General features: G+C 46.3%; 7 protein-coding genes and 6 long non-coding RNA genes across 32 annotated transcripts in view; all 13 read left to right on the forward strand.

Moving 5' to 3' along the window:
* Nucleotides 1-10145: 10145 nt before the first annotated feature.
* On the forward strand, nucleotides 10146-19683 carry LOC137840255 (janus kinase and microtubule-interacting protein 3-like). 10 transcript variants are annotated; one of them, XR_011086782.1, is made up of 19 exons: nucleotides 10146-10223; nucleotides 10684-10860; nucleotides 11052-12278; nucleotides 13145-13215; nucleotides 13352-13456; nucleotides 13600-13713; nucleotides 15598-15662; nucleotides 15896-15958; nucleotides 16045-16143; nucleotides 16233-16331; nucleotides 16413-16466; nucleotides 16587-16652; nucleotides 16714-16782; nucleotides 16860-16937; nucleotides 16994-17227; nucleotides 17307-17432; nucleotides 17802-17883; nucleotides 19285-19455; nucleotides 19601-19683. XR_011086782.1 is itself a non-coding variant. In XM_068650520.1 (18 exons), exons 8-17 carry the CDS (start codon nucleotides 15603-15605, stop codon nucleotides 17421-17423), a joined length of 939 nt encoding a protein of 312 aa, XP_068506621.1. In that variant the 5' UTR covers nucleotides 10146-10223; nucleotides 10684-10860; nucleotides 11052-12099; nucleotides 12160-12278; nucleotides 13145-13215; nucleotides 13352-13456; nucleotides 13600-13713; nucleotides 15598-15602; the 3' UTR covers nucleotides 17424-17432; nucleotides 17802-18104. The 10 variants fall into 10 exon arrangements, 9 of the variants coding, with proteins under 9 accessions (XP_068506621.1, XP_068506619.1, XP_068506618.1 ...); XM_068650520.1 differs by lacking the exons at nucleotides 19285-19455; nucleotides 19601-19683 and having other exon boundaries at nucleotides 11052-12099; nucleotides 12160-12278; nucleotides 17802-18104; XM_068650518.1 differs by lacking the exons at nucleotides 19285-19455; nucleotides 19601-19683 and having other exon boundaries at nucleotides 11052-12282; nucleotides 17802-18104.
* Nucleotides 19684-21256: 1573 nt separating this feature from the next.
* On the forward strand, nucleotides 21257-28424 carry LOC137840256 (uncharacterized). The gene is made up of 5 exons (XR_011086783.1): nucleotides 21257-21422; nucleotides 21568-21645; nucleotides 23181-23271; nucleotides 28035-28064; nucleotides 28273-28424. It is a non-coding gene; the product is annotated as an uncharacterized lncRNA (long non-coding RNA).
* Nucleotides 28425-32043: 3619 nt separating this feature from the next.
* Nucleotides 32044-48581, forward strand: LOC125966774 (janus kinase and microtubule-interacting protein 3-like). Of its 2 annotated transcripts, XM_068650516.1 has the most exons (21): nucleotides 32044-32534; nucleotides 32659-33338; nucleotides 34205-34275; nucleotides 34412-34516; nucleotides 34660-34773; nucleotides 36658-36722; nucleotides 36932-36994; nucleotides 37081-37179; nucleotides 37269-37367; nucleotides 37449-37502; nucleotides 37623-37688; nucleotides 37750-37818; nucleotides 37896-37973; nucleotides 38030-38263; nucleotides 38343-38468; nucleotides 38838-38919; nucleotides 40317-40487; nucleotides 40633-40710; nucleotides 44194-44284; nucleotides 48187-48216; nucleotides 48425-48581. In XM_068650516.1, the coding sequence occupies exons 6-15, from the start codon at nucleotides 36663-36665 to the stop codon at nucleotides 38457-38459; spliced, it is 939 nt and encodes a 312-aa protein (XP_068506617.1). In that variant the 5' UTR covers nucleotides 32044-32534; nucleotides 32659-33338; nucleotides 34205-34275; nucleotides 34412-34516; nucleotides 34660-34773; nucleotides 36658-36662; the 3' UTR covers nucleotides 38460-38468; nucleotides 38838-38919; nucleotides 40317-40487; nucleotides 40633-40710; nucleotides 44194-44284; nucleotides 48187-48216; nucleotides 48425-48581. The 2 variants fall into 2 exon arrangements, with proteins under 2 accessions (XP_068506617.1, XP_068506616.1); XM_068650515.1 differs by lacking the exons at nucleotides 32044-32534; nucleotides 32659-33338; nucleotides 34205-34275; ... (5 more) ...; nucleotides 48187-48216; nucleotides 48425-48581 and having other exon boundaries at nucleotides 34910-36722; nucleotides 38838-39140.
* A 4072-nt stretch (nucleotides 48582-52653) lies between these two features.
* LOC137840199 (janus kinase and microtubule-interacting protein 3-like) lies at nucleotides 52654-57683 on the forward strand. Of its 2 annotated transcripts, XM_068650326.1 has the most exons (15): nucleotides 52654-52826; nucleotides 52951-53064; nucleotides 53296-54567; nucleotides 54704-54808; nucleotides 54953-55065; nucleotides 55202-55263; nucleotides 55476-55538; nucleotides 55625-55723; nucleotides 55813-55911; nucleotides 56167-56232; nucleotides 56294-56362; nucleotides 56439-56516; nucleotides 56573-56806; nucleotides 56886-57011; nucleotides 57381-57683. In XM_068650326.1, exons 6-14 carry the CDS (start codon nucleotides 55204-55206, stop codon nucleotides 57000-57002), a joined length of 885 nt encoding a protein of 294 aa, XP_068506427.1. In that variant the 5' UTR covers nucleotides 52654-52826; nucleotides 52951-53064; nucleotides 53296-54567; nucleotides 54704-54808; nucleotides 54953-55065; nucleotides 55202-55203; the 3' UTR covers nucleotides 57003-57011; nucleotides 57381-57683. The 2 variants fall into 2 exon arrangements, with proteins under 2 accessions (XP_068506427.1, XP_068506426.1); XM_068650325.1 differs by having other exon boundaries at nucleotides 56886-57683.
* Nucleotides 57684-58768: 1085 nt separating this feature from the next.
* LOC137840271 (uncharacterized) lies at nucleotides 58769-65553 on the forward strand. Its single transcript, XR_011086804.1, has 6 exons — nucleotides 58769-58869; nucleotides 59047-59093; nucleotides 59217-59294; nucleotides 61179-61267; nucleotides 65187-65216; nucleotides 65407-65553. It is a non-coding gene; the product is annotated as an uncharacterized lncRNA (long non-coding RNA).
* Nucleotides 65554-68847: 3294 nt separating this feature from the next.
* LOC137840278 (janus kinase and microtubule-interacting protein 3-like) lies at nucleotides 68848-73460 on the forward strand. 2 transcript variants are annotated; one of them, XM_068650578.1, is made up of 14 exons: nucleotides 68848-70189; nucleotides 70274-70344; nucleotides 70481-70585; nucleotides 70730-70842; nucleotides 70979-71040; nucleotides 71253-71315; nucleotides 71402-71500; nucleotides 71590-71688; nucleotides 71944-72009; nucleotides 72071-72139; nucleotides 72216-72293; nucleotides 72350-72583; nucleotides 72663-72788; nucleotides 73158-73460. In XM_068650578.1, the coding sequence occupies exons 5-13, from the start codon at nucleotides 70981-70983 to the stop codon at nucleotides 72777-72779; spliced, it is 885 nt and encodes a 294-aa protein (XP_068506679.1). In that variant the 5' UTR covers nucleotides 68848-70189; nucleotides 70274-70344; nucleotides 70481-70585; nucleotides 70730-70842; nucleotides 70979-70980; the 3' UTR covers nucleotides 72780-72788; nucleotides 73158-73460. The 2 variants fall into 2 exon arrangements, with proteins under 2 accessions (XP_068506679.1, XP_068506680.1); XM_068650579.1 differs by having other exon boundaries at nucleotides 68848-70344.
* A 1085-nt stretch (nucleotides 73461-74545) lies between these two features.
* Nucleotides 74546-81329, forward strand: LOC137840279 (uncharacterized). The gene is made up of 6 exons (XR_011086811.1): nucleotides 74546-74646; nucleotides 74824-74870; nucleotides 74994-75071; nucleotides 76956-77044; nucleotides 80963-80992; nucleotides 81183-81329. It is a non-coding gene; the product is annotated as an uncharacterized lncRNA (long non-coding RNA).
* A 10197-nt stretch (nucleotides 81330-91526) lies between these two features.
* Nucleotides 91527-97948, forward strand: LOC137840272 (uncharacterized). The gene is made up of 6 exons (XR_011086805.1): nucleotides 91527-91627; nucleotides 91805-91851; nucleotides 91975-92052; nucleotides 93903-93991; nucleotides 97623-97652; nucleotides 97843-97948. It is a non-coding gene; the product is annotated as an uncharacterized lncRNA (long non-coding RNA).
* Nucleotides 97949-106960: 9012 nt separating this feature from the next.
* LOC137840274 (uncharacterized) lies at nucleotides 106961-109459 on the forward strand. The gene is made up of 4 exons (XR_011086808.1): nucleotides 106961-107061; nucleotides 107239-107285; nucleotides 107409-107486; nucleotides 109371-109459. It is a non-coding gene; the product is annotated as an uncharacterized lncRNA (long non-coding RNA).
* A 7752-nt stretch (nucleotides 109460-117211) lies between these two features.
* LOC137840277 (janus kinase and microtubule-interacting protein 3-like) lies at nucleotides 117212-121325 on the forward strand. Of its 5 annotated transcripts, none has more exons than XM_068650574.1 (13): nucleotides 117212-117387; nucleotides 118433-118503; nucleotides 118640-118744; nucleotides 118889-119001; nucleotides 119083-119199; nucleotides 119412-119474; nucleotides 119561-119659; nucleotides 119749-119847; nucleotides 120103-120168; nucleotides 120230-120298; nucleotides 120375-120452; nucleotides 120509-120742; nucleotides 120822-121325. In XM_068650574.1, exons 5-13 carry the CDS (start codon nucleotides 119131-119133, stop codon nucleotides 120936-120938), a joined length of 894 nt encoding a protein of 297 aa, XP_068506675.1. In that variant the 5' UTR covers nucleotides 117212-117387; nucleotides 118433-118503; nucleotides 118640-118744; nucleotides 118889-119001; nucleotides 119083-119130; the 3' UTR covers nucleotides 120939-121325. The 5 variants fall into 5 exon arrangements, with proteins under 5 accessions (XP_068506675.1, XP_068506674.1, XP_068506676.1 ...); XM_068650573.1 differs by lacking the exon at nucleotides 117212-117387 and adding an exon at nucleotides 117712-118348; XM_068650575.1 differs by lacking the exon at nucleotides 117212-117387 and adding an exon at nucleotides 117713-118348 and having other exon boundaries at nucleotides 119138-119199.
* Nucleotides 121326-121485: 160 nt separating this feature from the next.
* LOC137840273 (uncharacterized) lies at nucleotides 121486-129811 on the forward strand. The gene is made up of 6 exons (XR_011086807.1): nucleotides 121486-121593; nucleotides 121771-121817; nucleotides 121941-122018; nucleotides 125809-125897; nucleotides 129432-129461; nucleotides 129652-129811. It is a non-coding gene; the product is annotated as an uncharacterized lncRNA (long non-coding RNA).
* A 5243-nt stretch (nucleotides 129812-135054) lies between these two features.
* LOC137840258 (janus kinase and microtubule-interacting protein 3-like) lies at nucleotides 135055-138858 on the forward strand. The gene is made up of 14 exons (XM_068650526.1): nucleotides 135055-135682; nucleotides 135767-135837; nucleotides 135974-136078; nucleotides 136223-136335; nucleotides 136417-136533; nucleotides 136748-136810; nucleotides 136897-136995; nucleotides 137085-137183; nucleotides 137439-137504; nucleotides 137566-137634; nucleotides 137711-137788; nucleotides 137845-138078; nucleotides 138158-138283; nucleotides 138653-138858. Exons 5-13 carry the CDS (start codon nucleotides 136465-136467, stop codon nucleotides 138272-138274), a joined length of 894 nt encoding a protein of 297 aa, XP_068506627.1. The 5' UTR covers nucleotides 135055-135682; nucleotides 135767-135837; nucleotides 135974-136078; nucleotides 136223-136335; nucleotides 136417-136464; the 3' UTR covers nucleotides 138275-138283; nucleotides 138653-138858.
* A 12572-nt stretch (nucleotides 138859-151430) lies between these two features.
* LOC125966890 (glutamine-dependent NAD(+) synthetase) overlaps nucleotides 151431-205000 on the forward strand; it is a 106543-nt gene continuing 52973 nt past the window's right edge. For 2 of the 4 annotated variants that reach the window (XM_049717450.1, XM_049717452.1), the window contains exons 1-5: nucleotides 151434-151599; nucleotides 170452-170512; nucleotides 179050-179166; nucleotides 183772-183825; nucleotides 203732-203821. In XM_049717450.1, coding sequence (XP_049573407.1) covers nucleotides 151515-151599; nucleotides 170452-170512; nucleotides 179050-179166; nucleotides 183772-183825; nucleotides 203732-203821 — 407 coding nt within the window. In that variant the 5' untranslated portion in view covers nucleotides 151434-151514. Of the gene's footprint in view, nucleotides 151600-170451; nucleotides 170513-179049; nucleotides 179167-183771; nucleotides 183826-203731; nucleotides 203822-205000 lie in introns of all 4 variants that reach the window. The other 2 variants (XR_007480564.2, XM_049717451.1) reach the window with 2 other exon arrangements.

The following is a 205000-nucleotide window of genomic DNA, read 5'->3' on the forward strand; positions in this document are numbered from 1 at the left end:
ACATGCCAAATCGAGACTCACTTATTAATTATATAACAAAGGCGACCGGATAGGTAAAGTGCAATCAAAAACAAGCATACAATAAGCACAAACACGTGTTCAAGGTCAAAAATGATCTTTATTAAGCCCTAATTAGTCCTGGCCAGCATGGCGGGTGCGGCCGCAACGGGCAGGATGCTCTGGAGCTGGTTGTGGGGTGCGAGCCAGGATGGTAGGACCGTGCCTTTGTTCCTCTCCTTCGGGGGAGGAACTCATTACCTAATCCTAACTCGCCTGTGCCACCTCCAGTGGCCCCCCCCCCACGTTTCCGGTTTCCATCGAGCTCCTGTTACGTCTGTGTGCTGTCCCCTAAACTGGTCCTATCCCAGCCCTAATCCTAACCTATCCCCCATCCTAACCCTAACCATAACCCTAACCCTAACCCTAATCCTAACCCTAACCCTAACCCTAACCCTAACCCTAACCTGACCCCATTTCCCGATAAGACAAAAACGTCAACCTGCAAGTTAAAATTTGAAAATAAACAAGTCAAAATTTGAACGTAAACACAAATTTGAATAATAATTGCAAATAAGCACTATTTGAGACCAAAAGGCAGTTAAAAGTAAATACTTACCTCAAATAAAATCACAATACTCACCCAAAACAAAAAAATGTGCATACCTATCAAATTTGAATGTAAACAATTGCAAATAAGCATTATTTGGGACAAAAAAAAGCAAAAAAAGCAGTTAAAAGTAAATACTTACCCAAAACAAAAATATACTTACCTAATCCGGAGATCACAAATCCACGCCCAATCGGTGCCTGCAAGAAAACAAGTTACTATGCTAAAGAAACAAGCGCAAATCTTTGGCTCCGCCCACTTGGAGGAGTGTATATAAGCACCGTTCGGAGCAGGAGCTCTCAGTCTCGATGCGGCCGTGGAGGAGGAAGCAGCTCCCCATGTGATGAAACTAAACTAAATTTAGATGCAATTCCTGTGTGCCAGACCTGAAGAAGGCACAAAAGATGCCGAAACGTTGTCGATGGCCACACAGATGAACAAAATTTAGCGCAAAATGACGCCGGTACAAAACCAAATGGAAACAAATAGTAATTTACCCACGCTCTACCCAGATAGGAGAGCGCATGGATGCCGCACAGAGCAAGATGCTCTCGCTCCACCCAGATAGGGGAGTCGATGAATTAGGTGCGAGGTACGAATATTTAGTTGAACGCAAGCGCAGCTGTCAATCTTACATGCCAAATCGAGACTCAGTTATTAATTATATAACAAAGGCGACCGGATAGGTAAAGTGCAATCAAAAACAAGCATACAATAAGCACAAACACGTGTTCAAGGTCAAAAATGATCTTTATTAAGCCCTAATTAGTCCTGGACAGCATGGCGGGTGCGGCCGCAACGGGCAGGATGCTCTGGAGCTGGTTGTGGGGTGCGGGCCAGGATGGTAGGACCGTGCCTTTGTTCCTCTCCTTCGGGGGAGGAACTCTTTACCTAACCCTAACCCTAACCCTAACCCTAACCCCTAACCCTAACCCTAACCCCTAACCCTAACCCTAACCCTAAACCCTAAACCCTAAACCCTAACCCTAACCCTGACCCTGACCCTGACCCTGACCCTAACCCTAACCCTAACACAAAAATATGAACAAAAGTCACCAAATGTTTTCAATAATATAATTACAAATTTGCAAAAACCCAATACACATATATAATCCACCTACCTATGTATTATTTACCTGTAGTTTGAACAGCAATCCGAGATCCTAGACCACGTCTACTTGAAAAACAAAATACATCAAAAACATTAAAAAAAACAATTAAAAAACATTAAAAAACAAAAAACAAAATTAGTATGTTTACATTATTCTACAATACCAATTCCAAGTTGACCAAATTATAATTATTTTGTTTAAACCCAATATGAAGGCTAGTTTAATTATGAAAATTAATTGGAAAATGCAAATATAAGCTAAAACACGTTACATTTCTAAAACGAAATTTCGAAAAACAAAAAAGATTTAAAACTTCAACCGAGCTGAGGGTATAAAAGGAATCCGCAAGGCAAAGAGCCTTTAGTGCGAATTTGGACTGCAAGCAAGACACATTGTTGCACCTTACAAAACAAAAATAGTTTTTCATATAATACATGTGTGCCAGACCTGATGAAGGCTTGAGATAGCCGAAACGTTGTCAGGGCACACATTGCATATTGGCCAGAATAAATCAAAAAAGAAACTTTATTTTTTTAAAAAAACAACTTTATTAAATATATAACAAAGGCAAATTCTAGATCCACAGCCATGGATCAGGGTTGGACGACGGTCCACTATGGCCGACGTCACCGCGTTGCCCGCCGGAAACGTGAGCTGGGGGCTGATTGGAATCCCGGATGGATGGACCGTGCTTTTGCCTTTCCCTCCTCCAGGAGGGGGGCTCCCACCATAATCCTAACCAGCCTGTGCCTCCTCCGGATCCCTCCAGACCTCCTGGCTCTAGGTTCGATTCCTATGCGACAGTAGTTCGCCAAGGCCGCAGGCAACCGCGTCAGGACCAACGTGGTCCCCCTCCAGCTGCAACCCGGACCTCCAAGTGGAGACCAGCAGAGGCCGGATTTGGTCGCTTATAACTTGATTAAGGTCTACCACCACCTGAACAATGTAGACCCCCAGCAGTGGGCTACACAACCTCGGATGATCACCAGGATGGAGGAGGTGTTGTCCACAATGATCAAGCCGGCATTCCTAGATAGCGGGGTTGTGCGGGACATTGTGGACAATGCCAAGACCTGGGGCAAGACCACCTGCCAGATCCTCAAACGTCATTACGAGTCCCACCTACCGTTCTGCCGGTCCGACATGGAATTTGCACTCCAAGACAACAATCTAGAATGGGAGGCTGCTTTCCAAGTGGCGGTTGGTTGGGCCAAGCGAAATTTTCCACGCCTACTACCAGACACAATTTCGGAGGTTGAGAACGAGATTTTGGACTTTCTGGAAGACTTGCCGCGCTCCGATCCCAACCCTGACCCCCACCCTACTCCTAGCCCCAGTCCTATTCTCGCCCCCAACCCTAACCCCAACCCTAACCCTATCCCAAACCCTAACCTGGAGCTGCGGTTTCCCGCTCCCACTCCGCTCCCACAGCGACCTAGACTCACACCTGTCGCCAAAAAGAAGACCCAAGATTCGGAGCCAGGGGAAGTGGTTGAGATCCAAACCCAAAAATTGACAGTGTCCCTACGCCCGCAGAGGAAGATCGCAGTGGTGGCCAGTAAGCCCAGCCACTTCCCTCCCCACCAGGACCGCCCAAGAGCGGTGTCTACACAAGGGAGTCGGGCTTTGTCCCCTAACCCCAATCCTAACCCTGCCCTCAACCCTAACCCCAACCCTGACCCTACCCCCAACCCTAAACCTAACCCCAACCCTAACCCCAACCCATACCCCAATCCCAGTCCCTATCTACGTCCCACCAGGAACAGAACTTCCAAACAGTAGGACAATTAACATAATTAGGACAAATTGGTTTTATTTTATTTAGACCCACTTACATCTAATACCTACCTGGATACTTACCTCCAATTGGAACCACGCGTCTGGTCCCCGGACCACGCCCACCTGAAAAAAAGCAGAAAAAATTGACAAAACGGAATAACACAATGTTTTCAATAACATAATTACAAATTTGCAAAAACCCAATACACATATATAATCCACCTACCTATGTATTATTTACCTGTAGTTTGAACAGCAATCCGAGATCCTAGACCACGTCTACTTGAAAAACAAAATACATCAAAAAACATTAAAAAAAACAATTAAAAAACATTAAAAAACAAAAAACAAAATTAGTATGTTTACATTATTCTACAATAACAATTCCAAGTTGATCAAATTATAATTATTTTGTTTAAACCCAATATGAAGGCTAGTTTAATTATGAAAATTAATTGGAAAATGCAAATATAAGCTAAAACACGTTACATTTCTAAAACGAAATTTCGAAAAACAAAAAAGATTTAAAACTTCAACCGAGCTGAGGGTATAAAAGGAATCCGCAAGGCAAAGAGCCTTTAGTGCGAATTTGGACTGCAAGCAAGACACATTGCTGCACCTTACAAAACAAAAATACTTTTTCATATAATACATGTGCCAGACCTGATGAAGGCTTGAGATAGCCGAAACGTTGTCAGGGCACACATTGCATATTGGCCAGAATAAATCAAAAAAGAAACTTTATTTTTTAAAAAAAAAACAACTTTATTAAATATATAACAAAGGCAAATTCTAGATCCACAGCCATGGATCAGGGTTGGACGATGGTCCACTATGGCCGACGCCACCGCGTTGCCCGCCGGAACCGTGAGCTGGGGGCTGATTGGAATCCCGGATGGATGGACCGTGCTTTTGCCTTTCCCTCCTCCAGGAGGGGGGGCTCCCACCATAATCCTAACCAGCCTGTGCCTCCTCCGGATCCCTCCAGACCTCCTGGCTCTAGGTTCGATTCCTATGCGACAGTAGTTCGCCAAGGCCGCAGGCAACCGCGTCAGGACCAACGTGGTCCCCCTCCAGCTGCAACCCGGACCTCCAAGTGGAGACCAGCAGAGGCCGGATTTGGTCGCCTGATCCGCAAAATCTATAACTTGATTAAGGTCTACCACCACCTGAACAATGTAGACCCCCAGCAGTGGGCTACACAACCTCGGATGATCACCAGGATGGAGGAGGTGTTGTCCACAATGATCAAGCCGGCATTCCTAGATAGCGGGGTTGTGCGGGACATTGTGGACAATGCCAAGACCTGGGGCAAGACCACCTGCCAGATCCTCAAACGTCATTACGAGTCCCACCTACCGTTCTGCCGGTCCGACATGGAATTTGCACTCCAAGACAACAATCTAGAATGGGAGGCTGCTTTCCAAGTGGCGGTTGGTTGGGCCAAGCGAAATTTTCCACGCCTACTACCAGACACAATTTCGGAGGTTGAGAACGAGATTTTGGACTTTCTGGAAGACTTGCCGCGCTCCGATCCCAACCCTGACCCCCACCCTACTCCTAGCCCCAGTCCTATTCTCGCCCCCAACCCTAACCCCAACCCTAACCCTATCCCAAACCCTAACCTGGAGCTGCGGTTTCCCGCTCCCACTCCGCTCCCACAGCGACCTAGACTCACACCTGTCGCCAAAAAGAAGACCCAAGATTCGGAGCCAGGGGAAGTGGTTGAGATCCAAACCCAAAAATTGACAGTGTCCCTACGCCCGCAGAGGAAGATCGCAGTGGTGGCCAGTAAGCCCAGCCACTTCCCTCCCCACCAGGACCACCCAAGAGGGGTGTCTACACAAGGGAGTCGGGCTTTGTCCCCTAACCCCAATCCTAACCCTGCCCTCAACCCTAACCCCAACCCTGACCCTACCCCCAACCCTAAACCTAACCCCAACCCTAACCCCAACCCCAACCCATACCCCAATCCCAGTCCCTATCTACGTCCCACCAGGAACAGAACTTCCAAACAGTAGGACAATTAACATAATTAGGACAAATTGGTTTTATTTTATTTAGACCCACTTACATCTAATACCTACCTGGATACTTACCTCCAATTGGAACCACGCGTCTGGTCCCCGGACCACGCCCACCTGAAAAAAAGCAGAAAAAATTGACAAAACGGAATAACACAAAAATATGAACAAAAGTCACCAAATGTTTTCAATAATATAATTACAAATTTGCAAAAAACCAATACACATATATAATCCACCTACCTATGTATTATTTACCTGTAGTTTGAACAGCAATCTGAGATCCTAGACCACGTCTACTTGAAAAACAAAATACATCAAAAACATTAAAAAAAACAATTAAAAAACATTAAAAAACAAAAAACAAAATTAGTATGTTTACATTATTCTACAATACCAATTCCAAGTTGACCAAATTATAATTATTTTGTTTAAACCCAATATGAAGGCTAGTTTAATTATGAAAATTAATTGGAAAATGCAAATATAAGCTAAAACACGTTACATTTCTAAAACGAAATTTCGAAAAACAAAAAAGATTTAAAACTTCAACCGAGCTGAGGGTATAAAAGGAATCCGCAAGGCAAAGAGCCTTTAGTGCGAATTTGGACTGCAAGCAAGACACATTGTTGCACCTTACAAAACAAAAATAGTTTTTCATATAATACATGTGTGCCAGACCTGATGAAGGCTTGAGATAGCCGAAACGTTGTCAGGGCACACATTGCATATTGGCCAGAATAAATCAAAAAAGAAACTTTATTTTTTTAAAAAAACAACTTTATTAAATATATAACAAAGGCAAATTCTAGATCCACAGCCATGGATCAGGGTTGGACGACGGTCCACTATGGCCGACGTCACCGCGTTGCCCGCCGGAACCGTGAGCTGGGGGCTGATTGGAATCCCGGATGGATGGACCGTGCTTTTGCCTTTCCCTCCTCCAGGAGGGGGGGCTCCCACCATAACCCTAACCCTAACCCTAACCCTAACCCTAACCTGGAGCTGCGGTTTCCCGCTCCCACTCCGCTCCCACAGCGACCTAGACTCACACCTGTCGCCAAAAAGAAGACCCAAGATTCGGAGCCAGGGGAAGTGGTTGAGATCCAAACCCAAAAATTGACAGTGTCCCTACGCCCGCAGAGGAAGATCGCAGTGGTGGCCAGTAAGCCCAGCCACTTCCCTCCCCACCAGGACCGCCCAAGAGGGGTGTCTACACAAGGGAGTCGGGCTTTGTCCCCTAACCCCAATCCTAACCCTGCCCTCAACCCTAACCCTAACCCCAACCCTGACCCTACCCCCAACCCTAAACCTAACCCCAACCCTAACCCCAACCCCAACCCATACCCCAATCCCAGTCCCTATCTACGTCCCACCAGGAACAGAACTTCCAAACAGTAGGACAATTAACATAATTAGGACAAATTGGTTTTATTTTATTTAGACCCACTTACATCTAATACCTACCTGGATACTTACCTCCAATTGGAACCACGCGTCTGGTCCCCGGACCACGCCCACCTGAAAAAAAGCAGAAAAAATTGACAAAACGGAATAACACAAAAATATGAACAAAAGTCACCAAATGTTTTCAATAACATAATTACAAATTTGCAAAAACCCAATACACATATATAATCCACCTACCTATGTATTATTTACCTGTAGTTTGAACAGCAATCCGAGATCCTAGACCACGTCTACTTGAAAAACAAAATACATCAAAAAACATTAAAAAAAACAATTAAAAAACATTAAAAAACAAAAAACAAAATTAGTATGTTTACATTATTCTACAATAACAATTCCAAGTTGATCAAATTATAATTATTTTGTTTAAACCCAATATGAAGGCTAGTTTAATTATGAAAATTAATTGGAAAATGCAAATATAAGCTAAAACACGTTACATTTCTAAAACGAAATTTCGAAAAACAAAAAAGATTTAAAACTTCAACCGAGCTGAGGGTATAAAAGGAATCCGCAAGGCAAAGAGCCTTTAGTGCGAATTTGGACTGCAAGCAAGACACATTGCTGCACCTTACAAAACAAAAATACTTTTTCATATAATACATGTGCCAGACCTGATGAAGGCTTGAGATAGCCGAAACGTTGTCAGGGCACACATTGCATATTGGCCAGAATAAATCAAAAAAGAAACTTTATTTTTAAAAAAAAAAACAACTTTATTAAATATATAACAAAGGCAAATTCTAGATCCACAGCCATGGATCAGGGTTGGACGATGGTCCACTATGGCCGACGCCACCGCGTTGCCCGCCGGAACCGTGAGCTGGGGGCTGATTGGAATCCCGGATGGATGGACCGTGCTTTTGCCTTTCCCTCCTCCAGGAGGGGGGGCTCCCACCATAATCCTAACCCTAACCCTAACCCTAACCCCTAACCCCTAACCCTAACCCTAACCCTAACCTTAACCCTAAACCCTAAACCCTAACCCTAACCCTAACCCTAACCCCTAACCCTAACCCCTAACCCTAAACCTAACCCTAACACCATGCCGAACAACACCATGCCGCACTGAACAACACCATGCCGCACTGAACAACACCATCCCGCACTGAACAACACCATCCCGCACTGAACAACACCATCCCGCACTGAACAACACCATGCCGCACTGAACAACACCATGCCGCACTGAACAACACCATCCCGCACTGAACAACACCATCCCGCACTGAACAACACCATCCCGCACTGAAAAACACCATCCCGCACTGAACAACACCATCCCGCACTGAACAACACCATGCGGCACTGAACAACACCATGCGGCACTGAACAACACCATGCCGCACTGAACAACACCATGCCGCACTGAACTACACCATGCCGCACTGAACTACACCATGCCGCACTGAACAACACAATGCCGCACTGAACAACACAATGCCGCACTGAACAACACCATGCCGCACTGAACAACACCATGCCGCACTGAACAACACCATGCCGCACTGAATAACACCATCCCGCACTGAACAACACCATGCCGCACTGAACAACATTATGCCCCACTGAACAACAATATACCGCACTGAACAACATTATGCCGCACTGAACAACATTATGCCGCACTGAACAACACCATGCCGCACTGAACAACATTATGCCGCACTGAACAACATTATGCCGCACTGAACACCATGCCGCACTGAACAACACCATCCCGCACTGAACAACACCATGCCTCACTGAACAACACCATGCCGCACTGAACAACACCATGCCGCACTGAACAACACTATGCCGCACTGAACAACACCATGCCGCACTGAACAACACCATCCCGCACTGAACAACACCATGCCGCACTGAACAACATTATGCCGCACTGAACAACATTATGCCGCACTGAACAACATTATGCCGCACTGAACAACATTATGCCGCACTGAACAACATTATGCCGCACTGAACAACATCATGTCGCACTGAACAACACCATGCCGCACTGAACAACACCATGCCGCACTGAAAAACACCATGCCCCACTGAACAACATTACGCCGCACTGAACAATATTACGCCGCACTGAACAACACCATGCCGCACTGAACAACACCATGCCGCACTGAACAACACCATGCCGCACTGAACAACACCATGCCGCACTGAACAACACCATGCCGCACTGAACAATACCATCCCGCACTGAACAACACCATGCCGCACTGAACAACACCATGCCGCACTGAACAACACCATGCCGCACTGAATAACACCATGCCGCAGTGAACAACACCATGCCACACTGAACAACAACATGCCGCACCGAACAACAACATGCCGCACTGAACAACACGCCGCCGCACTGAACAACACTACGCCGCACAGAACAACACGACGCCGCACAGAATAACACAATACCGCACAGAACAACACCATGCCGCACAAACAGTTTTAGATAATATTACGTCGCAGTCATGCGACGCGGACATGACGTCAATAGGCGGAACTCACGGCAAAATTATAATCCGTGGGCGTGGCTTGCAACAGGAAGTAGGAAAGCGGCAATGCTGGCAAACAAGACACAGCGGTTAGTAACACGACGACTAACAAGACAAATATTTTTGTTTTCAGCTTGCAACTTGACCGTCTAGAGCGTACAAGGTAATTACAACTCATTGTTTTGAAAAATATGTTTTTTTTTGTAGCCCTGAAAAGCGAGGGAGTGTGGCATTTGGGAGGAACGTCGAACTCGGCGTCTGCTTCCAGCCACAGACGCCAAATTTCGACGATTATTTCGACTGGTCAACGTTTGTAAATTATTGCGTTGATTAAAAACTTTATTTAACTCTACTCTTAACTTTGCCGTTTCAGATATGCGGGTATTACACCGCGGAAATGACGTCAATAGGCTGAACTCTCCCCAAAATTCAAATCTGTGGGCGCAATGGCCTTGAGCGAGACAACGGATACAAACACGACGATTATCAACAGAAATATCTTTATTTTCTGCTTGCAAGTGGACCGTCTAGAGCGTACACGGTAAGTACAACTCATTGTGTTTAAAAAGATTTACGTTTGTGTAGTTTGCGTTGCGTTGTATCTGTGAATGTTGGTTGAGGCTAAATGTTAATGTTTAATTTCCTTCCTTTAGGTTCCACGGTGTTTGTTGGCTGTATGTTTTCCACTGCAAGAAGAAGCTCGTATCATTGACCAGCAGGAGCTACAATGGTGAGTACCCCTTTCGTCGTCCATTTATGTTAAACACTTCCTATTTCATGTCTAACAGTACTCGATTTAACAAATAACCATAAATAAATACAGTGTGGGCAGTCAAGTTAACATATGTGATTATCCTGCCTAATATGTTTATCACAAATATGTCACTAATATGTTTATTTGTTTATCACAACACCTTTGGACCTTCAGCAATCGATTATTTCCCTTCATCTACATAGAGACAGAACGATGGTGTCTTAAACATCTCATTCATTTCACCAAATAACTTCACGCAGGTGGATAACGGCCGTCTCGGTCACGCTATGTTGCGTGATGCAGTTTTGAAGAACCAAATGCATTTATTCAATGAATAAGTCAAGCTAGATCTATGTTTATGATGTTGTACGTTACGGTACCGATTGAAGTTGAGTCCGAAGCCAGTGGAAAACAGCGCTGCGTTTGTGCTCTCCAGGTACAAATGTTGTGATCTCTGACTGACGACCGGGCGAGACTCGAGTAAGAGATGTCCAAACGAGCTCCGGCAGGGCGGGTCAAGGCGGAGCGAACGGACGCCTTTCAGGCCGCCAATGACGAGCTGAGAGCCAAACTGATGGACGTCCAGTTAGAACTTCAGCAGGAGAAGAACAAGGTGAAAACCTCAACAGACAGACACTGCCTTCCTCCCTGCCTGCTTCCCTGCCTGCCTCCCTGCCTGCCTCCCTGCCTGCCTCCCTGCCTGCCTGCCTCCCTGCTTGCCTCCCTCCCGCCCTCCCTCCCTCCCTCCCTCCCTCCCAGTTTCCCCGATGTAGATTTGACATGCGTGTGCCATGACTGTGTCAGCCTACGTCAACAAATGCACCGAGGACGTCAGCACCACTAAGAATATCATCACCCGGGGCAACCAACGACCCTGGATGACTGAGGAGGTACGTCAAACGCTACGAGCGCGGAACTCTGCCTTCAAGTCTGGCGACAAGGAGACACTGAGGACAGCGAGAGCCAACTTGAACCGTGCCATCAGGGTAGCGAAGCGAGACCACAGTCGAAAAATTCAGGATCGTTTCCACGACGCCAACAACACCAGGAGTATGTGGCAAGGCATACGGGCGATTACAGACTACAACTCACCCTCCCCCCCCGGTGGGTGAAGTTGATGCTGACTTTCTAAATGGTCTAAATAACTTCTTTGGGAGGTTCGAGGCACTAAACGGCACTCCAGCAGTTAAAACTGTCCCCCATCAGGAAGAGGAGGTACTCTGCCTTGACTCCGCCGATGTGTTGAAGACCCTGAGGAGAGTCAACCCCCGTAAGGCCCCTGGCCCCGACAACATTCCTGGGCGTGTGTTCAGGGAATGTGCAAGTCAGCTGGCTGGGGTCATCACAGACATTTTTAACACCTCGCTGGGCCAAGCCACAGTGCCAGCGTGCTTTAAGACTGCCTCCATCATTCCGGTGCCGAAGAAACCTCAAATCACCTCATTTAATGATTACCGGCCTGTTGCACTGACTCCGGTCATGATGAAGTGCTTCGAAAGGCTGCTTAAAGATCACATCGTTTCCAGACTCCCCCCATTATTTGACCCGTTCCAGTTTGCCGACCGGCAAAACCGCTCCACAGATGTCTTTTATTGGGAGCCAAAGCCACGATTCCGTTCAAACCGATGCAAAAGGAATGGATACGTTCTGGCCCGCGTGTTGTGCGTCTTTCGCATCCCGCACTTCATGCTTGCAGCTTAAGCGACTGAGAGAAACAGAAAGCCAGTTTCTGCCACTCCTGTACAAAAACAAACGCCTGAGCAGGAAGAATGAAGAACTCTCACTGGTGCTGTGTCGCCTTGAAAACAAAGTGCGCTTTGTCACCCAGGAGAACGAGGAGATGGCAAGCTTGGTAGGTCGACGCGGACAACGGCGGCGTGCCAACGGAGTCCACTGCATTTGTGTTCCACAGAGAAGGCCTAGTTCGCTCAATGACCTGGAGCGCGGTTGCGGCCAGCAGGACGGTGAAATGGAGTTCCTTCAAGTTGTGGAGCAGCGGCACATCATCGACGACTTGTCCAAGGTCTTCAGGCAGGTGACTCGGTGCACGTACGGCAGCGCCGCGCTCGCTCGCTGTCGCCAGGAAACCTTTTCCGTCCAAAGCTTGGCCGGCGGCCGCCATCCAAAAAATTGGCCCCTTAAATTCCGACCTTTCAAGCAGGAGCATTGTGCGCACGCGTTTGAACACGCTTTAGACTTGTTTTGCCGTTTTCAGCAGCTCAAAGCTCCCGTTTTGTCAGCGCCTTTGCCACTCGCTGTGCGCTGAAAACGACGGACTCGCCCGGCTGCTCAGCCCGTCAACCATGAGCCGCGAGCGCGACGTCATTGTCCGTAGGCAGCTAGTGGCAAAATGCACCCTGTTAGAGTTGCGCTCGCTCCAACTTATTTTGCAAGAACCACACGGGAGACAAGTAAGTTCTTTTGGACACCTGCAGGTGGAGAGTCCATCCGTTGTACGAATGAAGTCTGACTCTCGGCTCCTGCACGAGCATTTTTATTAAGAGAAACAGGGTGGGTGTAAGAGTGGATTGAATAGAGAAAGCCCTTGACCTCTAGTCAAAACATAGCAAGGGATGTTTTACGACTTTGTGTAGGAAGGGATAAGCGATAGGGATAAATAAGGGATAAATAATATTATTTATTACAGGTTGCAGTCAAAGTCAAAGCAACATAATCATACGATAAAGATAATCTGGAAAACCCTGACACACCCTGTAGTTGTCACTTTTGGAAAAGACGAGCGTCCCTCCAATCATCGCCGGTGACGGGTTTTTCAGGCTCTGGAGACAGGAGCTCATGTCAGAAATGTCATCGTGAGTCGCGTTTGTTTCTGCGCCGGAGCCGTTCGTTCCCTTTGCATCCAAAGAATCTCAAAGGCGGATTATTTGTGTCGACAGGAGAGAGATTTGCTGCTATGATACCGACGTCGAGAATCTCTGAGGAGGAACAAAGCGTGAGGTCCTGCAAGGTGAGTCTGTTTGTTTGCGGCTGCTTGGTGTTGCGCAAGATGAAATGGCCTTTTTCTCGCTATCGTTCCTCTCGTCGATTCATCGTGAGGTGTCGCTTCAGTTTGTTCAGAGAGATGTTTGCTTCCGCGCCCGCAGGTCATCGAAACATTTTACGGCTACGACGAAGACGTGTTGGTGGACTCGGACGGATCGTCCTTGTCTTTTCACACCGACAGAACCCCCGACACGGAACCCGAAGAGGTAGCCCGCCATTTCTGCCAGCGTATTGGCGCCAAACATTCCTCTTCAGCCTGGAATCGGACTCGTCTTTGCGTCGCGGGTGCTTTGTCGCCGGTCTGACTGATTCTGGTACTAGTGCTGTGTTGCATTGGTGTGTGCATGAGGAGGCGGAGCTTCGCTACCGCCAGCTGACGCAAGAATATCAAGCGCTGCAACGAGCCTACGCTCTGCTAGCCCAGACCAGCGGAGAGGACTACGACGCCGAGAAGGAGATCAAGGTGGCGCCCCTTACCGCAACCCCCGACCGGGTCGCAGCCTCCCCGTTCTCACCCAGCCTCGGGTGTTCTCTGGTCTGAAAGGAGGAGGAGGAGCCTCCCTCCTCCTCCTTTCAGACCAGAGAAAAGCTGATGGTAGTGTCAAACGCACCTCTTTCAATAAGGTGCCCCCGGCTTCCCGGTAACGGGTTTGTCTTAGCCGGGTTCGGAGATTCGTCCGTAATCTAACCACCCGAGTTAAATTAACTCCACCGGAATCAATCTAATTTCTGTACGACGCCAATCCCTCTCAAGTCACCCTAAGCTCGAGCCGAGTAACTCAATTCGAGGCAAGACTTCGAAGTGACCGCATCGTATTGATGGCTCCCCGCTAATGTTTGAAGTTCTTATTATGTTACGGATATTTTTAGATGTCTTTGTTAAGACCTCAGGGATTCGTTTGTATAGCGCACCCTAGCACTAGTTTTGCCGAAGTAAATGTTGATATGGGTCCGTTCTACTTGGTCGCTCAAGCAGCGAGCCGACCAACTTGTTTATTCGAAAGAGAATCGAATTAATAAAAGTGTGACAATAATAGCATTTAAGGAGAAAATTAATGCACTTTACGTTATTAATTCTAACTTCTTATATGTAGATCTAGCACTTAACTGTCGGAGTGCTTCACCCCACTTGATTGCTTTAAAAAGAATAACAACTTTCTTAAAACGAATAAAAATGTCTTACTCTATTTAGATTTGCCCAGTAATTAATTTGGAAGGCAAGTCTATTTTTCGATCGTGTCCTGTTTAACTTTTGACGCGGCCCGACAAAATTAAGAACTGGGCCGCGCCGACGGACAATCGAAATACTTTTATCCTTCACCAACTCAAATGATCTATTTTAACCATCGTCGTTATTTTATTTAGAGGAAGTACATTTTCAAACGAATTCACTTTTGACGAAATTCACTCTTCCCTTAAATATCTACGAAAGTTATTTAATTCTCTAACATGTTCGGAGTTACTTTTTACGCGGCCCGTCAAAAGGGGAAACGGGCCTGCGCCCTTCAAATAATTAAATTACTTTCAGTTCTACACCAAACCGATAATCCGATTCAAACACTTCCGTTAATTTATTCAGACGAAGCAAACTTTCAAACGGATTGAAATTCACTCGTGTCTCAAATAACTACGAAAGTTATTCAATTCTCTAAAATTGTCTGATGTTACTTTTATTTATTACGGTCCTATGTTATACCATAATAACCCCCCGCACATTAATCAAATTGTCAAATCAACCCTGAACCATCGATTGTACATTCAGTACAAATCAGCGCACAACAAAGTAGATGAATATACACAACACATTTATTGAAGAAACATGAAATAGAATTACAAATCTTAATCACTCCAGAAACCGAACAATTTCACCCACTGATACCCGTGTTAATAAAATCATTCAATCCCAGAACAATTCGATTGCAAAACACAGTTCATGAAAGAGGGAATCAATTTTTAGCCAAGCAAAGAAATCAAGAAGTAAAAATCACATTTGTGCTTCTCCAAACAATTTATGTCACGCCACTATTCTCATAGTGACGGGTCCCTTGATCGAATTGACTAACAATATTGCTTTAAGCTGTTACAGAATACATTTTTAGCCAAGCAAAGAAATCAAAAAGTAAAAATCACATTTGTGCGTCCATGCGTGACTCACAATCCGACACCGTGTTCCTGTTTTATTTCTATTTTAACTTGCTTAGCTTATTTTGGCCCCTTTTTTGGTCTCATGTTTTGGTCTGGCGCCATCTTTTGGACAAATTTGGAATTTCAGCTCTGCCAATTTATTCCTGTGAACAATCCATATTTTACCATTTGCACCATCTCTTCCCCCCATGTTACATGACAGTAGAAATGGGTCACTATCAAAGCAGAGTAGCAGATCTGGAGTCAGCGCTGAAGCAACAAGGACAGGTAAGCTTATCAATGAGCACACCTTTTTCTCAGACAAAATAGCTACATTCTTCAGTCACTCATTCGTCTGGCATTACTGGACCATCCCCCCCCCCCCCCCCCCCCCCCCCCCCCCCCTGAACGTGGCTGGGAAAATGCGGAGAAAAGCAAATGTCATTTTCCAGTCAACCAAAGAATTTGTGGATGAAAATGACACAACATTCCAAAGCTGTCCACGCGTTTGTCTCTTCTAGAATGTCAAGTGGGTGGAGGAGAAGCAGCTGCTGCGTCAGAGCAATCAGCAGTTGGCCGAAAAGGTGACGGAAAGAAAGGCGCTGGGCGGAGTCGCTTGGCGTCACACCCGTCCGGAAGCCCCGCAGGTGAGGTCTGACTGTCTTTTCAGGTCAGGCGGATGGAGGCGGAAGAAGCGCGTCTGAAAGAGCACATCCAGGATATCCGAGACCAAAACGAACTGCTTGAGTTCCGCATCCTGGAGCTGGAGGTGGGAAGACTCGCACAAGCGTGTTGAGGCCAGAGATGTGACGGACGGACGGACGGACGGACGGACGGATGCATGCCTCTGCCTTTCAGGAGAGGGAGTGGCGCTCCCCCGTCTTGAAGTTTCTGCAAGTCCGTTTCCCAGACGGCCTCAGCCCTTTGCAGATCTACTGCGAGGCCGACGGCGTGAGCGTACGTAAGGCGTCCCTCGCAACCCTAACCTTAACCTGAGGTCCCAGAACACCTTACATTGCTCCTTGCGCCTTTCCCCAGGACATCGTCATCAGTGATCTGATGAAGAAGCTGGACATCCTGGGCGATAACGCCGTAAGTGTATGTCGAACTCCTTATGTTCGCACTCCACGAGACTCGGCGGCTCAAATGTGACTTTTGGAAGGCTTTGCGCTGAAAGAAGCTTGTTGACGCTGTGCCTTTGGGCTCTTGCAGAATCTCACCAACGAGGAGCAGGTGGTCGTGATTCACGCCAGGACCCTTCCCACCCTAGCCGAGAAGGTAACGCGCACGTCCACGCACGCTCTCGCATTCTGCTTATGTGACAGCAGCCTTTCCTCAGTGGTTAGAATACATCAAAGTGACCAAGTCAGCACTTCAACAGAAGATGTTGGACATTGAAAGTGAGAAGGTAGACAGACACGCGACATCAGCCAAGGGGAACTCGGGGCAATGTGCCCCAACAATTCTGACCTTGAGCTGTGCTAGGATATGTTCTGCAACCAGAAGGGCTACCTGGATGAAGAGTTGGACTTCAGGAAGCGTTCCATGGACCAGGCTCATAAGGTAAGCCGCCCTCAAATCTCCCGCCGGACCACTGATGGACGAGGATTGCGGCCCAGAGGATCATGGAGCTGGAGGCCATGTTGTACGAGGCGCTACCGCAGCGGGACTGCCCCGCCACGGACGGCGAAAAAGCCAGCCACGCTGGCGTGAATGACGTGCTGACGGCGGATCAGAGACAAGAGCTTAGGAGCGCCGTGGACCAATGGAAGCGAGCCCTGATGTGGGAGTTGAGGGAGCGCGACGCTTGCATCCTCCAAGAGAGAATGGATCTGCTGCACAGCGCGCAACAGGTAAGGGCCCAAAGCCAGCCCGGCACTTACTTGCACGCTTACTGGCTTTTGAAGGCTACTTTCCATTTGTCCGTCCTAGAGGAACAAAGAGCTGAAAGAATTCATCGAAGCTCAGAAGAGACAAATCAAACAATTGGAGGAGAAGTTTCTGTTTCTCTTTCTAGTCTTCTCCTTGGCCTTCATTCTGTGGCCCTAACACCAGCTGGTGAGTGAGCTCCAGCGGCACCGCACTCGACACCTCCGATACACTGCCAGCCGGTCTCAGACGTTGGCAGACGCTCCGATGCCGACGTATACCCCCCGCCACGGTGACAGAGGCACCGCGTCACACCGGCGCTCATCCAATCAGAAGGCAGGAAAGGCAAATTCACATGCAGGGCACTCTTGAACCAGAAGAGAGCGCCACAAAAAACGGTTGTTGCCCCAAACGCGCACTAAAAAGGGTCAGAATAACAAGAGTCCCACCGGCCAGCCGGGGCCACCCGTCCATCCATTTCTTCAGGGGGGGAAAAAATTGGAGTCACCGGTGAGTACATTTTGCATTTAGCTCTGCTTTTCTGCTTCTGTCTTCAAGTGTGTGGCATCCTGCGACCAAAGATTCAGCCAACCCCAAAGCGGTTGACCTCAACGTCCCACCACCATTCCTACCAGAGCAGGTGACGTGATGCTTTGGACATCCTTCCGTCTCAGATGCCCAAAAGTACTCTTTGCCACATCTGCGGCAATACGGTGTCTTTTCAAAGGTGCAAATAAATCCAGCGTGGGCGGAACACGCACGTCTTCGGTTTTTCCCGCTTTGTTTGTGTGACAGCTGTTGTGAAAATTTTATACAAATAAAGTTGTATAGTACAGGTTTGGCCAAGCCGCAACTCCCGAACCGCATGCGGCTCTTTTATGTTCATATCAACATTTGTGTGTGTGTGTGTGTGTGTGTGTGTGTGGGGGGGGGGGTTGTGCGTGTTGGCTTCACTTGAGTTCAATTTAGTATTTTCGTCAAAAGCGCATGTGGTGAAATTCCACAAAGTAGGATGGGCAAACACATTCCAGTAAACTATTAGTGTCAATTGGGCTCTCGAAATGGCAGGGAAAAGATGCACAGCAAAACGAAAATATGTAGATGAACACAGGACGTTTTTATCAGAGTGGGAAAGTTTCTATTTTTTGTTGAACGTGATGGCAAACCATTCTGCCTGATACGTCAGACCTCAGCGCATTTCAAAGATTCAAATCTTCAGCGCCATGCACTTCAGCTCACTCCATGCTAACATTGATCAGGCGTCGAACCCGCAACATCATGCTTAAGAGGTGGACATGCTAACCAGTGCGCCATTATGTCAACGCATAACAACTGTAAATCTACTAAACAAAACAGCGGTTGCTATATGACATCTGCCGCGTGTGGTCACGTGACAGACGTCACGTGATGGGCAGAACTTCCGCCGGAATTCAAATCCGCGGGGAGAGTTAACTTGTTTAAAAGGGAGTGGGCAGAAGAATTATTTAATTTATTTAAATCTATTTGGAGTGTGCGCCATTATGTCAATGCATAACAACTGTAAGTCTACTAAACAAAACAGCGGTTGCTATATGACGTCTGCCACGTGACGCGGACGTGACGTCGACGCCTACTTTACATCCCACCGATCACAGGACCCCTCGGCTGCATAACCGCGCCCCCTTCCCAACCAATCGGATTTGCTATACGCGAAAACTACGCCAATGGGCGCAACTTCCGCCAAAATTTAAATCCGTGGGCGTGGCTCGCAACAGGAAGTAGGAAAATGGCGATGTTGACAAAGACACAGCGGATGGTAACATACGACTAACAAGAGAAATATTTTTATTTTCTGCTTGCAACTGGACCGTCCAGAGCGTACACGGTAAGTACAACTAATCGTTTTTAAAAAGAAGTACTTTTGTTGCCCTGAAAAGCGAGTGAGTGTGGCGTTTGGGGGGAACGTCAAATTTCGACGATTCTTTCTGGTCAACGGTTGTAAATGATTGCGTTGATTGAAAAAGAAAACTTGATGTAACTCTACTTTTAACTGCCGTTTCAGATAAGCGGGTATTACGTCGCAGTCATGTGCCGTGGATATGACGTAATTGGCTGAACTTCCACCAAAATTCAAATCTGTTGGCGCGATGGCCGTGAGCCACTGAGCAACGACGAATATCAACAGAAATATCTTTATTTTCTGCTTGCAACTGGACCGTCTACAGCGTACACGGTAAGTAACACTCATTGTGTTTAAAGAGATTTACGTTTGCGATAGCAACGTGTAGCTGAGGCGCTAGCAGAAGTGTAGCCGCGTTGCGTTGTACGTGTGAATATTGGTCCAGGCGAAATGTTAATGTTTAATTTCATTCCTTTAGGTTCCACGGTGTTTGTTGGCTGCAAGTTTTCCACTGCAAGAAGAGGCTCGTATCATTGACCAGGAGCGAGCTACAATGGTGAGTAGCCATAACATTTATGTTAAACACTTCCTATTTCATGTCTAACAGTACTTGATTTAACAAATAACCATAAATAAATACAGTGTGGGCACTGAAGTTAACATATGTGATTATACTGCCTAATCTGTCACCGAGTATATTGTTGCAAAGTAATATAAGATCCACAGTTGTAATTCAGAATAGTTTTCAAAAGAAGGCCATTAGAATTATATACAAGTCTGATTACCCTGAACATAACAACAAGCTATTAATTAAATCACAAATTCTTCAATTCAAAGATTTGGTAGATTATCAGAATAATAATGTCTAACAGTAATTGATTTAACACATCACGATAAGTAGATTGAGTGTGGGCACTCTCAAGTTAACATATGTGATTATACTGCCTAATCTGTTACAGAGTATGTTGTTGCCAAGTAATGTAGAATAGATCCAAAGTAGTAATCCAGAATAGTTTTGAAAAGGCCATTAGAATAATAAACAAATCTGATTACCTTGAACATAATAGTTAAGTGTTGAATATGTCCTATGAAGTCAAAATTGGGCACCATCATGTGGTGAAATTTGGAATTGCATCACATCCAATTTTGCCTGGGAACAAACAGATTAAATAAATCTTAGTCTTAAATAAGCCACTCCTTCTCAAACAAGTAAACTCTGCCCATTTTGCGCAGTAGATGTTCTGTTAATATCTAGTATTTATACAAAGTCATAATTTAAATTGCTTTCAACCTTAATTCATCGCTTCAACCAACATTACTCGCTCTTATTACCAACTTGTATCGATTTAACTAAGCGTTTAATACTTCCTATCAGGTCTCAAGTCAAGATTTGGCAAAATACAATTTCAGCAAATCCAATTTTGCCAGGCAACAAAAAGAGATTAAATAAACTAAATAAGTCTTCTTCCCATTAAATAAATCAGAAAAGTCTGTCTTGTAACCAGTCCTCTTCAAACAAGTAAAGTCTGCCCGTTTTGTGCCGTAGATTTTGTGTCTATGCCTAGTATTTATACAAAATCATAATTTAAACGACTTCATTCCTTCATTCACTTTGGAAATTTGGAATTGCAGCAAATCGAATTTTGCCAGGGAACAAAAATAGATCAATTAAACTAAATAAGTCTTCTTCCCATTAAATAAATTAAAAAAGTCTGTCTTGTAACCAGTCCTTTTCAAACAAGTCAAGTCTGCCCATTTTGTGCCGTAGATTTTGTGTTTATGCCTAGTATTTATACAAAATCATAATTTAAAGGATTTCATTCCTTCATTCACTTTGGAAATTTGGAATTGCAGCACATCAAATTTTGCCTGGGAAGAAAAGTAGATTAAATAAATTTAATAAGTCTTACTACTTCCCAATAAATAAATTAAATACGTCTTACTTGTTCCCACTCCTTTTCAAAAAAGTAGTTTAAAACGAGGGCCATTTACTCAACCTTTAACCTCAACCCCGCACGTCACATTGTGTTGTATCTGTGAATGTTGGTTGTGGCCAAATGATAGTTTTCTTTCATTCGTTTAGGTTCCAAGAAAACTTGATGTAACTCTACTTTTAACTGCCGTTTCAGATAAGCGGGTATTACGTCGCAGTCATGTGCCGCAGATATGACGTAATTGGCTGAACTTCCACCAAAATTCAAATCTGTTGGCGCGATGGCCGTGAGCCACTGAGCAACGACGAATATCAACAGAAACATCTTTATTTTCTGCTTGCAACTGGACCGTCTACAGCGTACACGGTAAGTAACACTCATTGTGTTTAAAGAGATTTACGTTTGTAATAGCAACGTGTAGCTGAGGCGCTAGCAGAAGTGTAGCCGCGTTGCGTTGTACGTGTGAATATTGGTCCAGGCGAAATGTTAATGTTTAATTTCATTCCTTTAGGTTCCACGGTGTTTGTTGGCTGCAAGTTTTCCACTGCAAGAAGAGGCTCGTATCATTGACCAGGAGCGAGCTACAATGGTGAGTAGCCATAACATTTATGTTAAACACTTCCTATTTCATGTCTAACAGTACTTGATTTAACAAATAACCATACATAAATACAGTGTGGGCACTGAAGTTAACATATGTGATTATACTGCCTAATCTGTCACCGAGTATATTGTTGCAAAGTAATATAAGATCCAAAGTTGTAATTCAGAATAGTTTTCAAAAGAAGGCCATTAGAATTATATACAAGTCTGATTACCCTGAACATAACAACAAGCTATTAATTAAATCACAAATTCTTCAATTCAAAGATTTGGTAGATTATCAGACAAATAATGTCTAACAGTAATTGATTTAACACATCACGCACGATAAGTAGATTGAGTGTGGGCACTCTCAAGTTAACATATGTGATTATACTGCCTAATCTGTTACAGAGTATGTTGTTGCCAAGTAATGTAGAATAGATCCAAAGTAGTAATCCAGAATAGTTTTGAAAAGGCCATTAGAATAATAAACAAATCTGATTACCTTGAACATAATAACAAGCTAAGTGTTGAATATGTCCTATGAAGTCAAAATTTGGCACCATCATGCGGTGAAATTTGGACTTGCATCACATCCAATTTTGCCTGGGAACAAACAGATTAAATAAATCTTAGTCTTAAATAAGCCACTCCTTCTCAAACAAGTAAACTCTGCCCATTTTGCGCAGTAGATGTTCTGTTAATATCTAGTATTTATACAAAGTCATAATTTAAATTGCTTTCAACCTTAATTCATCGCTTCAACCAACATTACTCGCTCTTATTACCAACTTGTATCGATTTAACTAAGCGTTTAATACTTCCTATCAGGTCTCAAGTCAAGATTTGGCAAAATACAATTTCAGCAAATCCAATTTTGCCAGGCAACAAAAAGAGATTAAATAAACTAAATAAGTCTTCTTCCCATTAAATAAATCAGAAAAGTCTGTCTTGTAACCAGTCCTCTTCAAACAAGTAAAGTCTGCCCGTTTTGTGCCGTAGATTTTGTGTCTATGCCTAGTATTTATACAAAATCATAATTTAAACGACTTCATTCCTTCATTCACTTTGGAAATTTGGAATTGCAGCAAATCGAATTTTGCCAGGGAACAAAAATAGATCAATTAAACTAAATAAGTCTTCTTCCCATTAAATAAATTAAAAAAGTCTGTCTTGTAACCAGTCCTTTTCAAACAAGTCAAGTCTGCCCATTTTGTGCCGTAGATTTTGTGTTTATGCCTAGTATTTATACAAAATCATAATTTAAAGGATTTCATTCCTTCATTCACTTTGGAAATTTGGAATTGCAGCACATCAAATTTTGCCTGGGAAGAAAAGTAGATTAAATAAATTTAATAAGTCTTACTACTTCCCAATAAATAAATTAAATACGTCTTACTTGTTCCCACTCCTTTTCAAAAAAGTAGTTTAAAACGAGGGCCATTTACTCAACCTTTAACCTCAACCCCGCACGTCACATTGTGTTGTATCTGTGAATGTTGGTTGTGGCCAAATGATAGTTTTCTTTCATTCGTTTAGGTTCCACGGTGTTTGTTGGCTATATGTTTTCCACTGTCAGAAGGATGAAAATACAAAGTACAACGCTTGGACGTGGGCGACGACGTCACCGGTGAGTCCTTCCTTCCTATTTATTTACCTTCTAGGTGCTAGAGGCTAAGTGTTAGAAGCTAAGTGTTAGAGGCAACACAATACGAACAACACAACGCAATACGAACAACTCAACACAATATGAACAACTCAACTCAATATGAACAACACAACAAAATACGAACAACACAACACAATACCAACAACACAATACGAACAACACAACACATTACGAACAACACAACACAATACGAACAACACAACGATACCGCACTGAACAACACGATACCGCACTGAACAACACGATACCGCACTGAACAACACGATACCGCACTGAACAACACGATACCGCACTGAACAACACGATACCGCACTGAACAACACCATGCCGCACTGAACAACACCATGCCGCACTGAACAACACCATGCAGCACCGAACAACACCATGCCGCACCGAACAACACCATGCCGGACCGAACAACACCATCCCGCATTGAACAACACCATGCCGCACTGAACAACACCATGCCGCACTGAACAACACCATGCCGCACTGAACAACACCATGCCGCACTGAACAACACCATGCCGCACTGAACAACATTATGCCGCACTGAACAACATTATGCCGCACTGAACAACACCATGCCGCACTGAACAACATTATGCCGCACTGAACAACACCATCCCGCACTGAACAACACCATCCCGCACTGAACAACACCATGCCGCACTGAACAACACCATGCCGCACTGAACTACACCATGCCGCACTGAACTACACCATGCCGCACTGAACAACACCATGCCGCACTGAACTACACCATGCCGCACTGAACAACACCATGCCGCACTGAACAACACCATGCCGCACTGAACAACACCATGCCGCACTGAACAACACCATGCCGCACTGGACAACACCATGCCGCACTGAACAACACCATGCCGCACTGAACAACACCATGCCGCACTGAACAACACCATCCCGCACTGAACAACACCATCCCGCACTGAACAACACCATGCCGAACTGAACAACACCATGCCGCACTGAACAACACCATGCCGCACTGAACAACACCATGCCGCACTGAACAACACCATGCCGCACTGAACAACACCATGCCGCACTGAACTACACCATGCCGCACTGAACTACACCATGCCGCACTGAACAACACCATGCCGCACTGAACTACACCATGCCGCACTGAACAACACCATGCCGCACTGAACAACACCATGCCGCACTGAACAACACCATGCCGCACTGAACAACACCATGCCGCACTGAACAACACCATGCCGCACTGAACAACACCATGCCGCACTGAACAACACCATGCCGCACTGAACAACACCATCCCGCACTGAACAACACCATGCAGCACTGAACAACATTATGCCGCACTGAACAACATTATGCCGCACTGAACAACATTATGCCGCACTGAACAACACCATGCCGCACTGAACAACATTATGCCGCACTGAACAACATTATGCCGCACTGAACACCATGCCGCACTGAACAACACCATCCCGCACTGAACAACACCATCCCGCACTGAACAACACCATGCCGCACTGAACAACACCATGCCGCACTGAACAACACCATGCCGCACTGAACAACACCATGCCGCACTGAACAACACCATGCCGCACTGAACAACACCATGCCGCACTGAACAACACCATGCCGCACTGAACAACACCATGCCGCACTGAACAACACCATGCCGCACTGAACAACACCATGCCGCACTGAACAACACCATCCCGCACTGAACAACACCATGCCGAACTGAACAACATTATGCCGCACTGAACAACACCATGCCGCACTGAACAACACCATGCCGCACTGAACAACACCATGCCGCACTGAACAACATTATGCCGCACTGAACAACATTATGCCGCACTGAACAACACCATGCCGCACTGAACAACATTATGCCGCACTGAACAACATTATGCCGCACTGAACACCATGCCGCACTGAACAACACCATCCCGCACTGAACAACACCATCCCGCACTGAACAACACCATGCCGCACTGAACAACACCATGCCGCACTGAACAACACCATGCCGCACTGAACAACACCATGCCGCACTGAACAACACCATGCCGCACTGAACAACACCATGCCGCACTGAACAACACCATCCCGCACTGAACAACATTATGCCGCACTGAACAACATTATGCCGCACTGAACAACATTATGCCGCACTGAAAAACACCATGCCGCACTGAACAACACCATGCCGCACTGAACAACACCATGCCGCACTGAACAACACCATGCCGCACTGAACAACACCATGCCGCACTGAACAACACCATGCCGCACTGAACAACACCATGCCGCACTGAACAACACCATGCCGCACTGAACAACACCATGCCGCACTGAACAGCACCATGCCGCACTGAACAACACCATGCCGCACTGAACAACACCATGCCGCACTGAACAACACCATCCCGCACTGAACAACACCATCCCGCACTGAACAACACCATGCCGCACTGAACAACACCATGCCGCACTGAACAACACCATGCCGCACTGAACTACACCATTCCGCACTGAACAACACCACGCTGCACTGAACAACACGACGCCGCACTGAACAACACCATGCCGCACTGAACAACACCATGCCGCACTGAACAACACCATGCCGCACTGAACAACACCATGCCGCACTGAACAACACCATGCCGCACTGAACAACACCATGCCGCACTGAACAACACCATCCCGCACTGAACAACACCATGCCGCACTGAACAACACCATGCCGCACTGAACAACACCATGCCGCACTGAACAACGCCATGCCGCACTGAACAACACCATGCCGCACTGAACAACACCATGCCCCACTGAACAACACCATGCCGCACTGAACAACACCATGCCGCACTGAACAACACCATGCCGCACTGAACAACACCATGCCGCACTGAACAACACCATGCCGCACTGAACAACACCATGCCGCACTGAACAACACCATCCCGCACTGAACACCATCCCGCACTGAACAACACCATGCCGCACTGAACAACACCATGCCGAACAACACCATGCCGCACTGAACAACACCATGCCGCACTGAACAACACCATGCCGCACTGAACAACACCATCCCGCACTGAACAACACCATCCCGCACTGAACAACACCATGCCGCACTGAACAACACCATGCCGCACTGAACAACACCATGCCGCACTGAACAACACCATGCCGCACTGAACAACACCATGCCGCACTGAACAACACCATGCCGCACTGAACAACACCATGCCGCACTGAACAACACCATGCCAAACTGAACAACACCATCCCGCACTGAACAACACCATCCCGCACTGAACAACACCATCCCGCACTGAACAACACCATCCCGCACTGAACAACACCATCCCGCACTGAACAACACCATGCCGCACTGAACTACACCATGCCGCACTGAACTACACCATGCCGCACTGAACTACACCATGCCGCACTGAACAACACCATGCCGCACTGAACAACACAATGCCGCACTGAACAACACCATGCCGCACTGAACAACACCATGCCGCACTGAACAACACCATGCCGCACTGAACAACACCATGCCGCACTGAACAACACCATCCCGCACTGAACAACACCATGCCGCACTGAACAACATTATGACCCACTGAACAACATTATACCGCACTGAACAACATTATGCCGCACTGAACAACATTATGCCGCACTGAACAACACCATGCCGCACTGAACAACATTATGCCGCACTGAACAACATTATGCCGCACTGAACACCATGCCGCACTGAACAACACCATCCCGCACTGAACAACACCATGCCGCACTGAACAACACCATGCCGCACTGAACAACACCATGCCGCACTGAACAACACCATGCCGCACTGAACAACACCATGCCGCACTGAACAACACCATCCCGCACTGAACAACACCATGCCGCACTGAACAACATTATGCCGCACTGAACAACATTATGCCGCACTGAACAACATTATGCCGCACTGAACAACATTATGCCGCACTGAACAACATTATGCCGCACTGAACAACATCATGTCGCACTGAACAACACCATGCCGCACTGAACAACACCATGCCGCACTGAACAACACCATGCCCCACTGAACAACATTACGCCGCACTCAACAATATTATGCCGCACTGAACAACACCATGCCGCACTGAACAACACCATGCCGCACTGAACAACACCATGCCGCACTGAACAACACCATGCCGCACTGAACAACACCATGCCGCACTGAACAACACCATCCCGCACTGAACAACACCATGCCGCACTGAACAACACCATGCCGCACTGAACAACACCATGCCGCACTTAACAACACCATGCCGCACTTAACAACACCATGCCGCACTGAACAACACCATGCCGCACTGAACAACAACATGCCGCACTGAACAACAACATGCCGCACTGAACAACACGACGCCGCACAGAACAACACGACGCCGCACTTAATAACACAATACCGCACAGAACAACACCATGCCGCACAAACAGTTTTAGATAATATTACGTCGCAGTCATGCGACGCGGACATGACGTCAATAGGCGGAACTCACGGCAGAATTATAATCCGTGGGCGTGGCTTGCAACAGGAAGTAGGAAAGCGGCAATGCTGGCAAACAAGACACAGCGGTTAGTAACACGACGACTAACAAGACAAATATTTTTGTTTTCAGCTTGCAACTTGACCGTCTAGAGCGTACAAGGTAATTACAACTCATTGTTTTGAAAAATATGTTTTTTTGTAGCCCTGAAAAGCGAGGGAGTGTGGCATTTGGGAGGAACGTCGAACTCGGCGTCTGCTTCCAGCCACAGACGCCAAATTTCGACGATTATTTCGACTGGTCAACGTTTGTAAATTATTGCGTTGATTAAAAACTTTATTTAACTCTACTCTTAACTTTGCCGTTTCAGATATGCGGGTATTACACCGCGGAAATGACGTCAATAGGCTGAACTCTCGCCAAAATTCAAATCTGTGGGCGCAATGGCCTTGAGCGAGACAACGGATACAAACACGACGATTATCAACAGAAATATCTTTATTTTCTGCTTGCAAGTGGACCGTCTAGAGCGTACACGGTAAGTACAACTCATTGTGTTTAAAAAGATTTACGTTTGTGTAGTTTGCGTTGCGTTGTATCTGTGAATGTTGGTTGAGGCTAAATGTTAATGTTTAATTTCTCTTCCTTTAGGTTCCACGGTGTTTGTTGGCTGTATGTTTTCCACTGCAAGAAGAGGCTCGTATCATTGACCAGCAGGAGCTACAATGGTGAGTACCCCTTTCGTCGTCCATTTATGTTAAACACTTCCTATTTCATGTCTAACAGTACTCGATTTAACAAATAACCATAAATAAATACAGTGTGGGCAGTCAAGTTAACATATGTGATTATCCTGCCTAATATGTTTATCACAAATATGTCACTTATATGTTTATTTGTTTATCACAACACCTTTGGACCTTCAGCAATCGATTATTTCCCTTCATCTACATAGAGACAGAACGATGGTGTCTTAAACATCTCATTCATTTCACCAAATAACTTCACGCAGGTGGATAACGGCCGTCTCGGTCACGCTATGTTGCGTGATGCAGTTTTGAAGAACCAAATGCATTTATTCAATGAATAAGTCAAGCTAGATCTATGTTTATGATGTTGTACGTTACGGTACCGATTGAAGTTGAGTCCGAAGCCAGTGGAAAACAGCGCTGCGTTTGTGCTCTCCAGGTACAAATGTTGTGATCTCTGACTGACGACCGGGCGAGACTCGAGTAAGAGATGTCCAAACGAGCTCCGGCAGGGCGGGTCAAGGCGGAGCGAACGGACGCCTTTCAGGCCGCCAATGACGAGCTGAGAGCCAAACTGATGGACGTCCAGTTAGAACTTCAGCAGGAGAAGAACAAGGTGAAAACCTCAACAGACAGACACTGCCTTCCTCCCTGCCTGCTTCCCTGCCTGCCTCCCTGCCTGCCTCCCTGCCTGCCTCCCTGCCTGCCTGCCTCCCTGCTTGCCTCCCTCCCTCCCGCCCTCCCTCCCTCCCAGTTTCCCCGATGTAGATTTGACATGCGTGTGCCATGACTGTGTCAGCCTACGTCAACAAATGCACCGAGGACGTCAGCACCACTAAGAATATCATCACCCGGGGCAACCAACGACCCTGGATGACTGAGGAGGTACGTCAAACGCTACGAGCGCGGAACTCTGCCTTCAAGTCTGGCGACAAGGAGACACTGAGGACAGCGAGAGCCAACTTGAACCGTGCCATCAGGGTAGCGAAGCGAGACCACAGTCGAAAAATTCAGGATCGTTTCCACGACGCCAACAACACCAGGAGTATGTGGCAAGGCATACGGGCGATTACAGACTACAACTCACCCTCCCCCCCCGGTGGGTGAAGTTGATGCTGACTTTCTAAATGGTCTAAATAACTTCTTTGGGAGGTTCGAGGCACTAAACGGCACTCCAGCAGTTAAAACTGTCCCCCATCAGGAAGAGGAGGTACTCTGCCTTGACTCCGCCGATGTGTTGAAGACCCTGAGGAGAGTCAACCCCCGTAAGGCCCCTGGCCCCGACAACATTCCTGGGCGTGTGTTCAGGGAATGTGCAAGTCAGCTGGCTGGGGTCATCACAGACATTTTTAACACCTCGCTGGGCCAAGCCACAGTGCCAGCGTGCTTTAAGACTGCCTCCATCATTCCGGTGCCGAAGAAACCTCAAATCACCTCATTTAATGATTACCGGCCTGTTGCACTGACTCCGGTCATGATGAAGTGCTTCGAAAGGCTGCTTAAAGATCACATCGTTTCCAGACTCCCCCCATTATTTGACCCGTTCCAGTTTGCCGACCGGCAAAACCGCTCCACTCAGGACGCCATCTCCTCCGTTCTTCACCTGAGCCTGGCTCACCTGGAGGAAAAGAACACCCATGTTCGGATGCTGTTCCTGGACTTCAGCTCAGCGTTTAACACCATCATCCCACAGCATCTAGTAGGAAAATTGGAACACCTGGGCTTCAACACCCCCCTTCGCAACTGGCTGCTAGACTTCCTCACCAACAGACCTCAGTCAGTCCGGGTCGGACAGAACACCTCTGATGTCATCACCCTCAGCACAGGCTCCCCTCAGGGCTGCGTCCTGAGCCCCCTGCTGTTCACCCTGATGACACACGACTGCGTCCCCAGGTTCACCACCAATCACATCGTGAAGTTCGCAGACGACACAACGGTGGTGGGGCTCATCAGAGACAACAACGACCTGGACTACAGAGAGGAGGTGGAGCAGCTGGTGGGCTGGTGCAGAGACAACAGCCTGATCCTGAATGTGGAGAAGATGAAGGAGATCATCGTCGACTTCAGGAAAAACCAGCCTCACCACGCTCCACTGATCATCAACAGCTCAGCTGTGGAGGTGGTCAGCAGCACCAAATTCCTGGGGGTCCACATCACAGAAGACCTCACCTGGACTATGAACACTACGGCACTGATCAAGAGGGCACAGAAGCGCTTGTACTTCCTGCGGAGGATGAGGAGAGCCCACCTGCCCCCACCCATCATGAGGACGTTCTACAGGAGCACCATAGAGAGCATTCTGACAAGCTGACTCTCTGTGTGGTGTGGAGGCTGCACCGCCTCCGATTGGAAGAACGTGAGGAGAGTGGTGAGGACAGCAGAGAGGATCATAGGGGCTCCTCTTCCCTCCATTCAGGACATTTCATCTCAGCGCTGCATGTCCCGTGCCCGTAACATCATCAATGACCCATCACACCCCCACTATGGACTGTTCTCCCTGCTGCCCTCTGGGAAGAGGTTTCGCACAATCCGCTGCAGGTCCACCAGGTTCTGCAACAGCTTTTTCCCTGCTGTCATCAGACTGTTGAACACTAGAACTGTTGAGCTCTAAACTGAACTCTGCATCACACATTCACAGAACTGTACTTTATGACACTACGGACCTCTATCTTGCACTATCTCGCACTACCAACTTTACTGAACTTGTATAAACCCTTTAAATAGAAGTTTAATACATGGTTTAGCATTCCTCTGCACACTCTTGAATACTGTTTTGCCTACTTGCACTATTGCATAATTAGCACTGCTGCACTTTATACTTATTTGTAATATATATATACAGTATATGTGTATATATATATATTCATAGGATATGTTACTTCTATTCAACTGCAATATCACTACTTTGTTGTAAGCCGTGTGCAACGAAATTTCGTTTTGTATGCACCATGTGCAGACAAGATGACAATAAAGTTTGTCTAAGTCATGTCAGGTCAGCTGTCTGGAGAGAGAGAGAAGTCAGGACCTGCGGGCGGAGCACCACCGTGCCACCGCCGCCATGACGGAACTCAAAAGCAAACTCCATGAGGAGAAGCAGAAAGAGTTAGCCGTTACCAGGGAGACATTACTGCGGCAGCATGAAATGGAGCTGATGAGAGTGATCAAAATCAAAGATGGAGAGATCCAGCGACTGAATGCCTTGGTCCTCAGCCTGAGGGACGGCTCCATGGACAAGGTGATCCGCTCAATCCGTGTCTGACTATCCGCACGCCACGTCGGGCTCCGATGCGGCCGCTACCGTATTGTGTAGCTTGTCCCCAGTAAGCGTCGCGGCGCTCCGTTGCGGTCTCAACGGCCCGATGTGGCGCAATGTCTGCTCAGGTGAGGAGCGGGGGCGCTTTGCTGGCGGAAGTGGAGGAGACGCGGCGGTGTCGGGAGACCGAGCGGTGTCGCCTCCACCAGGAGCGCGGAAGAAGCCCTGGCAGCGGCCCAGCAGGCCTGGCAGTCCCGAGCGGCCGAGCTCCGATCGGCTCATCACCAGCATCGGGAGGAGCTGAGCCGAACCAAGAGAGACTGCGAGAGGGAGATCCGCCGACTGGTAGGACTGATCAGATGCGCGGTGCGTGGCTATGTTCCCAATTTCGTTGTATACCTGCAGTGCAATGACACCTAAGGCATTCTATTCTATTCTATTTCACAAGAAGAAAACGTCCGGTTGCTCGCTTCGCTTTTGTCACAGCAATGGTGTTCTAGTCGATTCAAGATAAAAATTGGCCGGTTGCTCTCTTTGTTTTTGTCACAATTCTGGCAAATGAGTTTGCCCGCCTGCCTAAACTACCCTGGAAGTGGGGTCAACGGCGCTACTAGCAATCCTCTTCATAGCGTAAGCCACCTCATCACACACTTGCAGTACGCATGACTTAGTTCGTTGCTGGAGGAAGGTAGCACAAAAACAGTTTTGAACTTTGAACGAGTGGTTGTGTGTGTGTGTTGCGGGGCGTTTTCAGTCTCAGGAGGATCGGGACACGCGAAGGTTTCATCTGAAAATCGCTGAGCTCAGCGCAGTCATCAGGAAACTGGAGGATCGAAACGCCCTGCTTTCTGAAGAGCGCAATGAACTGGTAATTTATTGACGGCACGCTTGAAGGTTTGCGCTACGTTTGATGCGCGCCATCCAGCGAGGCACCCATTGCGCTTGCTTATTAGTTGAGCGGCGCGGCGAGTCGGTTGCCTGGTAGATGTCTTTCATTGGGAGCCAAAGCCACGATTCCGTTCAAACCGATGCAAAAGGAATGGATACGTTCTGGCCCGCGTGTTGTGCGTCTTTCGCATCCCGCACTTCATGCTTGCAGCTTAAGCGACTGAGAGAAACAGAAAGCCACTTTCTGCCACTCCTGTACAAAAACAAACGCCTGAGCAGGAAGAATGAAGAACTCTCGCTGGTGCTGTGTCGCCTTGAAAACAAAGTGCGCTTTGTCACCCAGGAGAACGAGGAGATGGCAAGCTTGGTAAGTCGACGCGGACAACGGCGGCGTGCCAACAGAGTCCACTGCATTTGTGTTCCACAGAGAAGGCCTAGTTCGCTCAATGACCTGGAGCGCGGTTGCGGCCAGCAGGACGGTGAAATGGAGTTCCTTCAAGTTGTGGAGCAGCGGCACATCATCGACGACTTGTCCAAGGTCTTCAGGCAGGCGACTCGGTGCACGTACAGCAGCGCCGCGCTCGCTCGCTGTCGCCAGGAAACCTTTTCCGTCCAAAGCTTGGCCGGCGGCCGCCATCCAAAAAATTGGCCCCTTAAATTCCGACCTTTCAAGCAGGAGCATTGTGCGCACGCGTTTGAACACGCTTTAGACTTGTTTTGCCGTTTTCAGCAGCTCAAAGCTCCCGTTTTGTCAGCGCCTTTGCCACTCGCTGTGCGCTGAAAACGACGGACTCGCCCGGCTGCTCAGCCCGTCAACCATGAGCCGCGAGCGCGACGTCATTGTCCGTAGGCAGCTAGTGGCAAAATGCACCCTGTTAGAGTTGCGCTCGCTCCAACTTATTTTGCAAGAACCACACGGGAGACAAGTAAGTTCTTTTGGACACCTGCAGGTGGAGAGTCCATCCGTTGTACGAATGAAGTCTGACTCTCGGCTCCTGCACGAGCGTTTTTATTAAGAGAAACAGGGTGGGTGTAAGAGTGGATTGAATAGAGAAAGCCCTTGACCTCTAGTCAAAACATAGCAAGGGATGTTTTACGACTTTGTGTAGGAAGGGATAAGCGATAGGGATAAATAAGGGATAAATAATATTATTTATTACAGGTTGCAGTCAAAGTCAAAGCAACATAATCATACGATAAAGATAATCTGGAAAACCCTGACACACCCTGTAGTTGTCACTTTTGGAAAAGACTAGCGTCCCTCCAATCATCGCCGGTGATGGGTTTTTCAGGCTCTGGAGACAGGAGCTCATGTCAGAAATGTCATCGTGAGTCGCGTTTGTTTCTGCGCCGGAGCCGTTCGTTCCCTTTGCATCCAAAGAATCTCAAAGGCGGATTATTTGTGTCGACAGGAGAGAGATTTGCTGCTACGATACCGACGTCGAGAATCTCTGAGGAGGAACAAAGCGTGAGGTCCTGCAAGGTGAGTCTGTTTGTTTGCGGCTGCTTGGTGTTGCGCAAGATGAAATGGCCTTTTTCTCGCTATCGTTCCTCTCGTCGATTCATCGTGAGGTGTCGCTTCAGTTTGTTCAGAGAGATGTTTGCTTCCGCGCCCGCAGGTCATCGAAACATTTTACGGCTACGACGAAGACGTGTTGGTGGACTCGGACGGATCGTCCTTGTCTTTTCACACCGACAGAACCCCCGACACGGAACCCGAAGAGGTAGCCCGCCATTTCTGCCAGCGTATTGGCGCCAAACATTCGTCTTCAGCCTGGAATCGGACTCGTCTTTGCGTCGCGGGTGCTTTGTCGCCGGTCTGACTGATTCTGGTACTAGTGCTGTGTTGCATTGGTGTGTGCATGAGGAGGCGGAGCTTCGCTACCGCCAGCTGACGCAAGAATATCAAGCGCTGCAACGAGCCTACGCTCTGCTAGCCCAGACCAGCGGAGGGGACTACGACGCCGAGAAGGAGATCAAGGTGGCGCCCCTTCCCGCAACCCCCGGCCGGGTCGCAGCCTCCCCGTTCTCACCCAGCCTCGGGTGTTCTCTGGTCTGAAAGGAGGAGGAGGAGCCTCCCTCCTCCTCCTTTCAGACCAGAGAAAAGCTGATGGTAGTGTCAGACGCACCTCTTTCAATAAGGTGCCCCCGGCTTCCCGGTAACGGGTTTGTCTTAGCCGGGTTCGGAGATTCGTCCGTAATCTAACCACCTGAGTTAAATTAACTCCACCGGAATCAATCTAATTTCTGTACGACGCCAATCCCTCTCAAGTCACCCTAAGCTCGAGCCGAGTAACTCAATTCGAGGCAAGACTTTGAAGTGACCGCATCGTATTGATGGCTCCCCGCTAATGTTTGAAGTTCTTATTATGTTACGGATATTTTTAGATGTCTTTGTTAAGACCTCAGGGATTCGTTTGTATAGCGCACCCTAGCACTAGTTTTGCCGAAGTAAATGTTGATATGGGTCCGTTCTACTTGGTCGCTCAAGCAGCGAGCCGACCAACTTGTTTATTCGAAAGAGAATCGAATTAATAAAAGTGTGACAATAATAGCATTTAAGGAGAAAATTAATGCACTTTACGTTATTAATTCTAACTTCTTATATGTAGATCTAGCACTTAACTGTCGGAGTGCTTCACCCCACTTGATTGCTTAAAAAGAATAACAACTTTCTTAAAACGAATAAAAATGTCTTACTCTATTTAGATTTGCCCAGTAATTAATTTGGAAGGCAAGTCTATTTTTCGATCGTGTCCTGTTTAACTTTTGACGCGGCCCGACAAAATTAAGAACTGGGCCGCGCCCGACGGACAATCGAAATACTTTTATCCTTCACCAACTCAAATGATCTATTTTAACCATCGTCGTTATTTTATTTAGAGGAAGTAAATTTTCAAACGAATTCACTTTTGACGAAATTCACTCTTCCCTTAAATATCTACGAAAGTTATTTAATTCTCTAACATGTTCGGAGTTACTTTTTACGCGGCCCGTCAAAAGGGGAAACGGGCCTGCACCCTTCAAATAATTAAATTACTTTCAGTTCTACACCAAACCAATAATCCGATTCAAACACTTCCGTTAATTTATTCAGACGAAGCAAACTTTCAAACGGATTGAAATTCACTCGTGTCTCAAATAACTACGAAAGTTATTCAATTCTCTAAAATTGTCTGATGTTACTTTTATTTATTACGGTCCTATGTTATACCATAATAACCCCCCGCACATTAATCAAATTGTCAAATCAACCCTGAACCATCGATTGTACATTCAGTACAAATCAGCGCACAACAAAGTAGATGAATATACACAACACATTTATTGAAGAAACATGAAATAGAATTACAAATCTTAATCACTCCAGAAACCGAACAATTTCACCCACTGATACCCGTGTTAATAAAATCATTCAATCCCAGAACAATTCGATTGCAAAACACAGTTCATGAAAGAGGGAATCAATTTTTAGCCAAGCAAAGAAATCAAGAAGTAAAAATCACATTTGTGCTTCTCCAAACAATTTATGTCACGCCACTATTCTCATAGTGACGGGTCCCTTGATCGAATTGACTAACAATATTGCTTTAAGCTGTTACAGAATACATTTTTAGCCAAGCAAAGAAATCAAAAAGTAAAAATCACATTTGTGCGTCCATGCGTGACTCACAATCCGACACCGTGTTCCTGTTTTATTTCTATTTTAACTTGCTTAGCTTATTTTGGCCCCTTTTTTGGTCTCATGTTTTGGTCTGGCGCCATCTTTTGGACAAATTTGGAATTTCAGCTCTGCCAATTTATTCCTGTGAACAATCCATATTTTACCATTTGCACCATCTCTTCCCCCCATGTTACATGACAGTAGAAATGGGTCACTATCAAAGCAGAGTAGCAGATCTGGAGTCAGCGCTGAAGCAACAAGGACAGGTAAGCTTATCAATGAGCACACCTTTTTCTCAGACAAAATAGCTACATTCTTCAGTCACTCATTCGTCTGGCATTACTGGACCAACCCCCCCCCGAACGTGGCTGGGAAAATGCGGAGAAAAGCAAATGTCATTTTCCAGTCAACCAAAGAATTTGTGGATGAAAATGACACAACATTCCAAAGCTGTCCACGCGTTTGTCTCTTCTAGAATGTCAAGTGGGTGGAGGAGAAGCAGCTGCTGCGTCAGAGCAATCAGCAGTTGGCCGAAAAGGTGACGGAAAGAAAGGCGCTGGGCGGAGTCGCTTGGCGTCACACCCGTCCGGAAGCCCCGCAGGTGAGGTCTGACTGTCTTTTCAGGTCAGGCGGATGGAGGCGGAAGAAGCGCGTCTGAAAGAGCACATCCAGGATATCCGAGACCAAAACGAACTGCTTGAGTTCTGCATCCTGGAGCTGGAGGTGGGAAGACTCGCACAAGCGTGTTGAGGCCAGAGATGTGACGGACGGACGGACGGACGGACGGACGGATGCATGCCTCTGCCTTTCAGGAGAGGGAGTGGCGCTCCCCCGTCTTGAAGTTTCTGCAAGTCCGTTTCCCAGACGGCCTCAGCCCTTTGCAGATCTACTGCGAGGCCGACGGCGTGAGCGTACGTAAGGCGTCCCTCGCAACCCTAACCTTAACCTGAGGTCCCAGAACACCTTACATTGCTCCTTGCGCCTTTCCCCAGGACATCGTCATCAGTGATCTGATGAAGAAGCTGGACATCCTGGGCGATAACGCCGTAAGTGTATGTCGAACTCCTTATGTTCGCACTCCACGAGACTCGGCGGCTCAAATGTGACTTTTGGAAGGCTTTGCGCTGAAAGAAGCTTGTTGACGCTGTGCCTTTGGGCTCTTGCAGAATCTCACCAACGAGGAGCAGGTGGTCGTGATTCACGCCAGGACCCTTCCCACCCTAGCCGAGAAGGTAACGCGCACGTCCACGCACGCTCTCGCATTCTGCTTATGTGACAGCAGCCTTTCCTCAGTGGTTAGAATACATCAAAGTGACCAAGTCAGCACTTCAACAGAAGATGTTGGACATTGAAAGTGAGAAGGTAGACAGACACGCGACATCAGCCAAGGGGAACTCGGGGCAATGTGCCCCAACAATTCTGACCTTGAGCTGTGCTAGGATATGTTCTGCAACCAGAAGGGCTACCTGGATGAAGAGTTGGACTTCAGGAAGCGTTCCATGGACCAGGCTCATAAGGTAAGCCGCCCTCAAATCTCCCGCCGGACCACTGATGGACGAGGATTGCGGCCCAGAGGATCATGGAGCTGGAGGCCATGTTGTACGAGGCGCTACCGCAGCGGGACTGCCCCGCCACGGACGGCGAAAAAGCCAGCCACGCTGGCGTGAATGACGTGCTGACGGCGGATCAGAGACAAGAGCTTAGGAGCGCCGTGGACCAATGGAAGCGAGCCCTGATGTGGGAGTTGAGGGAGCGCGACGCTTGCATCCTCCAAGAGAGAATGGATCTGCTGCACAGCGCGCAACAGGTAAGGGCCCAAAGCCAGCCCGGCACTTACTTGCACGCTTACTGGCTTTTGAAGGCTACTTTCCATTTGTCCGTCCTAGAGGAACGAAGAGCTGAAAGAATTCATCGAAGCTCAGAAGAGACAAATCAAACAATTGGAGGAGAAGTTTCTGTTTCTCTTTCTAGTCTTCTCCTTGGCCTTCATTCTGTGGCCCTAACACCAGCTGGTGAGTGAGCTCCAGCGGCACCGCACTCGACACCTCCGATACACTGCCAGCCGGTCTCAGACGTTGGCAGACGCTCCGATGCCGACGTATACCCCCCGCCACGGTGACAGAGGCACCGCGTCACACCGGCGCTCATCCAATCAGAAGGCAGGAAAGGCAAATTCACATGCAGGGCACTCTTGAACCAGAAGAGAGCGCCACAAAAAACGGTTGTTGCCCCAAACGCGCACTAAAAAGGGTCAGAATAACAAGAGTCCCACCGGCCAGCCGGGGCCACCCGTCCATCCATTTCTTCAGGGGGGGAAAAAATTGGAGTCATCGGTGAGTACATTTTGCATTTAGCTCCGCTTTTCTGCTTCTGTCTTCAAGTGTGTGGCATCCTGCGACCAAAGATTCAGCCAACCCCAAAGCGGTTGACCTCAACGTCCCACCACCATTCCTACCAGAGCAGGTGACGTGATGCTTTGGACATCCTTCCGTCTCAGATGCCCAAAAGTACTCTTTGCCACATCTGCGGCAATACGGTGTCTTTTCAAAGGTGCAAATAAATCCAGCGTGGGCGGAACACGCACGTCTTCGGTTTTTCCCGCTTTGTTTGTGTGACAGCTGTTGTGAAAATTTTATACAAATAAAGTTGTATAGTACAGGTTTGGCCAAGCCGCAACTCCCGAACCGCATGCGGCTCTTTTATGTTCATATCAACATTTGTGTGTGTGTGTGTGTGTGTGTGTGTGGGGGGGGGTTGTGCGTGTTGGCTTCACTTGAGTTCAATTTAGTATTTTCGTCAAAAGCGCATGTGGTGAAATTCCACAAAGTAGGATGGGCAAACACATTCCAGTAAACTATTAGTGTCAATTGGGCTCTCGAAATGGCAGGGAAAAGATGCACAGCAAAACGAAAATATGTAGATGAACACAGGACGTTTTTATCAGAGTGGGAAAGTTTCTATTTTTTGTTGAACGTGATGGCAAACCATTCTGCCTGATACGTCAGACCTCAGCGCATTTCAAAGATTCAAATCTTCAGCGCCATGCACTTCAGCTCACTCCATGCTAACATTGATCAGGCGTCGAACCCGCAACATCATGCTTAAGAGGTGGACATGCTAACCAGTGCGCCATTATGTCAACGCATAACAACTGTAAATCTACTAAACAAAACAGCGGTTGCTATATGACATCTGCCGCGTGTGGTCACGTGACAGACGTCACGTGATGGGCAGAACTTCCGCCGGAATTCAAATCCGCGGGGAGAGTTAACTTGTTTAAAAGGGAGTGGGCAGAAGAATTATTTAATTTATTTAAATCTATTTGGAGTGTGCGCCATTATGTCAATGCATAACAACTGTAAGTCTACTAAACAAAACAGCGGTTGCTATATGACGTCTGCCACGTGACGCGGACGTGACGTCGACGCCTACTTTACATCCCACCGATCACAGGACCCCTCGGCTGCATAACCGCGCCCCCTTCCCAACCAATCGGATTTGCTATACGCGAAAACTACGCCAATGGGCGCAACTTCCGCCAAAATTTAAATCCGTGGGCGTGGCTCGCAACAGGAAGTAGGAAAATGGCGATGTTGACAAAGACACAGCGGATGGTAACATACGACTAACAAGAGAAATATTTTTATTTTCTGCTTGCAACTGGACCGTCCAGAGCGTACACGGTAAGTACAACTAATCGTTTTTAAAAAGAAGTACTTTTGTTGCCCTGAAAAGCGAGTGAGTGTGGCGTTTGGGGGGAACGTCAAATTTCGACGATTCTTTCTGGTCAACGGTTGTAAATGATTGCGTTGATTGAAAAAGAAAACTTGATGTAACTCTACTTTTAACTGCCGTTTCAGATAAGCGGGTATTACGTCGCAGTCATGTGCCGTGGATATGACGTAATTGGCTGAACTTCCACCAAAATTCAAATCTGTTGGCGCGATGGCCGTGAGCCACTGAGCAACGACGAATATCAACAGAAATATCTTTATTTTCTGCTTGCAACTGGACCGTCTACAGCGTACACGGTAAGTAACACTCATTGTGTTTAAAGAGATTTACGTTTGCGATAGCAACGTGTAGCTGAGGCGCTAGCAGAAGTGTAGCCGCGTTGCGTTGTACGTGTGAATATTGGTCCAGGCGAAATGTTAATGTTTAATTTCATTCCTTTAGGTTCCACGGTGTTTGTTGGCTGCAAGTTTTCCACTGCAAGAAGAGGCTCGTATCATTGACCAGGAGCGAGCTACAATGGTGAGTAGCCATAACATTTATGTTAAACACTTCCTATTTCATGTCTAACAGTACTTGATTTAACAAATAACCATAAATAAATACAGTGTGGGCACTGAAGTTAACATATGTGATTATACTGCCTAATCTGTCACCGAGTATATTGTTGCAAAGTAATATAAGATCCACAGTTGTAATTCAGAATAGTTTTCAAAAGAAGGCCATTAGAATTATATACAAGTCTGATTACCCTGAACATAACAACAAGCTATTAATTAAATCACAAATTCTTCAATTCAAAGATTTGGTAGATTATCAGAATAATAATGTCTAACAGTAATTGATTTAACACATCACGATAAGTAGATTGAGTGTGGGCACTCTCAAGTTAACATATGTGATTATACTGCCTAATCTGTTACAGAGTATGTTGTTGCCAAGTAATGTAGAATAGATCCAAAGTAGTAATCCAGAATAGTTTTGAAAAGGCCATTAGAATAATAAACAAATCTGATTACCTTGAACATAATAGTTAAGTGTTGAATATGTCCTATGAAGTCAAAATTGGGCACCATCATGTGGTGAAATTTGGAATTGCATCACATCCAATTTTGCCTGGGAACAAACAGATTAAATAAATCTTAGTCTTAAATAAGCCACTCCTTCTCAAACAAGTAAACTCTGCCCATTTTGCGCAGTAGATGTTCTGTTAATATCTAGTATTTATACAAAGTCATAATTTAAATTGCTTTCAACCTTAATTCATCGCTTCAACCAACATTACTCGCTCTTATTACCAACTTGTATCGATTTAACTAAGCGTTTAATACTTCCTATCAGGTCTCAAGTCAAGATTTGGCAAAATACAATTTCAGCAAATCCAATTTTGCCAGGCAACAAAAAGAGATTAAATAAACTAAATAAGTCTTCTTCCCATTAAATAAATCAGAAAAGTCTGTCTTGTAACCAGTCCTCTTCAAACAAGTAAAGTCTGCCCGTTTTGTGCCGTAGATTTTGTGTCTATGCCTAGTATTTATACAAAATCATAATTTAAACGACTTCATTCCTTCATTCACTTTGGAAATTTGGAATTGCAGCAAATCGAATTTTGCCAGGGAACAAAAATAGATCAATTAAACTAAATAAGTCTTCTTCCCATTAAATAAATTAAAAAAGTCTGTCTTGTAACCAGTCCTTTTCAAACAAGTCAAGTCTGCCCATTTTGTGCCGTAGATTTTGTGTTTATGCCTAGTATTTATACAAAATCATAATTTAAAGGATTTCATTCCTTCATTCACTTTGGAAATTTGGAATTGCAGCACATCAAATTTTGCCTGGGAAGAAAAGTAGATTAAATAAATTTAATAAGTCTTACTACTTCCCAATAAATAAATTAAATACGTCTTACTTGTTCCCACTCCTTTTCAAAAAAGTAGTTTAAAACGAGGGCCATTTACTCAACCTTTAACCTCAACCCCGCACATCACATTGTGTTGTATCTGTGAATGTTGGTTGTGGCCAAATGATAGTTTTCTTTCATTCGTTTAGGTTCCAAGAAAACTTGATGTAACTCTACTTTTAACTGCCGTTTCAGATAAGCGGGTATTACGTCGCAGTCATGTGCCGCAGATATGAGGTAATTGGTGGAACTTCCACCAAAATTCAAATCTGTTGGCGCGATGGCCGTGAGCCACTGAGCAACGACGAATATCAACAGAAACATCTTTATTTTCTGCTTGCAACTGGACCGTCTACAGCGTACACGGTAAGTAACACTCATTGTGTTTAAAGAGATTTACGTTTGTAATAGCAACGTATAGCTGAGGCGCTAGCAGAAGTGTAGCCGCGTTGCGTTGTACGTGTGAATATTCGTCCAGGCGAAATGTTAATGTTTAATTTCATTCCTTTAGGTTTCACGGTGTTTGTTGGCTGCAAGTTTTCCACTGCAAGAAGAGGCTCGTATCATTGACCAGGAGCGAGCTACAATGGTGAGTAGCCATAACATTTATGTTAAACACTTCCTATTTGATGTCTAACAGTACTTGATTTAACAAATAACCATACATAAATACAGTGTGGGCACTGAAGTTAACATATGTGATTATACTGCCTAATCTGTCACCGAGTATATTGTTGCAAAGTAATATAAGATCCAAAGTTATAATTCAGAATAGTTTTCAAAAGAAGGCCATTAGAATTATATACAAGTCTGATTACCCTGAACATAACAACAAGCTATTAATTAAATCACAAATTCTTCAATTCAAAGATTTGGTAGATTATCAGACAAATAATGTCTAACAGTAATTGATTTAACACATCACGATAAGTAGATTGACTGTGGGCACTCTCAAGTTAACATATGTGATTATACTGCCTAATCTGTTACAGAGTAATGTACAAGTAATGTAGAATAGATCCAAAGTAGTAATCCAGAATAGTTTTGAAAAGGCCATTAGAATAATAAACAAATCTGATTACCTTGAACTAAGTGTTGAATATGTCCTATGAAGTCAAAATTTGGCACCATCATGTGGTGAAATTTGGAATTGCATCACATTTAATTTTGCCAGGGAACAAACAGATTAAATAAATCTTAGTCTTAAATAAGCCACTCCTTCTCAAACAAGTAAACTCTGCCCATTTTGCGCAGTAGATGTTCTGTTAATATCTAGTATTTATATAAAGTCATAATTTAAATTGCTTTTAACCTTCATTCATCGCTTCAACCAACATTACTCGCTCTTATTACCAACTTGTATCGATTTAACTGAGCGTTTAATACTTCCTATCAGGTCTCAAGTTAAGATTTGGCAAAATACAATTTCAGCAAATCCAATTTTGCCAGGCAACAAAAATAAATTAAATAAACTAAATAAGTCTTCTTCCCATTAAATAAATCAGAAAAGTCTGTCTTGTAACCAGTCCTCTTCAAACAAGTAAAGTCTGCCCGTTTTGTGCCGTAGATTTTGTGTCTATGCCTAGTATTTATACAAAATCATAATTTAAACGACTTCATTCCTTCATTCACTTTGGAAATTTGGAATTGCAGCAAATCGAATTTTGCCAGGGAACAAAAATAGATCAATTAAACTAAATAGTGTCTTCTTCCCATTAAATAAATTAAAAAAGTCTGTCTTGTAACCAGTCCTTTTCAAACAAGTAAAGTCTGCCCATTTTGTGCCGTAGATTTTGTGTTTATGCCTAGTATTTATACAAAATCATAATTTAAAGGATTTCATTCCTTCATTCACTTTGGAAATTTGGAATTGCAGCACATCAAATTTTGCCTGGGAAGAAAAGTAGATTAAATAAATTTAATAAGTCTTACTACTTCCCAATAAATAAATTAAATACGTCTTACTTGTTCCCACTCCTTTTCAAAAAAGTAGTTTAAAACGAGGGCCATTTACTCAACCTTTAACCTCAACCCCGCACGTCACATTGTGTTGTATCTGTGAATGTTGGTTGTGGCCAAATGATAGTTTTCTTTCATTCGTTTAGGTTCCACGGTGTTTGTTGGCTATATGTTTTCCACTGTCAGAAGGATGAAAATACAAAGTACAACGCTTGGACGTGGGCGACGACGTCACCGGTGAGTCCTTCCTTCCTATTTATTTACCTTCTAGGTGCTAGAGGCTAAGTGTTAGAAGCTAAGTGTTAGAGGCAACACAATACGAACAACACAACACAATACGAACAACTCAACACAATATGAACAACTCAACACAATATGAACAACACAACAAAATACGAACAACACAACACAATAGCAACAACACAATACGAACAACACAACACATTACGAACAACACAATACGAACAACACAACGATACCGCACTGAACAACACGATACCGCACTGAACAACACGATACCGCACTGAACAACACGATACCGCACTGAACAACACGATACCGCACTGAAAAACACGATACCGCACTGAACAACACCATGCCGCACTGAACAACACCATGCCGCACCGAACAACACCATGCCGCACTGAACAACACCATGCCGCACTGAACAACACCATGCCGCACTGAACAACACCATGCCGCACTGAACAACACCATGCCGCACTGAACAATACCATGCCGCACTGAACAACACCATGCCGCACTGAACAACACCATGCCGCACTGAACAACACCATGCCGCACTGAACAACACCATGCCGCACTGAACAACACCATGCCGCACTGAACTACACCATGCCGCACTGAACAACACCATGCCGCACTGAACAACACCATGCTGCACTGAACAACACCATGCCGCACTGAACAACACAATGCCGCACTGAACAACACCATGCCGCACTGAACAACACCATGCCGCACTGAACAACACCATGCCGCACTGAACAACACCATGCCGCACTGAACAACACCATGCCGCACTGAACAACACCATCCCGCACTGAACAACACCATCCCGCACTGAACAACACCATGCCGCACTGAACAACATTATACCGCACTGAACAACATTATGCCGCACTGAACAACATTATGCCGCACTGAACAACACCATGCCGCACTGAACAACACCATGCCGCACTGAACAACACCATGCCGCACTGAACAACACCATCCCGCACTGAACAACATTATGCCGCACTGAACAACACCATCCCGCACTGAACAACATTATGCCGCACTGAACAACATTATGCCGCACTGAACAACATTATGCCGCACTGAAAAACACCATGCCGCACTGAACAACACCATGCCGCACTGAACAACACCATGCCGCACTGAACAACACCATGCCGCACTGAACAACACCATGCCGCACTGAACAACACCATGCCGCACTGAACAACACCATGACGCACTGAACAACACCATGACGCACTGAACAGCACCATGCCGCACTGAACAACACCATGCCGCACTGAACAACACCATGCCGCACTGAACAACACCATGCCGCACTGAACAACACCATGCCCCACTGAACAACATTACGCCGCACTTAACAACACCATGCCGCACTTAACAACACCATGCCGCACTGAAAAACACCATGCCGCACTGAACAACACCATGCCGCACTGAACAACACCATCCCGCACTGAACAACACCATGCCGCACTGAACAACACCATGCCGCACTGAACAACACCATGCCGCACTGAACAACACCATCCCGCACTGAACAACACCATGCCGCACTGAACAACACCATGCCGCACTGAACAACACCATGCCGCACTGAACAACACCATGCCGCACTGAACAACACCATGCCGCACTGAACAACACCATCTCCCACTGAACAACATTACGCCGCACTGAACAACACCATGCCGCACTTAACAACACCATGCCGCACTGAACAACACCATGCAGCACTGAACAACACCATCCCGCACTGAACAACACCATCCCGCACTGAACACCATCCCGCACTGAAATACACCATCCCGCACTGAACAACACCATGCCGCACTGAACAACACCATGCCGAACAACACCATGCCGCACTGAACAACACCATGCCGCACTGAACAACACCATCCCGCACTGAACAACACCATCCCGCACTGAACAACACCATCCCGCACTGAACAACACCATGCCGCACTGAACAACACCATGCCGCACTGAACAACACCATGCCGCACTGAACAACACCATGCCGCACTGAACAACACCATGCCGCACTGAACAACACCATGCCAAACTGAACAACACCATCCCGCACTGAACAACACCATCCCGCACTGAACAACACCATCCCGCACTGAACAACACCATCCCGCACTGAACAACACCATGCCGCACTGAACAACACCATGCCGCACTGAACTACACCATGCCGCACTGAACTACACCATGCCGCACTGAACAACACCATGCCGCACTGAACAACACAATGCCGCACTGAACAACACAATGCCGCACTGAACAACACCATGCCGCAGTGAACAACACCATGCCGCACTGAACAACACCATGCCGCACTGAACAACACCATCCCGCACTGAACAACACCATGCCGCACTGAACAACATTATGCCCCACTGAACAACATTATACCGCACTGAACAACATTATGCCGCACTGAACAACATTATGCCGCACTGAACAACACCATGCCGCACTGAACAACATTATGCCGCACTGAACAACATTATGCCGCACTGAACACCATGCCGCACTGAACAACACCATGCCGCACTGAACAACACCATGCCGCACTGAACAACACCATGCCGCACTGAACAACACCATGCCGCACTGAACAACACCATCCCGCACTAAACAACACCATGCCGCACTGAACAACATTATGCCGCACTGAACAACATTATGCCGCACTGAACAACATTATGCCGCACTGAACAACATTATGCCGCACTGAACAACATTATGCCGCACTGAACAACATTATGCCGCACTGAACAACACCATGCCGCACTGAACAACACCATGCCGCACTGAACAACACCATGCCCCACTGAACAACATTACGCCGCACTGAACAATATTGTGCCGCACTGAACAACACCATGCCGCACTGAACAACACCATGCCGCACTGAACAACACCATGCCGCACTGAACAACACCATGCCGCACTGAACAACACCATCCCGCACTGAACAACACCATGCCGCACTGAACAACACCATGCCGCACTGAACAACACCATGCCGCACTTAACAACACCATGCCGCACTGGACAACACCATGCCGCACTGAACAACAACATGCCGCACTGAAAAACAACATGCCGCACTGAACAACACGACGCCGCACTGAACAACACTACGCCGCACTGAACAACATTATGCCGCACTGAACAACATTATGCCGCACTGAACAACATCATGTCGCACTGAACAACACCATGCCGCACTGAACAACACCATGCCGCACTGAACAACACCATGCCCCACTGAACAACATTACGCCGCACTGAACAATATTATGCCGCACTGAACAACACCATGCCGCACTGAACAACACCATGCCGCACTGAACAACACCATGCCACACTGAACAACACCATGCCGCACTGAACAACACCATGCCGCACTGAACAACACCATGCCGCACTGAACAACACCATGCCACACTGAACAACACCATGCCGCACTGAACAACACCATGCCGCACTTAACAACACCATGCCGCACTGAACAACACCATGCCGCACTGAACAACAACATGCCGCACTGAACAACAACATGCCGCACTGAACAACACGACGCCGCACTGAACAACACTACGCCGCACAGAACAACACGACGCCGCACAGAATAACACAATACCGCACAGAACAACACCATGCCGCACAAACAGTTTGATAATATTACGTCGCAGTCATGCGACGCGGACATGACGTCAATAGGCGGAACTCACGGCAAAATTATAATCCGTGGGCGTGGCTTGCAACAGGAAGTAGGAAAGCGGCAATGCTGGCAAACAAGACACAGCGGTTAGTAACACGACGACTAACAAGACAAATATTTTTGTTTTCAGCTTGCAACTTGACCGTCTAGAGCGTACAAGGTAATTACAACTCATTGTTTTGAAAAATATGTTTTTTTGTAGGCCTGAAAAGCGAGGCAGTGTGGTATTTGGGAGGAACGTCGAACTCGGCGTCTGCTTCCAGCCACAGACGCCAAATTTCGACGATTATTTCGACTGGTCAACGTTTGTAAATTATTGCGTTGATTAAAAACTTTATTTAACTCTACTCTTAACTTTGCCGTTTCAGATATGCGGGTATTACACCGCGGAAATGACGTCAATAGGCTGAACTCTCGCCAAAATTCAAATCTGTGGGCGCAATGGCCTTGAGCGAGACAACGGATACAAACACGACGATTATCAACAGAAATATCTTTATTTTCTGCTTGCAAGTGGACCGTCTAGAGCGTACACGGTAAGTACAACTCATTGTGTTTAAAAAGATTTACGTTTGTGTAGTTTGCGTTGCGTTGTATCTGTGAATGTTGGTTGAGGCTAAATGTTAATGTTTAATTTCCTTCCTTTAGGTTCCACGGTGTTTGTTGGCTGTATGTTTTCCACTGCAAGAAGAGGCTCGTATCATTGACCAGCAGGAGCTACAATGGTGAGTACCCCTTTCGTCGTCCATTTATGTTAAACACTTCCTATTTCATGTCTAACAGTACTCGATTTAACAAATAACCATAAATAAATACAGTGTGGGCAGTCAAGTTAACATATGTGATTATCCTGCCTAATATGTTTATCACAAATATGTCACTAATATGTTTATTTGTTTATCACAACACCTTTGGACCTTCAGCAATCGATTATTTCCCTTCATCTACATAGAGACAGAACGATGGTGTCTTAAACATCTCATTCATTTCACCAAATAACTTCACGCAGGTGGATAACGGCCGTCTCGGTCACGCTATGTTGCGTGATGCAGTTTTGAAGAACCAAATGCATTTATTCAATGAATAAGTCAAGCTAGATCTATGTTTATGATGTTGTACGTTACGGTACCGATTGAAGTTGAGTCCGAAGCCAGTGGAAAACAGCGCTGCGTTTGTGCTCTCCAGGTACAAATGTTGTGATCTCTGACTGACGACCGGGCGAGACTCGAGTAAGAGATGTCCAAACGAGCTCCGGCAGGGCGGGTCAAGGCGGAGCGAACGGACGCCTTTCAGGCCGCCAATGACGAGCTGAGAGCCAAACTGATGGACGTCCAGTTAGAACTTCAGCAGGAGAAGAACAAGGTGAAAACCTCAACAGACAGACACTGCCTTCCTCCCTGCCTGCTTCCCTGCCTGCCTCCCTGCCTGCCTCCCTGCCTGCCTGCCTCCCTGCTTGCCTCCCTCCCTCCCTCCCTCCCAGTTTCCCCGATGTAGATTTGACATGCGTGTGCCATGACTGTGTCAGCCTACGTCAACAAATGCATCGAGGACGTCAGCACCACTAAGAATATCATCACCCGGGGCAACCAACGACCCTGGATGACTGAGGAGGTACGTCAAACGCTACGAGCGCGGAACTCTGCCTTCAAGTCTGGCGACAAGGAGACACTGAGGACAGCGAGAGCCAACTTGAACCGTGCCATCAGGGTAGCGAAGCGAGACCACCGTCGAAAAATTCAGGATCGTTTCCACGACGCCAACAACACCAGGAGTATGTGGCAAGGCATACGGGCGATTACAGACTACAACTCACCCTCCCCCCCCGGTGGGTGAAGTTGATGCTGACTTTCTAAATGGTCTAAATAACTTCTTTGGGAGGTTCGAGGCACTAAACGGCACTCCAGCAGTTAAAACTGTCCCCCATCAGGAAGAGGAGGTACTCTGCCTTGACTCCGCCGATGTGTTGAAGACCCTGAGGAGAGTCAACCCCCGTAAGGCCCCTGGCCCCGACAACATTCCTGGGCGTGTGTTCAGGGAATGTGCAAGTCAGCTGGCTGGGGTCATCACAGACATTTTTAACACCTCGCTGGGCCAAGCCACAGTGCCAGCGCGCTTTAAGACTGCCTCCATCATTCCGGTGCCGAAGAAACCTCAAATCACCTCATTTAATGATTACCGGCCTGTTGCACTGACTCCGGTCATGATGAAGTGCTTCGAAAGGCTGCTTAAAGATCACATCGTTTCCAGACTCCCCCCATTATTTGACCCGTTCCAGTTTGCCGACCGGCAAAACCGCTCCACTCAGGACGCCATCTCCTCCGTTCTTCACCTGAGCCTGGCTCACCTGGAGGAAAAGAACACCCATGTTCGGATGCTGTTCCTGGACTTCAGCTCAGCGTTTAACACCATCATCCCACAGCATCTAGTAGGAAAATTGGAACACCTGGGCTTCAACACCCCCCTTCGCAACTGGCTGCTAGACTTCCTCACCAACAGACCTCAGTCAGTCCGGGTCGGACAGAACACCTCTGATGTCATCACCCTCAGCACAGGCTCCCCTCAGGGCTGCGTCCTGAGCCCCCTGCTGTTCACCCTGATGACACACGACTGCGTCCCCAGGTTCACCACCAATCACATCGTGAAGTTCGCAGACGACACAACGGTGGTGGGGCTCATCAGAGACAACAACGACCTGGACTACAGAGAGGAGGTGGAGCAGCTGGTGGGCTGGTGCAGAGACAACAGCCTGATCCTGAATGTGGAGAAGATGAAGGAGATCATCGTCGACTTCAGGAAAAACCAGCCTCACCACGCTCCACTGATCATCAACAGCTCAGCTGTGGAGGTGGTCAGCAGCACCAAATTCCTGGGGGTCCACATCACAGAAGACCTCACCTGGACTATGAACACTACGGCACTGGTCAAGAGGGCACAGAAGCGCTTGTACTTCCTGCGGAGGATGAGGAGAGCCCACCTGCCCCCACCCATCATGAGGACGTTCTACAGGAGCACCATAGAGAGCATTCTGACAAGCTGACTCTCTGTGTGGTGTGGAGGCTGCACCGCCTCCGATTGGAAGAACGTGAGGAGAGTGGTGAGGACAGCAGAGAGGATCATAGGGGCTCCTCTTCCCTCCATTCAGGACATTTCATCTCAGCGCTGCATGTCCCGTGCCCGTAACATCATCAATGACCCATCACACCCCCACCATGGACTGTTCTCCCTGCTGCCCTCTGGGAAGAGGTTTCGCAGCATCCGCTTCAGGTCCACCAGGTTCTGCAACAGCTTTTTCCCTGCTGTCATCAGACTGTTGAACACTAGAACTGTTGAGCTCTAAACTGAACTCTGCATCACACATTCACAGAACTGTACTTTATGACACTACGGACCTCTATCTTGCACTATCTCGCACTACCAACTTTACTGAACTTGTGTAAACCCTTTAAATAGAAGTTTAGTACATGGTTTAGCATTCCGCTGCACACTCTTGAATACTGTTTTGCCTACTTGCACTATTGCATAATTAGCACTGCTGCACTTTATACTTATTTGTAATATATACAGTATATGTATATATATATTTTCATAGGATATGTTACTTCTATTCAACTGCAATATCACTACTTTGTTGTAAGCTGTATGCAACGAAATTTCGTTTTGTATGCACCATGTGCAGACAAGATGACAATAAAGTTTGTCTAAGTCATGTCAGGTCAGCTGTCTGGAGAGAGAGAGAAGTCAGGACCTGCGGGCGGAGCACCACCGTGCCACCGCCGCCATGACGGAACTCAAAAGCAAACTCCATGAGGAGAAGCAGAAAGAGTTAGCCGTTACCAGGGAGACATTACTGCGGCAGCATGAAATGGAGCTGATGAGAGTGATCAAAATCAAAGATGGAGAGATCCAGCGACTGAATGCCTTGGTCCTCAGCCTGAGGGACGGCTCCATGGACAAGGTGATCCGCTCAATCCGTGTCTGACTATCCGCACGCCACGTCGGGCTCCGATGCGGCCGCTACCGTATTGTGTAGCTTGTCCCCAGTAAGCGTCGCGGCGCTCCGTTGCGGTCTCAACGGCCCGGTGTGGCGCAATGTCTGCTCAGGTGAGGAGCGGGGGCGCTTTGCTGGCGGAGGTGGAGGAGACGCGGCGGTGTCGGGAGACCGAGCGGTGTCGCCTCCACCAGGAGCGCGGAAGAAGCCCTGGCAGCGGCCCAGCAGGCCTGGCAGTCCCGAGCGGCCGAGCTCCGATCGGCTCATCACCAGCATCGGGAGGAGCTGAGCCGAACCAAGAGAGACTGCGAGAGGGAGATCCGCCGACTGGTAGGACTGATCAGATGCGCGGTGCGTGGCTATGTTCCCAATTTCGTTGTATACCTGCAGTGCAATGACACCTAAGGCATTCTATTCTATTCTATTTCACAAGAAGAAAATGTCCGGTTGCTCGCTTCGCTTTTGTCACAGCAAAGGTGTTCTAGTCGATTCAAGAAAAAAATTGGCCGGTTGCTCTCTTTGTTTTTGTCACAATTCTGGCAAATGAGTTTGCCCGCCTGCCTGAGCGCTCCCCGTTTGTACATCCAGACGGATGAGATCAAGCTGAAAGACAGAGCGGTTAGTGTTTTGGATGAAGCCCTGGGGCCGGCCACGTCCACCGCCTTCAGCTGCAGACTCAGGCTGCCGAGCAGCAGATCGCTGCCCTGAGGGATTCCCAAAGGGCGGGCCTAAACTACCCTGGAAGTGGGGTCAACGCCGCTACTAGCAATCCTCTTCATTGCGTAAGCCACCTCATCACACACTTGCAGTACGCATGACTTAGTTCGTTGCTGGAGGAAGGTAGCACAAAAACAGTTTTGAACTTTGAACGAGTGCTTGTGTGTGTGTGTTGCGGGGCGTTTTCAGTCTCAGGAGGATCGGGACACGCGACGGTTTCATCTGAAAATCGCTGAGCTCAGCGCAGTCATCAGGAAACTGGAGGATCGAAACGCCCTGCTTTCTGAAGAGCGCAATGAACTGGTAATTTATTGACGGCACGCTTGAAGGTTTGCGCTACGTTTGATGCGCGCCATCCAGCGAGGCACCCATTGCGCTTGCTTATTAGTTGAGCGGCGCGGCGAGTCGGTTGCCTGGTAGATGTCTTTTATTGGGAGCCAAAGCCACGATTCCGTTCAAACCGATGCAAAAGAAATGGATACGTTCTGGCCCGCGTGTTGTGCGTCTTTCACATCCCGCACTTCATGCTTGCAGCTAAAGCGACTGAGAGAAACAGAAAGCCAGTTTCTGCCACTCCTGTACAAAAACAAACGCCTGAGCAGGAAGAATGACGTACTCTCGCTGGTGCTGTGTCGCCTTGAAAACAAAGTGCGCTTTGTCACCCAGGAGAACGAGGAGATGGCAAGCTTGGTAAGTCGACGCGGACAACGGCGGCGTGCCAACAGAGTCCACTGCATTTGTGTTCCACAGAGAAGGCCTAGTTCGCTCAATGACCTGGACCGCGGTTGCGGCCAGCAGGACGGTGAAATGGAGTTCCTTCAAGTTGTGGAGCAGCGGCACATCATCGACGACTTGTCCAAGGTCTTCAGGCAGGCGACTCGGTGCACGTACGGCAGCGCCGCGCTCGCTCGCTGTCGCCAGGAAACCTTTTCCGTCCAAAGCTTGGCCGGCGGCCGCCATCCAAAAAATTGGCCCCTTAAATTCCGACCTTTCAAGCAGGAGCATTGTGCGCACGCGTTTGAACACGCTTTAGACTTGTTTTGCCATTTTCAGCAGCTCAAAGCTCCCGTTTTGTCAGCGCCTTTGCCACTCGCTGTGCGCTGAAAACGACGGACTTGCCCGGCTGCTCAGCCCGTCAACCATGAGCCGCGAGCGCGACGTCATTGTCCGTAGGCAGCTAGTGGCAAAATGCACCCTGTTAGAGTTGCGCTCGCTCCAACTTATTTTGCAAGAACCACACGGGAGACAAGTAAGTTCTTTTGGACACCTGCAGGTGGAGAGTCCATCCGTTGTACGAATGAAGTCTGACTCTCGGCTCCTGCACGAGCATTTTAATTAAGAGAAACAGGGTGGGTGTAAGAGTGGATTGAATAGAGGAAGCCCTTGACCTCTAGTCAAAACATAGCAAGGGGTGTTTTACGACTTTGTGTAGGAAGGGATAAGCGATAGGGATAAATAAGGGATAAATAATATTATTTATTACAGGTCGCAGTCAAAGTCAAAGCAACACAATGATACGATAAAGATAATCTGGAAAACCCTGACACACCCTGTAGTTGTCACTTTTGGAAAAGACGAGCGTCCCTCCAATCATCGCCGGTGACGTGTTTTTCAGGCTCTGGAGACAGGAGCTCATGTCAGAAATGTCATTGTGAGTCGCGTTTGTTTCTGCGCCGGAGCCGTTCGTTCCCTTTGCATCCAAAGAATCTCAAAGGCGGATTATTTGTGTCGACAGGAGAGAGATTTGCTGCTACGATACCGACGTCGAGAATCTCTGAGGAGGAACAAAGCGTGAGGTCCTGCAAGGTGAGTCTGTTTGTTTGCGGCTGCTTGGTGTTGCGCAAGATGAAATGGCCTTTTTCTCGCTATCGTTCCTCTCGTCGATTCATCGTGAGGTGTCGCTTCAGTTTGTTCAGAGAGATGTTTGCTTCCGCGCCCGCAGGTCATCGAAACATTTTACGGCTACGACGAAGACGTGTTGGTGGACCCGGACGGATCGTCCTTGTCTTTTCACACCGACAGAACCCCCGACACGGAACCCGAAGAGGTAGCCCGCCATTTCTGCCAGCGTATTGGCACCAAACATTCCTCTTCAGCCTGGAATCGGACTCGTCTTTGCGTCGCGGGTGCTTTGTCGCCGGTCTGACTGATTCTGGTACTAGTGCTATGTTGCATTGGTGTGTGCATGAAGAGGCGGAGCTTCGCTACCGCCAGCTGACGCAAGAATATCAAGCGCTGCAACGAGCCTACGCTCTGCTAGCCCAGACCAGCGAAGGGGACTACGACGCCGAGAAGGAGATCAAGGTGGCGCCCCTTCCCGCAACCCCCGGCCGGGTCGCAGCCTCCCCGTTCTCACCCAGCCTCGGGTGTTCTCTGGTCTGAAAGGAGGAGGAGGAGCCTCCCTCCTCCTCCTTTCAGACCAGAGAAAAGCTGATGGTAGAAATGGGTCACTATCAAAGCAGAGTAGCAGATCTGGAGTCAGCGCTGAAGCAACAAGGACAGGTAAGCTCATCAATGAGCACACCTTTTTCTCAGACAAAATAGCTACATTCTTCAGTCACTCATCCGTCTGGCATTACTGGACCAACCCCCCCCCCCCGAACGTGGCTGGGAAAATGCGGAGAAAAGCAAATGTCATTTTCCAGTCAACCAAAGAATTTGTGGATGAAAATGACACAACATTCCAAAGCTGTCCACGCGTTTGTCTCTTCTAGAATGTCAAGTGGGTGGAGGAGATGCAGCTGCTGCGTCAGAGCAATCAGCAGTTGGCCGAAAAGGTGACGGAAAGAAAGGCGCTGGGCGGAGTCGCTTGGCGTCACACCTGTCGGGAAGCCCCGCAGATGAGGTCTGACTGTCTTTTCAGGTCAGGCGGATGGAGGCGGAAGAAGCGCGTCTGAAAGAGCACATCCAGGATATCCGAGACCAAAACGAACTGCTTGAGTTCCGCATCCTGGAGCTGGAGGTGGGAAGACTCGCACAAGCGTGTTGAGGCCAGAGATGTGACGGACGGACGGACGGACGGACGGACGGATGCATGCCTCTGCCTTTCAGGAGAGGGAGTGGCGCTCCCCCGTCTTGAAGTTTCTGCAAGTCCGTTTCCCAGACGGCCTCAGCCCTTTGCAGATCTACTGCGAGGCCGAGGGCGTGAGCGTACGTAAGGCGTCCCTCGCAACCCTAACCTTAACCCGAGGTCCCAGAACACCTTACATTGCTCCTTGCGCCTTTCCCCCGGACATCGTCATCAGTGATCTGATGAAGAAGCTGGACATCCTGGGCTATAACGCCGTAAGTGTATGTCGAACTCCTTATGTTCGCACTCCACGAGACTCGGCGGCTCAAATGTGACTTTTGGAAGGCTTTGCGCTGAAAGAAGCTTGTTGACGCTGTGCCTTTGGGCTCTTGCAGAATCTCACCAACGAGGAGCAGGTGGTCGTGATTCACGCCAGGACCCTTCTCACCCTAGCCGAGAAGGTAACGCGCACGTCCACGCACGCTCTCGCATTCTGCTTATGTGACAGCAGCCTTTCCTCAGTGGTTAGAATACATCAAAGTGACCAAGTCAGCACTTCAACAGAAGATGTTGGACATTGAAAGTGAGAAGGTAGACAGACACGCGACATCAGCCAAGGGGAACTCCGGCAATGTGCCCCAACAATTCTGACCTTGAGCTGTGCTAGGATATGTTCTGCAAGCAGAAGGGCTACCTGGATGAAGAGTTGGACTTCAGGAAGTGTTCCATGGACCAGGCTCATAAGGTAAGCCGCCCTCAAATCTCCCGCCGGACCACTGATGGACGAGGATTGCGGCCCAGAGGATCCTGGAGCTGGAGGCCATGTTGTACGAGGCGCTACCGCAGCGGGACTGGCCCGCCACGGACGGCGAAAAAGCCAGCCACGCTGGCGTGAATGACGTGCTGACGGCGGATCAGAGAGAAGAGCTTAGGAGCGCCGTGGACCAATGGAAGCGAGCCCTGATGTGCGAGTTGAGGGAGCGCGACGCTTGCATCCTCCAAGAGAGAATGGATCTGCTGCACAGCGCGCAACAGGTAAGGGCCCAAAGCCAGCCCGGCACTTACTTGCACGCTTACTGGCTTTTGAATGCCACTTTCCATTTGTCCGTCCTAGAGGAACAAAGAGCTGAAAGAATTCATCGAAGCTCAGAAGAGACAAATCAAACAATTGGAGGAGAAGTTTCTGTTTCTCTTTCTATTCTTCTCCTTGGCCTTCATTCTGTGGCCCTAACACCAGCTGGTGAGTGAGCTCCAGCGGCACCGCACTCGACACCTCCGATACACTGCCAGCCGGTCTCAGACGTTGGCAGACGCTCCGATGCCAACGTATACCCCCCGCCACGGTGACAGAGGCACCGCGTCACACCGGCGCTCATCCAATCAGAAGGCAGGAAAAGCAAATTCACATGCAGGGCACTTTTGAACCAGAAGAGAGCGCCACAAAAAACGGTTGTTGCCCCAAACGCGCACTAAAAAGGGTCAGAATAACAAGAGTCCCACTGGCAAGCCGGGGCCACCCGTCCAGCTGTTTCTTCAGGGGGGGAAAAAATTGGAGTCACCGGTGAGTACATTTTGCATTTAGCTCTGCTTTTCTGCTTCTGTCTTCAAGTGTGTGGCATCCTGCGATCAAAGATTCAGCCAACCCCAAAGCGGTTGACCTCAACGTCCCACCACCATGCCTACCAGAGCAGGTGACGTGATGCTTTGGACATCCTTCCGTCTCAGATGCCCAAAAGTACTCTTTGCCACATCTGCGGCAATACGGTGTCTTTTCAAAGGTGCAAATAAATCCAGCGTGGGCGGAACACGCACGTCTTCGGTTTTTCCTGCTTTGTTTGTGTGACAGCTGTTGTGAAAATTTTATACAAATAAAGTTGTATAGTACAGGTTTGGCCAAGCCGCAACTCCCGAACCGCATGCGGCTCTTTTATGTTCATATCAACATTTGTGTGTGTGTGTGTGGGGGGGGGTTGTGCGTGTTGGCTTCACTTGAGTTCAATTTGGTATTTTGGTCAAAAGCGCATGTGGTGAAATTCCACAAAGTAGGATGGGCAAACACATTTCTTTAAACTATGAGTGTCAATTGGGCTCTCGAAATGGCAGGGAAAAGATGCACAGCAAAACGGAAATACGTAGATGAACACAGGACGTTTTAATCAGAGTGGGAAAGTTTCTATTTTTTGTTGAACGTGATGGCAAACCATTCTGCCTGATATGTCAGACCTCAGCGCATTTCAAAGATTCAAATCTTCAGCGCCATGCACTTCAGCTCACTCCATGCTAACATTGATCAGGCGTCGAACCCGCAACATCATGCTTAAGAGGTGGCCATGCTAACCAGTGCGCCATTATGTCAACGCATAATAACTGTAAGTCTACTGATCAAAACAGCGGTTACTATATGACGTCGCTACGTCGTGGTCACGTGACGCAGACAAGACGTCAATGGACGTGGGCAGAGTTAACTTGTTTAAAAGGGAGTGGGCAGAAGAAATATTTAATTTATTTAAATCTATTTTGAGTGCACACCATTATGCCAATGCATAACAACTGTAAATCTACTAAACAAAACAGCGGTTGCTATATGACATCTGCCACGTCGTGGTCACGTGACATACGTGACGTCGATGGGCGTAACTTTCGCCGGAATTCAAATCCGCGGGGAGAGTTAACTTGTTTAAAAGAGAGTGGGCAGAAGAATTATTTAATTTATTTAAATCTATTTGGTGTGTGCGCCATTATGTCAATGCATAACAACTGTAAGTCTACTAAACAAAACAGCGGTTGCTATATGACGTCTGCCACGTCGTGGTCACGTGACGCGGACGTGACGTCGACGCCTACTTTACATCCCACCGATCACAGGACCCCTCGGCTGCATAACCGTGCCCCCTTCCCAACCAATCGGATTTGCTATACGCGAAAACGACGCCAATGGAAAGAGCTTCCGCCCAAATTTAAATCCGTGGGCGTGGCTCGCAGCAGGAAGTAGGAAAATGGCGGCGATGTTGACAAAGACACAGCGGATGGTAACATACGACTAACAAGAGAAATATTTTTATTTTCTGCTTGCAACTGGACCGTCCAGAGCGTACACGGTAAGTACAACTCATCGTTTTTAAAAAGAAGTACTTTTGTTGCCCTGAAAAGCGAGTGAGCGTGGCGTTTGTGGGGGACGTCGAATTTCGACGATTCTTTCTGGTCAACGGTTGTAAATGATTGTGTTGATTAAAAAAGAAAACTTGATGTAACTCTACTTTTAACTGCCGTTTCAGATAGATTTGGAATTGCATCACATCCAATTTTGCCTAGAGCGTACACGGTAAGTAACACTCGTTGTGTTTAAGGAGATTTACGTTTGTAATAGCAGAAGTGTAGCCGCGTTGCGTTGTACGTGTGAATGTTGGTCCAGGCGAAATGTTAATGTTTAATTTCATTCCTTTAGGTTCCACGGTGTTTGTTGGCTGCAAGTTTTCCACTGCAAGAAGAGGCTCATATCATTGACCAGGAGCGAGCTACAATGGTGAGTAGCCATAACATTTATGTTAAACACTTCCTATTTCATGTCTAACAGTACTTGATTTAACAAATAACCATAAATAAATACAGTGTGGGCACTGAAGTTAACATATGTGATTATACTGCCTAATCTGTCACCGAGTAGATTGTTGCAAAGTAATATAAGATCCAAAGTTGTAATTCAGAATAGTTTTCAAAAGAAGGCCATTAGAATTATATACAAGTCTGATTACCCTGAACAAGCTATTAATTAAATCACAAATTCTTCAATTCAAAGATTTGGTAGATTATCAGAATAATAATGTCTAACAGTAATTGATTTAACACATCACGATAAGTAGATTGAGTGTGGGCACTCTCAAGTTAACATATGTGATTATACTGCCTAATCTGTTACAGAGTATGTTGTTGCCAAGTAATGTAGAATAGATCCAAAGTAGTAATCCAGAATAGTTTTGAAAAGGGCATTGGAATAATAAACAAATCTGATTACCTTGAACATAATAGTTAAGTGTTGAATATGTCCTATGAAGTCAAAATTGGGCACCGTCATGTGGTGAAATTTGGAATTGCATCACATCCAATTTTGCCTGGGAACAAACAGATTAAATAAATCTTAGTTTTGAATAAGCCACTCCTTCTCAAACAAGTAAACTCTGCCCATTTCGCGCAGTAGATGTTCTGTTAATATCTAGTATTTATACAAAGTCATAATTTAAATTGCTTTCAACCTTCATTCATCGGTTCAACCAACATTACTCGCTCTTACTACCAACTTGTATTGATTTAACTAAGCGTTTAATACTTCCTATCAGGTCTCAAGGCAAGATTTGGCAAAATACAGTTTCAGCAAATCCAATTTTGCCAGGGAACAAAAATAGATTAAATAAACTAAATAAGTCTTCTTCCCAATAAATAAATCAGAAAAGTCTGTCTTGTAACCAGTCCTCTTCAAACAAGTAAAGTCTGCCCATTTTGTGCCGTAGATTTTGTGTCCATGCCTAGTATTTAAACAAAATCATAATTTAAACGACTTCTTGCCTTCATTCACTTTGGAAATTTGGAATTGCAGCAAATCGAATTTTGCCAGGGAACAAAAATAGATCAATTAAACTAAGTCTTCTTCCCATTAAATAAATTAAAAAAGTCTGTCTTGTAACCAGTCCTTTTCAAACAAGTAAAGTCTGCCCATTTTGTGCCGTCGATTTTGTGTTAATGCCTAGTATTTATACAAAATCATAATTTAAAGGACTTCATTCCTTCATTCACTTTGGAAATTTGGAATTGCAGCACATCAAATTTTGCCTGGGAAGAAAAGTAGATTAAATAAATTTAATAAGTCTTACTACTTCCCATTAAATAAATTAAATACGTCTTACTTGTTCCCACTCCTTTTCAAAACAGTAGTTTAAAACGAGGGCCCTTCACTCAACCTTTAACCCTATTTATTCACCTTCTAGGCTAAGTGTTAAAGGCTAAGTGTTAAAGGCTAAGTGTTAAAGGCTAAGTGTTAAAGGCTAAGTGTTAAAGGCTAAGTGTTAAAGGCTAAGTGTTAAAGGCTAAGTGTTAGAGGCTAAGTGCCAGAGGCTAGGCGCCAGAGGCGAGTTTTTGTGGGCTGAAGTTTTAGTGGGGTTAGTGTGAATACAATCCAAAAGAATACAACAGAATACAATACAATAGAATATAATACATAGATTAAATTCAATAGCTCTTACTACTTCCCATTAAATAAATTAAATACGTCTTACTTGTTCCCAATCCTTTTCAAAAAAGTAGTTTAAAACGAGGGCCCTTCACTCAACCTTTAACCTCAACCCCGCACGTCACATTGTGTTGTATCTGTGAATGTTGGTTGTGGCCAAATGATAGTTTTCTTTCATTCGTTTAGGTTCCACGGTGTTTGTTGGCTATGTTTTCCACTGTCAGAAGGATGAAAATACAAAGTACAACGCTTGGACGTGGGCGAAGACGTCACCGGTGAGTCCTTCCTTCCTATTTATTTACCTTCTAGATGCTAGAGGCTAAGTGTTAGAGGCTAAGTGTTAGAGGTTAAGTGTTAAAGGCAACACAATACGAACAACACAACACAATACGAACAACTCAACACAATATGAACAACACAATATGAACAACACAACACAATACGAACAACACAACACAATACGAACAACACAACACAATACGAACAACACAACACATTACGAACAACACAACACAATACGAACAACACAACGATACTGCACTGAACAACACGATACCGCACTGAGAAACACGATACCGCACTGAACAACACGATACCGCACTGAACAACACCATGCCGCACTGAACACCATGCCACACTGAACAACACCATCCCGCACTGAACAACACCATGCCGCACTAAACAACACCATGCCGCACTGAACAACACCATGCCTCACTGAACGACACCATGCCGCACTGAAAGACACCATGCCGCACTGAACGACACCATGCCGCACTGAACGACACCATCCCGCACTGAACACCATGCCGCACTGAACAACACCATCCTGCACTGAACAACACCATCCCGCACTGAACAACACCATGCCGCACTGAACAACATTATGCCGCACTGAACAACATTATGCCTCACTGAACATTATGCCGCACTGAACAACACCATGCCGCACTGAACAACACCATGCCGCACTGAACAACACCATGCCGCACTGAACAACACCATGCCGCACTGAACAACACCATGCCGCACTGAACAACATTATGCCGCACTGAACAACACCATGCCGCACTGAACAACACCATCCTGCACTGAACAACACCATTCCGCATTGAACACCATGCCGCACTGAACAACACCATCCCGCACTGAACAACACCATCCCGCACTGAACAACATTATGCCGCACTGAACAACATTATGCCGCACTGAACAACACCATGCCGCACTGAACAACACCATGCCGCACTGAACAACATTATAACGCACTGAACAACAACATCCCGCACTGAACAACACCATGCCGCACTAAACAACATTATGCCGCACTGAACAACATTATGCCGAAATGAACAACACCATGCCGCACTGAACAACACCATGCCGCACTGAACAACACCATGCCGCACTGAACAACACCATGCCGCACTGAACAACACGATCCCGCATTGAACACCATCCCGCACTGAACAACACCATGCCGCACTGAACAACACCATGCCGCACTGAACAACACCATGCCGCACTGAACAACACCATGCCGCACTGAACAACACCATGCCGCACTGAACAACACCATTCCGCACTGAACAACACCATGCCGCACTGAACAACATTATGCTGCACTGAACAACACCATGCCGCACTGAACAACAACATGCCGCACTGAAAAACATTATGCCGCACTGAACAACACCATGCCGCACTGAACAACACCATCCCGAACTGAACAACACCATGCCGCATTGAACAACACCATGCCGCACTGAACAACACCATCCTGCACTGAACAACACCATCCCGCACTGAACAACACCATGCCGCACTGAACAACACCATGCCGCACTGAACAACACCATGCCGCAATGAACAACACCATCCCGCACTGAACAACATTATGCCGCACTGAACAACATTATGCCGCACTGAACAACATTATGCCGCACTGAACAACATTATGCCGCACTGAACAACATTATGCCGCACTGAACAACATTATGCCGCACTGAACAACACCATGCCGCACTGAACAACACCATGCCGCACTGAACAACACCATGCCGCACTGAACAACACCATGCCGCACTGAACAACACGATCCCGCATTGAACAACACCATGCCGCACTGAACAACACCATGCCGCACTGAACAACACCATCCTGCACTGAACAACACCATCCCGCACTGAACAACACCATGCCGCACTGAACAACATTATGGCGCACTGAACAACATTATGCCGCACTGAACAACACCATGCCGCACTGAACAACACCATGCCGCACTGAACAACACCATGCTGCACTGAACAACACCATCCCGCACTGAACAACACCATGCCGCACTGAGCAACACCATGCCGCACTGAACAACACCATCCCGCACTGAACAACACCATGCCGCACTGAACAACACCATTCCGCACTGAACAACACCATGCCGCACTGAACAACATTACGCCGCACTGAACAACACCATGCCGCACTGAACAACACCATGCCGCACTGAACAACACCATGCCGCATTGAACAACACCATGCCGCATTGAACAACACCATGCCGCATTGAACAACACCATGCCGCACTGAACAACACCATCCTGCACTGAACAACACCATGCCGCATTGAACAACACCATGCCGCACTGAACAACACCATCCTGCACTGAACAACACCATCCCGCACTGAACAACACCATCCCGCATTGAACAACACCATCCTGCACTGAACAACACCATGCCGCACTGAACAACACCATGCCGCACTGAACAACACCATTCCGCACTGAACAACACCATGCCGCACTGAACAACACCATCCTGCACTGAACAACACCATGCCGCACTGAACAACACCATGCCGCACTGAACAACACCATGCCGCACTGAACAACACCATGCCGCACTGAACAACACCATCCTGCACTGAACAACACCATCCCGCACTGAACAACACCATGCCGCATTGAACAACACCATCCTGCACTGAACAACACCATCCTGCACTGAACAACACCATGCCGCACTGAACAACACCATGCCGCACTGAACAACACCATGCCGCACTGAACAACACCATGCCGCACTGAACAACATTATGCCGCACTGAACAACATTATGTCGCACTGAACAACACCATGCCGCACTGAACAACACCATGCTGCACTGAACAACATTATGCCGCACTGAAAAACACCATGCCGCACTGAACAACACCATCCCGCACTGAACAACACCATGCCGCACTGAACAACACCATGCTGCACTGAACAACACCATGCTGCACTGAACAACACGATCCTGCATTGAACAACACCATGCCGCACTGAACAACACCATCCTGCACTGAACAACACCATCCTGCACTGAACAACACCACCCCGTACTGAACAACACGATCCCGCATTGAACAACACCATCCCACACTGAACAACACCATGCCGCACTGAACAACACCATTCCGCACTGAACAACACCATGCCGCACTGAACAACACCATGCCGCACTGAACAACACCATGCCGCACTGAACAACACCATGCCGCATTGAACAACACCATGCCGCACTGAACAACACCATCCTGCACTGAACAACACCATCCCGCACTGAACAACACCATGCCGCATTGAACAACACCATGCCGCACTGAACAACACCATCCTGCACTGAACAACACCATCCCGCACTGAACAACACCATGCCGCACTGAATAACATTATGGCTTACTGAACAACATTATGCCGCACTGAACAACACCATGCCGCACTGAACAACACCATGCCGCACTGAACAACACCATGCCGCACTGAACAACATTATGCCGCACTGAACAACATTATGCCGCACTGAACAACACCATGCCGCACTGAACAACACCATGCCGCACTGAACAACACCATGCCGCACTGAACAACACGACGTCGCACTGAACAACACGACGCCGCACAGAACAACACGACGCCGCACAGAATAACACAATACCGCACAGAACAACACAATACCGCACAAACAGTTTTAGATAATATTACGTCGCAGTCATGTGACGCGGACATGACGTCAATAGGCGGAACTCACGGCAAAATTATAATCCGTGGGCGTGGCTTGCAACAGGAAGTAGGAAAGCGGCAATTCTGGCAAACAAGACACAGCGGTTAGTAACACGATGACTTACAAGGCAAATATTTTTGTTTTCAGCTTGCAACTTGACCGTCTAGAGCGTACAAGGTAATTACAACTGGTTTTTTTTAGCCCTGAAAAGCGAGGGAGTGTGGCGTTTGGGAGGAATGTCGAACTCGGCGTCTGCTTCCAGCCACAGACGCCAAATTTCGACGATTATTTCGACTGGTCAACGGTTGTAAATTATTGCGTTGACTAAAAACTTTATTTAACTCTACTCTTAACTTTGCCGTTTCAGATATGCGGGTATTACACCGCGGAAATGACGTCAATAGGCTGAACTCTCGCCAAAATTCAAATCTGTGGGCGCAATGGCCTTGAGCGAGACACCGGATACAAACACGACGATTATCAACAGAAATATCTTTATTTTCTGCTTGCAAGTGGACCGTCTAGAGCGTACACGGTAAGTACAACTCATTGTGTTTAAAAAGATTTACGTTTGTGTAGTTTGCGTTGCGTTGTATCTGTGAATGTTGGTTTAGGCTAAATGTTAATGTTTAATTTCATTCCTTTAGGTTCCACGGTGTTTGTTGGCTGTATGTTTTCCACTGCAAGAAGAGGCTCGTATCATTGACCAGCAGGAGCTACAATGGTGAGTACCCCTTTCGTCTTCCATTTATGTTAAACACTTCCTATTTCATGTCTAACAGTACTCGATTTAACAAATAACCATAAATAAATACAGTGTGGGCAGTCACGTTAACATATGTGATTATCCTGCCTAATATGTTTATCACAAATATGTCACTAATCACTAATATGTTTATTTGTTTATCACAACACCTTTGGACCTTCAGCAATCGATTATTTCCCTTCATCTACATAGAGACAGAACGATGGTGTCTTAAACATCTCATTCATTTCACCAAATAACTTCACGCAGGTGGATAACGGCCGTCTCGGTCACGCTATGTTGCGTGATGCAGTTTTGAAGAACCAAATGCATTTATTCAATGAATAAGTCAAGCTAGTTCTATGTTTATGATGTTGTAAGTTACGGTACCGATTGAAGTTGAGTTCGAAGCCAGTGGAAAACAGCGCTGCGTTTGTGCTCTCCAGGTACAAATGTTGTGATCTCTGACTGACGACCGGGCGAGACTCGAGTAAGAGATGTCCAAACGAGCTCCGGCAGGGCGGGCCAAGGCGGAGCGAACGGACGCCCTTCAGGCCGCCAATGACGAGCTGAGAACCAAACTGATGGACGTCCAGTTAGAACTTCAGCAGGAGAAGAACAAGGTGAAAACCTCAACAGACAGACACTGCCTGCCTCCCTGCCTGCCTCCCTGCCTGCCTCCCTCCCTCCCAGTTTTCCCGATGTAGATTAGACATGCGTGTGCCATGACTGTGTCAGCCTACATCAACAAATGCACCGAGGACGTCAGCACCACTAAGAATATCATCACCCCGGGCAACCAACGACCCTGGATGACTGAGGAGGTACGTCAAACGCTACGAGCGCGGAACTCTGCCTTCAAGTCTGGCGACAAGGAGACACTGAGGACAGCGAGAGCCAACTTGAACCGTGCCATCAGGATAGCGAAGCGAGACCGCAGTCGAAAATTTCAGGATCGTTTCCACGACGTCAAAAACATCAGGAGTATGTGGCAAGGCATACGGGCGATTACAGACGACAACTCACCCTCCCCCCCCCCGGTGGGTGTAGTTGATGCTGACTTTCTAAATGGTCTAAATAACTTCTTTGGGAGGTTCGAGGCACTAAACGGCACTCCAGCAGTTAAAACTGTCCCCCATCAGGAAGAGGAGGTACTCTGCCTTGACTCCGCCGATGTGTTGAAGACCCTGAGGAGAGTCAACCCCTGTAAGGCCCCTGGCCCGGACAACATTCCTGGGCGTGTGTTCAGGGAATGTGCAAGTCATCTGGCTGGGGTCATCACAGACATTTTTAACACCTCGCTGGGCCAAGCCACAGTGCCGGCGTGCTTTAAGACTGCCTCCATCATTCCGGTGCCGAAGAAACCTCAAATCACCTCATTTAATGATTACCGGCCTGTTGCACTGACTCCGGTTATGATGAAGTGCTTCGAAAGGCTGCTTAAAGGTCACATCGTTTCCAGACTCCCCCTATTATTTGACCCGTTCCAGTTTGCCGACCGGCAAAACCGCTCCACTCAGGAAGCCATCTCCTCCGTTCTTCACCTGAGCCTGGCTCACCTGGAGGAGAAGAACACCCATGTGCGGAGGCTGTTCCTGGACTTCAGCTCAGCGTTTAACACCATCATCCCACAGCATCTGGTAGGAAAATTGGAACACCTGGGCTTCAACACCCCCCTTCGCAACTGGCTGCTAGACTTCCTCACCAACAGACCTCAGTCAGTCCGGGTCGGACAGAACACCTCTGATGTCATCACCCTCAGCACAGGCTCCCTTCAGGGCTGCGTCCTGAGCCCCCTGCTGTGCACCCTGATGACACACGACTGCGTCCTCAGGTTCACCACCAATCACATCGTGAAGTCAGCAGACGACACAACGGTGGTGGGGCTCATCAGAGACAACAACGACCTGGACTACAGAGAGGAGGTGGAGCAGCTGGTGGGCTGGTGCAGAGAAAACAGCCTGATCCTGAATGAGGAGAAGATGAAGGAGATCATCGTCGACTTCAGGAAAAAACAGCCTCACCACGCTCCACTGATCATCAACAGCTCAGCTGTGGAGGTGGTCAGCAGCACCAAATTCCTGGGGGTCCACATCACAGAAGACCTCACCTGGACTATGAACACTACGGCACTGGTCAAGAGGGCACAGAAGCGCTTGTACTTCCTGCGGAGGATGAGGAGAGCCCACCTGCCCCCACCCATCATGAGGACGTTCTACAGGAGCACCATAGAGAGCATTCTGACAAGCTGTCTCTCTGTGTGGTGTGGAGGCTGCACCGCCTCCGATTGGAAGAACGTGAGGAGAGTGGTGAGGACAGCAGAGAGGATCATAGGGGCTCCTCTTCCCTCCATTCAGGACATTTCATCTCAGCGCTGCATGTCCCGTGCCCGTAACATCATCAATGACCCATCACAACCCCACCATGGACTGTTCTCCCTGCTGCCCTCTGGGAAGAGGTTTGCAGCATCCGCTGCAGGTCCACCAGGTTCTGCAACAGCTTTTTCCCTGCTGTCATCAGACTGTTGAACACTAGAACTGTTGAGCTCTAAACTGAACTCTGCATCACACATTCACAGAACTGTACTTTATGACACTACGGACCTCTATCTTGCACTATCTCGCACTACCAACTTTACTGAACTTGTATAAACCCTTTAAATAGAAGTTTAATACATGGTTTAGCATTCCTCTGCACACTCTTGAATACTGTTTTGCCTACTTGCACTATTGCATAATTATCACTGCTGCACTTTATACTTATTTTTTATATATATATATATATATATATATATATATATATAGTATATGTATATATATATATATATATATAGTATATGTATATATATATATTTTCATAGGATATGTTACTTCTATTCAACTGCAATATCACTACTTTGTTGTAAGACGTATGCAACGGAATTTCGTTTTGTATGCACCATGTGCAGACAAGATGACAATAAAGTTTGTCTAAGTCTAAGTCATGTCAGGTCAGCTGTCTGGAGAGAGAGAGAAGTCAGGACCTGCGGGCGGAGCACCACCGTGCCACCGCCGCCATGACGGAACTCAAAAGCAAACTCCATGAGGAGAAGCAGAAAGAGTTAGCCATTACCAGGGAGCCGCTACTTGCGCTTGCTTATTAGTTGAGCGGCGCGGCGAGTCGGTTGCCTGGTAGATGTCTTTTATTGGGAGCCAAAGCCACGATTCCGTTCAAACCGATGCAAAAGAAATGGATACGTTCTGGCCCGCGTGTTGTGCGTCTTTCACATCCCGCACTTCATGCTTGCAGCTAAAGCGACTGAGAGAAACAGAAAGCCAGTTTCTGCCACTCCTGTACAAAAACAAACGCCTGAGCAGGAAGAATGAAGAACTCTCGCTGGTGCTGTGTCGCCTTGAAAACAAAGTGCGCTTTGTCACCCAGGAGAACGAGGAGATGGCAAGCTTGGTAAGTCGACGCGGACAACGGCGGCGTGCCAACAGAGTCCACTGCATTTGTGTTCCACAGAGAAGGCCTAGTTCGCTCAATGACCTGGACCGCGGTTGCGGCCAGCAGGACGGTGAAATGGAGTTCCTTCAAGTTGTGGAGCAGCGGCACATCATCGACGACTTGTCCAAGGTCTTCAGGCAGGCGACTCGGTGCACGTACGGCAGCGCCGCGCTCGCTCGCTGTCGCCAGGAAACCTTTTCCGTCCAAAGCTTGGCCGGCGGCCGCCATCCAAAAAATTGGCCCCTTAAATTCCGACCTTTCAAGCAGGAGCATTGTGCGCACGCGTTTGAACACGCTTTAGACTTGTTTTGCCGTTTTCAGCAGCTCAAAGCTCCCGTTTTGTCAGCGCCTTTGCCACTCGCTGTGCGCTGAAAACGACGGACTTGCCCGGCTGCTCAGCCCGTCAACCATGAGCCGCGAGCGCGACGTCATTGTCCGTAGGCAGCTAGTGGCAAAATGCACCCTGTTAGAGTTGCGCTCGCTCCAACTTATTTTGCAAGAACCACACGGGAGACAAGTAAGTTCTTTTGGACACCTGCAGGTGGAGAGTCCATCCGTTGTACGAATGAAGTCTGACTCTCGGCTCCTGCACGAGCATTTTAATTAAGAGAAACAGGGTGGGTGTAAGAGTGGATTGAATAGAGGAAGCCCTTGACCTCTAGTCAAAACATAGCAAGGGGTGTTTTACGACTTTGTGTAGGAAGGGATAAGCGATAGGGATAAATAAGGGATAAATAATATTATTTATTACAGGTCGCAGTCAAAGTCAAAGCAACACAATGATACGATAAAGATAATCTGGAAAACCCTGACACACCCTGTAGTTGTCACTTTTGGAAAAGACGAGCGTCCCTCCAATCATCGCCGGTGACGTGTTTTTCAGGCTCTGGAGACAGGAGCTCATGTCAGAAATGTCATTGTGAGTCGCGTTTGTTTCTGCGCCGGAGCCGTTCGTTCCCTTTGCATCCAAAGAATCTCAAAGGCGGATTATTTGTGTCGACAGGAGAGAGATTTGCTGCTACGATACCGACGTCGAGAATCTCTGAGGAGGAACAAAGCGTGAGGTCCTGCAAGGTGAGTCTGTTTGTTTGCGGCTGCTTGGTGTTGCGCAAGATGAAATGGCCTTTTTCTCGCTATCGTTCCTCTCGTCGATTCATCGTGAGGTGTCGCTTCAGTTTGTTCAGAGAGATGTTTGCTTCCGCGCCCGCAGGTCATCGAAACATTTTACGGCTACGACGAAGACGTGTTGGTGGACCCGGACGGATCGTCCTTGTCTTTTCACACCGACAGAACCCCCGACACGGAACCCGAAGAGGTAGCCCGCCATTTCTGCCAGCGTATTGGCACCAAACATTCCTCTTCAGCCTGGAATCGGACTCGTCTTTGCGTCGCGGGTGCTTTGTCGCCGGTCTGACTGATTCTGGTACTAGTGCTATGTTGCATTGGTGTGTGCATGAAGAGGCGGAGCTTCGCTACCGCCAGCTGACGCAAGAATATCAAGCGCTGCAACGAGCCTACGCTCTGCTAGCCCAGACCAGCGAAGGGGACTACGACGCCGAGAAGGAGATCAAGGTGGCGCCCCTTCCCGCAACCCCCGGCCGGGTCGCAGCCTCCCCGTTCTCACCCAGCCTCGGGTGTTCTCTGGTCTGAAAGGAGGAGGAGGAGCCTCCCTCCTCCTCCTTTCAGACCAGAGAAAAGCTGATGGTAGAAATGGGTCACTATCAAAGCAGAGTAGCAGATCTGGAGTCAGCGCTGAAGCAACAAGGACAGGTAAGCTCATCAATGAGCACACCTTTTTCTCAGACAAAATAGCTACATTCTTCAGTCACTCATCCGTCTGGCATTACTGGACCAACCCCCCCCCCCCGAACGTGGCTGGGAAAATGCGGAGAAAAGCAAATGTCATTTTCCAGTCAACCAAAGAATTTGTGGATGAAAATGACACAACATTCCAAAGCTGTCCACGCGTTTGTCTCTTCTAGAATGTCAAGTGGGTGGAGGAGATGCAGCTGCTGCGTCAGAGCAATCAGCAGTTGGCCGAAAAGGTGACGGAAAGAAAGGCGCTGGGCGGAGTCGCTTGGCGTCACACCTGTCGGGAAGCCCCGCAGATGAGGTCTGACTGTCTTTTCAGGTCAGGCGGATGGAGGCGGAAGAAGCGCGTCTGAAAGAGCACATCCAGGATATCCGAGACCAAAACGAACTGCTTGAGTTCCGCATCCTGGAGCTGGAGGTGGGAAGACTCGCACAAGCGTGTTGAGGCCAGAGATGTGACGGACGGACGGACGGACGGACGGACGGATGCATGCCTCTGCCTTTCAGGAGAGGGAGTGGCGCTCCCCCGTCTTGAAGTTTCTGCAAGTCCGTTTCCCAGACGGCCTCAGCCCTTTGCAGATCTACTGCGAGGCCGAGGGCGTGAGCGTACGTAAGGCGTCCCTCGCAACCCTAACCTTAACCCGAGGTCCCAGAACACCTTACATTGCTCCTTGCGCCTTTCCCCCGGACATCGTCATCAGTGATCTGATGAAGAAGCTGGACATCCTGGGCTATAACGCCGTAAGTGTATGTCGAACTCCTTATGTTCGCACTCCACGAGACTCGGCGGCTCAAATGTGACTTTTGGAAGGCTTTGCGCTGAAAGAAGCTTGTTGACGCTGTGCCTTTGGGCTCTTGCAGAATCTCACCAACGAGGAGCAGGTGGTCGTGATTCACGCCAGGACCCTTCTCACCCTAGCCGAGAAGGTAACGCGCACGTCCACGCACGCTCTCGCATTCTGCTTATGTGACAGCAGCCTTTCCTCAGTGGTTAGAATACATCAAAGTGACCAAGTCAGCACTTCAACAGAAGATGTTGGACATTGAAAGTGAGAAGGTAGACAGACACGCGACATCAGCCAAGGGGAACTCCGGCAATGTGCCCCAACAATTCTGACCTTGAGCTGTGCTAGGATATGTTCTGCAAGCAGAAGGGCTACCTGGATGAAGAGTTGGACTTCAGGAAGTGTTCCATGGACCAGGCTCATAAGGTAAGCCGCCCTCAAATCTCCCGCCGGACCACTGATGGACGAGGATTGCGGCCCAGAGGATCCTGGAGCTGGAGGCCATGTTGTACGAGGCGCTACCGCAGCGGGACTGGCCCGCCACGGACGGCGAAAAAGCCAGCCACGCTGGCGTGAATGACGTGCTGACGGCGGATCAGAGAGAAGAGCTTAGGAGCGCCGTGGACCAATGGAAGCGAGCCCTGATGTGCGAGTTGAGGGAGCGCGACGCTTGCATCCTCCAAGAGAGAATGGATCTGCTGCACAGCGCGCAACAGGTAAGGGCCCAAAGCCAGCCCGGCACTTACTTGCACGCTTACTGGCTTTTGAATGCCACTTTCCATTTGTCCGTCCTAGAGGAACAAAGAGCTGAAAGAATTCATCGAAGCTCAGAAGAGACAAATCAAACAATTGGAGGAGAAGTTTCTGTTTCTCTTTCTATTCTTCTCCTTGGCCTTCATTCTGTGGCCCTAACACCAGCTGGTGAGTGAGCTCCAGCGGCACCGCACTCGACACCTCCGATACACTGCCAGCCGGTCTCAGACGTTGGCAGACGCTCCGATGCCAACGTATACCCCCCGCCACGGTGACAGAGGCACCGCGTCACACCGGCGCTCATCCAATCAGAAGGCAGGAAAAGCAAATTCACATGCAGGGCACTTTTGAACCAGAAGAGAGCGCCACAAAAAACGGTTGTTGCCCCAAACGCGCACTAAAAAGGGTCAGAATAACAAGAGTCCCACTGGCAAGCCGGGGCCACCCGTCCAGCTGTTTCTTCAGGGGGGGAAAAAATTGGAGTCACCGGTGAGTACATTTTGCATTTAGCTCTGCTTTTCTGCTTCTGTCTTCAAGTGTGTGGCATCCTGCGATCAAAGATTCAGCCAACCCCAAAGCGGTTGACCTCAACGTCCCACCACCATGCCTACCAGAGCAGGTGACGTGATGCTTTGGACATCCTTCCGTCTCAGATGCCCAAAAGTACTCTTTGCCACATCTGCGGCAATACGGTGTCTTTTCAAAGGTGCAAATAAATCCAGCGTGGGCGGAACACGCACGTCTTCGGTTTTTCCTGCTTTGTTTGTGTGACAGCTGTTGTGAAAATTTTATACAAATAAAGTTGTATAGTACAGGTTTGGCCAAGCCGCAACTCCCGAACCGCATGCGGCTCTTTTATGTTCATATCAACATTTGTGTGTGTGTGTGTGGGGGGGGGTTGTGCGTGTTGGCTTCACTTGAGTTCAATTTGGTATTTTGGTCAAAAGCGCATGTGGTGAAATTCCACAAAGTAGGATGGGCAAACACATTTCTTTAAACTATGAGTGTCAATTGGGCTCTCGAAATGGCAGGGAAAAGATGCACAGCAAAACGGAAATACGTAGATGAACACAGGACGTTTTAATCAGAGTGGGAAAGTTTCTATTTTTTGTTGAACGTGATGGCAAACCATTCTGCCTGATATGTCAGACCTCAGCGCATTTCAAAGATTCAAATCTTCAGCGCCATGCACTTCAGCTCACTCCATGCTAACATTGATCAGGCGTCGAACCCGCAACATCATGCTTAAGAGGTGGCCATGCTAACCAGTGCGCCATTATGTCAACGCATAATAACTGTAAGTCTACTGATCAAAACAGCGGTTACTATATGACGTCGCTACGTCGTGGTCACGTGACGCAGACAAGACGTCAATGGACGTGGGCAGAGTTAACTTGTTTAAAAGGGAGTGGGCAGAAGAAATATTTAATTTATTTAAATCTATTTTGAGTGCACACCATTATGCCAATGCATAACAACTGTAAATCTACTAAACAAAACAGCGGTTGCTATATGACATCTGCCACGTCGTGGTCACGTGACATACGTGACGTCGATGGGCGTAACTTTCGCCGGAATTCAAATCCGCGGGGAGAGTTAACTTGTTTAAAAGAGAGTGGGCAGAAGAATTATTTAATTTATTTAAATCTATTTGGTGTGTGCGCCATTATGTCAATGCATAACAACTGTAAGTCTACTAAACAAAACAGCGGTTGCTATATGACGTCTGCCACGTCGTGGTCACGTGACGCGGACGTGACGTCGACGCCTACTTTACATCCCACCGATCACAGGACCCCTCGGCTGCATAACCGTGCCCCCTTCCCAACCAATCGGATTTGCTATACGCGAAAACGACGCCAATGGAAAGAGCTTCCGCCCAAATTTAAATCCGTGGGCGTGGCTCGCAGCAGGAAGTAGGAAAATGGCGGCGATGTTGACAAAGACACAGCGGATGGTAACATACGACTAACAAGAGAAATATTTTTATTTTCTGCTTGCAACTGGACCGTCCAGAGCGTACACGGTAAGTACAACTCATCGTTTTTAAAAAGAAGTACTTTTGTTGCCCTGAAAAGCGAGTGAGCGTGGCGTTTGTGGGGGACGTCGAATTTCGACGATTCTTTCTGGTCAACGGTTGTAAATGATTGTGTTGATTAAAAAAGAAAACTTGATGTAACTCTACTTTTAACTGCCGTTTCAGATAGATTTGGAATTGCATCACATCCAATTTTGCCTAGAGCGTACACGGTAAGTAACACTCGTTGTGTTTAAGGAGATTTACGTTTGTAATAGCAGAAGTGTAGCCGCGTTGCGTTGTACGTGTGAATGTTGGTCCAGGCGAAATGTTAATGTTTAATTTCATTCCTTTAGGTTCCACGGTGTTTGTTGGCTGCAAGTTTTCCACTGCAAGAAGAGGCTCATATCATTGACCAGGAGCGAGCTACAATGGTGAGTAGCCATAACATTTATGTTAAACACTTCCTATTTCATGTCTAACAGTACTTGATTTAACAAATAACCATAAATAAATACAGTGTGGGCACTGAAGTTAACATATGTGATTATACTGCCTAATCTGTCACCGAGTAGATTGTTGCAAAGTAATATAAGATCCAAAGTTGTAATTCAGAATAGTTTTCAAAAGAAGGCCATTAGAATTATATACAAGTCTGATTACCCTGAACAAGCTATTAATTAAATCACAAATTCTTCAATTCAAAGATTTGGTAGATTATCAGAATAATAATGTCTAACAGTAATTGATTTAACACATCACGATAAGTAGATTGAGTGTGGGCACTCTCAAGTTAACATATGTGATTATACTGCCTAATCTGTTACAGAGTATGTTGTTGCCAAGTAATGTAGAATAGATCCAAAGTAGTAATCCAGAATAGTTTTGAAAAGGGCATTGGAATAATAAACAAATCTGATTACCTTGAACATAATAGTTAAGTGTTGAATATGTCCTATGAAGTCAAAATTGGGCACCGTCATGTGGTGAAATTTGGAATTGCATCACATCCAATTTTGCCTGGGAACAAACAGATTAAATAAATCTTAGTTTTGAATAAGCCACTCCTTCTCAAACAAGTAAACTCTGCCCATTTCGCGCAGTAGATGTTCTGTTAATATCTAGTATTTATACAAAGTCATAATTTAAATTGCTTTCAACCTTCATTCATCGGTTCAACCAACATTACTCGCTCTTACTACCAACTTGTATTGATTTAACTAAGCGTTTAATACTTCCTATCAGGTCTCAAGGCAAGATTTGGCAAAATACAGTTTCAGCAAATCCAATTTTGCCAGGGAACAAAAATAGATTAAATAAACTAAATAAGTCTTCTTCCCAATAAATAAATCAGAAAAGTCTGTCTTGTAACCAGTCCTCTTCAAACAAGTAAAGTCTGCCCATTTTGTGCCGTAGATTTTGTGTCCATGCCTAGTATTTAAACAAAATCATAATTTAAACGACTTCTTGCCTTCATTCACTTTGGAAATTTGGAATTGCAGCAAATCGAATTTTGCCAGGGAACAAAAATAGATCAATTAAACTAAGTCTTCTTCCCATTAAATAAATTAAAAAAGTCTGTCTTGTAACCAGTCCTTTTCAAACAAGTAAAGTCTGCCCATTTTGTGCCGTCGATTTTGTGTTAATGCCTAGTATTTATACAAAATCATAATTTAAAGGACTTCATTCCTTCATTCACTTTGGAAATTTGGAATTGCAGCACATCAAATTTTGCCTGGGAAGAAAAGTAGATTAAATAAATTTAATAAGTCTTACTACTTCCCATTAAATAAATTAAATACGTCTTACTTGTTCCCACTCCTTTTCAAAACAGTAGTTTAAAACGAGGGCCCTTCACTCAACCTTTAACCCTATTTATTCACCTTCTAGGCTAAGTGTTAAAGGCTAAGTGTTAAAGGCTAAGTGTTAAAGGCTAAGTGTTAAAGGCTAAGTGTTAAAGGCTAAGTGTTAAAGGCTAAGTGTTAAAGGCTAAGTGTTAGAGGCTAAGTGCCAGAGGCTAGGCGCCAGAGGCGAGTTTTTGTGGGCTGAAGTTTTAGTGGGGTTAGTGTGAATACAATCCAAAAGAATACAACAGAATACAATACAATAGAATATAATACATAGATTAAATTCAATAGCTCTTACTACTTCCCATTAAATAAATTAAATACGTCTTACTTGTTCCCAATCCTTTTCAAAAAAGTAGTTTAAAACGAGGGCCCTTCACTCAACCTTTAACCTCAACCCCGCACGTCACATTGTGTTGTATCTGTGAATGTTGGTTGTGGCCAAATGATAGTTTTCTTTCATTCGTTTAGGTTCCACGGTGTTTGTTGGCTATGTTTTCCACTGTCAGAAGGATGAAAATACAAAGTACAACGCTTGGACGTGGGCGAAGACGTCACCGGTGAGTCCTTCCTTCCTATTTATTTACCTTCTAGATGCTAGAGGCTAAGTGTTAGAGGCTAAGTGTTAGAGGTTAAGTGTTAAAGGCAACACAATACGAACAACACAACACAATACGAACAACTCAACACAATATGAACAACACAATATGAACAACACAACACAATACGAACAACACAACACAATACGAACAACACAACACAATACGAACAACACAACACAATACGAACAACACAACACATTACGAACAACACAACACAATACGAACAACACAACGATACTGCACTGAACAACACGATACCGCACTGAGAAACACGATACCGCACTGAACAACACGATACCGCACTGAACAACACCATGCCGCACTGAACACCATGCCACACTGAACAACACCATCCCGCACTGAACAACACCATGCCGCACTAAACAACACCATGCCGCACTGAACAACACCATGCCTCACTGAACGACACCATGCCGCACTGAAAGACACCATGCCGCACTGAACGACACCATGCCGCACTGAACGACACCATCCCGCACTGAACACCATGCCGCACTGAACAACACCATCCTGCACTGAACAACACCATCCCGCACTGAACAACACCATGCCGCACTGAACAACATTATGCCGCACTGAACAACATTATGCCTCACTGAACATTATGCCGCACTGAACAACACCATGCCGCACTGAACAACACCATGCCGCACTGAACAACACCATGCCGCACTGAACAACACCATGCCGCACTGAACAACACCATGCCGCACTGAACAACATTATGCCGCACTGAACAACACCATGCCGCACTGAACAACACCATCCTGCACTGAACAACACCATTCCGCATTGAACACCATGCCGCACTGAACAACACCATCCCGCACTGAACAACACCATCCCGCACTGAACAACATTATGCCGCACTGAACAACATTATGCCGCACTGAACAACACCATGCCGCACTGAACAACACCATGCCGCACTGAACAACATTATAACGCACTGAACAACAACATCCCGCACTGAACAACACCATGCCGCACTAAACAACATTATGCCGCACTGAACAACATTATGCCGAAATGAACAACACCATGCCGCACTGAACAACACCATGCCGCACTGAACAACACCATGCCGCACTGAACAACACCATGCCGCACTGAACAACACGATCCCGCATTGAACACCATCCCGCACTGAACAACACCATGCCGCACTGAACAACACCATGCCGCACTGAACAACACCATGCCGCACTGAACAACACCATGCCGCACTGAACAACACCATTCCGCACTGAACAACACCATGCCGCACTGAACAACATTATGCCGCACTGAACAACACCATGCCGCACTGAACAACAACATGCCGCACTGAAAAACATTATGCCGCACTGAACAACACCATGCCGCACTGAACAACACCATCCCGAACTGAACAACACCATGCCGCATTGAACAACACCATGCCGCCCTGAACAACACCATCCTGCACTGAACAACACCATCCCGCACTGAACAACACCATGCCGCACTGAACAACACCATGCCGCACTGAACAACACCATGCCGCAATGAACAACACCATCCCGCACTGAACAACATTATGCCGCACTGAACAACATTATGCCGCACTGAACAACATTATGCCGCACTGAACAACATTATGCCGCACTGAACAACATTATGCCGCACTGAACAACATTATGCCGCACTGAACAACACCATGCCGCACTGAACAACACCATGCCGCACTGAACAACACCATGCCGCACTGAACAACACCATGCCGCACTGAACAACACGATCCCGCATTGAACAACACCATGCCGCACTGAACAACACCATGCCGCACTGAACAACACCATCCTGCACTGAACAACACCATCCCGCACTGAACAACACCATGCCGCACTGAACAACATTATGGCGCACTGAACAACATTATGCCGCACTGAACAACACCATGCCGCACTGAACAACACCATGCCGCACTGAACAACACCATGCTGCACTGAACAACACCATCCCGCACTGAACAACACCATGCCGCACTGAGCAACACCATGCCGCACTGAACAACACCATCCCGCACTGAACAACACCATGCCGCACTGAACAACACCATTCCGCACTGAACAACACCATGCCGCACTGAACAACATTACGCCGCACTGAACAACACCATGCCGCACTGAACAACACCATGCCGCACTGAACAACACCATGCCGCATTGAACAACACCATGCCGCATTGAACAACACCATGCCGCATTGAACAACACCATGCCGCACTGAACAACACCATCCTGCACTGAACAACACCATGCCGCATTGAACAACACCATGCCGCACTGAACAACACCATCCTGCACTGAACAACACCATCCCGCACTGAACAACACCATCCCGCATTGAACAACACCATCCTGCACTGAACAACACCATGCCGCACTGAACAACACCATGCCGCACTGAACAACACCATTCCGCACTGAACAACACCATTCCGCACTGAACAACACCATCCTGCACTGAACAACACCATGCCGCACTGAACAACACCATGCCGCACTGAACAACACCATTCCGCACTGAACAACACCATGCCGCACTGAACAACACCATCCTGCACTGAACAACACCATCCCGCACTGAACAACACCATGCCGCATTGAACAACACCATCCTGCACTGAACAACACCATCCTGCACTGAACAACACCATGCCGCACTGAACAACACCATGCCGCACTGAACAACACCATGCCGCACTGAACAACACCATGCCGCACTGAACAACATTATGCCGCACTGAACAACATTATGTCGCACTGAACAACACCATGCCGCACTGAACAACACCATGCTGCACTGAACAACATTATGCCGCACTGAAAAACACCATGCCGCACTGAACAACACCATCCCGCACTGAACAACACCATGCCGCACTGAACAACACCATGCTGCACTGAACAACACCATGCTGCACTGAACAACACGATCCTGCATTGAACAACACCATGCCGCACTGAACAACACCATCCTGCACTGAACAACACCATCCTGCACTGAACAACACCACCCCGTACTGAACAACACGATCCCGCATTGAACAACACCATCCCACACTGAACAACACCATGCCGCACTGAACAACACCATTCCGCACTGAACAACACCATGCCGCACTGAACAACACCATGCCGCACTGAACAACACCATGCCGCACTGAACAACACCATGCCGCATTGAACAACACCATGCCGCACTGAACAACACCATCCTGCACTGAACAACACCATCCCGCACTGAACAACACCATGCCGCATTGAACAACACCATGCCGCACTGAACAACACCATCCTGCACTGAACAACACCATCCCGCACTGAACAACACCATGCCGCACTGAATAACATTATGGCTTACTGAACAACATTATGCCGCACTGAACAACACCATGCCGCACTGAACAACACCATGCCGCACTGAACAACACCATGCCGCACTGAACAACATTATGCCGCACTGAACAACATTATGCCGCACTGAACAACACCATGCCGCACTGAACAACACCATGCCGCACTGAACAACACCATGCCGCACTGAACAACACGACGTCGCACTGAACAACACGACGCCGCACAGAACAACACGACGCCGCACAGAATAACACAATACCGCACAGAACAACACAATACCGCACAAACAGTTTTAGATAATATTACGTCGCAGTCATGTGACGCGGACATGACGTCAATAGGCGGAACTCACGGCAAAATTATAATCCGTGGGCGTGGCTTGCAACAGGAAGTAGGAAAGCGGCAATTCTGGCAAACAAGACACAGCGGTTAGTAACACGATGACTTACAAGGCAAATATTTTTGTTTTCAGCTTGCAACTTGACCGTCTAGAGCGTACAAGGTAATTACAACTGGTTTTTTTTAGCCCTGAAAAGCGAGGGAGTGTGGCGTTTGGGAGGAATGTCGAACTCGGCGTCTGCTTCCAGCCACAGACGCCAAATTTCGACGATTATTTCGACTGGTCAACGGTTGTAAATTATTGCGTTGACTAAAAACTTTATTTAACTCTACTCTTAACTTTGCCGTTTCAGATATGCGGGTATTACACCGCGGAAATGACGTCAATAGGCTGAACTCTCGCCAAAATTCAAATCTGTGGGCGCAATGGCCTTGAGCGAGACACCGGATACAAACACGACGATTATCAACAGAAATATCTTTATTTTCTGCTTGCAAGTGGACCGTCTAGAGCGTACACGGTAAGTACAACTCATTGTGTTTAAAAAGATTTACGTTTGTGTAGTTTGCGTTGCGTTGTATCTGTGAATGTTGGTTTAGGCTAAATGTTAATGTTTAATTTCATTCCTTTAGGTTCCACGGTGTTTGTTGGCTGTATGTTTTCCACTGCAAGAAGAGGCTCGTATCATTGACCAGCAGGAGCTACAATGGTGAGTACCCCTTTCGTCTTCCATTTATGTTAAACACTTCCTATTTCATGTCTAACAGTACTCGATTTAACAAATAACCATAAATAAATACAGTGTGGGCAGTCACGTTAACATATGTGATTATCCTGCCTAATATGTTTATCACAAATATGTCACTAATCACTAATATGTTTATTTGTTTATCACAACACCTTTGGACCTTCAGCAATCGATTATTTCCCTTCATCTACATAGAGACAGAACGATGGTGTCTTAAACATCTCATTCATTTCACCAAATAACTTCACGCAGGTGGATAACGGCCGTCTCGGTCACGCTATGTTGCGTGATGCAGTTTTGAAGAACCAAATGCATTTATTCAATGAATAAGTCAAGCTAGTTCTATGTTTATGATGTTGTAAGTTACGGTACCGATTGAAGTTGAGTTCGAAGCCAGTGGAAAACAGCGCTGCGTTTGTGCTCTCCAGGTACAAATGTTGTGATCTCTGACTGACGACCGGGCGAGACTCGAGTAAGAGATGTCCAAACGAGCTCCGGCAGGGCGGGCCAAGGCGGAGCGAACGGACGCCCTTCAGGCCGCCAATGACGAGCTGAGAACCAAACTGATGGACGTCCAGTTAGAACTTCAGCAGGAGAAGAACAAGGTGAAAACCTCAACAGACAGACACTGCCTGCCTCCCTGCCTGCCTCCCTGCCTGCCTCCCTGCCTGCCTCCCTGCCTGCCTCCCTCCCTCCCAGTTTTCCCGATGTAGATTAGACATGCGTGTGCCATGACTGTGTCAGCCTACATCAACAAATGCACCGAGGACGTCAGCACCACTAAGAATATCATCACCCCGGGCAACCAACGACCCTGGATGACTGAGGAGGTACGTCAAACGCTACGAGCGCGGAACTCTGCCTTCAAGTCTGGCGACAAGGAGACACTGAGGACAGCGAGAGCCAACTTGAACCGTGCCATCAGGATAGCGAAGCGAGACCGCAGTCGAAAATTTCAGGATCGTTTCCACGACGTCAAAAACATCAGGAGTATGTGGCAAGGCATACGGGCGATTACAGACGACAACTCACCCTCCCCCCACCCGGTGGGTGTAGTTGATGCTGACTTTCTAAATGGTCTAAATAACTTCTTTGGGAGGTTCGAGGCACTAAACGGCACTCCAGCAGTTAAAACTGTCCCCCATCAGGAAGAGGAGGTACTCTGCCTTGACTCCGCCGATGTGTTGAAGACCCTGAGGAGAGTCAACCCCTGTAAGGCCCCTGGCCCGGACAACATTCCTGGGCGTGTGTTCAGGGAATGTGCAAGTCATCTGGCTGGGGTCATCACAGACATTTTTAACACCTCGCTGGGCCAAGCCACAGTGCCGGCGTGCTTTAAGACTGCCTCCATCATTCCGGTGCCGAAGAAACCTCAAATCACCTCATTTAATGATTACCGGCCTGTTGCACTGACTCCGGTTATGATGAAGTGCTTCGAAAGGCTGCTTAAAGGTCACATCGTTTCCAGACTCCCCCTATTATTTGACCCGTTCCAGTTTGCCGACCGGCAAAACCGCTCCACTCAGGAAGCCATCTCCTCCGTTCTTCACCTGAGCCTGGCTCACCTGGAGGAGAAGAACACCCATGTGCGGAGGCTGTTCCTGGACTTCAGCTCAGCGTTTAACACCATCATCCCACAGCATCTGGTAGGAAAATTGGAACACCTGGGCTTCAACACCCCCCTTCGCAACTGGCTGCTAGACTTCCTCACCAACAGACCTCAGTCAGTCCGGGTCGGACAGAACACCTCTGATGTCATCACCCTCAGCACAGGCTCCCTTCAGGGCTGCGTCCTGAGCCCCCTGCTGTGCACCCTGATGACACACGACTGCGTCCTCAGGTTCACCACCAATCACATCGTGAAGTCAGCAGACGACACAACGGTGGTGGGGCTCATCAGAGACAACAACGACCTGGACTACAGAGAGGAGGTGGAGCAGCTGGTGGGCTGGTGCAGAGAAAACAGCCTGATCCTGAATGAGGAGAAGATGAAGGAGATCATCGTCGACTTCAGGAAAAAACAGCCTCACCACGCTCCACTGATCATCAACAGCTCAGCTGTGGAGGTGGTCAGCAGCACCAAATTCCTGGGGGTCCACATCACAGAAGACCTCACCTGGACTATGAACACTACGGCACTGGTCAAGAGGGCACAGAAGCGCTTGTACTTCCTGCGGAGGATGAGGAGAGCCCACCTGCCCCCACCCATCATGAGGACGTTCTACAGGAGCACCATAGAGAGCATTCTGACAAGCTGTCTCTCTGTGTGGTGTGGAGGCTGCACCGCCTCCGATTGGAAGAACGTGAGGAGAGTGGTGAGGACAGCAGAGAGGATCATAGGGGCTCCTCTTCCCTCCATTCAGGACATTTCATCTCAGCGCTGCATGTCCCGTGCCCGTAACATCATCAATGACCCATCACACCCCCACCATGGACTGTTCTCCCTGCTGCCCTCTGGGAAGAGGTTTGCAGCATCCGCTGCAGGTCCACCAGGTTCTGCAACAGCTTTTTCCCTGCTGTCATCAGACTGTTGAACACTAGAACTGTTGAGCTCTAAACTGAACTCTGCATCACACATTCACAGAACTGTACTTTATGACACTACGGACCTCTATCTTGCACTATCTCGCACTACCAACTTTACTGAACTTGTATAAACCCTTTAAATAGAAGTTTAATACATGGTTTAGCATTCCTCTGCACACTCTTGAATACTGTTTTGCCTACTTGCACTATTGCATAATTATCACTGCTGCACTTTATACTTATTTTTTATATATAATAGTATATGTATATATATATATATTTTCATAGGATATGTTACTTCTATTCAACTGCAATATCACTACTTTGTTGTAAGACGTATGCAACGGAATTTCGTTTTGTATGCACCATGTGCAGACAAGATGACAATAAAGTTTGTCTAAGTCTAAGTCTAAGTCATGTCAGGTCAGCTGTCTGGAGAGAGAGAGAAGTCAGGACCTGCGGGCGGAGCACCACCGTGCCACCGCCGCCATGACGGAACTCAAAAGCAAACTCCATGAGGAGAAGCAGAAAGAGTTAGCCATTACCAGGGAGACATTACTGCGGCAGCATGAAATGGAGCTGATGAGAGTGATCAAAATCAAAGATGGAGAGATCCAGCGACTGAATGCCTTGGTCCTCAGCCTGAGGGACGGCTCCATGGACAAGGTGATCCGCTCTATCCGTGTCTGACTATCCGCACGCCACGTCGGGCTTCGATGCGGCCGCTACCGTATTGTGTAGCTTGTCCCCAGTAAGCGTCGCGGCGCTCCGTTGCGGTCTCAACGGCCCGGTGTGGCGCAATGTCTGCTCAGGTGAGGAGGGGGGGCGCTTTGCTGGCGGAGGTGGAGGAGACGCGGCGGTGTCGGGAGACCGAGCGGTGTCGCCTCCACCAGGAGCGCGGAAGAAGCCCTGGCAGCGGCCCAGCAGGCCTGGCAGTCCCGAGCGGCCGAGCTCCGATCGGCTCATCACCAGCATCGGGAGGAGCTGAGCCGAACCAAGAGAGACTGCGAGAGGGAGATCCGCCGACTGGTAGGACTGATCAGATGCGCGGTGCGTGGCTATGTTCCCAATTTCGTTGTATACCTGCAGTGCAATGACACCTAAGGCATTCTATTCTATTCTATTTCACAAGAAGAAAATGTCCGGTTGCTCGCTTCGCTTTTGTCACAGCAAAGGTGTTCTAGTCGATTCAAGAAAAAAATTGGCCGGTTGCTCTCTTTGTTTTTGTCACAATTCTGGCAAATGAGTTTGCCCGCCTGCCTGAGCGCTCCCCGTTTGTACATCCAGACGGATGAGATCAAGCTGAAAGACAGAGCGGTTAGTGTTTTGGATGAAGCCCTGGGGCCGGCCACGTCCACCGCCTTCAGCTGCAGACTCAGGCTGCCGAGCAGCAGATCGCTGCCCTGAGGGATTCCCAAAGGGCGGGCCTAAACTACCCTGGAAGTGGGGTCAACGCCGCTACTAGCAATCCTCTTCATTGCGTAAGCCACCTCATCACACACTTGCAGTACGCATGACTTAGTTCGTTGCTGGAGGAAGGTAGCACAAAAACAGTTTTGAACTTTGAACGAGTGCTTGTGTGTGTGTGTTGCGGGGCGTTTTCAGTCTCAGGAGGATCGGGACACGCGACGGTTTCATCTGAAAATCGCTGAGCTCAGCGCAGTCATCAGGAAACTGGAGGATCGAAACGCCCTGCTTTCTGAAGAGCGCAATGAACTGGTAATTTATTGACGGCACGCTTGAAGGTTTGCGCTACGTTTGATGCGCGCCATCCAGCGAGGCACCCATTGCGCTTGCTTATTAGTTGAGCGGCGCGGCGAGTCGGTTGCCTGGTAGATGTCTTTTATTGGGAGCCAAAGCCACGATTCCGTTCAAACCGATGCAAAAGAAATGGATACGTTCTGGCCCGCGTGTTGTGCGTCTTTCACATCCCGCACTTCATGCTTGCAGCTAAAGCGACTGAGAGAAACAGAAAGCCAGTTTCTGCCACTCCTGTACAAAAACAAACGCCTGAGCAGGAAGAATGAAGAACTCTCGCTGGTGCTGTGTCGCCTTGAAAACAAAGTGCGCTTTGTCACCCAGGAGAACGAGGAGATGGCAAGCTTGGTAAGTCGACGCGGACAACGGCGGCGTGCCAACAGAGTCCACTGCATTTGTGTTCCACAGAGAAGGCCTAGTTCGCTCAATGACCTGGACCGCGGTTGCGGCCAGCAGGACGGTGAAATGGAGTTCCTTCAAGTTGTGGAGCAGCGGCACATCATCGACGACTTGTCCAAGGTCTTCAGGCAGGCGACTCGGTGCACGTACGGCAGCGCCGCGCTCGCTCGCTGTCGCCAGGAAACCTTTTCCGTCCAAAGCTTGGCCGGCGGCCGCCATCCAAAAAATTGGCCCCTTAAATTCCGACCTTTCAAGCAGGAGCATTGTGCGCACGCGTTTGAACACGCTTTAGACTTGTTTTGCCGTTTTCAGCAGCTCAAAGCTCCCGTTTTGTCAGCGCCTTTGCCACTCGCTGTGCGCTGAAAACGACGGACTTGCCCGGCTGCTCAGCCCGTCAACCATGAGCCGCGAGCGCGACGTCATTGTCCGTAGGCAGCTAGTGGCAAAATGCACCCTGTTAGAGTTGCGCTCGCTCCAACTTATTTTGCAAGAACCACACGGGAGACAAGTAAGTTCTTTTGGACACCTGCAGGTGGAGAGTCCATCCGTTGTACGAATGAAGTCTGACTCTCGGCTCCTGCACGAGCATTTTAATTAAGAGAAACAGGGTGGGTGTAAGAGTGGATTGAATAGAGGAAGCCCTTGACCTCTAGTCAAAACATAGCAAGGGGTGTTTTACGACTTTGTGTAGGAAGGGATAAGCGATAGGGATAAATAAGGGATAAATAATATCATTTATTACAGGTCGCAGTCAAAGTCAAAGCAACACAATGATACGATAAAGATAATCTGGAAAACCCTGACACACCCTGTAGTTGTCACTTTTGGAAAAGACGAGCGTCCCTCCAATCATCGCCGGTGACGTGTTTTTCAGGCTCTGGAGACAGGAGCTCATGTCAGAAATGTCATTGTGAGTCGCGTTTGTTTCTGCGCCGGAGCCGTTCGTTCCCTTTGCATCCAAAGAATCTCAAAGGCGGATTATTTGTGTCGACAGGAGAGAGATTTGCTGCTACGATACCGACGTCGAGAATCTCTGAGGAGGAACAAAGCGTGAGGTCCTGCAAGGTGAGTCTGTTTGTTTGCGGCTGCTTGGTGTTGCGCAAGATGAAATGGCCTTTTTCTCGCTATCGTTCCTCTCGTCGATTCATCGTGAGGTGTCGCTTCAGTTTGTTCAGAGAGATGTTTGCTTCCGCGCCCGCAGGTCATCGAAACATTTTACGGCTACGACGAAGACGTGTTGGTGGACCCGGACGGATCGTCCTTGTCTTTTCACACCGACAGAACCCCCGACACGGAACCCGAAGAGGTAGCCCGCCATTTCTGCCAGCGTATTGGCACCAAACATTCCTCTTCAGCCTGGAATCGGACTCGTCTTTGCGTCGCGGGTGCTTTGTCGCCGGTCTGACTGATTCTGGTACTAGTGCTGTGTTGCATTGGTGTGTGCATGAAGAGGCGGAGCTTCGCTACCGCCAGCTGACGCAAGAATATCAAGCGCTGCAACGAGCCTACGCTCTGCTAGCCCAGACCAGCGAAGGGGACTACGACGCCGAGAAGGAGATCAAGGTGGCGCCCCTTCCCGCAACCCCCGGCCGGGTCGCAGCCTCCCCGTTCTCACCCAGCCTCGGGTGTTCTCTGGTCTGAAAGGAGGAGGAGGAGCCTCCCTCCTCCTCCTTTCAGACCAGAGAAAAGCTGATGGTAGAAATGGGTCACTATCAAAGCAGAGTAGCAGATCTGGAGTCAGCGCTGAAGCAACAAGGACAGGTAAGCTCATCAATGAGCACACCTTTTTCTCAGACAAAATAGCTACATTCTTCAGTCACTCATCCGTCTGGCATTACTGGACCAACCCCCCCCCCCCCTGAACGTGGCTGGGAAAATGCGGAGAAAAGCAAATGTCATTTTCCAGTCAACCAAAGAATTTGTGGATGAAAATGACACAACATTCCAAAGCTGTCCACGCGTTTGTCTCTTCTAGAATGTCAAGTGGGTGGAGGAGAAGCAGCTGCTGCGTCAGAGCAATCAGCAGTTGGCCGAAAAGGTGACGGAAAGAAAGGCGCTGGGCGGAGTCGCTTGGCGTCACACCTGTCGGGAAGCCCCGCAGATGAGGTCTGACTGTCTTTTCAGGTCAGGCGGATGGAGGCGGAAGAAGCGCGTCTGAAAGAGCACATCCAGGATATCCGAGACCAAAACGAACTGCTTGAGTTCCGCATCCTGGAGCTGGAGGTGGGAAGACTCGCACAAGCGTGTTGAGGCCAGAGATGTGACGGACGGACGGACGGACGGACGGACGGATGCATGCCTCTGCCTTTCAGGAGAGGGAGTGGCGCTCCCCCGTCTTGAAGTTTCTGCAAGTCCGTTTCCCAGACGGCCTCAGCCCTTTGCAGATCTACTGCGAGGCCGAGGGCGTGAGCGTACGTAAGGCGTCCCTCGCAACCCTGACCTTAACCCGAGGTCCCAGAACACCTTACATTGCTCCTTGCGCCTTTCCCCCGGACATCGTCATCAGTGATCTGATGAAGAAGCTGGACATCCTGGGCTATAACGCCGTAAGTGTATGTCGAACTCCTTATGTTCGCACTCCACGAGACTCGGCGGCTCAAATGTGACTTTTGGAAGGCTTTGCGCTGAAAGAAGCTTGTTGACGCTGTGCCTTTGGGCTCTTGCAGAATCTCACCAACGAGGAGCAGGTGGTCGTGATTCACGCCAGGACCCTTCTCACCCTAGCCGAGAAGGTAACGCGCACGTCCACGCACGCTCTCGCATTCTGCTTATGTGACAGCAGCCTTTCCTCAGTGGTTAGAATACATCAAAGTGACCAAGTCAGCACTTCAACAGAAGATGTTGGACATTGAAAGTGAGAAGGTAGACACGCGACATCAGCCAAGGGGAACTCCGGCAATGTGCCCCAACAATTCTGACCTTGAGCTGTGCTAGGATATGTTCTGCAAGCAGAAGGGCTACCTGGATGAAGAGTTGGACTTCAGGAAGTGTTCCATGGACCAGGCTCATAAGGTAAGCCGCCCTCAAATCTCCCGCCGGACCACTGATGGACGAGGATTGCGGCCCAGAGGATCCTGGAGCTGGAGGCCATGTTGTACGAGGCGCTACCGCAGCGGGACTGCCCCGCCACGGACGGCGAAAAAGCCAGCCACGCTGGCGTGAATGACGTGCTGACGGCGGATCAGAGAGAAGAGCTTAGGAGCGCCGTGGACCAATGGAAGCGAGCCCTGATGTGCGAGTTGAGGGAGCGCGACGCTTGCATCCTCCAAGAGAGAATGGATCTGCTGCACAGCGCGCAACAGGTAAGGGCCCAAAGCCAGCCCGGCACTTACTTGCACGCTTACTGGCTTTTGAATGCCACTTTCCATTTGTCCGTCCTAGAGGAACAAAGAGCTGAAAGAATTCATCGAAGCTCAGAAGAGACAAATCAAACAATTGGAGGAGAAGTTTCTGTTTCTCTTTCTATTCTTCTCCTTGGCCTTCATTCTGTGGCCCTAACACCAGCTGGTGAGTGAGCTCCAGCGGCACCGCACTCGACACCTCCGATACACTGCCAGCCGGTCTCAGACGTTGGCAGACGCTCCGATGCCAACGTATACCCCCCGCCACGGTGACAGAGGCACCGCGTCACACCGGCGCTCATCCAATCAGAAGGCAGGAAAAGCAAATTCACATGCAGGGCACTTTTGAACCAGAAGAGAGCGCCACAAAAAACGGTTGTTGCCCCAAACGCGCACTAAAAAGGGTCAGAATAACAAGAGTCCCACTGGCAAGCCGGGGCCACCCGTCCAGCTGTTTCTTCAGGGGGGAAAAAAATTGGAGTCACCGGTGAGTACATTTTGCATTTAGCTCTGCTTTTCTGCTTCTGTCTTCAAGTGTGTGGCATCCTGCGATCAAAGATTCAGCCAACCCCAAAGCGGTTGACCTCAACGTCCCACCACCATGCCTACCAGAGCAGGTGACGTGATGCTTTGGACATCCTTCCGTCTCAGATGCCCAAAAGTACTCTTTGCCACATCTGCGGCAATACGGTGTCTTTTCAAAGGTGCAAATAAATCCAGCGTGGGCGGAACACGCACGTCTTCGGTTTTTCCTGCTTTGTTTGTGTGACAGCTGTTGTGAAAATTTTATACAAATAAAGTTGTATAGTACAGGTTTGGCCAAGCCGCAACTCCCGAACCGCATGCGGCTCTTTTATGTTCATATCAACATTTGTGTGTGTGTGTGTGGGGGGGGGGTTGTGCGTGTTGGCTTCACTTGAGTTCAATTTGGTATTTTGGTCAAAAGCGCATGTGGTGAAATTCCACAAAGTAGGATGGGCAAACACATTTCTTTAAACTATGAGTGTCAATTGGGCTCTCGAAATGGCAGGGAAAAGATGCACAGCAAAACGAAAATACGTAGATGAACACAGGACGTTTTAATCAGAGTGGGAAAGTTTCTATTTTTTGTTGAACGTGATGGCAAACCATTCTGCCTGATATGTCAGACCTCAGCGCATTTCAAAGATTCAAATCTTCAGCGCCATGCACTTCAGCTCACTCCATGCTAACATTGATCAGGCGTCGAACCCGCAACATCATGCTTAAGAGGTGGCCATGCTAACCAGTGCGCCATTATGCCAACGCATAATAACTGTAAGTCTACTGATCAAAACAGCGGTTACTATATGACGTCGCTACGTCGTGGTCACGTGACGCAGACAAGACGTCAATGGACGTGGGCAGAGTTAACTTGTTTAAAAGGGAGTGGGCAGAAGAAATATTTAATTTATTTAAATCTATTTTGAGTGCACACCATTATGCCAATGCATAACAACTGTAAATCTACTAAACAAAACAGCGGTTGCTATATGACATCTGCCACGTCGTGGTCACGTGACATACGTGACGTCGATGGGCGTAACTTTCGCCGGAATTCAAATCCGCGGGGAGAGTTAACTTGTTTAAAAGAGAGTGGGCAGAAGAATTATTTAATTTATTTAAATCTATTTGGTGTGTGCGCCTTTATGTCAATGCATAACAACTGTAAGTCTACTAAACAAAACAGCGGTTGCTATATGACGTCTGCCACGTCGTGGTCACGTGACGCGGACGTGACGTCGACGCCTACTTTACATCCCACCGATCACAGGACCCCTCGGCTGCATAACCGTGCCCCCTTCCCAACCAATCGGATTTGCTATACGCGAAAACGACGCCAATGGAAAGAGCTTCCGCCCAAATTTAAATCCGTGGGCGTGGCTCGCAGCAGGAAGTAGGAAAATGGCGGCGATGTTGACAAAGACACAGCGGATGGTAACATACGACTAACAAGAGAAATATTTTTATTTTCTGCTTGCAACTGGACCGTCCAGAGCGTACACGGTAAGTACAACTCATCGTTTTTAAAAAGAAGTACTTTTGTTGCCCTGAAAAGCGAGTGAGCGTGGCGTTTGTGGGGGACGTCGAATTTCGACGATTCTTTCTGGTCAACGGTTGTAAATGATTGTGTTGATTAAAAAAGAAAACTTGATGTAACTCTACTTTTAACTGCCGTTTCAGATAGATTTGGAATTGCATCACATCCAATTTTGCCTAGAGCGTACACGGTAAGTAACACTCGTTGTGTTTAAGGAGATTTACGTTTGTAATAGCAGAAGTGTAGCCGCGTTGCATTGTACGTGTGAATGTTGGTCCAGGCGAAATGTTAATGTTTAATTTCATTCCTTTAGGTTCCACGGTGTTTGTTGGCTGCAAGTTTTCCACTGCAAGAAGAGGCTCATATCATTGACCAGGAGCGAGCTACAATGGTGAGTAGCCATAACATTTATGTTAAACACTTCCTATTTCATGTCTAACAGTACTTGATTTAACAAATAACCATAAATAAATACAGTGTGGGCACTGAAGTTAACATATGTGATTATACTGCCTAATCTGTCACCGAGTAGATTGTTGCAAAGTAATATAAGATCCAAAGTTGTAATTCAGAATAGTTTTCAAAAGAAGGCCATTAGAATTATATACAAGTCTGATTACCCTGAACAAGCTATTAATTAAATCACAAATTCTTCAATTCAAAGATTTGGTAGATTATCAGACAAATAATGTCTAACAGTAATTGATTTAACACATCACGATAAGTAGATTGAGTGTGGGCACTCTCAAGTTAACATATGTGATTATACTGCCTAATCTGTTACAGAGTATGTTGTTGCCAAGTAATGTAGAATAGATCCAAAGTAGTAATCCAGAATAGTTTTGAAGAGGCCATTAGAATGATAAACAAATCTGATTACCTTGAACATAATAACAAGCTAAGTGTTTAATATGTCCTATGAAGTCAAAATTGGGCACCATCATGTGGTGAAATTTGGAATTGCATCACATCCAATTTTGCCTGGGAACAAACAGATTACATAAATCTTAGTTTTGAATAAGCCACTCCTTCTCAAACAAGTAAACTCTGCCCATTTTGCGCAGTAGATGTTCTGTTAATATCTAGTATTTATACAAAGTCATAATTTAAATTGCTTTCAACCTTCATTCATCGGTTCAACCAACATTACTCGCTCTTATTACCAACTTGTATTGATTTAACTAAGCGTTTAATACTTCCTATCAGGTCTCAAATCGAGATTTGGCAAAATACAATTTCAGCAAATCCAATTTTGCCAGGGAACAAAAATAGATTAAATAAACTAAATAAGTCCTCTTCCCATTAAATAAATCAGAAAAGTCTGTCTTGTAACCAGTCCTCTTCAAACAAGTAAAGTCTGCCCATTTTGTGCCGTAGATTTTGTGTCTATGCCTAGTATTTAAACAAAATCATAATTTAAACGACTTCTTTCCTTCATTCACTTTGGAAATTTGGAATTGCAGCAAATCGAATTTTGCCAGGGAACAAAAATAGATCAATTAAACTAAATAAGTCTTCTTCCCATTAAATAAATTAAAAAAGTCTGTCTTGTAACCAGTCCTTTTCAAACAAGTAAAGTCTGCCCATTTTGTGCCGTCGATTTTGTGTTTATGCCTAGTATTTATACAAAATCATAATTTAAAGGACTTCATTCCTTCATTCACTTTGGAAATTTGGAATTGCAGCACATCAAATTTTGCCTGGGAAGAAAAGTAGATTAAATAAATTTAATAAGTCTTACTACTTCCCATTAAATAAATTAAATACGTCTTACTTGTTTCCACTCCTTTTCAAAACAGTAGTTTAAAACGAGGGCCCTTCACTCAACCTTTAACCCTATTTATTCACCTTCTAGGCTAAGTGTTAAAGGCTAAGTGTTAAAGGCTAAGTGTTAAAGGCTAAGTGTTAAAGGCTAAGTGTTAGAGGCTAAGTGCCAGAGGCTAGGCGCCAGAGGCGAGTTTTTGTGGGCTGAAGTTTTAGTGGGGTTAGTGTGAATACAATCCAAAAGAATACAACAGAATACAATACAATAGAATATAATACATAGATTAAATTCAATAGCTCTTACTACTTCCCATTAAATAAATTAAATACGTCTTACTTGTTCCCAATCCTTTTCAAAAAAGTAGTTTAAAACGAGGGCCCTTCACTCAACCTTTAACCTCAACCCCGCACGTCACATTGTGTTGTATCTGTGAATGTTGGTTGTGGCCAAATGATAGTTTTCTTTCATTCGTTTAGGTTCCACGGTGTTTGTTGGCTATGTTTTCCACTGTCAGAAGGATGAAAATACAAAGTACAACGCTTGGACGTGGGCGAAGACGTCACCGGTGAGTCCTTCCTTCCTATTTATTTACCTTCTAGATGCTAGAGGCTAAGTGTTAGAGGCTAAGTGTTAAAGGCAACACAATACGAACAACACAACACAATACGAACAACTCAACACAATATGAACAACACAATATGAACAACACAACACAATACGAACAACACAACACAATACGAACAACACAACACAATACGAACAACACAACACATTACGAACAACACAACACAATACGAACAACACAACGATACTGCACTGAACAACACGATACCGCACTGAGAAACACGATACCGCACTGAGAAACACGATACCGCACTGAACAACACGATACCGCACTGAACAACACCATGCCGCACTGAACACCATGCCGCACTGAACAACACCATCCTGCACTGAACAACACCATCCCGCACTGAACAACATTATGCCGCACTGAACAACATTATGCCGCACTGAACAACATTATGCCTCACTGAACAACACCATGCCGCACTGAACAACACCATGCCGCACTGAACAACACCATGCCGCACTGAACAACACCATGCCGCACTGAACAACACCATGCCGCACTGAACAACACCATGCCGCACTGAACAACATTATGCCGCACTGAACAACACCATGCCGCACTGAACAACACCATCCTGCACTGAACAACACCATTCCGCATTGAACACCATGCCGCACTGAACAACACCATCCCGCACTGAACAACACCATCCCGCACTGAACAACATTATGCCGCACTGAACAACATTATGCCGCACTGAACAACACCATGCCGCACTGAACAACACCATGCCGCACTGAACAACATTATAACGCACTGAACAACACCATCCCGCACTGAACAACACCATGCCGCACTAAACAACATTATGCCGCACTGAACAACATTATGCCGAAATGAACAACACCATGCCGCACTGAACAACACCATGCCGCACTGAACAACACCATGCCGCACTGAACAACACCATGCCGCACTGAACAACACGATCCCGCATTGAACACCATCCCGCACTGAACAACACCATGCCGCACTGAACAACACCATGCCGCACTGAACAACACCATGCCGCACTGAACAACACCATGCCGCACTGAACAACACCATTCCGCACTGAACAACACCATGCCGCACTGAACAACATTATGCTGCACTGAACAACACCATGCCGCACTGAACAACAACATGCCGCACTGAAAAACATTATGCCGCACTGAACAACACCATGCCGCACTGAACAACACCATCCCGAACTGAACAACACCATGCCGCATTGAACAACACCATGCCGCACTGAACAACACCATCCTGCACTGAACAACACCATCCCGCACTGAACAACACCATGCCGCACTGAACAACACCATGCCGCACTGAACAACACCATGCCGCAATGAACAACACCATCCCGCACTGAACAACATTATGCCGCACTGAACAACATTATGCCGCACTGAACAACATTATGCCGCACTGAACAACATTATGCCGCACTGAACAACATTATGCCGCACTGAACAACATTATGCCGCACTGAACAACACCATGCCGCACTGAACAACACCATGCCGCACTGAACAACACCATGCCGCACTGAACAACACCATGCCGCACTGAACAACACGATCCCGCATTGAACAACACCATGCCGCACTGAACAACACCATGCCGCACTGAACAACACCATCCTGCACTGAACAACACCATCCCGCACTGAACAACACCATGCCGCACTGAACAACATTATGGCGCACTGAATAACATTATGCCGCACTGAACAACACCATGCCGCACTGAACAACACCATGCCGCACTGAACAACACCATGCTGCACTGAACAACACCATCCCGCACTGAACAACACCATGCCGCACTGAGCAACACCATGCCGCACTGAACAACACCATCCCGCACTGAACAACACCATGCCGCACTGAACAACACCATTCCGCACTGAACAACACCATGCCGCACTGAACAACACCATGCCGCACTGAACAACACCATGCCGCACTGAACAACACCATGCCGCATTGAACAACACCATGCCGCATTGAACAACACCATGCCGCATTGAACAACACCATGCCGCACTGAACAACACCATCCTGCACTGAACAACACCATGCCGCATTGAACAACACCATGCCGCACTGAACAACACCATCCTGCACTGAACAACACCATCCCGCACTGAACAACACCATCCCGCATTGAACAACACCATCCTGCACTGAACAACACCATGCCGCACTGAACAACACCATGCCGCACTGAACAACACCATTCCGCACTGAACAACACCATTCCGCACTGAACAACACCATGCCGCACTGAACAACACCATCCTGCACTGAACAACACCATCCTGCACTGAACAACACCATGCCGCATTGAACAACACCATCCTGCACTGAACAACACCATCCTGCACTGAACAACACCATGCCGCACTGAACAACACCATGCCGCACTGAACAACACCATGCCGCACTGAACAACATTATGCCGCACTGAACAACATTATGTCGCACTGAACAACACCATGCCGCACTGAACAACACCATGCTGCACTGAACAACATTATGCCGCACTGAAAAACACCATGCCGCACTGAACAACACCATCCCGCACTGAACAACACCATGCCGCATTGAACAACACCATGCCGCACTGAACAACACCATGCTGCACTGAACAACACCATGCTGCACTGAACAACACGATCCTGCATTGAACAACACCATGCCGCACTGAACAACACCATCCTGCACTGAACAACACCATCCTGCACTGAACAACACCACCCCGTACTGAACAACACGATCCCGCATTGAACAACACCATCCCACACTGAACAACACCATGCCGCACTGAACAACACCATTCCGCACTGAACAACACCATGCCGCACTGAACAACACCATGCCGCACTGAACAACACCATGCCGCACTGAACAACACCATGCCGCATTGAACAACACCATGCCGCACTGAACAACACCATCCTGCACTGAACAACACCATCCCGCACTGAACAACACCATGCCGCATTGAACAACACCATGCCGCACTGAACAACACCATCCTGCACTGAACAACACCATCCCGCACTGAACAACACCATGCCGCACTGAACAACATTATGGCTTACTGAACAACATTATGCCGCACTGAACAACACCATGCCGCACTGAACAACACCATGCCGCACTGAACAACACCATGCCGCACTGAACAACATTATGCCGCACTGAACAACATTATGCCGCACTGAACAACACCATGCCGCACTGAACAACACCATGCCGCACTGAACAACACCATGCCGCACTGAACAACACGACGTCGCACTGAACAACACGACGCCGCACAGAACAACACGACGCCGCACATAATAACACAATACCGCACAGAACAACACAATACCGCACAAACAGTTTTAGATAATATTACGTCGCAGTCATGTGACGCGGACATGACGTCAATAGGCGGAACTCACGGCAAAATTATAATCCGTGGGCGTGGCTTGCAACAGGAAGTAGGAAAGCGGCAATTCTGGCAAACAAGACACAGCGGTTAGTAACACGATGACTTACAAGGCAAATATTTTTGTTTTCAGCTTGCAACTTGACCGTCTAGAGCGTACAAGGTAATTACAACTGGTTTTTTTTAGCCCTGAAAAGCGAGGGAGTGTGGCGTTTGGGAGGAATGTCGAACTCGGCGTCTGCTTCCAGCCACAGACGCCAAATTTCGACGATTATTTCGACTGGTCAACGGTTGTAAATTATTGCGTTGACTAAAAACTTTATTTAACTCTACTCTTAACTTTGCCGTTTCAGATATGCGGGTATTACACCGCGGAAATGACGTCAATAGGCTGAACTCTCGCCAAAATTCAAATCTGTGGGCGCAATGGCCTTGAGCGAGACACCGGATACAAACACGACGATTATCAACAGAAATATCTTTATTTTCTGCTTGCAAGTGGACCGTCTAGAGCGTACACGGTAAGTACAACTCATTGTGTTTAAAAAGATTTACGTTTGTGTAGTTTGCGTTGCGTTGTATCTGTGAATGTTGGTTTAGGCTAAATGTTAATGTTTAATTTCATTCCTTTAGGTTCCACGGTGTTTGTTGGCTGTATGTTTTCCACTGCAAGAAGAGGCTCGTATCATTGACCAGCAGGAGCTACAATGGTGAGTACCCCTTTCGTCTTCCATTTATGTTAAACACTTCCTATTTCATGTCTAACAGTACTCGATTTAACAAATAACCATAAATAAATACAGTGTGGGCAGTCACGTTAACATATGTGATTATCCTGCCTAATATGTTTATCACAAATATGTCACTAATCACTAATATGTTTATTTGTTTATCACAACACCTTTGGACCTTCAGCAATCGATTATTTCCCTTCATCTACATAGAGACAGAACGATGGTGTCTTAAACATCTCATTCATTTCACCAAATAACTTCACGCAGGTGGATAACGGCCGTCTCGGTCACGCTATGTTGCGTGATGCAGTTTTGAAGAACCAAATGCATTTATTCAATGAATAAGTCAAGCTAGTTCTATGTTTATGATGTTGTAAGTTACGGTACCGATTGAAGTTGAGTTCGAAGCCAGTGGAAAACAGCGCTGCGTTTGTGCTCTCCAGGTACAAATGTTGTGATCTCTGACTGACGACCGGGCGAGACTCGAGTAAGAGATGTCCAAACGAGCTCCGGCAGGGCGGGCCAAGGCGGAGCGAACGGACGCCCTTCAGGCCGCCAATGACGAGCTGAGAACCAAACTGATGGACGTCCAGTTAGAACTTCAGCAGGAGAAGAACAAGGTGAAAACCTCAACAGACAGACACTGCCTGCCTCCCTGCCTGCCTCCCTGCCTGCCTCCCTCCCTCCCAGTTTTCCCGATGTAGATTAGACATGCGTGTGCCATGACTGTGTCAGCCTACATCAACAAATGCACCGAGGACGTCAGCACCACTAAGAATATCATCACCCCGGGCAACCAACGACCCTGGATGACTGAGGAGGTACGTCAAACGCTACGAGCGCGGAACTCTGCCTTCAAGTCTGGCGACAAGGAGACACTGAGGACAGCGAGAGCCAACTTGAACCGTGCCATCAGGATAGCGAAGCGAGACCGCAGTCGAAAATTTCAGGATCGTTTCCACGACGTCAAAAACATCAGGAGTATGTGGCAAGGCATACGGGCGATTACAGACGACAACTCACCCTCCCCCCCCCCGGTGGGTGTAGTTGATGCTGACTTTCTAAATGGTCTAAATAACTTCTTTGGGAGGTTCGAGGCACTAAACGGCACTCCAGCAGTTAAAACTGTCCCCCATCAGGAAGAGGAGGTACTCTGCCTTGACTCCGCCGATGTGTTGAAGACCCTGAGGAGAGTCAACCCCTGTAAGGCCCCTGGCCCGGACAACATTCCTGGGCGTGTGTTCAGGGAATGTGCAAGTCATCTGGCTGGGGTCATCACAGACATTTTTAACACCTCGCTGGGCCAAGCCACAGTGCCGGCGTGCTTTAAGACTGCCTCCATCATTCCGGTGCCGAAGAAACCTCAAATCACCTCATTTAATGATTACCGGCCTGTTGCACTGACTCCGGTTATGATGAAGTGCTTCGAAAGGCTGCTTAAAGGTCACATCGTTTCCAGACTCCCCCTATTATTTGACCCGTTCCAGTTTGCCGACCGGCAAAACCGCTCCACTCAGGAAGCCATCTCCTCCGTTCTTCACCTGAGCCTGGCTCACCTGGAGGAGAAGAACACCCATGTGCGGAGGCTGTTCCTGGACTTCAGCTCAGCGTTTAACACCATCATCCCACAGCATCTGGTAGGAAAATTGGAACACCTGGGCTTCAACACCCCCCTTCGCAACTGGCTGCTAGACTTCCTCACCAACAGACCTCAGTCAGTCCGGGTCGGACAGAACACCTCTGATGTCATCACCCTCAGCACAGGCTCCCTTCAGGGCTGCGTCCTGAGCCCCCTGCTGTGCACCCTGATGACACACGACTGCGTCCTCAGGTTCACCACCAATCACATCGTGAAGTCAGCAGACGACACAACGGTGGTGGGGCTCATCAGAGACAACAACGACCTGGACTACAGAGAGGAGGTGGAGCAGCTGGTGGGCTGGTGCAGAGAAAACAGCCTGATCCTGAATGAGGAGAAGATGAAGGAGATCATCGTCGACTTCAGGAAAAAACAGCCTCACCACGCTCCACTGATCATCAACAGCTCAGCTGTGGAGGTGGTCAGCAGCACCAAATTCCTGGGGGTCCACATCACAGAAGACCTCACCTGGACTATGAACACTACGGCACTGGTCAAGAGGGCACAGAAGCGCTTGTACTTCCTGCGGAGGATGAGGAGAGCCCACCTGCCCCCACCCATCATGAGGACGTTCTACAGGAGCACCATAGAGAGCATTCTGACAAGCTGTCTCTCTGTGTGGTGTGGAGGCTGCACCGCCTCCGATTGGAAGAACGTGAGGAGAGTGGTGAGGACAGCAGAGAGGATCATAGGGGCTCCTCTTCCCTCCATTCAGGACATTTCATCTCAGCGCTGCATGTCCCGTGCCCGTAACATCATCAATGACCCATCACAACCCCACCATGGACTGTTCTCCCTGCTGCCCTCTGGGAAGAGGTTTGCAGCATCCGCTGCAGGTCCACCAGGTTCTGCAACAGCTTTTTCCCTGCTGTCATCAGACTGTTGAACACTAGAACTGTTGAGCTCTAAACTGAACTCTGCATCACACATTCACAGAACTGTACTTTATGACACTACGGACCTCTATCTTGCACTATCTCGCACTACCAACTTTACTGAACTTGTATAAACCCTTTAAATAGAAGTTTAATACATGGTTTAGCATTCCTCTGCACACTCTTGAATACTGTTTTGCCTACTTGCACTATTGCATAATTATCACTGCTGCACTTTATACTTATTTTTTATATATATATATATATATATATATATATATATATATATATAGTATATGTATATATATATATATTTTCATAGGATATGTTACTTCTATTCAACTGCAATATCACTACTTTGTTGTAAGACGTATGCAACGGAATTTCGTTTTGTATGCACCATGTGCAGACAAGATGACAATAAAGTTTGTCTAAGTCTAAGTCATGTCAGGTCAGCTGTCTGGAGAGAGAGAGAAGTCAGGACCTGCGGGCGGAGCACCACCGTGCCACCGCCGCCATGACGGAACTCAAAAGCAAACTCCATGAGGAGAAGCAGAAAGAGTTAGCCATTACCAGGGAGCCGCTACTTGCGCTTGCTTATTAGTTGAGCGGCGCGGCGAGTCGGTTGCCTGGTAGATGTCTTTTATTGGGAGCCAAAGCCACGATTCCGTTCAAACCGATGCAAAAGAAATGGATACGTTCTGGCCCGCGTGTTGTGCGTCTTTCACATCCCGCACTTCATGCTTGCAGCTAAAGCGACTGAGAGAAACAGAAAGCCAGTTTCTGCCACTCCTGTACAAAAACAAACGCCTGAGCAGGAAGAATGAAGAACTCTCGCTGGTGCTGTGTCGCCTTGAAAACAAAGTGCGCTTTGTCACCCAGGAGAACGAGGAGATGGCAAGCTTGGTAAGTCGACGCGGACAACGGCGGCGTGCCAACAGAGTCCACTGCATTTGTGTTCCACAGAGAAGGCCTAGTTCGCTCAATGACCTGGACCGCGGTTGCGGCCAGCAGGACGGTGAAATGGAGTTCCTTCAAGTTGTGGAGCAGCGGCACATCATCGACGACTTGTCCAAGGTCTTCAGGCAGGCGACTCGGTGCACGTACGGCAGCGCCGCGCTCGCTCGCTGTCGCCAGGAAACCTTTTCCGTCCAAAGCTTGGCCGGCGGCCGCCATCCAAAAAATTGGCCCCTTAAATTCCGACCTTTCAAGCAGGAGCATTGTGCGCACGCGTTTGAACACGCTTTAGACTTGTTTTGCCGTTTTCAGCAGCTCAAAGCTCCCGTTTTGTCAGCGCCTTTGCCACTCGCTGTGCGCTGAAAACGACGGACTTGCCCGGCTGCTCAGCCCGTCAACCATGAGCCGCGAGCGCGACGTCATTGTCCGTAGGCAGCTAGTGGCAAAATGCACCCTGTTAGAGTTGCGCTCGCTCCAACTTATTTTGCAAGAACCACACGGGAGACAAGTAAGTTCTTTTGGACACCTGCAGGTGGAGAGTCCATCCGTTGTACGAATGAAGTCTGACTCTCGGCTCCTGCACGAGCATTTTAATTAAGAGAAACAGGGTGGGTGTAAGAGTGGATTGAATAGAGGAAGCCCTTGACCTCTAGTCAAAACATAGCAAGGGGTGTTTTACGACTTTGTGTAGGAAGGGATAAGCGATAGGGATAAATAAGGGATAAATAATATTATTTATTACAGGTCGCAGTCAAAGTCAAAGCAACACAATGATACGATAAAGATAATCTGGAAAACCCTGACACACCCTGTAGTTGTCACTTTTGGAAAAGACGAGCGTCCCTCCAATCATCGCCGGTGACGTGTTTTTCAGGCTCTGGAGACAGGAGCTCATGTCAGAAATGTCATTGTGAGTCGCGTTTGTTTCTGCGCCGGAGCCGTTCGTTCCCTTTGCATCCAAAGAATCTCAAAGGCGGATTATTTGTGTCGACAGGAGAGAGATTTGCTGCTACGATACCGACGTCGAGAATCTCTGAGGAGGAACAAAGCGTGAGGTCCTGCAAGGTGAGTCTGTTTGTTTGCGGCTGCTTGGTGTTGCGCAAGATGAAATGGCCTTTTTCTCGCTATCGTTCCTCTCGTCGATTCATCGTGAGGTGTCGCTTCAGTTTGTTCAGAGAGATGTTTGCTTCCGCGCCCGCAGGTCATCGAAACATTTTACGGCTACGACGAAGACGTGTTGGTGGACCCGGACGGATCGTCCTTGTCTTTTCACACCGACAGAACCCCCGACACGGAACCCGAAGAGGTAGCCCGCCATTTCTGCCAGCGTATTGGCACCAAACATTCCTCTTCAGCCTGGAATCGGACTCGTCTTTGCGTCGCGGGTGCTTTGTCGCCGGTCTGACTGATTCTGGTACTAGTGCTATGTTGCATTGGTGTGTGCATGAAGAGGCGGAGCTTCGCTACCGCCAGCTGACGCAAGAATATCAAGCGCTGCAACGAGCCTACGCTCTGCTAGCCCAGACCAGCGAAGGGGACTACGACGCCGAGAAGGAGATCAAGGTGGCGCCCCTTCCCGCAACCCCCGGCCGGGTCGCAGCCTCCCCGTTCTCACCCAGCCTCGGGTGTTCTCTGGTCTGAAAGGAGGAGGAGGAGCCTCCCTCCTCCTCCTTTCAGACCAGAGAAAAGCTGATGGTAGAAATGGGTCACTATCAAAGCAGAGTAGCAGATCTGGAGTCAGCGCTGAAGCAACAAGGACAGGTAAGCTCATCAATGAGCACACCTTTTTCTCAGACAAAATAGCTACATTCTTCAGTCACTCATCCGTCTGGCATTACTGGACCAACCCCCCCCCCCCGAACGTGGCTGGGAAAATGCGGAGAAAAGCAAATGTCATTTTCCAGTCAACCAAAGAATTTGTGGATGAAAATGACACAACATTCCAAAGCTGTCCACGCGTTTGTCTCTTCTAGAATGTCAAGTGGGTGGAGGAGATGCAGCTGCTGCGTCAGAGCAATCAGCAGTTGGCCGAAAAGGTGACGGAAAGAAAGGCGCTGGGCGGAGTCGCTTGGCGTCACACCTGTCGGGAAGCCCCGCAGATGAGGTCTGACTGTCTTTTCAGGTCAGGCGGATGGAGGCGGAAGAAGCGCGTCTGAAAGAGCACATCCAGGATATCCGAGACCAAAACGAACTGCTTGAGTTCCGCATCCTGGAGCTGGAGGTGGGAAGACTCGCACAAGCGTGTTGAGGCCAGAGATGTGACGGACGGACGGACGGACGGACGGACGGATGCATGCCTCTGCCTTTCAGGAGAGGGAGTGGCGCTCCCCCGTCTTGAAGTTTCTGCAAGTCCGTTTCCCAGACGGCCTCAGCCCTTTGCAGATCTACTGCGAGGCCGAGGGCGTGAGCGTACGTAAGGCGTCCCTCGCAACCCTAACCTTAACCCGAGGTCCCAGAACACCTTACATTGCTCCTTGCGCCTTTCCCCCGGACATCGTCATCAGTGATCTGATGAAGAAGCTGGACATCCTGGGCTATAACGCCGTAAGTGTATGTCGAACTCCTTATGTTCGCACTCCACGAGACTCGGCGGCTCAAATGTGACTTTTGGAAGGCTTTGCGCTGAAAGAAGCTTGTTGACGCTGTGCCTTTGGGCTCTTGCAGAATCTCACCAACGAGGAGCAGGTGGTCGTGATTCACGCCAGGACCCTTCTCACCCTAGCCGAGAAGGTAACGCGCACGTCCACGCACGCTCTCGCATTCTGCTTATGTGACAGCAGCCTTTCCTCAGTGGTTAGAATACATCAAAGTGACCAAGTCAGCACTTCAACAGAAGATGTTGGACATTGAAAGTGAGAAGGTAGACAGACACGCGACATCAGCCAAGGGGAACTCCGGCAATGTGCCCCAACAATTCTGACCTTGAGCTGTGCTAGGATATGTTCTGCAAGCAGAAGGGCTACCTGGATGAAGAGTTGGACTTCAGGAAGTGTTCCATGGACCAGGCTCATAAGGTAAGCCGCCCTCAAATCTCCCGCCGGACCACTGATGGACGAGGATTGCGGCCCAGAGGATCCTGGAGCTGGAGGCCATGTTGTACGAGGCGCTACCGCAGCGGGACTGGCCCGCCACGGACGGCGAAAAAGCCAGCCACGCTGGCGTGAATGACGTGCTGACGGCGGATCAGAGAGAAGAGCTTAGGAGCGCCGTGGACCAATGGAAGCGAGCCCTGATGTGCGAGTTGAGGGAGCGCGACGCTTGCATCCTCCAAGAGAGAATGGATCTGCTGCACAGCGCGCAACAGGTAAGGGCCCAAAGCCAGCCCGGCACTTACTTGCACGCTTACTGGCTTTTGAATGCCACTTTCCATTTGTCCGTCCTAGAGGAACAAAGAGCTGAAAGAATTCATCGAAGCTCAGAAGAGACAAATCAAACAATTGGAGGAGAAGTTTCTGTTTCTCTTTCTATTCTTCTCCTTGGCCTTCATTCTGTGGCCCTAACACCAGCTGGTGAGTGAGCTCCAGCGGCACCGCACTCGACACCTCCGATACACTGCCAGCCGGTCTCAGACGTTGGCAGACGCTCCGATGCCAACGTATACCCCCCGCCACGGTGACAGAGGCACCGCGTCACACCGGCGCTCATCCAATCAGAAGGCAGGAAAAGCAAATTCACATGCAGGGCACTTTTGAACCAGAAGAGAGCGCCACAAAAAACGGTTGTTGCCCCAAACGCGCACTAAAAAGGGTCAGAATAACAAGAGTCCCACTGGCAAGCCGGGGCCACCCGTCCAGCTGTTTCTTCAGGGGGGGAAAAAATTGGAGTCACCGGTGAGTACATTTTGCATTTAGCTCTGCTTTTCTGCTTCTGTCTTCAAGTGTGTGGCATCCTGCGATCAAAGATTCAGCCAACCCCAAAGCGGTTGACCTCAACGTCCCACCACCATGCCTACCAGAGCAGGTGACGTGATGCTTTGGACATCCTTCCGTCTCAGATGCCCAAAAGTACTCTTTGCCACATCTGCGGCAATACGGTGTCTTTTCAAAGGTGCAAATAAATCCAGCGTGGGCGGAACACGCACGTCTTCGGTTTTTCCTGCTTTGTTTGTGTGACAGCTGTTGTGAAAATTTTATACAAATAAAGTTGTATAGTACAGGTTTGGCCAAGCCGCAACTCCCGAACCGCATGCGGCTCTTTTATGTTCATATCAACATTTGTGTGTGTGTGTGTGGGGGGGGGTTGTGCGTGTTGGCTTCACTTGAGTTCAATTTGGTATTTTGGTCAAAAGCGCATGTGGTGAAATTCCACAAAGTAGGATGGGCAAACACATTTCTTTAAACTATGAGTGTCAATTGGGCTCTCGAAATGGCAGGGAAAAGATGCACAGCAAAACGGAAATACGTAGATGAACACAGGACGTTTTAATCAGAGTGGGAAAGTTTCTATTTTTTGTTGAACGTGATGGCAAACCATTCTGCCTGATATGTCAGACCTCAGCGCATTTCAAAGATTCAAATCTTCAGCGCCATGCACTTCAGCTCACTCCATGCTAACATTGATCAGGCGTCGAACCCGCAACATCATGCTTAAGAGGTGGCCATGCTAACCAGTGCGCCATTATGTCAACGCATAATAACTGTAAGTCTACTGATCAAAACAGCGGTTACTATATGACGTCGCTACGTCGTGGTCACGTGACGCAGACAAGACGTCAATGGACGTGGGCAGAGTTAACTTGTTTAAAAGGGAGTGGGCAGAAGAAATATTTAATTTATTTAAATCTATTTTGAGTGCACACCATTATGCCAATGCATAACAACTGTAAATCTACTAAACAAAACAGCGGTTGCTATATGACATCTGCCACGTCGTGGTCACGTGACATACGTGACGTCGATGGGCGTAACTTTCGCCGGAATTCAAATCCGCGGGGAGAGTTAACTTGTTTAAAAGAGAGTGGGCAGAAGAATTATTTAATTTATTTAAATCTATTTGGTGTGTGCGCCATTATGTCAATGCATAACAACTGTAAGTCTACTAAACAAAACAGCGGTTGCTATATGACGTCTGCCACGTCGTGGTCACGTGACGCGGACGTGACGTCGACGCCTACTTTACATCCCACCGATCACAGGACCCCTCGGCTGCATAACCGTGCCCCCTTCCCAACCAATCGGATTTGCTATACGCGAAAACGACGCCAATGGAAAGAGCTTCCGCCCAAATTTAAATCCGTGGGCGTGGCTCGCAGCAGGAAGTAGGAAAATGGCGGCGATGTTGACAAAGACACAGCGGATGGTAACATACGACTAACAAGAGAAATATTTTTATTTTCTGCTTGCAACTGGACCGTCCAGAGCGTACACGGTAAGTACAACTCATCGTTTTTAAAAAGAAGTACTTTTGTTGCCCTGAAAAGCGAGTGAGCGTGGCGTTTGTGGGGGACGTCGAATTTCGACGATTCTTTCTGGTCAACGGTTGTAAATGATTGTGTTGATTAAAAAAGAAAACTTGATGTAACTCTACTTTTAACTGCCGTTTCAGATAGATTTGGAATTGCATCACATCCAATTTTGCCTAGAGCGTACACGGTAAGTAACACTCGTTGTGTTTAAGGAGATTTACGTTTGTAATAGCAGAAGTGTAGCCGCGTTGCGTTGTACGTGTGAATGTTGGTCCAGGCGAAATGTTAATGTTTAATTTCATTCCTTTAGGTTCCACGGTGTTTGTTGGCTGCAAGTTTTCCACTGCAAGAAGAGGCTCATATCATTGACCAGGAGCGAGCTACAATGGTGAGTAGCCATAACATTTATGTTAAACACTTCCTATTTCATGTCTAACAGTACTTGATTTAACAAATAACCATAAATAAATACAGTGTGGGCACTGAAGTTAACATATGTGATTATACTGCCTAATCTGTCACCGAGTAGATTGTTGCAAAGTAATATAAGATCCAAAGTTGTAATTCAGAATAGTTTTCAAAAGAAGGCCATTAGAATTATATACAAGTCTGATTACCCTGAACAAGCTATTAATTAAATCACAAATTCTTCAATTCAAAGATTTGGTAGATTATCAGAATAATAATGTCTAACAGTAATTGATTTAACACATCACGATAAGTAGATTGAGTGTGGGCACTCTCAAGTTAACATATGTGATTATACTGCCTAATCTGTTACAGAGTATGTTGTTGCCAAGTAATGTAGAATAGATCCAAAGTAGTAATCCAGAATAGTTTTGAAAAGGGCATTGGAATAATAAACAAATCTGATTACCTTGAACATAATAGTTAAGTGTTGAATATGTCCTATGAAGTCAAAATTGGGCACCGTCATGTGGTGAAATTTGGAATTGCATCACATCCAATTTTGCCTGGGAACAAACAGATTAAATAAATCTTAGTTTTGAATAAGCCACTCCTTCTCAAACAAGTAAACTCTGCCCATTTCGCGCAGTAGATGTTCTGTTAATATCTAGTATTTATACAAAGTCATAATTTAAATTGCTTTCAACCTTCATTCATCGGTTCAACCAACATTACTCGCTCTTACTACCAACTTGTATTGATTTAACTAAGCGTTTAATACTTCCTATCAGGTCTCAAGGCAAGATTTGGCAAAATACAGTTTCAGCAAATCCAATTTTGCCAGGGAACAAAAATAGATTAAATAAACTAAATAAGTCTTCTTCCCAATAAATAAATCAGAAAAGTCTGTCTTGTAACCAGTCCTCTTCAAACAAGTAAAGTCTGCCCATTTTGTGCCGTAGATTTTGTGTCCATGCCTAGTATTTAAACAAAATCATAATTTAAACGACTTCTTGCCTTCATTCACTTTGGAAATTTGGAATTGCAGCAAATCGAATTTTGCCAGGGAACAAAAATAGATCAATTAAACTAAGTCTTCTTCCCATTAAATAAATTAAAAAAGTCTGTCTTGTAACCAGTCCTTTTCAAACAAGTAAAGTCTGCCCATTTTGTGCCGTCGATTTTGTGTTAATGCCTAGTATTTATACAAAATCATAATTTAAAGGACTTCATTCCTTCATTCACTTTGGAAATTTGGAATTGCAGCACATCAAATTTTGCCTGGGAAGAAAAGTAGATTAAATAAATTTAATAAGTCTTACTACTTCCCATTAAATAAATTAAATACGTCTTACTTGTTCCCACTCCTTTTCAAAACAGTAGTTTAAAACGAGGGCCCTTCACTCAACCTTTAACCCTATTTATTCACCTTCTAGGCTAAGTGTTAAAGGCTAAGTGTTAAAGGCTAAGTGTTAAAGGCTAAGTGTTAAAGGCTAAGTGTTAAAGGCTAAGTGTTAAAGGCTAAGTGTTAAAGGCTAAGTGTTAGAGGCTAAGTGCCAGAGGCTAGGCGCCAGAGGCGAGTTTTTGTGGGCTGAAGTTTTAGTGGGGTTAGTGTGAATACAATCCAAAAGAATACAACAGAATACAATACAATAGAATATAATACATAGATTAAATTCAATAGCTCTTACTACTTCCCATTAAATAAATTAAATACGTCTTACTTGTTCCCAATCCTTTTCAAAAAAGTAGTTTAAAACGAGGGCCCTTCACTCAACCTTTAACCTCAACCCCGCACGTCACATTGTGTTGTATCTGTGAATGTTGGTTGTGGCCAAATGATAGTTTTCTTTCATTCGTTTAGGTTCCACGGTGTTTGTTGGCTATGTTTTCCACTGTCAGAAGGATGAAAATACAAAGTACAACGCTTGGACGTGGGCGAAGACGTCACCGGTGAGTCCTTCCTTCCTATTTATTTACCTTCTAGATGCTAGAGGCTAAGTGTTAGAGGCTAAGTGTTAGAGGTTAAGTGTTAAAGGCAACACAATACGAACAACACAACACAATACGAACAACTCAACACAATATGAACAACACAATATGAACAACACAACACAATACGAACAACACAACACAATACGAACAACACAACACAATACGAACAACACAACACATTACGAACAACACAACACAATACGAACAACACAACGATACTGCACTGAACAACACGATACCGCACTGAGAAACACGATACCGCACTGAACAACACGATACCGCACTGAACAACACCATGCCGCACTGAACACCATGCCACACTGAACAACACCATCCCGCACTGAACAACACCATGCCGCACTAAACAACACCATGCCGCACTGAACAACACCATGCCTCACTGAACGACACCATGCCGCACTGAAAGACACCATGCCGCACTGAACGACACCATGCCGCACTGAACGACACCATCCCGCACTGAACACCATGCCGCACTGAACAACACCATCCTGCACTGAACAACACCATCCCGCACTGAACAACACCATGCCGCACTGAACAACATTATGCCGCACTGAACAACATTATGCCTCACTGAACATTATGCCGCACTGAACAACACCATGCCGCACTGAACAACACCATGCCGCACTGAACAACACCATGCCGCACTGAACAACACCATGCCGCACTGAACAACACCATGCCGCACTGAACAACATTATGCCGCACTGAACAACACCATGCCGCACTGAACAACACCATCCTGCACTGAACAACACCATTCCGCATTGAACACCATGCCGCACTGAACAACACCATCCCGCACTGAACAACACCATCCCGCACTGAACAACATTATGCCGCACTGAACAACATTATGCCGCACTGAACAACACCATGCCGCACTGAACAACACCATGCCGCACTGAACAACATTATAACGCACTGAACAACAACATCCCGCACTGAACAACACCATGCCGCACTAAACAACATTATGCCGCACTGAACAACATTATGCCGAAATGAACAACACCATGCCGCACTGAACAACACCATGCCGCACTGAACAACACCATGCCGCACTGAACAACACCATGCCGCACTGAACAACACGATCCCGCATTGAACACCATCCCGCACTGAACAACACCATGCCGCACTGAACAACACCATGCCGCACTGAACAGCACCATGCCGCACTGAACAACACCATGCCGCACTGAACAACACCATTCCGCACTGAACAACACCATGCCGCACTGAACAACATTATGCTGCACTGAACAACACCATGCCGCACTGAACAACAACATGCCGCACTGAAAAACATTATGCCGCACTGAACAACACCATGCCGCACTGAACAACACCATCCCGAACTGAACAACACCATGCCGCATTGAACAACACCATGCCGCACTGAACAACACCATCCTGCACTGAACAACACCATCCCGCACTGAACAACACCATGCCGCACTGAACAACACCATGCCGCACTGAACAACACCATGCCGCAATGAACAACACCATCCCGCACTGAACAACATTATGCCGCACTGAACAACATTATGCCGCACTGAACAACATTATGCCGCACTGAACAACATTATGCCGCACTGAACAACATTATGCCGCACTGAACAACATTATGCCGCACTGAACAACACCATGCCGCACTGAACAACACCATGCCGCACTGAACAACACCATGCCGCACTGAACAACACCATGCCGCACTGAACAACACGATCCCGCATTGAACAACACCATGCCGCACTGAACAACACCATGCCGCACTGAACAACACCATCCTGCACTGAACAACACCATCCCGCACTGAACAACACCATGCCGCACTGAACAACATTATGGCGCACTGAACAACATTATGCCGCACTGAACAACACCATGCCGCACTGAACAACACCATGCCGCACTGAACAACACCATGCTGCACTGAACAACACCATCCCGCACTGAACAACACCATGCCGCACTGAGCAACACCATGCCGCACTGAACAACACCATCCCGCACTGAACAACACCATGCCGCACTGAACAACACCATTCCGCACTGAACAACACCATGCCGCACTGAACAACATTACGCCGCACTGAACAACACCATGCCGCACTGAACAACACCATGCCGCACTGAACAACACCATGCCGCATTGAACAACACCATGCCGCATTGAACAACACCATGCCGCATTGAACAACACCATGCCGCACTGAACAACACCATCCTGCACTGAACAACACCATGCCGCATTGAACAACACCATGCCGCACTGAACAACACCATCCTGCACTGAACAACACCATCCCGCACTGAACAACACCATCCCGCATTGAACAACACCATCCTGCACTGAACAACACCATGCCGCACTGAACAACACCATGCCGCACTGAACAACACCATTCCGCACTGAACAACACCATGCCGCACTGAACAACACCATCCTGCACTGAACAACACCATGCCGCACTGAACAACACCATGCCGCACTGAACAACACCATTCCGCACTGAACAACACCATGCCGCACTGAACAACACCATCCTGCACTGAACAACACCATCCCGCACTGAACAACACCATGCCGCATTGAACAACACCATCCTGCACTGAACAACACCATCCTGCACTGAACAACACCATGCCGCACTGAACAACACCATGCCGCACTGAACAACACCATGCCGCACTGAACAACACCATGCCGCACTGAACAACATTATGCCGCACTGAACAACATTATGTCGCACTGAACAACACCATGCCGCACTGAACAACACCATGCTGCACTGAACAACATTATGCCGCACTGAAAAACACCATGCCGCACTGAACAACACCATCCCGCACTGAACAACACCATGCCGCACTGAACAACACCATGCTGCACTGAACAACACCATGCTGCACTGAACAACACGATCCTGCATTGAACAACACCATGCCGCACTGAACAACACCATCCTGCACTGAACAACACCATCCTGCACTGAACAACACCACCCCGTACTGAACAACACGATCCCGCATTGAACAACACCATCCCACACTGAACAACACCATGCCGCACTGAACAACACCATTCCGCACTGAACAACACCATGCCGCACTGAACAACACCATGCCGCACTGAACAACACCATGCCGCACTGAACAACACCATGCCGCATTGAACAACACCATGCCGCACTGAACAACACCATCCTGCACTGAACAACACCATCCCGCACTGAACAACACCATGCCGCATTGAACAACACCATGCCGCACTGAACAACACCATCCTGCACTGAACAACACCATCCCGCACTGAACAACACCATGCCGCACTGAATAACATTATGGCTTACTGAACAACATTATGCCGCACTGAACAACACCATGCCGCACTGAACAACACCATGCCGCACTGAACAACACCATGCCGCACTGAACAACATTATGCCGCACTGAACAACATTATGCCGCACTGAACAACACCATGCCGCACTGAACAACACCATGCCGCACTGAACAACACCATGCCGCACTGAACAACACGACGTCGCACTGAACAACACGACGCCGCACAGAACAACACGACGCCGCACAGAATAACACAATACCGCACAGAACAACACAATACCGCACAAACAGTTTTAGATAATATTACGTCGCAGTCATGTGACGCGGACATGACGTCAATAGGCGGAACTCACGGCAAAATTATAATCCGTGGGCGTGGCTTGCAACAGGAAGTAGGAAAGCGGCAATTCTGGCAAACAAGACACAGCGGTTAGTAACACGATGACTTACAAGGCAAATATTTTTGTTTTCAGCTTGCAACTTGACCGTCTAGAGCGTACAAGGTAATTACAACTGGTTTTTTTTAGCCCTGAAAAGCGAGGGAGTGTGGCGTTTGGGAGGAATGTCGAACTCGGCGTCTGCTTCCAGCCACAGACGCCAAATTTCGACGATTATTTCGACTGGTCAACGGTTGTAAATTATTGCGTTGACTAAAAACTTTATTTAACTCTACTCTTAACTTTGCCGTTTCAGATATGCGGGTATTACACCGCGGAAATGACGTCAATAGGCTGAACTCTCGCCAAAATTCAAATCTGTGGGCGCAATGGCCTTGAGCGAGACACCGGATACAAACACGACGATTATCAACAGAAATATCTTTATTTTCTGCTTGCAAGTGGACCGTCTAGAGCGTACACGGTAAGTACAACTCATTGTGTTTAAAAAGATTTACGTTTGTGTAGTTTGCGTTGCGTTGTATCTGTGAATGTTGGTTTAGGCTAAATGTTAATGTTTAATTTCATTCCTTTAGGTTCCACGGTGTTTGTTGGCTGTATGTTTTCCACTGCAAGAAGAGGCTCGTATCATTGACCAGCAGGAGCTACAATGGTGAGTACCCCTTTCGTCTTCCATTTATGTTAAACACTTCCTATTTCATGTCTAACAGTACTCGATTTAACAAATAACCATAAATAAATACAGTGTGGGCAGTCACGTTAACATATGTGATTATCCTGCCTAATATGTTTATCACAAATATGTCACTAATCACTAATATGTTTATTTGTTTATCACAACACCTTTGGACCTTCAGCAATCGATTATTTCCCTTCATCTACATAGAGACAGAACGATGGTGTCTTAAACATCTCATTCATTTCACCAAATAACTTCACGCAGGTGGATAACGGCCGTCTCGGTCACGCTATGTTGCGTGATGCAGTTTTGAAGAACCAAATGCATTTATTCAATGAATAAGTCAAGCTAGTTCTATGTTTATGATGTTGTAAGTTACGGTACCGATTGAAGTTGAGTTCGAAGCCAGTGGAAAACAGCGCTGCGTTTGTGCTCTCCAGGTACAAATGTTGTGATCTCTGACTGACGACCGGGCGAGACTCGAGTAAGAGATGTCCAAACGAGCTCCGGCAGGGCGGGCCAAGGCGGAGCGAACGGACGCCCTTCAGGCCGCCAATGACGAGCTGAGAACCAAACTGATGGACGTCCAGTTAGAACTTCAGCAGGAGAAGAACAAGGTGAAAACCTCAACAGACAGACACTGCCTGCCTCCCTGCCTGCCTCCCTGCCTGCCTCCCTCCCTCCCAGTTTTCCCGATGTAGATTAGACATGCGTGTGCCATGACTGTGTCAGCCTACATCAACAAATGCACCGAGGACGTCAGCACCACTAAGAATATCATCACCCCGGGCAACCAACGACCCTGGATGACTGAGGAGGTACGTCAAACGCTACGAGCGCGGAACTCTGCCTTCAAGTCTGGCGACAAGGAGACACTGAGGACAGCGAGAGCCAACTTGAACCGTGCCATCAGGATAGCGAAGCGAGACCGCAGTCGAAAATTTCAGGATCGTTTCCACGACGTCAAAAACATCAGGAGTATGTGGCAAGGCATACGGGCGATTACAGACGACAACTCACCCTCCCCCCCCCCGGTGGGTGTAGTTGATGCTGACTTTCTAAATGGTCTAAATAACTTCTTTGGGAGGTTCGAGGCACTAAACGGCACTCCAGCAGTTAAAACTGTCCCCCATCAGGAAGAGGAGGTACTCTGCCTTGACTCCGCCGATGTGTTGAAGACCCTGAGGAGAGTCAACCCCTGTAAGGCCCCTGGCCCGGACAACATTCCTGGGCGTGTGTTCAGGGAATGTGCAAGTCATCTGGCTGGGGTCATCACAGACATTTTTAACACCTCGCTGGGCCAAGCCACAGTGCCGGCGTGCTTTAAGACTGCCTCCATCATTCCGGTGCCGAAGAAACCTCAAATCACCTCATTTAATGATTACCGGCCTGTTGCACTGACTCCGGTTATGATGAAGTGCTTCGAAAGGCTGCTTAAAGGTCACATCGTTTCCAGACTCCCCCTATTATTTGACCCGTTCCAGTTTGCCGACCGGCAAAACCGCTCCACTCAGGAAGCCATCTCCTCCGTTCTTCACCTGAGCCTGGCTCACCTGGAGGAGAAGAACACCCATGTGCGGAGGCTGTTCCTGGACTTCAGCTCAGCGTTTAACACCATCATCCCACAGCATCTGGTAGGAAAATTGGAACACCTGGGCTTCAACACCCCCCTTCGCAACTGGCTGCTAGACTTCCTCACCAACAGACCTCAGTCAGTCCGGGTCGGACAGAACACCTCTGATGTCATCACCCTCAGCACAGGCTCCCTTCAGGGCTGCGTCCTGAGCCCCCTGCTGTGCACCCTGATGACACACGACTGCGTCCTCAGGTTCACCACCAATCACATCGTGAAGTCAGCAGACGACACAACGGTGGTGGGGCTCATCAGAGACAACAACGACCTGGACTACAGAGAGGAGGTGGAGCAGCTGGTGGGCTGGTGCAGAGAAAACAGCCTGATCCTGAATGAGGAGAAGATGAAGGAGATCATCGTCGACTTCAGGAAAAAACAGCCTCACCACGCTCCACTGATCATCAACAGCTCAGCTGTGGAGGTGGTCAGCAGCACCAAATTCCTGGGGGTCCACATCACAGAAGACCTCACCTGGACTATGAACACTACGGCACTGGTCAAGAGGGCACAGAAGCGCTTGTACTTCCTGCGGAGGATGAGGAGAGCCCACCTGCCCCCACCCATCATGAGGACGTTCTACAGGAGCACCATAGAGAGCATTCTGACAAGCTGTCTCTCTGTGTGGTGTGGAGGCTGCACCGCCTCCGATTGGAAGAACGTGAGGAGAGTGGTGAGGACAGCAGAGAGGATCATAGGGGCTCCTCTTCCCTCCATTCAGGACATTTCATCTCAGCGCTGCATGTCCCGTGCCCGTAACATCATCAATGACCCATCACAACCCCACCATGGACTGTTCTCCCTGCTGCCCTCTGGGAAGAGGTTTGCAGCATCCGCTGCAGGTCCACCAGGTTCTGCAACAGCTTTTTCCCTGCTGTCATCAGACTGTTGAACACTAGAACTGTTGAGCTCTAAACTGAACTCTGCATCACACATTCACAGAACTGTACTTTATGACACTACGGACCTCTATCTTGCACTATCTCGCACTACCAACTTTACTGAACTTGTATAAACCCTTTAAATAGAAGTTTAATACATGGTTTAGCATTCCTCTGCACACTCTTGAATACTGTTTTGCCTACTTGCACTATTGCATAATTATCACTGCTGCACTTTATACTTATTTTTTATATATATATATATATATATATATATATATATATATATATATATATATATAGTATATGTATATATATATATTTTCATAGGATATGTTACTTCTATTCAACTGCAATATCACTACTTTGTTGTAAGACGTATGCAACGGAATTTCGTTTTGTATGCACCATGTGCAGACAAGATGACAATAAAGTTTGTCTAAGTCTAAGTCATGTCAGGTCAGCTGTCTGGAGAGAGAGAGAAGTCAGGACCTGCGGGCGGAGCACCACCGTGCCACCGCCGCCATGACGGAACTCAAAAGCAAACTCCATGAGGAGAAGCAGAAAGAGTTAGCCATTACCAGGGAGCCGCTACTTGCGCTTGCTTATTAGTTGAGCGGCGCGGCGAGTCGGTTGCCTGGTAGATGTCTTTTATTGGGAGCCAAAGCCACGATTCCGTTCAAACCGATGCAAAAGAAATGGATACGTTCTGGCCCGCGTGTTGTGCGTCTTTCACATCCCGCACTTCATGCTTGCAGCTAAAGCGACTGAGAGAAACAGAAAGCCAGTTTCTGCCACTCCTGTACAAAAACAAACGCCTGAGCAGGAAGAATGAAGAACTCTCGCTGGTGCTGTGTCGCCTTGAAAACAAAGTGCGCTTTGTCACCCAGGAGAACGAGGAGATGGCAAGCTTGGTAAGTCGACGCGGACAACGGCGGCGTGCCAACAGAGTCCACTGCATTTGTGTTCCACAGAGAAGGCCTAGTTCGCTCAATGACCTGGACCGCGGTTGCGGCCAGCAGGACGGTGAAATGGAGTTCCTTCAAGTTGTGGAGCAGCGGCACATCATCGACGACTTGTCCAAGGTCTTCAGGCAGGCGACTCGGTGCACGTACGGCAGCGCCGCGCTCGCTCGCTGTCGCCAGGAAACCTTTTCCGTCCAAAGCTTGGCCGGCGGCCGCCATCCAAAAAATTGGCCCCTTAAATTCCGACCTTTCAAGCAGGAGCATTGTGCGCACGCGTTTGAACACGCTTTAGACTTGTTTTGCCGTTTTCAGCAGCTCAAAGCTCCCGTTTTGTCAGCGCCTTTGCCACTCGCTGTGCGCTGAAAACGACGGACTTGCCCGGCTGCTCAGCCCGTCAACCATGAGCCGCGAGCGCGACGTCATTGTCCGTAGGCAGCTAGTGGCAAAATGCACCCTGTTAGAGTTGCGCTCGCTCCAACTTATTTTGCAAGAACCACACGGGAGACAAGTAAGTTCTTTTGGACACCTGCAGGTGGAGAGTCCATCCGTTGTACGAATGAAGTCTGACTCTCGGCTCCTGCACGAGCATTTTAATTAAGAGAAACAGGGTGGGTGTAAGAGTGGATTGAATAGAGGAAGCCCTTGACCTCTAGTCAAAACATAGCAAGGGGTGTTTTACGACTTTGTGTAGGAAGGGATAAGCGATAGGGATAAATAAGGGATAAATAATATTATTTATTACAGGTCGCAGTCAAAGTCAAAGCAACACAATGATACGATAAAGATAATCTGGAAAACCCTGACACACCCTGTAGTTGTCACTTTTGGAAAAGACGAGCGTCCCTCCAATCATCGCCGGTGACGTGTTTTTCAGGCTCTGGAGACAGGAGCTCATGTCAGAAATGTCATTGTGAGTCGCGTTTGTTTCTGCGCCGGAGCCGTTCGTTCCCTTTGCATCCAAAGAATCTCAAAGGCGGATTATTTGTGTCGACAGGAGAGAGATTTGCTGCTACGATACCGACGTCGAGAATCTCTGAGGAGGAACAAAGCGTGAGGTCCTGCAAGGTGAGTCTGTTTGTTTGCGGCTGCTTGGTGTTGCGCAAGATGAAATGGCCTTTTTCTCGCTATCGTTCCTCTCGTCGATTCATCGTGAGGTGTCGCTTCAGTTTGTTCAGAGAGATGTTTGCTTCCGCGCCCGCAGGTCATCGAAACATTTTACGGCTACGACGAAGACGTGTTGGTGGACCCGGACGGATCGTCCTTGTCTTTTCACACCGACAGAACCCCCGACACGGAACCCGAAGAGGTAGCCCGCCATTTCTGCCAGCGTATTGGCACCAAACATTCCTCTTCAGCCTGGAATCGGACTCGTCTTTGCGTCGCGGGTGCTTTGTCGCCGGTCTGACTGATTCTGGTACTAGTGCTATGTTGCATTGGTGTGTGCATGAAGAGGCGGAGCTTCGCTACCGCCAGCTGACGCAAGAATATCAAGCGCTGCAACGAGCCTACGCTCTGCTAGCCCAGACCAGCGAAGGGGACTACGACGCCGAGAAGGAGATCAAGGTGGCGCCCCTTCCCGCAACCCCCGGCCGGGTCGCAGCCTCCCCGTTCTCACCCAGCCTCGGGTGTTCTCTGGTCTGAAAGGAGGAGGAGGAGCCTCCCTCCTCCTCCTTTCAGACCAGAGAAAAGCTGATGGTAGAAATGGGTCACTATCAAAGCAGAGTAGCAGATCTGGAGTCAGCGCTGAAGCAACAAGGACAGGTAAGCTCATCAATGAGCACACCTTTTTCTCAGACAAAATAGCTACATTCTTCAGTCACTCATCCGTCTGGCATTACTGGACCAACCCCCCCCCCCCGAACGTGGCTGGGAAAATGCGGAGAAAAGCAAATGTCATTTTCCAGTCAACCAAAGAATTTGTGGATGAAAATGACACAACATTCCAAAGCTGTCCACGCGTTTGTCTCTTCTAGAATGTCAAGTGGGTGGAGGAGATGCAGCTGCTGCGTCAGAGCAATCAGCAGTTGGCCGAAAAGGTGACGGAAAGAAAGGCGCTGGGCGGAGTCGCTTGGCGTCACACCTGTCGGGAAGCCCCGCAGATGAGGTCTGACTGTCTTTTCAGGTCAGGCGGATGGAGGCGGAAGAAGCGCGTCTGAAAGAGCACATCCAGGATATCCGAGACCAAAACGAACTGCTTGAGTTCCGCATCCTGGAGCTGGAGGTGGGAAGACTCGCACAAGCGTGTTGAGGCCAGAGATGTGACGGACGGACGGACGGACGGACGGACGGATGCATGCCTCTGCCTTTCAGGAGAGGGAGTGGCGCTCCCCCGTCTTGAAGTTTCTGCAAGTCCGTTTCCCAGACGGCCTCAGCCCTTTGCAGATCTACTGCGAGGCCGAGGGCGTGAGCGTACGTAAGGCGTCCCTCGCAACCCTAACCTTAACCCGAGGTCCCAGAACACCTTACATTGCTCCTTGCGCCTTTCCCCCGGACATCGTCATCAGTGATCTGATGAAGAAGCTGGACATCCTGGGCTATAACGCCGTAAGTGTATGTCGAACTCCTTATGTTCGCACTCCACGAGACTCGGCGGCTCAAATGTGACTTTTGGAAGGCTTTGCGCTGAAAGAAGCTTGTTGACGCTGTGCCTTTGGGCTCTTGCAGAATCTCACCAACGAGGAGCAGGTGGTCGTGATTCACGCCAGGACCCTTCTCACCCTAGCCGAGAAGGTAACGCGCACGTCCACGCACGCTCTCGCATTCTGCTTATGTGACAGCAGCCTTTCCTCAGTGGTTAGAATACATCAAAGTGACCAAGTCAGCACTTCAACAGAAGATGTTGGACATTGAAAGTGAGAAGGTAGACAGACACGCGACATCAGCCAAGGGGAACTCCGGCAATGTGCCCCAACAATTCTGACCTTGAGCTGTGCTAGGATATGTTCTGCAAGCAGAAGGGCTACCTGGATGAAGAGTTGGACTTCAGGAAGTGTTCCATGGACCAGGCTCATAAGGTAAGCCGCCCTCAAATCTCCCGCCGGACCACTGATGGACGAGGATTGCGGCCCAGAGGATCCTGGAGCTGGAGGCCATGTTGTACGAGGCGCTACCGCAGCGGGACTGGCCCGCCACGGACGGCGAAAAAGCCAGCCACGCTGGCGTGAATGACGTGCTGACGGCGGATCAGAGAGAAGAGCTTAGGAGCGCCGTGGACCAATGGAAGCGAGCCCTGATGTGCGAGTTGAGGGAGCGCGACGCTTGCATCCTCCAAGAGAGAATGGATCTGCTGCACAGCGCGCAACAGGTAAGGGCCCAAAGCCAGCCCGGCACTTACTTGCACGCTTACTGGCTTTTGAATGCCACTTTCCATTTGTCCGTCCTAGAGGAACAAAGAGCTGAAAGAATTCATCGAAGCTCAGAAGAGACAAATCAAACAATTGGAGGAGAAGTTTCTGTTTCTCTTTCTATTCTTCTCCTTGGCCTTCATTCTGTGGCCCTAACACCAGCTGGTGAGTGAGCTCCAGCGGCACCGCACTCGACACCTCCGATACACTGCCAGCCGGTCTCAGACGTTGGCAGACGCTCCGATGCCAACGTATACCCCCCGCCACGGTGACAGAGGCACCGCGTCACACCGGCGCTCATCCAATCAGAAGGCAGGAAAAGCAAATTCACATGCAGGGCACTTTTGAACCAGAAGAGAGCGCCACAAAAAACGGTTGTTGCCCCAAACGCGCACTAAAAAGGGTCAGAATAACAAGAGTCCCACTGGCAAGCCGGGGCCACCCGTCCAGCTGTTTCTTCAGGGGGGGAAAAAATTGGAGTCACCGGTGAGTACATTTTGCATTTAGCTCTGCTTTTCTGCTTCTGTCTTCAAGTGTGTGGCATCCTGCGATACTACTTTACATCCCACCGATCACAGGACCCCTCGGCTGCATAACCGTGCCCCCTTCCCAACCAATCGGATTTGCTATACGCGAAAACGACGCCAATGGAAAGAGCTTCCGCCCAAATTTAAATCCGTGGGCGTGGCTCGCAGCAGGAAGTAGGAAAATGGCGGCGATGTTGACAAAGACACAGCGGATGGTAACATACGACTAACAAGAGAAATATTTTTATTTTCTGCTTGCAACTGGACCGTCCAGAGCGTACACGGTAAGTACAACTCATCGTTTTTAAAAAGAAGTACTTTTGTTGCCCTGAAAAGCGAGTGAGCGTGGCGTTTGTGGGGGACGTCGAATTTCGACGATTCTTTCTGGTCAACGGTTGTAAATGATTGTGTTGATTAAAAAAGAAAACTTGATGTAACTCTACTTTTAACTGCCGTTTCAGATAGATTTGGAATTGCATCACATCCAATTTTGCCTAGAGCGTACACGGTAAGTAACACTCGTTGTGTTTAAGGAGATTTACGTTTGTAATAGCAGAAGTGTAGCCGCGTTGCATTGTACGTGTGAATGTTGGTCCAGGCGAAATGTTAATGTTTAATTTCATTCCTTTAGGTTCCACGGTGTTTGTTGGCTGCAAGTTTTCCACTGCAAGAAGAGGCTCATATCATTGACCAGGAGCGAGCTACAATGGTGAGTAGCCATAACATTTATGTTAAACACTTCCTATTTCATGTCTAACAGTACTTGATTTAACAAATAACCATAAATAAATACAGTGTGGGCACTGAAGTTAACATATGTGATTATACTGCCTAATCTGTCACCGAGTAGATTGTTGCAAAGTAATATAAGATCCAAAGTTGTAATTCAGAATAGTTTTCAAAAGAAGGCCATTAGAATTATATACAAGTCTGATTACCCTGAACAAGCTATTAATTAAATCACAAATTCTTCAATTCAAAGATTTGGTAGATTATCAGACAAATAATGTCTAACAGTAATTGATTTAACACATCACGATAAGTAGATTGAGTGTGGGCACTCTCAAGTTAACATATGTGATTATACTGCCTAATCTGTTACAGAGTATGTTGTTGCCAAGTAATGTAGAATAGATCCAAAGTAGTAATCCAGAATAGTTTTGAAGAGGCCATTAGAATGATAAACAAATCTGATTACCTTGAACATAATAACAAGCTAAGTGTTTAATATGTCCTATGAAGTCAAAATTGGGCACCATCATGTGGTGAAATTTGGAATTGCATCACATCCAATTTTGCCTGGGAACAAACAGATTACATAAATCTTAGTTTTGAATAAGCCACTCCTTCTCAAACAAGTAAACTCTGCCCATTTTGCGCAGTAGATGTTCTGTTAATATCTAGTATTTATACAAAGTCATAATTTAAATTGCTTTCAACCTTCATTCATCGGTTCAACCAACATTACTCGCTCTTATTACCAACTTGTATTGATTTAACTAAGCGTTTAATACTTCCTATCAGGTCTCAAATCGAGATTTGGCAAAATACAATTTCAGCAAATCCAATTTTGCCAGGGAACAAAAATAGATTAAATAAACTAAATAAGTCCTCTTCCCATTAAATAAATCAGAAAAGTCTGTCTTGTAACCAGTCCTCTTCAAACAAGTAAAGTCTGCCCATTTTGTGCCGTAGATTTTGTGTCTATGCCTAGTATTTAAACAAAATCATAATTTAAACGACTTCTTTCCTTCATTCACTTTGGAAATTTGGAATTGCAGCAAATCGAATTTTGCCAGGGAACAAAAATAGATCAATTAAACTAAATAAGTCTTCTTCCCATTAAATAAATTAAAAAAGTCTGTCTTGTAACCAGTCCTTTTCAAACAAGTAAAGTCTGCCCATTTTGTGCCGTCGATTTTGTGTTTATGCCTAGTATTTATACAAAATCATAATTTAAAGGACTTCATTCCTTCATTCACTTTGGAAATTTGGAATTGCAGCACATCAAATTTTGCCTGGGAAGAAAAGTAGATTAAATAAATTTAATAAGTCTTACTACTTCCCATTAAATAAATTAAATACGTCTTACTTGTTTCCACTCCTTTTCAAAACAGTAGTTTAAAACGAGGGCCCTTCACTCAATCTTTAACCTCAACCCCGCACGTTGTGTTGTATCTGTGAATGTTGGTTGTGGCCAAATGATAGTTTTCTTTCATTCGTTTAGGTTCCAAGAAAACTTGATGTAACTCTACTTTTAACTGCCGTTTCAGATAAGCGGGTATTACGTCGCAGTCATGTGCCGCGGATATGACGTAATTGCCGGAACCTCCGCCAAAATTCAAATCTGTTGGCGCGATGGCCGTGAGCCACTGAGCAGCGACGATTATCAACAGAAATATCTTTATTTTCTGCTTGCAACTGGACCGTCTAGAGCGTACACGGTAAGTAACACTCATTGTGTTTAAGGAGATTTACGTTTGTAATAGCAGAAGTGTAGCCGCGTTGCGTTGTACGTGTGAAAATTGGTCGAGGCGAAATGTTAATGTTTAATTTCATTCCTTTAGGTTCCACGGTGTTTGTTGGCTGCAAGTTTTCCACTGCAAGAAGAGGCTCGTATCATTGACCAGGAGCGAGCTACAATGGTGAGTAGCCATAACATTTATGTTAAACACTTCCTATTTCATGTCTAACAGTACTTGATTTAACAAATAACCATAAATAAATACAGTGTGGGCACTGAAGTTAACATATGTGATTATACTGCCTAATCTGTCACCGAGTAGATTGTTGCAAAGTAATATAAGATCCAAAGTTGTAATTCAGAATAGTTTTCAAAAGAAGGCCATTAGAATTATATACAAGTCTGATTACCCTGAACATAACAACAAGCTATTAATTAAATCATAAATTCTTCAATTCAAAGATTTGGTAGATTATCAGACAAATACTGTCTAACAGTAATTGATTTAACACATCACGATAAGTAGATTGAGTGTGGGCACTCTCAAGTTAACATATATGATTATACTGCCTAATCTGTTACAGAGTATGTTGTTGCCAAGTAATGTAGAATAGATCCAAAGTAGTAATCCAGAATAGTTTTGAAGAGGCCATTAGAATAATAAACAAATCTGATTACCTTGAACATAATAACAAGCTAAGTGTTTAATATGTCCTATGAAGTCGAAATTGGGCACCGTCATGTGGTGAAATTTGGAATTGCATCACATCCAATTTTGCCTGGGAACAAACAGATTAAATAAATCTTAGTTTTGAATAAGCCACTCCTTCTCAAACAAGTAAACTCTGCCCATTTCGCGCAGTAGATGTTCTGTTAATATCTAGTATTTATACAAAGTCATAATTTAAATTGCTTTCAACCTTCATTCATCGGTTCAACCAACATTACTCGCTCTTACTACCAACTTGTATTGATTTAACTAAGCGTTTAATACTTCCTATCAGGTCTCAAGGCAAGATTTGGCAAAATACAGTTTCAGCAAATCCAATTTTGCCAGGGAACAAAAATAGATTAAATAAACTAAATAAGTCTTCTTCCCAATAAATAAATCAGAAAAGTCTGTCTTGTAACCAGTCCTCTTCAAACAAGTAAAGTCTGCCCATTTTGTGCCGTAGATTTTGTGTCCATGCCTAGTATTTAAACAAAATCATAATTTAAACGACTTCTTGCCTTCATTCACTTTGGAAATTTGAAATTGCAGCAAATCGAATTTTGCCAGGGAACAAAAATAGATCAATTAAACTAAGTCTTCTTCCCATTAAATAAATTAAAAAAGTCTGTCTTGTAACCAGTCCTTTTCAAACAAGTAAAGTCTGCCCATTTTGTGCCGTCGATTTTGTGTTAATGCCTAGTATTTATACAAAATCATAATTTAAAGGACTTCATTCCTTCATTCACTTTGGAAATTTGGAATTGCAGCACATCAAATTTTGCCTGGGAAGAAAAGTAGATTAAATAAATTTAATAAGTCTTACTACTTCCCATTAAATAAATTAAATACGTCTTACTTGTTCCCACTCCTTTTCAAAACAGTAGTTTAAAACGAGGGCCCTTCACTCAACCTTTAACCCTATTTATTCACCTTCTAGGCTAAGTGTTAAAGGCTAAGTGTTAAAGGCTAAGTGTTAAAGGCTAAGTGTTAAAGGCTAAGTGTTAGAGGCTAAGTGCCAGAGGCTAGGCGCCAGAGGCGAGTTTTTGTGGGCTGAAGTTTTAGTGGGGTTAGTGTGAATACAATCCAAAAGAATACAACAGAATACAATACAATAGAATATAATACATAGATTAAATTCAATAGCTCTTACTACTTCCCATTAAATAAATTAAATACGTCTTACTTGTTCCCAATCCTTTTCAAAAAAGTAGTTTAAAACGAGGGCCCTTCACTCAACCTTTAACCTCAACCCCGCACGTCACATTGTGTTGTATCTGTGAATGTTGGTTGTGGCCAAATGATAGTTTTCTTTCATTCGTTTAGGTTCCACGGTGTTTGTTGGCTATGTTTTCCACTGTCAGAAGGATGAAAATACAAAGTACAACGCTTGGACGTGGGCGAAGACGTCACCGGTGAGTCCTTCCTTCCTATTTATTTACCTTCTAGATGCTAGAGGCTAAGTGTTAGAGGCTAAGTGTTAAAGGCAACACAATACGAACAACACAACACAATACGAACAACTCAACACAATATGAACAACACAATATGAACAACACAACACAATACGAACAACACAACACAATACGAACAACACAACACAATACGAACAACACAACACATTACGAACAACACAACACAATACGAACAACACAACGATACTGCACTGAACAACACGATACCGCACTGAGAAACACGATACCGCACTGAGAAACACGATACCGCACTGAACAACACGATACCGCACTGAACAACACCATGCCGCACTGAACACCATGCCGCACTGAACAACACCATCCTGCACTGAACAACACCATCCCGCACTGAACAACATTATGCCGCACTGAACAACATTATGCCGCACTGAACAACATTATGCCTCACTGAACAACACCATGCCGCACTGAACAACACCATGCCGCACTGAACAACACCATGCCGCACTGAACAACACCATCCCGCACTGAACAACACCATCCCGCACTGAACAACATTATGCCGCACTGAACAACATTATGCCGCACTGAACAACACCATGCCGCACTGAACAACACCATGCCGCACTGAACAACATTATAACGCACTGAACAACACCATCCCGCACTGAACAACACCATGCCGCACTAAACAACATTATGCCGCACTGAACAACATTATGCCGAAATGAACAACACCATGCCGCACTGAACAACACCATGCCGCACTGAACAACACCATGCCGCACTGAACAACACCATGCCGCACTGAACAACACCATGCCGCACTGAACAACACGATCCCGCATTGAACACCATCCCGCACTGAACAACACCATGCCGCACTGAACAACACCATGCCGCACTGAACAACACCATGCCGCACTGAACAACACCATGCCGCACTGAACAACACCATTCCGCACTGAACAACACCATGCCGCACTGAACAACATTATGCTGCACTGAACAACACCATGCCGCACTGAACAACAACATGCCGCACTGAAAAACATTATGCCGCACTGAACAACACCATGCCGCACTGAACAACACCATCCCGAACTGAACAACACCATGCCGCATTGAACAACACCATGCCGCACTGAACAACACCATCCTGCACTGAACAACACCATCCCGCACTGAACAACACCATGCCGCACTGAACAACACCATGCCGCACTGAACAACACCATGCCGCAATGAACAACACCATCCCGCACTGAACAACATTATGCCGCACTGAACAACATTATGCCGCACTGAACAACATTATGCCGCACTGAACAACATTATGCCGCACTGAACAACATTATGCCGCACTGAACAACATTATGCCGCACTGAACAACACCATGCCGCACTGAACAACACCATGCCGCACTGAACAACACCATGCCGCACTGAACAACACCATGCCGCACTGAACAACACCATGCCGCACTGAACAACACGATCCCGCATTGAACAACACCATGCCGCACTGAACAACACCATGCCGCACTGAACAACACCATCCTGCACTGAACAACACCATCCCGCACTGAACAACACCATGCCGCACTGAACAACATTATGGCGCACTGAATAACATTATGCCGCACTGAACAACACCATGCCGCACTGAACAACACCATGCCGCACTGAACAACACCATGCTGCACTGAACAACACCATCCCGCACTGAACAACACCATGCCGCACTGAGCAACACCATGCCGCACTGAACAACACCATCCCGCACTGAACAACACCATGCCGCACTGAACAACACCATTCCGCACTGAACAACACCATGCCGCACTGAACAACATTACGCCGCACTGAACAACACCATGCCGCACTGAACAACACCATGCCGCACTGAACAACACCATGCCGCATTGAACAACACCATGCCGCATTGAACAACACCATGCCGCATTGAACAACACGATGCCGCACTGAACAACACCATCCTGCACTGAACAACACCATGCCGCATTGAACAACACCATGCCGCACTGAACAACACCATCCTGCACTGAACAACACCATCCCGCACTGAACAACACCATCCCGCATTGAACAACACCATCCTGCACTGAACAACACCATGCCGCACTGAACAACACCATGCCGCACTGAACAACACCATTCCGCACTGAACAACACCATTCCGCACTGAACAACACCATGCCGCACTGAACAACACCATCCTGCACTGAACAACACCATCCCGCACTGAACAACACCATGCCGCATTGAACAACACCATCCTGCACTGAACAACACCATGCCGCACTGAACAACACCATGCCGCACTGAACAACACCATGCCGCACTGAACAACACCATGCCGCACTGAACAACATTATGCCGCACTGAACAACATTATGTCGCACTGAACAACACCATGCCGCACTGAACAACACCATGCTGCACTGAACAACATTATGCCGCACTGAAAAACACCATGCCGCACTGAACAACACCATCCCGCACTGAACAACACCATGCCGCATTGAACAACACCATGCCGCACTGAACAACACCATGCTGCACTGAACAACACCATGCTGCACTGAACAACACGATCCTGCATTGAACAACACCATGCCGCACTGAACAACACCATCCTGCACTGAACAACACCATCCTGCACTGAACAACACCACCCCGTACTGAACAACACGATCCCGCATTGAACAACACCATCCCACACTGAACAACACCATGCCGCACTGAACAACACCATTCCGCACTGAACAACACCATGCCGCACTGAACAACACCATGCCGCACTGAACAACACCATGCCGCACTGAACAACACCATGCCGCATTGAACAACACCATGCCGCACTGAACAACACCATCCTGCACTGAACAACACCATCCCGCACTGAACAACACCATGCCGCATTGAACAACACCATGCCGCACTGAACAACACCATCCTGCACTGAACAACACCATCCCGCACTGAACAACACCATGCCGCACTGAATAACATTATGGCTTACTGAACAACATTATGCCGCACTGAACAACACCATGCCGCACTGAACAACACCATGCCGCACTGAACAACACCATGCCGCACTGAACAACATTATGCCGCACTGAACAACATTATGCCGCACTGAACAACACCATGCCGCACTGAACAACACCATGCCGCACTGAACAACACCATGCCGCACTGAACAACACGACGTCGCACTGAACAACACGACGCCGCACAGAACAACACGACGCCGCACAGAATAACACAATACCGCACAGAACAACACAATACCGCACAAACAGTTTTAGATAATATTACGTCGCAGTCATGTGACGCGGACATGACGTCAATAGGCGGAACTCACGGCAAAATTATAATCCGTGGGCGTGGCTTGCAACAGGAAGTAGGAAAGCGGCAATTCTGGCAAACAAGACACAGCGGTTAGTAACACGATGACTTACAAGGCAAATATTTTTGTTTTCAGCTTGCAACTTGACCGTCTAGAGCGTACAAGGTAATTACAACTGGTTTTTTTTAGCCCTGAAAAGCGAGGGAGTGTGGCGTTTGGGAGGAATGTCGAACTCGGCGTCTGCTTCCAGCCACAGACGCCAAATTTCGACGATTATTTCGACTGGTCAACGGTTGTAAATTATTGCGTTGACTAAAAACTTTATTTAACTCTACTCTTAACTTTGCCGTTTCAGATATGCGGGTATTACACCGCGGAAATGACGTCAATAGGCTGAACTCTCGCCAAAATTCAAATCTGTGGGCGCAATGGCCTTGAGCGAGACACCGGATACAAACACGACGATTATCAACAGAAATATCTTTATTTTCTGCTTGCAAGTGGACCGTCTAGAGCGTACACGGTAAGTACAACTCATTGTGTTTAAAAAGATTTACGTTTGTGTAGTTTGCGTTGCGTTGTATCTGTGAATGTTGGTTTAGGCTAAATGTTAATGTTTAATTTCATTCCTTTAGGTTCCACGGTGTTTGTTGGCTGTATGTTTTCCACTGCAAGAAGAGGCTCGTATCATTGACCAGCAGGAGCTACAATGGTGAGTACCCCTTTCGTCTTCCATTTATGTTAAACACTTCCTATTTCATGTCTAACAGTACTCGATTTAACAAATAACCATAAATAAATACAGTGTGGGCAGTCACGTTAACATATGTGATTATCCTGCCTAATATGTTTATCACAAATATGTCACTAATCACTAATATGTTTATTTGTTTATCACAACACCTTTGGACCTTCAGCAATCGATTATTTCCCTTCATCTACATAGAGACAGAACGATGGTGTCTTAAACATCTCATTCATTTCACCAAATAACTTCACGCAGGTGGATAACGGCCGTCTCGGTCACGCTATGTTGCGTGATGCAGTTTTGAAGAACCAAATGCATTTATTCAATGAATAAGTCAAGCTAGTTCTATGTTTATGATGTTGTAAGTTACGGTACCGATTGAAGTTGAGTTCGAAGCCAGTGGAAAACAGCGCTGCGTTTGTGCTCTCCAGGTACAAATGTTGTGATCTCTGACTGACGACCGGGCGAGACTCGAGTAAGAGATGTCCAAACGAGCTCCGGCAGGGCGGGCCAAGGCGGAGCGAACGGACGCCCTTCAGGCCGCCAATGACGAGCTGAGAACCAAACTGATGGACGTCCAGTTAGAACTTCAGCAGGAGAAGAACAAGGTGAAAACCTCAACAGACAGACACTGCCTGCCTCCCTGCCTGCCTCCCTGCCTGCCTCCCTGCCTGCCTCCCTGCCTGCCTCCCTCCCTCCCAGTTTTCCCGATGTAGATTAGACATGCGTGTGCCATGACTGTGTCAGCCTACATCAACAAATGCACCGAGGACGTCAGCACCACTAAGAATATCATCACCCCGGGCAACCAACGACCCTGGATGACTGAGGAGGTACGTCAAACGCTACGAGCGCGGAACTCTGCCTTCAAGTCTGGCGACAAGGAGACACTGAGGACAGCGAGAGCCAACTTGAACCGTGCCATCAGGATAGCGAAGCGAGACCGCAGTCGAAAATTTCAGGATCGTTTCCACGACGTCAAAAACATCAGGAGTATGTGGCAAGGCATACGGGCGATTACAGACGACAACTCACCCTCCCCCCCCCCGGTGGGTGTAGTTGATGCTGACTTTCTAAATGGTCTAAATAACTTCTTTGGGAGGTTCGAGGCACTAAACGGCACTCCAGCAGTTAAAACTGTCCCCCATCAGGAAGAGGAGGTACTCTGCCTTGACTCCGCCGATGTGTTGAAGACCCTGAGGAGAGTCAACCCCTGTAAGGCCCCTGGCCCGGACAACATTCCTGGGCGTGTGTTCAGGGAATGTGCAAGTCATCTGGCTGGGGTCATCACAGACATTTTTAACACCTCGCTGGGCCAAGCCACAGTGCCGGCGTGCTTTAAGACTGCCTCCATCATTCCGGTGCCGAAGAAACCTCAAATCACCTCATTTAATGATTACCGGCCTGTTGCACTGACTCCGGTTATGATGAAGTGCTTCGAAAGGCTGCTTAAAGGTCACATCGTTTCCAGACTCCCCCTATTATTTGACCCGTTCCAGTTTGCCGACCGGCAAAACCGCTCCACTCAGGAAGCCATCTCCTCCGTTCTTCACCTGAGCCTGGCTCACCTGGAGGAGAAGAACACCCATGTGCGGAGGCTGTTCCTGGACTTCAGCTCAGCGTTTAACACCATCATCCCACAGCATCTGGTAGGAAAATTGGAACACCTGGGCTTCAACACCCCCCTTCGCAACTGGCTGCTAGACTTCCTCACCAACAGACCTCAGTCAGTCCGGGTCGGACAGAACACCTCTGATGTTATCACCCTCAGCACAGGCTCCCTTCAGGGCTGCGTCCTGAGCCCCCTGCTGTGCACCCTGATGACACACGACTGCGTCCTCAGGTTCACCACCAATCACATCGTGAAGTCAGCAGACGACACAACGGTGGTGGGGCTCATCAGAGACAACAACGACCTGGACTACAGAGAGGAGGTGGAGCAGCTGGTGGGCTGGTGCAGAGAAAACAGCCTGATCCTGAATGAGGAGAAGATGAAGGAGATCATCGTCGACTTCAGGAAAAAACAGCCTCACCACGCTCCACTGATCATCAACAGCTCAGCTGTGGAGGTGGTCAGCAGCACCAAATTCCTGGGGGTCCACATCACAGAAGACCTCACCTGGACTATGAACACTACGGCACTGGTCAAGAGGGCACAGAAGCGCTTGTACTTCCTGCGGAGGATGAGGAGAGCCCACCTGCCCCCACCCATCATGAGGACGTTCTACAGGAGCACCATAGAGAGCATTCTGACAAGCTGTCTCTCTGTGTGGTGTGGAGGCTGCACCGCCTCCGATTGGAAGAACGTGAGGAGAGTGGTGAGGACAGCAGAGAGGATCATAGGGGCTCCTCTTCCCTCCATTCAGGACATTTCATCTCAGCGCTGCATGTCCCGTGCCCGTAACATCATCAATGACCCATCACACCCCCACCATGGACTGTTCTCCCTGCTGCCCTCTGGGAAGAGGTTTGCAGCATCCGCTGCAGGTCCACCAGGTTCTGCAACAGCTTTTTCCCTGCTGTCATCAGACTGTTGAACACTAGAACTGTTGAGCTCTAAACTGAACTCTGCATCACACATTCACAGAACTGTACTTTATGACACTACGGACCTCTATCTTGCACTATCTCGCACTACCAACTTTACTGAACTTGTATAAACCCTTTAAATAGAAGTTTAATACATGGTTTAGCATTCCTCTGCACACTCTTGAATACTGTTTTGCCTACTTGCACTATTGCATAATTATCACTGCTGCACTTTATACTTATTTTTAATATATATATATATATATATATATATATATATATATATATATATATATAATAGTATATGTATATATATATATATTTTCATAGGATATGTTACTTCTATTCAACTGCAATATCACTACTTTGTTGTAAGACGTATGCAACGGAATTTCGTTTTGTATGCACCATGTGCAGACAAGATGACAATAAAGTTTGTCTAAGTCTAAGTCTAAGTCATGTCAGGTCAGCTGTCTGGAGAGAGAGAGAAGTCAGGACCTGCGGGCGGAGCACCACCGTGCCACCGCCGCCATGACGGAACTCAAAAGCAAACTCCATGAGGAGAAGCAGAAAGAGTTAGCCATTACCAGGGAGACATTACTGCGGCAGCATGAAATGGAGCTGATGAGAGTGATCAAAATCAAAGATGGAGAGATCCAGCGACTGAATGCCTTGGTCCTCAGCCTGAGGGACGGCTCCATGGACAAGGTGATCCGCTCTATCCGTGTCTGACTATCCGCACGCCACGTCGGGCTTCGATGCGGCCGCTACCGTATTGTGTAGCTTGTCCCCAGTAAGCGTCGCGGCGCTCCGTTGCGGTCTCAACGGCCCGGTGTGGCGCAATGTCTGCTCAGGTGAGGAGGGGGGGCGCTTTGCTGGCGGAGGTGGAGGAGACGCGGCGGTGTCGGGAGACCGAGCGGTGTCGCCTCCACCAGGAGCGCGGAAGAAGCCCTGGCAGCGGCCCAGCAGGCCTGGCAGTCCCGAGCGGCCGAGCTCCGATCGGCTCATCACCAGCATCGGGAGGAGCTGAGCCGAACCAAGAGAGACTGCGAGAGGGAGATCCGCCGACTGGTAGGACTGATCAGATGCGCGGTGCGTGGCTATGTTCCCAATTTCGTTGTATACCTGCAGTGCAATGACACCTAAGGCATTCTATTCTATTCTATTTCACAAGAAGAAAATGTCCGGTTGCTCGCTTCGCTTTTGTCACAGCAAAGGTGTTCTAGTCGATTCAAGAAAAAAATTGGCCGGTTGCTCTCTTTGTTTTTGTCACAATTCTGGCAAATGAGTTTGCCCGCCTGCCTGAGCGCTCCCCGTTTGTACATCCAGACGGATGAGATCAAGCTGAAAGACAGAGCGGTTAGTGTTTTGGATGAAGCCCTGGGGCCGGCCACGTCCACCGCCTTCAGCTGCAGACTCAGGCTGCCGAGCAGCAGATCGCTGCCCTGAGGGATTCCCAAAGGGCGGGCCTAAACTACCCTGGAAGTGGGGTCAACGCCGCTACTAGCAATCCTCTTCATTGCGTAAGCCACCTCATCACACACTTGCAGTACGCATGACTTAGTTCGTTGCTGGAGGAAGGTAGCACAAAAACAGTTTTGAACTTTGAACGAGTGCTTGTGTGTGTGTGTTGCGGGGCGTTTTCAGTCTCAGGAGGATCGGGACACGCGACGGTTTCATCTGAAAATCGCTGAGCTCAGCGCAGTCATCAGGAAACTGGAGGATCGAAACGCCCTGCTTTCTGAAGAGCGCAATGAACTGGTAATTTATTGACGGCACGCTTGAAGGTTTGCGCTACGTTTGATGCGCGCCATCCAGCGAGGCACCCATTGCGCTTGCTTATTAGTTGAGCGGCGCGGCGAGTCGGTTGCCTGGTAGATGTCTTTTATTGGGAGCCAAAGCCACGATTCCGTTCAAACCGATGCAAAAGAAATGGATACGTTCTGGCCCGCGTGTTGTGCGTCTTTCACATCCCGCACTTCATGCTTGCAGCTAAAGCGACTGAGAGAAACAGAAAGCCAGTTTCTGCCACTCCTGTACAAAAACAAACGCCTGAGCAGGAAGAATGAAGAACTCTCGCTGGTGCTGTGTCGCCTTGAAAACAAAGTGCGCTTTGTCACCCAGGAGAACGAGGAGATGGCAAGCTTGGTAAGTCGACGCGGACAACGGCGGCGTGCCAACAGAGTCCACTGCATTTGTGTTCCACAGAGAAGGCCTAGTTCGCTCAATGACCTGGACCGCGGTTGCGGCCAGCAGGACGGTGAAATGGAGTTCCTTCAAGTTGTGGAGCAGCGGCACATCATCGACGACTTGTCCAAGGTCTTCAGGCAGGCGACTCGGTGCACGTACGGCAGCGCCGCGCTCGCTCGCTGTCGCCAGGAAACCTTTTCCGTCCAAAGCTTGGCCGGCGGCCGCCATCCAAAAAATTGGCCCCTTAAATTCCGACCTTTCAAGCAGGAGCATTGTGCGCACGCGTTTGAACACGCTTTAGACTTGTTTTGCCGTTTTCAGCAGCTCAAAGCTCCCGTTTTGTCAGCGCCTTTGCCACTCGCTGTGCGCTGAAAACGACGGACTTGCCCGGCTGCTCAGCCCGTCAACCATGAGCCGCGAGCGCGACGTCATTGTCCGTAGGCAGCTAGTGGCAAAATGCACCCTGTTAGAGTTGCGCTCGCTCCAACTTATTTTGCAAGAACCACACGGGAGACAAGTAAGTTCTTTTGGACACCTGCAGGTGGAGAGTCCATCCGTTGTACGAATGAAGTCTGACTCTCGGCTCCTGCACGAGCATTTTAATTAAGAGAAACAGGGTGGGTGTAAGAGTGGATTGAATAGAGGAAGCCCTTGACCTCTAGTCAAAACATAGCAAGGGGTGTTTTACGACTTTGTGTAGGAAGGGATAAGCGATAGGGATAAATAAGGGATAAATAATATCATTTATTACAGGTCGCAGTCAAAGTCAAAGCAACACAATGATACGATAAAGATAATCTGGAAAACCCTGACACACCCTGTAGTTGTCACTTTTGGAAAAGACGAGCGTCCCTCCAATCATCGCCGGTGACGTGTTTTTCAGGCTCTGGAGACAGGAGCTCATGTCAGAAATGTCATTGTGAGTCGCGTTTGTTTCTGCGCCGGAGCCGTTCGTTCCCTTTGCATCCAAAGAATCTCAAAGGCGGATTATTTGTGTCGACAGGAGAGAGATTTGCTGCTACGATACCGACGTCGAGAATCTCTGAGGAGGAACAAAGCGTGAGGTCCTGCAAGGTGAGTCTGTTTGTTTGCGGCTGCTTGGTGTTGCGCAAGATGAAATGGCCTTTTTCTCGCTATCGTTCCTCTCGTCGATTCATCGTGAGGTGTCGCTTCAGTTTGTTCAGAGAGATGTTTGCTTCCGCGCCCGCAGGTCATCGAAACATTTTACGGCTACGACGAAGACGTGTTGGTGGACCCGGACGGATCGTCCTTGTCTTTTCACACCGACAGAACCCCCGACACGGAACCCGAAGAGGTAGCCCGCCATTTCTGCCAGCGTATTGGCACCAAACATTCCTCTTCAGCCTGGAATCGGACTCGTCTTTGCGTCGCGGGTGCTTTGTCGCCGGTCTGACTGATTCTGGTACTAGTGCTGTGTTGCATTGGTGTGTGCATGAAGAGGCGGAGCTTCGCTACCGCCAGCTGACGCAAGAATATCAAGCGCTGCAACGAGCCTACGCTCTGCTAGCCCAGACCAGCGAAGGGGACTACGACGCCGAGAAGGAGATCAAGGTGGCGCCCCTTCCCGCAACCCCCGGCCGGGTCGCAGCCTCCCCGTTCTCACCCAGCCTCGGGTGTTCTCTGGTCTGAAAGGAGGAGGAGGAGCCTCCCTCCTCCTCCTTTCAGACCAGAGAAAAGCTGATGGTAGAAATGGGTCACTATCAAAGCAGAGTAGCAGATCTGGAGTCAGCGCTGAAGCAACAAGGACAGGTAAGCTCATCAATGAGCACACCTTTTTCTCAGACAAAATAGCTACATTCTTCAGTCACTCATCCGTCTGGCATTACTGGACCAACCCCCCCCCCCCCTGAACGTGGCTGGGAAAATGCGGAGAAAAGCAAATGTCATTTTCCAGTCAACCAAAGAATTTGTGGATGAAAATGACACAACATTCCAAAGCTGTCCACGCGTTTGTCTCTTCTAGAATGTCAAGTGGGTGGAGGAGAAGCAGCTGCTGCGTCAGAGCAATCAGCAGTTGGCCGAAAAGGTGACGGAAAGAAAGGCGCTGGGCGGAGTCGCTTGGCGTCACACCTGTCGGGAAGCCCCGCAGATGAGGTCTGACTGTCTTTTCAGGTCAGGCGGATGGAGGCGGAAGAAGCGCGTCTGAAAGAGCACATCCAGGATATCCGAGACCAAAACGAACTGCTTGAGTTCCGCATCCTGGAGCTGGAGGTGGGAAGACTCGCACAAGCGTGTTGAGGCCAGAGATGTGACGGACGGACGGACGGACGGACGGACGGATGCATGCCTCTGCCTTTCAGGAGAGGGAGTGGCGCTCCCCCGTCTTGAAGTTTCTGCAAGTCCGTTTCCCAGACGGCCTCAGCCCTTTGCAGATCTACTGCGAGGCCGAGGGCGTGAGCGTACGTAAGGCGTCCCTCGCAACCCTAACCTTAACCCGAGGTCCCAGAACACCTTACATTGCTCCTTGCGCCTTTCCCCCGGACATCGTCATCAGTGATCTGATGAAGAAGCTGGACATCCTGGGCTATAACGCCGTAAGTGTATGTCGAACTCCTTATGTTCGCACTCCACGAGACTCGGCGGCTCAAATGTGACTTTTGGAAGGCTTTGCGCTGAAAGAAGCTTGTTGACGCTGTGCCTTTGGGCTCTTGCAGAATCTCACCAACGAGGAGCAGGTGGTCGTGATTCACGCCAGGACCCTTCTCACCCTAGCCGAGAAGGTAACGCGCACGTCCACGCACGCTCTCGCATTCTGCTTATGTGACAGCAGCCTTTCCTCAGTGGTTAGAATACATCAAAGTGACCAAGTCAGCACTTCAACAGAAGATGTTGGACATTGAAAGTGAGAAGGTAGACAGACACGCGACATCAGCCAAGGGGAACTCCGGCAATGTGCCCCAACAATTCTGACCTTGAGCTGTGCTAGGATATGTTCTGCAAGCAGAAGGGCTACCTGGATGAAGAGTTGGACTTCAGGAAGTGTTCCATGGACCAGGCTCATAAGGTAAGCCGCCCTCAAATCTCCCGCCGGACCACTGATGGACGAGGATTGCGGCCCAGAGGATCCTGGAGCTGGAGGCCATGTTGTACGAGGCGCTACCGCAGCGGGACTGCCCCGCCACGGACGGCGAAAAAGCCAGCCACGCTGGCGTGAATGACGTGCTGACGGCGGATCAGAGAGAAGAGCTTAGGAGCGCCGTGGACCAATGGAAGCGAGCCCTGATGTGCGAGTTGAGGGAGCGCGACGCTTGCATCCTCCAAGAGAGAATGGATCTGCTGCACAGCGCGCAACAGGTAAGGGCCCAAAGCCAGCCCGGCACTTACTTGCACGCTTACTGGCTTTTGAATGCCACTTTCCATTTGTCCGTCCTAGAGGAACAAAGAGCTGAAAGAATTCATCGAAGCTCAGAAGAGACAAATCAAACAATTGGAGGAGAAGTTTCTGTTTCTCTTTCTAGTCTTCTCCTTGGCCTTCATTCTGTGGCCCTAACACCAGCTGGTGAGTGAGCTCCAGCGGCACCGCACTCGACACCTCCGATACACTGCCAGCCGGTCTCAGACGTTGGCAGACGCTCCGATGCCGACGTATACCCCCCGCCACGGTGACAGAGGCACCGCGTCACACCGGCGCTCATCCAATCAGAAGGCAGGAAAGGCAAATTCACATGCAGGGCACTCTTGAACCAGAAGAGAGCGCCACAAAAAACGGTTGTTGCCCCAAACGCGCACTAAAAAGGGTCAGAATAACAAGAGTCCCACCGGCCAGCCGGGGCCACCCGTCCATCCATTTCTTCAGGGGGGGGAAAAATTGGAGTCACCGGTGAGTACATTTTGCATTTAGCTCTGCTTTTCTGCTTCTGTCTTCAAGTGTGTGGCATCCTGCGACCAAAGATTCAGCCAACCCCAAAGCGGTTGACCTCAACGTCCCACCACCATTCCTACCAGAGCAGGTGACGTGATGCTTTGGACATCCTTCCGTCTCAGATGCCCAAAAGTACTCTTTGCCACATCTGCGGCAATACGGTGTCTTTTCAAAGGTGCAAATAAATCCAGCGTGGGCGGAACACGCATGTCTTCGGTTTTTCCCGCTTTGTTTGTGTGACAGCTGTTGTGAAAATTTTATACAAATAAAGTTGTTTAGTACAGGTTTGGCCAAGCCGCAACTCCCGAACCGCATGCGGCTCTTTTATGTTCATATCAACATTTGTGTGTGTGTGTGTGTGTGTGTGTGTGTGTGTGGGGGGGGGGGGGTTGTGCGTGTTGGCTTCACTTGAGTTCAATTTAGTATTTTCGTCAAAAGCGCATGTGGTGAAATTCCACAAAGTAGGATGGGCAAACACATTCCAGTAAACTATTAGTGTCAATTGGGCTCTCGAAATGGCAGGGAAAAGATGCACAGCAAAACGAAAATATGTAGATGAACACAGGACGTTTTTATCAGAGTGGGAAAGTTTCTATTTTTTGTTGAATGTGATGGCAAACCATTCTGCCTGATACGTCAGACCTCAGCGCATTTCAAAGATTCAAATCTTCAGCGCCATGCACTTCAGCTCACTCCATGCTAACATTGATCAGGCGTCGAACCCGCAACATCATGCTTAAGAGGTGGACATGCTAACCAGTGCGCCATTATGTCAACGCATAACAACTGTAAATCTACTAAACAAAACAGCGGTTGCTATATGACATCTGCCGCGTGTGGTCACGTGACAGACGTCACGTGATGGGCAGAACTTCCGCCGGAATTCAAATCCGCGGGGAGAGTTAACTTGTTTAAAAGGGAGTGGGCAGAAGAATTATTTAATTTATTTAAATCTATTTGGAGTGTGCGCCATTATGTCAATGCATAACAACTGTAAGTCTACTAAACAAAACAGCGGTTGCTATATGACGTCTGCCACGTGACGCGGACGTGACGTCGACGCCTACTTTACATCCCACCGATCACAGGACCCCTCGGCTGCATAACCGCGCCCCCTTCCCAACCAATAGGATTTGCTATACGCGAAAACTACGCCAATGGGCGCAACTTCCGCCAAAATTTAAATCCGTGGGCGTGGCTCGCAACAGGAAGTAGGAAAATGGCGATGTTGACAAAGACACAGCGGATGGTAACATACGACTAACAAGAGAAATATTTTTATTTTCTGCTTGCAACTGGACCGTCCAGAGCGTACACGGTAAGTACAACTAATCGTTTTTAAAAAGAAGTACTTTTGTTGCCCTGAAAAGCGAGTGAGTGTGGCGTTTGGGGGGAACGTCGAATTTCGACGATTCTTTCTGGTCAACGGTTGTAAATGATTGCGTTGATTAAAAAAGAAAACTTGATGTAACTCTACTTTTAACTGCCGTTTCAGATAAGCGGGTATTACGTCGCAGTCATGTGCCGCGGATATGACGTAATTGGCTGAACTTCCACCAAAATTCAAATCTGTTGGCGCGATGGCCGTGAGCCACTGAGCAACGACGAATATCAACAGAAATATCTTCATTTTCTGCTTGCAACTGGACCGTCTACAGCGTACACGGTAAGTAACACTCATTGTGTTTAAAGAGATTTACGTTTGTAATAGCAACGTGTAGCTGAGGCGCTAGCAGAAGTGTAGCCGCGTTGCGTTGTACGTGTGAATATTGGTCCAGGCGAAATGTTAATGTTTAATTTCATTCCTTTAGGTTCCACGGTGTTTGTTGGCTGCAAGTTTTCCACTGCAAGAAGAGGCTCGTATCATTGACCAGGAGCGAGCTACAATGGTGAGTAGCCATAACATTTATGTTAAACACTTCCTATTTCATGTCTAACAGTACTTGATTTAACAAATAACCATAAATAAATACAGTGTGGGCACTGAAGTTAACATATGTGATTATACTGCCTAATCTGTCACCGAGTATATTGTTGCAAAGTAATATAAGATCCAAAGTTGTAATTCAGAATAGTTTTCAAAAGAAGGCCATTAGAATTATATACAAGTCTGATTACCCTGAACATAACAACAAGCTATTAATTAAATCACAAATTCTTCAATTCAAAGATTTGGTAGATTATCAGAATAATAATGTCTAACAGTAATTGATTTAACACATCACGATAAGTAGATTGAGTGTGGGCACTCTCAAGTTAACATATGTGATTATACTGCCTAATCTGTTACAGAGTATGTTGTTGCCAAGTAATGTAGAATAGATCCAAAGTAGTAATCCAGAATAGTTTTGAAAAGGGCATTGGAATAATAAACAAATCTGATTACCTTGAACATAATAGTTAAGTGTTGAATATGTCCTATGAAGTCAAAATTGGGCACCATCATGTGGTGAAATTTGGAATTGCATCACATCCAATTTTGCCTGGGAACAAACAGATTAAATAAATCTTAGCCTTAAATAAGCCACTCCTTCTCAAACAAGTAAACTCTGCCCATTTTGCGCAGTAGATGTTCTGTTAATATCTAGTATTTATACAAAGTCATAATTTAAATTGCTTTCAACCTTAATTCATCGCTTCAACCAATATTACTCGCTCTTATTACCAACTTGTATCGATTTAACTGAGCGTTTAATACTTCCTATCAGGTCTCAAGTCAAGATTTGGCAAAATACAATTTCAGCAAATCCAATTTTGCCAGGCAACAAAAAGAGATTAAATAAACTAAATAAGTCTTCTTCCCATTAAATAAATCAGAAAAGTCTGTCTTGTAACCATTCCTCTTCAAACAAGTAAAGTCTGCCCGTTTTGTGCCGTAGATTTTGTGTCTATGCCTAGTATTTATACAAAATCATAATTTAAACGACTTCATTCCTTCATTCACTTTGGAAATTTGGAATTGCAGCAAATCGAATTTTGCCAGGGAACAAAAATAGATCAATTAAACTAAATAAGTCTTCTTCCCATTAAATAAATTAAAAAAGTCTGTCTTGTAACCAGTCCTTTTCAAACAAGTAAAGTCTGCCCATTTTGTGCCGTAGATTTTGTGTTTATGCCTAGTATTTATACAAAATCATAATTTAAAGGATTTCATTCCTTCATTCACTTTGGAAATTTGGAATTGCAGCACATCAAATTTTGCCTGGGAAGAAAAGTAGATTAAATAAATTTAATAAGTCTTACTACTTCCCAATAAATAAATTAAATACGTCTTACTTGTTCCCACTCCTTTTCAAAAAAGTAGTTTAAAACGAGGGCCCTTCACTCAACCTTTAACCTCAACCCCGCACGTCACATTGTGTTGTACCTGTGAATGTTGGTTGTGGCCAAATGATAGTTTTCTTTCATTCGTTTAGGTTCCAAGAAAACTTGATGTAACTCTACTTTTAACTGCCGTTTCAGATAAGCGGGTATTACGTCGCAGTCATGTGCCGCGGATATGACGTAATTGGCGGAACTTCCACCAAAATTCAAATCTGTTGGCGCGATGGCCGTGAGCTACTGAGCAACGACGAATATCAACAGAAACATCTTTATTTTCTGCTTGCAACTGGACCGTCTACAGCGTACACGGTAAGTAACACTCATTGTGTTTAAAGAGATTTACCTTTGTAATAGCAACGTGTAGCTGAGGCGCTAGCAGAAGTGTAGCCACGTTGCGTTGTACGTGTGAATATTGGTCCAGGCGAAATGTTAATGTTTAATTTCATTCCTTTAGGTTCCACGGTGTTTGTTGGCTGCAAGGTTTCCACTGCAAGAAGAGGCTCGTATCATTGACCAGGAGCGAGCTACAATGGTGAGTAGCCATAACATTTATGTTAAACACTTCCTATTTCATGTCTAACAGTACTTGATTTAACAAATAACCATACATAAATACAGTGTGGGCACTGAAGTTAACATATGTGATTATACTGCCTAATCTGTCACCGAGTATATTGTTGCAAAGTAATATAAGATCCAAAGTTGTAATTCAGAATAGTTTTCAAAAGAAGGCCATTAGAATTATATACAAGTCTGATTACCCTGAACATAACAACAAGCTATTAATTAAATCACAAATTCTTCAATTCAAAGATTTGGTAGATTATCAGACAAATAATGTCTAACAGTAATTGATTTAACACATCACGATAAGTAGATTGAGTGTGGGCACTCTCAAGTTAACATATGTGATTATACTGCCTAATCTGTTACAGAGTATGTTGTTGCCAAGTAATGTAGAATAGATCCAAAGTAGTAATCCAGAATAGTTTTGAAAAGGGCATTAGAATAATAAACAAATCTGATTACCTTGAACATAATAACAAGCTAAGTGTTGAATATGTCCTATGAAGTCAAAATGTGGCACCATCATGTGGTGAAGTTTGGAATTGCATCACATCCAATTTTGCTGGGAACAAACAGATTAAATAAATCTTAGTCTTAAATAAGCCACTCCTTCTCAAACAAGTAAACTCTGCCCATTTTGCGCAGTAGATGTTCTGTTAATATCTAGTATTTATACAAAGTCATAATTTAGATTTAGACTTAGACTCAACTTTATTAATCCCCTGGGATTACTCCTTCAGGGAAATTCAGGCCCCAGCAGTATCCATACCACAGAGCGGGTATACAAAAGACACACAGATGGCATGAGCGCAACTCAATAGGCCCTCATAAGGCTGCCATACAACGGCGCCACAAAGAAGGCCAGAAAGTGCAAAAGATAAAAGCCATCAAAGCAAAGCAAAGCAAAGCAAAAAGACAAAGAAAAAAGTAACAGTGCCCAACCAGCACCCCTCAATATCAGAAAACACCCCAAAACACACAAAATAGCCTCCACGGGGTCCACAGACAGGTGTAAGGGTAGTCCAGTTCAACGGCACCCAATGGACCGTGGTCGTGAATCGATGAAAACATCACAAAGCAGGCAAACGTGTGAGCAGCGTCCTGGGCACCCAGTCGGGGCACGTGCAGATGGTCACCACGGGGCTAACACGGCGAAGGTCGCTGGTTCTGACGAGCACGAGGGAGCACAGGGGTCGCGGCTGCAAGGCAGGGGGCCCGGTCAGCATCAGCCAGATAAGCAGGAAGCCGTCGTAGAGGTACGCCGGTCTCGACCGATGTGCGCAGCCATCCCGGTCCCAGGGGAAAAAAAAAAGAAAATCACATCCAAAGCGATACCGAGGTGCGGTAGAAGGCACCAGCACCGCCGAATGGACAAAAAGACAGAAAGAAAAAGGAGAAAAGAAGGAAATAAAGAGAAAAAGAGAGAACACTGCTGGGAGGCTGCCACTCACGTCGGCGCCATACCAAAAAAAAAAATTTAAATTGCTTTCAACCTTCATTCATCGCTTCAACTAACATTACTCGCTCTTATTACCAACTTGTATCGATTTAACTAAGCGTTTAATACTTCCTATCAGGTCTCAAGTCAAGATTTGGCAAAATACAATTTCAGTAAATAAATCAGAAAAGTCTGTCTTGTAACCAGTCCTCTTCAAGTAAAGTCTGCCCATTTTGTGCCATCAGAGTTCCCCCCGGCACCATCGGCTCCGCGACTGTCATCGGACTTCGCTGCCGCGACACCGGATCCTCGGCCGCCATCGGAGTGCTTCTGTCGCCAGCGGCTTCGCGGCCGCAATCGGACTTCACTGCCGCGACGCCGGACCCGCAGCCGCCATCGGAGTGCCTCCCTGCGCCATCAGACTCGCGGCCGCCAACAGGTCCACCCCAGCGTCACCGGACCCGCGGCATTGCCGGGCCTCGTGCCAACAATGCCGGACCCGCGATCATCACAGACCCTGCTCCCAATGCTGAAACACTGACTCCTGCTGCTACGTGCAGCTCTGGCTTCCTGTATGCCGCCGTGCGTGTGGCTGTGACTGTTGCCGCTGCACGCGGTTCAGACTCTCCGTTTGCCGCAGAGTGTGGTTCTGTTTCCCCAAGTTGCCGCCCGAGTGTGGTTCTGTTCCCCAAGTTGCTGCCCGAGTGCGGTTCTGTTCCCCAAGTTGCCGCCCGAGTGCGGTTCTGTCCCCTGAGTTGCTGCCGATTGCGGTTCTGGTCCCCCGTGTGTGCCGCGATTGTGGCCCTGGGCCCCTGAACGCCGCCGAGTGCAGTTCTGTCCCCCAAGTTGCTGCCGATTGCGGTTCTGGTCCCCAGTGTGTGCCGCGATTGTGGCCCTGGGTCCCTGAACGCCGCCGAGTGCAGTTCTGTCCCCCGAGTTGCCGCCGATTGCGGTTCAGGTCCCCAGAGTGTGCCGCGAGTGTGGCCCTGGCTCCCTGAACCCTACCGGTTGCGGTTCATGTCCCCGAGTTGCCGCCGAGCGCGGTTCATGTCCCCGAGTTGCCGCTGAGCGCGGTTCATGTCCCCGAGTTGCCGCTGAGCGCGGTTCATGTCCCCAGAGTTGCCGCCGAGCGCGGTTAGGACTTTGCCATGGCCAATGAGGTCGCTTGAACCGGTGCGCTTCCCCCCGCCCCCCCTTTCGCCTCGTGGGGGTTTCGGTCTTTTTGGGACGTCGGGAGCCGTCCCTTGTGGGTGCGGTTCTGTCACGTCTTGTCCCCAGCCGTCCACTATGTGTCGGTTGTCTTGATTTCTGTCTGTGTGCTCGCCCCTCCCCTCCTGTGTGCCCATGATCAGTTTGATTATTCCCACCTGCCTCTTGTTACCTGTCGTGTATATAAGTCCTGTCTGCCCGTCACCCCTCGTTGGATCATTGTGTGTTCATGTCATGATGTCTTTTTGGTTCCTGTGCCTGTCATTGGTAATGTCACCCTGTCTTTTTGTTTCACGTCTTTTTTGGTCAGTCTCGTTGTTAGGTTTTGTTAAGTCATGTCAGTTGCCGAGTCTGTTAGTTTGCGTTCTTCAATAAACCCTGGTCCAAGCTGCACTTGGTCGTCCTGCTCCATTTCCATCCGATCGTGACAGAATGATCCGACCACTACAACGACCAGCGCTTGGACCCCCCCTCCTCCATCAGATCCTGCTGCGATGCCCAATCCACGACCGCCAATCCGTGCATGTTCCAGCGCCATGGGCTTCGCGGCAGCGTTGGGACTCTGCTGCCGCAACGCCGGACCCATGGCCCCCATCGGACTTTGTTCCGGCGACGCCAGACCCACGGCCGCCATTGGAGTGCTTCTGGCGCCAGCGGCTTTGCGGGTCTGGCGTCGCGGCAGCAGAGTCCGATCGCGGCCGCCATTGGAGTGCCTCCCGGCGTCATCAGACTCACGGCCGCCATCGGGCTCCACCCCAGCATCCCAGGACCCGCGGACGTCAGCAGACATCCAAGCCAGCTGCGCCGGACCCGCGATCGTCCCTGGCTCGTTGCCGCAGATTGTGTTTATGTTAGAGTTGCCGCCGATTGCGGTGCATGTTAGGGTTGCCGCCCGAGTGCGGTTCACATTAGGGTTGCCACCCGAGTGCAGTACATGTTAGGGTTGCCGCCCGAGTGCGGTTCATGTTAGGGTTGCCGCCCGAGTGCGGTTCATGTTAGGGTTGCCGCCCGAGTGCGGTTCATGTTCGGGTTGCCGCCCGAGTGCGGTTCATGTTCGGGTTGCCGCCTGAGTGCGGTTCATGTTCGGGTTGCCCAAGTACCCGCCCGAGTGCGGTTCAGGTTCCCCAAGTACCCGCCCGAGTGCGGTTCAGGTTCCCCGAGTACCCGCCCGAGTGCGGTTCAGGTTCCCCAAGTGCCCGCCCGAGTGCGGTTCAGGTTCCCCAAGTGCCCGCCCGAGTGCACTTCAGGTTCCCCAAGTGCCCGCCCGAGTGCGCTTCAGGTTCCCCAAGTGCCCGCCCGTGTGCGGTTCAGGTTCCCCAAGTGCCCGCCCGAGTGCGGTTCAGGTTCCCCAAGTGCCCGCCCGAGTGCGGTTCAGGTTCCCCAAGTGCCCGCCCGAGTGCGGTTCAGGTTCCCCAAGTGCCCGCCCGAGTGTGGTGTAGGTTCCCAGTGTGTGCAGCCGATTGCGGTGTAGGTTCCCAGTGTGTGCCGCCGATTGTAGTTTATGTCCCCAAGTGGCCGCCGAGCACGGTTGGGACTTTACCATTGCCAGTGAGGTCGCTTGGATCGGTGCGCTTAATGTCGTTAAACAAAGCTCCAGGATTGGATGGGCTCACAATAAATGTTTACAAACACTTTTGGGATAACTTGAGGAAATTATTATTTGAAGCTTTACAAGATTGTATTGATAGACAACAATTAATAATAACAATGAAGCAAGGAGTAATTACTTTGATACCCAAGCCTGGAAAAGATAAGAGACTGTTGGAATTTAAGGCCCATCACGTTGATGAATACAGACTACACTTTTTTTTCCGGAGCAATTGCAAAGAGGGAATAACCGAAATCATTAGTGAGACATAGTTAGGCTTTATAAAAGGAAGAGTTATTCATAACAACATTAGGCTTGTTTTGGATTTAGTAGACTATAGTGATCTAATGGAAGATGATGGCTTTATACGATTCCTAGATTTTTACAAGTCCTTTGACTCTGTTGAACATGCCTTTATTTTAGAAACACTTAATTATTTTGGATTTCACCAGAAGATGGTGACAAAGTTTGACATGGGAGACCTGAAGGAGGGGGCCTGAGTAAGGGTTACTTAAAAGTTAGTTCCTCAAAATTAACTATTGTTAAACTGGTAAAGGGGGGGTTGTTGGTTGAACCAGTCAACCTCCATTGCCATTCCAAATTTCACCAGAAGATGGTGCCAAAGTTAGATTGACTTGATATAGGGGTAACGTGATGGAAACTTGTGTCAAACCTCCACTTTTTATTAAAGTGACCGGCTTCCCATTAAAGGGTTCAATAAGCCGGGGTGAAGGGACTCGTCCGTCTCTGACCACCTGAGTTAAATTAATTCTAAAAGAATCAATATAATCTCTTTATGACACCAATCCCTCTGAAGTCAAACGACGTTCGTGCTGAGTAACTTAAATTTGAGGCACGTCGTCAGAATAATCGCGCCATAATGATGGCTCCCTTCGGTTGTTTGAGGCTTTTGTTATGTTACGGATATTTTAAGATGTCTTTGTTAAGACCTCAGGGATTTGTTAATTTACTAGAGCGCACTCGCCCTAGCTGAGCTCAAGATAACTACTTCGAACCAGATCTGACAATTCCTGATGTTAAGGATTAAAGCTGTCTTCACTTTAAAAAGAATTGAACGGATTTAAAAAATGACTATGATAGGGAAATAAAGACATTTTAAAGTCCTAATTGCTGCATATAAAACCATGCTCAACATAGTTAATACAAAATAATCGATAACCGAATTAAGAATTAAGAAGACATTTAATGAATAAGCAAGAAAAAGAAATACAAGTCGAAAAAACAACAACACTCACCCACTCAGAACCAAAGAGGACACTAAAGGTCTAAAATCCTATTTGGTTGAACAAGTCGAGTGATCGGCTCTCCTTTGTTCCAAAATCCGAATTCTGTTTAAAAAAGAGTGAAGGTCTGGCCGTGAGGAGCGTAGCCAAAGAAGTAAAATTGGCGTCTTTCCCTTTCTGCCCGGAGCGGCTGTCTCCTCTGCCTTCCTCAAAGCTTAAAATTTGACAAAGTCCAATTCAAAGACTCTGGAAATTCATCTTAGTAGATTTTGGTTCAATCTCAAAAAGAATGAAAAATTCATCTTCGTCTAAACGGCGTTCTTTTATTCCGGGCAGCGTCACGGCCATCGCCCTGACTAGGAAGAAGCGCACCCGCTCTGTGTCTGGACAACATATTTATAGGCTTCTGGCATTACCCCATCGGAATATGTAGGTGAAGGTCAGAATCCCTGCACCACTGGTTGTCTTGGGAACCTTGCTTAAAGCAGCAACCACTGCGCATGACTGCACTCTGCCACCGGATGCAGCTGTTTCCTGTTTTGCTCGTTCTTTCACGATTAGCCCTTGATGTCTCCTCTCAACTTAATACATTCAGGTATGGATGGAACACCAATGTTAAATACAGGTTGGACAAAACATTGCAACATTAATAACAAATATGTTGTCGAATACAGATCAATCTTAACCCATAATAGTACTTAACCATAATAACTGGTTCTTCTAACTTAAACATATATATTGATATTGCTCAAGCTGTTACATCTTAAAATTATGGCATAGCAAACTCGTATTCCAAAATTGTGCGTTGCTACGTGTTTGAACAGGTCGTGTCCTCCCAATTGCTAACAATTTAATTTATTAGATTTGTTAGTTTCCATCAGGTCACCCCTATGTCAAGCTTTAACACCATCTCCTGATGAAATTTTGGAACTACTACATGTTTTGGGATAGCCAAAGTGCCTGGGCCAAATTTGATAGCCAATATTACACCATCTTGTACCACCGTGCCACTTGACACTTGTAGATAAGTTAAATTGTTAAATTGTTCGTGACTAGAGAAACACGACCTGTCTGAATTACGCATAGTATCACACAATTTTGGATTACTTTATATTATTTTGTTTTGCTATAATATACTGCTAACAAAGCCCCTGCGGGCTGCCCGTGAGCCAAGAACGCCGATTAGATGAAGATAGATTTTTCAATCTTTTTGAGATTAGAGTAAAATCTAATAAAATGAATTTCCATCGTCGATGGTCTTTGGCAGGTGTTGGGTGTGACCCTTCCGGAAGTCAACAACAATCTCCTTGGTCTTGCTGACATTCAGCAGGAGGTTGTTGTCCCTGCACCACGTGGTCAGAAGGTCGAATACAACTACCGTATTTATTCTAATTATCGCCCATATTCTAATAATCGCCCAGTGTGTGTTAGTGATGACATAAATAGAAAACATTGATACCTCTAATTATCGCCCATGCTGCTAAAAATTACCCCCAAAACTTATGTTTTCCTCCGCGACCGCATGCCGACGTCATTGCGCAAGTTTAAATATGACTTATTTGACAGCACGTCGAATGTCCCTTTCAAATTGTTTTTCTCCATAAACTATGATACATTTACACTTGTCACTCCGCTACAATATCCTCACACAATTACGTTATTGGGGCGTGCGCTCTAACAAGACGATCGCGATAACATGACGTGCGCAACATGTGATGTGCGACGGTAACGTGTCGCATCGATGGAACGTCAATTGACGCAACCCCGCTCTTAGAGGTAGATCAAAACAGCCGCTGTTCTAGTGTTAAGAACACCAGTGAGATGCAGGTATTGCATACTACATAAGGAAAATATATATATTATCGCCCATTTCAGTGCCCCTTGGCGATCGGCCAAAAAGTGTTCTCTATTAATCGCCCACCATCCTTGTTGGACACAAACCTTCTCTAATTGTCGCCCTGGGCGATAATTAGAATAAATACGGTATATTTCTTAAGGATCAGCTCCAAATTCCAATAACATCGCAAGTGATTAGTACTTTTTCAAAAGCTTCTGGACTCCAGTTAAATGTAAAGAAATGTGAATTAATACCACTTTAAGACCAATCTATCAGCTCATTACATGAGATACAGGTTAAAAGAGAGGTTAAATATTTAGGTGTTAGGTATTTAGTCTCGAAAGACAAAATTGCTTCGGAAAAAATAACATAAAGGACAATATCGATAAGTGTAAGACATCCCTGAATCGGTGGCTACAAAGGAATCTGTTAATATTTGGTAAAATTATGTTAACCAAAACTAACAGTTTATCCAGGTTAATATATCCAGCTTACTCCCTTGCCATCTCTCCTTAAATAACAAAAAATGTTAATAGGCTATATTTTGATTTTATTTGGAGAAATAAATATCAAAACAGGACTTAAACAGACCCTAAGGGGAAGGGGGGAGGTAATGCTATAGATTTTGAGTTTATGAATGGTTTGTTGAAAACTAATTGGTTGAAACAATTCCTTAAAAATTTGCAATCAATATGGTTCCTCATACCCAATATGGTCTTTGAAAAAAATAGGTGGAATCAGATTCCTTTTGAAATGTGATTATGATCCACAAAAGATTCCTTTACAATTATCAGACTTTCACCACTTTATTGGAGACTTATTTTCAAACATAATTTTCCATCTCACAACACACCAATTTGGACAATAGATATATTTTGATACATAGAAATTCAGTTTTTATTTCTGAATGGTTCTCTAGAGGAGTAGGCTATGGGATGTATCTGACTTCATGGATAAGGAGGGAGGAATCTTGCATCATGCTGAATTTTGTGATAGATTTAAAATTTCTTGTACTCAGAAAAGTACAAACAAATGGTGAAAACATTGTTTGGCATGCACAAACTTGGCCAATAAAGCTGATTCTGATCTTTTCTTTTGGTGTGAATTTGTACAAAGGTTTTGGCTTGACTTACAACAATGGGCTTGTTCAAAAGGGTTGCTCTTTGTTTCTCTTACTATCTCTGATGTTAAATATAGCTTTTTCATAATGGTAAATTAGATTTTTTTATTAACAATATTATTTTACTGGCCAAACAATACATACACAAATGTTGCTTCTTTAAAACAAGACCAAACTTTCTGCATTGGAAGAATGATCTGAAATCCTATAACAATTCGTTAAAACTTATTAACATCAAGAATGCTGTAAAACTGACCTCATTTATTGAAAGGCTGTCTCTGAGAAATTTGGCCTGGCTGTATATTCTTTGCATATAAGATGGAGTTTCCCTGAAATGTGTGTGTGTGTGTGTTTTTTTAAATACCTTTTTCATTTTAGTTTTTTTGTGTTGTGCTTTGGTTTGTTTGTTTTGTGTTTTGTGGTATTGGGGATATTTTTGTTTGTTTTTGTCGGCAAAAAAAAAAAAAAAAAACTGAAGAAGAAGAAGACGAAGAAGAAGACGACGAAGAAGAACCAGTGTCGTTGAGTAATTACCAAGAAAATGGGAAGAAAAGTGACTCTTGCTACTTGTTCGTTGGATCAGTGGGCCTTGGACTTTGACGGCAACTTTGAGAGAATACTGAAAAGTAAGTCAGACCTCTTCAGATTCTGACGCATGGCTTGGCTTTTGTTGTACCTCTATCCCCGACGTTATCAATCGTTACTGTGATCAAAAATAGGGAATACAACAATAATAACTGTGCCTAATTAATACATATCATCCCCATTAACTGGCTTTTCAAATCCAGATGTGGTCGTTACTGCAGTCAGTTCAGTAATCAGTCAGTTCAGTGTCTCCTGTCTGCAGATTCGTCACAAGCTACATGGAAATTATTGAATTGCATAACTGTTCAACTTTTCAATAAACACGTGGAAAAAACGTCTCGTTTACTACTTCCGACTGGCTGAAAGAATTTGTAAACAGTAAAAAATAAGAGAGTAGAACGTGAGATTTGAGTACGGTAATCCCTCGTCTATTGCGAATAATTGGTTCCAAGACCACCCGCGCGACAAGTGAAGACGCGATGAAGAGAAAATATATTGTTACAATTTCCACACAAGACTTTTATGAACCTTTATTGTGTTTTTAAACACTTTATTGTACTTTTAAACTCTTTTTTTTTGTATTTTTAAACACTTTTGTAAACATTTTAAAGTCAAACATTCTTATTTATTAAATAAATAAGAAAATAAATACGTGTAAATATATTGTTACAATATCCACACAAGACATTTATGAACCCATATTGTATTTCTCAGCACCTAATTGTTTTTTTTTAAACATTTTGTATTTCTAAAATCTTTGTAAAACAAATTAAGGTCAAACTAACTAAGCAACATTCGTATTTATTTAAATAAATAAGAAAAATAAATAAGAGTGAATACGTTGTTACAACAGCCACACAAGACTTTTATGAACCTTTTATGAAGTGTAAATGTGTCAGGCTCCTCTGTTCTTGCGTGCTGCCCGGCTGACGCGCCCAGTGCGAGGGTGTAAACGTGTCACGGCTCTGCTCTTGCCGTGCTGGCCGGCTTATGCGCCCCGTAGCCCAGCGCAAGCGCATCCGCAAGACTTTTATAATTTTATTTTTAAACACTATTATATTTTTAAACATTTTTAGTGTAAACATCTCACGGCTCCCTCTGCTCTTGCCGTGCTTGCCGGTTGACGCGCCCCCGCGGCTAAACGCGAGTGCATCAGCACTTTTATAATATATATATATATATATTTATTATTAATAATGATTTTGAAACACTGTTTTTTTTTTCGTTTTTTTTTCTTGATTTTGTAAGCATTGTATTCTGTATTCCCCCCCCTTTTTTATGCTGTTCTTTGTTTTTTAATCCCTCTTGTGTAAAGCACATTGAGTTGCCTTGTCAAAGTAAAAAAAAAAGTCAAAGTCAGCTTTATTGTCAATTTCTCCACATGCCAAAGACACACAAAGAAACCGAAATTTCGTTCCCCCCTATCCCACGGTGACAAGACATGGCTCCCAACAGACAAACAAGTAAACAAGTATAACAAAGTCAAAGTCAGCTTTATTGTCAATTTCTCCACATGCCAAAGACACACAAAGAAACCGAAATTTCGTTCCCCCCTATCCCACGGTGACAAGACATGGCTCACAACAGACAAACAAGTAAACAAGTATAACAAAAGCGTGCTGAATAAATAATGAATAAACAACACAACAATAAATAAATAAGAGGAGCAGAAAAAAAAGGAGCAAGTGCGCGTACAGCAGACATTCACGAAAATAGCGCAACAGTGCCACACGCTACGCAGAAGGGGGTAGCGAGTTCAGGGCCCTAACAGCCTGGAGAAAGAAGCTGTTGGCAAGTCTGGTGGTGCGGGAGCGCAGGCTCCTGTACCTCTTCCCAGAGGGCAGAAGGTCAAACAAAGAGTGAGCCGGGTGACTCGCATCTCTGGCAATCGAGGTTGCCTTGCGGGCGAGATGGGAGGTGTAAATGTCCTTCAGGGAGGGGAGCGAAGCACCAATAATCTTACCAGCCGTATTCACTATGCGCTGCAGGGCCTTCAAGTTCTGTTCAGTGCAGTTTCCACCCCAGACAGCGATGCAACTGGTGAGGACGCTCTCAATGGTGCCACGGTAGAATGTAGTCAGGACTGCCTGAGGAGCACATGCACGCCTGAGCTTCCGCAGGAAGTACAGGGGGCGCTGAGCTTTCTTTGCCAGTGACGAGGTGTTTGCGGACCAGGAGAGGTCCTCACTGATGTGCACCCCCAGGAACTTGGTGCAGCTCACCCTCTCTACCACAGCACCGTCGATGATCAGCGGCAGGTGTGTTGTGTGACCCTTCCGGAAGTCAACAATGATTTCCTTGGTCTTATTTACGTTCAGCAGGAGGTTGTTGTCCCTGCACCACGTGGTCAGAAGGTCAACTTCCGACCTGTACCGAGTCTCGTCGCCCTTCGTGATGAGACCCACCAGAGTCGTGTCGTCAGCAAACTTCACTATGCGGTTGTCGCTGTAGGTCGCAGTGCAGTCATGCGTCAGCAGGGTGAAGAGTAATGGACTGAGCACACAGCCCTGGGGGGCCCCCGTGCTCAGCGTGATGCTGGCGGAGATTTTGTCGCCAACACGCACCACCTGAGGCCTCTGACAGAGGAAGTCCAGTATCCAGTTGCAGAGGGAGGTACTGAGGCCCAGCTCGTCGAGTTTGCAGATGAGTCGCTGCGGCACAATGGTGTTGAAGGCAGAGCTGAAGTCCACAAACAGCAACCTCATATATGAGTCCTTTCTCTCCAGGTGGGTGAGGGCCGAGTGGAGGGCAGAGCAGATGGCATCCTCAGAGGACCGTTATTGTGTGTGAAATGCACTAGATAAATAAATCTGCCTTGCCTGCCTTGCCTTGTATTTTTAAACACGTCATTGTATCTTTAAACACTTTTTAAACAGCTTTAAAAAGCTTGCTCTGTCGGTCTGCTTTGATGACGCACGCTTGCTGACCGGCTAGTCAGCCGTCATTCCAGCCCTCCTTGTCTCCTTTAAACTTTGTGTGGGCCCGTGTTGCATTTGGTTGTCCTGTATCGTTAGTGTCAAAATGAAATGCAAATCAGAGATGCTGCTGATTCTGCTGACGGAACAAAGTGGAAGAGTGGACTGTGGGAGGCTGAGATAAAGCGTAGTTCGAACTGCTCTTACAATTCCAAGCCAATCAGTGCAAGGATCAACATGTTGCCATCGGTCTTGCCTCTCGACCAGCCAATAATGTGCTGTAATAATAATAATAATAAGCTCCCGGCTCCAAGTGGTGCCGCGCAAAGCCGCGATGCACCGAATATATCTGCAATACAGTCGAACCTCAGTTTTCGAATGTCCCAGTTCTCGAACAAATCGAAATTCGAACGAATTTTTTTGCTTCGGTTGTCGAACAAAAATTTGGAGGTCGAACCTCGCGAGATGAGCCGAGAGGACCCGAGAAAACCCGACCGCGCGACCCGGATGCCGACTGACTCCGTTCGTTGTTATGTTTTCGTTACTTTGAGGATTATATTAACCACTAATCATGCCTCCAAAGAAAGCAAGTGGGAGCAGTAAAGCCATCCTAAAACACAAAGACGCTCTCAAAGCAATGCAACAGTGAGCGCCCGGCGTGCTGCAGTTGCACGATCAGACCAAATTAAGCTCCCTGCGCACTGAGGTCCACTAAAATTTTGGAAAGTACATCAGGACTTTAAAAGTATTTTCTAAATTTCAGCGACGGCTCTGTCACAAGAATGCGACCAGCGCGGTGCAGTTGCGTGGTCGGCGGCGCGCTACGGTTGCGCGTTCGGCGGTGTGCTGCAGTTGCGCGATCGGACAAAAATGCGCAAATGAAAAAATGCTTAAAAAAGGTGTTTGTTTAGTCTTGGAACAGATACATTTTTTTTCCATAATTTGTAAAGGTAAAAATAGATTCGGTATTCGAACAATTCACTTCTTGAGCCGCCTTCTGGAACGGATTGTGGTCGAAAACTTGGGTTTGACTATTTCTTTTCATAATAACCTGCGATGCATCGAGACTGCAATAGGTGAAGCACGAAGTGGTGAGGGATTACTATAACAAGAAAAGCATCGACATCCCATACGCCCACTGTTATGCCTAAGTGCGGCACATTCTGGTGTTGAGCCAAAGTAGTTACCCTCGTGAAAATTCGTATTTCCTGCGGCGGGAGCGCACACGCATCACGTGTGAGGAGAAAGCCAATGCCGTCCGGCAGATAGTACCAGCTTGTTTTCAATAACAACATGAAGAACACTCGTTTGCGTTAGTCAACCAAAAAGCAATGAGTACGTAAGCACTTTGCAGGGAGTGCAGGTGTACATTCAAAAATGTACGAGCCTGATCATTAACCTCGACGCAAAGGAGCTCCACCTTTCGGGGTACATTACATGTTACAAGAGGATATTACAGGGGACTTTATTTTTCACTGTGATCATCATTACTCAGTTTTTATTATTCTGTTATTGTCAAACTTATCTTTGTATTTATTAAATTGAGTTAAAAATGACAATGCATAATAATTAAATGCTGACATTACAGCAATGTAAGTGTTCAAAGCCACACGTTTGCATTCATGAGCAAAGTTTTGTGATGAAATCATTAATTATGAAAATGAATTTCAGTTCTGAAGGCTCGTTTTGTCCCAAGCAAAGTTACAGGTGGTGGGGAAGAGGGCTAAAAATTGTAACAGGAGCTCTGTTAGAGTAAAGTAAAGTAATTCAACCTGTTAGAATAAGACCCACCTCTCAGCACAAAACGGTGAGCCCTGGACTCAAACTGACTTTTTCTCTGTGTTCTTGGGGGTCTTTTCAGCAAGTGTGGCAAATTTGAACAAGTTCCCCCCTTCCCAGGCAAATTTAGAGGGACGGTACAAATTCTAACAGCAGCGCCGTTAGGATATGTTCGCACCCTCCCATTTCAAAACGGTGAGTCCTAGACATAAACTGACTTTTCCTCTGGCTTCTTGGGGTTGCTTTTCAATTATGTTTGTGAAATTGTGTCAGTTATGCACTCTTCAGTTCAACATACTGAGCAAACATACCACTGTTGAATGCTCAATTGAAGTGTTTTTATGAAAACAGTGTGTTGCAAAAATCCTTCTAATGCATGCACAACCATTTACATCCTTGTTGACATTAAAATATAATTTACAATGTCACATAGTGGTACAATAGCATTGCAGAACTTAACATACAATAACATAAGAACATACATGAAAATATAAATACTTAAAATGTTCTATTTAGAAATAAAAGTAAAACAAAATCTTCAACGAAGCTTCAACATGTCAGTGCTTTTGACTTTATTGCCAATGCATGCTGTACAAAAAAAGGCCCCTCGGTTGGAGGTTCCCCTACACACGACAATGAACCACCTGAAACTCTCGTCACACTGAGTCTGGTAAACAAACAAACAAGGAGCATTTACAATATAGCACTGTCTAATACTTTTTAAAATATTACACGCTAATAAATCAAAAACATCAAAACGTTTGCTGCTATTAACATAGAACAGACGATAATTTTCAATAAATGTGTAACTTGCTGTTGACTAGTTTGGACCTTCCTCTGGAGCTCTTCACACGCATTCTCTATGCTGTCCCCAGCTGGGTATTTGGTTGCAAATGTCACATGTCGTGTCTCAAAGTGGCGTTTAATATTGGAGCATTTCATTGATGCAATTTTGTCATTGCATATTCAAGATTCAAGAATTTTTAATCGCCATGTTTGAGCGTGCCAAACAAGGAATTTGACTTCGGTACGTCACAGCCTCTGTTCAACATTTAGGTGACTAACAACACTCAGGACGTGTGAAAAATGACAAATATTCTCAAACATCCTCTGATCTTAAACTCCCAGAAGGCCAAGGAAAAACTCAAAACTCCAAAGTCAAAGTCAAAGTCAGCTTTATTGTCAATTCCTTCACATGCCAAAGACACACAAAGAACCCGAAATATCGTTCCCCGCTATCCCACGGTGACAAGACATGGCACACAATAGACAATCAAGTAAACAACAGCGTGCTGAATAAACAATGAATAAATAACACGACAATAAATAAGAGGAGCAAAAAGGAGCAAGAGAGCGTACAGCAGACATTCCAGAAAATAGCGCAAAAGTGCAGCACGCTACGCAGAAGGGGGTAGCGAATTCAGGGTCCTAACAGCCTGGAGAATGAAGCTGTTGGCGAGTCTGGTGGTGCGGGAGCGCAGGCTCCTGTACCTCTCCCCAGAGGGCAGAAGGCCAAACAAAGAGTGAGCTGGGTGACTCACATCACTCACAATCGTGGTCGCCTTGCGGGTGAGATGGGAGGTGTAAATGTCCTTCAGGGAGGGGAGCGAAGCACCAATAATCTTACCAGCCGTGCAGCTACCACCCCAGACAGCGATGCAACTGGAGAGGACGCTCTCAATAGTGCCACGGTAGAATGTAGACAGGACTGCCTGAGGAGCACATGCACGCCTGAGCTTCCACAGGAAGTACAGGCGGCGCTGAGCTTTCTTTCAGTGACGTGGTGTTTGCCGACCAGGAGAGGTCCTCACTGATGTGCACCCCCAGGAACTTGGTGCAGCTCACCCTCTCCACCACAGCACCGTCGATGATCAGCGACTGGTGTTTTGCTTGACCCTTCCGGAAGTCAACAACGATTTCCTTGGTCTTGTTGACGTTCAGCTGGAGGTTGTTGTCAATGCACCACGTGGTCAGAAGGTCAACCTCCGACCTGTACCGAGTCTCTTCGCCCCCCGTGATGAGACCCACCAGAGTCGTGTCGTCAGCAAACTTCACTATGCGGTTGTCGCTGTAGGTCGCAGTGCAGTCATGCGTCAGCAGGGTGAAGAGCAGTGGACTGAGCACGCAGCCCTGGGGGGCCCCCGTGCTCAGCATGATGCTGGCGGAGATTTATCGCCAACACGCACCACCTGAGGCCTCTGACAGAGGAAGTCCAGTAGCCAGTTGCAGAGGGAGGTACTGAGTTTGCAGATGAGTCGCTGCGGCACAATGGTGTTGAAGGCAGAGCTGAAGTCCACAAACAGCAACCTCACATATGAGTCCTTTCTCTCCAGGTGGGTGAGGGCCGAGTGGAGGGCAGAGCAGATGGCATCCTCAGAGGACCGTTTGGCACGGTACGCAAACTGGAAAGGGTCAATGGTGGGGAAATGAGAAACCTTGAGAAGAGACAGATGACCAGGCTGCAATGGATGCAAAGAAGAAACATAGTACAAACAGTGTAGACAATTCAATTAAAAAAAGGTGTGGAGAGCAGGATGTTATTGCACAGCAAAGACTCTGAGACTCTAATATGAGGCACATAGCAGAGCCTCCTCTCTCCACAAATGTGATTTCTTCGGTCCACTCACTCTGAAATGTTCGATAACTGTCATCTTTTTTTCTCTTCGTCATCAGCGAGGTAGGCACGCGTGGGGAATTGTGAAAAGCGAAGTCGTGGTCGAGCGTCGACTAACCAGCAGCAGGTGTGCATTTGGCCAGATTAGAAGGGTGTGGTCGTGGGTGTGTGACAGGAACATTGTCCAATAAAAATCGCGCTTTTTTTGTCTGACCTGGCGTCACCCTTCTGTAAACCAAAGGGCAGTTGGGATTGGCTGATGATGCAACTGTGGATTTCAGCGGTAGAAAACAGATGGGATGGATTGCAAATATGATCGTATTTTATATTTTGAAAGCTAATTTAACATTTTGATTTCAGTAGGTCTATTTTTTTCTTTGATAATATAACAAAATTATTCATGACTTCAATGGAGGATATGCATGTGACGTCACAGGCCGGCCGACTGTTTGTTTGGCTGGCAAAAAGCGGCGGACGCTAATAGGGCCAAGGCTGGTACTGGAGCATTTTTTAGCATTTTATCGGTTGCAGATCGTGGCAGAGATGTTACGTAGGCAACTTAAACCATGGTGAAGAGTTGTTGTGCCATAGGGTGTGCCTATCGCTTCCAAAAAAGCAATACCAAGAAGTTATATCGGTTCCCTGCGGATCAGACCAGAAAGGATAGCTGGGTGGCGGCGCTTTGTAAGGCGGAACATGGCTACAACAGCTCCAAGCTTTGGAAGCCAACTATCCATTCTTACATCTGCTCAGATCACTTTGTGGGAAGTACGTAATTTCGTTTTACTGACGTCATCATTCATCTGTGAGGTATACTGGATGTAGTGCTATAAGGTACACATCCACCATCAGAGGACGCTGGCATGAGTGCCTCTCATAACATTTGAAATGTACTCTTTTTATTCATTTTAATGTATGTGATGTTTGTTTTTTACCCTGTGGGCCAAGAGCCTGTAATACAGTTTATTATTATTGCGCAGATATTCTTTTTTTTCTTCCTGCTACTCGGCCATAACCTAAGGAATGCATAATTACACAGCTTCATTACAGTATGTTTGTCCAATTGCTAGTTTCTAACAATTAGATTGTTCACATATCTACAATTATAATATATTATTATTATATTATGTGCTGCCATGGCTGGCATCTTCTCCGTTTCGCTCCACTGGCTGTGACTCGGAATGGACATAACCACCAGTCAGGTAGCGATATTGTTGCAAACTCTTGTAGGCTCTGAGGTTTTCCATGGTATATGGACTTGAACAATCTATCAAATAGTTGTAAATGTCTGGATATGTTACTGGCGGAAAAGTCGCCTTATCAGAGGATCAAACGGTTGCTGTCCCAGCTTCTGCTACGCTTGAGCTGGTGGCGTTCTTACTTTCCACAGCGGATCAACACGAACGTTATATTTTTTTAACTTTTCAATGTATCTCTTGCGGCTTTCTTGGTTCAACTGGACGAAATAATCACTCACGACACCTACCCAGGCCGCCGTCCTCAGTCTAGTGGCAGCAGACGAGGCTTTTTGCCACCCAAACAATAATGGCCGCCCCGATCTGTGACGTCTGTGCATATCCTCCATTGAAATGTCAAATTTGTCCGCGAGCCAAACACAGTCACCAAAAGAGCCATATATGGCTCGCGAGCCATAGGTTCCCGACCCCTGTCCTATGCCTTTGCTGGGAAATCATTTACTTTGTTTTGTAAGATGTTCTGCGAACTGGAAAAGAAAAGTCAGATGTTTACAGTGCCTAAAGAATGCTTTAAATGTTTGCCATTTTGTACCTATATACTATAGACAATTCTGCTGTCAGACAATAGTTTGTTTTAACCCTTTGTTGTATGAACTCTCAATTCGTTCTTTAATTTTGAGTAATGTTTGATCAGGTTTTTGCATAATTGGGTGATATGAGGGCGGCTCGGCGGCGCACTGGGTAGCACGTCCGCCTCACAGTTAGGAGGGTGCGGGTTCGATTCCACCGCCCTCCCTGTACGGAGTTTGCATGTTCTCCCCGAGCCCGCGTGGGTTTTCTCCGGGCACTCCGGTTTCCTCCCACATCCCAAAAACATGCTTGGTAGGCCGATTGATCACTCCAAATTGTCCCTAGGTGTGAGTGCGAGTGCGAATGGTTGTTTGTCTCTGTGTGCCCTGCGATTGGCTGGCAACCGGTTCAGGGTGTCCCCCGCCTACTGCCCGATGACGGCTGGGATAGGCTCCAGCACGCCCGCGACCCCCGTGGGGACTAAGCGGTTCAGAAAATGGATGGATGGATGGGTGATATGAGTTTGGTGAATCTAGTCTGTAAAGCAAATTCATACTTTCAATGCAAACGCCACCACAAGAGCTTCCATCTTGCTGCCGGGATGGGGGACAGTGCCACTGGTTCACCTTGAAAAATTGTAACCTTTCTTGCCCATTGATGCCCTAATACAGTGTTCCCTAACCTTTTTAGCACCACGGACCGGATTACTATCAGACGATATATTTATGGACCGGTGTTTGATGACATCATGGTTTCTGCGAAGAATGCTTCTAAAAACAATTCTAGCAAATTGAATTCAAATGTCGAAAGCATCAATTAATCAAATAATCATTGATTGCACATTGTTTATGGACGTTTTCTTTGCAAAAATCGTCCGTGTTTGAATTACAATCCTATTTTCGCAAAACAGACCAACCACATTCCTAAAGTTAAAGTTAAAGCCCCAATGATTGTCGCACACACATCTGGGTGCGGTGAAATTTGTCTCTGCATTTAACCCATCCCCGAAGGGAGCAGTGGGCAGCAGTGGTGCCGCGCCCGGGAATCATTTGGTGATCTTACCCCCCAATTCCAACCCTTAATGCTGAGTGCCAAACGTCATTGTACTGTCTTTCCAGCCAATCATTTAGCAGAACAACAACGGAAGTGTATTACCACATAAACACCACCATCCCAACGAAGCCTTCAACCCTGAGTTCCATGGGGGAATTTTGCATGCGAACACCACAGTATACCACAATATAAAGTAAAATAATGCAAATTATTTATTCTTTCTTGTGCGGCCCGGTACCAAATGAGCCACGGACTGGTACCGTTCCGCGGCCCGGGGGTTGGGGACCACTGGCCAAAACATAAAACCTCATAAGAAATTGTTATCAATGCAAATTTCAAGTTTTATGGGTCAATTTAATCAACACATACATTTTTATTTACAACAACAAAAACCTAGTCAATTTTCAAATGAAAGCGTTAATCTTCAGTTACATGTTGAATTCTCAATACTACTCTGAATTTTACAAGCTGTTCTTGATTCCAAGCTTTTTTTAATGTGCTTTTTAGACTATCCTGGCATGATTGCATATTTTACATATTTTACAAATTGTGCTCATTAAAAATGCCAACAATGACCCTGTATCACTGGGTTCATCTAAAAAGAAATATAAAAAAAACATAAAAAATTATGTCTACAAATCATTACAATGAAATGTGTAAAGAAAAAGAAAATAAATGCTTAATGCCAATTGAGTTTTTGCTTGAGGCTAAATAATACTTTATTAAAACTTTATGTAATCATTAAAAAGTTAAAAAAGTTAAAGTCCCAATGATCGTCACACACACATCTGGGTGTGGTGAAATTTGTCCTCTGCATTTAACCCATCCCCGTGTGATTTTGATCCATCCCCTGGGGGAGAGGGGAGCAGTGAGCAGCAGCGGTGCTGCGCTCAGGAATCATTTGGTGATCTAACCCCCCAATTCCAACCCTTAACGCTGAGTGCCAAGCAGGGAGGCAATGGGTCCCATTTTTATAGTCTTTGGTATGACCCGGTCAGGGTTTGAACCCACAACCTTCCAGTCTCAGGGTGGACACTCTACCACTAGGCCACTGAACTGGTATGGTACATTACTGTACATTTTAAATTTTAACTGATCATTATTTAGTCCTGTTGCCCCAAAACAACACATAATTCAACAATGCAAATGGTAAGGTGTTAGGGACATAATTCAGGATTACCATTCACATATGAAATATATGTATATATAATATATGTAAATATATTATATATACATATGAAAGAAAAAAAATCACACACCACAGTAAAAACCTCACACAAAAGTGTAACGCTTACGTATATACACACAACTGAAATGTTGTGTTCTTGCACACACAGCTGAAATGCTTCTACACACACCAGTGAAATGTTCTCACACACACAACTAAAATGCTTTCACAAGCACCATTGAATGTCGTGTTCTCACGAACACAACTGAAAGGCATTCACACACAAGTTAACTGCTTTCACACACATGTCTAAAATGTCATGTTCTCTCACACACAACTGAAATGCTTTCACAGACACACAGACACACAGACACACACACACACACACACACACACACACACACACACACACACACACACACACACACACACACACACACACACACACACACACACACACACAACTGAAATGCTTTCGCACACGTATACACACACACCTTAACACACACACGCACACACACACACACACACATACACACACACACACACACACACACACACACACACACAAACGTAAAATGCTTTCACACACACAACTGAAAGTTGAGGCTGGAGGAGCAGTGGCAGAGGGAGCAATGGCTGTAGGAGCTGAGGCTGGAGCTGTTGCAGAGGGATCAGTGGCTGGGGGAGCTGAGGCTGGAGGAGCAGTGGCAGAGGGAGAGGGAGCTGAGGCTGGAGGAGTTGTGACTGGAGAGGCATTGGTTGGAGGTACAGCAGTTGGTTGTGGCTGACTGATAGGTGGTGACTGTGTCCCCCATGAGGATGCTCCTTTTTTTTTTTTTAACCATACCTGTGGGGCACTCCTTGTTTATTTTCTTTGTATGGTTTTAAGTGATCAATATTTATTTTGGGAATCAATTTTCCATTTTTATCTCGGAGGTCAACTGTTTTACCCTCAATAGCCACAATTTTGTATGGCCCAAAAAAAGTTTGGGTCTAATTTTCTTCCCTTTCTTTGCTGACTCCTTATGTTTTGCCTCAGAACTAGGTCTTCTAAATTTAAAAGCACTGTGGTCCCTGAAATGCTTTTTGGGTGCCTTTTTTTTCTTGTGCCTTTTTAATGTTTTCCCTAACCAGCTCAAATGTTAGCTCTTGTTTTTCATAATCCTGTCCCAGCAGTTCCAGTCCCATCACATCCTCCTCAGTGCCATCAACCTTTGGAAAATATTTGCTGTAATGATTAAAGCATCAGCAAGTTTTAGTTTTGTATTCGTGATTTGCAATTAAGATGCAACAAAAGAACGAATATATTGAACAAGCAAATTGGACTTGTTTGTTTTAAATAACCTTTCCATGATACTGTAAATCCTTGTGATGGATCGTGGATTTAGATGTGCCAAACTCTTACCTTGTAATTTTCTGGCACTTGAATGGGGTAGCGTAACTCTCTGCCAAACATTAGAAAGTAAGGAGAGTACTTTGTCGTCATTTGTTTTTTGGTCCGAAGACCAAACATCACTGCATCCAAATATTCATCCCAGCTTTCTGGATGCTGACAAACCACTTTTCTCAGAACTCTAAAAAAAAAAAAAAAAATCATTTTTAAAGTTGCACTGGTGACAGTGGTGTTTTTCTGTAATTCATTTTGGACAATTGTCAAAATGACCCAAACAGTGGTTGTTAATACAAAACGTTTTAGACTGTATGTAATTTACTTTGATAGTGTCTCTCTCAAATAAAAATAAACTTATAAGCAATATCATAAAACTTGAAGGCCCTGCAGCGCATAGTGAATACGGCTGGTAAGATTATTGGTGCTTCGCTCCCCTCCCTGAAGGACATTTACACCTCCCATCTCGCCCGCAAGGCAACCTCGATTGCCAGAGATGTGAGTCACCCGGCTCACTCTTTGTTTGACCTTCTGCCCTCTGGGAAGAGGTACAGGAGCCTGCGCTCCCGCACCACCAGACTCGCCAACAGCTTCTTTCTCCAGGCTGTTAGGGCCCTGAACTCGCTACCCCCTTCTGCGTAGCGTGCGGCACTGTTGCGCTATTTTCGGGAATGTCTGCTGTACGCGCACTTGCTCCTTTTTTTCTGCTCCTCTTATTTATTTATTTATTGTTGTGTTATTTATTCATTATTTATTTAGCACGCTTTTGTTATACTTGTTTACTTGTTTGTCTGTTGTGAGCCATGTCTTGTCACCGTGGGATAGGGGGGAACGAAATTTCGGTTTCTTTGTGTGTCTTTGGCATGTGGAGAAATTGACAATAAAGCTGACTCTGACTCTGACTCATAAGAAATTGTCAAAATTTAATTTGGTTAAACAAAGGATTCACCTTTGAATCGTTCCATTTAGTTTTTCAACCAACCCATTGGGTATGGCAAGCAAAGGCCTCTTTTTATCTTGAGCGTTTCACACAATTGCCAAGGGAAAGAATAAATAATTGAGTTAGACAATCTTGCAGTGAAATAGTGTTTGAAAATGTGAGCTTAGCATCCTCACTATACTGGCTTTGCGTCACAAATGCACAGAAGGAAAAGATGGCACCCACAACTGCAATAGTCACAAAATACAGACAAAATGCAATTAACAGTATGAAAAAATAGTAGCAGGCCAAATGTACCCTCAGAGCCTTGCATTTGACAGCTACAAAGCAGATTATTTCTGCCAAATACAATAGTACTTCCTTCATTGACAAATTCTTTGCCCTGATCTGTTCGTATTCTTTTGGGCGATTCAAATTGCTGGACACATTTTACAATGCAGGCTGTGACTTCTGCTGCAGACTTTGAGCTCAACGGATAAACTTGAGGGCATTTGGTAAAATAATCCATTATAACACAGATGTATTGAAATCTAGTTTTGGTCTCAGTCAGTTTACCGATGAAGTCCATCCCCAGCTGTTCAAACGGCTGAGAAACCTAACGAAGAAATATTTTTAAGAAAAAATTTGAAGCTGTTGTTGCTGAAAAATAGCTACATACTGTATGTCACGTATAGAATATACAGACCTTAAGTCAAAATAGAGAACAACATTGTTTGGATTAACTGACCTGCATAGGCATGACCTCTATTGGCTTTTTTATAGATGAGCCACTAGTCTGACATGCTGTGCACTGGGAAACCTAACAATGGCAATTTTTGTGGGAAATTAGGCATAATGGTGATTAAATGCATGCAAAAAGAAGGGCAAGCTCTTAGATAATCATTTTGAATTGTTTGGAAATGCAAAGGAATGGTTTTATTCCATTATGTTATCAGACCTTAAAAAATACTGAACAAACAATTACTATATTGTTTTTCTAATGTTTACATACCCACTTTTTAATGTCAGACATCCCTGCCCAGTAAAATCTCAGAGAAATGCTATCTCTGGTTTTATTTTGTCCAGAGTGTGTCCCTGTGTCAGGTCTAAGCACCATCAGACACTTATTAAACACTGAGAACGGAGAAGAGAAGACAACCAGTAATTGCTTTACTCGCGAGGAGAACGACAGAGAGCGCTCAGTTGCAGTCTCCATCAGTTCTGGAGCTCTCTGTTTTTGCCTCCCCCTTTTATTCTGTTTAGGATGCCCTGGTTACATAGGCGTTGTGACACTAAAGGAAGGGGATTACACAACTGTAGCAACGCTGTTCAGCTAACATAGCAATAAATGGATTGTTGTTCAAACAGAAAGGAGTCGCGTTGCCACGTTGTTCAGCTAATATTCCAATAAATGGATTGTTGTTCAAACAGATAAGAGTCATGTTGCCACGTTGTTCCTCTGCAGCTGTCTGACCCCTCCTCAGCTGTCTGACACCTCTTCGGCCGTTGTTTACTTGTATGTGCGTTGTGAACTCTGTCTTGTCACCCTGGGATAGTGAGAAACGTAATTTCGATCTCTGTGTGTCTTGACATGCGGAGGAATTGACAATTAACAATTTGACTTTGACTTAGTGAGATATCTCGAAGCTGCTGAGTGCCGCTTTCCTGTAGAACAATGCAACTAGATTCTCTTTTATTGCCATATTTTTCGGACTAAAAGGCGCTCTGGAATATAGGTTGCATTAGTCATAAAATGCACGATAACATAAAAAACATATATAAGTCGCTCCGCAGTATTAGTCGCATTTTGGGGGAAATTTATTTGACAAAATCCAACACCCAGAACAGACATGAACGAGCAACAACAGGCAAAACGATAGGTATGCTAACGTGACAAACACAAACGAAGAGCTGAGAACCGGCCTGACATAACATTCAGAGTTATTCAAATAACTATTACATAAATAACACGTTTATAAAACCATCTGTGTCACTCCAATTCATTAAATCCATCGATAGTCCTTTATGTCAACAATGCTGGCCGGGTGCGCGCAGCTGACGGCGGTTGCACTTCAAAATATTCCACAGGCCCATATAACAATATGTAAATTATATATCAAATAACTATTCTATAAGCAATAATATTATCAAACCATCTGTGTCACTCCAAATCATTGAATCCATCGATCAAATTCCTTGTCCTTTGTCAACAACGCCACGCGTGCGCCCTGACATCAGCCTTGTCGTTATTCCACAGATCTAGTATATAACTATATATTGTAGCGTTAACAAAGTACAAGGAAAGACGTGGGTTTGGTAAACGGCTCTTTATTTAACAAAACGAGTTCAATGAGCCAACAACTACTGAACTGTAATGATAAAAACATATACAAGTTGCTACACGAAATGAAATATATCGAATAACTATAACATAAATAGTTAACCCCCACACGGCCCCAAGCACCGGCGTCGACTTCCAGGCGTGTAGCGGCGTGGACTTTCATCCCCGGAGGTGGCACTTCCAGCCACGGAGGTGGAAGAGAGCTCCATAGAATAGGACCGGGCGTGCGTAAAAGCCATGTCCGAGCCCCATCCATCGTCCCTGGACAGCCACCGGGCCGAGCGCCGGCCCCCGACTTCCATCCACGGAGGTGAAAGAGAGCTCCGTAGAGTAGGACCGGGCGTGTGTAAAAGCCATGTCGGAGCCCCATCCACCGTCCCCGGACAGCCACCTGGCCGAGCGCCGGCCCCCGACGACCATCTACGGAGTTGAAAGAGAACTCCGTAGCGTAGGACCGGGCCTGCGTAAAAGCCATAATAGTTTTTCAAACCTTCTGTGTCACTCCAAATCATTAAATCCTTCAAACTCTTCGTCCTCCGTGTCACTTACAAACAAAGCCGCTAATGATGCCGGTAATACGTGGGACCCTTTGTCATCTTCGTCATCCCGTGATCGACTCTTTATCCTTTATGTATGTAAACAACTGCCGTGCTGCGACGCTGACATCACTTGAACTTCAAATTACAATAATCCCTTGCGACATCGCGGTTCGTTTATCGCGGTTTCACCTTTTTTTTTTTTTTTTGGGGAATTTTGAAATTTTGTGAAAAAATTCACATATAAGTCGCTCCTCAGTATAAGTCGCCCCCCCCCACCCAAACTATGAAAAAAAAAACGCGACTTATAGTCTGAAAAATACGGTATGTGATGTTTGTTTTTTACCCCGTGCGCCAAAAGCCTGTAATAAAATTTATTATTATTGCTTGGATGGAATCACACTCCTCAGCCTCCCTGGTAAGGTCTATTCAGGGGTGCTGGAGAGGAGGGTCCGTCGGGAGGTCGAACCTCGGATTCAGGAGGAACAGTGTGGCTTTCGTCCTGGCCGTGGAACAGTGGACCAGCTCTACACCCTCGGCAGGATCCTCGAGGGTGCATGGGAGTTCGCCCAACCAGTCCACATGTGTTTTGTGGACTTGGAGAAGGCGTTCGACCGTGTCCCTCGGGAGGTTCTGTGGAGGGTGCTTCGGGAGTACGGGGTGCCTGATAAGGGCGGTTCGGTCCCTGTATCACCGATGCCAGAGTCTGGTCCGCATTTCCGGCAGTAAGTCGGATTCGTTCCCAGTGAGGGTTGGACTCCGCCAAGGCTGCCCTTTGTCACCGATTCTGTTCATAATTTTTATGGACAGAATTTCTAGGCGCAGCCGAGGCGTTGAGGGGGTCCGGTTTGGGGACCTCAGCATCGCGTCTCTGCTTTTTGCAGATGACGTGGTGCTGTTGGCTTCTTCAGGCCGTGATCTCCAGCTCTCGCTGGAACGGTTCGCAGCCGAGTGTGAAGCGGTCGGGATGAGGGTCAGCACCTCCAAATCCGAGTCCATGGTCCTCGATCGGAAAAGGGTGGAATGCCCTCTCCGGATCGGGGATGAGATCCTGCCCCAAGTGGAGGAGTTCAAGTATCTTGGAGTCTTGTTCACGAGTGAGGGGAGGATGGAGTGCGAGATCGACAGGCGGATCGGTGCAGCGTCAGCAGTAATGCGGACCCTGTACCGGTCCGTTGTGGTGAAGAGAGAGCTGAGCCAAAAGGCAAAGCTCTCAATTTACCGGTCGATTTACGCTCCTACCCTCACCTATGGTCACGAGCTATGGGTCGTGACCGAAAGAACGAGATCCCGGATACAAGCGGCCGAAATGAGTTTTCTCCGCAGGATGTCCGGGCTCTCCCTTAGAGATAGGGTGAGGAGCTCGGTCATCCGGGAGAGACTCGGAGTAGAGTCGCTACTCCTCCACGTTGAGAGGAGCCAGATGAGGTGGCTCGGGCATCTTATCAGGATGCCTCCTGGACGCCTCCCTGGGGAGGTGTTCCGGGCATGTCCCACCGGTAGGAGACCCCGGGGACGACCCAGGACGCGCTGGAGAGACTATGTCTCTCAGCTGGCCTGGGAACGCCTTGGGATCCCCCGGGATGAGCTGGATGAAGTGGCTGGGGAGAGGGAAGTCTGGGAGTCCCTCCTAAAGCTGCTGCCCCCGCGACCCGACCCCGGATAAGCGGAAGAAGATGGATGGATGGATGGATGGATGGATTATTGCTTGGATATTCCATTTTTCTTGCTGCATGACCTAAGGAATGCATAATTACACAGCTTCATTACAGTATGTTTGATCATCATTAATGCAAGATTTTTAATCCAAATCAAATCATTCTCCATTTTATCTTTTTTATTTCAACTTCAGACGCAACAAATAACTTTATAATCACAAAATAATGATCCATAGTATTTTTGATTCATGATTCATAGTCTTCAGCGGGCCACTTATGATAGATTTCATGACACAATGCTTCGGGCCAGTTTAAATTTAGGAATTTGGTCCATATATAAGGCGTACCGTATTATAAGGTGCACTGTCGGCTTTTGAGAAAATTTTACGTTTTTAGGTGCGCCTTATAGTCCGAAAAATACGGTACTTGCCGAAATAAATAAAATATCGATGAAACTTTATCGTACAAAATGTGTGCCTCTGCCTATGCTAGCGCTCTGTCTGCAAATGAAGTTCCTAACTGATAAATAAAGTAATTTTGAGTTTTCAATGTCTTGCTCAAGGAAACTAACATGGTCGTAGTGGCTGGGGATCGAACCCCCAGCCTCTGGGTTGGAGAATAACCACTCTACCACTGAGCTACAAAAAATAAACTTTGTAGTAAGCATTAAAATGCAAAACAGTAAAAAAAATAATAATCTACAATTAATTTAATCTGTCTAATCATTTGATGTTTGTTCTTTGTTTTCCTATAGGTATTGAGATTGCCAAAGAACATGGAGCCAAATACAGACTGGGCCCAGAGCTGGAAATCTGGTGTGATTCATTGAAATGTTCTCACTCTGTAATATACAAAGTAATAGTACTGTGCGATATGCACATTATCAATCCTGATATACCGTATTGGCCCGAATATAAGACGGTGTTTTTTTTGCATTGAAATAAGACTGAAAAAGTTGGGGTCGTCTTTTATTCGGGGTCTAGACATTATGCCCATTCACAACGCCAGATATCTTCAAAGCTAATGCTGAACTTAACTCCCCAGGTCAAAGCAAACCCTTGTCACGAAGAATAAAAATAAAAATAGCGGTAGCAGTTTGCAATATTTTATTGCAATGTTTTTCCTTATTCAAATTTGTTTCAAGACTACAGTTACAGTTAGACTTTACTTTGATGGTTAATGCAGTTATTGCAATTTTGTTGTTTTATCACAGTAGTAGTAGGTTTATTTACATTTCAAAAACCAGAAGCCATTCATTTACAAATGTGATTGCATTTTAGTTTACATATTTAAATGTTCAGATATTAAGATTTGATAAGACAGTTTTTGCATGAATTGAATGAGGCAAAACAACATGCTTTTTCTCTCGAATATATTATTATAATCATTTATTTCAGATGTACTGTAATTATTTTCTGTATAAAAATCAAATTTGGTGTTCAAAAATTCTTTTCAAACTTGCGTCTTGAAAAAGAGGGGGGCGTCGTATAATCAGGGTCGTCTTATATTCGGGCCAATACGGTATCTTACATGTATTTTGGTCCAAGACTATTTAGAGATTCACAGAGCAGCAGCAAGATTTTAAAATGTATTCTTTGACTTACTGAACGGCAATGTGATTTGATGGCTGGTGTGAAGAGGTGGTATTTGCTGGTGTTTAGAAGGACTACCGTATTTTTCGGACTAAAGTCGCATCAGCCATAAAATGCACAATGTGGAGGAAAAAAACATATATAATTCGCATCGGAGTATAAGTCGCATTTTGGGGGAAATTTATTCGACAAAATCCAACACCAAAAACACACATGAATGAGCAACAACAGGCTAAACGATAGGTATGCTAACGTGACATAAACACAAACGAAAAGCTGAGAGCGGGCCTGATGTAACATTCAGAGTTATTCAAATAACTATTGCATAAATAACACGTTTATAAAACCATATGTCACTCCAATTCATTAAATCCATTGATCGTCCTTTATGTCAACAATGGGTGCGCGCCGCTGACGGCGCTTCCACTTCAAAATATTCCACAGGCCCATATAACGATATATAAATGATATATCAAATAACTATTATACAAGCAATAATATTACTAAATCATCTGTGTCACTCCAAATCATTAAAACCATCGATCAAATTCCTCATCCTTTGTCAACAACGCCACGCATGCGCCCTGACATCAGCCTGAACCAGCAACAACATGCTAACGATACGGTATGCTAACGTGACATAAACACAAACGAGAAGCTGAGAACGGGCCTGATGTAACATTAACACTTATTCAAATAACTATAACATAAATAACACCTTTATCAAACCATCTCTGTCACTCCAAATCATTACAGCCATCGATCTAGTTCGTCCTCCTTTATGTAAACATGTCTGACGTCAGCGGCGCGTTGCAGTTCAAATTTTACTACAGGCCCATATAACAATATATAAACTATGTATGAAATAACAATAATATAAACAACAATTTTATCAAACCATCCGTGTCACTCCAAATCTTTAAAGCCAACTGAATCTTCGTGTTGTTTCACTTAAAAAAAAATAAAATACACGCACACACACGGCTGTTGACGCCAGAAAGACTTTGTGCACTGCTGACGTCAGACTAGATATATCAAATAAATGTAATATAAAGAACAATTTTAAAAAAACATCCGTGACACTCTAAATCACAGGTGTCCAACTCACGGCCTGGGGGCCAGATACGGCCCGCCACATCATTTTATGTGGCCCGCAAAGATAAATTGTGTATCAAATTCATGCGTGATTACTAGAATTGCAAATTGTCTTCACTTTTAATATCTTTTTTTTAAACATTTGACCAATGTTTACTCGTCTGATTTGAAAACGAGTTATTGGCAGTTTGTTTTGTAGCTTTTACTGTATAAAATTTAAGGTGCTCAAACATTTATTTGGGTTGACAGTCATAATTGCCCTCTGAACGAAGCTATGACTACAATGCGGCCCCCGAAAAAAATTAGTTTGACACCCCTGCTCTAAATTATTAAATCCATCGGAATATTTATCCTCTCTGTATGAAAAAAATAAATAAAATACACAACTGTTGACGTCAGACTAGATATATCAAATAAATGTAATATAAACAAGAATTTTAACGAACCATCCGTGTCACTCCAAATCATTAAATCCACCGGAATATTCATTCTGTGTAAAAAAAAAAACAAAAAACAAAAAACAGCTGTCGATTCCAGACCTACGTGCGCCCTCGCATCAGCTGCGGCCCCAATTATTCCACAGATCTAGTATATAACTGTATTGTACCTTTAACAAAGTACCAGGCAAGACGTGGGTTTGGTAACTGGCCCTTTTCACTGGTGCTTGCGTGTGTTGGCTCAACATATGAGCCAACACACGCAAGCACCCTGGATCGCTCTTCCCCCACCCCCCACCCCCCCCGCACTGCCTTCACGGCCTCCCTAGACAATCGGAAATTACTGAAGTCTAACAACACACACGTTGCTACTCTAAATAAACTATATGTCAAATAACTATGACACAAATACGTTTATCGAATCATCTGTAAGGCTCCAATTATTCCACAGTCATAGTGCGGTTTCAAGTGAAAATAACATGTGAAGTGATCAACTATACTAGTAAGTAATGTGTTAATCAAGTAAAAATTTGTGAAAAAAATTCACTTATAAGTCGGTCCTGAGTATAAGTCGCTCCCCCACCCAAACTATGAAAAAAAATGCGACTTATAGTCCGAAAAATACGGTAGTATAAGTCTGCAGCTGCTTATTATATAGCTCTTTTTTTTATAAAAAACGGTAGAGACACCATTAGAATAATCTAGCCTACTGAAAATAAAACCATGAGCGGTCTTGTTGAGACAATAAAAAAAAAAACTCTTAATTTGAGCTACATATTTGTTATTTCAAGTGGTAATTGGCAAATTTATTAATAGCTTTTGAGCATGGGCGACATGGCCCAGGGCAGCATTTTTTTTTAGGGCACGTGGGGGCAGCCCCCCCCTCCCAAAATAATATTTTGCACCACAGAGCAGTAAACTACTATTTGTCATATCACTTTTTTGGGGAGTTGGCAATTTAGCGCCCCCTTCAGAGTTTTCGGGCGTAATAAGTCAGTGATTGATTGGCTAAGGCAGCATCATGGGAGCCAGTCAGTGCTTTTACACTGAGAGAAGAGGCAGACATGGTGAGTCAGGGGCAAGCCGATGAAACGTTAGCATTTTCAAGATGGTCCTATAAACATTATTTCAAATTCATTGAGGTTAAAGGCAAAAAACCTGCATGTGTTGTGTTTTTTTTTAACTAATACTTTCCCTGCTAACAAGTTACTTTTATTCAGTAATTCAATTATCATACTAATAACTAATATATAATAATATAATAACTCAGTTACTTATTTGAATGAGTAGTCCGTTCCCAACACAGTAAATTGAGTAAATAATGATTCGTGATATAGCCTACCTTTTACGTTTGTTAGCATTCTGTTAAGGTTAGTTTTCTGTTTTCCCTTATGCTTTCTTTGCTTATAGACTACACAAACATGAGATATAATTTTAAGATTATAAGATTGTGCTTTGCAACAAAACTGTTACAAATTCATTTATTATACCTACTTATTTCCCTTGGGTTAACATTGGCCCGTAATTAGCTAACAGAATGTTTATATGTGAAGCTCAGGGATGAGAATTTTCCGCCGATCAACGGGCAACGTTAGCGACTCGTAAGCATTCCCCCGCCCGCCGCGACGGCACATATATATATATATATATATATATATATGTGTGTATATATATATATATATATATATATATATATATATATATATATATATATATATATATATATACATATATATACATGTGTGTGTGTGTGTGTGTGTGTGTGTATACCGTAATTTTCAGACTAAAAGTCGCTCTGGAATATAGGTCGCATTAGCTATAAAATGCACAATAACGTGAAAAAAAACATATATATGTTACTCCGGAGTATAAGTCGCATGTTGGGGGGAAATTTATTCGACAAAATCCAACACCAAGAACAGACATGAATGAGCAACAACAGACTAAAGGATAGGTATGCTAACATGACATAAACATAAACGAAGAGCTGAGAATGGGCCCAACATAACATTCAGAGTTATTAAAATAACTATTACATAAATAACACGTTTATAAAACCATCTGTGTCACTCCAATTCATTAAATCCATCGATCGTCCTTTGTCAACAATGGGTGCGCGCCGATGACGGCGCTTGCACTTCAAAATATTCCACAGGCCCGTATAACGATATATAAATTATATATCAAATAACTATTATATAAGCAATAATATCAAACCATCTGTGCACTCTAAATCATTAAATACATCGATCAAATTCCTCGTCCTTTGTCAACAACGATGCGCGTGCACCCTGACGTCAGCCTCGTCGTTATTCCACAGCTCTAGTATATAACTATATTGTCACGTTAACAAAGTACAAGGAAAGACGTGGGTTTGGTAAACGGCTCTTTATTTAACAAAACAAACTTCGAGGCGTGTGGCGGCGTGGACTTCCAGCCACGGAGGTGGAAGAGAGATCCATAGAATAGGACCAGGTGTGCGTAAAAGCCATGACCGAGCCCCATCCTCCATCCCCGGACAGCCACCCGGCCGACCGCTGGCCCCCGACTTCTATCCACGGAGGTGAAAGAAGCTCGGTAGAGTAGGGCCGGGCGTGCGTAAAAGCCATAATAGTTTTTCAAACCTTCTGTGTCACTCCAAATCCTTAAATCCTTCAAACTCTTCATCCTCCATGTCACTTAGAAACAAAGCCGCTAATGATGCCGGTAGTACGTGGGGCCCTTCGTCATCTTCGTCATCCCGTGATCAATCTTTTTCCTTTTTGTAAACAACCACCGCGCCACGCCGCGCCACGCTGCTGACGTCACTTGAAATTCAGATTACAGTAATCGCTTGCTACATCACGGTTCGTTTATCGCGGTTTCACTTTTTTTTTTTTTTTTACTTTTTGAAAAAATTCACATGTAAGTCGCTCCTCATTATAAGTCGCCCCCCCACCCAAACTATGCAAAAAAACGTGATTTATAGTCCGAAAATTACGGTATGTACTGTGTGTGTGTGTGTGTGTGTGTGTGTGTGTGTGTGGGTGGGTGGGTATGGCATGAATTCAATTAGACTTTTCTGATAAGGTTTTGGTCAGGTACGTGGGAGAGGGGGTTGTTAATCAGTTTCAGTTGCATTGGTGTTGATGGAATTAACAACAGGTGCACTAGAGGGGCAACAACGAGATGGTCCCCAAAACAGGACTGATTTTGCAGGTGGAGGCCATTTCAAGTTCCTCCCTCTTGACCTTTTTTAACAGTTTTTCCGCAAGTGTTGGCTTTAGCTAGAGTCATTATCACGACTGGGAGCATGAGGCGATTTCTTAACCCTCCTGAAGTTGCAGATTGTCCAACTCCTCCAGGATGGCACATCCATGCGTGCTGTTGCAAGAAGATTTGATGTGTCTCCCAGTACAATCTCCAGAGCATGGAGGAGATTCCAGGAGACAGGCAGTTACCCTAGGAGAGCTGGACAGGGCTGTAGACGGTCCTCATTCCATCAGCAGGACCGATATCTGCTGCTTTGTGCTAGGAGGAACAGGTTGGGCACTGCCCGAGCCCTACAGAATGACCTCCAGCAAGCTACTGGTGTGAATTTCTCTGCCCAAACAGTCAGAAACAGACTTCACAAAGGTGGCCTCAGGGCACGATGTCCTGTTTCCTGTGCTCATTGCTCAGCACCGTGGAGCTCGATTGGCATTTGCCATAAAACACCAGAATTGGTAAGTCCGCCACTGGCGCCCTGTGCTTTTCACAGATGAGAGCAGGTTTACCCTGATCACCTGTGATAGACGTGAAAGGGTCTGGAGAAGCCAAGGAGAGCGCTATGCTGCCTGCAACATCATTCAGCATGACTGGTTTGGTGGTGGGTCAGTGATGGTCTGGGGAGGCATTTCCATGGAGGGACAAACAGACTTCTACAGGCGAGAGAACAGCAGTCTGACTGCCATTAGGTATCGGGATGAAATCCTTGCACCCATGGTCAGTAGGTCCTGGGTTCCTCCTGATCCACAACAATGCCCGGCCTGTTGTGGCAAGAGTATGCAGACAGTATCTGGAGGATGAAGGAATTGACACAATTGAATTGCCCTCACGATCACCTGATCTAAACCCGATAGAACACCTCAGGACATAATGTTTCAGTCCATCATACGCCGCCAGGTTGCTCCTCAGACTTTACAGGAGCTCACTGATGCCCTTAGACAGATCTGGGAGGACATCTCACAAGACACCATCCGTCGTCTCATTAGGAGCATGCCGCGATGTTGTCAAGCATGCATACAAGCTCGTGGGGGCCACACAAGATATTGAAAAGAATTGCAGAAGAAGAATTTGAGTTGCAGAAATTGAATTTAGGCAAAAAGGACAAGCCTGCCATATAATTTTTTCACTTTGATTTTTGGGGTGTCTGTATACTGAGCCCTCTGTAGGCTGAAAACTTTTATTTCCATTAAAAGATGTGGCATCCTTTTGTTCCTGAGACATTAAACTGTCCATATCAGTATAGATATCCCCCCAAAAAAATTTCACCATTGAAATCTGATGTGTTTTCAAAGTGTTACTTTAATATTTTTTGAGCAGTGTATATACAAGAGCTAACAGAAAATGGAGAATATACTCCGAAGTGACATACTTATGTTTTTTTTTCACGTTATTGTGCATTTTATGGCTAATGCGACCTATATTCCGGAGCGACTTTTAGTCCGAAAACTACGGTATGTATGTATGTATGTACGTGAGGTTCATGACTGGGGAGGCACTGATGCCATCCCCCGGTAAAATGTTTTTGGCACCTAACCGTTTAACTAAAAAGGTTGGGGTACGCTGCTCCAGTGTGGCTTATTCATTATTTAATTTGAACTATTTTAATTAAAATCTCATATCAGCAGTCTTCACACATAAGAACACTCAATAAAGCACTTTTGATCGTGCGTACCACTCCGTTTGAAACGACTTCCTCCGAAGTCCCGTTGTCCGAATAAAACCTTTTAACTCCGGAGTTGGTCTTCCTTTACTGACGACCTCCTGCTTCGTCCCAAAATCCATAGTTGAAAATCGTTTGGATATGTAATCCTCCATTGTAAAACAAAATGTAAAAACAGAAAGAAAAAAATAAACGAATGTAAAACGAAATAAATGAACGACTCCTCCGCAGTTGTTCACTGTAAATTTGAACTGGAGATCTTTTATTCTACAAGTAGGCGCATGAAGCATCCCGGGGTCACTAGCCTTAAGGCTGGAGAACCTTTTTTTTTCGTTGCCTCCGTAAGGTCTCTTTTCAAAGCCGTTTTGTTCATCTTAAGAAACACGACATTACAGACAGATGACAAAAAACACTAGATATTATATACATCACCTTAACTACAGAAAATAGTTAATATAGCCACAGTGTTTGAACACTTAAACAGCGACATAAAGACAGAGAGCAGTTCAGTCCAACTGCATAGTCTGTCAACATAGGCAGCCGTGTGATTACGTAATCCTCAGAGGAGGCTAGGCAGGAAGTTGGCTCCTCTGAGCGAATCGTCTTTGGTTTTAAAGTAACTGTAAAAATTCAGCGATTTTGGTTCAAAATGATACAAAACTATTGAAATTAAAAAGATGACGACTTTATAATAAAATAATTGAATTTCTTCTTCCTCTTTTAATGATGCAGGGGAGGCGTAGATACCTTATCAATGCTTTTTAAAATATAATGGGCGAGCAGGGTTGCGCATCACGCAGATGAGTGACATTGACTGAAAGATCATCACGCTTTCTTCCTTCCTCCTACCACGTCGCATTTTGATGACACACGTGACATGCAGCAGTGGCCGTGGTTGCCAAACAATTTTTCTCCCACTTAATTAAGCCTCGTTTACAGGATTCTTTGGTCGTCTGTGAGGAGAATACCTGGGACTTTGTCTAACGAAGAATAAACTCGGGACATAAATGAACTGCCCTTCAAAAACCATTCATTGGCCCCAGAATCAGCCCGTTCACTAAAACATTGAACCAAAAATGCGCTTTGTTTAATTCACATGCATCCAATATATGAATGAGTTTAAGAATGTTCATTGAATTCATTCAGGTACGACACTGTACCTCATATCGCACAGCTCTAATTACTGTATATTCTTGTACCAAAGTGTCAGTGTTTGATGTTCTTGAAATGAAATGTCTCAGACAAAATGTGGATTATATTTTTTGCCCTACCTTTCTTTTCATATTGGCTAATACCGTTCTTATAATTCTTAATTTTTTTAGTGGGTATGGCTGCGCAGACCATTTTCATGAATCGGATACATTGCTCCACTGTTTTGAAGTTCTCAAGAAGCTTCTAGAATCTCCCATTACCGAAGACATTATTTGTGATGTGGGAATGTAAGTATTAACTATAAAAAAAAAATGCTGAAATCAAGAAATAAAAGGACTTGTCCTCACATTCCAGACATGATTGCCTTGTATGATAAACTATGGGGCAACATCTTGACACTATTCTATTAATCATCGTCTATTTCTCATGATGTGCTTGTTTTTCAGGTTTTTATTTAACAAATTGCTATTATGTTTAACTTTGTGATACTTTTTCTGGCTTTTCAGGCGCTAGTTCAGCGGTTAGGTTTTGCCACACAGCTGGAGATGGGACAAACAGTGAAGCAAAAATTTAATTGAAATACCTTGAAAAAATTTTGAATTTTGTTAACAACATAAACATTGACTGATCTCATCCCCATGCTGTCTACATAAGTCTTAAGGCCTACTTAGTATATTCAATCAGGCATCAGCTGCTCAGACGTCACTGCGTCAATGCAGCGCGCAGTTTGCCGAGAGGCATAGTGACTCCAGCGTGTCCTGGTTCATCCTCTGAGCCTGTCTCTGGTGGAAAATGCCCGCAACACCTACCCAAGGAGGCGTCCAGGAGGCATCCAATTCAGAAGTCCGAGCCACCTCGCCTGGCTCCTTTCAATGCAGAGGCTTGAGTCAGAGTCCCTTGTGGATGACTGAGCTTCTCACCCTTTCTCTCAGTTAGAGATTGGACTCCCTGCGGGTGATACTCATTTTGGCCGCTTGTATTAGGGATCTTGTTTTTTCGGTCACGACCTCCACCTCGTGACCATAGGTTAGGGAAGAAAAATAAATCTAGCAGTAAATCAAGAGATTTGCCTTTTGGTTCAGCTCCTTCACTACAACAGCAGGTGCTGCACCGATCCGCCTGTCGATATTACGCTCCATCTTCCCCTCACTTGTGAAGAAGACCCTAAGATACTTGAACTCCTTTACTTAAGGCAAGATCTCATCTCATCCAACCCGGAGAGGGCATTTCCCACTTTTCCGACTGAGGACCATGGAGGTGCTGATTTTCATTCCAACCCCTTTACAACATTTTGCAAACAGCTCCATTGAAAGTTGTAAATCACGAGTTGAAGAATTCAACAAGAACATATCATCAGTAAAATGGAGAGATGCGATGCTAAGGTCACCAAACCAGACACCCTTAATGCCTCGGCTTCACCTAGAAATTCTCCCCATCGAAGTTATGAATAGAATCTGTGACAAAGGGTACCCTTGGTGGAGTCCAACCCTCACTGGAAAATAATCTGACTTACTGCCAGTTATGTGGACCAAACATGCATACTCGAGGACCCTGTTGAGGGTGTAGAGCTGGACAACTGTTTTATGGCCAGGAAGAAAACCACACTGCTCCTCCTGAATTTGAGATCCGACCCTCCTCTCCTTACAGACCTTACCGGGGTGGCTGAGGAATGTGATTTCTCTGTAGTTGGAACACACCATCATGTCCCCCTTTTTAAAAATGGGGACCACCACCCTAGTCTGCCAATCGAGAAGCACTATCCACAATGCCCATACAATTTTGTAGAGGCGTGTAAGCCAGGACAGCCCCACAACAGTTTAGGGATAAGTGGATCCCATCCAACCCCAGGGCCCTGCCACCAAGGAGCTTTTTAATCACCTCAGTGACTTCAAACCCCAGAGATAGGAAAGTTCACCTCAGAGTCTCCAGGCTCTGATTCCTTAATGGCAGGCATGTCATTGGAATTGAGGAGATCTTCTTCCCACCAACTCATGACATCACTAGCACCCCATAGCACCTATACACAGTGTTAACAGTGCACTGGTTTACGCTCCTGACACGCCAGATGGTGGACCAAAATTTTCTCGACGCTATCAGTTATCAAGGATCTAGGACCCAAAGTGCAGGGAAGCAAGAAAGCGGATAGAGTTAAATAAAAAGTGATTTAATTCAAATAAAACAAAAAGACAAACAAAGCACTAATGGACAGGGAAAACTAAATAGATAAGAACAACATGGAAACAAAATAACAAAATAAACCGACTTGGCATCACAAAGCACAGCGCATAGCAACACATTGCGTGGACATCGGGGACAGTGCCTCTGGATTCGTAGACTGGGGTGGTGGTCCCCCTCTTCAAGAAGAGGGACCGGAGGGTGTGTTTAAACTACAGAGGAATCACATTGCTCAGCCTCCCTGGTAAGGTCTATTCAGGCATGCTGGAGAGGCGCGTCCGTCGGGAGGTCGAATCTCGGATTAAGGAGCAGTGTGGTTTTCGTCCTGGACGTGGAACAGTGGACCAGCTCTATACTCTTGGCAGGATCCTCAAGGGTGCATGGGCGTTCGCTCAACCAGTCCACATGTGTTTTGTGGACCTGGAGAAGGCGTTTGACCGTGTCCCTTAGGGAGTTCCGTGGGAAGTGATTCGGGAGTACTTCGGGAGTGTTTCCGGAGTTGAATTTGTTCCTAGTGAGGGTTGGACTTTGCCAAGGCTGCCCTTCATCACGATTCTGTTCATAACCTTTATGAACAGAATATCTAGGCCAGGGGTGTCCAAACTTCTTGCAAAGGGCCAAATTTGATAAAGTGAAGGGGGCTGGGGGCTAATAGTTTTCATATAGTTTTTTTAATCGTTTTTTTATATAGTTTTAATATAAAAAATTCATGCAAATACACACTGTTATAAAACAATTTTCATTGTCTTTATTGTCTTTATTGTCTTTATTTTTCAAATGACAAAATAACCAAATATAAGCCACTTGGGCAGATGTGAACAACTCTAAAAACACAAATTCTGCCTTTCATTCATATCTGAAGAGTCAGATAACATTGAACAAACTGTATGAAATACCTTAAATTTACATGAGTTTAAAACTATTTTTGCCTCAAGAACATTTTAAGCAGGAGTTATAAGTAATGCAAAGTTGTCTGTTATTATTAAAACTTAAAACAAGTAAATTTTACAATATCTTTCAGAAAGTAATAGGTTGTGTCACGTCTACAAATTCATAACATCAACAGTATTAACATGGCCACTTCGTAGCTTGCTTTAGTAATATTTACTTTTGACTCACAGCCACGCGTGAAGAATCGCTGTTGTAATGCCAGTTCAGCTTGGAGCTGTTTCACTTTACCAGCACGGTCACTCCCTGTTACCTTGTCGTATGTGTGAGCATGTTTAGTCTGATAGTGTCTCTTTAGGTTGAAATCCTTAAGCAAGGCAACTGTCTCTTTACAAATTAGACAAACACAATTGCCTTGATTTTCAGTGAAGAAGTATTGTAATTCTCATCTCTCTTGAGAGCGACGGCCCTCAATGTCAACTTTCCTCGATTTCGTTGCAGTCGGCATGGCAGAAATGAGTGGAGAGGGGTGCGCGCCACGGATGCAGACTGACATTAAAAAGGTGCTGCCACCTTTTGGTAAAAGGAGGAATTATAGTTTAAAGTTTCATTATTTTTTAAATTCAGTTTAACAGTGCAGGCGGGCCATAAATAATACATTATAAGACCGAAGCTGCAGGCTGTATGAAATCTGACCGGGGGCCGGATTTGGCCCGCCGGCCGGACTTTGGACATCCCTGATCTCGGTGCAGCAGAAGCCTTGAAGGTGTCCGGTTTGATCACCTCAGCATTGCATTTCTGCTTTTAGCAGATGATGTGGTGCTGTTGGCTTCTTAAAGCCGTGATCTCCAGCTCTCACTGGAGCGCGTCACTGCCAGGTGTGAAGTGGTCTGGATGAAAGTCAGCGCCTCCAAATCTGAGACCATGGTCCTCAGTCGGAAAAGCTTGGAATGCCCTCTCCCGATCGGGGATGAGATCCTGCCCCAAGTGGAGGAGTTCAAGTATCTTGGGGTCTTGTTCACAAGCGAGGGCAGGATGTGGCATGAGATTGACAGGCGAATCGGCAGTGAAGCGGACTCTGTACTGATCCGTCATGGTTAAGAGATGAGCTGGAAGGCGAAGCTCTTAATTTACCAGTCAATCTACGCCTCTACCCTCACCTATGGTCACGAGCTATGGGTCGTGACTGAAAGAACAAGATCCCGGTTACAAGCGGCCCCAAATTAGTTTCCTCAACAGGTTGTCTGGGCTCTCCCTTAGAGATAGGGTGAGAAGCTCGGCCATCCGGAGCGACTCGGAATCGAGCCACTGCTCCTCCACATTGAGAGAAGCCAGATGAAGTGGCTCGGGCATCTCAACAGGATGCTTTGTGGACGCCTTCTCCAGAGAGGTGTCCCTTTGGCAGGAGACCCCGGGGACGACCCAGGACGTGCTGGAGAGACTATGTCTCTCGGCTGGGCTGGGAACACCTTGGGATCCCCTGGGATGAGCTGGATGAAGTGGCTGGGGAGAGGGAAGTCTGGGCATCCCTCCTAAATCTGCTGACCCCCGCGGCCCAACCCGGATAAGGGGCAGATGTTGGATGGATGGATGAGTTTCTTGCAAATCAAATTAGAGGCACAATGTGGAGCAAAAAAGTGCTTTATCCACCCTCTTCTTATTTAGCATGTTTATCTGTGAAGTCATATTGACTGTTTAAACAAATACTCCCTCCCCCCTTATAAAGAAAAATGTTGAGGGAGACTTTAAATGAAAGACAGTAAGTTTCTTCTATGTGTAAATTGCAGTCCTGTTTATTTTGTGTGGTTCTGGGTGTTCTTCTCCCTTAGGCCCATCATGCATCGCAATGTACGCTACAACTGCCGGGTGATTTTTCTCAACAGGTAACCTTAAAAACTTGTCATGTTAAATGTATGGATATGCGTTTACAGGTAGTGTTTTTCTATGAGATAATACATTCAAAAACAGTGAAGGCATGGCAGAGTCAGGCAGATTTAAATGGATAAAAACAAATAATGTATTGTCAAAAAAGCTCATGGGTACTTTAGATATGTATTGCTGTTTATCCATTTAATGAGGTATTGCAATTGGTATGATAATTATTATTGCCTAGAGTTGCATGTGTACAGTCCCCCTCAAGTTTTTCCGAAGGGTGGATAAATTAGATCAGGGGTATCCAAACTTGGTCCTGGAGGGCTGCTGTCCTGCCTGTTTTCCATGTCTCCCTGCTGCAACACACCTAATTGAAATGATCAAGATCTCAGAGCTTGTACAGTATTTTCTGCACTATAAGGCGCACTGGATTATAAGGCGCACCTTCATGGAGTTTTTATTTTACAATTTTTTTCATATATAGGGCGCATCGGATTAAAAAGCACATAGAATAGAAGCTACTGCATCAAACTGGGGTTGACTAGGGTTGTGTTATGCATCCATTAGTTGCGTTATGCATCCACCAGATGGTGCTGTGCTAAAGGGACGGTCAACCCAGTAAATGAGGTAAAAAAAAGTCCAACTTCCATTTCATATGAAAGTGATACGGTTTGGCTTCTTACTTGGTCCAGCAACCCCACTCAATTTTGATGGTTATAAACTTTATTTAAAAGAAAAAAGCGAGTGAGTTGATTAGCCTGTTAGCTTTAGCGCCAGGTTTGTGTATGCACAGCCAAACAAACTTGCAGCGGTGAGGGGGTGTGGACACTGTCTATTGCGCAAATGCGGTTCACTGTGATTTCGTCCCGTTAGGCTTACCTGTATGTCAATCAAGCGATGGAATGGATTCTAGCCTAGGGGAGAGTGGGGTAATTTGTGCCAAGGGCCAAGTAGTTCCACCCCTGTTTTCCAGAAAACCATAGAAGAAGTTGGTCATGTGACCACCTATTTTGAAGGGGCATCCATTTCACTCATGGCTTGAGAGGTAAGCACATTTAAGTTCAAAAAACATTTTTTTGCCCTCAAAAGTAAAATTTCTATGATTAAGTTTTTTTTTATTGCTGTGAACAATTATAAACAACTTTGAAAACAGTTCAACTATGTTTTAGTGCTTTGGTAAGCTACAGCCATACAATTAGCACGATGCTTGCTCAAAACAGCAGGGGGGGATAATTTTTTTCAAAATGGTGGGTCTGGGGTAATTTGTGGCAAAGGGTCTGGGGTAAATTGTGCCACTGGCAGAAGATAAAGATAAAAAGGCTGAACAGGAAAAGAAAAAGAATGAGAGAAGAAAAGGGCTATGAAAGCTGCAATTCGAAACAAAACCAAGAAGAAAATGACAGTACACTAGCTCAGAAGAAACCTCCACCACCAATGATGAGGCAGAAGATGGCCTGGAGAAGATGCACAGCAGAGAAAAGAAACAGGCTGAAAAGAAGAAAAGGAGTGGAAATAAGAAGGGGAGCCTGAAGGGGTCAAAGTAAAACATACAAAAACAAAGTGCTCCCCAGTAGCTCAGAAAAAAGTTACGTTCCACTTCCACTTAGTGATGTCACTGAATATGACAGTTCAGGTGTCCAGAGTGATGATGATGGTGACAAGATTTTGTCTGCTGGTGACTTTGTCATTGTGAGGTTTGCGGGTAAAAAATCAAAATCCTATAACTGTTGGATTGGTGGAGAATGTTGAAGGTGACGAGATTAGTGCAAAATTTCTGAAGCAAAGTTCTAAGAGGTCTCTTGATGGTAAGCCCATTTTCACATTTAGAGAGAATGATGAAGGATCATCCCTATAGGTGACGTGCTCAAGAAATTACCCACACCACAAAAGGGAAGGGAGCATAAATTTACATTCCCCTGCAGCATTGCCATGTGGGATGTTCAGTGGTAGGCCGAATCTGGGATGAGATTCAGCTGCGGATGATTAGGTGCTCATTTTTGAATTTTGATTTTGTTCTGAGTAGCCTATGTGTTTACACCACACCACAAAACTTGGTGGTACAGCCAGAAAGGAGCATATTTTCAAGACTCAATTAGGTGTTCATGTGACTGTATAGGCCTTGTGATAGAAAAGTGGCCTTTGATGTTAAGACTTTAAATTAAAGTTAAACAAGTAATTTGTATAGAATTTGTCTTTCTTTTATAGAGCATTATCATTTGTGAGATTAAAATGATCTGTTTTACTTCAATTATCAATGGCACAATTTACCCCAGTGTATTTTCTCTAATGGCACAACTTACCCCATACCAGGGGCAAGTTGTGCCACAAAACCACTTTTTTTCTAAAGCTGTATTTCTCAAACTTTGTTTAAGATCCAAAACAATTGCTCCCAGGTCCTAAACTACTTATATGTAGATATCTTAGTTGGAGCCATTACTGTTATCCCCTTGCTTTAAGAGCACTTTAAGTAGAAATTGGCACTACTTACCCCACTCTACCCTATAGAAAAAAAGTTTTTTTTTAAATGTCATGCGATCGACTAGTAGTAGCCAACTTTGGTGACGCCCCTGACCACAGTTGCCGTAATGCTGAAAGCGATGCTACCTTGCAATTTAATAGTCGTACTGAAACGTACTGAAATATTTTGGCAGAGTGCTGTGTACAACCACTATGGATCAACAAGTTCATCAATTGACCCATATATAAGGCGTGTGGAAGATGGCCCTCATTAACTGCCTGAGATTGTCAAATGAAGACTTGATTCGCATTATAAGGCACACTGTGTTTTTTTGAGTAAATTATAAGCTTTTAAGTGCGCCCTGTAGTGAGGAAAATACGGTATATGAGCTAACCATTTGAATCAGGTGTGTTGCAGCAGAAAAACATTTCGTGTCCAAATTCACACGCTGCGTCCTCCGAAGGCCGGTTTCTCGAATACTTTTTAGGCTCCGTGACATCATTTCCGGAGCGACCCCACCGCACGTCACATTACAAACTACCGTAATTTCCGAACTATAAGCCGCGACTTTTTTCCAAAATTTTGAACCCTGCGGCTTATAGTCAGGTGCGGCTTATATAAGATTTTTTTCGTGATTTTTGTGATGACTTGATCACTTTTATACACTCGTAAAAAGGCTGTGGACCACTGTTGTGCGGTATCTTGAAGAAAAAAACAAAAATACTATTTTGAAACACTACTATGGCTGCTGCTTATTCTGGCTGTGTAGCCTGTGACTATTATGAGCTTTAGTAGGAATGCACGCTAGGTGACCTGTGTCAAAGGGCTCTAAACCCTTTCTCTTACTCTGCCATGTGACTCAGAGATTACACAAAGCAGTGGCGCTGTTTGGACCATCTGCATTGTATCAAAACCCAATCAATCAGCATTTAAATTCAATTCTTCTGACATTTTGCTCACCAAAAACAAGTTGTAATGAATGTGAACTTTTAATGCATTATATTCAGAAGGTTACTTTGAACCCTGAGGCTTAAATGGCGGCGCAGCGTATTTATGGATTGTTACGGCTTTCTGTGTACTGTCTTTCTTTGTAAAAAAACTCATGTGCACGTGCAGCTTATAGTCCGGTGCGGCTTATGTAAGAAAAAAACTAAAATATCCCTGAATTTTAGCTGGTGCGGCTTATAGTCCGGTGCGGCTTATAGTCCGGAAATTACGGTAATGCAGTCTTATGGCCGTCGTTACCATGGCGACTGGGTTGTTTCTTATTATAAAATATAATAAATATGGATATAATACAATATTATATATTTACCTAGGGACTTTGAACATGTAAACACAACTACCAGAAGTTGTCAAACATAGAGCTAAAGAAATAAAGCACTCAAATACAAGATTTTGTGTGCTTTGGAATTCGTGGATTGACCAATAATTACAAAAACAGCTTAATTAGGTTTCTGGTAAATATATCGACATTTATAAACATGCCATTTAGCCAGCAGTATCTTACAAAATGTACATTCGTTGCATGGGTAACGCATAAGTATTTTTTGATACACTTGTTTTTTTTTCCCCACTCCGTTGTTGGAAAAGACATATGTGATGGTGGCTTCGTAGCAGACTTTCGTGATGCCCACATTGCTCCACTCTCTACTGCAGTAATGCATTCAACACATGCCCACTCACTCAAGCTGTCAGAAACGAAGATGAAAAAGTTCTTGTACGCATGCATTTAGTGTCTTCGGTGGAGCATTTACTTTGAAGTTCCAGACACAAGTGGTGTGTCGTTGCTTGAGGGCGTCTTCAGTTGGCTCAACGTATTACACGTCAAGAAGAGGTTAGGAAAGCATAGAAGAAGAGAGGCAAAATTAACGCTGCGAAGGTCACATTTTTATAGCCTTAACCTATGGTCCGTCTCCATAGAAACAGGACCAGATTCGACAACTGGTTGTCGAAGGCTGCAAGAGTTTGGATGCCAACGGTGCGGTCTTGTCACACCAGAAATTACGCCATGTCATCGCCATATTGTGCGTTGAAGGACGTGGTGCTCCCTACAAAATTTAGTTTCATCTAGCTCTACAAAAATTTGAAGGTTTATGTAACAGCCCAAGTTCTAAAAAATAGTTTCTCAGAGCCATATGCTAAAACTAACAAGAAGGCGGATATTTTGAATTTTCTTTAAAATTTGCCGTAGCTTTGACTTCAACCCTTACAATGCCAAGCATTATTAGAAAAGACAACCCTTGAGATCTGTCGTGTAACATGGGGGTAGAGATGGTCCAAATGGTAGAATATGGATTGTTCACAGGGATAAATTGACAGAGCTAAAATTCCAAATTTGTCCAAAAGATGGCGCCAGACCAAAACATGAGACCAAAGGAGGGGCCAGAATAAGCTAAACCGGTTAAAATGGATATAAAAAAGGAACACGGTGTCAGAGTGTGAGTCACGCATGGAAGCACAAATGTGATTTTTATTTTTATTTCTTTGCTTGGCTAAAAATGTATTCTGTAACCGCTTTAAGCAATATTATTTGTCAATTTGATCAAGAGACCCGTCACTGAGAATAGTGGCTTCTCAGTGGCGTGACATAAATTGTTTGGAGAAGCACAAATGTGATTTTTATTTTTATTTCTTTGCTTGGCTAAAAATGTATTTTGTAACCGCTTTAAGCAATATTATTTGTCAATTTGATCAAGAAACCCGTCACTATGGGAATAGTGGCGTGACACAATTCATGTAACAGAAAGTAGGTCAAAGGTGAAAAGGGGAAGTGAAAGGTTTTACCACTAGCTGTGCATTTGGTGGAAAGTACTGCGTGGTCAGGGCGGAAACAGCGGCTGAAGGCCACAGATAACAAAGGGTGGGGAGGCAGGCCTGTTCCCTGCTATAGGGGCGTGGGAAACTGGCCTGTTCCCTGCTATAGGCGTGGGAACTGGGCAGTCTTACCCTATAGGGAAAGTACCGGAGAAAAGAAAGGGGAGGGGGGGGACGGAGAGGTCTATAAAAGGTCCTGCTGGAGAAGCTTCAGGGCTTTCCCCCCAAAAGAGCTCTGATACGTGAAGAGGCCCGGAGGAGTTTCAAGATTTTTTCCAAAGTCCCAAAGATTTTTGTGTGAGACGCAGGATCACTGGACTGAAATTAACTTGGATTTACTCCTAAAAATTGGACTGGACAACTTTAAACGAGAAATTGGTGAGGATGACCGTTTTTATGTATTTTAGCGAGAGGGGGGAATAGTCATCGGGCCGCCGGCTTCCTCGTGGCCAGCCTGTTTCTCTAATTTGGATTTTAGAAGCAAGATCGAACTGATCACTCGACTTTGCTTCCACCAAAAATAGCACGCAACTGGTATTTACCTCTTCCCTTTTTTATGAACTGTGTTTTGCAATCGAATTGTTCTGGGATTGAATGATTTTATTAACACGGGTATCAGTGAGTGAAATTGTTCAGTTTCTGGAGTAATTGAGATTTGTAATTCTATTTCATGTTTCTTTAATAAATGTGTTTTGTATATTACTTACTTCGTTGTGCGCGGATTTGTACTAAATATGCAACCGAAGGCTCAGGCCCGCTTCCCCTTTTTGACGGGCCGCGTAAAAAGGAACTCCGAACAAGTTAGAGACTTAAATAACTTCCGTAGTTATTTGAGCCACGAGTGAATTTCGATCTGTTCGAAAGTTGTTTCGTCTGAATAAAATTAAAGGAAGTGTTTAAATCAGATTATTGGTTTTGTGTAGAACGAAAAGTTGTTTGACTATTTGAAAGGCTCAGGCCCGCTTCCCCTTTTCGTCGGGCGCGGCTCAGTTCCCCTTTTTTGACGGGCCGTGTAAAAAGTAACTCTGAGCCAGTTAGAGAATTAAATAACTTTCGTAAATATTTAAAGGAGGAGTGGATTTTGTTAGAAGTGAATTGTTGGAAATTTACTTCTTCTAAATAAATTAACGACGACGGCTGAAATAAATCAGTGGAGTTGGAGGAGAATAAAAATATTTCAATTGTCCGTCGGGCGCGGCTCAGTTCCCCTTTTTTGACGGGCCGTGTAAAAAGTAACTCTGAGCAAGTTAGAGAATTAAATAACTTTCGTAAATATTTAACGGAAGAGTTGAGTTCGTTGAAAGTGAATTCGGTTGAGAATTTACTTCCTTTAAATAACATACCGACGATGATTAAAATAAATCAGTGAAGTTGGTGGAGGATAAAAACATTTCGATTGTCCGTCGGGCGCGGCCCAGTTCCCCTTTTGTCGGGCCGCGTCAAAAGTTAAATAGGACACGATCAAAAAATAGACTTGCCTTCCAAATTAATTATTGGGCAAATCTAAAGACAGCACGACATTTTTATTCGGTAAGAAAGTCGCTATTCTCTTCGAAGCAATTAAGTGGGGTGAAGAACTCTGACAGTCAAGTGCTAGATCTACGTATACGAAGTTAGAATTAATCATATAGGGTGCATTAATTTTCTTCTTAAATGCTATTATTGTCACACTTTTATTAATTCGATTCTCTTTCGAATAAAAAAAGTTGGTCGGCTCGCTGCATGAGCGACCAAGTGGAACGGACCCATATTAACATTTACTTCGGCAAAACTAGTGCTTGGGTGCGCTATACAAACGAATCCCTGAGGTCTTAACAAAGACATCTAAAAAATATCCGTAACGAATAAGAACTTCAAACATTAGCGGGGAGCCATCAATACGATGCGGTCACTTCGAAGTCCTGCCTCGAATTGAGTTACTCGGCACGCGCTTCGGGTGACTTGAGAGGGATTGGCGTCGTACAGAAATTAGATTGATTCCGGAGGAGTTAATTTAACTCGGGTGGTTAGATTACGGACGAATCTCCGAACCCGGCTAAAATAAACCCGTTACTGGGAAGCCTGGGGCACCTTAATCCGAGAGGTGCGTTTGACATTTTGGCGCCCAACGAGTAGGAGGGGGGTTGTGAGTAAAAGTTTAGAAAAAAAAAAATACAAATGAGACAATAGAAGAACATTTTTTTTTTGTTTTGCTCACAGCTCCAAAACGAACCTGTGTGGAGTTTTTCAGTTTTTTCTTCCCAGAAACTGTCCTAATTCCGCTCACTGATACAAATAAATGTCAGAACGGCCTTGAGTGACATAAGTACAGTCTCTTTAAGGAATAGAGTTTCCTAGAAAAGAACCTTATTAGCACGGGAGGATTAGAACTGTATTGTGTCATAGTAAACGGTGACCGTTGCCCCTCAGCACATTACTTTAAGCATGAGTAAGGAGGAGATCCTTCACAGCTTGTACTTGTATGGGGTGCTGAAAGTAATGTTTGTAGTGTACGCAGAGTATGCGGCAGAACTTGCAAGAGAAAGAGGGGCCGGTACATGGGCACGGATATTGGGTATAAATACAGAAGATGAACCAGTCGATGAGGAGCCTGCAAATGTTTTAGATTTCATGCCAAAGCCAAGGCCAAAGAGAAGGCAACCAATTAGGAGACCGTCTGAAGAGAGGCCTTTTTATTTTGAAAGATAAAAAGAGAAGACTAGTCTCCCCTCTTCCTTTTCCTTTTTCTTTCTCAATTTAACTTTATAATAAACCTTCATTTCTCCCTTGCAAAATTTTTTTTTTTTTTGTTCCTGGACACCTGTGTGGACCACAAATTTTTTTGTTCCCGGACACCTGTGTGGACCACAATTTTTTTTGTTCCCGGACACTTGTGTCGATTACAAATTTTTTTGTTTTTGGACACCTGTGTGGACCACAAATTTTTTTGTTCCCGGACACCGGTGTGGATTACAACATTTTTGTTCCCGGACACTTGTGTCGATTACAAATTTTTTTTGTTTTTGGACACCTGTGTGGATTACAAGGATTTTTTGTTCCCGGACGCATCAGAGGATTACAGATTTTTGTCCGCTGAACTCACAAAAGGATTTTTCTTCTTTCCGCCCTTTTCTCTTTTTTTTTTTTTTTTTCCTGCTGTTGAAGACTACAGTAAAGGCTGACCAGGAGTAGTAACTATACTTACTCTCCAGGCAGAAGAAAAACAGCCAAGATAATTTTTTTAAGGCTTGTATGGTACATGATTCTTAACTGTTGGAGACCTTCTGTGACTTACAGGTTCCCAAGAATTGAAAGGCTGAGTGGCTTCGGGCTGATGATTAGTCGTCATTTCCTGTTCGCTACAATAACGTTTGAATTAGAATTTGCAATTGAATGTACCCTTGTTAGAATTTCCTGTCAGTAGAAAACCTGGTGGGGAAAAAAGAAAAAGAAAAAGAAGTGCATCCCACCGTTGAGAGCATCAATAAGCGAGGCAAAAGTTCTCATATTGGTGTTCTGAGTAGAGGCGACGCAAAGGGCGCCGCTGAGTAACTAAGAGCTGAATCGACCCTGTTCCGAATGCGCACGGAAAGGCTTCGAAAGGAGACAGCTCGGCCCTACAACTAGAGAAACTGCTACTCATTGAAAGGATGGCTAGCGGTGGAAGGAGATTGGATCCCGAACCTGGAAATCCTATGAAAGGAACCGGAAAGGAGGGGTCTAATCCAGACTCTCCAAGACGACATGAAGAACCAGCATGTGTAATATTGTATGGAGGAGGCTTAGAGAAGTGGCCTCAGAAATGGACTGAGTACATAGTGGGATCAAACCCGTCGATAGAGGCAGGATGCCTCTCAACGCGGATGAAGAGAAGCCCTATGAATGGACTCTTTACACCGATGGGTCAAAAAAGGAAGGAGAGCAGAATGCCCACTGGGGTTTTGTTCTGAAGCAAAATGGAGTGGAGCGTTGCCGCCGCAAAGGAAAGACACCCGGCAGCGCGCAAACAGGAGAGGCCACGGCAGTGTTGGAAGGACTGTTAGAAAAAAAAAAAAAAAAAAATCACGCTGGACGCGTAAGACTTATAACTGATAGTCATTATTGTGAGCAAGCTCTCAAATTCGATCTAGCCATTTGGGAAGAGAATGGCTTCGAGGGCGCGAAAGGAAAACTAGTGGCCCACTATGAAGTGTGGAGAAAGATAGCCGAGTTACGGCTAAATTTGAGTTTGGATGTGGTTCACCAGAAATCTCATGTGGAAGAAGGAGCTTATTGGAGAGGTAATAACGAAGTTGATTGATACGTCCAGAAAAGAAGAATAAAAGTTGTAGGAGCAGAAAAATGGGACAAGACCCCTCGCGGAAAAGTGGTCCCAGATGAGAGCGTGAGGCAAGTCGTGTCGGCAGTGCATGAAGCACTAGGCCACGCGGGTCCACTGCCTACGCGAAAAAAGTTAGAGATGCTGGAACTCTGGGTCCCTGACCGGACGATTCGTGCGGTCCTGCGGGATTGTAATCCGTGCAACAAAAACAACGCAGGGCGAAGAGGACGACGCACGGATGGAGTGAAGATTAGGAGTACTGTGCCGTGGGGCTCGGTTTGTATGGACGTAGCTGGCCCCATGGGAATAAGTGGCGCAAAGGGTGAGAAATACCTTGTTGTGCTGGTTGACTCGATGTCAGGACACGTCGGGCTGAAAGCAGTGAGAAAAGCCAATGCAAACAGTGTGATCAAGACACTAGAAGATGGGTGCATGTGGCTAGGAATCCCAAAAGAGTGGAGTACTAAATTGCTTGATTTGGTTGCAGACCTAAACGGGAGGAGCAGAAGCAGCCGGCCCTCCCCGCCCGAAGAACTGAACCAACGACTTTTTGTGTCACAAGAAGTGGGCAGAACCCAAGACGGCTGTCCCAGAATAAAGAGAAGTGTCGGATCAGCGTTGGACAGAAGGTGTGGATCAAGTCGAGGGACCTGAACAGCAACACGGCAGTGAAGGCCAAGTACGACTGCTCGGACATAGTTAGTGAAGTTTTGGATAGAAACACAGTACGACTAAAGAAGAAAGGTATCCAAGGAGTTGAACAGCTGAAGCCGTTATCGGCTAACCCGAGTCAAGCCAAGAAGTAATTTAAATAACATATGGCAACGGACCACGGAACAATCCCAGCCTTCGTGCGCATGGCCGCACACAAAGGTGCGGTCATCGTAAGAAGAACACCAAATGGGATCCAGACCGGAAGGGCCCTAAATCTGGTGAGATTGGCCAAGCGGGGTTGCACACCCGGTGGACCAGAACATTTTCACTGGACATGGGTCAACGAAGCTTGTGTCATTTGTTTGACACCCAACCTGTTGCCTACTATGTGGTCGGGAGTAGGCTTCATGATGCCACCTGTACTGACCACCGAAGTAAGAGAGCTGGAATTTGCCCAGAGAAATGAGGACAAGCTTCCAGTCAAAGTATTAGATGCCATGGTATGCCACCAGTGTCGAATTACCATCTTGGCACGAATGGTGTTTTTTTTCACAGTGGGAGATCGGACCAACTACGGATGTACGGGCTCGACAAATTAGCTCGTGCACGTGTGTTTGGGACGGCGATGAGCTGAAATATTGCCTCATGTGTTTAGATCGCATGGCAAGAGGAAAATTATTGAAAGTCGGAGAAGCAGAGGGATGGCAAATCACCAGGGCAATGACCCCCCTGGCGACCCTCTATTTAGTGTTGGGAGGAGCGTCTTGGCCGGCATATGATAATAATCAGGCCATGAAGAACCTTTATTTGGCCTTGGGCCATTGTTGGCCTTGGCCAAGGCCAGTCGGCCGGCCTGCCCCCGACAGTTATACAGAAAAGGCCGACGGAATGGCCTTGTTTGCTCGTGAGTCGGTTCTTTCCGCAGGAGGAACCGCAGTCCTTGGGGACCTGCTTGAGGGACCTTGGAGGCCCATGACCTGGGCTCGGTCTATAGCCCAGTTGTTGGCGTGCAAGGACGCACCATTGGTCAAAGTGGAGGCAGCCCCTGCGGAAACAAGCCCGACCGTGAGCAACATGTACTGCTATCGAAGTGTTTTGGACACAAGTAACAAAGACTTTCAGTATGTGACCAAAAAGGGAATATACTGTTTTGCCCCTGGGAATAAAGTCGGATCAGTCCTTATAGTGAATGAGGGTGAAGCAGCACTGGTAGGGATTACAGTGAAAATGGCCATCATTCCTTACGAAGGAATATATTCACTGGGAATCAAATTGGAGGCCAAAAGGCTTAGCCAATTTGTAGCCATAAGAAACACCGGGTCCCAGATACGGGATATTTTTAGGGAACAAATACAAACGAGAAAGGAGCACGGCACAGTAGCGGAGATAGAACCTCAAGAAAAGGCCAAGGAGACAGATGACCTTGACCGGTCGGAAGCAAGAGAATGGGATAAAGGTCCCAGCCAGGAGTTGGCACAGGGATGTCCAGCTGGAGGAAGCATGTTCCAATCGGTGGTGACGGAGGAAAATTCAACCACTTCTCTCCCGCCAGAAGCAGAAGTCCGAGTGGAAAGTCAACCCACTTCACTCCTGCCAGAAGCAAAAGTCCAGGAGGGAAACTTATCATGTCCAAAAGCGGAGGGCGGTGGCGTAAGTGACCAACCCAGGAGGATTTTACAAGACTGGACCCCTTGTGATTGGACGAAGTTGTATCCGGCAAATTGCCCTACTCCTGGCTGCGACGGGAGCGGTAGCGCCCGACCAGGGGCAACACACCACCGCTCATTTAGAGCTTGCCCGGTGTATGTGGGGAGCCTCGAGGTGTGTCCCACGCCTGGATGTGATGGAAAAGGAAACACCAGATGGGGTCCGGAGCGTCACCGCACCCTTAAGACATGTCCAGTGCTGGCAGAAATGAAGCGCAAAGCCTCCGAAACCAGGAAACAAGCCGGTAGCCAAGAGAACAACATGTCGAATGATGCGGTAGACACCAGGCCCGAGGAACCAGGTCCGTCTGCATCCGATGGGCCGCTGGGAACGTTGGCTCGAACGGCCTCCTATTATGCAGTGTGGTCCACAAAAACAGAACCTCAAAAGAAAAAGAGGGGTCGGGCCGCAGTAGAAGAATTGACTAGGCTGTGGAGCCAGCCAGATTCCCAGGGGGAGAATGACTGAAAAAAAAAAAAGAAGAATGTGTACATACGTGTATATGTAAATGAATAGGCATGTAATTGTGTATGTATACATGTGTATATAGAAGTATGATGACAATGTATTATTAATGGAACATGTTTCTCCCCGTCAGAGCATTGGATAAAATGTGGTCATGGAGACAATATTCATGATTGCACTTGGTATGAGAAGATAGGGGCGGCGCTGCAGTCAGCAACAAGTGCCGCGGTTGAGGCCTTTGGTGATGTGATCAGCGGTGCATTGGAGGTGGTACTGGGGCCAATCTGGGCGTGGGAGCTAGTAGGGTTTGCGTTGATAGGAATAGCAACAACTCTGTGCATTGCCATAAAAGGAAGTATTAAGAGGCTTTTGTTTGACCCCCGCGAGAGAGAAGGCGTCTCTAGTTATGCAAATGACGGCCCACAAGAGGGGTGGTCGGAACGTCTTACTAAAAGGAGAAGTCGGGCGGCCGTTGGGCATTTGAGCCTGACAGCTCAGAGACTGGAACTTCAAGAGACAGAGGAGAAAAAAGAAAAGAAGAATAACTAATTATGGCAACAAACAGCTCAAGCGGGTTTTTGAATCCAAGAGGGAGGCCAGGAGCGATGAGAGTGAGTAACGAAGTTCAATATTGGGTTTTATTCAGTATCTGGACAGCCTACTGCTGTTCCGGGTCTTGGGATTTGCAACAACTCACTCGCCCCGTAATTTTGGTCATATCAATATTCAAGGTTTTGATTTTGAGATTTTTATACACAAGACACACGATGGGTTTGGGTCTTTTTGTAGTCTACATGCATGGCCGAATGTATGTTGACCCTGATACACCCAGAGGTATTGCCGAAATTGTATTGCTTATTTTGTGGAGTGTTTTGGAAGTGGTGTCAATTTTTGTTTACTATGTTGTGTTCGGGGTTGTCATATTAGAAGCAATATTAGTGATAGGAATGGCCATGTATGTTATAAAGATGGTAGCCGGACTTGACCAGCATGCCCGCACCTCTGTCGCGTGGAGATGGCGTACGGCCAAACTCGTACTCTGGTGCATAGTATGGGGGTCATTGTCTGTGTTACTTTGGACCGAAGTGGTGGACCAGTTGGCAATGATAACCTGGTTTTTTACGTACTCTGTTTTTTTCCCCTCCCGCCCCGAGAGGCGGGAGGGCGGCAGCCGAGAAGCCCCTCTATTGTATACCGAGGGGCTGGCAGAGGGGTGATTGTTTAATGTGTAACATGAAAAATGTTAAAATTTGTGCTTCCATGTGTTACAGACTGTACACCGTATAACGGATGCACCTAAATGCATCCTATGCGGGATGAGCCACATGAAATTGGCCTGGGTGATCGGGAGATCTTATGTGGGAAACTGTTGTTATCAGGCCGGCTTTAGTTTGGCTTGGCTGGTCCCTGACGGTCTGTATGTAAAAGAGGGAGAGCAGTCCAGCTTGGACCATCTCGGATGGGAAGGATGTGCGGATTTGATGACCACCGCGACTCTGCTCGAGACAACTACAGGGCCCCTGATGGCACGTACGGTTCTCATGCATGGAGCAGGAGTAACCCACGGCACTATCTGGCCTTTGATTCACATAACCTGGCGTCAACAGAACGGCACCCGATGCGTCACTTCACATTGGCAATGTGGGCGCTGTCTGACAGTGAGCGCTCCTCATCGCTTTGTCCCGGCTGACTTTTACACGCACCCAGACGCAGGATATGGATTACACCGACCTATGGGGATGCCCAGCGAGGCCCCTGTGGGGCTTGTCCGGCCTGCGCGTCGGGGAGGAGGACGGTGTGTTGGACATTGGACCCTGGATGGGTCTTACGTCCGGTGCAGAGAGCCATGCGAGGGTTGCATGGGGCGTCGGGATCCAGACGGCAGCCGTACGTATGGAGGGCCTGGCTACAATGATGGTCCTCCCCTCGACTCGCCCACCAGCCCCGTACGGCTGATAAGCCCGCTGGAAGTGGATGCAGCTCCTTCTGAGTCTGAGGACGACGATGAGGCTCGAGACGGAGGACGCGGGAGCGAGGCTGAAAATGAGGAGGCAGATGTCGAGAGTGTGGCCACGGGGCGTTCAACACCGGAGCTGAGAGCCCTCGCCGTGGAGAACCACGCTGACGACGACAACGCTGCTAGTCGGTTGTCGCGCCTGATCAACGCCCTCGCAGAGATCGCCCGACAAGGAGACATGGCAGCGGCCTGCCCTACTTCAACGACCGCTGAGGTTGTGAATATCTCAGACGAGGACGACGACATGGCTGTGTAACTCTTGGGGATCAGGGATAATTTATACCTGTTTTCAATCCAAGGGGAGGGTGTCGTGTAACATGGGGGTAGAGATGGTCCAAATGGTAGAATATGGATTGTTCACAGGGATAAATTGACAGAGCTAAAATTCCAAATTTGTCCAAAAGATGGCGCCAGACCAAAACATGAGACCAAAGGAGGGGCCAGAATAAGCTAAACCGGTTAAAATGGATATAAAAAAGGAACACGGTGTCAGAGTGTGAGTCACGCATGGAAGCACAAATGTGATTTTTATTTTTATTTCTTTGCTTGGCTAAAAATGTATTCTGTAACCGCTTTAAGCAATATTATTTGTCAATTTGATCAAGAGACCCGTCACTGAGAATAGTGGCTTCTCAGTGGCGTGACATAAATTGTTTGGAGAAGCACAAATGTGATTTTTATTTTTATTTCTTTGCTTGGCTAAAAATGTATTTTGTAACCGCTTTAAGCAATATTATTTGTCAATTTGATCAAGAAACCCGTCACTATGGGAATAGTGGCGTGACACAATTCATGTAACAGAAAGTAGGTCAAAGGTGAAAAGGGGAAGTGAAAGGTTTTACCACTAGCTGTGCATTTGGTGGAAAGTACTGCGTGGTCAGGGCGGAAACAGCGGCTGAAGGCCACAGATAACAAAGGGTGGGGAGGCAGGCCTGTTCCCTGCTATAGGGGCGTGGGAAACTGGCCTGTTCCCTGCTATAGGCGTGGGAACTGGGCAGTCTTACCCTATAGGGAAAGTACCGGAGAAAAGAAAGGGGAGGGGGGGGACGGAGAGGTCTATAAAAGGTCCTGCTGGAGAAGCTTCAGGGCTTTCCCCCCAAAAGAGCTCTGATACGTGAAGAGGCCCGGAGGAGTTTCAAGATTTTTTCCAAAGTCCCAAAGATTTTTGTGTGAGACGCAGGATCACTGGACTGAAATTAACTTGGATTTACTCCTAAAAATTGGACTGGACAACTTTAAACGAGAAATTGGTGAGGATGACCGTTTTTATGTATTTTAGCGAGAGGGGGGAATAGTCATCGGGCCGCCGGCTTCCTCGTGGCCAGCCTGTTTCTCTAATTTGGATTTTAGAAGCAAGATCGAACTGATCACTCGACTTTGCTTCCACCAAAAATAGCACGCAACTGGTATTTACCTCTTCCCTTTTTTATGAACTGTGTTTTGCAATCGAATTGTTCTGGGATTGAATGATTTTATTAACACGGGTATCAGTGAGTGAAATTGTTCAGTTTCTGGAGTAATTGAGATTTGTAATTCTATTTCATGTTTCTTTAATAAATGTGTTTTGTATATTACTTACTTCGTTGTGCGCGGATTTGTACTAAATATGCAACCGAAGGCTCAGGCCCGCTTCCCCTTTTTGACGGGCCGCGTAAAAAGGAACTCCGAACAAGTTAGAGACTTAAATAACTTCCGTAGTTATTTGAGCCACGAGTGAATTTCGATCTGTTCGAAAGTTGTTTCGTCTGAATAAAATTAAAGGAAGTGTTTAAATCAGATTATTGGTTTTGTGTAGAACGAAAAGTTGTTTGACTATTTGAAAGGCTCAGGCCCGCTTCCCCTTTTCGTCGGGCGCGGCTCAGTTCCCCTTTTTTGACGGGCCGTGTAAAAAGTAACTCTGAGCCAGTTAGAGAATTAAATAACTTTCGTAAATATTTAAAGGAGGAGTGGATTTTGTTAGAAGTGAATTGTTGGAAATTTACTTCTTCTAAATAAATTAACGACGACGGCTGAAATAAATCAGTGGAGTTGGAGGAGAATAAAAATATTTCAATTGTCCGTCGGGCGCGGCTCAGTTCCCCTTTTTTGACGGGCCGTGTAAAAAGTAACTCTGAGCAAGTTAGAGAATTAAATAACTTTCGTAAATATTTAACGGAAGAGTTGAGTTCGTTGAAAGTGAATTCGGTTGAGAATTTACTTCCTTTAAATAACATACCGACGATGATTAAAATAAATCAGTGAAGTTGGTGGAGGATAAAAACATTTCGATTGTCCGTCGGGCGCGGCCCAGTTCCCCTTTTGTCGGGCCGCGTCAAAAGTTAAATAGGACACGATCAAAAAATAGACTTGCCTTCCAAATTAATTATTGGGCAAATCTAAAGACAGCACGACATTTTTATTCGGTAAGAAAGTCGCTATTCTCTTCGAAGCAATTAAGTGGGGTGAAGAACTCTGACAGTCAAGTGCTAGATCTACGTATACGAAGTTAGAATTAATCATATAGGGTGCATTAATTTTCTTCTTAAATGCTATTATTGTCACACTTTTATTAATTCGATTCTCTTTCGAATAAAAAAAGTTGGTCGGCTCGCTGCATGAGCGACCAAGTGGAACGGACCCATATTAACATTTACTTCGGCAAAACTAGTGCTTGGGTGCGCTATACAAACGAATCCCTGAGGTCTTAACAAAGACATCTAAAAAATATCCGTAACGAATAAGAACTTCAAACATTAGCGGGGAGCCATCAATACGATGCGGTCACTTCGAAGTCCTGCCTCGAATTGAGTTACTCGGCACGCGCTTCGGGTGACTTGAGAGGGATTGGCGTCGTACAGAAATTAGATTGATTCCGGAGGAGTTAATTTAACTCGGGTGGTTAGATTACGGACGAATCTCCGAACCCGGCTAAAATAAACCCGTTACTGGGAAGCCTGGGGCACCTTAATCCGAGAGGTGCGTTTGACAGATCCCAGCCGATTTCGAGCAGCTTCACTCATCTTTCAAGGCTGACATGACTAATGACTATATACTTAAGTGGTACCAAATGAGAGGTTACTGTTCTTTAATTAGAAAAAAAGTATGATTCTACCCAACACTGTTCTGTAGTTATCACTATTTTAATGTAGGTTGGTCTCACTCAAATCAGCAATTGCCGACAAAATAAGGACAAACTGAGGTTTTTGCGGAAGACATATTTCCTGCACAACCATGACTTTGACACTAACTCCATAACTACTCTCCATTCTTCTTCCATTTGGGCTTTATGAGCCAGCAATAGGATCTCTGCCATCAAGTGGTTACAGTTAACCACTTTAATGTAGGCTTGACGATGAGTGGAGAATTGCCCAAGAGTCTCGTCTGCCCTTTCATAAAATAAAAAGTTGACGAGAATATTCGTCGGTGGGATATAAGGTCCTTACTTTTGATGATGAGTTTTCTCGTAGCTGGGAAGCAAAGTGTTAAAAGCTGCTGTAACATTACCTACAAGAATCCTATCTTGTCAAAATTTCTCACATTTGATAACAGTCCAGGCCTGAAAACATCTACAAACTTATTTTTCACAAGTGGTAGGCCCACCTACTGGCTACATGAAATAAATGTTTTCTTCCTTGATGTTTGTCTGCTAGCGGGTTAAACAGATCTACAAACCAGATTCAGTTGAAGTTGGGAAATTGTGTAAAATGTAAATAAAAACAAAATACAACGATTTGAAAATCTTTCTCAACCCATATTCAATTGATTACACTACAAAGTATTTAATGTTCAAACTGATAAACTTACCATATTTTTCGGACTAAAAGTCGCTCCGGAGTACAAGTCGCATCAGCCATAAAATGCACAATAAAGAGGAAAAAAACAAATATAAGCCGCACCGGAGTTTAAGTCGCATTTTGGGGGAAATTTATTTGATAAAATCCAACACCAAATACAGACATGAACCAGCAAAAACAGGCTAAACGAAACGGTACGCTAACGTGACATTAACACAAACGAGGAGCTGAGAACGGGCTTGACGTAACATTAAGAGTTATTCAAATAACTATAACATAAACAATATGTTTATCAAACCATCTGTGTCACTCCAAATCATTGAATCCATCGATCGAATTCTTCGTCCTTTCTGTAAACAACGCTGCGTGTGTGGCGCGCCGCTGACTTCGGGCTTGTCGTCAGTTGCAGTTCAAATTATTCCACAGGCCCATGTAACGATATATAAACGATATATCAAATAACTATAATATAAACAACAATTTTATCAAATCGTCTGTGTCACTCCAGATCAATGAATCTATCGATCGAATTCTTCGTCCTTTATGTAAACAATGCCGTGTGTGCAGCACGCCGCTAACGTCGGACTCGTCATCAGTTGCAGTTCAAATCATTCCACAATATAAACAACAATTTTATCAAACTATCTGTGTCACTCCAAACCATTAAATCCATCGATCAAATTCTTTGTCCTTTATGTAAACAACGGCGCGTGTGCGGCGGGCCGCTGACGTCGGACTCGTCGTCAGTTGCAGTTCAAATTATTCCACAGGCCCATATAACGATATATAAACGATATATCAAATAACTATAATATAATTAACAATTTTATCAAACCATCTGTATCACTCCAAATCATTAAATCCATCGATCGAATTCTTCGTCCTTAATGTATACAACGGCGCGTCTGCGGCGCAGCGCGTGTGCGGCGCGTGTGCGGCGCGGCGTGTGTGCGGCGCGGCGTGTGTGCGGCGCGGCGCGTGTGCGGCGCGGCTCGTGTGCGGCGCGTGTGCGGCGCGTGTGCGGCGCGGCGCTGATGTCGGACTCGTCGTCAGTTGCAGTTCAAATTATTCCACAGGCCCATATAACAATATATAAACTATATATCAAATAACAATAATATAAACAAAATTTTATCAAACCAGCCGTGTCACTCCAAATCATTAAATCCATCAAAATCTTCGTCTTGTGTCACTTAAAAAAAACTGTTGACTCCGGAACTACGTGCGCTACGGGAGCTGATGGTGGAGGGTGGTACAGGCGCTGGTCGCTGAGCTGGTCGGATTATTCTGTCACGGATCGGAAATGGAGCTGGGTGACCAAATGCAGCTTGGACCAGGGTTTATTGAGGGAAAAGGTAGTTGGAAGGGAGCATGACGGGAACAAACCAACAGAACCGGCAAACTAACATAACTTAACGGAGACAGAGTGACAGGGGTAACCGACAGACCAACTTGGAGAGAAACTAACCGAACTGAAAGACAAACCGACGAGACTACAGGCAAGAGACGAGAACAATCCGACAGGGGAGTGAGGGGCAGACAGGACTTAAATACATGACAGCTAACAAGAGGCAGGTGAATGTGATTACATTGATTGTGAGGTAACACAGGAGGGGAGGGGCAACGCGAACAGAAACCATGGTTACATATACACATAGTAAAACAACCGTGGACAGTATATGAACCTAATCTTAACAACTAACTGATTTATTCTCTATCTTGTTAGACAAATCCTACTGATTCGACCAAAGATGCTGATGGCCAACCATGGCATCTACAGAGAGATGCGTTGGTTCTCACCCTGGACAAAGTTTCGGTTGGTAAACAAAAAGCTATTAGGGCTGAACTGATGTAACTCTTTACTGTTTGCACTTTATTGTAATCTAAGAAAGCCATGCCTAAATATTTTTCACAACCACAGTCAGTCAAATGTTGCACATTTACTTGACATATACAAGGCCAGATACGTTGTGAAAGGATGCTGTCAAAAGATGGGTATAGATTATGAGGAGACATTTTCTCCTACTGTTAACTTGACAAGCATCAGAGTGCTCATGGAGAAAGCGGTGCAAGAAAATTTGATACTGCACCAATTAGATGTAATGACAGCCTACATAAATCCACCAACTGACTGTGAGATTTACATCCAACAGACTGAGGTGTATGCAGTATGTAGTGGGGGATAGAAGGGTTTATGCTCTGAAGAGTAATCCTGACACATACAAAGCCAGATACATTGTGAAAGGATGCTGTCATACGATGAGTATATATATTATTAGGAGACATTTTCTTCTATGGCTAACTTGACAAGCATCAGAGTGCTCATGCAGAAAGCGGAAAACTTGATACTGCACCAATTAGATGTAACACTTAAACCCGCCAGTTGACTGGAAGATTTACATCCAACAGCCTGAGATGTATACAGTCAATTCTTTGACAAATGAAAAGCTGGTGTATAAACTAGAAGTCATTGTATGGGCTAAAACAATCAGGTATTGGAAAAAGGTTTTTCATGATTTTTTTTTTTTTTTTTTTTTTGCTAACCCAAAATGATTTCCTACAAATCATGGCTGACCATTGTGTCTACTCCAAGGAAACGGTATGTGATCATATTTGTTTGGGTAGATGATTTGCTTGTTGCGGCAAGTAATAAGAATGCACGAGAGGCTGTGTCAAGTGGCCCACACTTTTGTGGGGTTAAACTGCAGCTCCCCACTTGAAAGGCGCTTGGACAAAAGGACTTGAACTGGACTTCACTCAGTGATCATGACTGGTTTTTCTTTCTTGTCTTTGTTTTATTTTTGATTATCTTCAGCCAAACACAGCCAAACACAGGTGAAAAACCTTAAAATAAACACAAATAGATGGTCAAACTCTAAACCATAATTAAGCAATACAACCCAAAATCAAATACTTAAGTTTTAAATACTAAGTCAGAATGACTTAGCCAAACAGCTTTCAACCCTGGTAAGTACACACAAACATTTTTCCCGAT

This window comes from Syngnathus scovelli, chromosome 4 (genome assembly GCF_024217435.2).
Source record: "Syngnathus scovelli strain Florida chromosome 4, RoL_Ssco_1.2, whole genome shotgun sequence".
NCBI classification, from domain to species: domain Eukaryota; kingdom Metazoa; phylum Chordata; class Actinopteri; order Syngnathiformes; family Syngnathidae; genus Syngnathus; species Syngnathus scovelli.

Coding starts and splice junctions, on each gene's coding strand:
- LOC137840255 (XM_068650518.1), top strand. CDS start 15,603: ATGGGTCACTATCAAAGCAGAGTAGCAGATCTGGAGTCAGCGCTGAAG. Junction 16,332..16,412: donor GCGAGGCCGACGGCGTGAGC/GTACGTAAGGCG, acceptor GCCTTTCCCCAG/GACATCGTCATCAGTGATCT. Junction 17,228..17,306: donor TGCTGCACAGCGCGCAACAG/GTAAGGGCCCAA, acceptor TGTCCGTCCTAG/AGGAACAAAGAGCTGAAAGA.
- LOC125966774 (XM_068650515.1), top strand. CDS start 36,453: ATGCGTGACTCACAATCCGACACCGTGTTCCTGTTTTATTTCTATTTT. Junction 37,819..37,895: donor TGGACATTGAAAGTGAGAAG/GTAGACAGACAC, acceptor GAGCTGTGCTAG/GATATGTTCTGCAACCAGAA. Junction 37,974..38,029: donor CCATGGACCAGGCTCATAAG/GTAAGCCGCCCT, acceptor ATTGCGGCCCAG/AGGATCATGGAGCTGGAGGC.
- LOC137840199 (XM_068650325.1), top strand. CDS start 55,204: ATGGGTCACTATCAAAGCAGAGTAGCAGATCTGGAGTCAGCGCTGAAG. Junction 55,912..56,166: donor GCGAGGCCGAGGGCGTGAGC/GTACGTAAGGCG, acceptor GGGCTCTTGCAG/AATCTCACCAACGAGGAGCA. Junction 56,363..56,438: donor TGGACATTGAAAGTGAGAAG/GTAGACAGACAC, acceptor GAGCTGTGCTAG/GATATGTTCTGCAAGCAGAA.
- LOC137840278 (XM_068650579.1), top strand. CDS start 70,981: ATGGGTCACTATCAAAGCAGAGTAGCAGATCTGGAGTCAGCGCTGAAG. Junction 71,316..71,401: donor ATCAGCAGTTGGCCGAAAAG/GTGACGGAAAGA, acceptor CTGTCTTTTCAG/GTCAGGCGGATGGAGGCGGA. Junction 72,584..72,662: donor TGCTGCACAGCGCGCAACAG/GTAAGGGCCCAA, acceptor TGTCCGTCCTAG/AGGAACAAAGAGCTGAAAGA.
- LOC137840277 (XM_068650574.1), top strand. CDS start 119,131: ATGGTAGAAATGGGTCACTATCAAAGCAGAGTAGCAGATCTGGAGTCA. Junction 119,200..119,411: donor CGCTGAAGCAACAAGGACAG/GTAAGCTCATCA, acceptor TGTCTCTTCTAG/AATGTCAAGTGGGTGGAGGA. Junction 120,299..120,374: donor TGGACATTGAAAGTGAGAAG/GTAGACAGACAC, acceptor GAGCTGTGCTAG/GATATGTTCTGCAAGCAGAA.
- LOC137840258 (XM_068650526.1), top strand. CDS start 136,465: ATGGTAGAAATGGGTCACTATCAAAGCAGAGTAGCAGATCTGGAGTCA. Junction 136,534..136,747: donor CGCTGAAGCAACAAGGACAG/GTAAGCTCATCA, acceptor TGTCTCTTCTAG/AATGTCAAGTGGGTGGAGGA. Junction 136,811..136,896: donor ATCAGCAGTTGGCCGAAAAG/GTGACGGAAAGA, acceptor CTGTCTTTTCAG/GTCAGGCGGATGGAGGCGGA.